The sequence below is a fragment of the Homo sapiens genome, chromosome 6 (genome assembly GCF_000001405.40).
Source record: "Homo sapiens chromosome 6, GRCh38.p14 Primary Assembly".
NCBI lineage: Eukaryota > Metazoa > Chordata > Mammalia > Primates > Hominidae > Homo > Homo sapiens.
This window is the reverse complement of record NC_000006.12, coordinates 37423772-37699430: the sequence shown is the minus strand read 5'-3', so window position 1 is coordinate 37699430 and position 275659 is coordinate 37423772. Positions and strand designations below refer to the sequence as shown.

Below are 275659 nucleotides of genomic sequence, written 5' to 3'. Positions count from 1 at the left end.
AATTTATATGCAGACTAACCTTTTTGGAGTGTGGAGATCTTTGAGTTTTGACAAATGCATAGAGCCGTGGAACCACCATCAAGATATTGAGCAGTTCCAGGGGGCGAAGGGAGGGGGGGTTCGTAGTCTCCCCGCTTGTTAGCTGCTGCGATTGTCTGCGCTCCCACGGGCCGACCTAAAACAATTCTTGCGCACACGCTGAGATAAATAACGGCGACAGGTGGAGCAGGTGAGATTAGCAGGACCCGGGTTGGGCGCGGGGCGGGATCGGAGGCGCGGGGGAGGCCACCAGCCTCGCTTGCCAGCCTACGCCCCTCCCCGCGGGCGTTTGGGAGGAGCGTTCTCCGCACTCCTGCTCCGCGAGGGCCCCTTCGAGGCGGCTGAGACCCGAGTGCCGGACTCCCGCCGCTGGAGCGGGGCTCGGGTTCGGCAGCCGGAAGGAGGTGTGCCCCCGGGGCGCTTGGGGGCGCCTGAGGTCCCGAGGGGAGGCAAGATGGGAAGAGTGGCTAGCCGAGGAAAATGTGGGGTGACTTAGGGAAGCTCTGGCGGAGGGGTCGTGCGAGCAAACCTGTTGGCAACCTGTGGGCCGCGGCAAGGGCAGGAGCTCTCAGCGCGACCTCTCCGCCAGCTGCTCCGGCCCGGCCCCAGCACCAGACGCCTGGAAAGGGGCGGGGGCCTCTCGAGCCGGGCAGACAGCCTTGCAGACCCACAGCCGCGGCCCGTCTCGCGCGGCTGCAGGACCCCAGGAACCGCAGGCGCCCGGCCTTTCCCTAGGACCCCCGCTTCAGTCCCGCCTCCCCAAAGTGCAAAACATTTACGAAGTGTGCAGTGCCCTGCGGGCATGGGTCTCCGAAGCGAGCGGCCGTGTTTGCCCCGCGGGCTGCTGGCAACGGTGCACCCGGCTCGGCCAGCTAGTCTGGGTGTGCAAGGCTGGAGAACAGCGAGTGTGCGAGCGCGCGGCTGCAGAGCCCCCGCCGAAACCCAGGTCCCTCCGCCACTGTCCTCGGGATAGATGGATCCATTTCTGCTTTCTGACATTTTCCTGCTGGGCGGGGTTGGGGGGGAATGTTAGGGGGCGGAGAGAGGAAGAGAGAGAGAGGGAGAGGAGAAAGGGAAAGAGAGGAGAGGAGAGGAAGGGAGAGAGAGCGAGAGGGAGAGAGAGAGGAGAGAGAGAAGAGAGAGAGAGGAGAGAGAGAGAAAGAGAGAGAGAGAGAGAGAGAGAGAGAGAGAGAGAGAGAGAGAGAGAGAGAAAGAGAAAGAGAAAGAGAAAGAGAAAGGCAGGCAGTCAGCTTCCCCCAGCCCTGTTTTGTTTTCTCTAATTGGTCCTGGGGGAGGCGAGGAAATTGGACAGAGGCTGGGCCAGGCGAGCTGGGCTGCCTTTAATTGGCTCCTTTTTTTAACTGGAGGGGAATCAAACAGGAGAGCGAGCGACAACGGGTGGGAGAGCGAGAGACCGAACGAGGAGACGCGAGGAGGAGGGAGGAGGAAGAGAGGGAGGGAGGCGGGAGGAGCGCGGAATGAAAAGCTCGGAGGGGCGAAAAAGCAGCACAGCAAAGCCCAAGTTGCTGAGCGAGCGGAGCGCTCCCGCGGCCCGGAGCCGAGCGGCCGCCGCGCCCCGGAGCCCGGCCCGGCCCCGCCCGCTCTGGGCCCCCGCAGGCCAAGGCCGCCGGGCGGGGGCGGGGACGACCAACTTGGGGCGCGGCGTAGCCCCGCTCTCCCGAGAGCTCGGAGCCCGGGAGGGCTACGGCCGCGGCCAGACGGCGGGAGAGGAGCGCGGCGAGCGGAGGCGGCGAGCGGCGCCCGCGCCGCAGCCCCGGCCTGGGCGAGAGCGCGAATATTTTTCAAAAGACTCAAACTTTCCTCCTTTCCCCGTTTTCTGGGGCCCTTCTTGCCTGGAATTGCTCTCCAGATTCCCGCGGGGCGCCGGGCTGCTATTCTTCCCCCGGGTTTATCGGCGGCTCGGCTAACTTCACGGACCCGGGGACCCGCGGCGCTCGTCCCTCGGCCGAACCCAGCCCGCGCTGCTCCCCGGATCAGGAGGGCCGGGCCCGGGGCTGCTTCGCCGCCGCGAGTGCTTTCAGCCCGGCCCCCTGGAGTCGGGCCGCTGAGCCCACGGCAGCGGCCGCAGGACTGGAAACAGCAGATTGATTAACTCGAGCGGAGCCCCGGCCTCCCCGACTCCGCTCCGCTGAGGGGCGGCCCCAGTGCGGGGAAACGACAAGTTTGTCAGTCGTCCGTGGCCTGTTGGATCGAAGCGCCGCCTCCGCCGCCGAGAGGTCCCCGGCGCCTAGCATCCCGCGCGGACGGCCCTGGGTACCCGGGGCGGCTCGGCGGCCGGGCTCCTCGGGTCGGGGCGCTGGCTGCTGTGCCGGGCGCGCCGAGGCACCCGGGGCTGGGCCAGCGCCCCCTGCGTCCCCACGCGGGCAGCGGCCCCGCCGGAGGAGAAACACGGGTCGCCGCCACCTCCGCCTCTTCAGTCTCCTGGTCTTCGTCGCCGCTCTCTCTCTCACCTCTCAGGGAAAGGGGGGGACATAGGGGCGTCGCGGGGCCCCGGCGAATGCGCCCCCCGCCGCCTCTCGGGCTGCGCCGCCTCGCGGGGATGAAGCACCGGCCGTGAAGATGGAGGTGACCTGCCTTCTACTTCTGGCGCTGATCCCCTTCCACTGCCGGGGACAAGGAGTCTACGGTAAGAGCCCGCGTCCCGCTCCACCTTGGCTTAACCTCGCGCGGAAACTTTGCAAGAGGCGCAAAGTGCGCGCTGCCGGGGTTTGGTGGAGACCTCGACTCGGACTCTGGAGTGGATGCCCGCGTCCCCGCCCTCTCCAGGGCGCGTGGAGACCGAGCTAGCTGCTTCGGAACACAGGGGCCGGTCGTAGGGTCTGGTGGGAAGCCGGGATGTCAGGAGGAGGCACCCACTTTCCCACACCCTGCTAGAGGTGGGAATGATTAGGAACCCTTGAGAGCACCCGGTCGGCTCGGGAGACCCGGACAGACCCAGTCTAGGACTGGTGCAGCGACTTGCACCGAAACCTCGTCCTGGCTCGGCCTCCGGAGTGGAAGCCAAGCGATGCATGAGCCGGAGTTGCCGCGCGGCTTGCGGGCGAGCCGGCTGTCAGCACCAAGGCCGGGCGGCGGGCTCGCCTTCCCCGCTGTTGCTGCGGCTTCGCTTCTTCTACTCAGGGCTTGACACCCTGATCAGGATGCCGGCATCCCCTGGCCCTGGCGCCTTCGACCCCGGCATCCCTTTTCGGACCTTCCCTGAACCAGTTCTTCCTGTCCCCGGTTCTTGGCTACAAACCCCAACCCCACCTTCCTTCCTGCGCGCACACACAGATACATTCAGCCACCATCCCCAGAAAACGCAAACACGGCACGCACCCACCGGGATACGTGTCCAAACTCTGCCTCCTGCCACGCAGCCTTGCTCCTGCGTCCGCACGCCTCGCTGTGGTTACCAAGGGAGACTCTGGTTACCCCTTCCCCCTTCCATCCTGTGGGTTTTCCCAGGGAAGGCCCGGGGCAGGCATCATCCATTCAGTCACCTGGGCTCAGCCTCCCGCAGTGCCTTAACCCCACAGCACAAAAAATCATTCTCAGGGGCCCAGTGGCCCTTACTTTGCTTTCTCTTTACTGCAGGATGGTTTGTCCAGGTCCCTTTTTAGTGATGTGTGGCTGGGGCGGGCAGGATTCTCTCTTTCCTTTTCTGTTGGGTGGAGGGACTAATGATTCCTCTTTTAGATCCAGGGGAGGTTGACCTGTTCTTTGTGGGGTAGTATAGGCACTGACTACTGGTTGCCAGCCTCAGGTGCTGAGGCTAAAGCACCCTGGAGGGTGCTGACCCATCTGCCTGTGCCTGGCAAGAAGAAGGGGTGTCCTGAAGGGTGTCTGAGAGGTGACATGCTCCTGGCCCTGCCCAGCTAGCTGGCTTGGCCTTAATTCTCTGGTAAGACTAGCCCAGGCATCTGGCCAAACTCTGCTTCTTAATTAGTTTGTGTGTCTCTTACTGCCTGGCCCCTCACAGAGGCCAGGAAAGGCAGGAAAGAATGCAGCAGGGACTGGGAGAGGCTGGGTTTGGGGCGAGGAGGCCACGGGGCAGGTACTGGAGGCCTTGGCCTCTCCAGGGCAGATGAAGATGCCAGTGGACTGGGGTTTCACTTTCTTCTTTCTCCCCAGGTCAAGGTGCCTAAGAGAGGTGCTGCTGAGGTCTTTGCCTTCTCACCACAGCCCCGGGGCTGGGGAGGGTGATGGAGAGCCCTTCCTGCATGCTGCTGTCCTCCACTCTACCCTCCTTCCCTGTGTCATTGGGTGCATTTGGCAAGACCCACTCCTGGTCATCCCTGTCCTCCATCCCCTCCAGCTTCTCCAGCCTTCTCTAGGCTGCTTGGGGCTCATCTTTGGGAGGTTCCTCTGTTCCTAGTCTAGTAAACCCAGCAATGAGAGTGGGGTTTGGAGTCAGGGGCAGTGGTCTCTGTGGACCCTCATTTCAGAGTACTCTAGGGCCAGGATTCAGCCATAGGCTTATCTATACCCTTTTCTCTCTGTGTTTTCTCCCCTCCCGCCTGTGCCTAGGTCCCATTTGCTCTCACTCAGAGCCAATCAAAGTGGGCTGGGTGTGCTGGGGCCGACCCTGGGCCCTTGGGTGACATGCCACTTTTCCTTTGAGAGCTTGGCTTCAGGCAGTGTTGGGGCTTCAGGGAAATTGCTGGGTAAAAAGTCTTTATTGAGGTGGATGAAGGCAGAAGATTTAGGAGGAGGAGGAGGAGGATGACAGGAGGTCGCTGAGTTCCTTGTGATGCTAGAATCTTTGGCCAGATACAGCAGAAGGGAGGATCTCTGTAGGACCAGGACTGGCTTAAGAAGTAGGTCGAAGATCTGGGACTAGTTCTTCTGCCCCCCTCCCCAGCAGTCTTTCTGTACCCGCGAAGCAGAAGAAACAGCATGAGAGTGAAGGCGGCACATAGGGACCAGGGATGGCCACTCCAGCCTGGCATTGCATCCAGCATCCAGCATGGTCCCCGGCACAACAGCAGGAGCTAGGCAGGTATTTGTTGAATGAAGAAAGGGCTATAGTTGGGGGCAGGTTGGAAATTCTTTCTCCATGAGAAGTCTCTCTAGGACTTGGTTTCCAGCAGGGCAGTGGGGGCATTGTTTAAGGGTCTCTGCTTAGGGCGAGTCACAGAGTCCTATCCTGCAGCCCTAGAAGAGAGAAGAGGCTGGAAGCCTAGTATTGCCCTGGCACTGGGGAGGGAGGCAGCAGGTCTAATTCAAGACATAGGAGAAAAATGTATATCCTGGGGAGGAATCCCCTGCCCCTGCCCCTCTGCCCCCAGACCTGTGTGGATAAGGGAGGGGCTGAACAGAGGGGAGGAAGACGAGCAGGCGGTGGAGAGCGAACCTGACGGCATTCGGCCTAGGCTGTGTGTCTCTGCTGAGGCTGGTAGGAGGTAGGTGCCTAGAACCCTATGTCCTGCTTCCCACTGAGGTCCACCACCTGCCCTAGGATCCATGGTCTGCAATAGGGCTGGGGAGGCAGCACTCTCAGTTTGGCCAGGTGGCTTTGTTCTTTGGGGCACAGATGCTACAACGGCCAAGTGCTGGACCAGATGGTCCATTTGGAGCCAGTTCTCCCTCCCTCCTCGCCTCCCAATCTCCTGGCCCAGTTTGTTGTCCTCTGGGGTGGATCCTGTAATCTGCTTTCTGGCAAGCCAGGGGGCTGGGCTGGCCCCAGTGGCCTAGTTCTGGGGCAAAGGCAGTAGCCAAGTGATGGAAGAGGAATATCTTGCATGCGGATAGCGTCAGGGAACACCCCGCCTTCTGTCCCGGCTTCTGCTCCTCTCATAGCAGTCGGACCGCAGGTCAGTGGGATTCCTCTCCCTTACAAAAACACAACAAACCCCTGAATTATTTAATATGCAGAAGTGGGAATTGACATTATCCTTAAGACAGGTTGTTTGCAACTTACTGGTGGAAGTCAAAATATTTCACCAAAGGTGTCATCAGAAACTACTATCCTATGTTAATTTTTGTAGGAACATGAAGACAGATGTTGAATAATTTGACAAGAGCAACACAGCTTACAGAATTATCACTAAGTCAGGTTTTTTTCCCTCCTCTGGGGAGCACGGAGAAGGAATTTCAGGAAGTGAGTGTCCCAGTGTCATCTCCCGGGTGTTGATCTGGGTGTGGGCACTTGAGGTTTTTCACTGGAGTTCCTACCCCATGCCTTGAAACTTTGGTTTCCTGGGGCTAACAGAGGCTTGGGGTTCTCTTTTGTCCTCGAGAAGCTCCGTGCTTCTGTTCCTTCTTTCTTTTCACTTACAGAAATTGCACAAGCGAGGGGGAGCACTTTGTGTCCACAAATCCAAGCTGCTTTGTTTGCTTTGCTGGTGTTACCTCCCCATCCCAAGTTGATTTTGGCCCTTTAGCCAGTGTGAGGGGTCCCCAGACCCTTGGTGTCAGGCTGGAGAGCCCCCGCCTTAGGGTCAAGATCCTCATGATGTCCCATCCGACATTACAGGATGGGAATCTGCTTCATGGGTGGGCGGGGGCTCTAGGTCAGGGGAGGAGGTCGGTTAGAGAGGATTTTGTTAGCAGGAAAGCATCCTTGAGGGGGTGGGCAGGGGAGAGCTGAGAGCTACTTGGCTAGGCCTGGCTGTGAGCTGCTGGGACCAAGGTGGCAAAGCCTCATTTAGAGCCTGGTATATTAGCTCTGCTTTGCTGGAACATGGAGGGACAGGCTGGGGGGGAAGGGGGGTGGAATCTGTAGGGAGAATGGAGGGAGCTAATCACAGCCGCCAAGGCCCGGCAAATGAATGATGCAGGAAATCAATACCTGGGGGCGGGAGTGGAAATCCGGGCAGTGGTAGCAGCCCCAGCTTCTCCCAGCTGCCCAGGAGGCATGGGGGAGGGCCTGGGAGGAGTGAGACAGAGGCAGGAATGTGGAAGACACCCCCACCCCAAACACCACTGCCCCCACGTCCCTGCCACTCCCCCCTGCCCCCCTCCCCACTTTCATCTCATGGCTGGGCTCATGAAAGGTGGGCTAGGAGATGACCCACCCGGTGAAGACAGAGGACCTAGGAGATGAAGTCTTGGGCCTCTCAGTCCTGGAAGAGCCCTGCCTCACCTCCCACCTCCGGACATCTGAGCCTGACACGGTCCCAGGTATCGGGTGTGTGTGTAACTGCCTACGGGCCCTGCCCTGTGCGGCAGCTGCTGCCGTTCCAGATGTGGCCAGCAGGGGGAGGGCTTGGCCGCCACATTGCATCTTGCCTTTCCTGGGCTCCTGTGGGCCTCACCCTATCTGAGGGATGAGTTATGCTCATTCCTCAACCTGGGGCTGAAAAGGGTTCCTTAGGGCCTTCTGGAACTCCAAGCCTCCCTCCAGCTCCCACGTACCCACCCCGGTGTCCCTAGGCACCTGCCCGTAGCCAAAGCCGCACTTGCTGTAATCTCAGATGAATCAGGTTTTCCCTAGGCGCCAGCTGGATGCTGGGGCTCAGCTTAGCCTAGTGGGCTCTTGCTCTGGTAAGGCTGTGGCAAGGGGAATGGGGGTGCTTGTGCCCTTGCAGAAACGCCTCTGTATAAACCTGGCGCATGGCCCCTCTTCTGCATCTTCTCCCTGTGGTCAGAAGACCCTGCTTTGCAAGCATACATCTGCTGCTAGAAGGTACTATGTACCAAGGGGCTTCTCTGGTATTTAAATGCTGATACAGGAGGCAAGAGCAAGGCTTAGCTCAAAGGAATGAATATTTTTGTTTTTCAACAATGAAATCTCATTTTTCCTCAAGTCTATGAATAACACTATGAGTAACTACTATGAGTAACATGTGCTCTTTGCAAAACAATCAAGGAATACATAAAAGTATAAAGAAAGAAAGTAAACCTCACTTGATAACCCACCATTCGTTTGGTCATGGTTTTTTCAGGGATCCTTTTGTGTGAGGGGGAATGAACCTTTTAGGGAGGATTGTTGGTCAGAACAACAATCCCTTATAAGTGTGTAAGTGCCACATGACTTACCAGGCATTTTCATGCCTCTGCAGCCTTTGCTTCCATGACGTTCTGAGAGGTCAGCACAAGGGGTACTATTGTCTCCATTGAACAGATGAGAAAACTGAGGTTCCAAGAGTTTTAGTGACCTGATCAACATTGCACAGCTGGTAAGAAGTAGCCCTAAGACTCAGTCCCACCGGATCTTCTGATTTGCAGGGAAGGAAAGCAGTGTGGTGTTCCTTTCACTCATCATTCATTAAATGTTCACTGAGCCTCTACCTTGAGTAAGACTCAGTTCTGGACATTGGCAGGGCTACTGAGATGAATAAGATGGAAGGAGAAGGGGAATCACATGTAAGGTAGGGGGAGATTTTGATAAATGTCATGTAGCAAGGGCGGATAAAAGGTTGTGAGAATTTGAAGGTTGAAGTAATTGCTTCCAAGGCCTTGTGGAAAAGAGAGCATTTGAACTGGCCTTGACAAATAGAAGTAAGGATTGAGAGGGGCATTCCAGGTGGAGGGCACATTGTGGCAAAGGCCTGGAAGCTAAGGAACCCGAGTGTGTGAGGAGTTCGTGAGCTGTTCAGTTGGGCTGGAGCATAAGCTGAAAGGGAACTGGGGCCGTTAGGGCTGGAACAGTAAAGGATTTTTTTTTTTTTTTTTGAGGTGGAGTCTCGGTTACCCAGGCTGGAGTGCAGTGGCACAATCTTGGCTCACCGCAACCTTTGCCTCCTAGGTTCAAGCAATTCTCCTGCCTCAGCCTCCCGAGTAACTAGGACTACAGGCACACTCCACCACACCCAGCTAATTTTTATATTTTTAGTAGAGACGGGGTTTCACCATGTTAGCCAGGATGGTCTCAATCTCCTGACCTTGTGATCTGCCTGCCTCAGCCTCCCAAAGTGCTGGGATTACAGGCGTGAGCCACTGTGCCTGGCCAGGAATAATATTAAACATTGCTAACATTGACTGTCCAGCCTGTGATCATAAGTATGCATTATCTTCAGTCTCATCACAACTCCTTGAGAAAGTCATTTATCAGTCCCTTGTCCAAGTGGCAGACCTGGACTTGAACCCAGAACTGCTCATTGCAAAGCTGTAAGGAGGATGTCAAACAGGGAGCTGGGTTGATGCAAGCCATATTATGGGCCAGGTAGCCATGCCGCTGTGTGTGGGAGGAGGCCGTGCTGGAGAGACTGTCAGGAGGCTTTGCAGTTGTCCAGGGGAGTCCTAGGGAGCTTTGTGGGCATCTGCAGGAGGTGTGTTCCAGGCAGAGGAATAGCCGCTGCAAAGGCCCTGGCCTGTTGGAGCAACAGTGAGGAGTCCAATGTGGCTGGAGCAGAATGAGCCAGGGGGAGTGCAGTAGAAGGTGGGGCCAGAGAGTTAGTAGGTCCAATCATTTGGAGCCTTGAAGGCTATGAAAGGATTCTGGATTTTGTTCTGCATGAGATAGGGGACCATGGCAGGGTTTTGAGCAGAGAAGGGACATGAACTGACACCTTTTTAATAGAACCTCTCTGGCTGTCATGTAGAGAATAGATGGTAGGGGTTTGAGGGTGGAGGAAGGAAACCAGTTAGAGGCTGTTGCAAAAGGCAAGACACAAGATTGTACCATCATTAAGCACTAAAAGTGTATCGGAAAGAGTTCAGGCAAGGAATAGGAGCTGCAAACGGCTCTGAGGTTTGGAGCTGGGAGACTTGGCACACAGTGATAACAGGTTGAACAAAAGCCACTGGAAGTCAGACAGGTTTGGGGAAGTGAAGTAGTTAAGAGCCTCGACCTCTGCATAAGAAACCTGGGTCTGAATCCCAGCTCTGCCCCACACCAGCTGTAAAAGCCCAGGAAGTTACATCTGCTTTCTAAGCCGTGGCTTCTCCGCTTGTCAGATGGAGATCATCGTACTCACTGCGTGGGCTTGTGATGAGACGGTGCTTAGGAAGCTCTGAGCACAGTGCCTGGCACGTAGCAAGGCCTCAGTAAATAGTTTTAGTGACAATGTGAGTGAAGTTTTGAACTTCATGGGATTCTGGCACTGGCATGTCTGGGGGGGATATCGACAAATCGGGTGGACAATGAGCACTGAGCTCAGGAGAGAGATCAACTCAGGAGAGGTAGATTTGCACATCTGGATTTATGTCTGCAGAAGGATGTGGGTTGAAACCATGAGGTGGAATAAAATTGCCAGGGATTAGAAAGTAGAGAGAAGGGATTGGGCTGAGGCCAGAGCCCTGGGGAGCACCAATGTTTAGGGGGCGGGAGGAGGCCTGAGAGGGGACATGACCCGAGGGTCTGTGACAGAGTCTGTGAGAGGAGGAGGAGGAATGAGAAAGGGCCACCGGGGGACTGGGGAGCTCGGGGCAGCTGCAGCACAGAGTGGGGCTCCTCAAACTTTCCCGTGCACAAGTCTCCCCTGGGATCTTGTGGAAATGCGGATTCTTGATTCAGCGGGGCTGGGGCTGGGCTGAGATTCTGCGTGAATCTGGTGGTGCCGATGCTGCTAGACCAGGGATTGCGCTGTGCAAAATGAGGGCTTCAAGTAAGAAGTCTGGACTCGGGTTGGAGGGCCAGGTGGGCAGCCTGTTGCCTCTGAGGGTCCTTGCCCAATGGCCTCGCCTCTCTGAGCCTCAGTTTCCCCATGTGAAGCCTGGTTTAGGCACGCTTACCTTTTGGGATTACAGAGAAGCCCAGGAGTGATAGCACTTTGTAAACTCGAAGGTGAACTATGGGGACTCCGTTTCACGAGAGCAGAGAGGGTGGCAGGCAGATGGCAGGGAGCTCCGGGTGTGGGTGGCATGTGGCAACAGGAGGTATAGGCTGTGCTTTTGAGAAATGTGGCAGGCCAGGGAGGCTGGAATAGCAGCTCCCCTTCCCCAAGCCCAGCCTTTTGCCTGTGAAAGGCTGGAGCTGCAGGGGTGGGTGACCTTGGTGGCTGGGTGGTGGCTTGAGCAGACTCGAGGGCACTGCTTGGCTGGCTTTGAAGATTCCACCCCAGGCTCTTCTTGGTTCCTTTCCAGGCCCAGAAACTCAGCCGAGATACATTAATTATCTGGAGGATTGGAAGCTGTGTAGAAAAGTGGTTCTCAGCCCTGGCGCATGTCAGAACCACCTGGAGAGCTTTTTCAACAACAGATGCCCAGCCCCACCCCGGGCCTCCTGAATCAGAAACCCTGCAGGTGGCATCAAGGCATCTGTGGTTGTAAGAGCTGTTTAGATGATTCTTGGGCACAGCTGGTGTAGACAGTGTGTCTGAAAAAGCCAGACCAAAACAGATGTCTTCTTCCCTTGGACTTTCTGAGGGCATTTCCTGGTTTTCCAGGTTACTGCCCAAGCTTAGTTTCAACAAAGTTCATCTGAACCCTGGAGTCTTGGGAAAAAAACAAAATCCACTGATTATTTTCTAAACTGTGAGCAAGGAGGCTTTCTACTTCAATGGTGCTAACTGGAGGGTCCAGGCCAAGAGCCCAGGAGACTGGCCCCTTTTCTGGCTTCTAACCAAGGGACCTCCCTTGGTTCTCTAGGTTTGGCTTCCCAAACCTAGAGAGATTGAAGGAGTCTCCTTCAGAAACACAGTTTTCTTTGATTTTTAATAGGTAAATTATGGTACCTTTTTGAAATGTGGCCCTTTTGTTTATTCTCTTTCCTGTTTGGTTAAGAATAAAGTGAGGCCAGGTGCTGTGGCTCACACTTGTAATCCCAGCACATTGGGAGGCTGAGATGGGAGGATCACTTGAGCCCAGGAGTTCCAGACCAGCCTGGGCAACATAGTGAGACTCTGTCTCTATTACAAAAAAACCAAAGAAAGTGAAAATTTCAGAGCTGGAGAACAAAGTAGCAATTCAATGTAAAACCAGCAAAATTGATTTCATTTGAGACAGGGTCTCACTGTCTTGCAGGCTGGAGAACAGTGGTGTGATCATAGCTCACTGCAGCCTCGATCTCCTGGGCTCAGGCAATCCTCCCACCTCAGCCTCGTGAGTAGCTGGGACTACAGGCATACACCACCATGCCCGGCTAACTTTTTTTTTTTTTTTTTTAATTTTTAGTAGAGATGGAGGTCTCACTATGTTGCCCAGGCTGGTCTCAAACTCTGGGCTCAAGTGATCCTTCCACCTTGGCCTCTCAAAGTGCTGGGATTACAGTTGTGAGCCACCATGCCTGATCAAAACCAGCAAATATTTAATGAGTACCCACTACGTGTCTGGAAGGGTGGTGGGTCTTGGCTGCAGAGGTGAAATGACATCTGTCCCCAAGGAGCTCACAGCTGAGCTGGTGAACACACAGCCTTTTCTAATGCCCTCATTTTCCAGATGGAGGAGCTGAGGTTCACATTGAGTGACTTGCCCAGGGCCCTACAGTTAGGCGGTGGTGGAGTCAGGGTTCGAACTCAAGACTGCCCAATGCAAAGTCCAGTGCCTGTCTACTTCCCCAAATGTGAGGTTTCTGAAGGCATTCCCTGGCAGATTTTTGTTCCCCAGCCTGTGCTGTGGCAGATGGGTTGGCCCAAGGGAGCAGCATAAGGACCCCCCAGGCCTGTTTGCTAGAAAGAAAGACCTGACCAGAAAGGCTTAAACAAATGATGACTTTCTCAAGTCTCAAGGTAGGTTCTCAAGGCTCCTTTCATCTTCGTGCTCTGCTCTTCTCATGGTGGTGGTTCTCAAACTTGGCTGCATGTTAGAATAACCTGGAAGGTTTAAAAAGTCCTGATGCTGGCTAGGCTCAGTGACTCACACCTGTAATCCCAACACTTTGGGAGGCCAAGGCGGGTGGATCTCCTGAGGTCAGGAGTTTGAGACCAGCCTGGGCAACATGGTGAAACCCCGTCTCTACTAAAAATAAAAAAATTAGCCAGGTGTGGTGGCGGACACCTGTAATCCCAGCTACTCGGGAGGCTGAGGCAGGAGAATCGCTTGAATCAGGGAGGCCGAGGTTGTAGTGAGCCGAGATCACGCCACTGCACTCCAGCCTGAGCAACGAGAGTGAAACTCCATCTCAAAAAAAAAAAGCCCAGGTTGCACAACATACCCATTAAATCAGAATGTCTAGGGGGTGGAAACCAGTCATCTGCATTAAAAAAAAAAGTCCCTACGTGATTCCAGTGTGCAGCAAAGGTTGGGAACCCTGCCTTTTGACATTTTGCCTCAAGGTCACCAAAAGGCTGATGGGGCTCAGCCATCATGAGACATTCCAGGAAGGAAGACAGCAGGAACCTTTAAAAGGCAGGCCTGTCGGCTGAGTCTGCTGTCTTTAAGGAGCTTTCCCAGAAACACCCTGCAGTGACTTCTGCTTACATCTTACTGGCCATTCTTAGCTTCAAGGCAGGCTGAGAAATAGGGTTTTTTAGATGGGCACATTCCCATCTGAGAAAATATCTGTATTCTGTTAGAAAGAAAGGGAGAGTGGGTATTGGGTGGGTGATGAGCAGTCTTTGCCACAAATACCCGTTTTAGGGGCAGTTGGTGTTTCTTGAATGAAAGGGGATTTAGATGAATGTGAATGACTGCTCTCCTCCTCACTCACCCCACTCTGCCAGCCTATCCTCACCTCGCCCCACTCTGCCAGCCTAGCTCAGGTGGGGTGGGGGTGGGGGTCCTGGCTGCTCTGAAGATGCCCAGAAGAGACCTGAGGAAAGACAGCGACCTAGAGGAGGGGGATGACTTGCTTGGGTCACCCAGACATTCAAGTGACAGTCCCACCAGCTTCCCGTCTGCCAGCGCCCCCCGACACTGTCGGTTCACATGTCCCTGGGATTGTTGATGTCTACCGGTTGGTACCTCTCTCTGCTAGCAGGTGTCTCCTTTCAGCCCCGAAGGCAGAAGAGCTCTGTGGTTCCAGAAAAAGCAGCCTCCTGATTTCTGGGAACAGAGACGGATGGGCTGTGTGAGAGGCTCTGGTCCGGAGGTGATCTAACTCATCTTTCTGCCTCTCAGCAGGCCCACACCCACATGAGACCAAGCAGCCCCACTGCTGTTTGCTCAGTGCCTCTGGTCCTTCATTTTGGGAAGTTCTTCCTATTGACCTTGTTTCAACTTTCTGTAACAACTTATCAGAAAGAAAGATTCAGGAACGGAGACCTCTGAGTTGAACTTGAGTAACTCCTCGGCCCTGAGACGCTCCTGAAGTGATTTTTTTTTTTTTAATTTTTTGAGACAATGTCTCACTCTTTCTCCTAGGCTGGAGTGCAGTGGCACCATCTCAGCTTACTGCATTCTCCGTCTCCTGGGTTCAAGTGCCTCAGCTTTTGAGTAGCTGGGATTACAGGCATGTGCCACCACACCCGGTTAATTTTTTGTATTTTTGTAGAGACGAGATTTTGCCATGTTGCCCAGGCTGGCCTCAAATTCCTGGGCTCAAGCAATCTGCCCGCCTCGGCCTCCCAAAGTGCTCAGATTACAAGTATGAGCCACTGTCCCCAGCTGCCAAGTGATTCTTTAGAAACTCTTGATGAAGGCATTTCCCCCATCTCTGAGAGGGATACTGGGCAGATAGAGATGGGGAAATGAATTGAATTTCAGTGGCCTCATCTACTTGGGTTTGATTCCGGTGTTCCAGTAAAATGCAGGGGACCTTGAGGAGGCCAGGTTACCTTCTGGCAAGATACATAAAGCCCATAAGGCAAGCTGAAGTTCTGTGCCACGGCAAGACCTGAATTCACTTTTCTTTCTGGAATAAGACTACAGGGTAGACACAGAGAAGGCCATGAGGAGGGGCACGAGGGTATGGCAAGGAGTGAGCTCAGCTGCCAGCCAGTGGCCTTCAATGACCCAAAAACAAATCTTCCAGATTCATTGCAGGAAGAAACTGAGACCGCAGAAGGCAAGTGGCTTATCAAGGTCACACAGCAATTAGGTGCCGAGGCTGAAGTTAAAAGCCATGTCAAAGGACTTTCTACAGCTTTCTTTCTCATTCTCCTGTGTCACCTCCCAGGCTTAGGGGAATCCAGGACATGTCTGCATGGCGTTTATAAGCTCATTGTGTGCCCACATCTCTATAATCCTTCCCCTACCCCTGTGAACCTCATTTCTTATTCTCAGACCTCATTGCATCCAGACTACAGAATCTGGGGCTCATTCTGGGTCTAGAACTCTGGTTAGATGTTAGAGGCCCTTATTGGAAATGTCAGGGCTTCCCCCGCCCTTGTGGGTAGGAAGGTGAGCCTGCTTGGTAGTGTGAACTGGAGGTTGCTGCCAGTCTCCACCGGGTCCAACATCTTGTCACACTGCCTACAAGTTCCACTTTAGAGTTATTAACAAGCTAGCTGGCAGAAGCACTGCCACTGTTTCCAGAAGGTTACTCTGGGAATACCTGGCAGCCCTAAGCCTTCTCCCGATGGCACAGGTTGGTTGATCAGATGAGCTGGATCTTGAGCCATGAGATTCAGGCAAGGAAGTTTCCAGGGGAGTGGTGGGTGGAGGAAGAGGATGATGGTGGGGTATTTGATATGTGTGTAGAGGGGTCATTAGGCAATATGTGGACTCTGTGTTGTGGCCATGTGAGAAATTTCGTAGTGGACACCATGGACAGTCAAAACACACTTGGACTCATAGTCTTAGTTTGGGTTGCCCCAGAAGTAGACTCTGAGATAAGGAGCTGAATGCTGTAATTATTTGGGAGGTAAGTCCAGGAAACTCTGGTAGAGGAATGGGGAAGCGAGACAGGGAAGCAAAGGAAGCCAGTGAAAGATGCCTTATCAAGTCAGTTACATCGGTGTCCCTTGGGGGAACTCTGGCATGCTTTGTGAAACACACTTCAGAGTTATCCCACCATGGGGTGAGGGAACTAGGGCATGTATACACCCACCCCGCCTCTGTCACTGGGTGAGGTTGCTCCTGGGGGTGTTAATTCCCGGTACTCCTAAACCACTGCACACACAGGCAGCGCAAGCTCTAGTGGCCAGAGATGGCCCTCAGGCAGAGAGGTGCCCGCAGGCATTGGCAATTGGGAGCTGGCTGGTGGTGCACTGAAGTGTTTAGGAGAGGGGGTGCAGGTGGGGCAGCAACAGTCTGTATTACATCTTGCCTAAGCCATGGTCTTGCTTTTTCAGAGCCAGCTTGCTGTGTGGAGCTCTTTGTTTTTAGATCTCATGTTCAGGGCTGCATGTACAAGCCTCCATTCCAGGCTGTAAACTCTTGCCTGCAGCCACCAGACCTGCTCACTGCTCATTTACTTCCTTGGATTTTGTGGCCAGAATCCAAGTGTGTCGATTTCTCCAAGACTCTCCTGATAGAATTCAGGCTCTCCCTGAAGGATGCCTTATACCTGCGGAGGACAGGGTTGAGCATCACTAAGGACACACCCAGAATCTACAGGGTCCTTTGGGCATTGCCAGGAGAGGCACCATGTTCTCCATCCCACTGAATTTAAAACCAACATAGAGGTGGGGACAGTCTAGACTAGAAGACTGCTCCTTCTCCCTGTAGGCAGGATTCTGGGTGAAACAATTGTTAGGGGTTAGAGGGTAATAAGGTCGACTGCATTCTGTCTACTTCCCTGCCCAGGAGCCAAGCCATGGGCTATGACCAGAGTGGCCTGCACCCCTGAATATACCTGAGCCTCATGAGTCCGGCTCAGAGCAGCACTTCTACCCTGTTGTATATTTCTCTCTCTCTCTTCACTAATAACTGGGACCTGAGATTAATTAACTAATTCAGTATTTATTGAACCCCCCGCAGTGTGCCAGACTCTGTTCTAGGTGCTGAGGATACAGCAGAGAACAAGACAGAGATGATCTAGAATCACAGACTTATAAAGTGACAGAGCCAGCGGGAATCTTAGGGCAAATCTAATCATTTGTCAGGAGAGAAATCTGTAGCCCAGAGAAAACAAGAGAAGTTCTCAGGCCACACAGCAGAGAGGGGGATCAGCCTGGAATCATGGAAGGTCAAAGGTAAAGGGCTTAGAGGTTGCCTGTTTCTACCTGTTCAGTTTTTTGTTTGTTTGTTTGCTTGTTTTTTGAGGCAGAGTCTCTCTCTGTCACCCAGGCTGGAGTGCAATGGTACAATCTTGGCTCACTGCAATCTCTACCTCTTGGGTTCAAGGGATTCTCCCTCCTCAACCTCCCGAGTAGCTGGGATTACAGGCACCCGCCACCACGCCCAGCTAATTTTGTATTTCTAGTAGAGACCGGGTTTCGCTATGTTGGCCAGGCTGGTCTTGCACTCCTGACCTCAGGTGATCTGCCCACCTCGGCCTCCCAAAGTGCTGGGATTACAGGCATAAGCCACTGCGCCCAGCCTACCTGCTCAGTTTTTAGAGGCAGAAACCAACGGCCAGAGGTGAAGGGTCTCACCAAGCTGGTGGCCCTGCTGTATCTGCCAGTGATTACTCTCTCTTCCACATCCATCTTCCAAGCCAGATCTAGATTCTCATTTGCAGAGGGGTGTGTGTGTGTGTGATGTGGGCAAGGGTAGTAAGCAGGGGACATGAGTAGCTTTCTTTTTGATCAAGCCATGCACCTCCTTTACTGTGCCTGCTGGCAAAGTGGCCTCAAGGGATACTAGGAGGAGCTTGCTACTGAGGGATGCCCCAATGTGCCCAAAGCACTGACACCCTTGTCTGGTTCACTCCCTCCTTTCTGGAGACTTGAGGGAGCAGGGGCTGCAAAGCCTGGCTGGGGTGAGGGTGGGCTTCATGCCCTCATTGTCCCCTCCTCCTCTTCTGTTGGAGATCAGTGTGTGTGTGTGTATCTGTGTATAGGGACCACTGGTATGAGATAAACTGCTCTCACTTGGTACCTCAACAGAAGCTGTAACATGTTCCTCCAGTTCTCTCTGCCTCGTGCAAGTGCACATTATTTGTATTTTTTGTGCATGTAATATACACTGGCATGTGTGTGCTGTAGGTGTGTATATGGGTGATGATGTTGCACACGATAATATGTATGTGCAGGGAACTATGTATATGTGTGGTAGGGGGTCCTACAGACCTCTTTAGGGGCTTCTCTGGGTCCACCTTTATCTCGCTGCCCCTCCAGATGGCCTCTGGTCACCTTTTTCTTGGTTCCAAGGCAGGGGGTGGGCACGGGCATCCAGCACCCTGGGTCATCAGTCAGGGACTTATGTCCAGCCTGGGTATGGCCCCCACCACCCTTCCTAGGAGACCTGAAGAGGGGGGGCAGGGGCAGGCCGAGGCTGGCCTGGAGCTCCTGGCTAATTTTCCTGGCCTCGATTGATCTAGCAGCTTCTCCTGAGTCTATTAGCAGTCCGCGAGTGAAAATATCCCCCATCGTGAGCCCTGACCTGAGACAGGGAGGAATCCGTAGCAATTTGTTCAAACAGAGGAAAGTGTTTCCCTCTGATTTGTATTCCAATTTACTCAGGCAGGAAGGGGGTCAGGGTAGGACCCAGGCACTGCCAGAGCTGGGCCCAGACCCATCCCCCTTAACCCCCCATGCCAGCCGGGTTGGCAGCTGGTCCTGCCCAGGTTTCCTGGGGGGGGGGGGCTGAGGAGGAAGGGTGGGCCCCAGTAGGGGACAGGGAGGGAGGTCTGCCAGCCTTCCCAGCAGGCCCTGCTCAGCTGGAGAGCTCAGTTGTGGATTTGGTTTTCACAAAACACAAAGCCGCCTGCTCGGAGCCTCTCTCCCAGGCACTGGGGCCTGCGCCAGGCGTGCGCTCACCCGCTGCGCCCGTGCCAGATCTGGGCTGGGCTGGGTGCATGGAGACAGTGGCCCCAGCTGGGCCAAGTGGCAGGGGGGCTGCTGAGGCCCAGAGGGGAGTTGGCACCTTTGAAAAGCGCTGGTGCAGTGTGGAGAGCCCCAGCACGGCCTTCCGATCCAGTGCTCATGCTTACTTCCCAGCCTGAGCAAACTGGGGCTCTGTGGTGTCCTAACCAGGCAATCTTTTGAGCACCTGCACTAACTACAACTCTGGTCGTATTAAGTACCTGCTGTTTGCCGGGCACTGGACTAGTGCTGCCAGGTGTCTAGTCCTTGCAGGGTCCGGTCGTCTTCATGTGCCTCAGTTTCCTCACTGGTGCTCCTCCCATCCTTTGCATACCTCTGTCACCTCCTTCATGCATCTCTGCTCAGCCCTTCTCACTTCCTCTTGGGAGGTGCTTCTCCCTTCTAAGGGTAGCCCTAGTGGCTGAGGGTCACAGGGCTGATGCCTCTGAGCAGGCTGGCTTCCTTTCTCCCCGATTGCTTCTTTTGGCCCCACCTTGCCCTCCCCATCAGGGCACAGGCCTCCACAGAGGTGGTGCCATGGCAGCTGGAGAGGAGGATTCTGGGAAGGGTCAGGCAAGTGATCCCGCACAGCTCACCTTCCATCCCCACCTTTGCCTTCCCTGGTGTGTCAGCGCCCCACCCCCGCCCCCGGGAGGGGAGTAACCAGAGAAGTTCTTCACACTGAGGTGTCAGTAACTAGCAGCTCTGAGGTCAGCTGTCACACATGACTTGCCAGGCTCCATGACACCATCGAGATCTAATTTCAGAATCAAGTAACTAAATATAATGAAGTCGATGAATAACCATCTCTCGCTCAGGTGGGAGCGTAGGGAGGCAGTGTGGCCTGAAGGATAGGAGCAGAGGCTTCTGAAACAGACCTGGGGTGGAGGTCTGCTCGGCCGCTCACTAACCATGTGATGATGGGCAGGTGTCGCACTGTGCCTCAGTTACCCCATGCACAAGACAGGGCTAATACTGGTACCTTCCTCAGAGGGCTGTGGTAAAGGGGAAATGAGGAATGTGTGGGAAGCCATGTGCCTGGCATGTGGGAGGCAATGACCACCACTGTTCGGAGGAGGGTTTGCTAAGTGAGTGATTCCATCACCGAGGCCTGGCTCAGGAAGCTGCCGCTGTCACTGGCTGAGGCACAGAGGCTGCCACCAGGGAGGCGGCATGGGAGGCTCTGTGTACAGGCACGTGTCACAATATCGGGAGAGAGAGGGAACAAGACTGAGACCCTGGCCCAGGAGGAAGGGTAGAAGAATTCCAGTCCTCCTCCCATTTTCCTTTTGGGGAAGTTTATAGCAAGAATCTTCCCTTCTAGCTACTGTACAGGGCTTGGAGACAGGTGTTTTGCACAAGCCCTTTACTGCCACCCACCCACTGTCCATTCCAGACCCCATTTTCCTCCCAAGGGGCAGCCTCCCTCCTCCCGCATCCACAGCCCCCAGCTATCTCCTGATAGGGGCTTTTCTGTCCCTGGCCGTGATTGAACTCTGGTCCAGTTGTCCTTCTCCATCCCTGAGTCCTTCTTTTTTCTCCCCCCACCTACTCGATTTCAAGTCATTTAAAAGTTGTTTCAGAGGCTCAGCATTATAATCAGATCCTATGGAGCCTGCCACTTATGTGGTTTCTAAAATTTTAGCCAAAAAAGGAGAGGAAACCCTTCAGTGATGGAGAAAAAATAAGAGACTACTTAAGCAGGAGGGCAGGTATTGCATTTCTCAATTTATAAATATACCTGATGCTAAAGAAAATATGCTCCTAAACTTTATGTTTCCTGAATTGATGCTTGAAAAAAAAGATTGTTCATCCCTTTAAGGGATTTAATGTGCTTTTGCTCCCAGGGGTGCTCGCCTTTTGAAAAGGATACAGAAAGAGAATAAACAAGTGACTATTTAATATGCAGGGTGTTGATTTGATGAGTGTTACGAACATGCATAGCAGGGAAAGGGATTGAGCGTGATGGAGGTGGGGGCGGGCGGGCTGTCTTAAACAGGGTGTTCAGGGAAGGCCTCTCAGAAGACAGCTGAAGGAAGGGATGGAGCAGGCTCTGGAGAGCTGGAGAAGAGCAATCCAAGCAGTGGGGAGGGGGTGGGGCTGTAAGTGCAAAGGCCCTGAGGTGGGAAGGGGCCAGGCCTGCTTGAAGACTGACAAAGAGGGCAATGTGGCTGGAGTGGGGAGGGCAGTAGAATGGGAAGTGGGGCTGGGAGCCGATGGCAGAGGGCATGGCAGGCTGTTGAAAACGCATTGGCTTTGACCCCAAGTAGGATGGGAGTCATGACAGGGAGAGCAGAGGAGAGATGAGATCCTCTGCCTGCTGGTGGAGAACAGACTACAGCAGGCAAGGGAGGAAGCAGGGAAGACCTATCAGGAGGCTGCTGTCACAAGCCAGGCAGGCCTCGGGAGTGGGGGCTAAGACTAGGGTGGCATCGCAGGGGGCAGATTCCTGATTGGTTCTGAAGGTCAAGCCGACAGAGCTTGCTGGTGAATTGGGTGTGGGGTGTGGGAGGAGGAGAAAAGTCATGGATGACTCCCAGATTTCTGGCTGATACTTGGTTAACGGGAGACAACGTGTTCCCACTAATACAAGTGTAGGGGGTGAGGAGTGGCTCCCAACCCTTGGGGGTACTGGGGGGCAGTGAAAGTTGGCTGCTGGAGGTCAGTGGATGGAGGGGCCATAAAGCGAATGAGGTCCTCCTTACATTTCTGCTCCCTGGTTCTTTAACCTCAGAGCTAATTTTCCTGTGGTCTCCTGGGTAGAAGCCAAGGCCTGGCCTGGAGGAACCAGGTAACTGCATATGCAGAGATGGCTTTAGGGGTTGCTAGAAGTTGGGGTGCAGCACCCCTATCTCCCCCTGCAGCTGGGTGGGGTGCTTTCCAGGAGCTGGAGCTCTACCCAGGGACCCACAGTGACCCGAGGTCGGAGGGGGTCAGAGTCTGCCAGGCTGTGGGAGACCCCCAGAAATGCTGTCCTTCCTTCCCTCCCTTTCTGTGCTGCTATGGGCCAAGGCCCCACCAGCTCTCAAGCTGCAACATTGATTTGCTTTCATTGTTGTTATTGTTATTATTATCCACTTAAACAACTTCATAGAAAAAAAAGAAGCCCAATGACCATCAAACATTAACCATTCATTCTAAACTCCCTGCCCATACCTGTCAATATATTTTTACATAGCAGTAAACAGTGGTCTGTTCTGCTTTCTCGGCTGCCTTTATCTCCTACACACGTCTCCTGCTATTGACTGAGCCCTCAGACCTGTCACTTTAATGGCCGCAGGACACCCCCTGCATCGATGTGCTGGAGTTCGGGTCACCATTTCTCTGCTGCCGAGCATTTGGGTAGGAGCCAATTTCCCTTTCTTTTAAATAGCTCTGCCATGAATATCCTTATGTGAATTACTTTTTCCTTTTAAATTATTTCCTTGGGGCCTATTCCCCAAAGTGAGACTGCCTAACAGGTCATAGGATAGGAACAGTTTTATGGTTCTCATTTCGCACTGCCGGGTTGTGTGACGGAAAGTTTGAGCTGGTGTTGTGCACAGCCCGGCCACAATGGATTTTATCATTTTAATTTATTTTCACTGGTTTAATAGGTGCATTATGGCCTGCTTTTTAACTTCCAATTTGAACCTCCTGAAGCCATACTTGGGTCGTTCGGCACCTAATAATAATAAGTCCTGCTCTATGCAGAACTTTACAGTTTACATGATACTTTCTTAAATGTCATCTCACTTAATAAGACACTGTAAGCCTAATGTTATTGGCCTCTGTTTTATATGGGGAAGTGGGGGCTTAGGCAAGTTAAGTGCTGGAGTGGAGCCTCTAACTAGTTCTTGCAGGTTTGGTTGCTTTTCCTTTTTTTTTTTTTTTTTCTGTTGAGATGGAGTTTTGCTCTTTTTGCCCAGGCTGGAGTGCAATGGCACAATCTCAGCTCACTGCAACCTCTGCCTCCCGGCTTCAAGCAATTCTCCTGCCTCAGCCTCCCGAGTAGCTGGGATTACAGGCACAAGCCACCACCCCCAGCTAATTTTGTATTTTTAGTAGAGTTGGGGTTTCACCATGTTGGCCAGGCTGGTCTTGAACTCCTGACCTCCAGTAATCTACCAGCCTTGCCTCCCAAAGTGCTGGGATTACAAGCATGAGCCATCATGCTGGGCCAGGTTTGGTTGCTTTTCTACTGCACTCTGTGGAAAGGACTCCCCTGCCACCTACCTCCATCCATGCTTATGTGAGGGCTCAGGGTCCCCAGATGCCCACTGCAGCCCAAATCCAGTGCCTTAGCCTCATTTTCTCCCTTTGGCCCCTACATTCAGGCCTGTGCCAGAACCCCAAGCTGAGCCTACTTGAGAGTTGGGGTTTAGCTCTGTGGGCCTTGGAGAGAGCCATGTTCCATCCCTTTGCCTCACTGGGCTTTTTGATCAGGTGGTGCTTTGGGGGCTCCTTGCTTTAGCAAAGCCACTGCCATCCCCACTTCCTGGCCCAGGCTCTGCCTTCTGGTTTGGAGGCCTGGATCTGGCAGTGTGTCTCCGGTCCTACCCTGGTGGTGCCCTATCCCTAGCGACTGTGCCACAGACTCCTAGAGACTGGGGCCTATCAGGATTCACCCTGGAACAGGAGGACCTTCTCAGAGCAGACACACTCATGAGTCTGGTTTTATGTCAGCCCCTTCTAACTGTACTTCTAGCGTATCTACTAGGCAGCATGCACTATGCGCAGGGCATTCCATTCTCAGTGGGTCTCACATTCACAATAGGGAGCCCTGTTATGTCCATTCTCTAGTTAGGAAGCTGAGGCTGTAGACTAGATGGGTAAATGATTTGCCTCAAGTCACCCAGAAATTACTGTTTCCGTGGGCTTGGTTCAATAGGTATGCTTTGACAGGTGCAGGCTTGTCAGATCTAGACCCTGGGCTGCTGCCAGGGACCAGTGCCAAGTGAACCACAGTGATGGGGTCTCCAAGACCAGCAGAGCTTGGTGGGGCTAGAACTTTCCTTTCTGGGATCCAGGCAAGGAAATTTTACATGAGTAACAATGAGTAACCCTGTGTCCATGGGTCCCACATCACTGGGCCAGGAAGGCTCAGACCTTGGGATCCTAGGAGTCATTCTCTGCCCTGATGGGTGGAAGCTTCTCTTTTCCATCATCTTACATATTCTCACAGGGAGAGCTTTTCCTCCCAGTGATTATTACTACTTTCAGCCCACCTTAATGTTCTGATCTCTCAGGATTACAAACTCCTGGAAATCCTTCAAAGTAGACCTCATTCGGTTTCACATTTTTTTCTTGCAAGACTTTGGAATAGGTTCCCAAAGCATCCTGGGCTATATTATTAAGTGGAAATGGAACTGAAATTTATTAAGTACCTGCTGAGTACAAGTCACTGTGTGATGTACCCGATGTGCATTGTCTCATCGAATCCTCACAACAACCCAAAAGTTATCTCCATTGAAGCCTGAGATGTAGTACTATCCCCATTTTGCAGATGAAGAAACTGAGGCTAAAGGAGGTTAAACAACTTTCCCAAGGTCACTTGGTCACTGAGTAAAAGGTAGCGCACTCCTCCCTACCCCTCACCCTATGCCGTTGAGCAGCCCTCTCAGATTTGCATTTAAAGCCTCTGATCAAGCAGTGCCCAACTTGTCCTGCCTTTACTGATTGGAGATGACCTGTGTCCCCTCATCATTAACAGTTTTTTGTTGTTGCTGTTTTTGCTTTTTTGAGATGTAGTCTCTCTCTGTCGCCCAGGCTGGAGTGCAATGGCACGATCTCGGCCCACTGCAACCTCCACCTCCCAGGTTCAAGTGATTCTCCCGCCTCAGCCTCCCAAGTAGCTGGGATTACAGGCGCCTGCCACCACACTCAGCTAATTTTTTGTATTTTTAGTAGAGACGAGGTTTCACCATGTTGGCCAGGCTGGTTTCGAACTCCTGATCTCTAATGATCCGCCTGCCTCAGCCTCCCAAAGTGCTAGGATTACAGGTGTGAGCCGCCGTGCCCAGCAATCATTAGCAGTTTTAATCCTGGCATCCTGGGACCCACCAGGAGAAAGTCCCTTTATAGTTTTCATCAGGAGACCTAAAAGTCCTCATTAAAGGGCTTTCCTGGTGGCCTGTCCAGACACCCTCTAGTTCTATAAGTGGGTGTGCAGATTAGACTTCCATTGATAGACAGTGAAGATTCTATGAGCATCACCTGCCACTTTCAATACCTGTGTGCCTTCCAATGAGACCAGGATGTGGGCGCAGTGGTGCTGAACATCCCCAGGGAATGGGACATAATGGACCAGCCGCCACTTGCAGCAGAGGAGAGTTGTAAGGGTGCCAGCCTCTCCCAGAAGCTCCAGGCGCCACAGTGGCAGGCTCTGCAAATGGAACAAGGCCCTGCAAACTGTAGCAGGCTTGCATCTGACTATGAAAGCAGACCTTGTTTTTGCATTCAATTGTGGTGGCGGGGTGGCGGCCTGCACACTGATCCTTTCAGCTGTGGCTGGTTGCTGTATTCAGTGACAGCGCCCTTGTACCCGGAGGTCAGAGACACATGCACTCTGGTTAGGGAGAGATTTTTGCAGCCAAAGGGAAGGTTGGCTGAATATGGGTTTGGTTTTGATGAGCAGAAAAGGCCCTGTGTCGGGGAACAGGCTTTAATATGGTTTGCAGCAGGGAGAGGGCAGAGGTTCTTTGCCCAGAAGGGCTATGCCTCATTTGGCTCTGTGTCCCAGCACTGAGGGCAGGAGATTTCACATAATAGGTGCTCAGAAAATGTTACAGAGCCAATTAATGAATCAATGGCAAATTAAAAGGTGATTGTGTGTGCCCTTTGAGGGACTGGGAGGACAGGGAGCGAGAGGGAGGATGGGAAGGAAATGGACTCGAACATGAGTCTAATGATCGGAGAGAGAATGACCAGAACTGGATGGGCCAAAAGTCTGTTGCTGCTTTCCCTCAAGATGCTCTGCGTTCAGGCAAGGCTGGAGGAGATGGTGTGAGTGGGTTTGGGCTGTTTCAAGTCGGCTTTCCTAGCACAGAACTGGAGCCTCCCCCAGCCTCAGAGCACCTCCGAGAAGTCACCTGGTCCACCCCCGGCTGGTGGTGAACAGAGGACAGGCTCCAGCCAGCTCTGCAGAGAGCGGGGCTGTGGTAAGGGCAGAGCAACTCCCGATGCAGTGAGCACAGAAGGGCAGGGCTAATTTTCCCAAGAGGCCCACGCTTGATGGCTCACAGTCTGTAGAGAGGCTTGGAACATCATCCCTGGCAGAAGGAGGCCCAGGCGGAGCAGGCCAGGTGCCTGCCCAGGAAAGCCTCCTCCCAGGCCCCCGACCGCCATTCTCTGAGCAGCTAATTAAAAGAGAAAAGCCTGTTAATATTTCAGCACTATTAACTCCACTAAATTATTAAGTGTTCATTTGCATTACATGCATAAAAGGATCAATAAACACTTGCATACCAGGATCTGGGAGGGCGAGAGGTGTCACGGCGAGGGAGGGACGGTTTCTGAGGATGCTGCACAGCATCGGTCCCACCAGGAATGTGGAGGCTCCGTGCTGAGCTGTGAGCCCTGCACTGGGCTAGGCACTTGCGAAGTGGAAATGCATGGCGGTTAGCATGAAAGACGGAGAGTCAGACAGACTCCAGACCAATGGGGTGTCCTTGGGTAACTTATATAACCTCGCTGAACCTCAGCTTCCTCATCTGAAAAGTCCGAACCATAGTAGGCTTGTTAGGAGCAATAAATATGATAAAAGATATAAAGCACTGAATATATTGCTGGCAGAGTAAATGTCAATAAAGGGTAGCTATTGCAGTTAATGTTATATTATGGGGATGGGGGGTGGGGGGAGACCTGAGACAGCACTAGTCTCTAGTTCACAGCAATCCCTCCCTGCTCCCTCTCTGCCTCTCAGTGGGCCTTTATAAGCATCGTTCTTATTCAGCTTTTCTAGCTACTGCTTCCCTAGTGCAGAGCCTGAGTGCCACAGCTCTCTGTTACCTCAGAACCAAGCTTAGCACCTCATACTGATAAGGGCTTGTTGAATGACTGTCTGATGGAAGCCAGGACCAGAACACAGATCCCAATTCTGTACCACTCCATCCAGAACACTCAGTGATGCTTCTGGGAGGTGGCTGGGGTGGTGGCACCTGCTCTGTCATCTGTGGGCAGATAGAACCAACTCTGGGCGGGGAATTTTGCAGCCACTCCTTCTCCTTTTGTCTCCTTGCCCCTTCCTCACCCTGTTCTTTGGTCATTTCCCAGCCTGCAGACTCTTTCCCTGAAGGAGCCAGAAGCAGGAAGAGGGCAACAGTCCTCTTCATTGATTATTGGCTGAGCTTTTGTTTTTTTGATAGGGGTCTTGCTCTGTCGCCCAGGCTGGAGTGCAGTGTGCAATCATGGCTCACTGCAGCCTCGATCTCCTGAGCTCAAGCAATCCTCCCTCTTAGCTAGGATTACAGGCATGTGGCACCATGCCCAGCTCATTAAAATTTTTTTTTTTTAGAGATGGGGTCTTGCTATGATGCCCAGGCTGGTCTTGAACCCCTAGCCTCAGGCAATTCTCCTGCCTCAGCTTCCCAAAATGTTGGGATTACAAGCATGAGGCACTGTGCCCGGCCTGAAGGAACTTTTTTTTTTTCTTTTTTTTAGATGGAGTCTCACTCTGTCACCCAGGTTGGAGTGCAGTGATATGATCTCAGCTCACTGCAGTCTCCACCTCCTGAGCTCAAGCCATTCTCCCACCTCAGCCTCCCGAGTAACTGGGAACACAGGTGTGCACCACCATGCTGGCTAAGTTTTTATATTTTTGGTAGAGATGGGGTTTCACCATGTTGCCCAGGCTGGTCTCGAACTCCTGAGCTCAAGTGATCCTCCTACGTTGGCCTCCCAAAGTGCTGGGATTATAGGCCTGAAGGTGCTTTTAATCAAGGTTTTCCATTTGTCTTGCTGTCTGTCTTGTTTGGCCCTCACCCTAGTGTTGTATCCACATGCATTTTATAGCACCCCTACCTGTGGCTATAGCAGCTGGGCATGGATTCTCTTATGGGGGATGGGGGTCTTTGATGAAATTCCCCCATTACAGTGAGAATTCTCTTTGGACCCTTAGTTGGCAGGTTGGAGTTTGTCTTAGTCTGACTCCCTGAGAGTTTGTGGCTTCCTCACTGGGCCTACTGGGTGCTGGAAGCCCCTACCCATAACTATACATTTTGGGTGTATAATTTTTGGGGAGGAAAAGAGTAAGCTGATAGGCCAGCAGCATTCTGCCTCGGCTGTGCTCATTAGGATGCTGCCCCAAGGGTGACATGTCTCAGGCCACTTGGCTGTTCTTAACTAAGGGACTGGGGAGGGGCATGTTAACCCCTCAGCTGTCAGTTTTGTATTAAGCTTTTCTCCACTAATTTTACAGAACATTGCTGTCTCTCAGGATGTTGTGCTCTGCGAAGAAGGGGGTTTATGGCCAATACGTTTAGAAAGCACTGAGTTAAACCAAGTTACACAGATGTGTTTACTGCAGGACTTTTCAGAGCCTTCAATAATATACTTTGTGTGCTAAGTCTTTCTCAGAGAGGGCGAGAGAAAGAACATGCAGCATCCTTAATTGACAGTGAAAATCGTCTGTGATGGACTATCAGTGAACACTCTGTGGCACACAGGTTGGCAGAGGCTGTTTTCCTTTTCCATGGGGTTTTGTTGATAGAAATCAGGAGAGTAAAATAGGAAAGTGTCATAGACCAGAGGCAAGGAAGCACACTTGGTTCTGAAATGCTGTTCAGTTTTCTATCCACTAATATGGTGTCAAGCAAAGATGATCAAATCCAGCCATGCCTCTGAAATTCCTGGGGACAATGAACAGAGTCCCAAGTTAGCAGGTGGAAGGCCTGGGTTTGAGTCTCGGCTGTGCTGCTGTCTCAGTGAGTGACTTGGACAAGACGGTTCCTCTTCCAGGCATTGGTCTCCTTCTCTGCCAATGGAGCTAAATATGACTTTCCCTTTCTGCTTCGCAGAACTGAGGCAAGGAGCTTGGAAATATACAGTGGACCCCAGGAAGGTACCAACCCTCATCATCTGTGACAGAGAAGGCAGGGTCCTTTCATGCAAACGGCTTGCAGGCTGCAGGGGATGTGAATTCTTGAGAGGAGTGCAGGATCATTTATAGAATAATAATGCTGGCTGACATTTTTAGATTGCATACTGCGTACCAGGCACTGTTTTAAACACTTTACATGAGTTTCTTTATTTATTCCTCACAACAACCCCATTTTGCAAATGAGAAAACTAAGGCTTAAGTAACTTGCTGAAAGCCACACAGCCAAGTGCACTAGTACCATGAGAAGGGGGATGCTCGGGGAAGGGCTCCAGCCCTTCCCACTTTCCATCCCCTCTGAAGCCCTGCACAGCCCTCAGCATGAATTTTGAACATGTTCATGAAACATCCCTACCCGTTTAATGTCTGCTTTGAGCATTTCCACCCCTGGGTTGCATGTGTACGGGTGCATAGCAGGTGGTCCCCTTTCTCTATCTCTTGCTCCTATTTCATCATCTTGGGAGCTGTCATTTATGGAGACAGCACATACTATTTGGTCAGGTGTTTTACATATATTGCATTAGCCCCTCATTAGCAGCCCTGGGAGAAGGCATCATTGTTCTTATTTTATAAATGAAGAGGCTGAGGCTCAGAGAGGTTAAGTAATTTGCTCAGCATCACACAGCATCACCCAGCTAGTGGGTAGCAGAGCCAGGAATGGGCCCCAGATTGTGTGACTCCACAGCTGTGCTGTTTCCATCTCTCTAAAGCAGACCTTTCCTCTCCCCATGGTTCCTTATCACATCTCCCTGTTTTCGAGTCATCATAGCATTTAACACTCTGAAATCACCCTGTCCATTTCTGTTTCCTTTTTTGCTATCCATCTCCCCAGCAATGCTCTTTGAGAGCCATCTCTTGTTTGCTTTTCATGACAGTATCTCCAGTGCCCAGCACAGTGCCTGGCCCAGAAGCATTTATTGTTCGACAGATTGAGTGAAAGGATCGTGTCATGGTGTATCTTGAAACAGCCCTGCCTGGGTTGCCTTCCGAATCAGGAGATGCTGCTGCAGGCAGTGCCTTCCTAGGGTATGTGGAGCTGGATGGAGGCTGAGGTTCAGTGGGGCAGGGACCCTTTGGGGTTCAGGGTCAGAAACATGGTTCTGGCCATTCCAAGGGTGACCTGAGCCAATGGGAGGCTGACTCATGTTAAAGAAACTCAGTGGGGGGTGATGAGCAAATTGAAAAGCCAAGGCCAAGGGGCACTAGGTAATGTACTACTAGTGAGGACTCATTTCAGAAGGAAAACTGTACCTGGAACCAAATCAGCAATGGGAAGTGCCTCATCAAGTAACAGTGAGAATAAAGGGAGTTGGGTAACTATAATAGTAAATGGGTTATCCTGGATAATCTCAATGGTTAATATCATCCCAGGACAGTGGATGCTGTTTTCTAAAAACTGAGGTGTAATTTAGAAGGTATAATATGGTGAAGTCCAAAGCAGATACCTTGATGTGTTTTTGTGTATCCAGACACTGTGCAAACACCACTCAGATCAAAATGTCCAACATTTCCATCTCACCAGATGGGATCTCTTCTTCTCCCCAAGAAAGTTCTCTTGGCCAGGTGTAGTGGCTCATGCCTGTAATCCCAGCACTTTGGGAGGCCGAGGAGGGTGGATCACGAGGTCAGGAGTTCGAGACCAGCCTGGCCAACACGGTGAAAACCCGTCTCTACTAAAAATACAAAAATTACCTGGGCGTGGTGGCAGACACCTGTAATCCCAGCTACTCGGGAGGCTGAGGCAGGAGAATTGCTTGAACCCAGGAGGCAGAGGTTGCAGTGAACTGAGATCGTGCCACTGTACTCCAGCCTGGGCGACAGAGCTAGACTCCGTCTCAAAAAAGAAAGAGAGAGAGAGAGAGAAAGAGAGAAAAAGTTAGTTCTCTTGTGCCCTTCCCAGCAAATAATCTCCCACCCCACCCAAGGGCAATCGGTGTTAGGCCTCTGTTACCCTAAGATTAGTTCTTCCAGTTTTAAGTTTTGAATAAATGAAATCACACACTATTCTTTTTATTTTCTGTCTTTAGCATTACAGTTCACTGTATGTTTGTGTCTGGGTTCTTTCACTCAAATTGCGCCTGTGAGATTCAACAGTGTCATGTCTATCTATAGTTCACCTTTTTCACTTAACGGGGAATATTCCTTTGTATGAAGATACCAGAACTTATTTACTCATAGAATTCTTGATGGATGACACATAGGTTGTTCTTGTTTTTAGCAATTGCAAATAAAGCCACTGTGAATATCTTTGTACTTATTGTTTGGTTGCCATAAGTACTCATTTCTACTGGGTACATACCCAGGAGTGAAATTGCTACATCATGGAGTATACACCTGTTTACCTTTAGTAGGTACTGCCTGAATTTCTTCAAAGTGATTCTAGCATTTTAGAGTTGGGTGTCTTAATACTTAAGGTCATCAAAGGGAGCTGGATCACCTTTTTTTTTTTTTTTAGACAGAATCTCACTCTGTTGCCCAGGCTGGAATGCAGTGGCATGATCATAGCTCATTGCAGCCTTGAATTCTTGGGCTCAAATGATCCTCCTGCCTCAGCCTCCTGAATAGCTGGGACTGCAGGCACACACCCCCATGCCTGGCTAATTTTTGCAGTTTTTGTAGAGACAGAGCCTCACTATGTTGCCCAGGCTGGTCTAGAAGTCCTGGGCTCAAGTGATCCTCCCGCCTCAGCCTCCCAAAGTGCTGGGATTGTAAGTGAGTCACCACACCTGGCCAGGAGCTGGATAATCTTAACAGTGTCATCTCTGATATCCACTCATGGCCCCATCTCCAGTGGGGAAATACACCTGTCAGGTGACCAGAGGCCCTGTGTCTGCTGGTCAGGCTTCATCTTCCCTGGCCTGTGCTAGCTGTGCTCTAAGAAAGTCCAGCTCTCCAGCTCTTTTTCAGTATTCCTTATCTGTCACCAAAGCTTCTGTCATTACAATACTGCCTTGCTACAGGCAAGCCACAGTGTCCAAGATTACAGCTTATCTTCCACTGGAGCCTGTTAAATCGATGTCTTCCTTGTTGAGAGGCACCCCAGGCCTCTTGGTCTTATCAGCAACCAGCATGCACATCATCTTTTGGTGGGTTGTTTCTTGATGAGATTTCCCGAGGACTTTGGCCACAGATGGCTATCTCTTTCACGTATCGTGAAAGATGTTCATGCATTTTTATTGCATGAGGTGACAGTTTTGGGCCCAGTTCCCAGATTCTAGAGTGCATCTTATATAGGGACTATGTGCTGATTACAAAATTCATAGAAAGTGTGAGTTGAAAAAGACCTCAGAAGTCATCTAATCTATCCTTCCTATGGGTAGGGAAACTGAGGCCCAAGGTGGTGAATTGGCTTGCCCAAGGCATACATTGCTTGTCTCCTGACAGCCAGCCAGGTTCATTCCTCTGTGGCAGCCAGGCAGGCAGGATGGTCACCTGGACACTCAGACTCTGGGTTGGTAGCAGCTACCACTGTCCACCGAACCCGCTGCTGTCTGCAGAGACCCTTGTGGTTAAACATAGCCTGTGTCACTCCCAGTTGCTGACCAAGTTTATCGACCTGCTGCCGGGCCACCTCTGTGGACTCTACCTCTGTGATTAGTTCATGTCTGTCCCATCAGTGTTGGGGGAAGGCCCTACTTGCAGCATCTGTAAAACACATTACGACTCTACTAAGCATTTTTCATTTATCCTGTGTTATCATCACATCTACCGTTGTGAGTTCTTAGGGTTGGTAGTGTTCTCTTCATTTTAGAGATGAGAAAACTAATGTCCAAAGATCACTAGAGGTTTACCCTGTGTAATATAATTTGGGACTCTGCCCTGTCAACTAGCATAGAGCCTCCCTGTTCCCTGAGGCCTGGTTCAAAAGCTACCTTTTCCATGGACCCCTCTGTGGTTCTTCCTCCAGAAGATGGTGATGCCTGTTTTCTGACATCCCAGGGCCTTCTATATCTCTCTTATGTCCCCCAGCAACTTCACCTTGGGACATCTTTATAAATCCATTCGTTCAACATTCACTGAGCACCTGCTATGTTCAAGGCCTTGTGCTGGGGATCCCAAGATAAAGCTCAAGGTCTGGTAGGCAGAAAGACAAGAATCCTGAATTTGACAGAAACACAGGCCTGCTGCTTTATTATTGCACTAATGGAGTGATGCATACTCTAGACACATAAAGAAGGAAGGCGCCTGTCACTGATGGGACGTTTCCTGGAGGAAGTTGTACATTCTGTACAGGCTTTATCTTATTTATCTTCTTACCTCTGTTAACTGAAGAATCATGAGAATTATAAATTCAGAGAAGACAACTTTATTTCTTTTTTTTTCTTTTCTTTTTTTTTTTTTTTGAGACGGAGTGTCCCTCTGTGGCCCAGGCTGGAGTGCAGTGGCTCGATCTCTGCTCACTGCAACTTCCACCTCCCAGGTTCAAGCAATTCTCCTGCCTCAGCTTCCTGAGTAGCTGGGATTACAGGTACGCACCACCATGCCTGGCTAAATTTTTTTTTTTTTTTTTTGTATTTTTAGTAGAGACGGGGTTTCAGCATGTTGATCAGGCTGGTCTTGAACTCCTGACCTCGTGATCCACCCGCCTCGGCCTCCCAAAGGGCTGGGATTACAGGCGTGAGCCACCATGCCCAGCCGAGAGCTTTATTTCTTATAGAGGATTGCGTTCTATGGGGTAGCCATCCTAATAGGCTGGGAAGTGTAGCCTCTGGCAGAGACTGAAAGCAGTCACTTTGAAGGAGGAAAGGTGAGACAGGAATTTCTGCTGAACAGGTGGGCCAGGTATACATTTTCAAGAGGTTATGGGAGGAGCTATGAATATTCACAAAGGGGGAATGCACACATGCATAGTAAGCAAACGTGCATGTTACATGCGTCTCATGTTCACTTTGGGGTGCAGACAACGTTTAAATGCACCACAAATCTTGCCTATGTGTCAAAAGGTGACACAGAAGACACAAAGGCACTTAGTGGGCAGCCTCTGTCAACTGGCCAGAACCAGTCCATGGTTGCTGGTCTTTTATCAAGAGAAAGCTACTGAAATCAGTCTCTTGTCTGATCAAAGGTGTAGTTATGGCTGGTGGAACAGGAGGCCAGTTAGTCGGTGTCTGGCAGTAGATGGTCGGCAATTGTTTCAGCATTGCTTATCTCCAGGCCAGGGCTTGTTTAGCTGCTAGAGAAAACAGAAAGCCTTGTGGCAGCTAGAACATAGCTTATTCTTTAAGTGCAGGGGGTGTGACTTACCCCGGGCCTCGCATGGCCTTAGGTCCTGTTTGTAATTTGATATCTCTTAGCCACAGAGTCGGTTCCATCACTCTTATGATTTCTATTTTAACACCCCTGTGCCCCTCTTTAGAGCAGGGATGTCATTTTTACCTCCTTGTGTTCCTCGTGCCCAGTATCAGGCCTTCTACCTTCACTCTCTCCCGTCTCACCTGTGAGCAGAACCTGTGAAGTTAGGGTCTTTTCCTCTTCCTAGAGTTTAAGCACTGGGGGGCTGGGACCTGGTTTGCCTTTAGGACGATGGGGCTAGACAATGAGGTAGGGGCTGTGACCTTGGCAAGTTCAGTCATTTCCCACTGGGCCCATCCAGCCAGGGCCTAGCTTTGGTCCCCTAGCCTGGGCCACAGCTCAGCCCTGGGCACTGTGAGAGAGGTCAGGGAGGAGCCGCAGCCTTTTGCCAGCTCCCAGGCCCCAACTTCTGTGAGCATTTCTGTCCTTGGAGAAGAAGCTGGACACAGGCTCAGAGAGCAATGAAAAAACAATGAAGGCCTTCAGGGAGGGCAATGTGCAGCCGTGTGTGTGTGTGTGTGTGTGTGTGTGTGTGTGTGTGTGTGTGTGTGTGTGTGTGTGTGTGTGTCTTAGGTTAGGCTCTCTAAAAGCAAAGCCTGAGATGGTTGGGGCTGGGGAGTTATGGTTTAGCCAAGTGATTTGCTGGGAAAATGCTCTCAAGAGAAACTGAGGGAATGAGTGAGGCAGCCAAGCAAAGATGTGGCTCAGGAAGCTTAGTCTCAGCCTGTTTCCAGGGGAGCTCTGGAGTATGACAGTGCCATAGTCACCCCACCTCTGTGTGTGTGTGTGTGTGTGTGTGTGTGTGTGTGTATTGTGGGGGAGAGGGGGTAATCTAGGCATTTGGCATTTCTGGCCAAGGCAGCTCTCTTGGCTAAAGGCAATTCCCTGGGGAAGGTGAGCACCCTGAGCTGTCAGCAGCTGGGGATGGATGCACCTGTCACCTTGGGGAGCCAGGAGGGGCACCGATGGCATCCACCGCCAGGACTGCTAAGATGGTGATGCTAACTGAGTGACGACCAGTCTGTACAGATGACAAAGCCCCTTCACACAATCAGCCCACTGAAAAGCACAGCTCTCTTGCAAGGGGTTGGGGAACTGTCCCTTTCCTGAGTTCCTGGCCCGCCTGGTTCTGTCCTAGAGGTCCTGGGAGGATTCTTTCCTGGGCTCAGTGGGGTCAGGCCTCTGAGGAATGGCCTGGGGAGATCTGGGCTGACCCCTCCCAGATACACTCAGGAGGGAGCCCCAGACTTCTTCTGGCCTTGGCACCTCTTCTCTAAACCTCCTCCTCCATCCTCTCCTGCCAGCTCCAGCCCAGGCGCAGATCGTGCATGCGGGCCAGGCATGTGTGGTGAAAGAGGACAATATCAGCGAGCGTGTCTACACCATCCGGGAGGGGGACACCCTCATGCTGCAGTGCCTTGTAACAGGGCACCCTCGACCCCAGGTAAGCCCCCAGCCCAGCCTTGCTCAGGCCCCTCCTACCCTCACCTTGCCTAGGCTCAGCACTTAAGAAGAGGCAGCAGGAGATGAGGACTCACGATGCACCGCAGCATGGAGGCAGAGAACAGGAGATGGGGGCTGGGGAAATAGCAGGAAAATTAACTCTGTGGGGAAGGGCTGGAGGCTATGGGCTCATTCACCTGAAAACATGGACGGCTGAGGGGAAAAATGGAATGCCGGTTGTTCAATTCCACTCCATTCCACGGATCTGTTGAGCAGACACATCCTTAGATGCACTTTCTAATGTGTCTGTGGGCAGACCATGTGCCAGGCACGGTGCCAGACACTTTCTCCAGTGTTTTCCCTGTGGAGCCTCACAGCTGTGCAGTGAGGAAGGCATTAGTGACCCCCTTTTGCAGCTGAGGAATTTGCGACTCAGTGAGGTTGGGTAAACTCCCAAGCGCACGCAGCTCTTGTGAGGATGGAAGCAGACATTGAATCCAGAACCAGTGTCCTCTTAGCTTACTCTGCTTCCTCCCAGCATGTCCATCTTTGAGTTGGGAACTTCAGGAGTGAAAATCAGCATAGAAAACGTGATCTCTATCTACTTCAGGTTTCTGGCAGGCAAGCTTCACACCCTTGAGGTTCAAAGATCCAAAGCAATTAGAAAGAAACAGAAAATAAGAATCTGGGAATGCCAGATGAATTTTGTCACCGTCGAAGTGTATGGCTCAGGCAGGAAGCACTGGCCTGTGATCACTGAGAGCTGAGGGGAGGAAGTAGGGAGGAGGTGGGCTGAAGGGATGGGAGGAATTTGCTGGTGAGCTACTGTGACCTTTAATAGCAACAGAAAGGGTGACAGTTGGATCCTAGAAAAGACAATGAAATACAAAATTCTTTTTTCTAGATCATTTTGGGAACATAGATGGCTTTAGTAGGTTCGGCCTTGAGACAGGCAGATGGACAAAAAGCTATGATCACTGCTGCTCCTTCTTAAAGGAGTGTTTTAGAAGGGAAAACAATGCTGCTGGAGTAGGTCGATGTCTGTGTCAGGTGTGATCATTAAAGGATGGAGGGTCCTCCCTAAAAGCCAGTGAGGCCTCTGGGTCATTCTCCCTAAGGCTGCACTGGCCATCTGTGTGTGTCCCCTTGGGTGTCCCTGTATGGGTCATGTGTGATTGTGGCTGTGTGTATGTGTACGTGGTTTTCTATTTCCATCAGTGGTTTCATTCGTTCTACCACCCAGGCGCAAACCCTTGGGCTCATATTTGACCTTGCATCTTCTCATTCCTCACATCTAGCCAGACTCTGAGGCCTTCCTTGTTTTTTTTTTTTTGAGATGGGGTCTCACTTTGTTGCCCAGGCTGAGTGCAGTGGTGTGATCACAGCTTACTGTAGCCTTGACCTCCTGTGCTCAAGTGATCCTCCCACCTCATCTGACCAAGTAGCTGAGACCACAGGTGTGTGTCACCATGCCTGGATCATTTTTAATTGTTTTTGTAGATACAGGGTGTCCCTATGTTACCCAGGCTGGTCTTGAACTCCTGGCTTCAAGCCTAGAACTCTTGCTTGAACTCTGGTCTTGAACTCCTGCTTCAGCCTCCCTAAGTGCTGAGATTACAGATGTGAAGCACTGTACTGGCACGCCTTTCTTTTTATGTTTCTTGCATGGGTCTTCTCTTCTCTTTTCTTCATTACCCCTCTGGGTCAGCCTATCAGTCCTGTCGCTTGGACCGTTGCAGTAGACTCTAAACTGACCTCCCAATCTCTCACCTCACCCCTCCTCCCATCTATTTTTTTTTTTTTTTCGAGACAGGGTCTTGCTGTGTCGCCCAGGCTGGAGTGTAGTTGTGCAATAAGGCTCACTGCAGCCTTGACCTTCTGGGCTCAAGCAATCCTTCCCCCTCAGCCTCCCAAGTACCTGGGACTACAGGCATGCGCCTCCATGCCCAGCTAATTTTTCTTTTCTTTTTTTTTTTTCAGAGACAGGTTTTCACCATGTTGCCTATGCTGGTCTTGACCTCCTGGGCTCAAGTGATCCTCCTGCCTCAGCCTCTCAAAGTGCGGGGATTACGGGCATGAGCCATTGCACCCAGCCCCCTTCAATCTGTTCCTGCACTTTGCTACCAGAATGATAACCCCTGTTGTGCTACATCATATCACTCCCCTGCTCAGAGATGTTCAATGGCTCCCCTTCATTTACCAGATTCATTCAAGCTCCTAGGGATGGAATCGAAGACCTTCTACAATCTGGCCTCCACCTGCCTCTCTTGTCTGATCTCCCACTGCCACCCTCCTCACACCCTGTGCTCTAGTCAGACTTGCCTCCCCATCATCCCCAAGTACATATCTGTTCGTTCCTGCTTTAGCCAAAGTTGCTTGCCTCTCCTAAAATGCCTTCTAGTTTTTTTGCTTGTTTCATTATAAGAAATATTTATTGAGCATCTGCTACATGCCAAGCAAAGTTATGGGTCCTAAAGATGCCCCTATAGTTTCTGTTCTCATGGAGCATCCAGACTACTAGAGAAACAAGGGAAATATCATCTCATGGCCCACTTAGTGGTCAAGATGGGGGACTAAGGGACTGAGGGAACATGGAGTGCCTCACTCCAAACAAGCTGTGAGAAGGAGGGATATCTGGGGGCCAGAAATGCAGACAGAATCTACAGTGATGGCAGGTAGCAGAAGTTGAGGAGCCTAGCCCATGAAGAGACTGGCACTGCATACACACTACTGATAGTTGTATTAACACACACATAAGGGGTATGCATTGAGGCTACAGGTCCATCCATGGCTGGGAGCTGGAATTGAACTCTACCTAAAGCTGGAAACTCAACAAGAGTGGCATCATCTATGAATGAGGACCAGAAGATCTCTGTCCCACAGCCCAGACTCACTGCAGGGAACAGACTGTCCTTCAGGGTGTGGATAAAAATGTAGCCACCTATGAGATAGCATAACCCTAAATCTGTCTGTATTTTGCAATATCCAAATAGTGAGGAAACCCTAACCTGAGAAACCAACATAAAAATGTTTTGGACATATGAATCCATGATCTTCGGTATAGGCAACCACCTATACCCAAGTAGTGAATGAGAAACAGGACCATAAAAGTCCAAGTAGGACTTCTATGGAAGATAATCCCACTGAGTACAAACCTGTGGAGTAAAATTTTAAAATATTAAAAAATACAGTGCCAGAAGAGTCAGTCCATAGACCCAACAAGGTGAATAATTCACAACTGAGGAACTAGAGAAAACAGAGCAATTTGAAAGGATCTTCAAAATTTAAAAAAATTAAATATTGGAAGAGATAATGGAAGGAATAGAATCCATAATACAGGAGATTATAAAACCTGATCAGTTAGGTACAGAAATTAGCAAACAGAAATCCTAGAAATAAAAATAATACAGTCTTTAAAAATGTTGGCCTCAGTACCCTAGAGATAGCTAAAGAAAAAATTAGTGAATTGGATAATAGATCTGAGGAAATCAGCCATGCATTTCCAATGGAGTCCAGGGAAGACAAAGAGACAGGAGATGTGAAAAAGAAGTTGAGAGACATGGAGGATAGAATGAGAAGCTACAACATAAATTTAGGCATTCCAGAAGGAATGAATAGAAAAAGAGAGGAGGCAATATTTAAAGAGATGAAGGACCAGGTGCAGTGGCTCACACCTGTAATCCTAGCACTTTGGGAGACCAAGGTGGGAGGACTGCTTCAGGCCAGGTGTTCAAGAACAGCCTGGGCAACATAGTGAGACCCTAGCTCTACCAAAAAAAAAAAAAAAATTAGCCAGGTGTGGTGGCACACACCTGTAGTCCTAGCTACTTGGGAGTCTGTGGCAGGAGGATCCTTGAGCCCAAGAGTACCACTGCACTCCAGCCTGGGTGACAGAGCAAGACCTCATCTCTAGTGATTAAAAAAAAAAAAAGAGAGAGATAAAGACTGAGAATTTTGTAGAATTGAAAAAAGGTAGGAACTCTCAGATGCATAAAGCATACCAAGGCTTGAGCAGTATGTAAACAAACTCCATCTAGACAAAATGTTTTATGTAAACATAAAACATCAAGTACAAAAGGATCAAATGTTTTCATGTCCCTGTTATCTCTCCAAAGAACTCTCTGATCTGGTATGTCTTGCCTGAAACTGCCTCTAACTTTTCCCAGGTTTTGTAACCTCTAGCTCCATGAGGGTAGAGTCAAATGCGGGCAGGGGATGAGAGCAGCAACACTGTGGTCCTGGGTGGTCCCTCCCTGCATGAGAAAGGTTGCCCTTTCACCCCTTCTCCCCAGCCTTGCTTTTCTGGCCTCTGGCCTGACCTGTTCATGAGGATCAGGCTGCCTGCCCTGTCTCTGTAATAAACAAGCCTCCCTACTTAAAGACTGAAGTCCCTACCCACTGCCCCTATCTCTACCCCACTCCTTAGACTTAGTTATCTAGAACTGATCTGTTTTTCTTAAAACTCTGGCACCTTGAGTAGTAGGCTTAGGTTTCTCATGCAATCCTTGATATTTTTCTATAATCTAAGACAATATTAATAATAATAGAAATTTGTTGAGTGACTAATGTATACCAGACACCGCACATAGGGGATTTATATACTTTCTTTGTAAACCTCATAATAATCTTGCAGAATGGGTATCATGGTGTATTAATCATGTATTACTGCATAACAAATACTCCAAAACTTAGGGGCTTCAAACAACATGTACTGTCTCACAGTTCCTGTGGACAGGAACCCGGGAGCAGCTTAGCTGGCTGGCTGTGGCTCAGGGTTTCTCACAAGGCTGCAATCCAGCTGTCAGGCAGGGGTGCAGTCATTGGAGGATGACTGAGACTGGAGGATCTACTTCCAAGCTAACTCACGCGGCTGTTGGCCTGAGGCTTCAATTCCTCCCCAAGTGAGCCCCTCCATTGGGCGGCTCAGGACCTGACAGCTGGCTTTCCCTGGAATGACTGACCAAGATGGAAATCAGTCTTTTTTTTTTTTTTTTTTTTTGAAACAGTCTTGCTCCGTTGCCCAGGCTGGAGTGCAGTGACCTGATCTCGGCTCACTGCAACCCCCGCCTCCCGGGTTCAAGCTATTCTCCTGTCTCAGCTTCCTGAGTAGCTGGGACCACAGGTGCGCGCCATAACGCCCGGCTAATTTTTGTATTTTTAGTAGAGCCGTGGTTTCACCATGTTGGCCAGGCTGGTCTCGAACTCATGAGCTCAGGTGATCCGCCCGCTTGGCCTCCCGAAGTGCTGGGATTAGTGGCGTGAGCCACCGTGCCCGGCCGAATCCATGCTCTTAACCACGGCACTGCGCGCCCCATTTAAAGCCTCTTCCCTCTGATCCCGGATTCCCCAGCTCTTGACTCCGTGGCATTCTACCCCGTCTGTGCATTCCCACGAGTCTGTCTGGGTTCGTTTCCTAGGCCTGCGTGTGCCCCACGTGCGCTTGTGAAAAAGTATGGGAGAAAGGGGGTGCCGTTGCAGGGCACTCAGCGCTGAGGCCCCCACCCCGTGTGAGTCTGACAGTCTGACTCTGCCCCGCCTGGCGGCCCAGGTACGGTGGACCAAGACGGCAGGTAGCGCCTCGGACAAGTTCCAGGAGACATCGGTGTTCAACGAGACGCTGCGCATCGAGCGTATTGCACGCACGCAGGGCGGCCGCTACTACTGCAAGGCTGAGAACGGCGTGGGGGTGCCGGCCATCAAGTCCATCCGCGTGGACGTGCAGTGTGAGTTGAGGCCCCCTCTCTCCCCGGGCCCTGACAGCCCAGCCCGGGCCAGAGGGCGCCCCAGGGATGAGGTGAGGTGGGGAAGTGGGCATGGGGTGGAACGGAGAAGCTGACCTTGGTGGAGGAGCCTAAGAGGTACCAGGCGGTGTGTACCACCCTCTACCATCTACACCTTCGCACCTGTAATCTCATATGAACCTTGCAACTTCCCTTGAGGTGAGCAGGGAGGGCAGGATGGGTTGATTTACACTCCTTCTGCAGATGAGAAAACTGAGGTCCCATGTGATTTGCCCACAGGCATGGAGCGGGGTAGCCTCAGAGCTGAGAGGAAGACACAGATCTCTTCCCCATTGTCCGCTGCCCTTCCCACAGTACCTCATGTCTCTGCTTTTGTCCTGCTGCAGCTCTGAGATTTCCCTCCTTACTACATTACATATAGGACCAAGCCCCACTCCCCAGGTCCTAGCTGCTAGCTGCATGAGAAGCTGCCAGTCCCTACCTGCTCTCCACGGGTAATCCTTTAGCCCGAGGAGCCTGTTTTCCTGAGTCATCCGTCAGGCTGAGTCAGGTACCCAGAAACTGTTGGCCCAGGCCCAGGAGCCTGTCTGGCACCATTTTAAGGCTTATAATGAACCTACCTATTAGCTATACATCCTCACACTCCCTAAGTGGGACTCAGTAGAGTGATGAACACTGACACCCCAGACCTCTCTTCTGTCCCTCATCAGCTAGCCAGGGTCCTGCCAAACCCTGGAGCTGAGGGCCATTTCTTAGGTTATTGGCCCTGGAAGAGGCTGGCAGGCATAGCCTGGACCCCACCAATGCCCACCTCCTCTCATGGCCATGGTGGTGACTTCTATCCCAGTAGGCTGTGGAAGGGGCAGAATGATGGGCTGCTGGAACATTCGTTGCAAGATGTTGGAATGTGTACTGTCAATGCCTGTGACTCACAGCCATACATTAAGCTCTCTAGGGGACCCTTTAAAAAAACGGATGCCTGGGGCTTCCTTCCAGAGATTCTGATGTAATTGATCAGGGGTGGGGCCAAATATCGATTCTTTCTTAAGCTTTTTAATTATTTTTTTAAAGTGAGGATTAATCAATAGAGTGTACTAATCTTAAGTGCAAAGGTTAATGATTTTTTACATATGTGTGTGTGTGTAAACAACTTCCAGTTCAAGAGATAGAACATTTCCAGGACTCTAGAAAGTTCCTTCATGCCCCCTCCCAGTCAATAATTCCCCCCTGGGAGGCAATCATTGTTCTGACTTTTGACACTATCAATGAGCTCTGCCAGGTATCAGTATTAAAAAGAAAATCTCCACGTAATGCTCTTGGGCAAACAGGGCCAAGAACTACTAAGCTACCTTAGTTTACCAATGAGGAAACAGGCCCAGAGAGAGAAGGGACTTAGGTGGGTCACACTACAAATTAACAGCTAAACTAGGATTTGAAGAAGCAGCTGCTTCCTCCATCCCATGATGGGAGATTGCAAAGCTAGACACCCTCATGCAGGTCCCTGGGAGGCACAGCTCAGAGGAAGTCTGGGAAGGCATCAAGTCCTGTTGTCTTGGCCGGATGCAGTGGTTCACACCTGTCATCCCAGCATTTCAGGAGGCTGAGGCGGGAGGATTGCTTGAGCCCAGGAGCTCAAGAACAGTCTGGGCAATATGGTGAAACCCTGTCTGTACAAAAAATACAAAAATTAGCCAGGTGTGGTGGTGCATGCCTGTAGTCCCAGTTATTCAGGAGGCTGAGGTGGGAGGATCAATTGAGCCCAGGAGGTTGAGGCTGCAGTGAGCGATGATTGCGCCATTCCCCTTCAGCCTGGGTGACAGAGTGAGACTCTGTCTCAAAAAAAAAAAAAGAGTCCGGGCGCAGTGGCTGATGCCTATAATCCCAGCACTTTGGGAGGCCGAGGTGGGCAGATCACAAGGTCAGGAGATCGAGACCATCCTGGCCAACATGGTGAAACCCCGCCTCTACTAAAAATACAAAAATTAGCTGGGCATGGTGGCATATGCCTGTAATCCCAGCTACTTGGGAGGCTGAGGCAGGAGAATTGCTTGAACCAGGGAATCAGAGGTTGCAGTGAGCCAAGATTGTGCCACTGTACTCCAGCCTGGTGACAGAGCAAGACTCTGTCTCAAAAGAAAAAAAAAAAAAAGGAAAAAGTCCTATCCCCTGCCTCTAACAGGTTAGTTAAGCTTGCAGGGCTGAGAGGGCATCTGGCAATCTGGAAATGTCTGTTGAGGGTGGCTCAGCTCTTCCTAAGGGCTGCCAGGAGCCTGAGCCCCCCAACCTTGGGGTCACCCAGTCCTGACTCCATGGGGGCTGTGCCCTTGCAGACCTGGATGAGCCAATGCTGACGGTGCACCAGACGGTGAGCGATGTGCGAGGCAACTTCTACCAGGAGAAGACGGTGTTCCTGCGCTGTACTGTCAACTCCAACCCGCCTGCCCGCTTCATCTGGAAGCGGGGTTCCGATACCCTATCCCACAGCCAGGACAATGGGGTTGACATCTATGAGCCCCTCTACACTCAGGTCAGGATGGGCAGCTGGCTCGCCCCATACCACTTCTCCTGCATCCAACAGGGGAGGGGGGCATGGGGCTGAGTTTTTGGGACTGCCTTGACTTCAACAATTCTATTCTTACTTTGGAAACACACATTCTGATTGGAGTTCAGACAGCCTGGGGCAGAAAAATCAGATGGAAAGGTCAGGGAGCAGCAATGAGGGCAGGAGTGTCCCCGAGGCAACATGTCCTCCAGGAACATTGCTAGTTAGGAAAAGGCACCCCTAGGGGCAGACAGGTCATCCCAGTCTGCTGCTGGGTGGCAGAGTATTGGGAACCTGTGGCCAGGCACAGCAGGATCTGGGGGCGAGGAGATGACTCCTCTTCCCATGGGCCCTGATAGTCCCAGGAGATGGTGGTGATGCCATTCTGCCAAGGAGGGCTTTCAGCGGTGGCTGCAGGCCAGCCCCATGTTTGTGTGGGTTGTACGAGTAAGTTCCCTTCTTACCCCTCCGTTTCCCAGACTGGAGAAACCAAGGCCTGGTACTTGCCAGTGTGCACAAGGGCAACCTCAGACCCAGAGAATCCCATGATGAGGCACTGCCAAGGCTATGGAGAGTGTAGCATCCACCCCAGGCTCAGGACCCCTGGGGCTAAATGGTGAGGGTGGGGTTGGGGATGGAAAGAGAGGAATTAGACAGGCATTTGTGGTAGGCTCTGGTGCTGGGTGAATGAGTATGCGGGATCCCTGGAGACTCAAGCAGGCACCTCACCCCAGTGGTCCACTGCTGCCCAGGGGGAGACCAAGGTCCTGAAGCTGAAGAACCTGCGGCCCCAGGACTATGCCAGCTACACCTGCCAGGTGTCTGTGCGTAACGTGTGCGGCATCCCAGACAAGGCCATCACCTTCCGGCTCACCAACACCACGGGTACAGGCATTTTCCTCCCCATACTCCTTCCCTACCTGAGCTAACTCCCAACCAGGAGATAGTGCCCCACCCCACAGGGACTCCAGGCACACTGCCACTAATGTCTGGCCCCTCCCCTCCTCTTCCTGCTCCGTCTTCTCCCCTCTCATCTCCCCTGAGGGCTTCTCCAGCCTCTATGGTTTTCCTAGCCCCTTACTCTCCCCAACATCCAGCCCTGCCTCACAGTCCCCTAAGACCCCCCTCCTTGTCCTCTTAGCACCACCAGCCCTGAAGCTGTCTGTGAACGAAACTCTGGTGGTGAACCCTGGGGAGAATGTGACGGTGCAGTGTCTGCTGACAGGCGGTGATCCCCTCCCCCAGCTGCAGTGGTCCCATGGGCCTGGCCCACTGCCCCTGGGTGCTCTGGCCCAGGGTGGCACCCTCAGCATCCCTTCAGTGCAGGCCCGGGACTCTGGCTACTACAACTGCACAGCCACCAACAATGTGGGCAACCCTGCCAAGAAGACTGTCAACCTGCTGGTGCGATGTACGTGGCCTCAGAAGGGGTGGGAGGGAAGTTGTGAGGCAGACAAGGTCCCTGGTCTTTGGGAGCTACCAATGAACTAGGAAAGGGGCCTGTCTGCTTCTCCTTGGTAGATGAGTCATGCAGAGGATGTTCCACGCCCTTCGATTTCCCTGCAATTCAGCTAACTGCCAGCAGATGGCAGAAGGAATAAAATTTGTATAAAGCTTTATTGACAGTTGACAATCTACATTTCCAAATGTAACCTCAACAATCCAAGAAGTAGGAAGGGCTAGGATTGATTACCTACATTTTTTTTTTAAGATTGGGAAACTGAGGCTGCAAAAGCTAAATGGGGACATTCTAGGCTTCAAGAGTAATTTCCTGGCTTTCTCCCTGTACAGTGGTTTCTATGTGATTAACTGAATTTAAGTGAAAATAACACACATTTCCATATGCCCTATATGGAAATATTTATTAGGGAAGTATTTAAGTGAATCTGAAGATAATTACTAAATGAAAAATGATACAAAACTTTGAGCACAGTCTAAAGAAGTATAAACATTTTTCTTATTAAACCTCAGCCTCAGTAATTAACTGCTCACTATGATCTTGATTTTGACACTCTGAATTAAGGAGAAAACTAAATTTTTCTGCTTGTGCAGCTTTAGGGATTTTGTTTGTTTTCTTTTCTTTTTTTTAAAATATATTTTGGCTACCTGAGAGCATCGATTCAAGTTGCCCTGAATATACACTCCCTGTTTGGTTTTGGTTGTTCTTTTTAAAGATCCAGGCTTGTTTCCAGCTCTTTAGCACTTGAACATAAAGTACAGCTTCTGCCGAACTCCACTGAGAGTCACTGATTACATGGACTCTCTTCATCTCTCACTGACCAGTCAGTTTCTTTCTGACTCTCCTCACAGAAAGAAACTAGCTCTCTGTGACTTTTTACTTAATCAGAGCAAGAAAGAAGGTTTAAAACTGTGACTAATGACTACTTTTTCCTTCGATGGTACTTTTCCCATCAGAAGATTATTTTTCTCCACCTGATTCCATTTGGCCTTTTAAGCCTGGGTTGGTAAGATCTCAATTTACATCAAATACTTATGGTCACCTCTTAGGGTGGCTGTAGAGCCCGCCTTTCCCAGCACAGACCTGACTTGTGCCTGTTGTGCCAGTGTCCTGTCCAGAAGGTTGGGTACCTGATTAAAAACTCGATTTAACTCTTGGCTTATTTCAAACATGATCCACATTTTTTTAAGAGGCCAGACCTTTTTCTTTCCAAATGCTGTGTTTTCATGTAATTGCATGTAAAGTGATCGTATTGGTCTCTTATTACAAAAATTACACTCACTTATTACAAAGAGTCAAACAGCACAAAAGAGTGAAATGTAAGAATTCAATTGTCAATTCTCCTCAGTTCCACTCTCTAGATAGAACCACTGTTATATTCTAGTGCATGCTTCCAAATGTGTATTTTGCATATTTAAAGTTTAAAACAATGATAAAAACAAAGCATTGTAGGGGTCAAGAGCTCAGACTCTGAGTTTGAATTCAAGATTGGCTACTTTTTTGGGCAAGTTACTTAAGCTGTCTGAGCCTCAGTTCCCTTCTTTGTAAAATGGGGGTAATAAAGCATCTCCTTCAGAGATTCTGGGATGGGTTAAACTAGTAAATCCATGTTAAGTGCTTGGAACAGTGCCTCTCACATAGTGTATATTCTGTTATTACCAAAACTGCTTTTCTGCAGTGACCTTTTTTGAACTTTTAAAGCACATCTGAACAAATGAAACAATTCCCAGGCAGAGAAAAGTGATAGTTTCACCTGGGGGAGTTGTAGCCCCCTATCCCCAGAAGGGCCAGCTAGAGGGGAGAAGCTGGGTCTGGGTTGGGGTGGGACATGGACCCCTGGAGTCAGGCCAACCCCAACTACCCTTCCCTCCCCATCCACTCACAGCCATGAAGAACGCTACATTCCAGATCACTCCTGACGTGATCAAAGAGAGTGAGAACATCCAGCTGGGCCAGGACCTGAAGCTATCGTGCCACGTGGATGCAGTGCCCCAGGAGAAGGTGACCTACCAGTGGTTCAAGAATGGCAAGCCGGCACGCATGTCCAAGCGGCTGCTGGTGACCCGCAATGATCCTGAGCTGCCCGCAGTCACCAGCAGCCTAGAGCTCATTGACCTGCACTTCAGTGACTATGGCACCTACCTGTGCATGGCTTCTTTCCCAGGGGCACCCGTGCCCGACCTCAGCGTCGAGGTCAACATCTCCTCTGAGACAGGTGGGCAGCTGGAGGGGCACTGCGGAAATGTGAGGGGGGTGGAGAGGCCCACAGACAGGAGGTAGTGGGGAGGCAACGGCTTGGGAAAGGGAAGCCAGAGTGAGGAGGCCACCACTTGTTCATGCCACGTGCTTTTATTGAGTCCCTGTTAATATGCCAGGCACTGTGCTAGGTCCTGGGGTAGAGCGGTGGGCAAAACAGGCTCTGCCCTCATAGAGCTTAGGAGGAAAGGCAAACACGTTTCAGATAGTCTCACAAATAAATATATCATTGCAAACTGTGATACATGAGAGCCTGGAAAGAGTTCCCTGAGGGCAGTGCAGCCTCAAAGGGAGAGACTACTCTTTAGCCTGTACGGTGTGTAGAGGGCTTGGGAGTTGGAATGTCTTAGTAGAACTAGAGCAGGGGCCCAGGGCTGTTTCCTCCATTTGGCTCATAGGCCTGATGTCTAGGGCATGGAAGTGTCTTAAGGGCCCGGAAAAATAAATTAATTGGTTCCAAAATACAAAGAAACAACTGCATAATTCAAGCCAATAAATGCATAAATGTTTATAGAGTATATATTATACTAACAAGATCACTGGACCTCAGCTTGCCTTGTAGAGCTATTTACAAATAAGAACTTTGTATTTAAATTATATTTAATGTGGAACATGGGTACATTTTAATTTGTTTGATGTAATGTGCAATGGGACTCATGGAAGTCTTCAAAAGACCCTCTGATTGGGCAATGTGTTGGGTTGAATTAAGTTCTGCCGTGAATAAAAGAAATTAACAGTGTTATTAACAGAAATAACCCTAATTAACAGTGGCTTAAACTAGCTAGATGTGTATTTCTTCTTCATGTAAAACTGTGCTGGTGAGCAGTCAGGGCTAGTATAGGGGCTCTGCTCCACCAAGTCCTCAGGGCCCCAGGCTCCACCTGGCTTGCTCTTCCATCATCCTTAGCATGTGCCACGTTGCCCATGATGGCAGTTCCAGCTGCAGCCATTATTCTGCATTCTTTTCTGCAGGAAGGAGAAGAGGGGTACAGCTTCTTTTAAACGCCCTCATTTTCCTTAGTATCCCATTGGCGAGAATTTAGTCACGTGGCTGTAGCTAACGATAATGCAGGCTGGGAGATGTACTCTTTTTTCTGGGTGGCTATAAGCCCTGCTGAAAACTAGGTATCCTATTACTTAGGACGAAAGGGCAAGGATGTAGGACAGACTAGCAGCCTGTGATAACACACTAGGGCAAGAGAAGATGAAGTCTTTAAATAGGCCAGGGCCCGGAGTAGGACAGAAGGACCAAGAATGGATATATTTAGAAATGTTTAAGAGGTGGAATCCCTAGTACTTACTAGTGCTGGGGAAGAAGGAATATAGGCCAGGCTGACTTCAGGTCTCTTTTTGAGTTGGGAGACACTGAGGTGGAGACCCAGGAGATGGAGAGGATTTGGAAAAGTGAGTTCTGCTTTGGAAATACTGGGGGACCAGTCGGAAGTCTGGGATGGGAGAGAGAGGCTTGCCCCTAGCGGGAGGTAAGCAGGAGCCAGAAGGCAGAGCCCAGTGGGGAGCTCTAACTCCGCTCCTACCTCTCCGCTGATCACCATCACCCCCACAGTGCCGCCCACCATCAGTGTGCCCAAGGGTAGGGCCGTGGTGACCGTGCGCGAGGGATCGCCTGCCGAGCTGCAATGCGAGGTGCGGGGCAAGCCGCGGCCGCCAGTGCTCTGGTCCCGCGTGGACAAGGAGGCTGCACTGCTGCCCTCGGGGCTGCCCCTGGAGGAGACTCCGGACGGGAAGCTGCGGCTGGAGCGAGTGAGCCGAGACATGAGCGGGACCTACCGCTGCCAGACGGCCCGCTATAATGGCTTCAACGTGCGCCCCCGTGAGGCCCAGGTGCAGCTGAACGTGCAGTGTGAGTCCACCACGCCACCCGGACTACCTTCCCAGCTTTCCTTCTGGCTCCCAGCCGGCCTGTCCCCTCTTCATCCTCTCACCCACCCCAGTCCAACCAAACCCCACCAGCTACTCCTGATACCCCTAATGCTCCTTGACAGCCCCATGCTGTAGGACACGGAGGTCTGTGTTCTTTGCTCCATTTCATCAAGTATCTCCCATCTTCATTTTCAGGGACCCGGTGAACAAAAAAAAAATTACTTGATTTTGCCAGGTGGAAATGGGATTTTGAAGGAGGAGGAAGGACACTCAAGGGAAACACTGTCTGATAACAGGATGATGAAAATTACCACCATGTGCCAAACACTGTTCTAAGAGTTTTAATGCACTAACTCATTGAACCCCCCACAGCCCTATAATAGATTCTATTATTCCCCCATTTTTACAAACAGGGAACCCGAGACACGGAGAGGTTGAGTAACTTGCCTAAAGTCTCACAGAGTCAGGGCTGGGATTTGAACCCAGCCCATCTAGCTTTAGAGATTATGCGCGAAACCCCTGCGTTATCCTGCATTTCATTGCTTGGGGTGGGCGTGGGGTGAGGGGCCCACTTAGGGCGTGACTGGAGGCCGGGTCTGGGAAGCATGGCTGGAGAGAATGGCCAGGAGGGAGTGGGTATCTGCAGGTTGGGAGGTAAGATCGTGGCCATTGGAGGGATGTGTTGCGAGTGTGCATCCGCCCTGGGATTTTTCCTGGCGGGGGCTCACGGCATTAGAGGCGAGCGCGTTGCCTCCCCACGGGCCACTCCTCAGGCCCCACTCGCTGGGGAGAGGCCCCGCTGACCGCCGCTCCCGCCCCCAGTCCCGCCGGAGGTGGAGCCCAGTTCCCAGGACGTGCGCCAGGCGCTGGGCCGGCCCGTGCTCCTGCGCTGCTCGCTGCTGCGAGGCAGCCCCCAGCGCATCGCCTCGGCTGTGTGGCGTTTCAAAGGGCAGCTGCTGCCGCCGCCGCCTGTTGTTCCCGCCGCCGCCGAGGCGCCGGATCACGCGGAGCTGCGCCTCGACGCCGTAACTCGCGACAGCAGCGGCAGCTACGAGTGCAGCGTCTCCAACGATGTGGGCTCGGCTGCCTGCCTCTTCCAGGTCTCCGGTGAGCGTCCAGTGGGTCCCGCCCCACCTACCACGCCCACCAGGGGCCAGGCTCTGCCCCAATCCCAGCCCGGGTGATTCTTTGCCTGGGTGGGCCTGCTGGCCCCCTTGAAGCCCACCTACTCCAGGCTTAGCCCCGGCCTTTCCAAGACCCGCCCACGCCAAGGCCAGGCCCCGCCCCGTGCCACTCGGATCCCAACCTGGGCCTCCCAGCCCCGCCCTCCAGGTGCGGGCCACGCCCCTCCACTCACACCTTCCCTTGAGGTTGAGGCCTTCGCCTTCCAAGGCCCGCCTATGCCTATACCAGTCCTAAGCCCCGCCCATTACAGCTCAGCCCGCTTCCTGGGCGTGTGACAACCGCGCCGCTTTCAAACATAGCCTTCCCACAGGCCTAGGCTTCGCCTCTCTACCAGCACCCAAACCAGGCCTAGACCCCTTCGAAACCCATCCAAGCCACGTCTGGGCTCCGCCTGCGTAAGGCGTAGGCTCCACCCCTTTCAGCTCGGTCCAATCCCAGCTTCCAGCCGTTCCAGCAGCAGGCAGCATCCCTTCCAGCCCCGCTTCCACCAGCGTTAGAGCCCCTCAAGCCCAGGCCACAGCCCCATCTCAGCCCCTCCCCGCTCGTCCTTGACCCCTGAGGCTACAGATGGGGAACCCTTCGGGAGCCTGAGGTGTAGTTTAGGGGAGAGAAGACGCCCCTCAGCAGCTTCTCTGGAACGTTGTTGCGGGGCACTGGGCCAGACAGCACACGTTTCGTGAGCTGGCACCCTAGAGGTGCAGGCCCTTCGGTGCCCAGAAACCCCTCTCAGCCCCAGCTCTTCGAGGCATTCTCAGGTGGGCTGTCAGGGGCTGCAGGTGGCAATGGGTGGGTCAGAAAGGGGTGGAGGTGGTGGTGAGGGAGGCCTAGGGGAACAAGAGGGGCTGCCTGGGTTGCTGATGGTCTTCCTCCATGTGAGGAGAGCCGCCTCCCTGCAAAAGCTGGTGGCAGCGCCCCTGGAGCAGAGCCTGGGGATGTCTGTCCCCCATTCAGTGGCATACACAGCTTTCCCAGCAGCACCCAACTGACTAAGTGGCCCTTCAGCTTCTGTTTGAATCCCTCACTCAACAGCAGGGGGATAGGACGGCAGGTCACTGGCCCTTTCCCCACTCCCCTCCACCCAGCCCTGCCAGCCAGAGGCCCCTGTGACATTTCCCACCTCCTTCCCTTCTCCCCTGTTCTCCCACACTTTCCCTGTCTCCCCACTCCTCTCTCTATTCCCCTCCTCTCCCTTCTCTTTCTTTCCTCCCAATATCCCTGACTCTTGTGTCTTTCCCCCAATCTCTTTCCCCATCTTCCCTCATATCCCTTTTCTGTGTCTTCCTAAATTTCTCTTTACTCTGTTTTTTTCTCGGCCTGCCTTTCTCTTCTCACCAATATCACCTCTTGGAATTTCCAATCTCCCTGTCTCCATCTCCCACTTTCCCTCCTATCCCATCCTCGTTTTCCCCAATCCCCTCTTCTCCCAACGTTCCCCACCTCACAATATTCCCTTTCTCTTTGTTTCTCCGTCCCCTCTCTGTTTTCCACCTCATCCTCTTGTTTCCCTTTCCCACACCTCCTCTCTTTGTGTCTCCCCTGCACCCTCCACGGCCCAATGCCCCCCTCCCCGCCCTCTTAGCCAAAGCCTACAGCCCGGAGTTTTACTTCGACACCCCCAACCCCACCCGCAGCCACAAGCTGTCCAAGAACTACTCCTACGTGCTGCAGTGGACTCAGAGGGAGCCCGACGCTGTCGACCCTGTGCTCAACTACAGACTCAGCATCCGCCAGGTGGGCCAAGGGGGAGCGGGGGCCTGGGGGCAGGTGGAGTGTGGTGTGGCTGACCCTGGAAATGCTCATCAAGGCCAGAGGAAGGGTCGGAGATGGGGCTTAGACACGTTGACCCTTTTAGAGGCAATTCTTCAGGGGCAGGGAGAAAAGTTTTGGACATAGCAGCAAGAGATTGGAGGTTCTAGGGATCTGTCCCTTCTGGACCCAGACTCTAGGCACAGCTCTGAGAATTGGGCAGGCAAGGGTCTGCTGGGTTCGTGGGGGAGGGAGCCAGCACTGCTCACAGAACATAGAATCAACTCTTGGGTCAAGAGCTTAAGAAGGGTATGGGAGAGGGGAGGGTAAGTCTCATCCAGGGGGTCTCCACCATGCAAAGCCAGGGTCTCTCTGTTGTTCTCGTGCCCAGTCTGATTCCATGTGCTTCTGCTCAGCCCAAGAGGTGATTGGTGGGAGGGTAAGAGTGTGGCTCAGGGGCAGACTGCCTAGACCAGAACCCAGCTTTGTGTGAGCTACAGCAAGCTACTCTCTTTGGCCTCAGTTTCCTTATCTGTAAAATGGGGGTAATTATGATTTTTGCCTCATAGGATTGTAATTTTGAGGATTAAATGACTTACTAATGGCAATATACTTAGAACAGTGCCCCACACTTATTAATGTTTCAGTGTGTTGCTGTCATCATTTTTATTATGAAGACAGCCCTGGGAGGTGGGCACGGAAGGGGTGATTGTCCTGTCTCACAGATGAGGAAACTGAGGGCCTGACTTCCTAGGCATCTGGGAACTCTCTGTACTTAACAGTTGAACCAGCACAATGCGGTGGTCAAGGCCATCCCGGTCCGGCGTGTGGAGAAGGGGCAGCTGCTGGAGTACATCCTGACCGATCTCCGTGTGCCCCACAGCTATGAGGTCCGCCTCACACCCTATACCACCTTCGGGGCTGGTGACATGGCCTCCCGCATCATCCACTACACAGAGCGTAGGTGACAGTGGTGGCGGTAGGAAGGATGGGCCCATCTCATGGCCAGGGACCCCTTTCACCATCCTCATGTGGTTCCTAAGCTTGGGGTTCCCCACCGTGTACTACCTTGTCACTGCAGGCCAGATCCGCTGGCCCCCAGTCCTGGCTCTGAGGACCCTGTCCTCTGGTCCCAAGCAGGGTATCCTCTGCAGAGCCCCACACCTCAGTTCTGACTTGGTTTCCCCGCTTGCTTTCTCAGCCATCAACTCTCCGAACCTTTCAGGTGAGACTCCCCAGTCACCCATGACTTCCCCTTCCCTTTAGGGACACAAAGGCTCTCCTGGTGAGAGAAAGGAGATAGGCTATCCTTGAGATAGTCAGAGAGAAAATGAATTCCCCCTGTGTTTCCATGGGGTAGGGCCAGAGGCTAGAAGGAGAAGCAGGGTTGGGCTGGAGATGTTTATATCTGGGATTTATTCTGGGGTTTAAAGGCCAGGTAGGTGGGGAGAGGCTTACTGTCCCAAAAGCAAAAAGGAGAGGCTGGGCTCATCTACACCCCTTGTTGCCTGAGTCAGGGGTTCTTAGTCTGTGACCCATGGACCTCCAAAGAATCTATGTATAGAATTCAGGCAGTCTATGAACATGGAAAGGCATACAATTAATTTCTTTTTTTTTCTTTTGAGATGGAGTCTCACTCTGTTGTCCAGGCTGGAGGGTAGTAGCACAGTCTCGGCTCACTGCAACCTCTGCGCCTCCCGGGTTCAAGTGATTCTCCTGCCTCAGCCTCCCAAGTAGCTGGGATTACAGGCATGTGCCACCGCACCTGGCTGATTTTTGTGTTTTTAATAGAGATGGGGTTTCACCATGTTGCCCAGGCTGGTCTTGAACTCCTGACCTCAGGTGATCCACCCGCCTCGGCCTCCCAAAGTGCTGGGATTACAGGTGTGAGCCACCATGCCGGCCTCAATTATTTCTTTATTTTCCATGTCTTCTAGCAGAAATTTAACATCCCCTTCAATGATGAATGGAGGACCCAAACCACAGTAGTAAAATCAGGACCTGTGATTTTGTCAGCAGTAGAAATCCTGTGTTCTCACCTTACCTTACAGTTGTTCCAGATATCTCTAAATATCATTTATATCCATTTGTATTTCAAAACTATAGTAGTTACTAGACCTAACACTAGATCTTGTGATTTAATTAGATAATAAAGAAGCCTACTTATGATTTTATAACAAATTGAAAAATATTTTGACAACTGTATTTCGATATAATTGATTTTCTTTATAATCCTATACATTTCATTTTATGTGTCTAAAATCATTATTCTGAGATTATCCTTAGGCTTCACTAGTTGCCAGAAGGGCCTAGGGCACAAAAAGGGTTAAGAAGTCTTGTTATGGCAAGAAATTTGTTATGGGCCCCATGCCTGGTCTTTTGAAGCCCGGAATCCTGGGTGCCTTGCTTGGATGCATGGGAGCTGCCTCTGGGGGGTGAGAGGGGCGAGGCTGGGCCTCAGGGACTGAAGAGGCTGACTCTTTGTCTCATTCGCCCCATAAAATGCAGACAACACCTGCCACTTTGAGGATGAGAAGATCTGTGGCTATACCCAGGACCTGACAGACAACTTTGACTGGACGCGGCAGAATGCCCTCACCCAGAACCCCAAACGCTCCCCCAACACTGGTCCCCCCACCGACATAAGTGGCACCCCTGAGGGTGAGGACCTGGCCTGCTGCCAGAAATGGAGGATTGCTTCAGGGGGGTGTCTAGGCCCAGGGCACCCCAGACTGGGGATGAAGGGAGACGGCTCCAGTCTGAGGGAGACGCAGCCCTGTTCTCAGGGAGCTCTGGTCTGAGGGGAGACACAGCCTCGATTTCAGGGAGCCCTAGTCTGAGGTGAGACACAGCCCCATCCTCAGGGAGCCCCAGTCTGAGGGAGATGCAGCCCTGTCCTGATAGAGGATCAAGAGGAAGAGGAATTACAGTAGAGCCAAGGACTCATGAGCACTGACCAGACTCCTGTGCTGTGAGGCAGGATGCGTGGGGTGAGGCAGGATGCGTGGGGGTGAGGCAGGATGCGTGGGGGTGAGGCAGGATGCGTGGGGTGAGGCAGGATGTGTGGGGTGAGGCAGGATGCGTGGGGTGAGGCAGGATGCGTGGGGCGAGGCACTTCAGATTCAGCCCGCAGAGGCCTAGGCAGAGAGGGAATCAGGTAGGAAGAGGCCTGGCTGTCTTGGGGGCTGTTGGCGCATCTCCCCATTCCCCGCAGGCTACTACATGTTCATCGAGACATCGAGGCCTCGGGAGCTGGGGGACCGTGCAAGGTTAGTGAGTCCCCTCTACAATGCCAGCGCCAAGTTCTACTGTGTCTCCTTCTTCTACCACATGTACGGGAAACACATCGGTGAGTTGGGGGGCCAGGTAGTCTCCACCAAGTGTGTGCTGGAGGATGGGAGGGGAGTGGGGTCCACAGGAGGCGATGGGCTGGCCCATGTGAGGCCTCAGCTTCCCCACTTGGCTAAATGAGAGGTCCTTGGACGGGTCTGCACAGAGAATTGGCAAGAGGAGTTGAAAGCCAGCTTGTCCGAGGTTTTGAGATGATCAGGGTGTCCTGAGCCTGCAGATAGAAGACCCCAGCAGGGGACGGACATGGTGGCTCACGCCTGTAATCCCAACCCTTTGGGAGGCCAAGGCAGGTGGATCACCTGAGGTCAGGAGTTCAAGACAAGCCTGGCCAACACGGTGAAACCCCGTCTCTACTAAAAATACAAAATTAGCTGGGTGTGGTCGTGGGTGCCTGTAATCCCAGCTACTTGGGAGGCTGAGGCAGGAGAATCACTTGAACCCAGGTGGTGAAGGTTGCAGTGAGCTGAGATTGTACCATTGCACTCCATCCTGGGCAGCAAGAGCAAAACTCCATTTCAAAAAAAAAAAAGGAAAAAGAAAAGACTCCAGCAGGATGAGATGGAAGTGGAGGGGATGGAGAAGACAACTAAGAGGATGCAAATATGGAGTGACTGCCAGGTGATGTCCTGGGTGCGCCGCATCCTTGATTGCATTAACCCTCACAGCCACCAGATGAGGGAAGTGTTACCATCCAACTCAGAGACGTCAAGCATTTTTCCCAGACCACACAGTAAGCTAGATCTGTGTGACTTCTCCAAGCCCTAAACATGAGATCGGAAGGGTGCTTCTTTGTGGGCAGTGAGAGGAAGTCCTGCTTCCCAAGTGAGGGAGTGAACATAAGGAGTGCCCTTTGGCAGGCAATGGTACTGGTAGGAGCGTCACATAACCAGTGTCAGCCATCACTTCCAGAGCTCCTGCTCAGTTCCAGGTATCAGGTGCTGTAGTGAACGAGGTGGACGAGTTCCCCATCCTCTTGGCATTTACAGGCAAGTGGGAGAGACAGGTATTAAACAACTCATGCTACCAGCCAGGAGTTAGTGACCCCTGTGGCAGTGGAAGGACAGGGGCTGAGACTGGTGGTAACAGGGAGACCTGCCTGACCCCGCGGCATGGTCATGGAAGACTCTGCTGAGGACATCATGATTTTTTTAAAATTGTTTTTGTTTGTTTACTTGTTTATAGGAAAGGTAATACATTTCACAAAGGCCAAAAGGTACAAAAGGGCACATAATGCAGACGCCCTCCCATCCCAGTTGATCTGCCAAAGGTGATTAATAGACTAGATTTTAGGGCAAATTTTCAGAGATACTTTATCCAATAGAAACCAGTACATATGGCCGGGTGAGGTGGCTCACACCTGTAATCCCAGCACTTTGGGAGGCCGAGGCGGGCGGGACACCTGAGATCAAGAGTTCGAGACCAGCCTGGCTAACATGGCGAAACCTCGTCTCTACTAAAAATACAAAAATTAGCCAGGCTCACGTGATGGCAGGTGCCTGTAAGGAGGCTGAGGTAGGGAGAATTGCTTGAACCCAGGAGGTGGAGGTTGCCGTGAGCCGAGATCACGCCACTGCACTCCCAGCCTGAGTGACAGAGTAAGACTCCGTCTCAAAAAAAAAAAAAAAAAGAAAGAAACCAGTACATATATATATATATATACATATATATAATCTATTTCCTCCCATTTTACACATACCATCCTATACTTGCTTTTTCCCTCTGAATTGTACATCATCTTGGTGATTATTCCTTGTCAGTCCACAGAAAGCATCTTCACTGTTTTCCTCAGCCGTAATGGTAGACGGAGTGACTTTAAGCAAATGTAGATATAAAGGCTCATCGTGGAGAAGTTTCCACAGCTAGGGTGATGGGTCAAGCTGAACTGATGAACAAGAATGGAGTGGGATAGAAGATTCTGCATCCACTGGGGCTCCCAAACCATTTGCACAGATCATTTTGCCCGTGGCTGGGTCTGGACTTCATAAGAAGCTTCTTCTGGGGTAGGTGAGAGTGGATGACCAGGACTCCACCACCCTGCCGAGTCCTCTCATTTCCATTTGGCTTCCCCAGGTAGGACAACCAGTTCATTTGGGTTTACTCCCATCTTTCCTAATTTTAGCACTGGCTATGTTTTATGTGGTGAATAAAGCTAGCCCTTAAAACTCAGTATTTCTCTAATACTGATGCTTATGACAAAGTTCAAAAAAGAAAAAAAGAGTGAGTTAGTTTAAAGAAAGATATTAGCACATGTGTTACATAACTTGGTCAAGATAGCGAAAGGGGAGATTTTGGAGGCATTAGCCTGGGGGTGCTCAGCCCATTTGCCCATAGCCATAGGGACCTGGAATTCTGGGGTAACTGAGGGGTGCTAGAGGAGAAGGAGGTGATCAGAACTTGGCTAAGAGTGCCCAGACAACACCAATGCCCCCTCCCTGTCCCTTCCAGCTCACCTCCAGCCCGCAGTGATATGAGATACCTGGCTCTGAGGGAAGGGGAATCAATCTTAGATGGTGCCCGTTGGCTGGCATTTCCATGGCACTTCCCATAGACAAAGGTGTACCATCTGTGACACCAGATAGACAGACCCCCTGGTGGGAGAGAGCCACCAAATGTTACCTGCCTGGGATGAAATGAGTTGGCTTGGACCAAGGAGAGCCAGCAAGACACAAGGTCTGGGGACAGCTGGTGCCCAGAGCTGCCAGGCAGAGTGGGAGGGGAGGAGGGAAGAGGAACTAGGATAGCAAGAAACACCCTGTCCCCCATGGCAAAGCCAGGCAGAGGAGCACATTGAAGTTTCCCGGCATGTGGAGGCACCTTCGCCAGCAGGGGGTGGGACCTTGAGAGGCTGTGCCAGCACCCAGTAGAACAGGAGGTACTCACCCTGGCTTTCACAGGGCCCAAGCCCCAGTGTCTTCCAGGATCCTCACCAGCCCCAAAGGAACGGCTCTCTCTTCTCCCTCCTGGAGATATGCCCCCTGTCCCCATTCCCCTGGGATCTAGCCTCAATTCCCATACCATTTCTTCCTCCTCCACTGCCCTGCCCCAAGGACACTGATGGGGAAGGCTGCTTTTTCACCGTCCCCTCCCCTCAGCACCCCATCAGCTCCAATGTCCCCCCTGCTCAGGGGCTTCCTGACATCCCTTTACAGAGGACATCCAGGACCCCCAACCTTCCTTTTGAAAAGGGCCTGTTCAGGCTCAGTGGCTCACGCCTGTAATCCCAGTGCTTTTGGAGGCCAGGAGTTCTAGACCAGCCTGGGCAACATAGCGAGACCCCATCTCTACTAAAAAACTTTTAAAATTAGCCAGGTGTGGTGGTGCGTGCCTACGGTCCTAGCTACTTGGGAGGCTGAGGTGGGAGGATTATTGAGCCCAGAAGTTTGAGGTTGCAGTGAGCCATGATTGTACCACCAAGACCCTGTCCCCGCACCGCCCCCTCCGAAAAAAGAATGAGCTTTGCTCACTACACTCCTCCGTATCTGTCTTGCCACATCTAAAGCCAAGCAGAACTGTATGCTAGTGCCTGGATAGACTCCAGCTTTCCAGCCTCTGGGCTTTTGCTCAGCCTATTCCCTCTGCTTAACATGCCCTCTTACCACATTCCCCTGGCCAAATCCTTCCCACTCCTCAAGGGCTGTCAAAAACACCACCTCCTCCAGAAGTCTTCCTAGGTTTGAGCTGGGAGCCCTCTATCCTTCCGGTGAACTCTGAGTCCTTAACGTACAGCTCCCCAGGCCCAGACCACTCTCTGCTCTGCGGTATGGCAGTCCCTGGGATTCACATCTTCCCTTCCCTATTTGACTCCTTGCAGGAAGGTCTGTGTCAAACTCCTATCAGTTCCAATAATTAAATTCTGAATGAAGAATTTTCCGTAACTCTTATCAAGGACTTTCATAGAATCTCAGAGTTGGAAGGACCTCAGGGTTCATGAAGACCAAATCCTATCATTCATTTATTCATCCATCTATTCATTCACTTAACTAATTGAGCACCATTATATGCCAGGCACTGTTCTAGGACACTAGAACAAGACAAAGGCCCCTGTCCTTGAAGAGCTTACAGTCTACTGGTGCCAAGCCTTATAAAGAAAATAATGCAGAAAAAAGAACAGAGAGCTATTTTACATGGGGTGGTCAGGGACTTCCTTGAGGGAGGGAAGAATGTTCCAGGCAGGGGCAACATCACAAGCAAAGGCCCTAAGGCAGGAACTGGCCCTCAAGTGTTGAAAGAAAAGCAAGGATACCAGTTTGCTAGACCCGAGTGGCAGCAAATGAGATCAGAGAAGCTGACAGCGCCCAGATCAGGTGTGGAAGGCCAGGAGAAGGACAGCGATGGGAAGCCTCAAAGGAGACTGAGCAGAGGGGGTAACATGATTGGAGACAGGGGTCCCCTCCGCAGCAGCCCTGCTGGATAGTCCTGTCCAGGGACAGGATGCTCCCCCAAGACAGCCCACTCTTTTGCTGGGCAAATCCGATACATCCAGGGTCTTCCTTAGATGCAGTTCAAATCTGCCTCCTGCAAGCTTTCACTTGCTGGTGTTTATTCCACCCCATGGGGAATGCAGAGCACGGACAGTCACACAGACTGTCCTCTCTGGCCTTCTGGACCCAACATACTCCTCTTGCCAACTGGGTATTACTGGACCTTACTGGGCCTTACTGGACCCAACATACTCCTCTTGCCAACTGGGTATTAAACATTTTAAAAGCCCTTCATCTCCCTCCACAAGTCATGTACTGCCAACAGGGACACACTGTTTTCTTTGGAAACCCTGCTGCGTGCCCAGACAGAGGTCCCACTGCCCTGGGACAGCTCCCTTGCCTAGAGGGGAAGGGTAGGGTGTGTGTGCATGTGTGTGTTTGGGGTTGGGGAGATTAGCTGATTAGCAGGGCAGGAAAGAAATGAAAGAAAATTTGCAAGTCATCCTGATGAAATGAAATCCTGCTGAAGTCTTCTCTTTCCCACACTGAGGGTGTCCCTGCAGGAATGGGACATTGCACCCAGCTGGGCATGGGGAGGAGGTCCTGTCAACAGGGACAGGGCTGCAGGCTATGGTGGGAGAAGAGGGCTTGGTAAATGTGGAAAGGTGAGGGTGCCCTGGCCAGATCTCACTGCCCACTGTCTTCACACCCACCGCAGGCTCCCTCAACCTCCTGGTGCGGTCCCGGAACAAAGGGGCTCTGGACACGCACGCCTGGTCTCTCAGTGGCAATAAGGGCAATGTGTGGCAGCAGGCCCATGTGCCCATCAGCCCCAGTGGGCCCTTCCAGGTGAGTCCGTAGGGCCCAGAGGACCCTCCCCGGCTTCGGTGGTTGCTGTGGCCAGGAAACACTTAGGAAAACCTTGTCCTTCTTCCTGGGGGCTAAGGATGGAAAGAGTCAGGTTAGGGGGAACTTCCAGGTAGATTAAGGGGAAAGGTGGGGTCGAGGGAGCACTCTGGTACCCAGCAGAACCTCCTCAACCCTTGCTCCTTGCTTTCTGACCCCACCCCAGATTATTTTTGAGGGGGTTCGAGGCCCGGGCTACCTGGGGGATATTGCCATAGATGACGTCACACTGAAGAAGGGGGAGTGTCCCCGGAAGCAGACGGATCCCAATAAAGGTGCAAGACGGGAAGGAGGTGGGGGAGCTGAATCTGGAGGGAGCTGTGCGTGGCGGGGGTTCCTGTCTGTTGAGGGAGGGTGTTTGGGTCTGAATAGGGGTTCAGAATGTCTGAGTGATGGGAATCATGTGGCTCTGACTGTGTGAAGGTGTGCCCCACACTCACTCAGGCTGTGTACTTGTGTAAACAATGAGAAGCCTGGCCCCCACCCTCGTGATGAGCATACTGACCTGTTCACGGTATCAGAGCGCCTCCTGTGCCTGTGTCTGAATACATCTGTGCGTACCTCTGGCTCCAGAGGTGAACGTGTGCCTTCCAGGGCCAGAGGTTTCCAATACTAACAGCTCCTACTTACTGAGCAATTACTCTGTACCAGGCAAGGCACACAAACTTGTATATGCATGTTTCACTTACCTCACAACAGTTAATCCTCACAACAGTCCTTTGGGGTAGTACACACCATTGGACCCATTTTACAGATGAGGAAACTGAGGCCCACTGAGGTCAAGTAAATTGTTCCAAGTCTTAGTGAATGTGAACCCTGGCAGGCTGAGCTAACCCCCACCCCACCCCACGCCACCTCATGTCTGTGCGGTGAGTTTGTCTGTGTGCACTGAGGCCAGTGCCCACCCTCAGGCCCTCCAAAGAGGTGGGCAGAGTAACAGTGCCGACCTGCCTGCCACTTCCTGCCCCTGCCAGAGCTGACCAGAGCCCTGGCCTGTCTCCTCTTTCTCCCCTGTTGCAGTGGTGGTGATGCCGGGCAGTGGAGCCCCCTGCCAGTCCAGCCCACAGCTGTGGGGGCCCATGGCCATCTTCCTCTTGGCGTTGCAGAGATGATGAGAGCTGTGTGGCCACCCCCCCAACCTTGCCCCCGGCACACCAAAGTGTCCACATTGTACCAAAGACTGACCCCCGCCAGCTGGGGTGCCCAGGGGCAGGGCCGGCCCGCCAGGGAGGGGGCCTGCATTGGCTGCAAGGATGAGCAGAGAACAAGGACAGAGGCCAGGCACTGAGGCCCTGGAGACAGCTGTTCCACTTGCACACACGCACACACTCATGCTCACACACACAGAGATATATTAAAGCACAAGTTTCTATCTGACCTGCCAGCACCTTCTTTACTGCAAAGACAGGGGACTTGCCTGAATGGCATCCGCCAACCCAGGGACCTCGGCGCAACATAGGCCTTGTCCTTGCTGCACTCGTGGTGTGCTTCTGACTTTACCCTGTCCCCTAAGTCAAGGCCGAACTCCAGCCTGGTGGCTTTGCCAGAAGGGAGCCAGAAGTGGGGCAGACATGGAGCCCCTCCCTTGGTCAGACTCTGGGACTCCTGAGATGGGAGAGGCAGGGATCAGAGGACGAACAGGTGGGACTTTGCGAGCTCTGTGACTGTCCCACGTCCAGGAGACAAGGAAGGTAGGGCACCTGCTGCACACGATTCTGTCCAGAGTGAGCACTGGATGGTGGAGACCATAGGTCACCCCAGATTCCTTGACCTATTTCTGGGACACCATATTTCCCTCCTCAGTGTGCACCCTTTGAAGGGACCCAGCACAGGGTCTTGGGCCTGGGCAGTCTGAAGACTGATAACTTCCCCACTCCACCCTACAAGCAGTGGGACTCCTGAGAACACGGTTCTCTCCTAGCCTCAGCCCCCAGCTGGGTCTCAGAGGAGCTGGGGGAGCGGTGGCCAGCCCATTTTCTGGGGTGAGGCTTGACTTGGAGAAAGGCAGAAGAGACGTCCCGCTTCTGTGATTTGGTGCCCCCATATCAGACAATGAATTTGGAAGTGGAGAGGGGCCTTCATTTCTTATCTACTTGGCATGAAAGGGTGCCCTGGATAGGAGGGTGTGTACAGGGCAAAATGCCAAAAAGCACTGTCTAGTTGAAAGTTCCCTTCTCCACCCAGGGGCAGTGAAGGAGGAGGGGCTTATAGAGCTGGGATTGGTGGAGGGAGCAGGTGCCAGTCCCCTCACTCTCTGGGAGCTGTGAAAGGGATCCCTGTCCTTGGGTCCTGGGTTAGGCACCTGAGATTGACATGATGGGATCTAGATCTTTCCTCCTTGACATCACCTGAGCCCCCACCTAGCCATCCATGGGAGAGAGAAGGCCCAGCCCCTTCTAGAATGACTCTTTAGGCATGCGTGCATATGTGTGTATGTGTTTGTGCCCGTCTGTGTCTAGGTACCACCGTGGGTACATTGTTGGGCAGGAGTGTGTGCAAACACAGGTCTGTGTGTGCAATCTCACATATCTGCCTGTGAGACTGGATTGAGACCCATTCGTTTCTATGAATGTCCGTGTACGTCAGCGTGTGTGTCCACCTTCCTGAGTGATGTGTTCGCTTGTAGGGTGCTGGCTGAATAGACTCTGTCCAGCCCTGTTCTGTAGTCTCAAGCTGCCTGCGATGGCCTGAAATTCCACCTTTCATCCCCTATGGATGACGGAGAGCTTACAGATGACCCTATTGAATGCAAGCACCTTTGGTGAGGAGCATCACAGGGCTCCTTCTGGAGCATTTGGTGGGGACAGCTGCAGAGAAGAGGCCTGGAACTCGGGCAGCACTGCAGTGCCAGGAGGCAGGCGGGGAACCGAGGCAAAGGCTGCCCATCTCCCCCTGCCAGGCCTGTGTGATCATTATCACCAACAGCTGGTGGGTGGCCGGGCCAGGATGCAGCGGGGCCTTCTGATGCCCAATCAGCACGGCTGCCTTCCTGACCCAGTCAAGGCCTCTGTCTGAAATGAGTCGCTCCAGGTTCTCAGCATACACTTCCATCGCGTCTGTCGGGTATTGTTCCTTAACTGTCCCATCTGTGCAGAGTCCATTGCCCCAACTAGACTGTGAGCTCCTCCTCTGAGCCTTCCAAGTCCCCCCTCCACCTTCGCCACCTCCCGCTCGTGCCCAGCACAAGTGAGCCTGGTGTGGAAACCACTCCATTGCCCGGTGGAATGGATTCTGTAATCAGTGGTTCCTGGCCTTGCCTGCAGAATAGAACCACCAGAGTCCTTTAAAAAGTATTGCTGCTTGGTTCCCACCTCAGAGGTTCTGAGTTAATTGGACTGGAGCGCAGTCGGACATCAAGAAATGTTGAAAAGCTCCTTGGGTTCTCCTGACAGCAGGAACCACTGGCCTGGCACCACCTGGGTGCTTCCTCTGTGCCCTCGCTGGGGTAGGCATTGGAGCACCAGAGATGAATAGCCCCAAGTGCTCCCTCTTTGGGGTTCCCAAGGCACCCTGTGCCTGCTTCCCTCAGAGGACCTTCCAATCCATTTGCCCCGCAACCCTGGCTGCTCCGACAGGGGAGACTTGTCTCCCTTGTTCCCCTCAGGATCCATAGAGTGGACAGTAAAGGTGCTCAGTACATGTTGGCTGAGCTGAACTGCATACATGTGGCCCCCAGGTTCCTGGTCTTTATGGACGAAGGGCACAAGGTGGAGGGGGGATGGGGGGATGCTGCTGGAGGTCTCAGTGGGTGCAGACAGCCCTGCCTTGAGGATGGCTTGACCTGGGATTGACAAAATGTGTCTGCTGAAATGCTGAGGTCCCCACGTGTGAATGGGTGAGGCTGATGTGGATGTCTGTGTGTGCCAGCAGGTGGGTGGGGGATGTGGGTGTCAGTGTATGCCAGTGGGCACTGTAAATGTCTAGGCATGTGCTGGTCTCTGTGTGTTTGTGTGTTCCTCAGCAGGAATGAGTGTCTTTGTGTATCACCTGGTGACTTGTCAGTGTCTGTGTCTGTGTGTGCCTGTGAGCCAGCATCTCTGTATCAGTGTTGCTCATGCTGTGTCTTTGTGCGCCATGGTGTGTCAGTGTCTGTGTGTTGATGGGTGGCCCATGAGTGACCCCCGCCAGGGGAGACCAGGCTGGCTGGATCCAGCACATCTCCCCAGTGGCAGCCTCGCCCTCTGGGTCAGGGTGACTGAGGCATTTTGTGGCCTTAAAACGGGGTGTTCAGGGTCAGCCCTCAGGGTGCTGGGGCCCTTCCATCCCTTGTCCCCTTCAGGTTGGTGAAAAGGACTCCGGGGGCCAGGTGCTGTATAGCAGCTTATGGAAGTCTCAGCTGGGCTATCCTGCCCTTGGGAGCACAGACAGGCTCCTAGGGTGCTGAGTGAAGCCTGAAGACCAAGCCCCCTCCTCCTGGAATGCTCCTTCCACCCCTACCTCTCAGAGATGGGCCTGACACCTCTTTCTCATTCATTCTCCTTTTCCCTGTGCTCTGGGAAAGCCCCTGGCTCAGGCTGTCAGAGTGAGGATGGACCTCAAAAGTTTGATCCCCTCGTGCAGATGAAGAAGCTGAAGCCCAGAGTGGGGAAGGGGAGTGGCCCAAGGTCACACAGCTAGTTTGAGTAGAGCCAGTCTTGGGAGAGCCAAGTACTACAGCCCTGGGGGTGTCACACCGCTTGTCACTGCCCCTGAGGTCTCCTGCCAAACAACTGCAGGGAGTTTGGCTAACAGTCCTGTGTCCAGGGTGCCGGTGGGGATGTTATAGATGTTGCTGGGATCCTGCCCTCGGCTCCAAATTCTGGCCTCTCATCCCAGGCTGCAGACCCTTCTGCCCCATGACAGGCCTGGGTGCCACACAGAGGTGGCCACCCTCCCACCACAGTGTCTGCAGCTGCTGCCCTTCTCCCAGGCCCCCAGACAGAAGAGACCCTGTTTCCCCTCCTCTCCCCTGTGACTTCACAAGAGCTTGGGCTAGGAGTGAAGGTCAGCATGTTCTCATGTGCTCATCCTCTTGGTTTCCCCAAAGACCGGGAGGGTCACGGATGGGGCGTGCAGAATCCTTGTGTTTTTTCTCGCTGGGCAGCTTGAGGGGCTGGGGAGTATTCCCAGGGTCTTTGCTCTGGAGAGTCCCTGCAGAGCCACTGGCTGAGGTTGGGTTCAGGGTTCAGCGGAGTCCTCCATGCTTCCAAAGGCCGGGAAGCACCCGCCTCTCTATCGAGTCAGTGCTGTGCGTGTGTGTCTGAGAATGTGTGTGATGTGTGGAGTGTGCGTGTGTTTGTGTGTGTGTGTGTGTGTGTTGGGGCAGAAGGACCACTCTTTCCTGGGGATCCCTTGACCCTTATAACTAGAAGGGACCTTAGGGAGCATCTAAGCTGGTGCCCCCATTGTACAGGCGAGGTCCAGAGGGATGGCATCTGCCCACCCCACCCCTTGCCCTCTTGTTGCCTGCACTCATTTCCCAGGGACCCTCCTAGGATAGGACTGCCCTCCTTCCTGGCCCCCTCCCGCCATCCTCCCAGCCACCCACATAATCACCATCTCAGCCCAACTCTGGTGGCCCTCTAGGTCTCCATGCATTCTTCCTGCCCTAGAGTAGCCAGCTCACCAAGGCCTTTATCCCCAGCCCAGGAGAAGGGTCAGGGAGGGAAGGGGCTGCACCAGCCCTGAGACCTCAAAGACTTGGGAGAAAAGCCAAAACTCCTCATGCCCAGGCCCACATGTCTGACCACCCCAGCCCACCCCGCCACCAAGGTAAAAGCACAACAGGAGACCCCCTTATTAATGGGTGAAATGATTGGGGTTGTTTTTTTAGTCACACAGCCCCATCCTCACCCCTTTGCCTTGCTGTCTGTCTCCACCCCAGCCTCTGTTCCCCATTTGCCTCTCTTTCACCTCCAAGCCCCCAAATGTAACCTCTAGTTGCGGACGCGGTTGTTCTATCAATAAAGCTGCAGTGTTCTAGCGCTCAGCGTCAGCCGTGTGTGTTGGCAGGGCAGAGTGGGCCAGGGTCGGGGCCGGGGCACTGGAGGGCTCCTCTCAGCTCCCTGGGGGCAGCCTTTCTTCTCTTTGGCACCTGTCGACAGGGATCCTGCTCTGTGGCCTGGACAGTGAGGACCTGCATCCTGGTCTGCTCCCAGTGAACTTGTGTGCATTTGTTCATTCAGCAAATACCAACCAAACACTGCCTTTGTGGAAGCCCCTGTTTAATGGGAGAGATGGACAGTAAGCTAATAATGACACCAAGACATATATAATGATGTGTACAGTGAGGGCTGGGAAGGGAAATTGGTGCTATGAAAGAAGGTATGAAGAGGGTTCTTATTTGGGTTGGGGCTTCGGGGAAGACTTCTCTAAGAGACATTTAGGAGAGACAGAATGATTGGAGTTAGCCTGTTGGGATTGGGAGAGGCTTCTGAGCAGAGGGAACAGAATATGCAAAGGCCAACAGGGCCCAAAAACTTAGAAGGCTCAAGGAAGGGGAGTAAGGGCAAAGGAGGAGGACTAAAGTTGGTATGGTGGTTGAAATGCCATTTTCCCTTCTCGGCACCCAACCCTACCATCCCTCCTACACGCTTGGAGTCCCTTCCCTCTTAATCTCTATTCTGGCCCTACAGACCCCACCCTGCACCCTACTTGGGGCTGCCTCCCTTATTCACCACCAGCTAGCTGCATCCTTGCCCTAAGATCAAGTTATGCCAACCTTTCCCTTTACCCCAGACCTCTCAGAATTCTAGAATTTCAGAGCTAGGAGGTCCTTAAAGGTCACTTATTTCAAACATCTACTCATATATTGTAGGTGAGATGGGCTTGCCAAGGTCATGGGGATAGGCAGTGATGAGCATTTGCAAAGTGACCCCAAATCAAGGGTGTGGATGTCATGATATGGACTACATCATATCAGGCAAATGACAGGAAGTGTCTTTCAGGTTACTTGGTTACAATGATTCAGGTAGGTCGATTGGGCAGTTTCACTTCCATGTTCCAGATGGGGAAACTGAAGCTCAGATTACAAGACCAAGGGCTCCCTCTCCCTACCACCTAAGTTTTATTGGCTCTCATGTTGGGTAACTTCTTGCTGGCACACCTGGCCTTTCTTTTCTAATGGAAGAGGAAGGGTCTAAGGGACTCACCACTGCTGTAGGTTGGCTCCCTGAGCACAGGAAGAGAAATCCGCTCAAGCTCACTCAAGTACAGGTGCATTATTGTGAGGACAAACACAGTGAGGGGGATGGGCACTCAGAAATCCAAACAGGAGTTGCAACAGGGATGGTTTTCCTGAACCAGATGGGCATTTTGGATTCAAGGTAGCTCTAGGATCATCATCTACAGAAGTTTCTGGTGCTTCTGTATTCTTCTGGTGCTTCTGTATTCTACCTGTGGTAGAATAAAGATGGCTGCAAATCCCATGTTATCCTTCCTGTAGAGAGGCAGAGTCTAATTCCCTTCCTCTTGAATCTGGGTTGCTCTTAGTGCCTTGTTTGTGCAATAGAATGTGACATGCTGAGTTGAAGATGCCTTGGAGCTTCAGCTCAGGCCTCTTGGAACGTTCTCTCTGGAAGCCCTGAACTGCCACCTAGGATGTCCTCTGAGTTGCTCTGAGACCGTCATGCTGGAGGGGCTCTGGCTGACCATCCCAGCTGAGTCCAGCCTTCCAGCCATCTCCACCAAAGCACCAGAAGATATGGGAGTGCAGCTGCCTCAGACCTTCCAGACCAGCCTAACTGCCACCTGAATTGCTCGGCCAAGCTCTGTCCAAATTCCTGACCCATCGTCATGGGATATAATAAAATAGTTGTTTTAAGCCCCTGCGGTTGGGAGTAGTTTTTGACAACAGCAATAGATGACCACCCTGGCATGACTCAGTCACTCCCCAGCATCTGCTGCTTTTTGTCCATGCAGTTCCTCTCCTGAGTCATGGTGTCTGCTTCCTCATAACTTCAGCTTTCCAGGCATCATGACCTCTCCAGCTCAACTCTCCTTCATGGCCTTCCGGTAGCAGCTGCCAGCATTCACTGACTCAGCCGCTCAGGATAATGGGCTGATTGGACAGGCCCCCATTTCAGGTCTAGCCACACATACATCATTGGGCAACCTGTGGGTTGGCTGCCCTTGAGTCAGATGCCACCCTGATCCAACCAGCTGGGCTGGAGGAAGGGGTCATGGACATGAAACAAGGCTACCTGGGGGCTGCCATTTCTAGGCAGTTTGTGGGTGGACCCACTTAGGAGGGGCAGGAGGCTGGCAGGCACCGAAAACACACCTCCTTGCATCTTCCCTCTTTCTCCCCTCCTCTAGTGACCATTCATTCCCAGGGGCACAGTAATGCAGTGTATGTACCATGAAAGTCCTCCAAGTGGCCCTGTCCAAGGGCAGGTCCCATTGCAAACTGTACAGGTAGGTCAGGTAACTTACAGCAACCGAGTCCTCTGTTATCAGGACTTTGACATATATATTGTTAAAGAACATAGCCAATTTACTTAGCTTATTTTTATTTATTTTTTAAGACAAGGTCTCACTCTGTCACCCAGGCTGGATTGCAATGACACAATCTTGGCTCACTGAAACCCCCACCTCCCAGGTTCAAGTGATTCTCATGCCTCAGCCTCCCAAGTAGCTGGGATTATAGTCATGTGCCACCATACCCAGCTAATTTCTGTATTTTTAGTAGAGGTGGGTCTTCACCATGTTGGCCAGGCTGGTCTCAAACTCCTGGCCTCAAGTGATCCACCCGCCTCAGCCTCCCAAAGTGTTGCAATTACAGGCGTGGGCCACCGCACCCAGCCAGGACTCTAATATTTTTATTTTCATATCACAGATGAGCAAAGTGAGGCTCAGAAAGGTGATGTGGTTACCCTAGCTCAGAAAATTCAGGAGAGGAAGAACCCAGAGGGAGATCTAGGTTTTTGACTTCTGGTGCGATGTGCGTTCACATCAGCCAGAGTCCCTCCTCTTCTTCCTCTCCTTGGAGATCACTCTGCTTTTCCCACCAGCTCTTCCCCAGGGGCTGGGAGAAGCAAGGCCTTTCCCTGTGAGGCTCGGGCTCCAGTCCTCTGCTTCAGATGGAGACCGTCCCTGTTCCTGCTTTTCTATTTCTAGCTTTTTGCATGTCCTTTATTGAAAGCTACTGTAACACCTTTTCAGAAAAGGGTTGGGTATAAATAAACACAAGAAAAAAGTCGAAACTCTCCTCCTTGAAGTCACCCCAAACCTGGGTGGAGGCATCCTTCCATACTGCTTCTTGAACCCCCGCTCCCAAATTCATCTTTCCTGGCCGTGCGTGCCCAGCGTGTTTCCTGTTCTGAGGTCCACTTGGCAGGGCCCCCGAATGCAAATCCCACCACCACATCCATCGCCCTGTCTTGTTAGCTGTTTGGCCTTCTCTAAAGATGTTTTGAATTGCCCATTTTTCTCAGGTCCCCTGGGGCCAGCCACAGTTCAGCAGAGTAGACTCAGCACCCTGTGAGTCCTCATTCCATCTATATACGCCACCCTCCATAAGCAGAGTCCCTCTCTGTCACCCCCCGTGCCGTTCCCCCAGAACCACCCGCCAGTTCACTCTCATCTGAGAGGCGGTGAGAAATAGAGTAAAACATGAGTCAGAGAGGCTGAGAGTGCCGAACGTCCACACAGTGGGAGTCTGTGCTGCCATTTAAAGATGTCCATAATATATTGTCGAGAGAGAATGGCAGATTAGAAAGCGCATGCCTGTTACTATCTTTTTTATGTAATAACATCTGTGTATATATGAGCATATGCATTTTTTTTTTGTCCGAAAGACTATTCACTGGAATGTGAATAGTAGTTATCTCAGCAGTGAAATTTCAGATGCTTCTGACTCACATCTTTAGGCTTTCTGTATTGTCTGAATATTTTTTCATGAACATATAATTTTTTTAATAACCAGGGGAAAAAATCTATTTTCTCGAGAAAATAAAAGCCAGAAGTCATCAAGGACTATAGATTAGAAATAAAGGTCACTTTCTGTTCTTAGCATTATTTTTATAACTGTACATCACAGAGTCTGGGAAAGGGCTTTGAACTTGAAATCTTTTCCTGCTGATTTATTCAAATAAAAATGCTCATGCAGTGGGGGAGGCGAGGGGGAAGAATTGGGTTGAGTTTACCAGGGGCAAGGCAGAGGGGATGTCGAGCCAAGCTTTCAATAACAGAAATTCCAAAGAGAAGAACACGACCTCCAGCAACAAACACTAACATTTAGTGTTATATCTGATGCCCATGCAGTGTGTGCGACTGTGTGTGCACAAGTGTGCATGTATGCTTGCACACATGTGAGTGTATGTACATGCCCACACATGTAAGCCTGCGGCAGCCTTGACCATATGATGAATTATGAAGCAAGTGGCTAATTGAGATGCCCAGGGTCAGTGGTTGCTGCAGTCAGAGTGGGAAGGGCCCAAGAAAGTATAAAAACTACAGCTCCTCTGCCTGCCCAACTCCTCACCTTCCTCCTCAGCCTCTCTTGTCCTCACCCAGACTCAGGGCCCAGGAGGGGAAACTGAGGCATAGAGCAAGGGAAGGAGTGGGAAAGAGGACCTGGAGAGCCAGAACTCCTGTGTTCTATCACTCTATCTAAGGCCTCCCTTTCACCCTCTCCTTCTTTTGACTCAAGAATCCCAGGTCCCTGGAACCCCCCCAAAAGCAGGAGAGAGAGGGAAGAATCAGTCATCTGAGGATCAATATACTGGACTACTAGTTACTAAACCCAAATATACATTTAAAAATAAAAGAATAATCCCTCCCATGTGCACAGCCCTTCCAAGTTTACACTGATTTCTCCTTTTACCCTCATGCTATCCCTGAGAAGATGTCAATAATGCCCACGTTACAGGTGGGAAAACTGAGGCTTAGAGAGGAGGAGGAATCTGCCTACGGTCACACAGCTGCAAAGGCTAGAGCTGGGACCAGGAGCTGGTCTCTTAACCGACCACCTGGTGAGCTTTCCATAGCTACCTTTATATCTTAAAAACATGTTTCGAAAGTAGTATCACCCAAGCACCATGTGTTCATTAGGGGGAAAAACCCTAAGGGAAGAAAAATGAAAATTACAAGGCTTTCAGATGAAGTTTGGGAGGTCCTGAGTGGGGGCTGGGTGATGGGGGACTGCCAGAAAGAATGGAGCTCCCCTTGGCAGCACCCAGGGCTGACTTTTTCCTGGAGCTAGTCCAGAAAGAGGTGCTGGAGGCAGCAGGTGGGTTCTGAAGAGGCCATGTAGAGATGGAGGTTGGCAAAGAGAAGCCTGCTTAACAGTACAGGCCTCAGAGCCTCACAGACCTGGATTTGAATCCAGGCTCTTTCCTCCACTTACTAGCTGTGTGACCATGGACAAGTTACTAAACCTCTCTGAGCCTGAGTGTTTTTCTCCACCTGTAATGTGAGAATAAGAGTAAGGATGAAACGAAATAACTTGTCTAAAACACTTGGCACAGTTGCTGATGCAGAATAGGTGACTAGCAAGTGTTAACTCATCATCATCATCATCATTATTTGGAAGGGCAACACTTAATGCACCTGCTGGGCATGGTGGTTCATGACTGTAATCCCAGCACTTTGGGAGGCTGAGGCAGGTGGATCACTTGAGGCCAGGAGTTCGAGACCAGCTTGACCAACATGGTGAAACCCTGTCTCTACTAAAAATATAAAATATAAAAATTAGCCGGGTGAAGTAGTGGGTGCCTGTAATCCCAGCTACTTGGGAGGCTGAGGCAAGAGAATAGCTTGATCCTGGAAGGCGGAGGTTGCAGTGAGCCGGGATTGTGCCACTGCACTCCAGCCTGGGCAACAGAGCAAGACTCCGTCTCAAAAAAAAAAAAAAAAAAAAAAAAAAAAAAAAAAAAAAAAAAAGCAAGCACCTAAGAGCCCACTGCAGCATGTTCATAGATATGAAACCTGGGTATCCATGGGCTGGGAGTGGGAGGAATCTCCCCTTTCCCCATGGCTGGGCCAGTCCCCAAAGGCTCCTTGAAGGAGGTCCTCTTCAAGGTTAGATAGACAAAGGCCAGGAACACAGATGCAGGGAGGCAGCTGCTTGGCTTTGAGGGAAACCAGGGGCGTTGGAGATGACCAAGGGTCCAGACCGGCCTCTTGCTCCCCCTTCCTCTTTAGGACACCTGGGGCATTGGCAGCCCCCGGCAGCACTGGCATCTCCCTTCCTCTCATGAATGTGAGACATCTCATGAGGCCTCGCTCCAAATAAGCTGAGTGTGTGGGCAAACTCACCCCACAATGAGGGGAGCAGGATGGGCTGGCCTGTGCAGCCTGAGGAGGGCCTGCAGGGAGGAGGGGAGGGGGCAAGAATTGGGACCACCCCTTTCCTAGACTCCTCCTCCACTCAGCAGGCAGAAAGCCCCCTTGGAAACGCTCAGTCCCTTGATTAGAAGTGTCCAGGGCTTTTCCTGATGTTAAAAGTTCTCAAGAGATGAGATTTCCAGGACTTTCCAGGGTCCAACACTCATTTGTTTTATTATCTCACTCCTCATAGGAGGTTTTTTCTTTTTAAAATCCAACTTGATCTTTCCTGCTGCAACCTGGCCAGATGCTATCACACCAAGCTCCTCTGTCCCTCCAGCATCGCCCATGGCTGACCTGCCCACGGGGAGGCGGGCTGCAGGCTTCGCTGCCCTGTGTGGGTCCCATGTCCCCTGCGGAGCCCAGCACTGGGCTCTGCGCATAGCAGGCTCAAGGGCTCTGGAGTGCGCATGCTTAGTGGCCCCTGCAAGTGCCTGCTGATCTCTACCTGAAGATGCGGGCTAGAGGGCTGGGTCCTGTTTCCGCAGAAAGAAGGGAGGGAAGAGGGAGAGAAGTTGGAGAAGAGGTGAAGAGAAACAGAGGCTGAGCCCAGAGAGTGAGAAGAACACTGTTAAGGAGGAGTGCCTGGACCCACATTCTGGCTTGCGACGTTGAATAAGCCAGCCCTCTCTCTGGACTCGAATGTCCCTGTAAATTGGGAGAAGGCTGGGGAGGCTTGAAGCTGAAGGTTCCTTCAGCTCTGGGATTCAATGAAATGAGGGAGTGGGGTGTTTCTAAGCAATGCAGAGAAAGGGGGCCCCCCACAGAAAGGTAAATGGAAAACAGGACACAGCCCTGCTTCTGTTTGTAGTCCTGAGCATCTAACTCTGTCCCCGCCCCAACACTGGGGACCCCCATTACCCAGGCCTAAGTGGGAGCTCCTTAATCTTCTTCCGCTTCCCACCCCAATCCTTGAACCGGGCCCCACCCCAGCCAAGAGGCAGGCAGGTGGCGGGAGCTGCAAGACCGAGACCGGCGTCTTGGCCGGGAGCCCGGCAGGGCGTGGGCACCGAGCGGCCCACAGCCGGCGGAGCGGGGCGGGTGGAGCAAGCGGCGGGCTCTGGGCTTCAGGCTCCGCGCCCAGGGGCGGGCAGCCTGCTCCGCACCAGCGGCGTCGGCCGGAAGATGAGCGGGATCTGGCTGCATCCTGAGGCAGGGGGTCTTAGCGAGGTGGGCTGGGTGTCAGGAGCACTGTAGAGCCCAGCCAAAGTCAGGAAGGACAGAGCTAGCCCCCAGGGAGGATGGCTGCAAGGTGCAGGAGGCTGTAGGTGGACCTGGGCTGGGGGCTGCTAGAATTGGGGCTTGGAGGGAGACTCCTGCCGTCCATGAAGCCCCAGAGGCATTAGAAAAGCCCTGTCCAGCCAGGACCCTCTACCCTGGTGGTGGGCATGGCGCAGTCCATCCAGAAGGTTCCCAGGAAGTCACTGGCCTTGCCCTGGACACCCTGTCCTGGAGGGAGGAGTGAGGGTGGAGGTTGGCAAAGGGCGGATTCTGTCCCTTCACTCCCTTCATCCTGAGTCCAGAGATAAGGACAGGATCGGGGGTGGGGGACGGAAAGTCCCACTTCCACTCTCCCTAGGGTGGGAATTTGAGGGTTTTTTGTTTGTTTGCTTTTGTCTAAAACTTGAAGAGCAGAGAAGGTTCTGGATGGGCCAATCTCTCCCTGCCGCTACCCTCCTTCAGGACAGGACTCCCCTGGGGGCTCCAGTGGAAGTGGCATTGGAGGGGTTGGGGAGTGTGCGGCATCCGGGTGACTTCTGGCCTCTGGACTGGAGGGAGGTGGGGTCCAGATCCCCATCCTTTGGTGAGCAGGCCCGACTCTGAGGAAGTTGTTACCCCTCTTCTGTCAGCCTTGGCCACACCTTGCCCCCAGGGCCTGTCTGGCACAGGGCCACAGCTTTGGAGGTTTCCACACATCTTTCTTCTTGTCTCTCTCACTCACCTGTCTCCATGGGAACAGGCTTCAGGGCTGGCAGAGATGACTGAAGTCTGTGGCCCTCAGACCTGAGCAGGGTCTGGCCTTTCCTGGCTGGTGAGAATCCAATCAGTTTCGAGATGCTGCCAAGGTAATAAGGAGTGGAGGGAAGCTGTAGTCACCCCCTCCAATGGCCGGCCGGATTCCTCCTTATAATACCCTTCCAGCCTTGCTTGAATTCTGCCAGTGACCAGGAGCTCAGCACTTTGCCAGGCTTGCTTACTCACTGTCAGCCAGTAAGCAGTGAGGACTATCCCCTCCCAGCCCTCTGTATCCTGGGCCATGTTGGGGGAAAGGCCACAGAAGAACAGAGGCAGGAGCTCTGCTCTGCACCCCTCAATGTTCCAGAATGCACTGAGAAACCCCAGGGTGTTGCCCTTGAGTCACTCAATGAAGCTATGACTCTGTCTTGAGAAATGGTGTAATGCCAGTGGGAGAGGTGAGACTGGGATCTTGGGGTCTGGGTTCTGGTCCGAGCTCTGCCGTGGATTTTCTTCTCATCTGTGGGCCTCAATCTTGCCACCTGCAAAATGGGAGGAGTTAGGATTGAATTATTTCCATAGGGCCTTCAAAGTCCTGACTTCCAGTGTTCTGTGTTTTATTTGCTATTAGGGTAAAGGATCAGATCAGGCATAAGGAACCAATAGCCCCAAACAGGTTTTCGTTTGTTTGTTTTTGTTTTTTGTTTTTGTTTTGTTTTGTTTTGTTTTGTCTGTATCTCTTGGTTAGCAAAGATGGATTTCTGCAACACACATTTAATCCCAGGGTCGCTGCCTGCATGTGGGACACAGCACCTTTGTCTGTCCCCATAGGCTTTGTCCAGGTTCTTAGGCTTGTCTGAGTCCTGTTCCTTTTTCCAGAAACTGCATCTTCCTCAAGCCGTGGTAGATTTCTGTCTCTTATTTTGTCCCATGAGTTACCCCAGCCCTTCTCCCAGGTGCCCTGTGCACCCTGGATCCGTCCCTCATCCTGACTCCAGAAGCTCTGGCCTCCTTCCTGCCTCTACACCCCAGGGGCACCACCTTTCTCTCCACTGTCTGCTTTTCCCTTCCTGGAACCTAATTCTGGGAGTTCTCCTTCCTACCGGGGCTGGGGAGAACGTAGTTGCATTTTTTCCTACATGGGGTTTGTTCATTCATTCACTCACTCAGTCACTGTGGCAGCCACTGTTGGTTGCACCAATGAGGAGACTCGGGAGGATAATCCTATCTTGTCCCTCTGGCCCTCCCCCAGCTTCCTGCCCAATGGGCATGACTGTGTGACATTGTCATGCCTGGAACAGTGCTAGCCGACCTGTGACCATGATGCATCAAGCTCCAGAATAAAAATCAACACTGTGAAGACGGTGAAGCAAAAAGGTGGAATGAGCCTGGGGTTCTTGATGAGTGATTTGCTGTCAAACCAACCCTGAAACCACCCCCCTCCACACTTCCTGTTGAGTACACAAATGTCATACAGTTAAAGCTTTATAAATGAAGTATTGTGGTCTTTTGCTATCACTATAACAGCAAAAATTTAGACATTCACTTAATTGGCCATTCACTTACTCATGAATTCACTCACACATGTATTCACCTTCTTGTTGTACTGATTAGGATAGAGGTTCAGATGCTCTAACAGAGATCTCCAAAGAGCGGTGGCTAAATTAAATATAAATGTAGTTCTCTCTTATGTAACAGTCTGGCTGTAAGTAGTCAAGGGCTGGGATGTCAGCTCCAAGATCTCAGGGACCCAGGACACTTCTAGTTAGTTGCCCCAACATCCCTGGGGTGTTCTCTTGTCCATATGGTCCAGGATGTTTTACCACCATGTCACATTTCAACTGGAGGGAAGGAGGAAAGGTAAAGGGAGGGCCTGGTTCTTTTGTAAAAATATGATGCGGAAGTTAAATATCCCACACATCGCCCACATCTCATTGACCAAAACTTAGTTATATGGCCACTCCTAGCTGCAAAGGAGGCTGGGAAATGCATATTCTATTCTAGGGTGCTGTCTGTCCAGCTATAAATTATTTTTGTTTTGCTATAAAAGAAGGTGAGAAACAGGTATTGGTTGGGGGAGGAGGGCAATTGGCAGTCTTATTAATTTTTCTCATTCACACCATTCATTCATTCATTCAATAAACATATTGAATACATACTATGTTGAAAGCACTGGGTTAGATGCCAGGATCCCAGCCTTCAGGTTCCTCATGGTCTAGGGGGAGGATAAGGAAAGTCTAGATATTCGAATCCAACAAACTTTGTGAGCACCTGCTCTGCCCAGACATACATCCAAACTGAAATGCAAAAAGCACCAGTGACATTATGTTTTTAGGTCAGTCACTGTCCACTTTGACTACCTGCCCCCTCATGTCCCCTCTCCCTGACTGAGCCCAGGAAGGGAGGACAGTGACAAGAGCAAGTGAGAGCATGCCCCTCAGAACAAATGTTTGCTTAGGAAAATCCTTCTTGGTTCCTGACTAGAATCCTGCTTGCCGAAATGTGCTCTCACTTTTTGTTCTTGGGCATGATGGTCATTCGTATTGGCCTCTGCCTTGGGGCCTCATCAGATGCTAGCAGTGTGGGGAGCAGTGGAGAAGACACGGACCTCCTAGCAGTGGTCCTGCCTGCCAAAGAAAGGCTGTCAGTTTCCCACCCTTGGGGTAGCATGGTGGCTCAGTGTCTTTGGGAAGCAGAGAGTCTGTGAGAATGGTCCCTACTGTGTGCCTGGCACACAGCGAGTGCACCATGGGAGCCTGATAAATGGATGAATGAAGAATCAATGAATGCACGGTAGGTAGATTGTACTTTTCAATATGGACCTCAGAAATATTTCTGGTCCTATGTTAGCTCTTCCATGACCTGGCAACTCCTCATCAAAAGGTACATCTGTTTTCTCTCCTCTTGAAATGGGGCTGATTTGTGACTGCCTCCATCAATAGAACGCTTTTGCAGAAGTGACACTGCACGACTTTAGAAGCTAGGCCATAAAAGGCACATAGCTCTGCCTGGGTCTGTCTGTTTGTCTGTCTGTCTTTCAGGAGAGCCCAGTCACCATGCTGGGAGAAAGCACAGGCTGTATGGAGACACCACATGTTTTAGACAAAGCCCAAAGTCTCAGCCCATAACCAGCATCAGCCTCCAGATATGTGAATAGCGAGTTTGAGATCATTTCAGCCCCCATCCTTTCAGCCAGCCCAGATGATGCTGGGCAGAGTAGAGAGATCTTTCCCCCACCAAATCCTGCCCAAATTGAAGAATCCTGAGCAAAAGAAATGTTGCCATTGTTTTAAGCCACTAAGTTTTTGTAGTGGTTTGCTCTGCAGAACAGCCTGGTAGATTTCAAATGGCCACAAATCCTTTGCAGCTTCTCCCACCAAGAGATGGCGTCTATTTCCCTACCTCTTGAATCTGCGCTGGCTTTGACCAAGAGAATACACCCGCAATGATGTTGTGCAACTTCTGTTTTCACTTTCTTGCTGCCCTGAGACTGCCATGTGAAAGGGCCAAGCTATCCTGCTGGATCAAAGTCCAGCCAACAGCCAGCACCAACCTCCAGACATGTGAGTGAGTTCACATCAACCATCCTGCCCCAGTCAAGCCACTGGCTGCAGCCACATGAATGACCCCAGGAAGAGCCCAGTCCAGATCACTGACCACAGAATTGGGAGTAAATAAAATGGTTCTTGTTTTAAGCCACTTCACTTAGTACACATCAATAGATAACTGATCATATCAACTTCCTATTTCTCAAACAGCTTTTGAACCAAGAGGTATTTTGTGTGCCCAGGGTTGTGCCAGGTGTGGGGATGGGCATAGTAGATGAGATTCTCGTCCTCCAAGAGTTGATTGCTTGGTGAATCAAGGCTCACAGTGGAGTAGATTGCTAGTTGACAACGCAGATTCATCCTCCCTTCCTCATGCTGATGGAACTGCAGGCCAGGCGCTCATGGCTGCCCAGATGCACCGTGCTTCCCAGCCTCCCTTGCCAAGCTCGCTCCAATGGCAAGTGAAAGGAAGTGATGGAGGCCACTTCAGTCCTGACCCTGTAGGAGAGTGGGGCTGTCCTTCACCCTAGGGGAATGATGGAGGAACAAGATGGAGGGAGCCAGGGTCTCCACGTCACCTTTGGAGGAGAGCTGCTCACTACCCTAGACTCAAGCTGCTATGGAGGAGGTTATAAACCTCTCATGTGTATCTGGGTTTTGGATTCTCTATTACAGGAATTCAGTTTTACCCCAGTAGTACAGCCAGTCTCTCCTGCAAGGCGGCCTTCAGTGCCCATGTCTCTTCTCCAGACTGGAAGCTTGAGTTGGGGCTGAGGGCTGGGAGGCAGTGGGTAGCGGGTGGTGCTTCCTTCCTGCTACAGCATGAGTCCAACAGAGCAGGGACTTTTGTTCTTTCTGTTCACAGCTGTATCTCCAATCCAGTGCTGGAACACAGCATGACAGATAGGAGATGATTAATAAATATTTCTTGATGGGTAAGTGAACCAGGGCAGAAATAGTGTTCCCTCATAATTCTAGGGGATTCCTAAGGACAAAGCTTATGTCTCCTACCTCAGGCTAGGAGCTTCTCTGGTACAGAGGCTGTGTCTCCCCTCAGACTGGGGCTCCCTGAGGATGGGGCTGTGTCTCCCTCAGACTGAGGCTCCTTGAGGATGGGGCTCTGTCTCCCTCAGACTGGGGCTCCCTGCATTAAGGCTTCCTCCTCCCTGACTTTGCAGGTTTGGAGCAGAGTGTTTGGGCGTCTGCGTCATGCAGGGCAAGACTCTTGGGTCTGTCCCCACTGTCTCCCCGCCAGGGCCCCTTGTGGCGTGGGCAGCGACTGTGGCGGGGGCTGCAGATGGCATTCAGTGATGCTCGAGGGTGGTTAAGCACCCTTGGAATGAAGTTTAGGCTCATTAAAGCTTGTTTGAGAGAAGAGCCAATTAGGGAGGCAATTTTCCTTGAGCAGTCTGAAGAATGGAGTAAAACAGTAGCCGATCAGACAGGAAGCCAGCATCCGCCCCCAACTCAGCTGGCCTGCTGGGGGCTCTAGTCCGCCTTCTTACCTCCTGGGAGCCCCCAGCCACCTGGATGTGAGCCAATGGGTAGACAGGGGGGCAATCGAGCCCCACAGAGACCCCAGGGCTCTGGAGGTCTCCTGGAGCAGCCCCTCTGCCCTGCAGCACTCCACCAACTTAACTCCAGCTTCTCAGCCTCACGCTCCTGGCTGTTGGAAAGTACTTCCTCATCACTAATTGCCTGCTTTGGGGTTGAAGTTTCTTTCTATTATATCTTTTGTGAGAAAGGAAAATAGGAAGCACTTTTAGGAGAGGCTCAGAGGCTCCCCTCACCTTCCCTTCTCCACCCTGGAAGTTTGTGCCTTGTCACGGGCAGATGGAGGAAAGGTGGTTTTCTGGGAGTTCTGTGTTGGCCAGGACTTGATGGGAAACAAATGAAAGAAACCCAGCTGAAATGATTGAACGAAGGCAATAAAGGGCTTGATGAGGATTCAGAAGATCTCTCATAGTCAAAGGAAGGGAGCCACCAGCAGGAAGGAGAGCCCTGGAGACATCTGGAACCCAGGACTGGGACCCTGCCACCGCTCTATTCTTGCTCTGGTACCTGCTCCTGTGCCTACTGACCTGAGTCCCTCAGACCCTCTCCCCCACGTGCTAGGTGATGTGCTGCTAGCCGCAGCCCCCTTACTTTCTCATGTCTCATGGCTTTGCCTTCAGATAAGAGCTGAACATGTCCCAGCTCCAGTTTGAGAAATCCCAGGGAAGAATTCCAGTCGGCCCAGCTTTGAGCATTGGCTCAGCTTTCAACTGCTCATCTGATGGCCAAGGGGTGGGGACCCATGATAAACACCCTCTAGTAGAACCACAGAGCTGGGGTGGTGGGGTCAGTTCCCCAAAACAAGAGGAATGCCAATCCCAGAAGCAGGGCCCTGGCTAGGAAGACTGTATCATAGTTATCAACTACAGGGGCAGAGCTGTTTCCTCCCCTCACTGTATGGCTGGCATCTTGTCAAGTAGTTTACCCCATCTCCTTTATTTCTCGAAACAAGCATGAGGGAAGTTTCCATTAGTGAAACCCCCATCGCTAAAATCTAAAAAAAAAGACTGTAATCACAATAACTTCGGAGACCGAGTCGAGCAGGTTGTTTGAGATCAGGGGTTCGAGACCAGCCTGGGCAAGATGGTGAAACCCTGTCTCTACAGAAAATATAAAAACTGGCCAGGAGTGGTGGCTCGTGCCTGTAATCCCAGTACTTTGGGAGGCTGAGGCGGGTGGATCACGAGGTCAGGAGTTCCAGACCAGCCTGGCCAAGATGGCAAAACCCCGTCTCTACTACAAAACACAAAAATTAGCCAGACGCGGTGGTAGGCGCCTGTAATCCCAGCCACTCAGGAGGCTGAGGCAGGAGAATCGCTTGAACCGGGGGTTGGGGGCAGAGATTGCAGTGAGCCGAGATCATGCCACTGAACTCTAGCCTGGGTGACAGAGTGATACTCCATCTCAAAAAAAAAAAAAAAGAAAATATAAAAATTAGCCAGGCATGGTGGTGCAGACCTGTTGTCCCAGCTACTCAGGAGGCTGAGACGGGACTATCTCTTCAGTCCAGGAATTGGAGGCTGCAGTGAGCTAGGATTGCACTACTACACTCCAGCCTGGGAAACACAGTGAGATCCCCATCTCTTAAAAAAAAAATCATGATTTACAGATGAGGAGATTGGGGCTTAGGGAAGTTAAATAACTTGTGCCAGCTCACACAACTTTTAAGTGAGAGAGTCAGGACTTGAACCCATAACATTTGGTGGCAGGATTTGGTGAGGAAGGAAGGAAGGGTCTATGTGATGAGATAAACCTTGGACATGTGAAATGGAGCTCCTAATACCAGGCGGTCTGTGCCAAGTGCCCAAAATAGAGTTCACACAGAGTTGAAGGCAGCTAGAGCCAAGAGGCAGAGTTGGGCAGGCTCCAGGAGTCAGGGTAGGCTTCCTAGAGGAGGTGGCATTTGCAAGCCTAGCAGGATGCTTTGGGCTGCTCCAGAGAGAGGTCTTGGGCAAAGGGGTGCAGGGACTAGTAGTCCGAAGTTGGGCTGGTGCATTGCAGGGAGTAAGGGTGAAGGGACCCGGGTAGGCCTGACAACAACTGCTTCAGTGGCCAAGTCAGAAGCCTGTGCCACCCAGGTCAGGGAAGTGAGCTGTGGAGACCCTGTAAGCAGGGCCAAACTTCACCCTGCTGGCACTAGAACATTGGGGATTTTTTAACTAGAGGTGTAGACAGCAGGAAACAGCATTTCTGGAGGAAGGATGGATATGGAATACTTGTTGAGCACAGCAACCCACAGCCTAAGCTAAGGGGAGGAGCAAAGCAGCCAAAGTCAGGATCTCTGTTCACCCAGTGCTCCATCCCAAGGCAGCGTGGGACTTAGACTTGGAACCGAGCCCTCCAACTAGTCTAGCCACCTTGTGGGAGCAAAGCCTATCACAGCACCAGACACACAGTAGGTGCTCAACAAAGAGGGGTAACTATTACCCAGCCCACTGGGATGACAATACTGCCAGGACTTGGTAGGCTGGGGTGGTGGATGGAGGCTGTACAACTGAGTACTACCAGGACCACCAGGAGGTAAGTCCGGAGAGTAGAGATGTCTGGTTGGGTCATTGCTCTAGCCCCACAACCCGGCACAAAGCAGGGGTTCACTACATTTTTGGTGACTCTGCAAGGTAGGCCTCACGATCCCCATTTTACAAATAAGAAAACTGAGGCTGGCAGAATTAAAGGGAGTTGTCCAAGGCCACACAGCTAGAAAGTGAGGGAATCAGGTTCTGCTGATTTTCCAAACCCAGTTTCCTTAACCAGCACCCACTGCTACCTGCCTGGAGATGGGCAGGGGCCAGAAAGATGCTCTGCCTCCCCCATCAGACTCAAAAGTGAGAGATCTGTTTCATTCTCTCTTTCCCCTTGTTGGTCCCTGCTCAGGGTTCGAACTCTTTAGACCCGGATGGAGGCTAGAGGAGATCTTCAGAGGCCACCTCGATGACCTGAGTCCACGCCAGGCCCCCGTCACTTCCTGGGGAGTCTGAGGAAGGCAGCCTCAGCAGCAGCGGGTGGCCTGCTAATTAGGACACGGTCTTTATGACTCACTATTCTGAGATGTCATTTTCTAGACTTGGGGTTGGGGGTGGGAGTGGAGAAGGCACACAGAGTTGTTTTTAATTACATTTGGTTTGCTAATTTCTGATAGAAAATAAATATTTACCGGGAGCCATATTTCTTCATTTCACGCCGGCTGACTCCTGAGTTTATCGGGAGCCCAAACAGACACCTCCTGCTCACCTCCCTGCCTTCCCAAGTTCCTACCCCCGCGTGGAGTCACACACCAGGAGCCTGGAGGAGGGGGCGGAAGGGAAGAGATGGAAGGAGTTGGACAGGCAGACAGGGGCAGGCCTGGCTTCTGTGGGCAGAAGGGCTAAGTTCCAGTATGAATAGAGGGAAGAGGATCTGAGGACCTGGAGATGCTCCTCCCTCCTCATCCTCACATGGGCAGTGGCCAGCTCATGGATGGGAGTCTGGAGGTTGGGTGGCCTCAGCTCTGTGCCAGCCAGCCCCGAGCCTGGCCTCCCTTCCTGGGCCAGCTTCCTCCTTCCTACTGGGATGATCTCCAAGGACATTTCTGCCTTGCACATCCTGGGATGTGGTGATTCTGGCCCCCAGTAGCATCCCTCCAAGGACTGACCTCTGAGGCCTTTTTGGGTAATGTGGATGGGCAGGAAGATTTAAAGGTCATCCTGTCTGCTCCTTGGCCTCCAGATGGGCCTTTGCAAGGGAGTGGGAGGAGGGAAAGGAGTAAGGAAGGAGGGAGGGAGAAAAGGGATGGGGAGGAGAGGAAGGAAGAGAGGGCTGAGTTCCCCTGGCAGAGGGTAGGGGGCTAGGATGTGGCCCTCAGGAAGTAAGGACATCTATTCTTCTCTCTTCTGAAGGTCCAGGTCTTTGGGTTTATAGGGCACATACATCAAAGGGGGTGCCTCTCTGATGCTGGAGAGGGAAAAGGATAATAGAGGCCCCTTAGTTGAGGGTTGGGGGCCTCAGCAGAGTGGAAAGATGGAGTAGAGAGGGTTTCTCGATCTCAGCACTCTTAGCAATTCTTGATTGTGGAGGTTGTCCTGGGCACTGTAGAATGCTTTGCAGCACCCCTGGCCCTACACAGTAGATGCCAGTAGTATCCACCCCCGTCCCCAAGTCATGACAACCAAAGTTGCCTCCAGACACTGTTAGATGGTGTGTGTGTGCGCACATGAGCGTGCAAAGTTACTCCTGATCAAGAAGCCCTGTTTAGGATAAGGGGAGGTGAGGCTGGGAAAGAGAAGAGAAAGGGAGGAGCCTCAGGAGGATGAGGAGGAGCTTGTGGGGACTCTGGGCTGAGTGGTGAGGGGGCCCCCTGAGAGATGGCGAAGAGATAAGGAGATTTGGAGGCTGTAGAGTGTAGAGTTCCCTGCCCCCAGCCTGGCTTTTAAATCCATGTTAAGCCACGATTGTTTTTTTTTTTTTCCAATTACATTTCAATTTAGCTCAATTACTTTTCCATTATTGTTCAAGCGACTCAGTTTTAATTGAAGCTGCTGGTTCTTATCTCTCTCATTCCCCCACATAGAAGGAGGGAGGGAGAAGGAGGGTGTGGGTTAGAGGGAGCCCAGGTTGGTGGGGTTCTAAGGGCAATGGGCATCTTCAGCAGAAAGATCAAGGCTTCCAGAGGTGGGGCAAACTAGGAGCTCTCTGGGGCATCTCTGAGTGGTCAAATAAATCTGCAGGGAGAGCAGGAGAGCTACAAAGAAGGAAGGGTGTGATCACGACATATATGAAGTACCAGGCATTGTTGTAGCCAAGGTACATTTAGTCAGCACAGTCCTGCAAGGGATGTACTATTAGCATCCCCATTTTACAGATGCAAAAACTAAGGCCCAGAGAAGTTAACGAATTCATTCTGGGTCATAATCCTGATAAATAGCAGAGTTGGGAGGCAGTTCAGTCCCCTGGCTCTTCAGTTTGCATGCTTAACCCCAGACTACACTCAAACCCTCTCGCATGGTTATGTCCACTGGCCCCTCCCAATACCTGTCCCCACTCCCAGACATCTCCTCCTTCCCTCCCTCCCAAGCTCTGAGTCTGGCTCAGTTTCTTCCAGGTCATTTGGCTTTCCATCTTTCTCTAATTTCTGTCCAGGCTTCAAGACCCAGCCCTCCCTATCTTTTCCAGGAAGTCTTCCCTGATTGCCCTTACCCTCATGTATTCCTACAGCCCTAAGCTGCCATCTACCTACCCGTGTTACTAGCTTCTGTGGGGTTGGGGGTGGCAGCTGGGAATAGGGTGGGGGATTGGGAAGGCAATGCTTTGGAGTTGGACAGATCTGAATTAAGCAACCTGCAAGCCGTGTGACTTGGGCAAGTCATTTAAGCTCAGTGAGTCTCCATTTTCTTGCCTGTAAACTAAGTGTTAATAACACCATCTCTTGGTAGCGGGTGTCCTGTGAATTAAATTAAATGAGATGAAGTCTGTAAAGCACCAGCAAGGGGTAAGAGGCCTAAACAGGGTAAAGGGGTTCCTTATGTTGACCCTGAGATGCAGGTACAGTAGGATCAGTCCCCCAACTTCACAGATCAAACAAATGAGCCCCAGAGATGTGCTCAAGTCCTGTAGGGAGGTAGAAGAGAGTCTGGGCTTGGGAACACATTTTAACCCTGAATGTCATCAATTCTGTGGCAGAGGAGACGGGGGAGGAGGGGTAAAAATAGCTGTGAACTTTCTGACCCCTGGGGGTGAGGAGCCTGGACTCTTACTCTTCCTTCACCTTCCTTGCTCTGCCTGGGGGCCCAGGGGAGTCAGAGAGGGGCCACCCTGTGACTCTCATGGTGGATGAGTGATAGTGGTAAAAGCAGGCAAGCCCCCCTGCCATGCATTTGTGGTGTGTACATGGTTTTCTCAGTTGAGAGATGCCTTCCATTGAAGTAACAGCATATTAGACCAAAAGGGGTGTCCCCTAGCAGGCTGGAGTGCAATGGCGCGATCTCGGCTCACCGCAACCTCCGCCTCCCAGGTTCAAGTGATTGTCCTTCCTCAGCCTCCCGAGTAGCTGGGATTACAGGCATGCACCACCACACCCAGCTGATTCTGTATTTTTAGTAGAGATGGGGTTTCACCGTGTTGGTCAGGCTGGTCTTGAACTCCTGACCTCAGGTGATCTGCCCGCCTCAGCCTCCCAAAGTGCTGGGATTACAGGTGTGAGCCACTGCGCCCAGCCTGGTTTTTCGTAAGTAGCGAAAAGTCTGGAGGGGTTGATTCCTGAGCTGGTCAATGACTCAGGCTCCTCACAGATCCCTCTGCTCTGCAACCTTCAGTGTGTTCATAGTGTCCATCGCCTCATGGTCACAAGATGGCGGCCAGAGCACTTCATCACAGCCTCACAGACAACATCCTGAGCTGCAAGGAAGAAGAAAGAAAAAGAGAGCTCTCCTCATGCACTCTCTCCTTTCATCAGGGAGAAAATTCCTTCCCAGAGACTGTCCAGCAGACTTTTGTGTCTCATTGGCCAGAACTGAGTCATACAGCCACCTCTGCCTGCAAAGGAGTTCAGGAAATCCAGTCTCTGGCACCATAACCTTAGGGTGCACCCTTTGGCAGCCTCAGTTTGATGTGGAGAGGGTCTCCTGGAAGATCCCCAACTTCAGGCCTTCGTGGACTTTGATTTCTGTCCCTCTCATCTCAAGCCTCCCTTGATTCGAAGCTCAGTTGAGCAGTATCTGCAAATAGCCTCAGGATAAACAGCTTTGGTGCTTACCTCTCCGGTTAGACGCTTTCATTCCCAAATTAGCTTGGTATTCCCTGTTGCTTTCTCATCTTTTTGAAGCATTTAAGTTTATTTTGTTAACATATATTTTATCCAGCACTTTTCGTGGTCTTTAGGAGGGTTGATCTGAAAAGTGCTAATGCATCGTTACCTGGGACCTAGACTCCAGTATATGGCAAAGAGGAGAGGAATGTCATATTTGGCCCAGACCAGTGACTCATCCTCCAAGGCTGGGTACACGGCTGAACCTCAACAAAACTGGGGTCCTCTGAGAGAAGGAGAAGGACAAATGGCTGCCATGTCCACGATCTACAGCCATTGTCACAGTAACAATAATGACTGCCCAAACCACGAGGGCAGGGCCACAGGAGGCAACTGAGAAATGTGCCTTTTTATCTGTACTTTGAGATTTATTGATATTTTCCTCCAACAAGCATTGTATTCATTTTTTTAATTTTGAGATGACAGACTCACAGAAGAGTTGCAAGTACGGTACAAAGAACTTTTATTTTCGGAACCATTTGAAATAAGTTGCAGACCCGATGCCCTATAACCTGCGAATACTTCACTGCATATTTCCCACACACAAGGGTATTCTGCTGCGTTACTACCATCTGATCCTCAGACCCCATTCATGTTTTGACAGTCTAATGCCTTCTGTAGCAAAAAGATTCAGTCAGGAATCACACGTTGCATTTAGCTGTCATGTTTGTAGCTTCCTTGACTCAGAAACAGTTCTTTGATCTTTTCCTTGACTTTGACAACTTTAAAGATTACAGGACAATTATTTTGTAAGTTTCTCAATTTGGATTTGTCTGTTTTCTCCGGATCAGATTCAAGTTATGCATCTTTGGCAAGAATATCACAGAATGGATACTATGCTTTTATTGTATCTTACCAGGTTTCAATTTGTCCCATTTCCGATGATGTTCATTTCCAGCCAACATGTTTTGGAACAGGTCTATAAGGCATGGCCTTTGACTTCTCAGAGTGTCTTGCAGCTGCCGTCCAGACCTGCACACATAAAACAAACAAAGGCTAGGGCAATCCTGTGCCCTGCGATAAATTGCACATTTCAGACAATTTCATGGTTTATTCATTCAGGGGAGAGAGCAATCAGAGAGGGCTTCAAAGAAAAGACTGTGATTGAGTATGGCCTTCAAGAATGGGGAGGATTTATCAGAAACTGAAGGGAAGCATTCTAAGGTGAGAGAAAGAGTATAGGAAGAGGCTCAGAGCTAAGAACAAGGCATGTGTGACAGAGACAATGTTTTGTACTCAACAAGCTGCATCCTTTCTCTTGAGCACATAGAAAGACTTCATTTCCTAGACTCCCTTGCAGTTCAGTTGGGCCACATAACTGAGCTCTGGACAATCGAATATGGAGGAAAGGAATGAACACTGCTTCTAAGCTTTCCATCCTTTCCAAATCCTTCTGCATTCTCCTCCACAGTCTCTCCTTCTCTTGCATGGTAACCTTGGAGATGGCAATTTGAAGATGATGGTATCATTATTCATCGTCTCCTTCACTAGATGGAGGCAGCCTGGGTTCCTAAATGTCTGTGTGGAGCAGAACTCTACTGCTCCCCCACTGCCAGCTACATTGGATTGTGTCATGAGTGGGCAATCAACCTTGGTTGTGATAAGCCACTGAGATCTGGGGGTTATTTGTTACAGCAGCCAGCATACCCTGATTACTCTAGTATGTGATGGAGACATCAGGGAAACCAGTCTGGAAACATGTAAGGAAAGATACATCCAGCTGATAGTGGTGCCTTGAGTGTCCGGCGAATAAATTTGGATGATTTTCAGTAGGAAATAGGGAATAACTTAAGGTTTGTGAGTTGGGAAAAAAAAAAGTGGTGTTTAAAGAGGAGGGCCAGGCTTGGGGTCTCACGCCTGTAATCCCAGCACTCTGGGAGGCTGAGGCAGGCGGATCACTCGAGGTCAGGAGTTCGACACCAACCTGGCCAACATGGTGAAACCCCATCTCTACTAAAGATACAAAAGTTAGCAGGGCATGGTGGTGCATGCCTGTTGTCCCAGCTACTCGGGAAGCTGAGGCAGGAGAATCGCTTGAACCCGGGAGGCGGAGGTTGCGGTGAGCTGAGATTGCACCTCTGCGCTCCAGCCTGGGTGACAGAGCGAGACTCCATCTCAAAGAAAAAAAAAGAGGAGGTGGTTTCTGGGATAGCTTAGGCTGCAATGAAAGAAGCAGGGAGGCCATTTGGAGGCTGTTATGGTCATCCAGGTAAGGGGTGGTATTAAACAGGGTTAAGTTCAGGCTGACTGAAAACTCCCAAATAACAATGGCTTCATCAAGATGAACACTTATTTCTCTTACATAAATGGATTCGGGGGTTATCAGTCCAGGGAGGTTACTCAGGCCCCTTCTGTCTTGCTTCTCGGCCCTCCTCTGTAGATGGCTCCTGGTTTATGACCTGAGATGGCTGCTTGAACCCCAAAGATGGGAGGTTCGCATCTACTTTCCCGCCAACAGGGAGGAGAAGGGAAAAAGGAAGGTAGCGCCCCGCCCTTTAGGGACACTCCACAGAAGTTGCATCTGCCGATTCTACTTACATCTTCATCACACAGAGTTGCAAAGGAGGCTGGAAAATGCAGTCTTTATTCTAGATGACCGCAGGTGCCCACTAAAGTTGGGAATATGAGGAGAATGGATTTTGGGAGATAATTAACAGTCTCTGCTCAGGGTGGCACTGAGATTGGAGAAATAAGGAGAGATCCAAGAATAATGGACAACTGAAAAAAATGGTCCGGAGTTCAAATCCTGATTTCCCATTTTGCTAACTATGTGATTTAGTCAAGTTCCTTAACTTTGGTTTTTTCACTAAAAAGGAATGATGCTACCTCTGCCGTTGGGAGATTAAACGAAATATTAAGTGTTAAATATTTGGTATATAGAGGATGCCCAATAAATGGTAACTTATTTAGCTTCTGAGGGACAAGAAAGGAGGAGTGGAGGAGGAGGCGCTAAGGGCAAAGAATTGAGGCTCATTCATTCATTCATTCATTCATACACTCATCATCCCTTTATTGATATCCCAGCCACAGGGCTGAGCTCTGGAGATACTCAGGAAACAAGGCTCTGGTCCCTTTGAAGAAGTTCCCCAGCCACAGAGATAGAGAAGTAAACAGGCAATTAAAACATGCCAGGGTGGTGCCAGGCACAGTGGCTCACGCCTGTAATCCCAACACTTTGGGAGGCTGAGGCAGGTGGATCACCTGAGGCCAGGAATTCGAGACCAGCCTGGCCAACATGGTGAAATCCCTTCTCAACTAAAAATACAAAAAAATTAGCAGGGCATGGTGGCATGCACCTGTAGTCTCAGCTACTCAGGAGGCTGAGGCATGAGAATCTCTTGAACCCCAGAGGCAGAGGTTGCAGTAAGCTGAGATCATACCACTTCACTCCAACCTAGACAACAGAGCAAGACTCTTTCTCAAAAAACAAACAAACAAACAACAACAAAACATGACAGGGTGGGAAGTCTTGGCCCACAGATTCAGCCAAATTTCTAGCTCTCTTGTTCTTAGTCCTCCCCAAGACAGTGGCAGGAGCTCCCCAAGGTTCTGACTCAGGCCCAACACTCCTGCTCTGCTGGCTCCACCACCCTCAACCAGGGAGATGTAAAGTCATCAGTGGGGAAGAGTTCTCCTCTTTTGTCTCAAGGCTGAAGGCAACTTTCCCTCTGAATACAAAAGAAGATGAGGGTGGGGCTGAATCGGGGAGGGGAGAGGCCTGGGTGTTTGCATCAGTGTATGTTTGTGACAGCTTGTGCCTTGGAGTGGTTGTTGGATGACTTTATAGGTGAGGTGGTCCTCGGAAGTAGACTGGCAAGATGGCTGCCATTATCATGGGGTTCCCTAGTGGTAGAATTCCAGACATTGGCTGAAGGAGTTTGATTTTTCTCCTTATAAGCATTTGGGCTCTGGTTCTGAGAAAATAGAGTAAGCATACCTCTATTCTGTCTCTCTCACTATATGAAACCATAAATCCTGAATTCATAGAGGAGATATCAGAGGATTCTGAAAAATAAATGATGGCAGGTGGATTAAGAAAGAATTAGGAGTTTCGCCCCTCTGGTATTACCAATCCTGGAGTCAAAGGCAGCCTGAAACTCAGAAGTGCACAGAAAGCTCCATGAAAAACTCTCTTTTTGGACCAAAGAGTAGAAGGAGACCCCTATGGGTCAGCAAGAGTAAGGGAAATCCTGGGGTTTTTTTCTTTTTTTCCTTTTTGCTGGCTCCAGTTTCCAAATACTGTGGTAGCAGTGGTGACGGCTGTACAGCAGTAGCAAATAGAGGCAGCTGGGCAGTCTGCCTATGAGAGAGGGAAACTCTTATCTCTGATCAGAGAAGCTGTGGCCCCCAGGAGCAAAGAGTGAATTCCCAGGGTTTTTTTTTTTTCTTCTCTTTGTCTTCAAACTGAGTGCAGTGGCACACATCTGTGGTCCTAGCTACTTGGAAGGTTGAGGTGGGAGGATTGCTTGAGCCCAGAACCAAATCCAGCCCACTGCCCTTTTTCATAAATGAAGTGTTAGTGGAAAACAGGTGTACTGGGTTGAATAAGATCCCCTGAAACTTCATGTCCACTTAAAACCTCAGAATGTGACCCTATTTGGAAATAGGGATTTTGCAAATATAATTAGTTAAAATGAGGTAATATTCTAGTAGGATGGGCCCTAAATAAAATAAGACTGGTGTGCTTCTAAGCAGAGGAGAGGGAGATTTGGACACACATACAGAGAGACACAGAGGTCAGGAGGCCACGTGAAGACTGAAGTAGACGTTATGCTACCATAGGCCAAGGAATTCCCGGGACTGGAAGAGGCAAGGAAAGATTCTTCCCTAGGGCCTTCAGAGAGAGCATGACACTGATGACACCTTGATTTCAGACTTCTAGACTCCTGAACTGTGAAGGAATATATCTCTGTTGTGTTAAGCCTCCTAGTTTGTGATAATTTTGTTATGGCAGCTCCGGGAAACAAATGCAATGGCCATGCTCATTCACTTATGTGTTGTCTATGGGGCTTTTATACTGCAATGGCAGGGCTGAATAGTTGCAACAGAACCTGAATAACCCCCCAAACCTGCACTGTTGTCTATCTGCTCCCTTACTGAAAAAGTCTGATGGCCTTTGACTTAGATGAAATTGACCAAGTCCTTAAAAAACACAGACTACCGAAGTATGCCCAGAAGAAATAAAAAGCCAGAATAATCCTGTATCTATTAAAGAAATTAAATTTATAGTTTAACACCTTCTTTAAAAAAGAAAGCTCCTGGCCTGCATGTTTTCGCTGATGAATTCTACCAAACATTTAAATAAGAAATAACACCAATTCTACATAATCTCTTGCAGAAAACAGAGGGGAACATTTTCCAATTCATTTTATGAGGTTAACATTATCCTAATACCCAAACCAGATGAAGATAGAAGAAACTGCAGACTAACATCTCTCGTGAACATGGAAACAAAAACCTTAAATAAAATACTAGAAAACTGAATACAGCAACACAGAAAAAGAATAGTATGCCATGACCAAGCGGAACATGTCCCAGGAATGTCGGACTGATTCAATATTCAAAAGTCAATCAGTGTAATCCATCATATTAACAGAGCAAAGAAGAAAAATCCACATTGTCATATCAAACTGAGATAATACCTGTCTGTGGTTTTAAGCTGCTGAGATGTGTGAGAATCTGATACTCAGCTACAGATAATTAACACAACACAACTGATGTCCCCTCTCTTCCTCACCTATTCCTGCCCCACCATCTCACTCCCCAGGGGTAACTGCTGGCCTGAATGTGCTATTTATCTTTTCCATCTGTTTCTTTATATTTTACTCCATATGCACAAATCCCTGGATGATACTTGATATATTTTACATGTTTTAAAAGTTTGTATAAATGATATTGCATTGGGCCGGGTGCAGTGGCTCACACCTGTAATCCCAGCACTTTGGGAGGCCGAGGTGGACGGATCACCTGAGGTCAGGAGTTCAAGACCAGCCTGGCCAACATAGAGAAACCTCATCTCTACTAAAAATACAAAAATTAGCCAGGTGTGGTGGTGCATGCCTGTATTCCTAGCTACTCATGAGGCTGAGGCAGGAGAATCGCTTGAACCCAGGAGGCAGAGGTTGCAGTGAGCCGAGATCACGCCATTGCACTCCAGCCTGGGCAACAAGAGCGAAACTCCGTCTCAAAAAAATAATAAATAAATAATATTGCATTGTATGTGATTCTTCTGCTCCTTGTTTTTCTCTTAATATTGTATTGTGAGGTTCATCCATGTTATGTGTGTAGATCTTGTTCATGCATCCTACTGTAGGATTGCGCTACATTTATTCATTCTTCTATTGATGGACGTTTCATTTGTTTCCAAATTTGTTGCATTTACAGTGTTGCTGGAAACCTTCTTGCACATGTCTCTGTGTGTAAATGTGTGGGAATTTCTCTAGGGAAAGGGAAAGCTCCCTCTAATCCTTTGGGTATTAAGATGTCTTTTCTCTGTATGAAGTGATCACAAGTTATGGGGTGTGCATGTGGTTTATGAAGGCTGGGAAGAAAAATTAATAACATAACAACAAATGGCAATGACCACAGGTCACTGAGCTCTGTGTCCCTGAACTAAGTACTTGAGGTACTTAGTTCATGATAGTGTCTCCACTGGAAGGGGATATCGATGCTGTTGATTTCGTGTTCCACCCCCTGGGAATCTCTGCCTCCCTCTCATCTTCTGCCTTATCTATGCAGCTTCTTTCTCACTCACGTTCCCCACCAAGCTCCCACAACTTGTGGCAAGGGCTCAAGTGAAGACATCATGGCCGGGTGCGGTGGCTCACGCCTGTAATCCCAGCACTTTGGGAGGCCGAGGTGGATGGATCACCTGAAGTCAGGAGTTCGAGACCAGCCTGGCCAACATGGTGAAACCCCGTCTCTACTAAAAATACACAAAAATTAGCCGGGCATGGTGGCTCACGCTTATAGTCCCAGCTACTCAGGAGGCTGGGGCAGGAGAATTGCTTGAACCTAGGAGGTGGAGGTTGCAGTGAGCTGAGATTGCACCACTGCACTCCAGCCTGGGTGACAGAGCAAGAGTCTGTCTCAAAAAAAGAAGAAGAAGAGAAGACACCAGGAAGCAGGAGGGAAGAGAGAACCCCCACCCCAGCCTCCACCATGATGAGGGGCTGCAGGTTGCAAATGAGCAGGGCCGAGGAAAGGGTGTGAGGCCACTAGGAGGGTAAAGAAGAGGCAGAAATCTTAATAGAAGGAAAGGGGCACACAGGTGAGGAAAAGGGCCTCTTTCTCTGCAGAGCTCAAGAGCTTTTCTCTCTGGACCAACATGACCCAAAGTGTGCGCGAGCCTATCACAGGTCCCCTGCAATGCCAAACATACACGCACAGCAATACACAACACCTGGGTAAGTGAGCACACACACCGTATGCACAAATACACATGTATCGAAAGCACACACACCTGTGCACACAGTGATACACATTCTACACATGCGCACACCTCAAATGTACATGTGCACACACACTGCTCTCACTGTTTCCTGGTCAAACAAGAGTGGAAAAAGTTTTAACCCTGAATCCTGTCTTGTAAATCCCAGTGCCCATCAGAATTTCAAAGGCTTCAAGAAGTTCAGCATTCAAGAAGCTCATCTCCTTCTGCTGAGGACCCCCTTCACCTCTTTCCTACTGTTCATTTCCTAATTGGGTCCTTAGTGTTATTTGTTTTTTAATATAGATATAGTTTGTATTGTTTCTTTAACCAATTTAGAAAAATGATCCATTACCAAAAAAAGTTTGATAATGCATAAGAGTACAAAAACAAAGTAAAAATCACAGAAAACTACTGCTAGCATTTGGGTATTATCCTTCTGGCATTTTTTCTCATAAATATGCACGTGCGCTTCTCTTTTTCATAAATGTTTCATGACTTGGTCTTTTTTTCATTTGATAAGATACATTAAAATCTCTTAATGATTGCATGGTGTTTCATATTATGAACTGTGGCAGATTGTATTTTCCAGAGATGACTGCAACAGAACCTCCCATCTCACAAGCTCCTCTAGAAACTTGCCATTCTCCATCAATAAGCAAGGTCTGTTTCCCCTCCCCTGGGCTGACCTTTGTGACTATCTTGACTACTAAACACCATGTGATCCAGAAGCTAGGTTAAAAAAAAAAATCCTGCCTTGTCCTCTTGGAATACCTGTATTTGGAACCCAACCACCATGCAGTGAGGAAGCCCACGCAGTCATGAGGAGGGTCCTGTGGAGAGGAGCAGAGACCCCTGGTCCACGGCCCCAGCTGAGCCCCCAGTCCAGCCAGTACCAACTTGCCAGCCATGTAAGAGACTTGCCCTTAAGTGACTCATCCAGCCCAAATCAAGCTGTCCCAACTGATGCCACAGAGAGCACAGGGCTGCCTTGCTGAGCCCTGCCCAAATTGCAGCTACATGGGAAAAATAAATAATTGTTGTATTAAGCCATTATGTTTTGAGGTGGTTTATTTCACGGCAATAGATAACTAGAACATGGACGTATCACACTTTATGTAAATATCACACAATTTATGTATATTTAGGTTGTTTCCAGTGCTCTTGCATCGATGTTTAGCTTTCTTCTTCAGTCATCCTGTCTCCCAGATGGCTGCAGCCCTGTCTTACATATTTGAGGTGTCCAATAGTAGGTTGGGCACACACAGTAGGAACTCAACATGTGGTTATTGCAGGAGTTAGTGAAGGGGGATGGAGGGTCTCATGGGGATCTAGGGAAGGGTCCTGCCTTCCTTCCCTTTGCTCCTGGGACATGGTCTTTGGTCTGCTCCTGCTAAGGCATCTGCCTCACTGCCTACGTCACTGGTTCCCATGGGTCCTTGGGAAGGGCAGGCAAACATAATGGGGGCAGGGGATAGAAGTGGCCTGGAGGGGTGATGGAGAGCACAAATGAAGGTGCCCTCTTCTTGTGTCCTTTCCCCAGGGGAACCTCTGAGTCCACAGACTTCTTCCAGAGCCTGGTCTCCTGGAATGAGCAGGGGACAGGGCGGTAAAGAGCTGGCTTGGTGGTTTGAGGAGAGGAGAAGCCACAGCTGCTGGTAATGATGCTGATAGGCCTGCTGGAATGGGGACTGTGGCCTCTCCCCCAGGAGGGCAATGTCCGCCTACACACACGTGACCCCCGCCCCCCCTCCACACACACACGCATGCACTCATTTCAGCCTCCTGCTGCCACAGGGAGGCCGGGTCATCCTAGGCTGGCCCAGATCATGGACAACTTCTCAGGCCACCTGGGTCTCTGGCCACCTTCTCTGCCTGTCTGCTGGTGCTAGGCTGTGAAGTGGGAGCTGAGTCAGGACTGGGTGGTGGGGGAAGCTGCCTCAGAGCCAAGCAGCCAGTGAGCATGTGGGAAGGAGGGAGCTGCAGGAGCTGGAAGACACAGCCGCTGCCTGGCAGCCCACCTATCTTGGGAACATTTTGGACTGGGGAATCTCCCCGCTATCCAGAATCAGGCCTGTCTCTGAGCTCAGACTGCTGCTGCTTCCAACTTAGGGCACTCTCCCCAGCAAAATGAGGATTGTCTGAGGCCAGATGAAGAAATATGGGGGGCTTTTTCATTATAATCCCTGAAGCCAGCTTCCGGAACCTTCTAACAGCAGAGGTGAGAGAGACCTCAGGACAGTGGAATCCAGGGCTTTGCCTACTTGAATGTGCACATGAATTTCCTGGGATTTTGTTAAAATGCAGATTCTTACCCAGTGAGTAAGACCTGAAATTCTGCATCTCTAGCCAGCCCCGGGTGATGTCGACACAGCTGGTTGGTGAGCCCCACTTTGAGGAGAAAGGCTCTTATCCATTGCTTCAAGCTCAGGGGCCAAGGGAGGCAAATGGATGGACTCCGGGATGCAGAGGATTAGAATGCAGGCCTTGCTCTGACCCACCCTGCACAGCCCTGGATGGGCACTACATTCCTCTTGGATAGCTGCCCACACCAAGGGAGACAAGCTGGGAGCCCCCGCTGGATGCTTGAGCTGAGACTGCAGACAAGCACATGCTGCTGGGGCAGGGGCAGGCCCAGTGGTGGGAGAGCCGCCTGGGCTGGGGAGCCCTTCCCTACCTCCAGAACAGGGCAGAAAGCTCTCTCTGCACCAAGACACCATGTCTAGGGCACCTGGCCAGGAAGAAGGGGAGGATGAAGTAGCCTAGAGATGGCCTCTCAGCTCCCACAGCCCCATGTCATCCCAGGCTCAGCCCACCTGCTACAGGCGAGAGGGAGGGCTCTTGTGTTCACACACACACCTCCATAGTTAAGTCACTTGGCAGCCCCCTTGTAGATGAGAAGCAATCTCCCCCTGCTCACTCTTGGCCCAGCTGCCCCCATCAGAGTCTAAAGCTTAGATAAGAAGAAAGGCCAAGGAGCCCAGGCCCCAGGAGCAAGGGACAGCGGCAGAACAGTTTTCTGCTCCAAGTGCATTCAGATCTACTAACTCCTGTGGGCTGAATGTAGGAGAGAATGGCAGGGAGCCCCAGTCTGTGGATGGAGGCACAAAGCCTGCCTTCAGGGAGCTTCTAGTCCAAGGGGAGATGAACTACCCCTGCCCTCAGGGAGTCACTGATTTAGAGAGAGAGGCAGAGCCCCTACTCTCAGGGAGTCACCTGTCTGAGGGAGGAGGCAAAGCTCCTGTTCTCAGATCACGCCTGGTCTGAGGGGAGCTCTCACTTTGGCTGGCTGGCAGTTCCGCACGAGGTAGGGGCAGAAGAGGTTAGGATATGAAAGCTCTCTGATTCCAGACTGAAAGTCTGTGGAGATTATTGTGGCATGTAAAAAACTTTGATTTTTTGCTTTTGCTGGTAATGGACTGAAATAGCAGGAGAACTGGAAGCAGATAGCAGGAAGGACCTCCTCCTACCCACGAGAAGTGAGGGCACCAGTGTAGGTGGGGTTTGGTACAGGGAAGGATCTTCCTCCCCATCCCCACATTGTTTGGACACTTACCCCTGAGGCTCAGGTGTGATGCAGCATTGGTGGGTGATATGGTTTGGCCCTGTGTCCCCATCTTAATCTCATCTCAAATTGTAATCCCCATGTGTTGAGGGAGGGACCCCGTGAGAGATGACTGGATCATGGGGGCAGTTTCCCCCACACTTTTTTCTTATGATAGTGAGTGAGTTCTCATGAGAGATGATGGTTTTATAAGGGGCTCTTCCCCTTCACTCTTTCTGTCTCTCTCCTACCGCCTTGTGAAGAAAGGTGCCTGCTTCCCCTTTGCCTTCTGCCACTGTAAGTTTCCTAAGGCCTCCCCAACCATACAGAACTGTGAGTCAATTAAATTTCTTCCTTTATAAATTACCTAGTCTCAGGAAAGTTCTTTATAGCGGTGTGAAAATGGACTTATACAATGGGGTTTGGGGGAGGGGAGATCACCTTTCAAAGCTTCTTGAGGAAGCTTTGGAAGTGCAGTTCTTGAGAACAGACAGGATCTAGCAAGAACCCCTGCCCAGGTGTTCAGGAAAACAGAACCTTCCCCACTTCCCTGAAGGCTGTAGTCCTCATCAACAGCACCCCAACTGAGAAGCCCCCTCCCCATTTCCTCCACCATCAGCAGCACAATGGCCAGACTTCTAGGCTGCCGTCAGGAGGCCTGGGTACACTTCCTAGCTCTGTTTCTGATTCACTGTGTGACCCGGACTTGCCCTGAGCCTCTCTGAGTCTCAGGCACCTCATCCATCACAGGGAGAAGAGAGGCCAGCACCTGGGACTATTGTGGGTTAAATGTGATGCTGTCAGTGAAAGCAGCTGTTAGGTTGTAAATCATCCCCTAAGCAGAATGGGCTATCACAACAGTTTAATTGTGATCATGTACCTTACTATGGTGACAGCATCCAGTATCTCCTGTCAGGGTAACGTGACACTGCCTGCCCTCTGGGATCGCACAGTCTCAGGCAGAAGCACAGGCCTTAACACACAGGCTCCTCTTAATAGCCAAGGCCCATCCTCAGGAAACCATTTAAGACCCACTGGGCCCCATACCTCCAAAATTCAAGCAGCCCCACCAGGTGGGTCCTGGGGCTTGTGGAGGGCAGTCAATTCACCTGCTCAGTCCCCTCCCCCAGGCCCCAGGAGCTGACAGTCCAGAATACTGAGCATTAGGTAGTCACTGTCCTCTTTCTGAAAAACACAACTCTATTAAAATAACAGTGTGATGTTGTTAATTATTCTCAATTGTAAGTGAGTAACTATAGGAAGACAATTCATTCAGCTCCCTGCTGCCTGGTTGAGTTTCCTAAAATCCCACTTGGCCCTTGTCACTGCGTTCCCTTCCCCAAGGGCTTTCAATGGCTCCCAAGATCACCGAGGATGAAGCCCCAAATCCTGGGTCTGAGATTTTGGAACCTCCCCAACCTGGGCCCTCCCTACTTCCCTGCACTGACAGGACTTCACATTCTGGACGAACTGGGCTGTCTATTCCATATCCTTGTCTTTGCCTTTTTCAGCTGAGCTCATTTAAGACTCAGCAAATCCAGCTTCCTCCATGAAGCCTGCTTTGATTGCCATAGTCCAGAGTTTCTCCAAGCGGACTTGCACCATTGGCATCATAATCACATAAAACGCACGGCAGGTGGTGGGGGAGGAGGGGGTGTGAGACCTATTGGCTCAGACTCCCAGGAGTGGGTCTGCGAGTTTGCTCATTTAACAACCCTGACCCCATCATGCTCCGCAGCCCAGCCCTTGGTAACTCACTGTCCTGCTCTGAACTCCTGTAGCACTCGGGCCAGGACCTCTCACCTGGATATATCACATGATGGACACGATGGGCTAGACACTCCGAAAGCCCTCTCTCTATAAAACACCAAATCCTTCATAAACCATATTGAATGACATGGGGCTTGGGAGAAGTCAGGGAAATCTTCAAGGCTGCCTTGAAGGAAAATGCTGACATGGGCTCTACGTGAGGCTAACTGTAGGGAAGGCAAGGAAACTGACCTGAGACTCCTGTTCTAAGGCAGGAACTCAAGTGGCTGGTGTACCCTGGCTTCCAGCAAAAGCTATTGCAAATCATCTCTGGAGGAAAACATTTCAATTTAGTTCCCCAAGATTCCCACAGGTGAGGATTAAGTGAAACAAATTCACTATCAAAGTTCACCAAATTCTGGAGAGGATGTGGAGAAATAGGAATGCTTTTACACTGTTGGTGGGAGTGTAAATTAGTTCAACCATTGTGGAAGACAGTGTGGTGATTCCTCAAGGATCTAGAACTAGAAATACCACTTGACCCAGCAATCCCCTTACTAGGTATATACCCAAAGGATTATAAATCATTCTACCTTAAAGACACATGCACATGTATGTTTACTGCAGCACTACTCACAATAGCAAGGACTTGTAACCAACCCAAATGCCCATCAATGATAGACTGGATTAAGAAAATGTGGCACGTACACACCACGGAATACTATGCAGACATAAAAAAGAATGAGTTCATGTCCTTTGCAGGGACATGGATGAAGCTGGAAACCATCATTCTCAGCAAACTGACACAAGAACAGAAAACCAAACACCACATGTTCTCACTCGTAAGTGGGAGTTGAACAATGAGAACACATGGACACAGGGAGGGTAACATCACACACCGGGGCCTGTCAGGGAATGGGGGTGCTAGGGGAAGGATAACATTAGGAGAAATACCTAATGTAGATGATGGGATGATGGGTGCAGCAAACCACCATGACACATGTATACCTGTTAACAAACCTGCACGTTCTGCACATGTATCTCAGAACTTGAAGTATAATTTAAAAAAAGAAAAGAAATGGAATGAGGAGATAAGACAATTAAAAGTCAATTAAACCTTAAAAAAAAAAGAAAAAAGAAAATGAGCCACCAGAAGTGAGAGCCAGCAGAAATCATAAACGCCAGATTTCAATTCCCAAGGAGTTCAGATACTAGGGTTATCAGACAGTGATTACAAAATAATCATGCATAAAACATTTAAAGAAACAAAAGATGGAATGGCAAAGATGATCATGCAACAAAAGACTCTCAAAAATAACGAGGAAGATTTTTAAAGAACTGAATATACCTGGTAATAAAAATCAAGTCAACAGATGGGTCAAACGGGGATTCAACGTACCTGAAGAATTATTGGAGACTTTGATTACAGCACAGCAAGTCAAGGAAATGCAGTATGAAAAAGGGGTTAAGAGAAATGGAAGCTAGAGTCTCGGAAGACGAGTGAGGATGGAGAAAATGAAATAATTGAAAATGGCTGGAAATTTTCCAATTTTGATGAAACATGTGGACTCATAGAGACAGGAAGCACCATGAAAAGCAGGATACGTTAACAAGGCTCATCTAGACCACCTAGTGAGGCCGCCTGAATTTCATGGGTTCAGGGCCCAGTAGGTCCTAACTTGTATCCTGAAGATAGGCCTTGGCTATTAAGAGAAATTCACTGTGCAGAACATCAACAAAAAGAGGACATCCTCAAAGGAACTGGAGAGAAAACAGATCTCATGCCATGCTTCCGTGTCAGTTCCTTGCATAGGAGCATGCCCAGTCTCTCCAGCCAGACTGAAGTCCCTTCACACCCAGGCCTCCGTCATCTGTGTGCCTTCAGGTGCATCACTCACCCTCCGAGCCTCAGGTTTCTCCCTGGTCAAAGGGTTGAGGGGCATGTTGCGATATGGTCAAAAAGAGTGTTGTTTTTGGAGTAGGGCAGACCTGGGATAAACTCTGGCTCTACTACTAACTCGCTGTGGTCATTTTTGCTTTCCTGGTGCTGATGCTAGGTCATTGGTGTGTGTTGTTTATGTCGAAGTTAAAAAGAATGAAGAGCAACATGAGAAAACACCCAGGTAAAGATTCTGGTGTTTAAACTATTCACTTAAGTTCCCACTCTGTGTTCAGACATTCCTTACACATCCTCTCGTGGAGCCCTCAAAACACCCCTGGAAAGTGGCCATCATCTGGAGAGGGGGCCTCTGGGGCCAAGGTGTGAGAACATCTTCCCCTCAGCTCACGCTGTACTTTCAAGTGCCTGTGCAAGCCTCCCTCTATCTTAATTTCTTTCCCCTTCTTCCTTGCTAGCTACCACTCTCACTCTCTCCCTGACACCAGCACACATTCCGATGTACTTGATAGGTGTCCTTGAATACGTCTGCCTATCCTTGTTAAATGTGTTGTGTTGGTTTGAGGGAAGACGTGTTTATAATTTCCATCAATGATATTGTGCTATGGACCTTCATTCTTTTTCTGTTTTTCCTCTTCAACACTCTGTTTTTAATACCTATCCCTGTATCTGTCAGTACATATAGCAGGTGGCTTTTCATTGCTGTTTGCCATTTCATAGTGTGCATAGCATCCCCGGAGCAGCAGGACAGTTTTATGCTCCCAGTGCATTTAGATCCACTCAACTCCTGCGGACTGAATGTAAGAGAGAATGGCAGGGAGCCCCCAGTGTGAGGATGGAGGCACAGAGCCTGCCTTCAGGGAGCTTCTAGTCCAAGGGGAGATGCCTCCCCATCCCCACATTTCACACTTCACAGGTGAGGTGACCAAGGCTCAGAGAGACTAGTTGACCTTGCCCAAGGTCATACAGCCAGTGAGGGGCTCGTTTTTGTCAGACTCTTCACAGCAGACATCTTTCCCTTCACAGATTCAAAGACAGCTGCTCATTGCCTCTTCTCCCTGGGCCCACGGACCTACCTACCTGTTCTGGGCAAAAAGAAGATCTACTCCTGGGCCTCCACTGGCCTCCAAAATACCCTACTCTTCCTGGTGCCTGGGTTCTTAAAGACCCCACCTTCTTCTTTTAAACCTGTTCAGTGGATTTTTGGGGGTTTTTTTGTTTTGTTTTTTGTTTCTGAGACGGAGTCTTGCTCTGTTGCCCAGGCTGGAGTGCAGTGGCACGGTCCTGGCTCACTGCAACCCCCACCACCCAGGTTCAAGTGATGCTCCTGCCTCAGCCTCCCGAATAGCTTGGATTACAAGCACCCGCCACCACGCCCAGCTAATTTTTGTATTTTAGTAGAGATGGGGGTTTCACCATTTTGGCCAGGCTGGTCTCGAACTCCTGACCTCAAGCAATCCACCTGCCTCAGCCTCCCAAAGTGCTGGGATTATAGGTGTGAGCCACTGCACCCGGCCATCAGTGGATTTCTTTTACAATATTTAGCTTAATGTATTTAATTAGGTAACATACTTTATTTGAATAGGTAATACCATTGTATGTTTCAATATTAGAAGATATGAAAGAGTATATAGAAGTGAAATCTCCCTCTCTGCTGACCCCTAACCACATAGTTCCCCAACCTGAAAACAACCACTGTTACCAGTGTTTTATGAATCCTACCAGAGATATTTTATCCACACGCAAAAATGTTTACATGATGTTCTCAGCCCCACTTTATGCAAATGCTAGCATTCTCTTTATACTTTCTACATTCTACTTTTATCACATCAGACTGTGTCTGTAGGATTTTTCCCCATCAGCACCCTCTAACAGCTTCTGCTTTCTTTCTTTTTTTTTTGAGATGGAGTTTTGCTCTTGTTGCCCAGGCTGGAGTGCAATGGCACAATCTTGGCTCACCACAACCTCCGCCTCCTGGGTTCAAGCGATTCTCCTGCCTCAGCCTCCCGAGTAACTGGGACTACAGGTGGCCACCACGCCCGGCTAATTTTGTGTTTTTAGTAGAGACGGGATTTCTCCATGTTGGTCAGGCTGGTCTCGAACTCCCGACCTCAGATAATCCGCCCACCTCGGCCTCCCAAAGTGCTGGGATTACAGGCGTGAGCCACCGCGCCCAGCCTCTGCTTTCTTTATGACTGCGTAGACTCCATTGTATGAATGTACCATCATTTTTTCAACTAGATCCCTACTGATGGACATTAGATTGCCCAACGTTTTCATTTTAAAAACGCTACAGCAAACACCCTTACACCTATGTCCTTTCTCCTGGAGGCGAGTGGAGTGAATGTTACGATGCCCTGCTCAGACTCCCTTAAGAACCAGAACTCTCATTCCCCCAACTCCTAGGAGCAGGGCGTTAGCTGCTGAAAGCTCACAGCTGCAAACCTCTTCAGGAACTGCCCTTCACTGACTCTTAATCAGGGCCATGTCCCTCCCTGGGGCATAGACATCCACTGAGGGGTCTAGAAGGGGCCCTTGCCTGAGTTTGGGATGTCCCTGCAGGGCTGTCCCCACCTGGAGCTCCTGTGGGATCTGCATTGCAGAAACCTCTCCCTCTGCTCATCCTGCCTCCCTCACTCCCCTGCAGGTGTTGTTCCCAAGAACATTCCCCAGTAAACCTCCTGTATGCAAATCTCTGCCTCAGAGATTGTTTCCAGGGAATCCAATCAAAGACAGAAAGTCAGCTTGTAGGGTAAATTCCTAGTTAGGAAATCAAAGAACCAATGTATATATGCTTATAAATTGGGTAGATTTCAACATATTTTCAAGGGACTGCACAAAACGCTATGTATGCAGCAGGCATGCAATAACTGTGCTGAATGGATCCCTTCCACCTGACCAAGGCTAGAGTGCTTTTGTACAGATGGTCACAGGATTTTTCGGTACCCCTGTGTGACAGGCAGCTGGGGAGCTGGGCTGGGAGGGGGCTGTTTGCCCAGGATGGCACAGCTGGTGTGGCTGAGGCAGGGTCAGCCTGGTTCACAGCACATGTGAAGACTGGGGCCAGTGGATGCCCACAGTGGGACCGGGGGAAGGAGGTGGGGGGGGCTGTAGGAAAGCACACACGATGGAGTTTGCAGCCAGAGGTTCCAGGCCTTGTGAACCCGCACCATGTGGGGAGGGTCCTAAAAGTGGTCCCAAGATCCTCTCCTTTTGGTGTGTTTGGATCCTTGGAGCTTTCCATTGGAGCTGGAAGGGTGGTTCCTCATGAGGTGAAGCTGGCAGTTGCTAAAGGAAATGGACCCCAAGTCAGGTAGGAGTGGGGATGGGAAACTTTCTTTCCTTCCTTCCTCTCTAGAGGATTCTTTCTCCGTCCCACCCAGGTTACCTCCTCAAAGGCAAATCTAAGCCCAGACATAGAAAAGGAGGGGGAAAGGGATAGAGAGCCCTTCCTCATGTTCATGCCTGTGCGTGGCCCAGCCTTCCCCCTCTGCAGCTCCTCCTGCGAAGGGCTGCCCCGTTGCACAGCTGTGCAAATGGGCCATCTGAGGCATTCAGTGACCTGTTCAACATCACCAACACATTAGGCTCAGAGACTTGGCTCCACCCAGGTCTCCTGACCTCTACCTTGAACCCAAGTTTCACACCCTGGTATGGGATGGAAGCAGGGCATAGCAGGGAGGGGGCAGGCTGGGAGCCTTTCCCCCAGGGCTGCCCCATCCCACCCCCAGAAGGTCAAGCTCTAGGGTCCCAGCTCAATGCTACTCAGGAAGGAGGGCAAGCAGACTCCACACCCTCTTTCATCTCAATACTGCCTCTTGCCCCAAGCCTGGACTGACAGAGTCACAGCCAATCACAGTATCATCACCAGGCCACTGCCCAAGGAGTTTCCAACTTTAGGGACTGCAGCAGGGGGCGAGGGGAGGGCAGAGTTCACAGAACCTCTTAGGCAGGGTCCTGCCTATCTCCCATCTCTGATGTCCCCCAGACCACCCAGTCTGCCCCGCCCTCTCTCTTCTCACCTGAACTTCCCCTCTCCTCAAACTCTCGAGGCCACGGTAAGCTGTTAGATGCCAAGAAAGACGAATTCAGACTCACATGACAGCCGTGTACAAGCTCTCCACAAGCTACTCAAATGTCTGTCTGACTTTTAGACTGCACAAAAATAATTTTTATGCACTAAAATAACCTTTGTAAGCATTTATAACAGTCCTGACGTATGTCCAGCCCTGACAGCTAGCTTTCAACAGGGCTCTCTCTACTCCACACACCCTCAGCCTGCACGGCCTCCACTTCCCCTGCTCCTCTGCCTTGCAGGTCATCCTCTGCATGCTCCAACCCTCCCCCAGGAACCACCCCCTTTAGGGTGCCTCCACCATCCTCCCAAGGGAGAGGTGCCACCTCTCCCACCCAGGAACGCCTGCTGACGCTCAGTGCCATGGGTTCATTACTGTGCCCTACCCGCCCCCAGCAAATTTCTTTTCTTTTTTCTTTTTTTTTTTTTTTTTGAGATGGAGTCTCATTCTGTTGCCTAGGCTGGAGTGCAGTGGCGCGATCTCAGCTTACTACAACCTCCGCCTCCCGGGTTCAAGCGATTCTCCTTCCTCAGTCTCCCGAGTAGCTGGGACTACAGGCGTGCGCCGCCATGCCCAGCTTACCCAGCTAATTTTCTGTATTTTTAGTAGAGACAGGGTTTCACCGTGTTGGCCAGGACGGTCTCGATCTCTTGACCTCGTGATCCGCCCGCCTCGGCCTCCCAAAGTGCTGGGATTATAGGCGTGAACCACTGTACCCAGCCCCAAATTTCTATATTGACATCTCAACTCTCAGTATCTCAGAATGTGATCTTATTTGGAAATAGGGTCATTGCAGATGTGATGAGTTAAGATGAAGTCATACTGGACTAGGGTGGGCCCCAAATCCAATAAGACTGACTCCTTATTTTTAAAATAGCCATGTGAAGAGGGAATAATGCAAAACCCCCAAATACAAGGAAAACCACAGTTTGCCAGCAAACCACCAGAAGCGAGGAAAGAGGCCTGGAAAAATTCTCCCTCACAGTCCTCAGAGGGAGCCAGCCCTGCCCACACGTTGGTGTTTAACTTCAAGCCTCCAGAACTATGAGAAAATAAACTTCTGCTGTTTAGGTCACCTGGTCCGTGGTACTTTGTTAGGCCAGCCCTAGCAAACTAGTGCTCTCAGTGAGCACTTAGTCTGCACAGGCTAATACTCAGCTCCTCACCAGGGTGAGCTAATGCATTCCTGGGTGCTGTGAGCTAGGTGCCTGTTACCCTCATGTACACTTTGGGAAACTGAAACCTAGCGCTGTTAAATGGTAGAACCAAGACGAGGACGCAGGCAGTCTGACTCCAGAGCTCGTGTTCTTAACCACTAGCCTCTATGTCCTTGGATGATGATGATGACGACGACGACGATGATGATGATGATGATGACGACGATGACAATGATGATGATGATGGAAGGAAGACCTACAGAATCCCTCCAGGCTCTGACCTCAGTGCTTGGTGATTCCCACAGCAACCGAGGGAGAAAGAAATCCTCCCTCCCATGGCCTCAGGGGCTTGCCCAGGCTCCTAGCCATAAAGAGGCAGGGCCAGGATCTGACATAGGACCTCCTGTCTCCTATAGATAGACACCCTATTGCAGTTTGGTGCAGGTGTGCACATCTATCCCCGGCCCAGCTGTGTGTGCCCCACCAGGCAGGAGGAGCTGGGCAGCCAGGTCTCAGTGCCCTGGGGCCCAGAAGGATGTTGAACACGCAGCAGGGGCTCCATAGATGCAGGTGGGAAGAGAGAACCCACTTGTGCTTCTGATGAGGCCTCCTTGGCTCTCATAACAACATTTCACACACAGCTCCAAGTATCGACAGAATTCTCATCTCAGCCTGCTAAATGCCTGCCTAATTTTCCACTCTATTGACAGACTCCATTTTACTTAACTGGCCCCTATTGTGTAGCAATTGGAAGGTTTCTCATCCTCTCCTAAACTAAGGGGAGGTGCCAAGGACGCCCGCGCTGTGGTGTCTCTGCATTCCGAAGGAGCCTTGAAAGAACGTTTGTGTGCCACTAGCAGCAGCAGGACAGCTGTAGGGAGGCTTGGGGACAGGCCTGGGTCTCTCCCCGGGACTCAGTAGGTATCACCCTGTCCCCAGTCACCCTCTAGTCCTGTCCTCAGCCCTGGCCCACCTTTGCGGACCCCTTTGAAGGAGGAAAGACCTTGCTTCCACATGGCCTGCCCCCACCCTGGCCTGCCCTGCTCTGATTCCCCACTTTCTTGTCTGCCCCGCTTCTTACTTCTTTTAATCTTTCCTGGAAGCAGAATCCCAGAACCCTCTGGGTAATATTCACCAAGCCAGCACCGAACCAGGCGCTGGGGATTCAGCCATGCCCCAAAGAGACAACCTTCCTGCTCATGGAGCTGACTTTCCAGGGTGGCAAGATGGGAAAGAATGATATGGCAGGTGGCCACCAGTGCTGTGGTGACCAGAGGAGAAGCTGGTGATCTAAATGGGGTGGTACTGGGAGGCCTCTCTGGGGAGAGGAGCAGAGAGCTGAACAAAGAGAAGGAGTGAACCATGTAGACATGTCAGGAAGAGCTTTCCAGGCCAAGAGAACAGCAAGTGCAAAGGCCCTGACTCCGGAAAGGCTGGCATTGGGAAATAGCACAGAGGCTGGTGTGGCCAGTATTGGGGAGGGACCAGGGACCACATGGTGCAGGGCTTCTGGACCTGCCTAGTAGCCTTGGCTTTTATGCTGGGTGAGATGCAAAGGTTTGCACCAGTGTGGGGCCTCAGTTGCCTTGTTTTAAAAGATCCCTCTGGCTGTGATGAGAATAGACTATAGGGGTACAAGGGTAGAAGCAGGTGCAATTGCCCAGGCCAGCGGTGGCCCAGGCCAGGTGGTGGCAACAGGCGTATATGTGAGTGCCCACACAGACACACACTCACTCACACGATACACAAACACGACACACAAACACACACACAGACACACAAACACACACAGACACACACATAGACACACAGATACACATGCACAGACACTCTTAATCATTCCAAACCTATGTTGAAGTCAGGACTGATATCATTATCACCTCTAGAAAGAATACACACAGACACACACACACACTCTCTTAATCATTCCAGATCTACGTTGGAGTCAGGACTGATATCATTATCACCTCTAGAAAGAACCCTAGAAATCCTTTCCCATCCCCATTTTCTAGATGACAAAACTGAAGCCCAGTGAGGGGAAGAGACCCATCGGCCACACACTCGGTTGGGATCATAGACCTGGGGTGTCTGTTCAGACCCTGCTCCTGTGCTCTTGCCCCAGCATCTCTCTCTGCCTCTTAAGGTTTGCACTATGTGTCCTTTCCCCTGTTTGTCCTTCTCCGTTCCCAGTCTTTGTCTCTCTACCTCTGCAGATGCCTCCACGTTGATTTCTCCTCCTGTCAGGCCCAATTTGGAACATTAATTAGTGATGAATTAGCAATGCAAATCCCAGCAGTTGCCGTCGCCTGGTACCCACGGGCTCTTGGAAGGGACCTTGCAAATCTGATCTTAATACCTCTCGCCTCCTCTCCTAGGGCAATTACTTCTCACATCATTTGTCTGCGGAGGCGGTGTCCAACCCCCACCCTCCCAGCCTGGCTGAGGACAACAAGTTCATCTTTGTCAATTAATTATTGAACGGTTTATTTCGCACTGGGAGGCGATAAGAGAAGGGAAAACCGCATGTTGTGAAATCATCACCGTAATTATACAGACGCTGCTGCATCGCCCAGCATCACAACGCCGCAGGTGCCTGTGGGGGGTGGGAAGAGAAGGAAAGGGCAGAAGTCCCAGGAGGGAGACCTGACTGTGTGGTCTTAGGATACCCTTTGGGCCTCTCTGAATTGTGTTGGACAGACACACCCACATGGAGCTTGCGGAGCCCACCTCCACGTGAGGAGGGGATCTGCAGAATTAAGGTCATAGGTACACAGGTGCAGGCCCCTGCTTCCTTAGCTGGGGTGATCAGACTGTAGGAGGGCTGAAGATGTCCTTATGGTCCTTCCCACCTGAGCTTCAGAGGCCCACAGCAGGCCAAAAATACGGTGGCATGGTAGAGGGTCTTTGATACTCTAGCAGAAAGCCCTTACGAAGACCTGCAAGGCCCAGAGCATCTGTCCCAGCCCCAGCCCTCACCCCTGGCCTTTTACCTCTCACGTCATCTCTGATGGGTCCCAATATTGCTTATTCCACTCCAATCACACAGATCTCTTTGCTACTCGCTGTACCTGCTGGATACACACCTGCCCCAGGGCCTTTGAATGTGCTGTTCCTTCTGCTTGAAGTGCTCTTTCCTGGGAGAGCTGAGTGGCTCTATCACTTCCTGCAGGTCATTCTCAAGCACCAGGTTTCAGGGAGACCCACGCTGAGCATTTCTTTCAAAATTCTGGTGGGGACCCCAAAACAAACCATCTCTCTCTCTTCCTGTTTTATTTTTCTCCAGAACACTTCATCACATTTCATATATGATGTATTTTACATATTTGTTTATTCTCTGTCTCTTTTTCTCTTACAGAGCATAAGCTCCACAAGGGGCTGGGATTTTCGTCCGTCTCACCCTCCAGCACCCAGCCCCTGCATTCCACCTGTGTCTGCAGTGCTTAGAACTGTGCCTGGCACAAAATAAGTGCAGAGGTCATTGTTATTGAATGAGTGAATGAATGAATGAATGAATGAATGACTATTTGTGTGGGACAAAGCCTGGATGTGGAAAGGACAGAGGTGAGTTCTTTTTCCTGGAACAGGCCAGCAAGGGCCACTGCAGGACCAGGAATTTAGGAAGACTCTTGGCACAGATGGGAGGCCCTGGCCAGGAAGGAAAACTGCTGGAAAAATCATTTTAAAAGCAAGTGTTCCAGTTGATTTCGTGTCTGTGCACGCCTTGAGGCTGGCATGTTTGATGCTGCCCCTCCATCGGTCACATGCAGAACAGCCCCCACCCCTTCTCAACTCCCCAGGGAGGGCACAGGAACATGAGTAGTTGCAGACACTTTGATTAACTCCCCAGCAAGAGTCCCCACGCCTGTGTCTCCTTCTCTCCCAAAGCTGTAATGGGGGGCAGTGAGCTGAGGGCTGGGGGATGGGTGGAGTGAAGCTGGGGCCTGCAGGGGTGGAGGCGACTGAGAAGAGGAGTGGGAGGAGGGAAAGGGCTTCTGCCCCTACCATGGGGAGATAGGGAAGATGAGTAGGTAGATAATGTGGGGCGGGGAGGGGGTTACTTGGTGATACATGTGGGGAGGTATTGTAGTCAAGAAGGCACCTCTCTCTCTAGGACAGAAGGAGATGCAGAAAGAGAGACCTCCAGGGGGCTTAGGGAGGGATGGGGTCCCTGGTGGCCCAGCATTTCTGAACAGGACCCTCTCTCCCTGATGCTATTCTCTGCCCTCTTCGCAGAGCTATGCTGTCGCTCCCCCAAGAAACGAAGATGGTGATTTTTTAAAGCCAGTTTTCCCCCAAATCTCTGGAGATGCTGGAGCTGCTGTTTCCATGGAAACCTTCCCACCAACCTCAGGGAAGGAGGAGCTGGGCAGCCGCCCCTGCCCCCACCACCCCGATACCTCCCTGGCTCCAGCCTGCAGGGGGCCCCAAGTTGAAAATAATCCCCCTCCCCCAGATTTTCCCAGCAGGGGCTCCGCTTCGCAGAGGGGAAGGCAGCTGGTTTTGTCTCTGCTGCTCAGGCCTATAAGTGAGATCACTAAGACCCAGGCAAGAGGGAAGCGGGGCTGCGGCTGGGGCAAGCTCTGTCTTCGGTCAGCACCATCCCGGGAGTGACTGGCCAGGGAAGGGCCCAGGGGCAGGATCTCTCCTTCCCAGGAAATCCCCAAGGATGCCTGTTTATCTCTGGCCCTGTCCATCTCTGGGGAAGTCCCATTCCTAGCCCCCAGTCCCACCTGATTTCATGAGGGACTGTGGCTTCGACTATAAAAACAACAAAACAAAACAAAAAAGCACCTCTGGCCCACTCAAGTCAGAAAGGAATTTACCGGGAGGACACATCAAGTAGCTCCTTGCGACCGGGCAAGGTGGCCCACGCCTGTAATCCTAGCACTTTGGGAGGCCAAGGCAGGCAGATCACTTGAGGTCAGGAGTTTGAGACCAGCCTGGCCAACATGGTGAAACCCCACCTCTACCAAAAATACAAAAATTGACTGGGCGTGGTGGCGTGTGCCTGTAATCCCAGCTACTTGGGAGGCTGAGATAGGCGAACTGCTTGAACCAGGGAGGTGGAGGTTGCAGTGAGCCAAGATTGCGCCACTACACTCCAGCCTGGGCAACAGACGCAGACTCCGACTTGGAAAAAAAAAAAGAAAAGAAAAAAAAGCAGCTCCTTGAATTGATGGGAAGTTGAGAAGCAGGCTTGGAAAACTGGCCAGAAGCAAAATAGGCTGGTTGAAGGGGAGGCAGGCAGTCATGGCCAGAGACAGCCCAGCTAGGGCAGGGGACATTGCCGCCTCTGGACACCGGCCACCTGAGGACACCCAGCTCATCTGGACACTGGTACATCATGAGCAATTTGTGACGGTCCCACTTTTGCATCCCACTCTCTCCAGGTCAAGATCCCAGACAAAGGGATAGTAGGAAGGAGTTTTTTGGGAACTGTTCTGTGTCCTGATTGTGGTGGTGGTGACATGAATCTATGCTTGTGCTAGAAATTCATAAAACAGCCATGCCCAGTGGCTCACACCAGTAATCTCAGCCCTTCGGGAGGTTGAGGCAAGAGGATTGCTTGAGCCCAGGAGTTTGAAACCAGCCTGAGCAACATAGTGAGACTCTGTCTCTATTATGTAAACAATTTTTAAATATAAAAATAGAAAACCACAAAACTATACACCAAAATAATTACATCAATTTTGCTCTATGTTAATTTAAAAAATAAAATCCTGGACAAAAACGCCCTACTGGCCACAGTAGTTTGTGTGCCCACAGACGAGTTGCCAGGTCAGGGAAGGGAGACGCTGCCACAGTCTCGGCTCACTGTAACCTCTGCCTCTGCACCCCTTTGGCTTTCAGAATGAGTTGGGTCTCTGCCATCCAGATTCACACTGTGGGAAATTCTGCTAAGAGGGAGGGAGCTTGGATACAGGGCAGCCAGCAGATGGGCAGATACCCACTTCCCCCAAGGCGCCTTTGGGTCCTTGGGAGCTTCTGAGGAAATGGCCCCCGACCCCACTGCGATGGCCACCCCTTCAGTCCGACCAGCAGCTCCTGAAGGGGAGGAGCAAGAGCAAGTTTCCTACCCAGTGGACAGAGGGGAACGTGATCACCATGCCAGAGCAGGTGCACATGCTCAGGCTCTGATGCATGTTCACGCAGCCCCCCAGCATCAGTCTGGTCATCAGGGGACCTGAGGTTGCATCTGGACTTTGGCCCTAACTTACTGCATGATCTTGGATAAATCCCTCTCCCCTCTGGGCCAAGTTGTCTCCTCTGTGGAATGCGGGGCTTCTCGACGGTGCTGTCCAGCTCTGGCATAGTGAGCACTGAGGCACCACAACGAATTGAACTGGCTCTTAGGAAGCCTGGGTAAGTCCATACCACTGTCCTGGACTGCAGTGGGTGGGTGAATGACCACATGTCGCAGGGAGACTCCACAGGTCCTCCCGATGAGAAGCACTCTTATGCCAAAGAGGAGACTCAGGCCAAAGTAAGGACACTCCCCCTCCAGAGAGTAGGAGTGCAGCGTGGGTGATTCCCCTCCTGTTTGCCAGTGCGAGGATGGGACTCTGGGAGCCTGGGGATGGGAGGTACAGTGGGTTTCCCAGGCCTGGACCCAAAGGGGATTGTATCCTCTGAGACCCCAGGCTCCAGGGCAGTGGGGATCTTGAATCAGGAGTATTTAACAAGCTCAGCGCTGGGCTTCACATACCCCAACTCTCAGTGTCCAGGCTTGTGGATGACATCCTCCCTGGAAAAATGCAATTCCTGATTCCTACAGCTTGTGTGCAGAGCAGCAGGGAGGGATAGCTTCTAGGTCCTGGATGTACATGAGTGTGCATCCGAGCTTCTCTCCCTTCCTCTGAGCCACTATGACACCTTGATCCCCTCACCACTTTAAGCACCTCTTCCAGCCCTTTCCTTGTCTGAAGAGCTTGCTCTCCCCCTGGCATCATGTGGGTGAATGGGGGTCTTGAGAGGCGGTGGGAGGAGCCCACATCCCAGGGGGTCTGGGGAGGCTGAAGGCAAGGGGAACAGTGACAGTGTGGCTTTCTGCACGGTCTGAGAGATCAGACAAGATGACAACAGCGAGACGGCTCAGAATCCTGGCAGAGGAGGCAGGGCTGGGGGCAGGGCTGGGGACACACACACACACCTGGGGCCTCCTCTCCTACATTCACATGGCCCTGGGCCCTGCTCTCTCCCTGCCCCCCTGCCCACCTGGAGCCCTGCTGCCTGGCCTGGGCCAGGATCCCAGAGAGGAAGGTGGGGAGGGAAGGTGGCAGGGGGTCTCCAAGGGGCCTGCCCTACATGGCAGGAGGCGGGCAGGGGAGGCAGGGGAATGTGCCACGGGACAGCATAGGCTTCCCTGAACTCATTCACCAAAAAAGCATGAGCCTTTCCCATAATTTTAAAGGTACCCTGTTGACCTGCCATGTTGCTATGGCTGTATGAGAAGATGAAACCAAGAGAGGCAACGCCGAGTGTCAGAAAGGGCGCCTTTCTCTGGCCTGCTCCCTCAGCAACCACAGGGCCCATCCTGTCCCATCCCCACCCCGGCTGCTGGGTACGTGGCTCCAGCAGCTCGGGGAGGCTGGGGCCCTCTGCCCTGGGTGTGGCGATGGAGAGTGTGAAACTGGACACCAGGAGCACAGAGAAGGGAGAAGGGGGAAAGCCCACTGGGAGCCAGCATTTTCCAAGGCTCTTTGTGCTGTCATGGTGGCAGAGGTGAAAGGTCCATCCAAGCTCCCTGGCCGCCCCCAGCTCGTGGGGAGGCACACAGATTAGCAACGACAACCCAGCTAATGCAGTTGGAGAGGGTGAGCACAGGGTCGGCAGGAGGAGGCGCCGACCCCACCAAGGGAGGAAGACGCAGCAGTGAGCCCCAGGGGAGAGGCCAGGGAGAGAGGCAGGAGGGGAGTTCAAGGGGCACCTGGAGGCCAGGAGGGGTGCTGGGGCAGCATAATTACACCTGTTCAGTGTGGAGCTGCTGGGATTCCTTCTGCTGTGTGTCCACCTGCTTTATATGAGTTGATTATGAGTTTGATTCTTGGCACAAAGTTAGGATGATGGAAATGCATTCTGGGCTCTTCAGTCGGGTACTGTTAACCCGCATGTGGGTTCTGAGCACCAGAAATATGGTGAGGATGCTGAGGAGCTGAGCTTCCAGCTGTATTACTTTTTTTTTTTTTTTTTGGGACGGAGTTTCACTCTTGTCACCCAGGCTAGAGTGCAATGGCATAATCTCAGCTCACTGCAACCTCCACTTCCAGGTTTCAAGTGATTCTCCTGCCTCAGCCTCCCCAGTAGCTGGAATTACAGGCGTGCACCACCATGTTAGCTAATTTTTCTATTTTTAGTAGAGACAGGGTTTTACCACGTTGGCCAGTCTGGTCTCAAACTCCTGACCTCAGGTGATCCAATGGCCTCGGCCCCCCAAAGTGCTGGGATTACAGGCGTGAGCCACCGTGCCCGGCCCACCTGTATTACATTTTAATTAATACAAATGCAAATGTTAAGTAGCCACCAGGGCCTCATAGCTACTGTGTGGGCAGCAGAGTATGGACACACTGGGGTACAGTGTTGATGTTGGAGAGACAGACATTCAACCAATACCCATTGGTCTAGTGTCAGGTTGTGATAAATGCTATGGAGAAAAACTGAGTTAGAGGGATGTAGCCGGCTGCTGTTCTAGAAAGGGTGGTCAAGGAAGGGTCTTGTAAAAAGGTGACCTGTGCAGAGACTTGTGTGCAAGGAGAGGATGTCCCTGGGGTATTCGGGGAGGCCACAGTGCCTGAAGCATCGTGGGAAACAAAGTCCAAGTGGATCCAGGGGCCAAAGTCAGTCGGGCCTTGCAGTCATGGAAAGGAGTGTGGGTTTTGTGTTATGAAGTGAAGCCCTTGGTCATTGCCACAGCTGACAGGACCAGGAATTAGCTACCCTGGTAAACCCAGCTATCGACTGCACCCGAGCGGCTACACACCACTGGAGCAGTTCAGGGAGAAAGCCACCGGCATGCTCACCGTATGTCTCTGGCTCTGTTTCCTCTTTCTGCTTCCCCTTCCCCACCTCTGAGTCTCTGTGTTCTGCTCATGCCAATTCCCCTTCTGCCTGTCTCTGCCCGCTTCTCTCTGGGCTGGTCTCTCCGAGACTCTGTTCCCTTGGCTGGCATGCCCTCCACCTCCCCTGATGGTTCAGCAGAGATGAAGCCGGCCTGGCTCATGGGTGTGGGTAATGTACTAGTGCAGGAGAGTGGTGGGGCCCAGTCTGGGTGCAGGAGTGAGAGGCATTAAGGCCTTAAAGACCCCTCATTCATGCCCAGGAGAAAGGCTATCCCAGCTCTGGGAAAGGGTGGTGGAGAAGGCTGTGGGAGGGGAGTCCTGTTCTACAGGCAGAGCCAGGATTTGCCCGGGACCCCAGGAACAGGGTAAGCAATGCTCACCATTTCCCAAGGTAACCAGGATAGAACGACCCTTCCCAGCTCCTTCCCAGCTCTTTCTCAGCCTCCATCTCAAGGAGACGCAAGGGGCTGGGGCGAAGGGTGTACAAGAGTTTCTGTCTACCCAGTGGGTCTCTGAAGAGCAAAATGGAGGGGTGGCGTGTATTAGTTTCCTTGTTGCAGCTTTCACAAATTACTACAACCCTTGTGGCTTAAAGCAACACACATTTATTTTCTTATAGTTCTAGGAGTCAAGAGTCCAAAATGAATCTTATAAGGGCTGAGAGGAGTGGCTCACCCCTGTAATTCCAGCACTTTGGGAAGCTGAGGTGGATGGATTGCTTGAACCCAGGAGTTTGAGACCAGCCTGGGCAACATGGTGAAAACCCATCTCTACATAAAATACAAAAAATTAGCCGGGTGTGGTAGTGCATGCCTGTGGTCCCAGCTACTTAGGAGGCAGAGGTTGCTGTAAGCTGAGATCATGCCACAGCACTCTGGCCTGGGAAACAGAGTGATATCCTAGCTCATAAATAAATAAATAAATAAATCTTCTGGGGCTAAAATCAAGGTGTTGGCAGGACTGCATTCCTTTCAGAGGCTCCGGCCCAGGGCGGGGGAGGGGCTTCATTGTTGGCCTCTTCCAGTTTCTAGACGCTGCCAGCATTTTTTGATTTGGCGGCGACATCACTCCAGTCTCTGTGTCTACCACCATATCTCTGACTCTCCTGCCTCTTCCATTTATGGGGACCCTTGTGATGACACTGGGCCCACCCCAGTAACCCAGGATAATCTCTCCTTCTCAAGATCCTTAATTTAATCATACCTACAAAGTTCCTTTTCTATAAGGAATAAGGAATAAGATAGCATACACAGGCTGCAGGGATTAGGACGTGGACTTCTTGATGGTGGCCGTATTCCACCTATCACAGGGGCTCCACACAGGGTAGACTGCTGCAGCCCCGTGAGGACAGAACTCTGTCTTTTCTCACTGCTGTTCCTGCCTTCTAGAGCTTGGGCAAAGTCACAGGATTGCACGGGCTCTGGAGCCACCTGCATTCATTCCTGGCTCTGCCTCTTCCTAGTGGTGATCCTTGGCAAGTCACTTAACCCATCTGTGCCTCAGTTTCTTTCTGTGTAAAATGGGGATAATAACAGTACTACCCTCAAAGGTTTTTTGTAAGGATTCGATGAGTTAATCCATCTAAGGTGCAGAGAAGCATGTCTGGCACGTCCATAAGGGCTCCGGATGGAATGTGCAGTGCCCAGCACATGGCGAGCATGTCACCTACCATCATTCTGATTGCAGTTCCTTCTCTAACGCTTCCCATGGGCCCAGCCCTGGGATAGGCCTGTGGCAACTACCGAAGAAGGCAGGGCATTTCTTGTGCTCAAGGAATTCAGACTTGCATCAGGAATACAAAGGCTCAGCCGGGCATGGTGGCTCATGCCTATAATCACAGCACTTTGGGAGGCCGAGATGGTTCTATCAATGGAGGCCAGGAGTTTGAGACTAGCCTGGCCAATATGGTGAAACCCCCATGTTTACTAAAAATACAAAAATTAGCCGGGCATGGTGGGACACGCCTGTAATCCCAGCTACTCTAGAGGCTGAGGTGAGAGAATCACTTAAACCTGGGAGGCAGAGGTTGCAGTGAGCTGAGATCACGCCACTGCACTCCAGCCTGGGCGACAGATGGAGAAACTCCATCAATAAAATAAAATAAAATAAAATAAAATAAAATAAAATAAAATAAAATAAAATAAAATAAAATAAAATAAAGGCTTATAGAAACATAAAACTTTACTTTTTCTGGAAGGACTTCTAAAAATTATTTCACAAATGTTTGTGCTCTTACGTTTTCTTCATGATGTATCTGTGATCATCACTGGTGCAATCTGCCAAGTCTCTCCAGCTCGCCGCCTTCTGGGCAGGTGGCAGAGTTGCACTCGTTGCCTCCATGTGGGTGGGCCAGGTTCTAGGACTGGTCCTGGCCAATGAGTTGTGAGCACCATGAAAGTGTCACTTTCAGGCCGTGGCATTTAATTCCTGGTGAGAGCGAGACCTTCCAGCGTTCTCTCTTGCCCTCTGTCACAGCGTCTCTGTCAGCCAGTGCTCTGAGTGACTGCCATGAGCACAGCCTCCTGCTGACCCACGACGAACATGGAGAGTAAGAATTAAATTGAGTTGTCTTACGGCCCTGAAATTTAGGAGTTGCTTGTCACCTCAGCATAACCTAGCCTCTCCTGACCGATTCAGCAACTAAACTTGTTTACAGAGGGAAAAATCCAATCAACACCATCACACTATTATTGATGACTCACCATTCAATCACCATCTCTGTACCAATCTATAACTTAAATAGCTGGGATCCATGAAGAACATCCACTTTTGTGCCTACTTTTCCATTCAACGTTTTTTCCCTGCGTGTTTCTATCAGTTAGAACTTGATTTGGTTATTAATGGCAGAAAATCCAAATTAACAATGATTAAACACCCAGGGTTACTTTAATCCCTCAAGTAAAAAGTTCAGAAGTAGGCAGTCCAGGGCTGACACGGTGACCTGGTGATAATGAATCAGCTTCCTTCTTTCACGTGACTCTGCCATGCACAGCAGATGCCTTCCTCCAAATGGCCCAAGGTGGCTGCTGAAACTCAAATGATCACAACTGCATTCCGGCCAGCGGGAAGGAAGAAAGCTCCAGGAGGGGCATGCTCCTCTCTGTAATGACATGTGTCACAGATGACTGTTCTGTTTATATCCCTTTGGCCAGAACTTGGTCACAAGGCCACACCTAGTTGCAAGGGATATTGGGAAATGGAATATCTCTTCTGGGCAGCCATGTACCCTGCTAAAGTTTTTTCTAAGGGTGGAAGAGAGATGGATCCAGGGAGGCAACCGGCAGCTGCTGCCACAGTGTGAGCTGTTATTCCTTCACGTATAAATTCCATGGCTTAATGACCAGTTTGGACCTTTCTAGTTTTTTTCACATTCCAGATAATCATATTAGTGCAAATTGCTTTTCTCCATTTGTGTTATTTCTTTGAGATTTATTTCCAAATGTGTGATAACCTGCCAAGCCGAAGGGCATGAGTTGTTCTCTCCGGCAGTAGCTGCTGCTGTTACATTTTGCTATAGCCCAAACAATAGAGCTGTGGAGAATTTAGGAGCCAATGTTCCCGTTTCCTCCCAGCTGGGCCAACATTGCCTCGTACTATTTTCATCTCTTTTAATTAATTTAACATGTGTGTTGTTTAAGGATGTTTTCGTTTTCATGTTATTCACTGGCAGTCAGCTGAGATTTGGGCCCAGGACTGGTTTCCCAACTACATTTTCTCACATATTAACTTTTTTTTTTTTCCAACTGGAAGGAAATCTTTAATGCCCATTTTAGAGCTGAGAAAACTGAGGCCCTAAGGATGACGTCACATGCAGTTATGACAGAGGCAGTACTGCACCCTAGCTTGGACTCCTAGCCCAGTGCTCCTACAAACAGCGTGTTTAAAGGATAAAGGAGGTATATGATGGAGGCTGAAATGCAGTAAGAAAGCACTGGATGGGAAATTGTGGGCCTCCCTAGGTGAGGTTTGTTTTGACTAATTAACCCCCATGGCTTTGTGCAAGCTGCTTCCTTTCCCTGGGCCTCACTTTCCCCAGATGCAGAGTAGGAAGGGTGGAGCAGACCCTCTCCAAGACCCTTCCAGCTCTTGATGGAAAGTACAATAATCAGTGCTAGGACAACTGAGGAGGATGGGGTAGGAAGGTGGGGAAGACAGGGGAGATCCACGGGGCCTAGGGAAGGTGGCAGAGGTCAGGGATGGGGGGTCTGGAGAGGGGCAGGCTGGAGCCAGGGTCTTGTCTTCCTGCCTGTGTTTGCACTGTGCTACCACTGTGTCTGTCTTGAGTTCGGGCTGAGGGTAAACATGCACAGTCTATTTTGGGTGTGCTGGTGAGGACTGAGTATTAGGATGAGGCAGGGTCACTCTTACCTCACCCCAGGGAGGTAGGATGCGGCCGGAGGTGCTTCTCCTGTGGTGACAGGGACAGTGGAGTAATCTGGAGCCCAGGAGGGGAGGCCTCCTCAGGCCTGCTACTAGAAGGCCTGGCCCCCGCCCATTCTCAATTCTCGCAGGAGAGAGTGTTCCCCTGACGCTCCTATGGTCTCTTCTCAACACAGCAGCTACAGAGATTTTTTTTTTTTTTTTTTTTGAGACGGTGTCTCGCTCTGTTGCCTAGGCTGGAGTGCAGTGGTGAGATCTCAGCTCACTGCAAGCTCCACCTCCCGGGTTCATGCCATTCTCCTGCCTCAGCCTCCCGAGTAGCTGGGACTACAGGTGCCCGCGACCATGCCCGGCTAACTTTTTGTATTTTTTTTAGTAGAGACGGGGTTTCACTGTGTTAGCCAGGATGGTCTCTATCTCCTGATCTCATGATCTGCCCGCCTCGGCCTCCCAAAGTGCTGGGATTCCAGGCATGAAGCACCACGCCCGGCCAGAGATTTTTTAAAAACATAAGCGAGGTCATGTCATGTCCCTCCTCTGCTCGGCAGGGCTGCTCATTTCACTCGGAGTAAAGGTGCAAGCCCTCACCATGGACTACCAGCTGCCTACAATCTGGCCCCTCGTGATCTCCCTGACTTTCCGTCCTGCCACTCTCCCCCGGTTCACTCCACTCCCGCTGCCCCTGCCTCCCTGATGGCTCCTCGAATCCCGGGCACTCTCCTACCCCAGGGCCTTTGCTCCGGCTGCTGCCTCTGCCTGGAGCGCTCTTCCCCCAGGCGTCTGCAGAGCTGACTCCCTCACCTCCTTCAGGTCTGTGCTCCACTGTCACCCCTATGGCACTATTTAAAGCTGTCACGCTCCCCCCACCAGCACTTCCCACCCTCCATCCCTGCTGTATTGTCAATAGCACGCATGCCCTTTAATATACTATAGAATTTGATTATTTCCTTTGTCCTATCAGCTTTTCTCTGCTAAAATGTGAGCTCCATGAGGCAGAGATATTTGTCTCTTGTTTCCTGATGCACAGTAAGTGCGCAGGGCATATTCATGGAATGAATGAATGAATGTAGTCCAGCCCCTCGTTTCACACAGTGGAGGCAGTGTCCTTGAGCTAACAGAAAAAGTTAGCAGCAGGATCCAGGAGCAGACCAAACACCTCCAGACACGCAGTCCAGTGCTCCTTAAGCCCCTCCAGGTTTGATAAAGCTGAGTGCGGCAGATGGCGTTCGGGCCCCACTGAGATCTCCTCCAATCACTTTTTTTTTTTTTAGACGGAGTCTCACTCTTGTTGCCCAGGCTGGAGTGCAATGGCGCAATCTTGGCTCACTGCAACCTCCGCCTCCCGGGTTCAAGCAATTCTCCTGTCTCAGCCTTCCGAGTAGCTGGGATTACAAGCACAAGCAGTCACGCCCAGCTAATTTTTTGTATTTTAGTAGAAACGGGGTTTCACCGTGTTGCCCAGGCTGGTCTCGAATGCCTGAGCTCAGACAATCCACCTGCCTTGGCCTCCCAAAGTGCTGGGATTACAGGCGTGAGCCACTGTGCCCGGCCTCCAATCCCTTTAAGTGGTTTGTGTGCTCACCCCCAGCTTCAGGGGGCTTTGTAGCTGACATGTGGCATTGTTACCTTTTCCAGCAGTTTCCCTTGGGCTATTGGAGCCAGCTGCCTCGCCTGTAAGGAGAGCTGGAAATGTCTGAGAATTGGCATTCCTTCCCCTCCAATCACTTCCAGGCAACCTGTAGGCAGGAACCAGTAGGAGAGTAAAAAGATCAGCAACGGTAGCTTGAAGCAGGACCAATCCCGAGGTGTGATTTACCTTCCAGCCATCCCTGTGGAGTCAGGCTGAGGTTGGGACCTCACCTGCAATCTCCCCTTGCTTGGCTTCTTCCTCTTTCTTATCCTGCTTTACCCGCTGTCTTGCCAGATTCTCAAGGGGGCATTCCAGTAATATATCATATGTGAATATAAATGATATATATGGCAGGGTCAGCTTCTGGAAGAACCCAACTGGAGATATGGGCTTCTGTGCTCATCTGGGATAGACTTTTGGACCAGTGAGGCATAGGAGAAACACCCAAGCTTTAGAGACACATCTGAGCTCAGCCCCTGCCCTGCTGCAAGACCTCGGGAAAAATCCTCAGCTCTCTCTGAGCCCAATTTCTCCTCCTGGAGAAATGGTATGAATTATATCTTTCTATGAAATTGCCGCAGGGATTAAATGAGACGAAAGATGAGAAGCAACCTGCGCAACAGCCAGCACACAGCAGTGATACGAGAAACGTTAGTTTCATCTCAGTCTCCAGCCTGCGGGCCGTTTGTGACCCCTCTCACCTATCTGGATACAGTTTGGGCCTCAAGATCCCTCCTGAGCAGCTGAGCAGACACCGCATAGCTTTGAGTGTGATGAGTCAGAAATGTGTCATTTAAGCTTCAGGGAGTGCTGAGGACATAAAGGAGGGGCATTCTGAGGCCATCAGGACATCTCCCAGAGGGCAATAGGATGAGGCTTAGGATGAATAAGACTGGGAGGAAGGGTGGAAGCAAAACACACACACACACACACACACACACACACTTGAACATGCACACACATGCACACACACATACATGTCCATAAATGTGCACACACACGAACACACATGCGCACATGTACACACACGCACAGGCACACACATGAATGTACACACACGCACACACACGAATACACATGCACACACATACAGGCACCCACACACGAACGCCCCATGGTTCCTGCACCTTACCTACCAGTAGCTGAATGGCACTGCCCAGTGAGGAAACATTGAAAATCACTTCCAGGTTGGGAAAGCGGCTCCTCAGTGGGGCGGGCAGCCTTCATGTGCCTGGTGGAGCCCAGGTGGGGCTGGAAGTTGTCAGGGAAGGAACACAGCCCTTGTTCAGCCCCTTCTCCAGCCTCAGCCTGGCCCAGCCCCAGCCTGGCCCAGCCCTGCTCCCCGCTTTTCTGATCCCCACACATGCTCCTCCTTTGCAGAGCTGAGACCCAGAAAACAGACAAAGAAGAAGGAGTGTGGTCACTATCCCCAACAGGCCCAAGTCTAGGCCACCTTCCTTCTCCTACATCCCACCCATGTGTGGAATATTCCTTCCCATTCTCACCCTCTGAGGCCCTGAGTGACACAATGGCCCCCACAGGGACAGGGCTAAGCCCCAGGAGCCCTGGAAGCTGTGCTCTGGTCATTCCATCCCTACCCCTTCTCTGTCCTTGTATCTGCAGCCCTGTCCCCAAAACCTCACTCCTGCACCAAATTTGTGTCCAGCCTTTCTTATAAGCCCAGCCACTCCCCAGAAGCAAGGGGCAAGTTTATCTTCATTTCTTTTGAACTCTAAGTACAATAGATCCTATTCTAGAGCTAAAATTGTATTACTCATCAGATCCAACCCTCCCAGAATGTTTTGTAAATATGACAACAGAAGCACAGAGGGGGAAAGTCGCTTTTTCAGGTCCCATGGTGAGTTAGTGGCAGAGCCTGAACAAAGTCCTGACTGCTATTCTATTTTATTCTGTCACCACAAGCACATCTGTTATTAGATAGGCCAGAGACACCCATCCTGCCTGTGGCAAGGCCTTGACACAGCCTTTCCAGATGTCCCTTCTCCTGAACGGAAGCAAGGCAGGTGAGAGTGTGGGCCCTGGGGAGCTGTCCTCTGTCTGGCTAACGGTGCTTTTCAGTGGCTGGTGGAAAACTGAGGGAAGAAAAGAGATTATTATAAAGTGCCTGTCATATGTTGGCACTGTGCACCTACCAAGATATTAAAATGGAGGTTTCAAAGTCATCGACATACAATAGAGGTGAAATTTCAAAGTCAGATCTTATACACAGAATTTACCAGGGAAATGTTCAAGAACGAGGTGCATAACTCAGAGCACCCTCAGCCAAGCCAAAGAAATATAAAGAGGGTGGATAGTGGAAAAGAGGACTGGTGAAAAGATTACTCTAGAGAGAGCCCTTGCTATGCCGTGGATCCCATCTCACACCCACCAACATGCCTGTAATAAAAAAGACACATCGTAACAAGCGTTGATGAGGAAGCGGAAGAATTGGAACCCTCATATGCGGCAGAAGAAAACTATCTGGCAGTTCCTCAGAAAGTTAGTTACCCAGGAACTCTACTTCTGGGTAAATACCCAAGAGAAATGAAAACATGTGTCCACACAAAAACTTGTACATGAGTGTTCACAGCAGCATGAAGTCACAGTATTCTAAAAGTGGAAACAACCCAAAAGTCCATCACTATAACAAAATACGATCTATTCGTACGATGGATCATTCAGCCACAAAAAGGAATGATTACTGATACATGCTACAACATGGATGAACCTTGAAAACACCATGCATCGAGAATTAAACATTAAGTGAAAGAAGCCAGTAACAGGCCAGGCACCGTGGCTCAGGCCTATAATCCCAGCACTTTGGGGGGCCAAGGTGGGCGGATCACCTAAGGTCAGGAGTCAAGACCAGCCTGGCCAATATGGTGAAGCCCCATCTCTACAAAATAAATTTTTTTTTTAATTAGCTGAGCGTGGTGGTGCACACCTGTAATCCCAGCTACTGGGGAGGCTGAGGCAGGAGAATCGCTTGAACCCAGGAGGCAGAGGTTGCAGTGAGCCGAGATTGAGGCATTGCACTCCAGCCTGGGTGACAGAGTGAGACTCCCTCTCAAAAAAAAAAAGAAGCCAGTCACAAACGTCAACACATTGTTTGATTCTGTTTCTTTTTTCTCTTTCCTTTTTTTTTTTTTTTTTTTTTTTTGAGACAAAGTTTCGCTCTTGTTGTCCAGGCTGGAATGCAATGGCGTGATCTCGGCTCACCGCAACCTCCGCCTCCTGGGTTCAAGCGATTCTCCTGCCTCAGCCTCCTGAGTAGCTGGGATTACAGGCAGGCGCCACCATACCTAGCAAATTTTGTATTTTTAGTAGAGACGGAGTTTCTCCATGTTGGTCATGCTGGTCTCGAACTCCTGAACTCAGGTGATCTGCCCGCCCGCCTCGGCCTCCCAAAGTGCTGGGATTACAGGCGTGAGCCACCAATTCTGTTTTTATGAAAAGTCCAGAGAAGGCAAATCTCTAAAGACAGAAAGTAGCTGAATGAATTGCCTAGGGCCAGGGAGTGGTGGGGGATGGGGGGATGGGGAGGGACTGCTAATGTGTATAGAGTTTCTTTTTGGGGTGATGAAAATGTTCTAAAACTGATTGTAGTAATGGTCGCATGACTCTTCGAATACACTAAAACAACACTGAATTGCGCATTTTAAAATGGCAGATTTTATGGTGTGTGAATTATATCTCAATAAAGCTGGGGTTTTTTTTGTTTTTTGTTTGTTTGTTTGTTTTTTTAAGTGACTGCAGAATCATCACTTATGCGGGAGAGAGTAGAAAAGTCTTCGGCCTGCTGATGTTTTCAGTTAGGTCAAGGAAAGATAATCCCCACTGAATAAATTTAAAAGAGACTGTGGGACACATTTTTTTTTCAAAATTGCACCGTGGTTCATCACATCCCTTAGATACACAATGTCTTATTTAAGGGTGGTTGTCCAACTAGTGACTGAGAGCTGGCAGGTTCTGGTTTTGAAAAGACTTGACAGGCTGTAGCATAAAAAGATGAAAAAGATTGGGAAAAAAATAATCTTGTGTTCAATATCTGCATACATTCGGAAACAGAGCCAGGCATGGTGGCAGGCACCTGCACACCCAGCTACTTGGGGGCTGAGGCGGGTAGATCGCTGGAGCCCAGGGGTTTGAGGATGCAGTAAGCTATGATTATGCTGCTGCACCCCAGCCTGGGTGACAGAGCAAGACCCTGACACAAAAACAAACAAAAAATGGAAAAACAGAAACAGAAAGGGGTGAGGATATAAGGTGCAACACAATTTTGTGTGAAAAAGACCTGATTTGAACTGATCATAAATTCGATGTTGCTAACCATTTGATATGATAGGCATAAAAGCTTGCTCAATGTTAGATTATATTAAAAGAAATAAAACTGCTGGACCAAAGTAGGTGATAGTCCCTATGTGGTAAGAACCCAGCTCACACGTTGTGTTTTGTTCTGGGCATCATATAAGAAGTACCTGGCAGGCCGGGCGTGGTGGCTCATGCCTGTAATCCTAGCACTTTCGGAGGCCGAGGCAGGCAGATTGCTTTAGCCCAGGAGTTCAAGACCAGCCTGGGCAACATGGGGAAACCCTGTCTCTACAAAAAATACAAAAATTAGCTGGGTGTGGTGGCCCAGGCCTGTAGTCCCAGCTACTTGGGAGGCTGAGGTGGGAGGATCACCTGAACCCAGGAGGTCGAGGCTGCAGTAAGTTGAGATCATGCCACTGCACTCCTGCCTAGGCCACAGAGTGAGACCCTGTCTCAAAATAAAGAAAGAAAGAAAAGAAAAGAAACAGAAGAGAATCATTCCCAGAAGGCTCCCTGTCTCCAGCAGTGTTCCCCCCTGCATCTCATTGGCTGGAACTGGGTCACATGCCCACCCTTGAACCAATCACTAGTAAAGGTAGACGGGAGTACCTTGGTTGATTTAAGCCAATAGTTTCATCTCCTGAGGCCAGAGTATTGGTCCTCTTCATAGAGCATGCTAAGGCAGAAGGAGGGATGGCGCTAGATTGGTAACTAGGTAGGTAATCAGCTATATCAGCCAAAAGTTTTGTTCCTTTCTTCCAGGAAGTTCCGGGCATCTCACAGGGACCGAGGGATGTCCTGCAGCTGTGCTCAGGGCACTAGAACCAGCGGAGACCCTGGGTGGGCAACAGCTCCCCTGGCCCACCAGCCTCTCTGCACCCCATGATCTCCTCTCTCAGGCCAAGCATTGCTTCTCTCCACTCTGCCTACTCATGGCCTCTCCTCCCCAAAGCTTCAGCGTCTCCAGCCCTTCTCAGCCTGTGTCAGGGCAAAGCCTGCCACCATCAGCAACTTTCCTCTGGAATCCTTCATTCAAACTCTCAAAAGAGGAAACCCAATTGCCTAGTCTATGTGCTCAGGTCACAGGTCTGAACTGGCTGTCTTGGGGTCAGGGGCCACCCTTCCTCTGGCAGCTGAGGCTGGGAGGTGCGACGGTGAGCACAGATGGTGCAAGGGCAGCAGGGGCTGGATGGAGGTGGGAGGACGTTTTTATGAGGGCCAATGCAAGGTCAGAGGAGGGCAAATGAAGCCAGGCAATGTGATGGGACAGAATTGACCCAGATGTGAATATCAACATGATGAAAGCAGGGTGCTATGGTCTGAATGTCTGTATGCCCCCCTAAATTCATACGTCGAGAGCTAATCGCCAGTGTGATAGTATTAGAAGGGGGGGGGTCTTTGGGAGATGATTAGCTCATGAGGGCAGAGCGCTTATAAATGGGATTAGTACCCTTATAAAAGAGACCCCAGAGAGCTAGCTAGCCCCTTCTTCCAGTTGGGGACATAGCTAGAAGGTGCCATCTATGAGGAAGAGGGCCCTCACCAGACATCAAATTTGCTGGCGCCTTAATCTTGAACTTCCCAGCATCCAAGACTGTGAGAAATAAATTTCTGTTGCTTATTGAGCTACCCAGTTTATGGGATTTTTATTATAGCAGCCTTACAGACTAAGCCACAGGATGTGTTCACGCATTTGACAGATGATAATTCAGTGCAAGATTGAGGCGAAACCTCTCCTGAGTGGCATCTTGTGGTGCCCCATGGGCTGGCACTGAAGACAAGAGACCCTTCTATCCTTCTTCCCCGCTCTTCTCGGACAGGCTCAGGAACCACGACTAGTACAAAGTACATTCTGGGTGGGGATGTGGTGGATGCTCTTGGGGCTCGCCCACACCCCCTTACCAGGCCCCAAAATCGGCATCTGCTGCTAACAGCTCACAGCAGCCCCCTTTTCTAGAGAACTGCTCTCAGCCACCTTGCCCTGATTCTGGAGAGGCTCCGCTCCTCCCCGACCCCGGCTCCTGGCAGCCGGTGACTGCCTGATGCGGGGAATAAGAAGCCGCCCTCTTGCCTCCAGGGGCCGACTCTGTGATGCTGTCCATGGTCCAGAGCCTCCCGCCGGCTCAGGCCTCGTCCTCGCTCAGCTTGCCCCCGGCCTATCCTGACCCCTTCACTCTTACACAATAAGAGGCACACTGAGAGACAATAAGTCACTTGCAAAGAATTCCCGTGGCAGGCTCTGCTCGAAGGGAGAAGTTAGACAAGGTGACAGCTAAGTCTTGTCCACGCTGAGATCCAGGAGCCTGGGATTCTCTTCCATATCACAGGAGCTCTCCAGGGGCGAGCACAGGGAGTGCAGGAACCCATCTCCTCCATCTTCCTGGTTCGTCAGTCACTCCGTAGACATTCTTAGAGTACTCACAATGTGCTGGGCTCAGTAAAGGGTTAAGAGGCACAAGACACGGCCTCTGATTTCAGAGGCTTAAAGATGTTTAGTGAGGCAGGTGGAGCCTATAAAAAGGGAAGCAGGCGGCATACGCCAAGGCCCGGAGCTGGCCCCAGCAGACGGGAGGAAACGCAGCAGTCAGGAAGGGCTCCCAAGAGAGCTGCGAGGTGAGTGCACGGGACCTCAGAGAGGATTAAAACTTTGATAAAGGAGGAATGATCTAGGGCTCAGCTGGCCCAATGCATAGGCCGTCTGGTCAAAGAGGAACTCTCTGTAGAGAAGCGAGGAGATAAGGTGGAGGCGGCAGGTTGCTGCCTGGGGGTACCAGAAGGGACAAGAGTGGAGGATGAGATCAAGGTTCGGAGCCAGAGTGATTGGGAGAAGGAAGCTCAGAATGGGGAGCCCCTGGGTCTTGCCCATTTGTCATCTCCACCTCCTTCCCCAGAAAGCTTTGCACAGTACTGGGCACATAGTAGGTGTTTTGTGTTTGCTGAACAGGACTCCTACCCATAGGGGTCCCCTCCTCCTCTGTCTCTTCCCTGGATCCAGGCTCCTCTGAGCAGGAGCAGGGGCTGTGGAATGGGAATGGGGATAGTGGGTGGAGCCTTCTAGGTCAGCATGACCTGGTCCTCAGAGGATCCGGAAAAGAGAAGGCCCTCCCTGTCCAACCCAGCAGGGATTTAATTAGAAGAGCTAATTAGTGGACCGGGAGTGGGAGATGGAGGCACTGGCGCCTGTGTGCGTGCAGGAGCGTGCGAGCTGAGGATAATTTCAGGCTCACTTTCCGCAGGGAATGAAGCTGTGGGGAGGGGGCTGCTGTGAGTAGGAAAACAGCCAGGGCCCGCATGCTGGCCTGGCTCTGCCCCTCCATCAGCGCCAGCAGACTGGGGCTCCAGGGGCACACCCATGCTAACATCCATGCTCACATGCTCACCCTTATAGTCACACACTCATGCACATGCACACATTGACATGTACCCAATTCATACACTTCCACTCTCACACCTTTACACATAGTCACACACTCACACAGACATCCGCATACAACCACATCACCCAGTTATGTGCTCACATACACACTCAGTCACAGACACATTCACACACTCCTATGCCTGCATTCACACACATGCTCACAATGACTCACACACATTCATGCACTTACACACTCATACACAGGGTCAGTGGTGAACTCACACACTTGCCTACATGCTCACACATATACTCATGCACTCACATACATTCACACACACACTGACATACACACGCATGTGTGGGGGCAGCAGTTTTGAACTCCAGGGCTCCACACCCACGCCGATCCCTCTTAACTGTGCTAGAATGCTCATCTCAGGTCTACCCCAGGGCCATGAACAGAACCCTGCACCATACAAACCCCAGCCCTCTGCTCTCACCCTCAGCCCCTCCACAATGTCCTCTCCCACCCTGTGGCTTTTTTCAAAGGAAAAGAAACTTCTCAAAGTGGATGCCACAGTCTCCCTTGCTTCTGTGGCCAGCACATCCTGGCAGAGGGAAGTTCTTCCTGCCAGCTACCGTCAGGCCAGTCCAGTTCTCCAGGACAGAGAATGTTCTCACCTGACAGCCCGTGCCCTAGAATAGCCCCATAGCCACACTCTGGGGCCTTAGATCTAGATGACTCTGAGTGACCTTGGGCAAGTTACCAAACCTCTCTGAGCCTCAGTCTTCTCGTCTGTAAAATGAGCATAACAACATTATGTGAGGTTGTGTAAGGAATATGTGAAGTTATATGTGTAACCTGTTTAGCACAGAGCCCAGTGTGCATATGTGCTCAGTAAGTTCAACACTTATCATCCTGGGGGCCAAACCCAACACTCGCAGCTCCCACTCCCCAGCCAGGGCTCAGTTTTGCCCTCTGGGCCTGGCTCCCTCTTCCCTGCCTTCCTCATCTCAGAATAAGAAGACAGGTTATTAGTACAAATTTGATCAAAATGACACATGGATTAGCATGTACGCTGCAAAGTCTAATTCTGTTTACTGTTCTAGGGGAGCATGCAATTATGACAGGAGCTGGGACAGAGTGTTTTTAATAACATTTCTTGTTAAGATTTAATTACAGGAAATTGTATTTTCTTAATCACTGAAAACTCAACTGGCTAGGAAAAGAATCGTGATAATTTTGTTTGCAGTTTATTAAATCCTTAGGATATTCTTTCTCTTACATTTGCTTTTATTATATGCTGCTGCTAAGTGCTTTTTAACCCTTGGAGCTGTGAAGAGGGAGGCCTGCCAGCCCCTGCCTCTCCTGTCCCAGGCCTTCCACTCCTGGCAAACTCGGATGCCAATAACCCCAGAAACCAAGGCAACTTAGGAAGCAGAGTTGTTTGGTTTCCTGTCCAGTAGGAAGAACAGGTGTGTTCTCCTCCTTGTCTGAAGTTAGTGGGCTGAGAAACCATCCCCAGAATACCTGGCCCTCACATCAGCCTCCCCTGGAAACACAGCCCTGAGGTGTCCCCTTGCCCAGAACCTTTGAGGAAAGTTGCAAAAGTGACAGCATCTTTCATAGGCCCATTCAGGAGTCTGGAGCTAAGGGCAGTGCCCTGAGGATAAGGTGGCACTGCTGGAGCTATCTGACCCCTGCCGGGTCTCTTTTGGACAGGGCAGAACTGTGAGTGAAGTTTCCGCCCTGTATCTGGCCTCATACAAGGCCTCCTTCCTGCTGGCTGTTGTGCTAATAATTGGGATACAGAAATGGACACGACAGAGCCATGCCCAGTGTGTCCCCAGGCCCTTCTGCTTTTGTGCGAGCATGAGCAGGGCATGGGGAGAGAAGGGGGCCGTGGAGAGAGGTTTCCACTCAGGAAACGGGATGTGGGGAAACCAGAGGCACAAAGGAGCCACGGTCTACCAGTTCCTCCAGGAAACCGTGCTCAGGGGAAACTATACAATATCAGCAACAACATGAGGAGTGATGCTTAGAAAAGCAACACGAGACACCAACCCCACAAGGGATTTGTGCTGCCGTGGCTAAGTAAGAATTCCTCAGTCAAAGGAAAGCGTTTCTGACTGCAAATTTCTGTGATCCCAGAAATGCATGCGTGCATGAGCGCGCACGGAAGTGTATGTGTGTGTGTGTGTGTGTGTGTGCGCGTGTGCACATGGTGGTGGGGGCCTTCTTGGCCTCAGTCTACAGCTCCATCTCCATCTTTACCTGGCCCCATGACTCGCTAAGCCTGGACCATCTCCATACAGACACTGCAGCCACAAGCAGCCTTTCCTCCAAAGAGCACCACCTTTTCGGCCAACAAGTACCACTTGTGTCTCTCCTGCTGCAAATCAAACTCAGGTCCTCTTGATCTTTTGGGAGGTGGGGGAAGAGGGACAATGAGATAATGAATGGAATTCTCAGCAAAACAGCTTCATCTGACACATCTCTGGGTCTTTCCACTCTCTTTTCAACTCTGAGCCCCTAGCTCTCTTAACCATCCCCCAGTGGCCTCTCTGTTCCTTCCACGTCCCTTTGATCTCTTTGTTCTCTGGGGCTGGGGAAAGCAGGCCTGACAGCGTTAACCCTGATGGCAGAGTGCAGGACATCAAAGAGGCTGCAAGAGAGGTTATGGATAATAGATAGGTGGAAGCATGAATGATACATATGCAGATAAATGATGGATAATGGGGCCCGCATGATGTATAGGTGGCTGCCAGAGTAATAGATGGGTAGGTACATATAGATTGATGGAGGGAGAGAGTTTCAGAGACAACAGACACAGGGGCAGCTGGAAGGACTGATTCCGGAGTTCTGATAGATGCATCGCTACTAAATAGGCAAGGAGAGGAGAGGCAGGACAGGCACCTAATGAGATAAGACAGAGGGATGTACGCCAAGAGGGGTTCCTGGGCACAAGGGGCTAGAGGAAAAGTAACCGTCAATGGATGGACACCCAGAGGCTTCCACTGACCACTGACAGTGTCCCTGGTAGGTGGCAGGATGGAGGGGGTAAGCTGAAGGAGCCCCGGTGCGTGGATGGGTGATGGATGTGTGGAGAGATGAGGAATGGCTGGGCCCATTGATCAGGGTCCTCACTTCCCTGACCTCCCTCTGCCCAGGGCTGGGCTTCCAGGCCCCTGGGTGCAGCCGGGGCGGTGGCGTGCTGCTCTGATGGTGGCCGCGCGGGGGCGCCCACAGCCGGGGCATGGCGCAGAGGGGCGAGGAGGGGGTGCAGGCTGCAGCCTGTCCGGCACCCTCCTAGAGTTTGTTTCCATGACAGCGGAGCCCACGTGACCCCTCCCCACTCCCCTTCTCTCTTTCCCTTCCTAAATAAAGTCCCTGGTTGAAAACTGCTCCCCAAGGAAGGGCAGAAAAAAGGCTTCTTGCTGGGCTGCTTTGCCTAGCATCGGAGCAAGTCTTTGAAGCCCGGCCGCCTCCCAGAGCTGCAGGAGCCAGTGTGCGCCTTCTCCGTCACTCCCTCTGCTTGTCCCTCTTGCCCTGTTTTAAATCGTTTCCCTGTCACCACCCACCGCCCCCAATCCTCAGGGTCTTCCCGACGCCAGCTTCTTTCCAGAGCCAGCTGGTATGGAGCGGAGAGACGGGGAGGGAAGCTATTATTCTGGAAAGGGCAAGGCTAACTCCTGGAAGCATGGGGGCTGGGCGGGGTGGCGGGTGCTGGAGCAGATAAGACCCTCTCTCAGAGGAAGCTGCTGCTGCTCCCAGCAGCCCTCCAAGGGACCTGCCCAGCCCAGCTGGGGTGAGGGGCCTGTCGCAGCCTGACACAGCTCGGCAGCCCCTCCCCAGCCCCCGCCATAGGCAGATGCACCCCTCCCTCAGCTCCAGCTCAGCTCCATCTCCCAGGCAGGTGGCGCACAGCTGCGGAGGAGACAGCAGGAGCACAAGCCCCGGCAGCAGCAGCCTCAGGGAGGGCTGGGGTCTGGAGGTGGAGCTGTCACGACAGGAACAAAAGATCTCTTGCTTAAGCCCAAGGTTTCATTGTGTCCACTGGAAGCCAGACACACAGACTCAAGCCCTCCAACGGAGACAGGCGCTGCTGCCTCAGAGATTTGCCTTCACAGTTCTTTTTAGTAACCACTTATTACCCTACCCCAGGGCCTCTGGAAACAGAAAATCAGATAGCCCAGCCAGAGAGGCACAGAGAGGTGAAGTGACTAGCTCAGCACACCAGTCTGGCAGCTGCAAGGCTGTAGCCACCATCAGACCCAGGGGATTCTCAGTCCTGAAGAGTTAGGGAAAACAGCAAGGAAGGAGGAACGCAAGGCATGCAGAGAAGGTAGTGTAAGTGTTGTGGGGAGGGGGTGTTTTTTAGGTACCGGATTCCCCTCCAAACAATGGCCAAGTCCCGTCCTCTGCTTCACATACCGGATTCCCCTTGAGATTAAAAACAAACAAACCAAAAATAAAACCTGGCTACTGTGCCTCTGTCTGGAAGAAGTGACACCACTTTAAGAAGCAGTGAAAGTTGTCCAGGATTGGCCAGTGGTTGGAGGGGGCAGAGAGAGAATTCCAAGCAGAAGGGACAGTGTAGCAAAGGCAGAGAGGCACGGAGTGTGAGGGGAGTGGAGACAGCTCTATAGTCCCAGGGCGAAGGTGCAAGAGAAAGAGGCAGGGCTCAGATCATAGCGTCTTGTTCACCATCCAACAAGCTTGCAACAGGGAGCCACTGAAGAGTTTTGAGCAGGGGAGTCACCAGTTCAGATTTGTAATGTGGAGATGTATTGGAGTGGGTGTCAGAGACTGGGATGTCAGTTAGGAAGCTTCTGCCACAGTCCAGGGAGGGGAACACGGGGTGGGATGATGGGGAACCAACCATGTCAGAGTAGTAAGGATTGGGTTGGGGGAAAGGGAGAGTCAATAAATATTCTGGACATCCAAGCATCAGCACCCAAAAGGATGAAGACAGAGTGAGCAAAATCACAGTCAAGGCCGACTTCTGGGTACCTGGCCTGGGTGTGGGTGAACTGCAGTGCCACCCTCTGAAAGGTTACATGGGAGGAGGAGCAGGCTTAGGGGAAGAAGCCCAGTTTGGAACACGCTGCGTTTGAGGTACCTGAGGGTGTCCATATCGACTTCCAGGAGGTAATTGAATATTCTGTCCTGAGCTCCACAGGTGAAGGCTGGACTAGCAATGTACACAGTGGCGGAAATCCCAAGGGCTATAGAGGCGACTGCCCAGGAGAGAGAATAGAGCAAGGGCCTAGGTCAGAGAAAGACGAAGAAGGAACTGTCAGAGAGAGAAGGAAGCTGGTGGAGCACTGTGTCGCGGTGGGGTCAGGATAGAGGGGCTCTTGAAGGAGGGAGGCCGATCAGATACAGCAGAAAGCACCAATGAGAAAAACACAGGTGTTTCCCACGGATTTGGTGCTGGACCCTCTATTAACAATTCCAGTCTGGCAGTAAACTCAAGGTATATTTAAACTGAGTGATTCAAAGAGAGTTTAATGAAGGTTTAGGCCAGGTGCAAAGGTGTGGGCAGGGTGCAGGGACATCAGCAGGAGATGCTGAAGCCCCAGGGCTTGGAACAGGGGAGCTGGGCCCAAAGGGACATGGACAGAGCCATGGGGAGGGCCTGCTGGACGGGAGCTGTAACCTTGTGTGGAGAGACACAGCAAAGAGCCAGCCCCCTGAAGTCCCGCAGGGAGCACATCAGGAAAATAAAGATCTTGGCTTCACTCTCCTCTCTCTGATCTTCTGTGAGGCTCTCCCTTTGTTGGCCCTCCCTGGCACAGGGAGCCTGGGCCATGCTGGTCACAGAGGTCGGCCTGGGAGCACAGTGCTGGTGGAGGAGGATTCCAAGACAGAGAAGCCTGCCTAGTCATTGGCAGCTTATCAAGAGCATATTCAGGGCTTGGAGGTCACAGAAGCTTTGCTGTTGAGAACTCAGAATAGGACAGACAGGAGAGGATATGAAGACTTGGATGCCTGGGACCCAGGGAGAGTGTTTTTTGTTTTGTTTGTTTTGTTAGAGACAGGATCTCACTATGTTGCCCAGGCTGGAGTGCAGTGGCACAATCATAATCATAGCTCACTGTAGCCTCAAACGCCTGGGCCCAAGCGAGCCTCCTGCCTCAGCCTCCCAAGTAGCTGAGATTATAGGTGCAAGCCACTGTGCCTGGCGAGGGAGAACTTTTTTAGGATAGGAAGTATTTGAGTAGATTTTGACACAGGAAAAGGAATGCAGACACACTGGAGGAAAGGGAGGTGAGAGTTGGAGGCCGGCTGAGGAGGAGGCGGGTGGGGGTGTGGGGGCAGTGGAGGGCTCTCTGGGAGGAGGGACAGAAGGGACTTGATTGGGAGGACAGAGGCCCATCCTCTGCTTCCTCCCGAAAAGGCTGCAGAACAGCCTAAAGCCAGGGGGTGGGTCTTTCAGGCCCAGAAAGGGGAGTGTCTCTCTGCCAAGGACCAGGGCAACGGTCCAAAACAGAGACACACAGCCCAGCCCAGGCCTGAGTGGTGGCTGGAGGGTATGGAGGTGTGAGAAAAGACCCCCATAGTCAGAGAGAAGATTCAGAAGCAGTTTCTGGAATGGACTGGGATCCCACCACTGGGGCCGTCCCAAATCTCCCTTAGCCAGTTTGAGGAACTGAAGCTCACATTCAGCCCAGGTAGCAATTAGAAAAGCTGCTCTTCTCCCTTTTTTTTTTTTTGAGAAGGAGTCTCGCTCTATCGCCCAGGCTGGAGTGCAGTGGCAGGATCTCAGCTCACTGCAACCTCCACCTCCTGGGTTCAAGTGATTCTCCTGCCTCAGCCTCTAGAGTAGCTGGGACTACAGGCACACGCCACCACACCTGGCTAAACTTTTTGTATTTTTAGTAGAGACAGGGTTTCACCATGTTGGCCAGGCTAGTCTCGAACTCCTGAGCTCAAGTGATCTGCCTACTTCGGACTCCCAAAGTGCTGGGATTACAGGCGTGAGCCACCACGCCTATCCAGAAGAGCTGCTTTCTAAAGCACGTACTAGAGGAGTCTCTTACCAGGATGATTTAGCAACCACAGCATCTATGGAGAACTTCAGTATGTGCCAGTGACGAAAGCTTTATACAGATTAACTTCAATGTCATGAAAAATCTCATGGAGCAGCTATTATTATTATTAGTCCCATTTTATAGATTAGAAAACTGAGGCTCTATAAGATTGTATGTTTACATGGGGTCCCACAGCCAGTCAGAAGTGCCAGGATTCCCACCCAGGCCTGCCTGACCCCCAGCACCCTCCTAGAACCACCCCAGGTTGGGAGGGGTAGGGGAGAGCTGGCCTGGGACATTCTCACCTAATAGAAGTCCCAGAAAGCCCCAACCCAGGCTTTCTGCAGTTGTTTCTGCTTGAGTGGAATTCCCATTGCGTTGTTTTACCGCCCTCTGTAAAAGTTACCATTGAAGGACAAAAGACTCGGTGAAAATCTAAAGGGGATTTCTGCTTCTGTTTCTGAACCAGAAGAAAAAGAAGTAGTGAAACCAGGTGCTTCTTGGCTGATCAGCCTGGGAAGAGAGAATTATTAATAACCAGGACCATTTCAGTTGCCAGTAACAAAAACCCAATTCACATTGGTTTAGGAAATCATAATAGCCGATGTCAGCTGCTCACTATATACTAGGCACTGTTCTGAGCACTAATGTGAATCCGTTCATTTAATTCTCAGAAGTATGCTGTGAAATTTACACTAGTATCATCACAGAGGAGACAGAGGCACAGGGATTAAATAAGGTGCTCACATCACTTAGCAAGATTGCAGCCCAGGCTGCTGGGCTCCAAACTTTGGCTAAGGGAGATTTGGGACGGCCCCAGTGGTGGGATCCCAGTCCATTCCAGAAACTGCTTCTGAATCTTCTCTCTGACTATGGGGGTCTCTTCTCACACCTCCATACCCTCCAGCCACCACTCAGGCCTGGGCTGGGCTGTGTGTCTCTGTTTTGGACTGTTGCCCTGGTCCTTGGCAGAGAGACACTCCCCTTTCTGGGCCTGAAAGACCCACCCCCTGGCTTTAGGCTGTTCTGCAGCCTTTTCGGGAGGAAGCAGAGGATGGGCCTCTGTCCTCCCGATCAAGTCCCTTCTGTCCCTCCTCCCAGAGACAAGTCCACCACAGCCTTGGAGAGCAAGCAAACACACTGGCCCATGTCATTATTGAGACCAGGTGGCACTGGATCTAAAACATCTTGTTCCTTTCTCTCAGCTCTGCTTCTTTCGGCCTGGCCACTCATCCCTCCATGGCAAGGACAGCTGCACATCTCACCCCTTCCTGTGTCTATCACCCCAAAGGGAAGGTGCGCTCCACTTCCCTGCTTGCTCCAGCAGCAAAATCCTGGGGAAGGTGTCTGAGTGGTCTGGCCCTGGCCACACACCTAACCCAGAACCAGTCACTCTGCCTGGGGCTAGGAGAGAGGGAAATTGTGCCAGGCAGCCAAAAGCAGTAGCCACCCCAGGAACACTCAGGGAAGAGGGTAGCAGCTGCCAGGAAGAAGAGAAGACGTGGAGATTAAAGCTGGGCGGGTGGTTAGGAGGCAAGCGGGACCCAAGATCTGGCCCTTTGTGTGTCTACCTCAAACAGGAGGTAAGACAGCAGCAGAGGGAAACTTTCCTTCTTCACCATTTGCTGGGTGTGGACCAAAAATACCAAGACTTGTATTCACACACACAACCTCTAAACACACGTGCTTCTATATGTATTAAATAAATATTGGCACATACACATGCTTAAACACACATCCCTGGACACTTTACACTCCATACAGACACCTACACAATCACAGGCATGTATACTGCATCAGTCAGGATAGGCAAGGCTATGCTTCATTAACAAATAACTCCAAAACCTCTACTGCTTAAAACCAAAGGGCTTGCTTCTTGCTCACGCGACATGCCAGTCACAGCTTCTGCACATCATATCACCCCAAGGCCCAGACTGATGGAGAAGCCACTAGCTCAAAGCTTGCTGGTCATAGTGCCAGAGGGAAAGAAAGACCTCTGGAAGATGTTGCATTGGCAATTACATTCTTCTGCCGGGAAGTGACACTTTCTCTTCTGCCCATTGGCCAGAACTGGTCATATGGCCCCATCCAACCACAAGGGGGCCAGGGAGTGCAATTCGGAAGAGGAGACCCAGAAATATTTAGCAAATAGCACTAGCGACTAGTGAGTAGGGCGCGCGCGTGCGCACGCACACACACACACACACACACACACACACACACACACACTTACTGCTCTTCCCACGGTCTCCTTATTTTATCCTTTTGTGTCCTGGACTCCTAAACAATTCCCTGTCCCTAGTAATCAGGGTGGAAAGTCTCCTGCCAGGAGCCAGAGGTTGTGGAAACTTACATCCCCCTTCATTTCAGTCCTGTCGGCTGCCCTGAGTCTCCCCGTCTCACTCTGGGCCCCATCATCCATCTCCCTCCCTGCCCATTCGTCTGAGCCTCCCCTGCCCCAGCTTCTGCCTCCTGCCAAGAAGAGATAAAAGAGACAGCTGCGTATTTATTCAGTGCTACTTCTACTTCTCACTGCTGCCCCACCACTTGCTTCAAGCTCCCCGCTAGCATCCTCCTCCCTTTCTTCTTTCTACGATTGCCTGAAGAGCTAAGCGTGAGCTAGTGGCACCCAGAGAGGTGGCTGCTACGGGGGAAGGGAGGAATGAGGGGAGGGGGGACCTCAGGGCCCTTGGGGGTGACAGGAGAAGGCAGACATGAACAAAAACTCAGAGAGGGCATGAGATGTAGAATAACACTCACAAGCGGACAGAGACAGAAAAGAAACACAAAATGTGGCAGAGAGAAGCAGAGACGCAGCGAGGGACAGAGGCAGATGGAAAGAGACACAGATTGACAGAGACAGAAATAAGTGGAACAGAGACACAGAGACTGGGCCAGAGGAATGAATGCAGAAAGAGAAAAGATGGAAGGTAGAAGTGGGGATGTGTTTAGGGTGTGTGTGTATGTTGCTGTACAGCTCTGGTTTTTAAGCCCCGCTTTCACTGAAATGGATTCATGAAGGCAGGTGCTGTGCTATCTTTAAAGATAGGGAGAGGATGTGGCACTTTTGAAGCCAGTGGTGCAGGTTTAAGGCCAGGCCATAAGCTCAGGGCGCTGGCAGGGTTTCCCTGGAGATCTCTGGTGCCAAGTGGTCAGCTCCACAGCATTAGCTCTGTGGTCGGAGGAGGCTGCAGGTCTGAGCTGTGAATGCTTCCTCAGTGGCCTCAGCCACACTTCTGCTCCAGCTCCAGCTCTGCCTGCAGCAAAGGGACCCTAGGAGAAAGGGGAGAGGGGCGGAAGCAGTCCCTGCCCTGTGCAGGGGATGAAGGGGGCCCAGGCTGAAAACGGAGGTAGATTCCTATCTTTAAGGAGCCCTGAGTCTGAGCAGAGGTTTGAGCCTCATTCATTCCTTCAACACATGGTCCTGGTACCCTACCCTGTGCCAGGCCCCAAGACACAGTGGAAGACAAAAGCCATGTGCCCTGTAGGTTTTAGCCTAATGGAGGAGACAGACCACAAACAAACCACAATTATATAACAACAAACCAGGTTCGGTGCTACAAAGTAAAAGGGCGTCATCGTGGGAGAATCTTGGCGGTGGGGGCTTCTTTACACTCAGGAAAGTCTCTCCAAGTAGGTGATACTGTGGCCAAGACCTTCCAGATGAGAAAGAGCCAGGTAAGAGGAAAAGTGGGGGTGGCATGGGGTGGGGAGTGGGGACACCAGCCCAGGTGGCAAAAACAGCCCAATTCATAAAGCGACACCCAGCTTGGGCACTACTCCAAGGTGAGCCCGCGGCGTCGGAGTGGGTCAGCCGGCTGTTCAGGAGCTGGCAGGGCAAGCCTCCATGGACTGTGGGCTTGATTTTAGGGACAATGGTGAGAGACACGAGTGGTGTCCACGCACTCATGCTGGGCACCTACGGTGTGCCGGCCCGAGCTGGGGGCGGGAGGCTAGCTCAGTTGTTGGGATAGAAGTAAGAAGACCTCGGGGCAGAGGAAACCAACGAATCTGATCAGGTCACTCCTTGGGTTAACTCCCTCAGCAGCTCCCACCACCCTCAGGATAAAGGCCAGACCCCTCAGCAGGGAGGCAAGGCCCTCTCACCCTGTCTGTTCCCCATCTCCTCCCTCTGGCCCTTCCATGTGTGGGACTCAATGCTCCCTCCAGGGCCTTGCAGTGGCTGTGCCGTCTGTCTGAAACACCCTCCCCACCGCTGTCTCCTCCATTTACTGAACACCTAGCCATCCTTCAAGACTTAGCTCCATGCTCCCTCTTCTTAGTGAGGTTTTTGCTGAGCCCGGCCCCTCCCCAGTGAAACTGGCCATTCTCCTTTGGGCCTCACAGTACCACATGTACCAGAATACTTCACGGCCCTTGTCTGTCTGTTTCCTGCATGAGGTCCCTTAGAGCAGAGGCTATGCTGCTGGCTTAGAATCTTCAGGTGAATCACTCACCTGTGCTGCTCAGGTAGCTGATTAGAGGCAGAAGAGTTGTTCCAATGTCCACCCCCTCAACACCGCCTCAGGATAATTGGAGCTGAGCCCTCGCCTTGTCAAAAGAAGAGTACAGGGACCAGAGTCTGGGAGATTAGCCTAAGAAATGTTTTGAGGCAATTAATGCCACTCAGAGTTCAGAAGGAAGGGCAGGGTCATGGTTTGGTGGCAGAGGATCGGGAGCTTCAAGTTGGGAGAGGGTGGGCTCAGGGGTAGAGAGTGTGCTGAGGACTCAGGGTGATGAGGCAGGGACTGGGAGAGAAGATCAGGGGAGGAAAGCTGCCGCCCACTCTGCCATCAGGTACCAATGACTCAGGGCAGAGTCCATCTGGGGAGGGCCAGCGTGAGAGTCGGGCTAATCCCAGGAAAGTGAATCTGCCACAGAGAGATTTTTATCCGATTTGCCATGGTCTCCCTCCAGGGACTTCATGTTCTGCTAAGACAGAGGCAAAGAGAAAGCTCACCCCTGGAGATGACCTCTTTGAGTCTCTGGCTGTGCTTCTATTCGGAGGAAGACATAGGCGTCTGTGCCACAGCATCCCCTAGGGAGGACCTGGAGCGGGCTGCAGGGAACAGAGCTGAGAAGTCAGGGAGAGGTAGGGAAAGGTCAGGGGAAGCAAGGCAGAGGTTAAGGGAGGCCTTGGGAGAAGGCAGGGTCACAGAAACCATGAAAATGCAGGAGGCCCCAGCCCAGCACCATGGGGAGGCTGCACAAGGAGGCCCACAGAGCCCCCGGAAGACAAAAGCCAGGGTCAGAGAGGATGTGGGGCCGAGGCTAACTGCACTGACGGATGGTAGCTTCTCTTTCCCCGGGTGCTCCTGAGGGAAAGGGGGATTTCTAAAGTCCCATGTGGCTTGGGTCCCCATACACTAATCCACAGAGGATCGTATGACTAAGCAAGACCTCCTGGGCCACCAGAGCGTCCTGTCAGCATCCACTGAGGTGGGGACTGCGCTTGGCACCTGGAAAGAAGGCCCCAGTCTGCCCTGAGCCTGATGGCCAAGATGGTCGCATCTGGCCCACCGTGGAGTCAGGGCAAGGGCCTAGGTCAGAGGGAACGGGACGCCCTCCCTCCAGATCATGAGGCCTGGACAGCCGGACGGGGATCAAGACAGTTGCCAGGGAGGGATGGAAAAAAGAAGAGGTAAAGCCACTGCTGTAAGAGGCTAGCCCCATCTCAGTGGCTCAGCCTGTGAAAGTTCATTTCCTGCTCAGTCACAGTCCAGCGCCAGCACTGCTGTCAGGGTGGCCTCCCCTGGCTCCCTCCCTCCTCTGGCTCTGCCCCCTTGAAGACCTCTGACTTCTCCTTGTGCAGCCGCCAGACAGGGAAAGACCAATTCTTCATCCTTCCATCTGAAAGCAGCACACCACGCCTTGCACAGAGTCCATAGGGGAGAACTAGAAATTCGGCCCCACATATACACAAAGGGTTCTGAAAAATGGGGTTCCTGGCTGGGCAGCTACTTCTCAGCCAGACACTCCACACCGAGGAAAGAGGAGCCTGGATTTGTAACGGACTGTGGGCCAGGTCTGCCTCCGGTACCAGCATCCACTGTATACCTCTTCTGGGCTGGGCTTCTCATCTTTGCAGCCACTGTTGAAAATGAAAGACAGCTATTTTTTATGTTTTATGTTTTTGGGGATAGAGTTTCGCTCTTGTCACCGAGGCTGGAGTGCAGTGGCACAGTCTCAGTTTACTGCAACCTCCGCCTCCCGGGTTCAAGCGATTCTCCTGCGTCAGCCTCCCGAGTAGCTGGGATTACAGGCACTCGCCACCACACCCAGCTAATTTTTGTATTGTTAGTAGAGACGGGGTTTCACCATGTTAGCCAGGATGGTCTCGATCTCTTGACCACGTGATCCACCCGCCTCGGCCTCCCTAAGTGCTGGGATTACAGGTGTGAGCCACCGCGCCCAGCCAGGGCTTTTCTTGATGTTAAAAGTTCTCGAGAAGAAGGAGACTTCCAGGACTTTCCAGGGTCCCATACTCATTTGAGAGTGCTGAGATTACAGGCGTGAGCCACCACGCCAGGCCTAGACCCATTTTACACGTGAGAAACGGAAGAAGCTCAGAGATGTCCAGACTCAGCCGGCGGTGGCACAGCTGGCTGTGAAGCTGGGTGCTCGCAGGCCAAGGCCACGTCACTTTCTCTTCCCAGCTCACCGGGTTGTTTCTCTAGAAAATGCCCGAGAGATGGAGACAGACAAAAAGGAGGAAGTAGGGGCGTGGTGAGGGAGAGAAAGAAAAGACAGGGGAGAGAGGACAAGCCAGAGAGAGGCACAAATGGAAAGAGAAAATCTCAGAGCCTCACAGTAGTGAAGCTTGAGATGAGAAAGAACGGTGACTCCGTCTCCCCACCCACCCCACCTTCTCCTGCAAAAATGACTTGTCTCCCAGGGAGGGCCACTGGGCATCCCCGTTCCACACCCCTGCTGGCTTCAGGGCCAACCCTAGGTCACCTCCCCTGAGCTCCCCCTGCTTGGTCTCACCTCTTTGTGGGAAGGTCTGGCTTTAAATGTGCCCCAGATACCCAAGTTCAAATCCAGCCTCTGCACTTACTACTGACAGACCTTGAGCGATTGAGGAGCTCAGTGAAGATGCGGTGGGTGAATGAAAGCACTTTGTAAACCCCAGCAAGAGATGGTTCTGGGTTGCCTGTTCTCAGGGGCGAGATGGGGAGCAGCTCAGGGAGCATGAAGGGGATGGCGGCGTGAAGCCCTGCTGGCTTCCTGCCCTAGACAGTGCCCCGAGGGAGGGACGGGAAGATATAAATAAGACACGTAAAGGCCTCTGTGCTTCCCAGCTGCCCTAAGTCAGGAGTGGCTTTCCTGACACGGAGGGTGGCTTGGGAAATGAAAAGTGAATGGGTTGCTAAAATGTTTTACTTCCCCGGTGTTGTTGGTGGGGCTTTAATGAGGAGCCATGCATCACTTGGCCCCCTCGCCCCGGCAGATGATAAAGGGCCACCGCTCCCCGCGGGCCTCAGAACAACCCACCACTGCCTGGCTTGTAAATTGTTATGGCCCAATGAAGAGCTTGCCCTTAAATGTCACTCACCCAGGAATTAAGGTGAAGACAGGCACAGGGACTTGCCAGTGGCACGGCCCAAGGTGGGGGCTAGCAGGAGTGGGCCCTGCAGGATGGGGTGAGGGGCAGACTCCTCGGGAAGGGCAGTTGGATACCAGGTCTGGGGTTAATGAAAAGTGCCCCCTGCCCCCTAAGTGATCATTATCTCCAGTAATTATCCTTGCTCCTGGGGGGAAGCAGGGAGGGGCGCACTGAAGAGCTGTCATTAGAATGGACTGGCTAAAGAATCCAGACCTGGCGCACTGGCCTGGGGTCCTCAGCCTCTCTCCCCCTCTCTCTTCCCCATTCCATCTCCCCGCCACCCCACCTGTCTTCCTCCCCACCTCCACCTCTCTCCCCCCTCCCTGCCAATCTTTCTCTCTCAACCCAGTTGCCTGCATGGTTCACAGGTTTCTCTTTGCCCTGTGGACCCCAGGGTAGATTGAGAAGGAATCTTAATGAGTCTGACTCAGGCCGGCATCACGCAGGCTGCCCCGCTGTCTAGCTTCATTTTCTAACTTTGGGGGCACGGAAAGGTCGGCTTCCACCTCTTCCCTGGAGGCCCTTCTCTAGAAGAAGGTAGAACTTCAGGTGCCTTCCAGGAAGAAAGTGAGCTTTAGGTGCTTCCCAAGCGTGACCCTCTTCCCTCTCCTGTAACCTTTTAGCATTGTGGAATAAATCTCACGTCCAGAAAAGGGCATGAAACAAATGTTTCATTAACACATTATTTCAAAGCAGAGTAGCCACCACCTCAGTCACAGACCAGAACCTCACCAGCACCCAGCAGCTTGCGGATCCCTTCCCGTTGACCTTCTCTTCCCCAGAGGTCCCAGGCAGTCGCTTCCTACCTTTCTCTGTGTGTTCCCTCAACAACGTGCTTCAGTTTTCCCTGTTTCTGAACTTTATATAAATAGAGTCCTGCAGGATGCGGTGGCTCATGCCTGTAATCCCAACACTTTAGGGGGCCAAGGTGGGTGGATCACGAGGTCAGGAGTTTGAGACCAGCCTCACCAACACAGTGAAACCCCGTCTCTACTAAAAATACAAAAATTAGCCAGGTGTGGTGGCACGCACCTGTAGTCCCAGCTACTCGTGAGGCTGAGGCAGGAGAATCGCTTGAACCCAGGAGGCGGAGGTTGCAGTGAGCCGAGATTGCACCATTGAACTCCAGCCTGGGAGACAGAGCGAAAAAAAAAAAAAAAAATAGAGTCCCATGTACGCATTCTTTCGTATCTGGCTTCTTTCAGCCAGCCTGGAGGTGTTTGTGTGACTCATCTCTGTGGCTCGGGTAGTCACAGTTCATTCATTCTCATTGTCCTAGAGAGCTTGTCACTGTCTGCATGCTACAGCCCTGCCACCCATCTCCCCAGCCCACATGTCACCAGCTGCAGCATCTTCAAGTTTTGGGGCTCCTGTGCAGGAGGGATGTGACTGATCCTTCCTGCCAGGAAATTCCCCTTAGGTCTAACCTCTTTCTCCCTCACCCACACTTTGCTGGTTTGCTGCCTCTGATGAAGTCAGGGGAGAGGAAAGATACAGCAAAAATAACACATCAATAGCATTTGCAAGGCATTTTTCAAGTATGAAGCACTTCTTAATACACTAATTAAGTGAGATGGTCATTATCATCCTGTTCTAAGCATTTTATATTTTTAACTCATTTAACCCTCAGAACCACCTTTGAAGTAGGTGCTATTATTATCCCTATTTTATAGACATGGGAACTGAGAAGTTAAAGAATTTGTCCAAGGTAGGGTTGCCAGATAAAATACAGAATGAGCAGTTACATTTGAATTTCAGATAAGCAAGGAATTTTTTAAAGCATAAATATATCCCAAACACTGCATATTAAATTCAAATGGGCATCTTATATTTTTGACTTCCTGAATCTAGCAACCCTAGTCCAAGGTCACAGTGCAAGTAACAGTAAAGCCAAGATTCAGACCCCAGCTCCTACCCCACAGCCTTGTGCCCTTAGCCACTGCTCTCCTGTTACAGTGGGACCACACTAAGGCCCTGGCGTCCAGGGAGAAAAGCAGATGCATTTGAAACTGTTGAGTAAATCAAACAAGCAAGGCTAGGAAACAGATTTGCTATGGAGGCTAAAGGAGAGGGAGGAATTAAGAAAGGAGTTCAGGCCGGGCACAGTGGCTCACGCCTGTAATCCCAGCACTTTGGGAGGCCGAGGCAGGTGGATCACCCGAAGTTGGGAGTTTGAGACCACCCTGACCAACATGGAGAAACCCCATCTCTACTAAAAATACAAAAATTAGCCGGGCATAGTGGCGCATGCCTGTAATCCCAGCTACTCGGGAGGCTGAGGCAGGAGAATCACTTGAACCTTGGAGGTGGAAGTTGCCGTGAGCCGAGATCGTGCCATTGCACTCCAGCCTGGGCAACAAGAGTGAAACTCTGTCAGAAAGGAAGGAAGGAAGGAAGGGAGGGAGGGAGGGAGGGAGGGATGGAGGGAGGGAGGGAAGAGAGGTCAGTTTCTGGCTCCAGTAGGCAAGATTCAGACAGGAGGCTTCTTGCTAGGAATCGCCCAGCTCAGAGGAGACAGGGCATCTCCCAAGGCTGGGTCACCTGGGGGCTGGTGGCCAACCCCTCCAATCCTCATTCTCCATCTGGTCTGAAGGGATTTGGCTCAGCCCTGCCTGGCTCAGATACTTCAATCCTTCCATTTCTCACATGGCCCCAATCTCCAGCCTCAAAATTCATAAACAAACCACCTCATCCAACTGCTAGGCTCTCACCAGGGCCTGCCCTCTACCCTCCGTGGGCCCTGTGCCAGGGCGAATTGCCCTCTTTGGATGGGATGCAACCGAAAAGCCTCCCAACTGTAAAAATCACAAAATGTTTGGGATGGTGTCAGAGGCTGCAAATGTGGATACGTGCTTTTATTTTGCATAGAATAATGCATTTAATTACTTCTTCCAGGGGAAGCCTGTTTGGAAGATAGTTGAAGGCAATGCTAATAATAGCACTTTGCACCGAGGGCCTCAAACGTAGAGGAAGAGCCATGAGAGCATTTCATTTCTGTTCCTGAGAACTTGAAAGCTCCTGCAAACACTTGCGCCTTCTTCCTCAAGAGGCAGAGGGAAATGTGAAGAAAATGCTGCGGGTTTTCGCTTTTAACTCGCTGTTTTGATCCTCTGCAGCCGCTAGGATATCGGACTCCCAGAGAGACTGGGCGGGGTAGAGGGTGGTTATTGTCTGGTGGAAAGAGTGTGGAACTGGGGGACACAACTTTTCTTCTCCTTCCTTCTACCATACCCCAAAGGGCAGGGCCAGAGGGAGCCCCCCAAAAATGCCTGCCCTGGCTGAGGCTGTTTTATGCACAGAGCACTGCACAGTGAATCAGGATAATCTATTTTGCCAATTTGGTAAATTATGCTCCTTCTCTGGCCTTGGTCCTGCCCTAGGGTGTTAGGCAAATTGCTTAACTGCCCCGAGCCTTGTGTTCCTCATCTGTAAAATGGGCTCATAATGATACCTGCATAGAGGCATGCTATGAGGGTTAGATGAGTCAGATCATATGAATGGGCTTAGAACAGCGTCTGACCCACAGGAAGAGCTCCATAACAATAACAATTATTAGTTTCTGAGCAATGAGGAGTTTTGAACCAGATCAGGGACCAAGGAGATAAGGGTGCGAAGGGTGTAAGGAGACCTGGTGTGAGGCTTTAGGGAGCAGAGCCAGCTGTGGAACCCGGAGACAGCAGCCTGTGTAAACAAATTCAAATGTAAATTCTAAAAATGCTCTGCAAGCCAAACACAGTGGGTCTGTGGAGTGTGCAGAGCTCTGGGACCAGCAGTTTCAATGGGCTGAGCTTTATGGCTCCTTCTACCATGACAAATCTCTGTTATTTAAGTTCAGGCTCTACCACTCAAATATGGAACCAGCAGTGCCTTAGAGCCCTTCAAGTCCAACCAACCCCTTCACCCATTCTACAGGTGAGGAAACTGAGACCCATAGAGGGGAAGTGGCTGTTCCCCATGCAGGGCACTGTCCCACACGGCCTCCTAGCTTGCTGCTGTGTGCTCTTGGGGAAGTGGCTCCGGGCTGAGTTTTGCCTTTGCTTTGCACCCCTCCGGGCTGGGTTTTGCCTTTCCCAGAGAAGGAAGACCTTGGATTGGATGCCAACAAAATGTGGTGAAATAAGGATGAGTTTAGGAGCCAGAGAGGCCTGGATTTAAATCGTGGCTAAAACCTGGGCAGGATCTCTAGCCCCCAAGCCTTATCCCCATCGCCTCTATAGGGCTTGGTCTGTGGAGATATCAATACTTTAAGTTGCTTTACTTGGAGAAAGTCATTTATTCCTGGGAAGTGAGTCCTATTATTATCCCCAATTTACTGACAAGGCAACTGAGGCCCACAAAGGTCAAGTAACTTGCCCAAGGTCATGCATCGTGCAGGGTTGTCTATGGAAAGTATTCAGTGTCCGTTGTGTAGCCCAGTGCCCAGCACATAGCGTGCCAGGCACTCAGCATCAGCCCCATTGCCAATCCAGTCAGTGACTTCTAGGATGATGTCATCACAGCCAACACTCCCAGGAACCAGGAGACCTTTCACACACTGCATGGCTGTAGAATTAATAAAGTGTTGTAACCAAAGATTGGAAAAGAGACTAGGGGACTCGGCTCCTGGAGTGGAACTATTAAAAAAGAAAGAAGGCGCTCAGCTCCGCTACAGAGGAGTAAGAATAGGGCCCAGGCCTCCTCTTAGATGCTGGGCAAACACCAGGCGAGGGAGCATCCCTAACCAGCTCAATGTGTCTGCTGTTGGCCATAAAGATGGGGCTTATTAGCGCTATGGTGCTGGGAGAACCGAGGAGTAACAAAACAGCCTCTTTGGAGGGGGTAAAGAGGCAGGTTTATTACCCTCAGCAACGAGGGATGCTCAGGACCACAACCAGTCTCTCCTGATGAGGAGCCACAGCCCACCCCACTGGGACGCGGGGCCACCCCTACCCCACAGTCTCTGGACCTTTGCTCTCACCCGACTCCCCTGGCAGGAGCCAGAACGAGCTCCCTGACCTGTGCAGTCCTCCACCCTCGCCCATCCAGGCACAGCTGCTCCCTGCTTCCTCCTTGGTTTGACTGCCTGCATTCAAATTACTGGCTGTGGGACCTTGGGCAAGTCATCTCACATATCAGGGTCTTGGTGGCATCATCTGTAAAACAGAGAAATAATAGAGGCCAACTCATGGGGTCGATGCGGGGATCAAGTGAGGGCTTGTAATGTGCTTAGCCCAGTGTGTGACGCTGAGGAAACCCTCAGTAAAAGTCGCTTATGATTATTATTAACAGTTTGGCCCTCACTGCACGTTGTGTTATAATTTGATGATTTGATCTCCCCGATGAGACCATGGGCTCTGAACTCTCATTTCCTCATAACAACCCATGACATAGTTATTAATGTCCCCATTTTAAAGACGATGATACTGAAGCTCAAGGAGGGCCCCAAAGTCACACAGCTCATACCAGACAGGAGGCAGGTCCCAAATGTGGACTCTGTGGTCCTTCCACTCTGCTCCAGGACCTCAGCCCGCTCGAGTGGCCTCTGCGGCTCCCAGCTCTGCCGCCTCAGCCTGCACTCTGTGCAGTAAATAGTTAAAGATGCTGCTCCAGGACTCAGGCAGGAAATAATTAAGGGAAAGCAGCCTCAGCTTAGGAGGGCTCAGAAGCCAGAAACCAGGTGTGCAGGCCCCTGGGATGTGGGGAGCCAGGGGGCCAAGAGGGCTCTGAGCTGTGGAAGGGAGCTGCCGCCACTCCCAGCAGAAGCACCAGCCCCAACTGCTTCATCACCAGACGCTGCTGCTGAGAGGGCGTGTGCACAGATACAGGGACACACACAGGTGCAGAGACACAGAGATACACACGCAGAAACAGACCCCCACATACAGAGATGCACACGCACACCCACGCCCACTCACCCTCCTGCAAGGCTGTGTTAGACGGATTGTACCTGCTTCCTAAGGAGAGGGACTGGGTGCTGTGGCCAGAATGGCTGAGGGCTCCTTGTCATATAGGAGAGGTTTGGGCAATTGTGGAAAGTTCAACTCACAGGCCAGCACTGCAGTGGGGAGAGGGGGATCCTAGTGCCCTGTTGAGGATAGAGGGTGAGAGGTCAGAGAATCTTAGGGTTAGTAGATCTGCTCCCCCCTGACCAGCATCCAGAAAATTCTATGACCCTCCCCTCCGTAGAGGTTTCAGACTTTCATGGATATCAGATCCACCTAGGGTGCTGATTAAAAAATTCAGACACCTGGGCCGCCCCATCAGAGATTATTATCCCCACCTGGCAGGAATGGAAACTGAAGCCCAGAGAGGCTAGGTAACTTGCCCAGGACCACATAGCAGGGCTGGTATATGGGCAGTCCAGTGCCCAAGCTCTGAACCACCATGCCAGGCTGTTTCAGGCACCTGCAGACCCAGATGCAGACATCTGAGGACACACCACAACCAGTCCCTGAGGGGAGCAAGATGGGGAGCAGGGTGCAGAGCTGGACACAAAGCCAGGACCCCAAACTCAGCGCTCTGTTCCCACGTGGGCCAGGAGACTCAAGAGAAAAACCTGAGGCCCAATCCCAGCTGCGTGAACTGGCTCGACAAGGCTGCGGGATGCAGAGGTAAGTGCCTAGTGGTCAGGAACACTGGTTCCAGAGTTAGCTGGAGCTGTGTGACCTTGGACAAGTGACTCAACCTCTCTGAACCTATAGTAGAACAAGGATAAAAACAGTCCCCACCACAGAGGGCTGTTGTGAGGATTAAATAAACTAGTACATGAAAATTAGCTAGATGCTAATGGTGGCATCTGGGTGGGTGGCGGTTTAGTCTCCTACAGACTCAGCTGTGGGGTAGGGGCTAGGTGAATGGCCAGAGAGCTGTCTGAGGAGGATTAGTCCACTCCTCTTGGCCCATCCCAGGGCAACTTGAAGCCAGTATGACTCGTCTTCCCCTCCAGGAGAGGGGCAGAAGGGAGGCTAACCCTGGCTCCAGATGCAGCTGAGCTAGATTTTTCTGCCCTGATCGTGGGCTGCCATCTGTGCAAGGCTGGTTGGACCCACCAGCCTCAGAGGGTGGTTAATTTACAACCTGTGCTGCTGCTTGTCCACACCAGGCCAGAGCAGCCTCAACCCCCAACCCCTCAGTCTCCAGCAGAAGAATATGCGAACACTCCTCAGAACAAGTTCCAGCTCGAGTTCCTTCCTTCCTGCTTCCGTCAACTCCATCCCTCCAAGCCTTGGCCTCCCCTCAGCACCTCATCCAACTGGCAAACTTCCAAGGAGAGGCAGGACAGTGAGCAGGCACTCTGCCCAGACTGCCTGTGTTCAACCTCCAGAGCTTACCAGCTCTGCAACCTTGGGTAAGTCGCTTAGCCTCTCTGTGCCTCTGTTTCCTCATCTATACGATGAAGATAATAATAGAAGCCTCTTTTTCAGGAAGATGAGGTTATGGGTGCTACGGAGCTCTGGTCCGCCAGTTCCTGCTGCAAGTCACCGCTGTTCACTCACCAAGAAACAAGTTGGTCAGGAAGCTGCACTGCAGCTGTGGTGTTTTTTTGTTTTGTTTTGTTTTTTTGAGACGCAGCCTTGCTCTGTTGCCCAGGCCAGAGTGCAGTGGCACAATCTCAGCCCACTGCAACCTCCACCTCCCAGTTTCAAGCCATTCACCTGCCTCAGCCTCCTGAGTAGCTGGAATTACAGGCACCTGCCAACATGCCCAGCTAATTTTTGTATTTTTAGTAGAGATAGGGTTTCACCATGTTGGCCAGGCTGGTCCTGAATCCCTGACCTCAAGTGATCCACCCACCTTGGCCTCCCAAAGTGCTGGGATTACAGCCACGAGCCCCCGCGCCCGGCCCAGCTGTGGCTTTTAAGGACACCAGAGAAACACTCATGGAGCCAGAGGTGGCAAATCACCGAATTAGAATTACCCTAACCAGCTGCAAAGAAAAATCCCTGGAGGTGTGTGCTGACTTGATCAGAGGCCCCAAGGAAAGAACTCTCAAAAGTGACAGGACCAATTCTGATGCCTCCCAGGACTTTGAGAATCACCCTGAGAAAAACTTGTGGTGGGCTGGGCGCTGTGACTCACGCCTGTAATCCTAGCACTTTGGAGGCCGAGGCGGGTGGACCACTTGAGCCCAGGAGCTCAAGACCAGCCTGGCCAACATGGTGAAACCCCGTCTCTACAAAAAAAATACAAAAATTAACCAGGCGTGGTGGCGCGCACCTGTAGTCCCAGCTACTCAGGAGGCTGAGGTGGGAGAATCGCTTGAACCCAGGAGGTGGAGGTTGCAGTGAGCCGAGATTGTGCCACTGCACTCCGGCCTGGGCAACAGAGCAAGACCTTGTCTCAAAACAAAAAGACAAAACAAAAACAACAACAACAACAACAAAAACTTGTGGTGCAGGTTCTAAGACGCAGGGTGTCTTCCAGATAAGAATCCACAAGTGACTCATTGACTTGCACCGTCCTCTGAGGTTATCAGCTCATTACTTCCATTAGTAATGTGCCCAGGAGTGAAGGCTGAAGTCACCATTGCAGATGCTTAGGTCAACTATTTTAATTCATTGATTACTAGTTGTTAAAAAAATCATAGCAGCCACCTCCTAGTGCTGTTGTTAGGATTAAACAATCCCATGGACAAGGTTTCAAACAGCCCCAGGCACAGGCTATGGGCTCAATGATCATCAGCTGCTGGAGTCCCTGCAACACGGTGGGTGCGGGGGAGGGGTCAGGGTGTCAGGGAAAGGGATTGACTCAAGGCCTCCAGGCCTCACCCCGGGGAGGAGGAGGGACCTGGTGTGTAACTAACCTGTCATGAGGGGAGAAGGGCCATGGGTGGTGAGGGGGAAGGGAAGAGGGTACCCAGAAGAACAGCCAAAGTCAGGACTGACCTCTGGTGGGAAGGAAATGAAAGTTTGCGCTGAGGCTGTCCTGTCTCCCGCTATTCCTCCTTCCATTCTTCCTTCCTTTTCTACCCCAGTCCTGAGGGAGAGACAGACATGGAGAGATCCGTTGTCAGGCTTCACCCTGCTCCCTGGGCAGGCCTCAGGCCACCAACCATTCTTTTAGGGCCTCCAGCCCTCTAGATAGGCTGGCGTAGGACTCCACTGGGACAGGGTGGTCACTGCTGTAGAAGGCAGGGCTGTGTCCCCCTCAGACTGGGGCTCCCTGAGTCAGGGCTGTGGCTCCCCTCAGACTGCGGCTCCCTGAGGACGGGGCTGAGTCTCCTCCCTGGGAGTCACCTCATTTATCTCCTGGAACAAGACTGACCTCATGGGTGTTCTAGGGAGGGAAAGGATGTTCCATTTACTCAAAAATTCCTTTCTTCTTGCCAATAGGTGGGCCACAGGATAGAGCATTAAAGGGCCTGGTAGAAACTGGAAAGACCTGGTAAGGGCCATGGAGTCCATGCTTGGTGGTGGGGGCTGATGGAGGTTATGTTGCGGACATACTCTCTTCCCTGGTCCTGCCCCTGGCCCCAGCCAGAAGCTTTCTTAAGCTTGCGCCAGTTTCAGGGGGCAGGAAGGAGTGTGGATGGCTCCCCAATGCCCAGCCTTCTTAGGAGCCCCAGAGGGAAGCCCCCGTGGTGTAGGGGTCTGAAAGACCATCTCCACGCAGAAAACACAGGGGTTTATTGAGCTTCAGGGGCTGCCCACTTCGTGTCTGTTGCATAAATAATTGCAAACTCGCAGGCCAGTTCCTCCCCTAGCCTAGACCACTCACCTCTGCCAGCCTCTATCTTCCCAAACCCCGCAGGGCCAGCCCGTGTTCCCCAGTCAGCCCAGCCGCACATTGTGTCAACCTCTCTGTCCCCTCATTGCATTCAAGCCCGGCCTCCACTCAAGCCCTCAACCTTGTCACTCATTCAGGAATGCCCAGGCTCCACCACCAGAGACCCTGGTTCAATTGGCTGGTGGTGGGGCAGCAGGGCATTGATTCCTTTTCATTCCCCAGGTCATGCTAACATGCATGCTAGCAAAGCTGGGAGTCTAAGCTGTAGGCTCCTCCAGAGGAAGGGGAGCTACCTTTTATCTCTAAATCCTAGCATCTAGCACGTGCCTGGCTCATAATAGGTGCTCAATAAATGTTTGTTAATCAATGACTGCCAAACAGATGGGCCATCCCCTTCCTGGAGGTGCCTGAAGGTACCCAGGACTGGAGTCACTCTTCCTCTCCAGCAGGCAAGGCAGTGATTAAGAGCTTCTCTCTGTTGCCAGACAGAACTGGGTTCAAATTCTGCCACTTCCTCGACCTTGGGCAAGTTAAACCTCAGTTTCCTCATCCACCAATGGGGCTGATAATATCCCCTCCCTCAGAGAGTTGTTTTGAGGATGGAGAACACTTCTGTGAAGGCTTGGCTCAGGCAGTCTGTGTTAACCTGGGTCCTGGCAGGAAACAGATGGGTCATTCGAACTGTTCAGGCATTTACCAAAGGGGTCGTTTGCATAGGTGTGGGCTGGGTTGAGGAAAGCAACAAGGAACAGTGCAGAACACCTGGGCCAACCAGGATGGGGAGCTAGCCATCCATAGGAAGGATAGAGAGGAAAGGGGAGGGAGTGGTCAAAGGAACCCAGAGACAAAATTATGCTGTAGACCAGGCGCGGTGGCTCACGCCTGTAATCCCAGCACTTTGGGAGGCTGAGGTGGGTGGATCACTTGAGTTCAGGAGTTCAAGACCAGCCTGGCCAAGCTGGTGAAGCCCTGTCGATACTGAAAATACAAAAATCAGCTGAGCATGGTGGCAGGCACCTGTAACTCGGGAGGCTGAGGTGGGAGAATCACTTGAACCTGGGAGCTGGAGGTTGCAGTGAGTCGAGATTGTGCCACTGCACTTTAGCCTGGGCGACACAGTGAGACTCTGTCTCAAAAAAAAAACAAAACTATGCTATAGGCAAGGGGCCATGACAGGTACCATGGACATTGAGGAGGCAGCCAGTGCCATCCCAAAATATCTACCCCAACCTCACTCACCTTCCTCCCTCCAGTCTCCCATCATTGGGTAACACCACCCAGAGAAGGTCCCAGGATGCAATCCTGAGTCAGCCTCCCGGGGCACAGTGCAGGGCAGAAGAGGGGGGAGAGTGGATTTCGAGGAGCAAACAGAAGATCTCCAGCACTGATATCAGCCAGCGCTGATTAAATAGTATTGCTATTATTACTGTTCATTTGGCCCGTGAACCCTCTTGTGATGACTGACCTTGATATTTAACTGTATTGTATGCACACACAGGGTCTCCTTGGCGTAGCAGATGGCCTAGGGGCAGGACCAGGTCCTTGCAGCAGGTGTGGCAGGTGCCCCGTGCATACTGGAGGAAGAAAGGACTACGTCTTTGCACCACAGCATACTTCCACGTTCAGCCACAGGCATTCACGCTTTTGACAAGCCATCAAATGGCTTTTCTATAGCAAGCTTCATTAAAATGGAAGCACATTGCTCTAGTATGCAGATGGGGCCACTTTATTACTTTTTAATTTGTTTACGGAAAGCCCATGTTTGGTGTACACCATCTTTGCAAATAGTAACAAATGGGCATGTTTGCTGCCTCCAAAGCTGTGGTGTCCCTGGATAAATAGACCGAAACCATGTTGGAGCACTGCGCTTGGTTACTCTTAATAGAATCTGACATGCTCTTCAAAATGTGCAGAAGGCTGGAGGGAAGGGGGCCACAGTGCGTGTGGCATGTGGCTTTGGGTGACTCTAGTCCCTCTCTGGGCCCTCTGTTTCAATCTACACAGTAAGTGACCAGGCCCAAATGGAGCCTTTGCAGCTCTCCTATTCCACAACTTCAAGATTTCTCTACCTTTACCATCCTGGAAGCTACAAACCTTCCTGAACCACCCGCCTCCCAACTCCCAAAGGAAGCCCTCTTCACTCAAATGAGATAAAACTTACAAATTACCAAATTCATTTAAAAAATGGGTCAAATTGAATGAAGAATACTTAATGGAGCACAACTATTCAAATGGCAGTTAAACACTCCTACAATAGACCCCCAAAGCACCAATATTCTCAAACTGATCAGGACACTCCAATTCCAGTTTCATTCATTGTTAGCTGTGCATTGTTGCTTAACCTCTCTGTGCCTCAGTTTCCTCACTGGTACAGTGGGGATAATAATGATACCCTCCACCTGGGTTGTTGGGGGGATTTGATTCCTTTTTGTGGTTTATTTTGAGGCAGAGTCTTTCCCCATCACCCAGGCTGGAGTGCAGTGGTGCGTTCACGGCTCACGGCAGCCTCGAACTCTTGGGCTCAAGGGATCCTCCCACCTCAGCTTCCCAAGTAGCTGGGACTACAGGTGTGCACCACCACTTCTGACTAAATTTTTTAAAGTTTTTTTTTAGAGATTGGGTCTCACTAAGTTGCCCAAGCTGGTCTCAAATTCCTGGCCTCAGGAGATCTTCCTGCCTCCATCTCCCAAAGTGCTGGGATTACAGGCATGAGGCACTGCACCTGGCCAGGATTCGATTCTTCTAACCATTCAGAACAGGGTGTGGCATCAGCAAGTAGTAACTGTTAATTACTGTCATTGTCCTTATGCATGGTAGCAGTAGTACTTCTATTAAAGAGAAAGGACTTGGGACTATCTCTGTTACATAAAGTGGCCCATTCAGCAGAATCTGTCCTGTCCCGACCACACCTAAGGAAGGACACTTGCCCTTCAAGTCACTTTCTATCACACTCCCCCGGTTTCTTTTTTTCAAGGCACTCATCATCATGAAAAAAAAAATCCTTTTTATGTATCTTCCTATTTGTTGTCAGTCTCTCTCCCTCTCGGCATGGGCTCCACGAGGGCAGGGACCTTGTGTCACTCATGGCTATCTCCCCAGTGCCTAGAACAGCATTTGGCAGTTTCTCCATAAATATTTGTCAAACGAATGAATGTCTACATCCACAAAGTGTGCAGTGTTGTGCAGACATGAGCTCTGGGAACTAAGATGCTTGTTACAAAGGCATTGGTCAAAGCCGGGCCCATGGGGAAGCCACAATACACACAGGCACACCCGACCTCTGAAGTCTGAATTCATGGGACTATCCATTAACTGGATCTTTGTTTTAACTTTTAAGATAAAACAAGATCAGAAAAGAATGCAAGGAACAAAACAATATCCTAATCCTTTACCTCCTGGGCCTCCCCCCCAGGGACCTGGGATAAGGTGACACCTTGTCCTGAAAAAGGGTTCCCAGGGTGCAGAGGCTCTGTGGTAAGGAGGATATGCCATTTTGGGTGACCGGCATGTTACAGTTTAAAAAGTTATCTTGGAGCCATCATCTCACCTGAGATCTCCTTGTGAGGATGGAAAGCCCCCACGCCCTCTAAGTGTTATTGCCCCCATTTTACAGATGTGGAAGCCAGGGGAAGAGGCAGAACTGACTCGCCCTTCTCACAGCCTACCTATGGTGCCTGCCGATAATACCTTATGGCCTCCTCAGAAAGGAATACTAATAACTCCGCTAAGGCAAGGGACAGGATTTGTGCATTTCTAATCAATGTTCAACTGTAGGAGAACGAAACTAAAAGGAATGGGCTATTCTCAGTTAACCAGTGTATACTATTAGCCAGAAACACACACACACACACACACACACACACACACCGCCCCCAACATTCTGGCTGGAAGTATACCTTAAAGATCATCCCACTGGGTGCCCTCAGAATTTCAGAAAGTATATGTGTCTAATTGATCACTCTAGCAAAGATGCAGGGGCCAACATGAGGAAATAAAAAGGCTGCTTCTCCTGAGAAGGGTTCAAAGGCATTCTATTATTATCATTGACAGTAATAACACTCAACACTCAGTAAGCTTGCACTAACTATGCACCAGGTACTGTTTTAAGCCCTTCAGACCACAGCAGCTTTGTGTTGTATTATTTTCCCCGCTGCTTTTTGTTGTCGTTGTTGTTGTTGAGATGGAATCTCTGTCAGCCAGGCTGGTGTGCAGTGGCGCAATCTCGGCTCCTTGCAACCTCCACCTCCTGGGCTTAAGCAATTCTCCTGCCTCAGCTTCCCGTAGCTGGGACTACAGTATTTTTAGGAGAGACGGGGTTTCACTATGTTGGCCAAGCTGGTCTCGAACTGACTTCAGGTGATCCACCCGTCTCAGCCTCTCAAAGCGCTGGGATTACAGGCCTGAACCGCCACGCCCAGCCATTTTTCTCACTTTATAGATGAGGACACGGAGGCACAGAGAAGTGAAGGGACACCCTCAAGATAACAAAGCTGGTAGGTGGCAGAGCCAGGATTCAAATCCAGGCAGACAGACTCCTGGGCTCACACTCTTCACTCTTACAGCCTGTTGTCTCTCCAAGGGAAAAATCTTAGGAAGTTTTTTAAAAAGTAAAAATATACGGTATGGTATGGTTTGGCTCTGTGTCCCCACCCAAATCTCATGTTGAAACGTGATCCCGAGTGTTGGAGGTGGGGCCTGGTGGGAGGTGATTGGATCATGAGGGTGGTTTCTAGTGGTTTAGTACCATCCCCCTAGTGCTGGCTCATGAGATCTGGTTGGTTAAAAGTGTGTGGCACTTCCCCTTTGCCCTTTCTCTCCTGCCACCATGTAAAGAGGTGCTTGCTTCCCATGCACCTTCCTGAGGCCTCCCAGCCATGTTTCCTATACAGCCCGCTGAACTGTGAGTCAATGAAACCTCTTCTCTTTATTAACTGCCTAGTGTCAGGTAGTTCTTTACAGCAATGTGAAAACAGACTAATACATAGTAATATTGGTAAGAATCCATCTTATTGCTAAAATTTTAAATCACAAAGATAATTATTAGTAGTGAAAGCTCATGACTGTCCTGTTGGCCGTAAAACCTTCCATGTAATAGCATTACCGGCAAGTGAGGCCCAACATTTTGGCTGGTGGACATGAAGGAAAGAGCGTTTGGGCCACGGTTATAAAACATGTGTCCCAGCATGATTACTCCTGGGTCTTAGAAATGGTGCACTCATCTCACTCCTGCTCTCCTTTTACATATAAAGTATGTGAAGCCCAGAGAGGTTAGGTGACTCACCAGAGGTCACACAGCAAGTTATGGGGGAACTTAACCACTCAATTCAATGAATGCTTAACATCATATCTGCCATTTGATTGAGTTATGTTCTTTGCATTAGAAGCCAGAGAGAAGCCCAATGCCAGATCAGGATGGGCCAAGTTAGCCAGCAAAGGGCTAGAACTAGTTCCTTCCAGGGCTCCAGTCACAGCCCAGGCTATTTTCTGCCTAAGTGCAGCTGTTGCTGTGGGGTAGTCACTTAAGGGTTTTAGCCCTTGGCTCTCCTCAGGAGAGGAAAAAGGAAAGACCAGAGCCTACTGATCCTTTTGTGTGAGGGCCAATGAATACCTCACACCTTTCAGAAACTTCCAAATAACCCTCTGCCTTCCAGTAATTCTAGGAGAATGGAAATTGACTCCCACCTGCCTCTCCTACCACCATTCAAGCTAATGGCTTGGGAAGAGGCCAGAGACCACTTCTCTGTGTGCCTGCAGTCTCCTCCTCCTCCTCCTCCTCACAGGCCCGGGATATTGATCATCTCCATCAGTGATGTCACAGGACTGGGTGGGGAGGAGGCCACTCCCCTGCAGGGGAAGCTGAAGACAGAGATCTTCAGCCATGCAGCCGGGAAGTGGGGAGAGCAGAGGAAGGGGGCCCAGGAGCCCCTCCGAGGGTCTGTGCTGGAGGCTTTCCAGTGAGGCGACAGCAGCTTATTACAGCTAATTTCCTTCCCCTTGCTAGAACCAAAAATCCACAGGGTTTTCGCTGCATATTTGTGTATCTGGCACTCTCAGCTCGCCTCCCCTTGGGGACCATAAGAGATGCAGAGGAAAGAAACAACATGGCCTTCCATAATTTCAAAGTCAGTTCCAGAGTTAATAATAAATTAAGAGCTGGGGGCGGGGTGGAGGCCTAGATGTGGCGGGCCCACTCTTGCAGCGTAGACCAGCCCCTCTGGGAACATCTTCTGGAAGTCAGGAGAAAAAGTAGGTGCCCTGGGGACCGAAGACACTGAGGTGGTCCCACTGTGGAAAGCTTCCCCCTGGACCTCAGGTTTCTGTGGTACCCACACCAGGATGGATGGGGATGGAGGTGGGAAGAACTGGAAAGTATTCTCTCCCACTTCTCTCCGGAGCAGGCACCAGCGCCATCGGAGCACCCAGTAGTCCCACAGTCTCTGAGGAGGGGGAGCATAGCTGTTTCAGAGAGAACAGGAAGACTTCTCTACATGGAAGACGACTAAACCCACTCACCTCTGAGGAGGTTTCCAGACCAGCAGCCATACCAGTTGGAAATCCAACAGTCCCAAATGCCTGTGTGATTTTGTTATTCATTCTTTAGGTCCTAGGAAGACTATCTCCCAGACTAGAAGCTCCCTGGAGACCAGGGCCTCTGACATCTGACTGGAAGCTCAATCACTTCTTGTCAGAGCTAGAGTGTGAGGGGACTGGGAAGCAGCAGGGAGGATACTAGGCAGGTTTTGCCCCAAGAAGGTGGAGTAGGGGATGAACAAGATCGCTGCCCTGAAATATCTGAAGGGTGGTCCTGTAGGCATGGAGTTCACACCTAGGCCAACAAGAAGAGCTAGGATGAATGAGAGATGACACAAGGGACTCGACTTGGGATCCAGAAAAGGGTGAACTTTCTGGGAGTGGCTCAGCGAGAGGCAGTGAGCCTCCCACTGCAGGGGGAGCTTCTGGGGAGGGGCCCGGAGCACAAGGTGGCAGGTGGACCCGGTGGTTGTTAGGATCCTTACCAAGCCCAAGAGTCAGTCCGTGATGGATAGATGTTCCAGTCTCTTCCGCCCCTACACCTAGAGCTCCCCCTCCTGACCACACAGAGAGGGACCAGAGGCAAATGTGCAGGAGGACACAGGGACCCAATCCCAGCCAGGGAGGCCACCAAACAAATCAATCAGGCAAACAGCCACAGGCAGAGGATGGACACAGCGGGGGCTGGTGTGGGGCTCTGTCCCCCTCTTCCCCACCCCATGGCCTAGAGGACAGTCCCTGTGTCTGCCAGCTGAACAGGCTAATAAATAGGAAAATCTGTCTTCCCTGCTGATGGAGAGAGTGTTCTGTCCTCTCCACCGCAGGGGAGTGAGGCCTCAGCTCATCCTGCATGCTACAGGGGACCCACTCATTCTTCACAAGGAAAATGGGGCAGCACAGAGCCGGGGAGTGACTTGCCCGCAGCCACACAGCTCACACGGCTGGTAAGAGGAAGGGGCGAGGCAGAGCCCAGGACTCCTACCCTACTGCCAGCCAGTATCCTTTCTCCTGCCCTTGCCTGCCCCTGTAGCACCATCTGCTCCTGCAGCAATTGGGATTCCTTTTAAAACATATGTTCATCTCAGGCAGGTCCCAAAGTGGATGGAGAAATGATATGTATGTTCTTTGCTGGCCCCGGAAGAGCTGGCAGAATGAGCTCTTGACATTTCTGGGATACTTCCAGAAGCATTCCCGGGAATGCTTCTGGTCTCCATGCTTCCTCCCCACCACCATATTCTCTCCCCAGCATTGGGGAAGCATGGATTTGTCATTCTTCTCCTCCGTGTGCCCATCTGCTTCCTTCCAGGAACCCCTCCACACCTTGAAGGCCAGGCCAGCTCCTCCAGCTCCTGATGGGCTGTTAACAAGAAATTTGGAGGCCAGACCCCTGTGCACACTGCTGAGGAGCCCAGGGCAGTTCAGGACTGAACACAGCCAGATGTGTTCAGCAGGGACCATGACCTCTCCCCGCCTACGAGTAACAGGAACTAGTCCTGGAACTAATCCACATCTCAACCCAGACCCCAGAAGTCCACCCTCCTTCACCCACCAAAGCAGACAGCTCGGTCCCACAGACTCGGCCCCTCCTCCACTACCCAGACACTGTCTGAGGCTGGAGACTGGACGCAGTGACCTCTGGGGATCCCTTGCTTGAGGTTTCTGGTTCCATCAATCCCAGGGAGCTGGAGAAGGAGAGCGGATTTCCCTCCAGGACTCCCGCGGATACCGACCTGAGCGCATCCGCTAAAGTCCTCGCAGCAGCGCGTTCACAGGCTCCAGAGCAGGCCTGCGGGTCCTGTTCCCTCCCCCACCCCTGCCCCTCCTCTCAGACCCAGGGCAATTTCCCTACAAGTGTGCTCACGCTGGGCCCTCTGAGCCACGGCGCCAATTGACTGGATTTCAATCAGAACTCCATCTCCCTTAAGGACCGCTTTGGATAAAAGCAGAAGTAACCTGCAATCTAGATGCTGATGCCAAACCGTAATGGGGGAGCCGGAGAGAAGCCGGGCCCAACTCCGGCCCCAGCCCCCAGCCACGGCGAAATCAGGCCTCAGCTGAGGCGCACGCAGCTTCCAGGGCCCGAGGAAGAGGGTAGCCTGAGTTCCCTCCATCTCCGCCACCAGCCGCCACAGGCTAAATCCTGGAGCCTGCCGGTGGGGTTAGCCGGCTGCTAGCCGTTTTAACAGTTGGCCAGGGGCCAGGGACCAGCCTTGCACCCCTGGGCAGGCCCTGTGTGGGTCCCTGCGCGCGCGCAACAAGGGCCCTTATAGGCCGGCTAAGGAGGGTCTGGGTGTCCTTAAGAGCCAGGAGGAGCTGCGGGCTCAGCACTTGTTCCCACCTACTAACCCCCAACCTCATCGCCAGCTGCCGCTTCCGCCACTGGGTCCTCTCCGGGCTATATTGCGTTCAGGAAACGGTCACTCCGAGAGAGCGGGGCTGCTCCAGTGACCCCCTGCCCCCGCCCCACTGCCTCCAGACCCCGCACCGCGGGCGAAGGCGGGGCTGTAGGGACAGGAGGGACCCCGCGGAGCGCTGTCAGCTCTGGTGCGCAGTACGGACAGCCTCCCTGGTAAATAATGCACGCCTCCCGGGCCAAGCTGCAGCAGGTAGTGTATCAAAGTAATATCGCGCTGCGAATTGCAGTGTAATCGCCGTAATTTAGGGCCCCGTGGGTGAGCCCGTTTCGGAATGGCTGCGCGCCCGGACGGGCAAGGTGACTGGAGCGTCTGCGCCGGCTTTGACCTCTGGATTTCCTCCAAGCTAAGTGAGCCCATAAAAAATGGAGAAGCCCAGGCTGTCTCCCAGCAAATGGGGTGTGGGCAGAGAGATTGTGTTATCTATCCAGACCCAGCGAGATGGATGCACTTGCCGGGAGAAAAGCGATGTCACTGCGAGCACAACCCGGCAGGTTGGGTATCCGCGTGCGGCGCCCATCCTCTCCCAGGTGGCCGAGAAGGCAGGGCGATGTGTCGGCTGCGCCCTGCCAGGAGCTAGGTGTTTTCATTAGGACTTGGGCGGCCCCTGCCGCCGTGAGCTGGCGGATCCGTGCCTCCCACGGGCTGCTCAGCAACCACCTTCCAGGGCCCCCAGGACCGGACTGCGCCGTGGCCGCTCCTCCTCCCTCCTCTTGTGCTGGGAAGTTGGAGTATTAATATTCCTGCCCAGGGCCTCCTGGGGGGCCTGCTGCCCGCCTCCCCTCCCCCAGCTCTACCAGGGAAAGTCATTCTGGGGTGGAGAGATGATAGCAGGAAATGTGTTTGCAGGCTCCCTTCTAACTTCTTGATGGGAGCCAGCTGGAAGCGCAAAAGCTGTGTTGTCCCTCTGTGCTCTGCTCCTGGTGACCTAGAAGGCGATAATCATGAGCCTCTCTCAGGAAAGACAAAGAAATGGAAAAACTTACTAGGGGCTGCAGGCCCGTCACATTGCATTAGCAGAGAGCCTTGCGTCTGCGGCCCTACCTCGGTGCCAGGCAGGGTGTTCCGTGTATCTTTAGAAGCCCCTGCCCCCACCCCATGCCTAATTTCCCGGACCCAGGAGTTACTGGTTCCTCCTCACCCATCTCTAAATCATTTTACGTCTCTCATTGAAGAGCTGGGGCAGACACCCAGCCTTCCTAGTCTGAGAATCTGCTGATATTCCCCAGCCCTGTTCCACAGCCCCCTCCAGCTTTTCTTTTTGCCTGGGTGGTGGGCTCTGAGCTAGTAGGGACCTTGGAAACCAGCAGTTCTAGTTAAACAAACCAGAGTGCATCCTTCCCGCAGAACATTCTGCAGCAAGAACGAGGGAGATTTATGTGTATGGGGACATGGAAAGATGTCCAGGATATATTGTTAAACAGAAAAGGCAAGTTGCAGAATAGCATGTAAAGTATAGTCTCATTTGTGTTACATTTTAAATAAAGGCTATATATACTCACATGCTTGCATATGCATAGAAAATGTCTGGAAAGATAAAAAGAGACTGTTAGCAATGGTTGTCCCACAGGATAAGGAGAAGCAGAAAGGGACTTTAACCTCTCATCTTACATTATGTACTGTTAAATTTTTTTAACAATTGTATTACTTGCATAATTTAAACATAAATCTTCCCCCTCCCAAAAAAAAAAAAAAAAACAGCAATTTCTCAGCGCAACCGCTTATGAAACTGAGGCCCAGAGAAGGAAAAGGACTTTCCCAAGTTGCACAGCACTTATAGCTTGGCCTCAGCACTGGTCCTGCCCTCTCCTCACCCCAGGCACACAGCTCTGCCAGCCAGACCAACCAGACCCATGAGGGAATAATGGACCACCCCCTTCCCAGAGCAGGAACGGCCCCTGACTGGGGTGTGACCCTACTTGAGGGAGCAGTCAGATAAAGGCAGGGGATCCCAAGATGAGAATTAGAGATGGATTTGGAACCTGGCTGGATGGCCTGCACTTGCCTGTGACCTTATCCAGCCACTGCCAGCCCAGTCTTCTGACACAGCTGGCTTCTCTTGGTCCAGGCTTGGCCAGGGTAGGGTCTGAAGGGTCATACCTAGGGTGACTTACCATCTTGATTTGTCCAGGACTCAGAGGTTTCCCGTGACGTGGGACTTTCATTGCTAAAACTGGGCAGTACCTAGAAAACGGGAACAAGTCGGTCACCTTTGTCTCGCCAGACATGTCCGCAGCAACATGCCAAGAGTCTGGCAAGGACACCTCTTGGTAACTCAAGGGCAAAGATTCTAGAAGTTTATCTCTGGGTGAAGACAGCCAGCCCCTGCTCTGATTTTTCTGAAAAATATGAAGCTGCAAGAGTTAATTTACATTTTGTCAGTTGTGCTTTCTCCTTGCATTCGTCCACACACATGCGCGCGCGCACACACACACACACACACACACACACACACACACACCGCTCCTAGTCTCCCTTAGTTTACTGAGAGGCATGTCCACCGGGGCCCAGCAATACCACACAGAGCCCACTGAGTCTCTTTGAGCAACATAATCCTCAAGAAATTCTAGAGCCTATAATTACACATGAGATGCAGCGCAATTTCTCATCTCTCCCTCCCCACCCCAGGAGACAAAAAGGAAATTTCACACCCTAGTGAGCCCAGCTCATCTTTTCCTCTTTGATGCCAGCCTGGGGTTAAAAAGCAGGGACAGACGACACACGCCTCCTCTGGGGCCTGATTCTTTTGCTGATTTTGAGATTCAAAGCATGCATCTTAAAGATCATAATCTGATTGTGCTATGCCCGCCTTCCCGGCCGATTAATGGCCTCCTGGCTTCCGCACTGCAGCACCCAGTGCTCTGCAGAAAGCCACCTCCCACACCCCAGCCCCACCTGAGTCTGGCAACCCAGAGGAGAAAAGGCTAAGGCTAAGCAGGGGGCGTGTCAAGGAAGGAACAGAGATCTAAGTTCAAGTCCTAGTCCTGTCGCTAGCTAGCTGTGTGACTTTAGATAAATTGCTTGCCCTCTCTGGTCTTTGATTTCCTCACCATGAAATGAAGGTATTGACCTACATGGTCTCTAAGTCCCGTTAGACCCAATAAACCAGACTTCCTTGGTTAAAATCTCGACTCCTTCTTCTAGGTGGGTAAACTTGGGCAAGTTTCTCCACTTTTCTATGTCTCTGTCTTCATTCACCTCATTGTGTTGTAGTAAGAATTAAGTGAGTTAACATTTTTAAAGGGCTTAAAACAGTGCCTGGCACATGTCAAAGAACTTGTGGCAGGGATATCAGTGCTCCGTCTTTACACCCCTGGCACTCACTAGTCCCATGCCTGGCTCTTGGACTCCAAGCACCTGTGGTTCTGTGCCCTGCCTGATAGGTTTCTTTGATTCCACACCCCTACCCCATCACTCCAGTGTCCTTGCCCTGAGCTCCACGCAGGCTGAAAGTGCAAGGAGTGTAAATGGCTCAGAGCAGCCCTCAACCTGATGACTGTAGGGAGTTGGCATATAAATACCCCAGTGGTCCCTCTGAGATAGCTCTGAGGCTTGTTCTGCACAGCCTCGCAGAGGTTCAGCAGGATTGAGCCCTGTACCCAGGAGGCTAACTGCTCATTCACACACCTTTCATTGTCTTCCCTCCTGCCCCTGCCTTCCCCACCCAGTGCTCCTCAGGATCACTCTCCAATAAACTGCTTGCACCCAAATCCTTCCCTCGGTTATTACTCTGTGCTAATGCACTTCACAAATGTACCTTTGTTCTTCTTTTTCTTTTTCTTTTTTTTCCGAGACAGCATCTCACTTTGTCACCCAGGCTGGAGTGCAGTGATGCAGTCACAGCTCACTACAGCCTTCAATTCCTGGACTCAAGAGATCCTTCCACCTCAGCCCCTCAAGTAGCTAGAACTAGACATGAGCCACCACGTTTGGCTACAATTTTTTGTAGAGGTGGGGTGTTACTATGTTGCTCAGGTTGTTCTCGAACTCCTGGCCTCAAGTAATCCTCCTGCCTCGGCCTCCAAAGTGCTGGGATTACAGGGATGAACCACTGTGTCTAGCCTACCTTCGCTCTTCACAACCACCTGAGAAGTGAGTGTGATTGTGCCCATGTTACAGATGTGGAAACTGAGGCCAATGGAGGGTAAATGCCTTGCCCAAGACCACATGGCAGGTGAGTGGCCCAGCTGGGATTTGAAGCCATGTCTGTCTGATGCCACAGACTCTACATCTCCATCTGTCTCCCTCTTTTCCCTCTGAGGGGCTGGATCCTGCTTCAGAAATGGAAACCTCATTCCTTCAGAGGTACAGCAGCAGCTCCTTTGCTCCAGGCAGAGAGCAGAGGCACAGGGCTAGGGCCATCTGTGATATTTTCTCCTTTTCCAGTCACACTCATAGAACCCTTGGGTGGCATGGTCCCAGGCAGAGCAGTCAGGCACTTGGTACCACAGCCGCAGTTTACGTGCAAACATGTGGAAACCCTTGAGGGAAAGTGGCCTCCCAACGTGCCAGGGTTGGACCGAGCTGCTGCCTGCCCCAAAGGGGTACAGCACTTCCTGGTCCCCAGCTGAGCCCCACTCTCAGCCCCTGCAAGTGTGTGCTGATGGCAAGAGCAACAGGCCATATGCCTGAGACTTGGGGAGCCAAGCCTCACATCATCCCCTCAGCGCAGAGAGCTCACTTCAGACCTGGCCTTATTACAGTTCCTGGCTTTATACATATCAGTAGCTTTTATATGCACATGGTTCCAAATCCACAAAAGCCTTCCTCTTTTCCTGTGCCCCAGCTTCCCTCTCTGAAGACAACAGCTGCTGTCACTGATCTGCTATGAGTCCTTCCAGAGATACTCTATGCACAGACAGGCACATAAATGCAGTCATTCCAAACACATTCTTCTTTTTCTCTAGAACAAAGTGTCTTGGAGATCTTTCTGTGTGGGTACAGAAAGAACTTCCTAATTCCTTTTTAAAGCTATATAGTATTCCAGTGTATTTATGTCCCATAATTGGTTTAACTAGTTCTCAGTGAATGGAAATTTGAGTTATTTCCAATCATGTACTAATATAAATCTTGTACATAAGTTATTTTACACACTTGGAAATAAAACTATAGGAAAAATAGCTAGAGATAGAATTATTGGGACAAGAGGAATGCACATTTGTAATTTTAAAAGATATGACAAACGGACCTCCCAAGGTGCTGAATCATTTACACTCCCCCCGGTTATGTGCTGCGCTGAGACCCAACTGCATGCCAGGCATGGGTGTGCATCATCGACTTTGGTCTCACTACATTCCTGGGGGGGTAGCACTATTATCCTTATTTGATGAGAAAATTGAGAGAGTTCAATTTTGCCCAGGAAGAACCAACAAACCTTTTATTATTTCATGACATACTAGGGTCTGTGCTTTACATTTATTATCTTATTTAACCTTCACCATAGCACTATGAGGTGGGTACTTTTACCATCACCACTCATTTTACAGGTGAGCCTAGTGTTGGAGCTCGGAGAGGTTAAGTAGCTTTCCTAGAGTCACACAGCCAGTGGTAAGTGGCAGAGCCAAATGTGAACCTGGGCTCTCCCTGCTCCCACCAGGAGTCTATCCACTGGCTTCCTGCTTCCTGCCTTATGTATGCCCCAAACTCCTCTAGTTTAGGGGTTAGGGGTTGCACAAAGCAGAGTCCCCTGGAGGCATTAGACCGAGAATCAAGGAGTCGGCGATTGCTAGAAGGTAAGAGCTGGAAAGGATCATGAAAGGGGCAGGGAGGGTGGGGCTGGAAATACGAGGGGTGGTTGCCTCGATGTTTGGGAGAGGTGGGGCTGCTGGGATGTTTGGGAGAGGTGGGGCTGCTGGGATGCTAAATTGTTGTACCCTGCATGGGATATTCCTTCCCCCAACTTGTCCACAGTACCCTATTGAGAAATTCCACATTTCGTTTTGCAGATGCAGAAATAAAGGGAGGATCCCTTGGAAAAGGCACAGGAGTCCTGCATTGGAGGAAAAGCCAGGATGAGAAATCACTCTGTCCACTCCAGGACCAGCGCTCTAAACTCTGCGTGGGGCTGCCTCCTGCACAACTTGAAACAAAGAGAACCAGACCAAGCAGCCTTAGTGAGTGTTGGCAGGGGAGGAGGGGCTCACTTACCAAGCACCTGCTGTATACACATAACCATTTAAGTTCCATGATAACTCTATCATTTTACAGGAGAGGAGATTGGCACTAAGCCCCCCAGTTGAAGGAGGGTGTTGGAAGGCAGATTTTGGGAGGCCTGAAACCCAAGCAAAGGGCTTTATATTGACTACAATATTGACTACAGTGAGCTAACAGGGCTGATTCCAGGTTCTTGAACCAGGACATAACTTACGTGACTTGATCAAATTCAGGTTTTAGGATACTCACTCTGGTGGCAATGCTTTGTACATGCCGTTCCCCCTGCTTGGAATGCCTTTCCCAGACTTGCATGCCCCAAGAACTGCGACTCAAAGCTCTCTGTGAAGCATCCCCTGAACTCTGATCCCCGCAAAGGCAGGGGCTGGGTTTTAGCTTTTCATCCCCAAGCTCTGGTCTAGTGTCAGGCACATCGTGGGAGCTTAATAAATGTTTATGGGGCTGGGCGCGGTGGCTCATGCCTGTAATCCCAGCACTTTGGGAGGCCAAGGTGGGCGGATCACGAGGTCAAGAGATCAAGACCATCCTGGCTAACATGGTGAAACCCCGTCTCTACTAAAAATACAAAAAATTAGCCGGGCTTGGTGGCGGGCACCTGTAGTCCCAGCTACTCGGGAGGCTGAGGCAGGAGAATGGTGTGAACCCCGGAGGCGGAGTTTGCAGTGAGCCGAGATCGCGCCACTGCACTCCAGCCTGGGTGACAGAGCGAGACTGCGTCTCAGTAAATAAATAAATAAATAAATAAATAAATAAATAAATAAATAAATGTTTATGGGATGAAGGAATGGAGTGATGAAGGCCTGACTGAGACAGCGGCAGCAGGAAGGAAAAGGAAATGTGAAGACAAGTTGAAGGAAGACGGACAAGGCCCCTTGACTGGTTAGATGTGATGATAACAGCTTGTACCTTTATAGCAACTGCTGTATACCAGTTTTCATAAGGGAAGTGCTATTAGCACCTGCATTTGACAAATGAGGAAACCAGGACTCGGAGAGAGTACACAGCTAGTCAGTGCTTGAGGTCACATAGCTCGCAGGCAGTAGAGCCAAGCTTTGAACCCAGGCAGTCTAGCCCGGGATTCATGCTCTTTATGTCTGGTCTGTTTTGTACAACTTACAAGGACAAGCAGGTGAGTAAAGTCAAAACTATCCATCCTGGAAAACTGGATAATGATGCTCAGAGTTCTGGGTCTTCTGATCTCTAATCTGTTGCACTGTCTGCCAGGTGACCCCCCTCCCATTCATCACCTCCTTAAAGGCTCAGCCCAACACCCACCAGGATCCAAGCTCAGTCTCCACAGAATGTACTGCCTGGACAGAGACCCAGTGTGCAGACTCGGGGGCTGGGGAACATGTGGGAGTGCGGGCAGGAATCTGGGTCCCACCCCTCAGGCTTTTGGCCTGCCCCAGCAGGCTCCAGGCAGGAAGCCAGTCCAGCCTGCCATGCCCTCTCTCTGCTGTGCCTCCTCCCTCACCCAAGTCACACTCCACACGCTCAGGTTCCTTTGTGGTGGGTGTTTTGATTAATTTTATTCTAATTAATTCAGTAATCTCAAGCTGTTTGCAAAATCTTGCACCAAGCACTGCTCTGTGATGGATCTGCAGAAGGGGCTACAGACAAACACCCGAATCGTGTTGTTTCTCCATTGGCACTATATATATCTTACGGCTGGGAGAGAGTGGGCTGGGGGAGAGCAGCAGGACGCCGCCTGCCTGCCGGCTTTTCACTGTCATTCCCCAAATGTCCTCTATTTTCCTGCGGCCAGGGCACGGGTTCTATGGTTGGGGCACAGGGACCCCGAAGGCTTTCCTACAGGCAGGCAGGCTTGGTGGCAGGGCTTTGTGCCCTACTCTGCCTCTTCCTCTTTGTGGAGCCTCGGGTGGTTTGCTTAACCAGCTTTGGCACCCTCACCTAGAAAACGGAGATGAGCTGGGCGCGGTGGCTCATGCCTGTAATCCCAGCACTTTGGGAGGCCGAGGTGGGTGAATCACAAGGTCAGGAGTTCAAGACCAGCCTGGCCAAGATGATGAAACCCTGTCTCTACTAAAAATACAAAAATTAGCCGGACGTGGTGGCAGGTGCCTGTAATCCCAGCTACTTGGGAGGCTGAGGCAGGAGAATCACTCGAACCCAGGAGGCGGAGGTTGCGGTGAGCTGATATTATGCCACTGCACTCCAGCCTGGGCAACAGAGCAAGACTCCATCTCAAAACAAAACAAAAAAAAGGAAACGGAGATGAAACGCCTACCCTGGCCACCTCAGAGGCACTGAGAGCCAGCTGGAGTATGGGGACAGGCTTGGGAAACTGAAAAGACCTTAGGGTACTGCTGATGTCTTTATCCGAGAAGCCGTAGAGGGTGATGGGGAAGAGTCAAACCAGATTTCCTGGGTTGGAATCCTGCCTCAACCTCTTACTAGTGGGGAGCTTTGCAGAGGCTACTTCACCTCTCTGTGCCTCAGTTTCCATGCCTGTAAAATGAGGGTGAAAACAGAACCCATCTCAGAGGGTTCTTATGATTAAATGAATATGAGCAAAGCTTTTAGAACAGTGCTTGGCATGGAGTCAAGCACTATACAGGATAACTATTATTATGGTTATCTTAGTTGTCTTCATCCCTTCAAAATCTTCCTAGTGCATTGTAAATGCCTTCTCTGATTAACCAGAATGCAACTTGCACTCCAGTCTCAAAGCACTCATCCTTCCCTCATTTCTCTGAACATGTTAGTCTTGGCCCATAACTGGTTTCCTCTCCAAGTGGCCAATATCTCTCACCCCAGGTCCATAACTCCCACCATGGTAGGATTAAGGGGGCTTGGTCCATGACGGTTCCAGTAGTCCTATCCAAAGGGGACTCGGAGGCAACGAGATGATTAGAAGGGAGTTCATCTTAAAGCTGAGTCTGCTAAGTACACACAATGATTCTACTTAAAATCCAAATACAGGAAGGTTTTCAAAAATTGAGGCAATGTCAGTTGTGTATATGAAGGGTTATTTTTCTTTTCTGTGGAAGGACATTGGGAGGGACATATGGAAATGGGGGACATCCCTCCCAGTACACTTTTGGCACCTGTACTCATGCCATGAAGAGGAAAACAACTGACCCAACCAACAGGGCAATAGAACAGGGTGGGAGGTGATGCTTTAGGTGGGTAGTCAGGGAAGGCCTCTATGAAGAGGTGTCAAGCCCTGAGAAAAGGGAGAAAAGCCCATTGTGTGGCAATATGAGTAAAGAGCACTCCAGGAAGAGGGTACAGTGTGCAAAGGCTTGAGGCGGGAATGAACTTGGGGGTATTTGGGAGACAAAGAACAGCAGCTGAGGGGGACAGCAGGATAAATTAGAGTGACGAGGCCACAAGGTCCAGGCCAAGGGCCATCAGCCATAATAAGGAGTTGGATTTCATTCTAAAGATGCTGGGAGACTTTGGAGAGTTTTAAGCCAGAAAGTGACCTGATTTCATTTATGTTTTTAAAAGACCACATTGGCTGCCGCTCTAGCATTCATCCATCCATCCTTCCATCTGCTTATTAACAAGATTTCCTGCATACCTACTGTGTGCCAGGGTCTGTGCTGGGCACTTGCAGTTTAGAGTTGAGTAAGATATTGCCCTCCCTCGTGGAGCTCAGCATGGATGAGAAAACGAACTTCTGGTGCTTTCAGAAGCAGGGGTTGAGTGCCTGGCAGAGCAGGGTGTGCACTGCAGAGGAAGGACTGGGGCCCTGGGATTGGGGACAGGAAGAGCTATTGAGAACAGTGGCTCTCCAAAGTGAGTGGCATCAGAATCTCCTGAAGGGCTTGTTAAAAACAGATTGCTGGCCGGGCACGGTGGCTCACACCTGTAATCCCAGCACTTTGGGAGGCCAAGGCGGGCAGATCACCTGAGGTCAGGAGTTCAAGACCAGCCTGACCAATATGGTGAAACCCCGTCTCTACTAAAAATACAAAAATTAGACGGGCGTGGTGGTGCGCACCTGTAGTCCCAGCTACTCGGGAGGCTGAGACAGGAGAATTGCTTGAACCCCGGAGGCGGAGGTTGCAGTGAGCAGAGATCATGTCACTGTACTCCAGCCTGTGACAGAGCAAGACTCTGTCTCAAAAAAAAACCCAAAAAACAAAAAAAGATTGCTGTGCACCACCTCCCCCCACCTGCCACACAGATTCTGATTCAGTAAACCTGGGGTGGGCCTGAGAATTTGCATTTTTAGCAGGTTTCTAGCTGGTTCTGATGCTGCTGGCCCAGGGACTGCGCTTTGAGAACCACTGTGTAGGAGGATCTCAACTTCTATGGACCAGAAAGGGCTATTTCTAGGAATTCATCTCAGCACCCGAGGTGTGGACAGCTCCCCAACTGGCTCTTCATTGTCATCCACCACTCAGGCCTGAGACAGGGAGCCCCCTGAGGACAGCATTTCCCCGCCATCTCCCTCCACCCACCACCCACCGCTTGGTTTCCACTCAGACCCCTGCCTCTCCCTGCTCCCTCCTTGGGAAGCACATCCTCAAACTCTGTCCTGCAACTGAAGGAGCAATTTCACTCTCAGTCACCTTCACTGATTCCTTTCAGGATGCAGAAGACCTCAGTTAACACTGCACCCGCCTCCTGGCCAGCCAACTGCCCCCATCTGTTCCTTTCCCAAAACTGCACCCTGGGCTGGGGGACTTGGGATCCCCCAGCTCTGTTATCTGCATGCCACAGGCCTGATTCATTTCACAGCCACATGGTCAGATGTCTCCTCACCCCCTTCTCTTCCTGCCCCCGCCTTTCTCTGAGCTCTGAATGTCCCCTTTTCACCCAGTCATATTTCCCCAGCCCCCTCCTCTCCTCACTCCTTTGCCCATCCCATCTGTGATAAATTTGGCAGATTACCCCATGAAAGCCTAAATTATCAGTGTTCCTGGTCACTTTGGCCCTTAGTCCCTTAGAAAGACAGTGTTGAAATTGCAAGCATTCATCAGAATCTGAATTTCAAAATTTCTAAAAATTCCCTAATTGAGGTTGTCTAAACTATCCTTCAAGACCAGAACTCTCCTTGGATTTTTCAGCAGGCGCTTGAGCCCAATCCCTCCTCCTCCACCAGATTGCAAACTCCCTGAGAACAAGAAGCTCAGCCGCTCAACTCTGAGCCACTCAGTCTAGCACCGCGACCAGCTCCTAGTAAGTACCTAGGAGGTAGCCACTTTATTATGACTATTACCATGATGGCATTGTTGCTGCTGTTATTGCTATCTGCTCTGCTCTCCTCATGCCTTGCTCAATGCCTTGCACACAGTAGGGTCTCAGCAAAGTCTTACAGGTACACAGATGACAAATGTATAGTTGTCATCCTCACCTCACTGCTCTTGCCTCCGACTACCTCATTCGCCTGTAACAGCTTCTCCCTCATTTGCCTTTTTTTTTCTTTTCTTAACTGCTGCGATGTTCTGAGCCAGAGCATTTGAAAGATTTTTGTGCAATAACTCCCCACCCCCACGCCTAGATCTTCGAGGCCTAGGAGATTAGTGTCAGGAGATTTGGTGGGTAATGGGTTCTGGGCAGTAGAAAACAGTCCCCTTTACAGAGATACAATTATACAGGTTATACTTCCCTGAGTTCAGACACAGCCACAGACCTCGGGGAACCTGGTGTCGGCACAGATGGTACATGGGGCCACATTATATGGAATATTCTCCACTTGCTATAAAACTGTTGACAAATATAGGAAACGAGATGTTTTTCTTTTCCATGTTTTCTTTTCTTTTCCTTAGCCAAACACTGCGGGCCCTCATGAGTCACAAAAGTTTTGAGATATTACTCAGAAATATAGGAGGAAAGCTCCATATTTCCCCCGTCAAAGGTCTGGTTTTCTTATTTATTTATTCACATGCCACTGGGTAAATTGAACCCTGAACAATATTAAAAGGAAATAAACATATCTCTCAGCCGCTCACGGACCTAGCACTCACCAGGCAGCGGGATTAGCAACAAGCCTCCCCAGGTGGGACAAAGCTGCAGTATGGAGGGGGGGTGCGGGTCCAGGGGCCTGCAAAGCGGGGTCCCTGCAGCTCCCTACTCCAGGCAAGTCGAAGCTCCCTCTCCCCTGGCCAGCCTCCAAGACCCACAACTGACGCACACATTCACTCTGTGGCCATGGCAGCTCCCAGAAGGTGGAAAGACTCCATTTTTATTTCCACCTTTCCGGTACCTGTGCCTCTCACTGACCCATTCCAACACGCACACAAGAACACACACACACACACACACATACATACACACATACACACACACATCAGCAATGACGAACCAGCCCCAAACCATAGCGGAATGTCATTTCAGAGTCCTATCTGCATGGTTGAAATCAGAAGTTGGGATGCCTGAGACCATTCATATGGCCTGTTTACAGTCACTGAGAATTGATACTTACTTTGGGGGAAGAAAAAAATATACGTTTAAAATATATATATATACACACACACACACACACACACACACACACACACATCCCCACACACACACTCAGATACATATCGGTGGTGGATAGATGGATCTTTCTCACCCTGAAAACCATGACAGATGAGTTTTGTTTGGGCCTGTATGCATTTTAAAGGTGCATTTAAACTCACTAAATTAGAATCTGGATTGGTGGCGGTGCCCACCCAACCCTGGCCTCCTCTTCCCCTCAACAGGAAGGCAGCCAACCAGGTTCTCATTCAGAATTTAATCTTGCCTGAGTGGCGTGACCACTTCTGTCTCTGCTCAGTTTCTTTTTTTTTTTTTTTTTTTTGAGACGGACTCTCACTGTGTTGCCCAGGCTAGGGGGCAGTGGCGTGATCTCGGCTCACTGCAACCTCTACCTCCCGGGTTCAGATGATTCTCCTGCCTCAGCCTCCTGAGTAGCTTGGATTACAGACACGCACAATCACTCCCAGCCAATTTTTGTATTTTTAGTAGAGACAGGGTTTTGCCATGTTGGCCAGGCTGGTCTCAAACTCCTGACCTTGGCCTCCCAAAGTGCTGGAAGTACAGGCTTGAGCCACCACCCCCGGCCTCTGCCCGGTTTCTGCGATGAGAAAGCTGGGCCCTCTCCCTAGGGGGACAGGTCTGGACTAGGTGAGTTTACAGGGTGAAGTCAGAGACCCCACTGCCCTGGGGTCTTCAGAGGGCCCATCCCCCAATGCAACTGAGTCAAGGTTGGTGGGATCAAGACAAGCAGTTCACCCAGGATCCAGGAACACAAAACCTGTTCTGACACCCATTCTCCTGCTCAAGAACATGCAGTGGCTCCCAATTACCCACAACAATGATGTTTCCTCTCAACGGCAGACCATAGGTGGGGACTGCCTGGAGCTCTGGGTGGAACAGATCTCTGAGGCCTTGTGTGGGTTCAGCAGGGAGCGTGCAGTGATCAATGATCCATGTCTGCCATGAATGAAGGAGCAGAGATTGCAGCCGCCCACACTGAATGTCAGTCTTCCCTGGACTACAGAACTAAGTCTAAATGCCTCTACTGCTCTACCAAACTCCTCCACCATCTGACCCCTCATTTCCTCTCCAGAGTCATTACCCACTCCTCTCCAGCAAGGCCACCCCAATCACGCCAAGCTCTGCATCGTACTTGGCACACACCACCTCAGACCTACCTCTGTGCCTTGACTCAAGCTGCCATTCCCACGCTCCCCCCAATCTTCATCCTCCAGATATGAGTTTAGTTCCTAGCACTTCTTAAGGTCCAGCTCAAATCCTCCTCCTCCAGGAAGCTTTCTTAACTGCTCTGATCCATCCCAGCTCTCAAGGCACTCAGGGGCATTACCACATATTGAAATAGTCAGTGTTCGAAGAGTTTCCTATTTCCAAGTACTCATCTCACCAACCTGATTGGAAACACACCATCACCACCATCAATGAGAATCACATCTGACTTTCTTTTTTCTTTTTTCTTTTTCCAAGACAGAGTCTTGCTCTGTCACCCAAGCTGGAGTGCAGTGGCGCAATCTCGGCTCACTGCAACCTCTTCCTCCCAGGTTCAAGAAATTCTCCTGCCTCGGCCTCCCGACTAGCTGGGATTACAGGTGCCCGCCACCATGCCCGGCTAATTTTTGTATTTTTAGTAGAGACAAGATTTCTCCATGTTGGCCAGGCTAGTCTCGAACTCCTGACCTTGTGATCCACCTGCCTCAGCCTCCCAAAGTGCTGAGATTACAGGCATGAGCCACCGCACCCAGCCCTTTCTTTTTTTGTCCTCCACAGCATTTCACACGATGCTTGCCAGGAACCATCCTGGCCACAAGCACTTACTGAAGTCCACAGGTTTACCTTAGGTGCTTTAAGATCCTTGGGGTCTCAGAAACCAAACTTGTGGGGCCAGAGGTGAAATCAGAAAGGCCCACTGTGGACTGAGAGTCCCCCACACACAAGTTCCATTCCTGACTCATTGTGCAACCTGTGGTTTATGGGCAGGGTCACTTAACTAAATGTCTAGCCCTCAATGTGCCCATCTGCAAAATAGGCAGCCGTGTTCTGCTCCTTCCCCACCCACCACACCAGGGGCAGAATTTTAATCTCTACCCTTCCACTGACTAGCCAGTGGAGCCAGGGACCCGCCCTCCTCAAGCCCCAGCGTCCTCCCCTGTGCAATGTAACGTTCCCAGTAATGGAGCAGGTGTGCGGGGCAGCCCCACTCCCCTGAAGGACAACAGCAGGCCACTGGGGAAAGGTGAGGTGTCAGGAAGTAGCAGAGACGTGAGCCCCAGCATCTCATTTTTGGTGAGCTTTCCTTCCCCCAGAGCTCTCTTCTTCCCCCTTCTCTTTTTTTTCCCTTTCCCTGGGGCTGGGAAAAGATTTGGGAAGACAAATGTGTTCCACGGGGTGTGGGTGGGGGACCCTCACGCCTCCCCTGGCTGAGGTGGAAAGACATCTCTGAGGTCTGGAAGTCAGTCACAGGACAAGACAAGGGAGGTGGGGAGGGCTCGAGGCCCTGCAGCCTCCCTTTGGACTTCGGAGAGGGCCTGAGGAGGCAGGCAGGCCCCAGGGGGAGAATCAAAGAGGGGCAGTGAGAACATAGCCAGGCCAGGAGGGCCCCGGCTCCATTCACCAAAGGCCCCACCCAGGCAAGTGCCCACAAATCCTTATTGACCCCACAAGGAAACCACAAGCCCCTCCTTTCCCCCCATTTACTGCAGACTGCAGCTGCTCTGCTTCGCCCTTCCCTGTGGAGCCACCACAGATGGTGATGACAGAAACTACGGGAAATATCTGTGGTTCTGTTAACTGAGGAAAGCAGGGCACAGGGCAAGGTGTGCAGCGAGGGCACTGGAGCGCAAGGGTGCTAGAGGCAGTGGTGGGCTCTCCAGCAGACCACCCAGGTCAAACCCAGCTCTGCCTCACATAAGCCGTGCGACCATAGTGAGTCATTTGACCTTTCTGTACCTCAGTTTCCTCGCCTGTAAGACAGAGGTGACTAATGTGGGGACCCAGCTTGCACGAGTTAGTCCTCAGAAGCAATTTGGATCAGGCGCGGTGGCTCACACCTGTAAGGTTCACACCAGCACTTTGGGATGCCGAGGCGGTAGCATCACTTGAGCCCAGGAGTTCGAGACCAGCCTGGGCAACCTGTGGAGATGAGGGCGAGACCTTCATGTCTACAAAAAATAAAAAAATTGGCTGGGCACAGTGGCTCACGCCTGTAATCCCAGCACTTTGGGAGGCCGAGGCGGGCAGATCACGAGATCGGAAGATCGAGACCATCTTGGCTAACACGGTGAAACCCCATCTCTACTAAAAATACAAAAAATTAGCCGGGTGTGGTGGCACATGCCTGTAGTACCAGATACTTGGGAGGCTGAGGCAGAAGAATTGCTTGAACCCGGGAGGTAGAGGTTGCAGTGAGCTGAGATCACGCCATTGCACTCCAGCCTGGGCGACAGAGCAAGACTCCGTCTCAAAAAAAAAAAAAAAATCAAAAAATTAGCCGGGTGTGGTGGTGCACACCTGTGGTCCCAGCTACTCGAGAGGCTGAGGCAGGAGGATCGCTTGAGCCTTGAGGGTTAAGGTTGCAGTGAGTTGGGATTGCACCACTGCACTCCAGCCTGGGGAACAGAGAAAGATCCTGTTTCAATTTGTTTTTTTTAATGAAGAAAGAAAGTACTGCGAAGAGTGCTTGCTTTTTTTTTTTTTTTTTTTTGAGACCGAGTCTCACTCTGTTGCCTAGGCTGGAGTGCAATGGCACGATCTCAACTCACTGCAACCTCCACCTCCCGGGATCAAGCAATTCTCCTGCCTCAGCCTCCCAAGTAGCTGGGATTACAGGTGCCCACCACCACGCCCAGCTAATTTTTGTATTTTTAGTAGAGACAGGGTTTCGTCATGTCGGCCAGCCTGGTCTCGAACTCCTGACCTCCGGTGATCTGCCTGCCTCAGCCTCCCAAAGTGCTGGGATTACAGGCGTGAGCCACCTCACCTGGCCGAGCAGTGCTTGCTATCACTATAGAAGCCACTGGAATGTGAGCCCCAGGGTACAGACTTCTACCTCTTTTATTCATGGCTTCATCCCTGTATCTAGAACAACATCCAGTGCATAGGAAGCACAAATATTTGTTGAATGAGTGAACTGGGGAGGCGAACACATGGATCAATCAGCAGCCGCCACACACCTACTCCAGTCAAGGAGGCAAACGCATGTGCTATAACTGTCAATACAGGCCTTTCTTTCTGCAAACATGGAGTGTTTACTATGTGCCAGGTAATGTGCTATGGGGTGGCTTGGGCACAACATAGGGATGAATGCGGCAAGGGCCCTATGGCAGAGACTACTGGTTGCCCCCATTCCACTCTCCCCTTCTTCCCTATTCCTGGAATTCTTGGCCAGGCACATAGCCATACAGAATAAAGACTAGATTTCTCAGCCTCTCTTGCAGCTAGACATAGCCCTTTCACTAAATTCAGACCAATACAGTGCGAAGTGTCAAGTGCTAGCTTCTGAAACTCCTTAAGGGATGGCTGGCACTCACTCTTCCCCCAGGTGACTGAAAAGTAGATGAAATGGCTGAAATTAAAGCAGCCACATTGGACTGTGAGGAGACGGAAGTCACCCCTCACAGAACAACAAGACAATAGGAGTCTGGGCCTCAGAGGACCATATCAAACCAAGCCACCAACCAGCCCCAGACTGCAGACTTTCGAAAGAAGAATAAAACTGCTAAATTGCATGAGCCAATATTTGGAGTTGTACTACTCATGACCTACAGCTCATGCTAAAGCTAACTGATACAGACGCATCACTAGAAGCTCACAATCCGCTGGGGGAGGCACACAAAGAAAGAGACCAACCCATCCATCAGAGTGTGGTGAGGATGTGTAGACACAGAGTATTGTGGGAGGAAACGCAGGGGAGGGAACAGTGGGAGGGGATCTAGGAAGACTTCCTGGAGGGAGTGATATCTACATCAAGTCCCGAAGAATGGGGAGGCCTTTGGTGGGAGGTGGAGGGAAAGGGAAGACAGTGCTATAACTGAGATAGATACATGCAGAGAGTTGGGGAGTTCGGCGGGGGGGGGGGGGGTAAATTTTATCCCAAGGGACTGAGAAAGATTTTTCCAAAGTGAGTGGAACAAAGCTCTGAATGATGAGAAAGACTTAGACAGGTTGGGAGGAAGAACGTTCCTGGGTAAGGAACAGCAAGTGCAAAGGCAAAGAGGCCACGACTGGACATGGCTAGAGTGTGGTGTGCTCAGGGAGGGGGTAGGAATGATGGCAGATGTTGGGGAGGACTTGGAACTATACTGGGTGCTTCATATTTTAAGTGTGTAACACGCATTAGCTGGCTTACCCTCACGACCCTCCGAGCTAAGTGCAGTACTATCATAGCCTCCTTACACAGATACAGAAACCAGGCACAGGGAGATTAGGCTGCTTGCTCAAGGATGCACGGCAGTGCCCAGCAGGGCTAGGAGTGGAGCCTGGGCAGTGGGACTCCTCAGCCTGCATGCTCCACTCTCACAAGGCAGCGGGGTTTGAGGGCACCCACCGCCCCTTCCCTCTCCTGACCTGAGCACCCATGTCCACACCCAGCATCCTCCAAGGCCTCCTGTTCATCCATGCTGGCTTGTAGACCTATCAGGAGGTTTTAATATTGGACATGGAGGGAAAGGGAAACATAACAGCACCAGGGAGGCCCAGGGAAGTCCAGAGCAGCCAAAGAGAAAGGCGGATCTGAAAAGGGAAGCCTTGGGTTTACTCAGACATGGCCCTCTTTTCATTTCAGGGATGAGAGTTCCGTCAGGAAGCATCACATCACCCATCTTACATGTGTGATAAGGAGGTAGCAACTAATTATATACTAATGTGTTTCTTACATTGTCTCGTCTATAACCCTCACATCAGTCCTATGAGGCTGACAAGCTGACTCTCACTTTATGGATGAGATGAAGCACAGAAAGGGTAAGTAACTTGCCTGAGATTGCCCAGCTCATAAATGAGGGAGCCAGGATTCACGCCAGGTCTGCCTCATGCCAAGTCCACATTCATAGCCACCTCGCTCTTACAAGTCCTCAGGCAAGGCTCTTTCTACATCCGTGACAGAATTCTGTTCTGACACTGCGGCCTCCTCTCGCTTCTCCTCCCCTCCCCTCCATCCTGCTGCCACAATCTGTAGTCAGCATATGCCTCAGAAAGGCGACAAAGCCACAGACGTGTCCTCAGAGGTTTTTAAAAAAAATGTAGCATTATTATGCAAGAGCTGAGAGAATTGTTGCTAGAAACACCCCTCGCCTTACTTAATCCTGGCACGTTGGAAAACCCATCCGAAGACATGAATCTGAGCCTCTGGGGCACCGAAGACCTTGGACTGGTTTTCTCCTCCATCCCCTGCCTCTGGAAGGAGGCCTCTTAAATACGATCTGAGACAGAGAAGGGCCTCTCCTGAGAAGACATCTGTTACCCTTGCTCTATAGGGAGAGGCCCAAACCAGGAGTGCCCAGTTGCACAACTCCAGGGGCGCCATTCCCACACGGTACCGCGTGCCTGTGTCCTGCAGCTGCTGCAGGCAGCCTCCCTCCTCCCCGACTGCCCTCAGTCTCTCCAGTGCCCCATGGCCCAGTCCATCCTCCGGGAGTTTTGCACTGTCTCTAGGTCTGCCCGCTGCAGGCCTTGTGGCATCTTAAGCTCAAACCTGAGTCTGACGGATGGCTGGATGCTGGGCGGCACAGCGCGTCTGGAGTCCTTCCCGGGAGAAGCCCCAAGTACAGCCCAGTAAATCAATAAACAAATTAATAAGCAAATACTGCTGTCTGCTGAGCTGAACTAGGACTCCCGGGTGAACAGATTTAAAAATCAACAACAGACGGCCACAGGGCATGCCTGGACCGGGCACCATACCTTCGTGGAATTTTCAGAGGCTCCATCCCCCAGCCCATCACTCTCAGGACTAGAAACACGGTGGTGCGGGGGTGGGGGGACTCCTGATTTGGGGCTGGCAGGGAGCAGCACGGGACAGGCTGTTGTCTGGGAAAACCCCCCCGCCAGCTTCGACTCTCCCTCACTTGCTCTAGTCTGCTGCTTCCTGCCAAGAGGAGGGCTTGGTGCACTGCTGGCAGGACCTTTGATCTGGGTACCACAGATCATGATGTGACCAAGGAGCCTCAGTCACGTGGGGCACCAGTTAAGGGGGTTGGCCCTTCCTAGCTGACTCCCAGCCACACTGCAGCAGCTTCTGTTCACTTCTCAGCGGGCTGCAGAGGCAGGGAGGGGGAGGCCAGGTGGCACAGGACTGACCCCAGTGGATGCCACCTCATCACCCTGTTGGTGAGAGAGCAGGCAAGCAGGGCACATGGGCCTGGGGAAGACCACAAGGCCAGGTCCTCCAGGCAGGGAGGCTCTGGCAGAAACCTCTGTGCCAACCCCCTCCTTCCTGTCCCCGAATGCAGAGGCCTGCCCCTCCCCGCCCCAGTGCCCAGGAGGCCAGGGTCAGGAAGCAAACAGAAATGCCTGCATGCCTGCAAATAGACTCCAACCGATCTCAGGAGAATTTCCAGCCAGCAGGCCTGTGGCGCCCTTTGCTGAAAGGGCCTTCTGAATGCCCGAGTCTTCTCTTTTGTGCTCACAAATGCCACCCAATCGCAGCGGCCGCGAAGCTGCATAAATAAGGCAGAGAGAGTGTCTGCCTGGGGCGCTGGCCTCTGGGCTGCCTGCCAGGGCTGTCAGGCCGCCCAGACTTCAATACCAACAGACTTAAGGGACAAGAAAACAGCTCAGGTAAAGGCTTGGAAGCTCAGGAGGGAAGTGACCTGTCTTGTGAGGCGACGGAGATCAGTCTGCTCAGGGCCTTCTGATGCTAGGCTGTCGCTAGGCCCATGACCCGCAGGCTCTCCCCCACCGGGTGGGCACGAATGGTGCCCAGCAGCTGGGGAAGCAGGCCTCTCAAGCGTCACCCTGCTGCATCCCATATCTCATGCTGCTGATGAGCCAGGGTCCACACTTTCTTTTCCAGCCCACAGGGAGGGGGCTCATCAGGCTGCTAGAGCTCTCAGCAAACACTGCAGAAAGAAGGGAGGATGCTGCCGGGCATGGTGGCTCACGCCTGTAATCCCAGCACTGTGAGAGGCCAAGGCAGGCAGAACACTTGAGCCCAGGAGTTCGAGACCAGTCTGGTCAACAAGGCAAAACCCCGTCTCTACTAAAAATACAAAAATTAGCCGGGCTTGGTGGTGTGCACTATAGTCCCAGCTACCCGGGAGGCTGAGGCAGGAGAATTGCTTGAACCTGGGAGGCAGAGGTTGCAGTGAGCTGAGATCGTGCCATGGCACTCTAGCCTGGGCAACAGAGTGAGACTCTATCTCAAAAAAAAAAAAAAAAAAAAAAGCAAGGGAAGATGCCAGCCAGCCCCAAACACCCCAGGACGCTTGGAGAATTCTGGCCATGAAACTCACCTGCTGGGAAACTCTGGTGACCCACTAGGCCCACAGAACATTGTCAAGACCTTTGAGAACATTCTAACGTTCCTCCACAGAGTCTAGCAGTCATTGGTATATGCTGTGTCCCAAAGCACCTTTGAGGAAGGTGTCAGGTGGTGACACTGAGGAAGACAGATATGGTTCCTGCCTTCCCGGAGTTGCAGTGAGGGAATCCGGGCTCTCAGATTCACAAGGCGGAGTGTGGTTTTGCTGGGCCTGGAAGGCTATGGTGCATCTCATGGGCTGGGGCAGCAACTCATTGCAGGTGGTGGGGAGGGAGAGAGAGAAGGAAGCCAGCCTGCTGGGGGTTGTCTGGGCAAACAGAAACCTCTCCCTCTCCCGCCTCCAGGCTGGCCGGGAGAAAGGCGCAGCCCCAGGCCCTGAGTCTGCCTCCCAGGCTGCCTGCCCTAGGGCACTGCTCATTAATTACCACAGTGCCGCCAAGATAGCCCTGGCCTGGACTCAGTCCCACACCAATTGCCATGTGAGAGGAAAAGAACTGGAATTTGGGGAAAATGACAGAGAAAAAAGAGATCGGCTTCAAGGGAACAGGCCCTGAGTGTAACTTTCTTTCTGGCCCTGGGGAAGACAAGAAGCTGCACAATGTGGATTGGAGCACAGGTCCTGGGGCAAGTCCTGGCTCTCCTCTACATGCTGTGTGGCTTTGGGTGAGTCACTTGACCTCTCTGTGCTTCAGTGTCCTTGTTTGTAAAATGAAAGTAAAGACAATACCAGTGTTCACAAGGCTGTTGTGAGGATTAAATGAGTGAATGCATATTCAGTGCTTAGAGCTGCTCCCAGCACATACGAAGAGCTATATACGTGTGACTCATGATTACTCTCAGCGAACAAGGTGGCTGGGCCTCCCCAGGGAGGCAGGCACTCTGGGCTGGACCACTTCAGCCTTGTAGGGATGGGCTAAGAGGAGTGAGAAGAAAAGACAGTGAGGGAGGTAGCCCTGGAGCTACAGGCAGCCCCACCTCCTGGATGAACAATGGAAGAAAAGGGAACCCACTGGTCCCAGATCGGTGTGCAGTGTGACACGGCCACATGCACCTTTTACATGTGTATACACTCATATAATCACCATGCAGATCAAGATAATGTTCCCATCACCCCAGAGTGCTCCTTCAGGGCACTGGCCTTTGAACATGGTGTTCCTCAAAGCAGGAAAAATACACCCCCACGGGGCATGAAAGAATCTATTGGGGGCAGAAGAAATGGAATAGAACTTCCACTTCTATCTATTTTACCACATGCTTTTCAACGCCCCTTTTTCTGTATACTTTATAATGCACATATTAGCACAATTGCACATTTAGAATTTACTAATAAATAAGTGTACATTTGCTAGGGATACACGCTGAGTATCTCCTGCTTACCCTTGGTTCTTCACCTCCTCCACCCTGCTCTGAGGCTGCCCTGCGTGGTCCCCATCACTCGGGCTCCCTGCCCGCAGGTGTCAGGTAGGATTTGGCTAAGGGGAGGCTCGGGAGATCAGAGGACACTGGCAAAGTGCAGTTGGGGAATTGATTCCACCGCTCCATCCCTGCAGGGCACTGCAGGCAACTCTTTCCTGGAAGCTGCTTACAAGTTGACTCTCTCCTTCCAAATTTGGCTCAGCACCCCCTCCCCTCGTGGTGGTCACAGCCCTGCGGCAGCCAGCCCCTGCTTACTGCACTGTCCCTCCCGGCTCCCCTGCACTCGCACCTTTATAAAGAGTCCTTTGTGAAGAAATCTGCTCGTATTACCCTAATTTAAAAGTGGCATCTGTCTCCTGCTGAGACCCTGACCTGATACGCAGCACATCCTCAAAAATATTCTACCCACTGGGGTGTGTGATCCAAGTATTTGGAGATGACTGTTAGTGCACTGGATGGTCCCCATTGGTGGTTCAGGGGGCTTCCCCTTCCCAAGGGAGAAGTGGAAGGAGCCGCCTTCAGCGTTTGCGCTCAGTTCCATGCTGGGAAGCAGCAAGCACCAAGATGGTTAGCGGAGTTTACTGAGCTCCTGCCTGTACCTCGCCAAGGGGTGCCTCCATTCCAGGAGAAGGATGCCCAGGAAGTGGCGGCAGTGCCCTCCTACCCACAGAGCCTGCTGTCTCAGTCCCTGTTTCCTGTCTGGGGATTCGGCTCTTCCTCAAGGGGCCAGCACTGGATTCATGCAGGGTGCTGGTAGCACCGTGATGGCAGCCTCACCCTGAGTAACGTGAGGAGACTTGAATAAAGGGTCTCTACAAAGATGGAGGCAGGGTTTAAGGAAACCAACATGGGGAGCCTCAGAACCTTAGGGCTAGCAAGAGTGGGGAGCCCCCTCTGAGAGTAGCTGCATGAGAGCAGCTGCAAGCAGGGTCAGAGGGACACAGCCACCCTGTGGTGACCTTGCGGGGAGGGAGCTGGGGTAATAAATTCCCTGTCCTCAGTCTCCTCCCTTCCTCCAAACCCAGCTGCAAGCCAGAGGACAAGGGAGCCCTTGGATGCAGAGAAGTCAGCATTCCAGGCCAAGAAGGAGGGGGAGCCAGGTGTGGAAAGGGGAGTACACGTCGGACGGGACAAAGGGAAGTTTTCCTGGATGCACTGCAAATGACCTCTGTGCCACAAAGGCCTGGCCCCTACCCACAGGGCTGCTCAGGTGCTCACGGATAACCACATCCCACCTCCACACAACTTCCCTACAGGAATGAGAGCAGAGGGACTGAGCAGTGAGGAAAGGCGGGAGGAGGCTGGAGGAGTGAGCTTCGGAGGATCAAGGTGTGCTTGGAATGTCAGATGAAGAAGTCTGAACTTTCCCCGCAGGCAGAGCCGTGTAAAGCAGACGAGCAGTGTTCTGGCTAAAGCCAGGCCTGAGCAGGTGACCTCGTGGAGGGGATGCAGGCAGGAGGTGGAAGGAGAGCTCTCTGATTCCTTACTCAGCTCAAAGAGAGGAGGCAGGGAGACAGGAGGCCACTGATAACAAACACCGATGCCTCCAGCGAGACATTTAGGAAGAGCCCCCTGAGCCTTTGTTCACTGCCATACACACAGCTCAGCTCAGGCTCTGACTTCCCCTCCGGAGCAGAGGCTTCTGCTGTTGAAGGCTCTGAACTAGCTGGGAAGACGCAGCTAGCAGAGAAGGGTACGAGGGAGGTCTCTCTCCCTCAGCCCCGAGGAACTCAGCGCCGGCTCTGACCCGCTGTGCCTCCGACTGACTGTGCAGCTCTAGGCAGGCTCCTGCCTTTCTCGGGGAGGCAGTGTGCTCATCTGGAAAGCGGCAATAAAGCACCCACTTGCCAGGGTTCTTGGAGGGTGGAATGTGACAGCACAGGTGAAAGCGTGTGTTTCCCATCAGAAGAAACGCGGGGATTGGGGGGGTAGGCAAGTGCCACTTGGTGGGAAGCCCAAAAGAAACGCTAGTCGCTGCACATGTCTCATGGAAATGACAGCACATTTCCCTCTCCCCATGAGGGTTTACTGAGCATCAGTGGGGGCCCTCGCCCTGTGGGCTTCTTGGCACACAGGAGGAGATGGGGGTCTGCTCTTGTAGGCCGGAAGTGGGGCTGCAGACAAAACACACACACAAAACAATGTGAGAACTCTATGAGGCTGCATTCATCGTTGGGCTGAGTGGAACAGTACAGGTTTCAGTGTATAGGAATCCCAAAAAGGGGGAAATTGGTCGGACGAGGGAGGGAGTTTAGCTAAGCAGGACTGGAGAGGTCAGAATTCCATGACAGGAGTCGCCCAGGTAAAGGCAGGTGCTGGGAGCAGGAACATGGCAGAGGAGGGAGGTGGGCAGGAGGCAGCCCTCTCTCCACCAGCGAGAGCTGGCCGGGAAGGGCTGGATATAAGTCCTGGGGTCCATGCTCTTCCACACCACACCATGTGTGTTGATAACCAAAGACATGGAGACCTCACCCCAGAGGAGCCTCTCAAAGCCCTCGCCCATCTTGTGACTTTCTTTTGCCTCCTCTGAGCCAAGCCCCATCCCTGAATCAGGCCAGACAGCTGCTTTCATCCTCCAGGCGGCTGAGATCAGCAACAGAAAGTGACACCTTCCTGTCAGTTCTGGAGTTCCTATAAATTCATTCATTCAGCAAATATTTAGTGAACATTTCCTATTATCCTTCACTACGCTAGGCCCTGGGGATCCATCAGTGAGGAGAAGGAGCTACATTCTAGTAGAGGAAGACAATAAGCAAAACAAATAAGCAAAATATACAGGAAATGCTATCGAGAAAAAGCAAGGGGAATAAGGGAAATTCAGAGGGGATTCAATTTAAAGACAGTAGCCAGGGAGGGCCTCGTGGAGAAGGCAACTTTTGAGTGAAGACTGGAAGGAGGGGATGGAGGGAGCCATGTAGGCTTCAGGAGGGAGGGCATGCCAGGGCCAGGAGTAGGGTGAGAGAGTGAGGCACCTCAGGGACAAATGTTAAGGAGGTGTTCCCTCTAGGGTCGTGTTGCAGCCCTGCTCCCCACCACCCTCCCTATTGCAACAAGGCTGACTGTTCTCAAACGCAAATCTGATCACGATGGTGCAAAAGCGCAGAGCTGCCCAAGGGGTTCCCTTGGCCAAGGTATGAAATCAGACTCCTTAGAATGGCCCAAAGACCCAGCTGTCCTCCCAGTCTCCTCTCTCCATTCCCTCCTCCCTGTGCACACCATGCCTCGTCTTTCTCATGCCTCCACCCTTGCAACCTGGAGCCTGGGCCTGGAACACCCTTCCCCTACCTCTGTGTTCTCCTACCTCTTCTAACTTTTTTTTCTATTAATATTATAAATATTTAGGACCGACATAAAAGGTATAAATAACAATAAAATTAATTTCCATGCACTACCATCTCCACCCAGCTTAAGAAAGAAAACATTACCCATGCAACAGAGCCCCCCTGGGCACCTCCCCCAGGCACATCTGTCTCTCCAGTAACTGGGGCCGTCACTACCTTGCTTTTTATATTTACCATTAGTACAGCACAGGTTTGAAAGTTAGCCGTGCTGTGGTTTGAATATTTGTCTCCTCCAAAACTCATGTTGAAAAATTAATTAACATTGTAACAATATTAAGAGGTGGGGTCTTTAAGGGGTGATTGGGCCATGAGGGCTCCACCCTCATGTGTGGGTTCATGCCATTATAAAAGGGCAGATTCAACCCCCTCTGGCTCTCTTTTGCCATTCCGCTTTTCACCATGCAAAGACTAAGCCTTCCTCGCCTCTGGAGGTCACAGCATTCAAGGCGCCATCTTGAAATCAGAACTACCAAATCTGCTGGCATCTTCATATTGGATTTCCCAGCCTCCAGAACTGCAAGCCAATACATTTCTTTTCTTAAATTCCCCAGTCTGTGGTATTCTGTTATCGCAGCACAAAGGGACTAAGACAAGCAGTATGTAGCACCGTTTTGAATATTTTGAATGTTTTTGAACTTTAAGTGAATGGGATCCTCTGGTTTACATTCCTCTGCAACTTGTCTTTTCGTGTAACATTATGTTTGTGAGATTTATCCATGTTGATATGCGTAGATCTAGATCAGAGCTCGGTAAAGTTTTCTGGAAAGGGACAGATTTTTCATATTTTAAGCTTTGTGGGCCCAACAGTCTGTTGCAGCTGCTCAACTCTGCCATTACAGTGCGAAAGCAGATACAGACAATATGTAAATGAATGAATGTGGCCACATTCCAAAACAACCTCGTTTACAAAAACAGGCAGCAAGCTGGATTTGGTCCATGGGCCATAGTTTGCCGATCTAGGCCATTTGTTTTCATTGCTGTGTAATATTTCATTGTATGACTACACCACAGTTTATTGATCCATTCTTCTATTCATGGTTTGGTTGAATTATCACTCCCAATTCTTTACTCCAGGACTATATAGGACTATACACTCAAACCCTTTGATGTACAGAGTAGATGGAGAATATATCCCCATCCCATTGACTTGGGGTTTGGCCTAATGGAATTTAACCGGGCAAATGCTAAAGAATGTGATGCAAAAGGAGAGTTTTTTTGTTGTTCTTGTTGTTTTGAGACGGAGTCTCACTCGGCTCACTGCAACCTCCGCCTCCCGGGTTTAAGCAATTCTCCTGCCTCAGACTCCTGGGTAGCTGGGACTACAGAGGTGTGCCACCACACCTGGCTAATTTTTGTATTTTTAGTAGAGAAGGGGTTTCACGGTGTTGTCCAGGCTGGTCTTGAACTCCTGACCTCGTAATCTGCCTGCTTCAGCCTCCCAAAGTGCTGGGATTACAGGCGTGAGCCACTGCGCCTGGCCACAAATGGAGGTTTTTAATGTGCTTTTATGGTTTAGTTTGGCATCTTGCGGTCCTGCCATTTGCCATAGAAGAGCATGTTCCCAGTAAGCTGTTGTCTCTTCAGCCTGAGTCCCCAAATGAGAGCTACTTGTAGCCAATGTGAACGTGAGTTCACCCCAGCTCACCTGCACTCCTGTGTGCAAGAAATAAATGTTTGTCATTATAAGCCAATGATATTCTTAGGATTGTTTGTTACACAGCTTTATTGCAGCAGCAGCTAATGAATACAATGGACATTTACGTTTTTGATTCTTCGCTGTTGCAACAAAGTTCACGCTCATATACCTCAACTGGTGCACAAATGCATCTTCAACTTTGCTAGTTAATGCTGATTTGCTTTCCAGACTTTTGTACCCACTTGGTTTTGTCAGGTGTCTGCTGATCTGTGGGTGTAAAATTCCATTGCCCATCTAACTCTTACTCATCTTTCTCTTCCTCTGGGCCTCCTTCCCTAATGCCCCCATCTGAACTGGGTCCATATACTCATTGCATCCATAGCTCCTTACACTTGCCTCTCTCACAGTCCTGGTATTGTATTTATCTGTTAATCTGTCACCATACAGACAGCCCCTGTCCCCCAGCCCAGGCACTTAGCAAATAATTGTTGAATGAAAGTTTCATGAGAAACTTCAATCAAGCTGGTCAGCTCCTGTCCTAGGGAATGTATACGCTGAGACAACTACCTTATCACAGGTACAGCCTTCATATCAAGGTGTGTCAAAGGACAGAGACTGATTGCTTTTCATGTGGTTATCACACTTGGGCTTTGAATGTGACTTGTTTTTTGCTGAAAATGTAATCATTCCAGGCTGCAATTACAGTAGCTAGAGAGATGTGAGTGAAAGCTAAACACTAAGGGTCTAAGAAGGTTTTGTGGGCAAATGCCATCTTTAAAAAGCAGGTTACTCACATAATAAATAGCTTGCATTGCTGCACACTGCTCTAAGCACTTTACACATACAAGATAAATATCAGAGGAGGAAACTGAGAAAAGCAACCTGCCCTGGGTGCGCAGCTGGTGAAGGCCTCACTGTAGCCACCATCCCCCACCCCAAGGTAATTGCGTTAGAGAACAAAGAACTTGACACCTGCCAGAACTACCCCCACCCCCACCACCACCTACCCCCAGCCCCAGCACCACCTACCCCGACCCCCACCCACCACCACCACCTACCCCCACCACCACCACCTACCCTCACCCACCACCACCTACCCCCACCACCACCACCTACCCCCAACCCCCAACACCACCTACCCACACCCCTACCCCCACCCCCCACCACCTACCCCTACCCCCACCCCCACCACCACCTACCCCCACCCCACCACCACCTACCCCCATCCCCATCACCATCTACCCCCACCCCCCACCACCACCTACCTCCAACCTTTGGATGGCATGAGTCTGGTGCATCTAAGGTCACATTTAAAGAACAGAGTTCTGAAAAATCCATGGGAAGACGTCTTTGCTGCCAGTCAGCATGATAGAAAAACATGGGTCTTGGAGCCGGGAGGCAGGTTTTAATCCAAACTTGGCCACAATCTTAATTTAGATTATTTTGGTTGTAAGGAAAAGAAATCAATAACTTTAATAACTTCAAAACTCCCAAAATGAAGCGGAGAGATGTGTTGTAAGGAATGGGTGGTGCTCTCGAAGGACAATCAAGGGTTGGAACCAAGAATTGGACCATTGATATAACCATGCTGTCATTCTGTCCCCTTCCTCCCTGGGCTAACTATGATCAGCATCTCATCCTAGGGTCAGATTCCTGGGAGTTAAAATCTGATTGGCCCAGCTTTGGTCAGGTGTGTTCCTCTGATCGAATCAGCTGTGACTGGGTAGGTGGGATCACACAAACCTCAGGAAAGGGGGCCTATTGTGAGCTAGGCAGATATTCTCTAGAAGGTGCCTAACGCAGTTACTAATTCACAGTAGACCTTAGGGAAGATACCTTCCTTCCCAGACTCGCAGTTCTCATCTGTAAATGAGAGATTTGATCTGTGTCTGGCTCATCATTACATCTACTATGCCTGTTTAATAAAGGCTGAGTGGACTACAGTGATCCCTATATTAGCTTCTGGTTCTGACCGTCTGTCTTTTAGAATTCTCATATGTAAAGTGTGCGGGTACAAGGAGCTGGCAGCGAGGGAGAAGACGGGGAGAAGGAGGGTGTGCTGACACTGGCCAGGGGTGCCTGGGGACTTCAGCTTAAGCAGTCTTTTCTCTGGACATCTTTCCAGAGCCAATCTTCTGTCCCCACCAAGCAGCATTCTGGCCAGAATCTGACTTCTCTAATAAACACTGTCCCTGGAGGGACAGTGCCCTTTATAAGCTATTAAATTGGCCTTCTGACAGTTGCCAACACAATGCCATTTGAGAAGCAAAGTCCAAAGTGGGGGGACTCCGGATTTGATTCTGGTGTCCAGAATCCAGACTCTTCCACTTATTACGTGACCTAGTGGGTCACGGCCCTCTAAGCATCACAGTCTTCGCTGCCCAGACAGATATGAGAATCTGTGTTCTGCCTTATTCATAGAACTGTTTGAGGGATATTGTGTATAAAATTATCCATAATAATTGAACTATATTTGTGGTGTGCTAACTAGATGCCAGGCATAGCGTCATATGCTGAAAAGGGTTATTATGTATAATCCTCACAAGAGCCTTATGAAGTAGCTGCTACTATGATCTCTGTTTCACAGATGAAGAAACTGAGGCTCAGAGGTTAAATAACTTGCCCAAGGTCACACAGTTGATGAAGAGCAGAGTCAGATCCACGCTCTGAACTAGGTTCTAGTACTTTTGTTTGTGGTCCAGTTGTAGATAGACACATTATTATTATTACTTCCCAGGGCCTAAGACCTCTCGGATAAGCTGAACATTGAGACCCACAGAGGTGGGAAACCAAAACTTGGACACCAGAGAAGCAAACTTCTGGGTTTATTCCTTCAGTCTAAAAACTACATGAATCAAAAAATCTGTGGGCTGTAAATGAAGTAACTCAGATCAAATTAGCTCACTCAAAAGAGGGAATTTGTTGGCCTCCACTCTCCGAGGGGCAAAAGTGAGGCTAGGGCACCTGGAATTCAAGTTTCAAACAAGCACCCCCAGGGCAGTCTTCCTCATTGTCTCTCATTGCTGCTGCCCTGTGCTGGCTGCCTGCCCTCTTTCATACTCCATGAGCTTCTTCTCAGGAAGAGAACACTGTTGCCAGCAGTTCCAGGATCACACGTCAGCTGCTCTGCAACCAAAGCTAAGGTGGGATTTCCTTTCCCAGCTACAGGTGAAACAAATCTCAGGAAAGGATTCTTATTGGCCTAGCTCAGATCATGAGTCCTCCCTTCTGAACTAATCACTATGGCTAGGGACATGTGGTTCTATGACTGGCTGCCCCGCTTAGATCATATGCCACCCATGTGAACAGTGGGAGTGGATCTGTTATAAGAAGGTGGGGTGGTTGGGGGAGATGGCAACACCGACGTGAACTCTGGGGGACTCTCTGAAGCCTGGGTCACCTCAATTTGTATCCTTTCCAACTGGCAAGAGCAACCTTGGTTTTCTCCTTCCTCAATCTATATCTACTAAGAAGTCACCTAATAGGCTGTTAGTTTCTTACTCTCGTTTTCTTCAGAAAGGCTCATATGGTCTTTTATACAGAGGGAGGGGGTGAGTATCCTCTTCTGCAAACTTTTCCATGTCTGGAAAATTGGGGCAATGGAGCCTGCCTTACTTTCCTCACAGAGGTATGTGAGGACCCACAGAGTTAATGGATACAAACACTGCTGTAGAAAGAACAAAGTGCCATATTTACAAACACAGGATCTATTTATTGATTTATTTATGCTCCTTTGTGTTTCAAAAAAGGATTTGAGGTAGCTTAGCAAAATGCACACAATATAGTGGGATAAAAATAGTAAGGGGATAGAGCGGAGGGAAAACACGGGTAGAAAAATCAAATAAAGCCAGGGAAAATTCTTGTACCTGGAAACTTATGCTCAAAGTCCCTGAACAAGTTTGGTTCTGAGCTTTCTCATGAACAAAGTGGGAAACATGATCAGTTACAAAAGATACAGTAGTCATAGGATAAGAGAATATCAGCATGCCAGGAAAGGCCACAGAGCTTAGCTCAGCACCAATGTCTGGTAGAAATTTCTTCTCATCAAGAGGATACCGCAGGGTGGGCCAGACTCGATGGTTCATGCCTGTAATCCCAGTACTTTGGGAGACCGAGGCAGGCAGATCATCTGAGGTCTGGAGTTCGAGACCGGCCTGGCCAACATGGTGAAACCCCGTCTCTACTAAAAATACAAAAATTAGCCAGGCGTGGTGGTGGGTGCCTGTAATCCCAGCTACTCGAGAGGCTGAAGCAGGAGAATCACTGGAACCCAGGAGGCGGAGGTTGCAGTAAGCTGAGATTGCACCAATGCACTCCAGCCTGGGTGACAGAGTGAGACAGAAAAAAAAAAAAAAAAAAAAAAGATGCTGCAGGGTGGAGTGGTCTGCATATTCAACAATATATAGAGATCCTTTGGTTTTCATGTCACTGGCTGTCTAATTCAGTTTCATGTGGATTCACTGTCTACAATTTGATTTACGTTAACTAAAAACTGGATACCAACTAAATAGCAAGCACATTCTTTTCCCCTTCCTTCCTTCCTTTTCTTTCTTTTTGCATGGTAACATGAGGTTGGGTGCAAGGAGTGGTATGTGAGTTTTCCCCAGTGAAATATATGGACAAAAAAGTTCTAGCATCTTGGCTTAGCTGAAATGTATAAAACTCACTAAGACATAAAACTGTTCCAAGCAGGCCATAAAGGCGCTGCTGCCTTTGCCTCAGAACTTGGGCTATAATCTGCTGTCCTGGAACAAAATGCAAACATAAATCAGCTTTCACAGTATTTTTAGCCACCTAAAAAATTCTTCATTTCCTGCCTGAAATGCTTCTGACAGTGAGCAATGCCACTCTCCCTCATTCTTGCTCTGAAAAGCTTCCCTTTGGGCAGCGATGGGGACCCAACACTGGGCCCCACAGCTGAGGCAAACCCAGAAGGAGGCATGGGATAGAGGAAATGGTCTCCCAGGGTCTCTAGGACAAATAAGTCAGGGATGTGGCTAGCGTATAAATTGCTTTCATGCAAAGTTGGAAAGGGCGCCCCTCCTTGGCACAGGAAGCCCTGTGGGTTCCCACTTGGGATGCCCTCTCCTGCATCTTTGCCTGACGCAATCTCATCTGTCCTCCTGGACCCAGAGCCTCCACAAAGCCATCCCCAAATACCCACCCCATTCTCTTGTTTCTGCACTCCTAATGCATCAACAGTGAGTACCAGACAGCTGGCATTTAATTATATGATGTCTGGCATGCACTATTTCATGTTGTCAGTCTGTCTCTCTAACTAGATTAAAGAGATCTTGAGGTAATCGTTAGTTCTTACTTTATATGTCTCCCTTACAGCTAACAAGGAAGCTTTATGTCTTCCTCGTTATGTCTTACAAATAACAAGGTCATGAAAAACAGGAACCTAGGGTGACTGTCTCGTTCTCCCCACTGTACCCATTGAGCAGACAAAATTAAGAGCCAAAGAGGAGGCTTGACCTGCCCAAGGTCATGCAGTGAGAACTTGGGCTAGCCAGGAACGACTCCAGTTCTCCTGTCTGTCAATGCAGCATTCGACTTTCCTGAAACACTTAGTTCTAAAACCCCCAATAGGAGGTTCAGAACCACAGCTCCCTGGGGTAATAAAGACAGACAGACAGACAGCTGGCCCACAGTAATCCATCTGCTCATGGGCAGAATTTCCAACATGGAGGCAAGTCAAGCTGCTCTAAGGCTCAGCAAACAGCCTCCATGGGAATCCAGGCTGGGTCTCTGTATGTGCCAGGGGGATGAAAGGACCTCAGTGGGGTACCTGGGGTGCTTGCATCCTCCCTGACACCACGCAGGTCACTATTGTCTGCGATGTCTGGGGCAAAGGAAACCCGTAATTGATGGTCTCAGCAGGAAGGACACATAGACAGGTGGAGAGGGCATCTCCTGTTTACAGAGAAACGCTTGTGTTTGCAAGGGGCTGCCTTTTTGCAGTGAACTATGCACCCATGATAGCAGGAAACCACCCAAGTATTTGCCCCAAATTTATAACAACAGATACAATAGTGTCAAAGCTGATAGAAACTGAAAACAAAATAATAACAAAAAATACCCATGGCAACAATTGCTAAACAAAACCCTATAACGACAAGCTGGCAGCAGCCTCATCAGTCCTGCTGAGCCTCTCCTAGGCACTCACAAGCCACAGCACCCGCCACTTAGTACTTCTCACAAATGCCCTATGAGTTTGGTATGATGTGCTTGTTTTATAGATGTGGAAGCTGAAGCTTACGGGGCTGAAGTATCTTGCCTCACATCACAGGCTGCTAAGAAGCAGAGCTGGGATTGGCATCCAGGTTGATCTCCCTCTAAAAGCCTCCCCTTTCACTACAACCCACATAGACTCTCATTCCAACCCCACTTCAAGCATTTCTTCCCATTATCAGACCTGTGGGACAAGGTTTGGTTGGGAAAACACGAGGCTCTTCAGGAAGACAGACAACAGATTGCCCATCATTTCATGGACAAGGGACCGACATGAGGCGCACCCAGATCTCTGTGGCTTTTTCTTGGTGCCAAACAAATGCAGAAGGAGTCACTTCTCAAAGAACACAGTGTTTTTCTTCCTCTTCTCACCTCTCCTGGGCCGGTGCCTGTGATAATTGGGAAGCACAGAGTCTGGTTTTTCCGGGATTGGAACCAATGCTGTGAAGAGTGTTCTGACAATAAATGTTGATTGACAGTTGATGGACAATGTTCTTGAATCAGTTTTTCCTGTGCTGGGTGTTAAGCTGAGAACTGCACTAAACAACTGCTCAACAACCTGCTTCCTGTTCAGATAGAATTTACTACACTCTCTCTCTGTGGGCCTCAGTCAGGCAGCCAGGCGAGATGGTATCTCAGACGCCTTCCAGCTCCATCACTCAATGTCTCTATCAAGAAGAGAACACAGATCTGAAAACATTTTTCCCCCTAACACTGAGTTGGGGTTATTATTCACATACAAAAACACAGGCACCAACAGAGATAACTGGTCAGGAAATAAGGAGCTTTGATTCTGGTCTCATACTCTTTGACCTAGTAATTCTACTTCTGTGAATTTATCTTAAAGAAAGAATCCAGAGGACAGAGCTGTGTGCACGAAAAGGTTTGCTTTCGCAATATTTGGAGTTACTGTCAATAAAATGATGTCCAATGCAAGAATGCGAGAGACTCCCTTGGTGGCACATGAGGCCACCGCAAGTGATAATTTCAAAGACACAGAAAAACATACTTGGCAGTGTTTTTCAAATTGCAGTTCAACCTCCATTAAGGGGTCATGAAATAAACCTAAGAGGTGTCCTGCCACCAACTTGTTTTTGTTTATTTTTTTGAGATGGAGTTTCGCTCTTTCACCCATGCTGGAGTGCAGTGGCACGATCTCGGCTCACTGCAACCTCCGCCTTCCAGTTTCAAGTGTTTCTCCTGCTTCAGCCTCCCGAGTAGTTGGGTTTACAGGCGCCCACCACCACGCCCAGCTAATTTTTGTATTTTTAGTAGAGACGGGCTTTCACCACGTTGGCCAGGCTGGTCTCAAATTACTGACCTCGTGATCTGCCCAGCCTCCCAAAGTGCTGGGATTGAGAGGTAAAGCCAGCTGGACTTCCTGGGTTGAGTGGGGACTTGGAGAACTTTTCTGTCTAGCTAGACAATTGTAAACGCACCAATCAGCGTTCTGTGTCTAGCTAAAGGATTGTAAATGCGCCAATCAGCACTCTGTAAAAACCCACCAATCAGCGCTCTGTGTCTAGCTAAAGGATTATAATGCACCAATAAGCACTCTGTGTCTACCTAGGGATTGTAAATGCACCAGTCAGTGCTCTGTAAAAACGCACCAATCAGCGCTCTGTGTCTAGCTAAAGGATTGTAAATGCACCAATCTGCACTCTGTAAAAATGCACCAATCAGCACTCTGTGTCTAGCTAAAGGACTGTAAATGCACCAATCAGCACTCTGTAAAATGGACCAGTCAGTGCTCTGTAACAGGGGACAAATAAGGGAATAAAAGCTGGCCATCCCCCAGTCAACAGTGGCAACCCACTCAGGTCCCCTTCCATGATGTGGGAGCTTTGTTCTTTTGCTCTTCACAATAAATCCTGCTGCTGCTCACTCTCTGGGTCCGTGCTACCTTTAAGAGCTGTAACACTCACCGTGAAGTCAGTGAGACCAAGAACCCACCTGAAGGAACCAACTCCAGACACAGGATTACAGGCCTGAGCCACCGTGCCCGACTTTGTTTTTTTTTAATTAAATAGGCAAGAATACAAAATAACAGAGTGCATTACAGGAGGTAAAGGTACTTACTGTGAAACTTTGGTTTTGGTTTCATGGGTAACTGGGCCATGGTATAAAATACATTTTTTTATCGTAGGGTCACAGTCAAAACATTTCAAAGGCCGTGGGTCTATGGTGTACAGTATAGTACGATTACAACAATGTAAAATACTGTGTGTGAGGCCAAGCCTGGGAGGAATAAACAGAAGCAAAGAGGAACTGATAAAGTTGGTAGAATAAAGGATGCTGCTTCTCAGTTATATGTTTTCTGTGATGTTTGTAGGTTGTTCTTACAATAAAACAAACCAAAAAAAAAAAAAAAAAGAAGTCAAGACACAAAGGAGAAATAACAATAGAGGGCCATTATCAGATTCCATTGGCCGAGAAGCTCAAGGCTCCAGCACCGGCCTTGAAGGATGGACAGACTTTGAATGGGGGGCGTGGCCTAAACAGGGACGGGGTTGTTGCTGAAACACAAAACACACTGAAAGAGAACATGGGGTTAAAAAAGGCTCTCAGTGATGCAAAGCGGCTTAAAACTGGGGAAGAAAGGGGCAGGTCTACTCCCGGGCTGTACATTCTGCCTCCCTGTACCGACTTTTCCACCCTCCACCCATCTAGGCTGAGGTCTCAAGCTAGAGGTTGCCCCTCATAAACATGTCCGCACCAAGCCGGCCGCGCCCCTCAACAAGATGGCGACGGCAGCAGCCCCACCTCCCGCTGACTCGGTGGCCAATGAGGGAGAAGCACGAAGACTTGAGCATGCGCACATAGCGACTTGGTGGGCGCGTCCAGTGATGACTGGGGGATCCCGGCAAGTAACATGACTAAAAAGAAGCGGGAGAATCTGGGCGTCGCTCTAGAGGTGAGGGGAAAAGTGGGGGTTGGGCCACCTCGTTAGTTGCCTTCTCCTGGCCGCGGGATAAGGGATAGGCTGGGCTATAGATAGGAGGAGGAGCCAAGCGTAGGATGAGAGGGCGACGCGGTTTGGGGAGAGGGACGGGAGGGGTGAGAAGGCCCACGGGGTTCCCGGAGGACAGGGAGCCCGAGGAGGTGCCGGATGGGCGAACCAGACTCTCTGGAGAGGGCATCTCCAGAGAGGAAGAGACATGGAAGTGAAGGGGAGCCCCAAAGACGGCCTGGCATAGAAGTGAGGGAACTCAAAGCGGGGGACACAGAACAAAAGGGATGGGTACAGAGGTGAGGGAGACCCCAGAGAAATAGGGACCTGTAGAATCTAAGGAGAACTCCCAAAGGGCTAGGACTCAAAGATGAGGGAGCCCATTCTGGTGTATATTATTAATGGTTTAAATATCCTCTAAAAGGGGAAATTTTTCCTCCGGAGTATGGAAGCTTGTACCTTCAAAATTACTTTGGGAATATGTAAAGAGAATTCTGGAATTGGTGATGTCACTGAATGGCTTAAAAATAATTTGCTGCATATAGAAGGGAAAGAAAACATACATACTGAGCAACCGCTATGTGCTACTTTCATTGCATTGTTAATCCTCACTGCAAGCCTGTGAGGTTTGTACAGATGAGGAAATTGAGGTTCCAGGTGGAACCCAGGCTGAGATGGTGGAAGTGGTGGAGCCTGGGAATCAAGCACAGGTGGTCTTCCTGGAAATTCATCTTGCTTCCCCTGTTTTCCTTCCCTTAGGGCATCCTCCCGGAGGTTGCAGGAGAGGTACAGGGTCATAGTCTTCTTCAGGCTTACTAGTGAGTTCAGTGATTCTCAAACTTTAGCATGCATAGAGTCACAGGGCTTGTTAAAAATGGAGAGTTGAACTCTTCCCACACCCCGAGTAATTCAGTAGGACTTTGATGTGCATTCTTAACAAGGAATCTGCTTTTTTTTTTTTAAGACAGAGTCTCGCTCTGTTGTCCAGGCTGAAGTGCAGTGGCGTGATCTCGGCTCACTGTAAACTCTGCCTTCTGGGTTCAAGCGATTCTCGTGCCTCAGCCTCCCGAGTAGCTGGGATTACAGGCACGTGCCACCATGCCTGGCTAATTTTTGTATTTTTGTAGAGACGGGGTTTCACCGTGTTGGCCAGGCTGGTCTTGAACTCTTGACCTCAAGTGATCTGCCCGCCCGCCTTAGCCTCCCAAAGTGCTGGGATTACAGGCATGAGCCACCACAGCCGGCCAGAATCTGCATTTTTTTTTTTTTTACAAGCCACACACACCCCATGGTGATGTGGGTAGTTTTAGTGGCATCCCTTGAGAAATATTGGCCCACTTGGTAGGAAAAAGGTTGATGGAAATGTGAAGAGGATGGTTTATGAGTGGTGACTGAGATGGTACTTTGTGGCGGGAAGAACATAGACTTTGTAACCTGCATTAGGGTACAATAAGCTGCAGTAACAGAGAAACTCCAAAACTCAGTGGCTTCAAGAACAAGAAAGTGAGTTTTTTTCTAACAGGCTAGAGCAAGGGGCAGGAGATGTCTGCAAATGGTCAGATAGTAACTATTTTAGAAGAGACATGGTCTCTTCTAGAGAGCCAAATGGTCTGGGTTGCAACTACAGTTGATCCTCATTATTCACAGATTCCACATTTGCGAATTTCCCTAATGGCTAAAATGTATTTGTAACCCCAAAATCAGTACTCACAGTGCTTTTGTGGCAAATGCAAAGCAGTGGGAAAAAAATTGAGTCGCTCGCAGTCCATGTTCTCAGCTAAAGTTGAACAGGTGATGATGCCCTGCCTTGTTTCAGCTGTCCTACTGTAAACAAGGGTCCTTATTGTGTTCTATTTAGTGCCCTGTTTTTGTTTTGTTTTGTTTTTTTCATTCTCATGTTTTTTATTGGTATTTCGCTGTGTTTTGCTTTTGAGACAGAATCTCACTCTCGCCCAGGCTGGAGTGTAGTGGTGCACTCTTGGCTCTGCAACCTCCACCTCCCATTCAAGTGTTCACCCCCACCTTCCCCCGACACAGCCTCTCTAGTAGCCAGGATTAGACCACCACCACATCCGGCTAATTTTTGTATTTTTGGTAAAGACGGGGGTCTTGCCATGTCGGCCAGGCTGGTCTCGAACTCCTGACCTTAGGTGATCTGCCCACCTCGGCCTCCCAAAGTGCTGGGATTAGAGGTGTGAGCCACTGCCTGATTTTGCTGTTTAAAGTGCCCCCGATCCCCGACCCCCGACCCCAAGCATAGGGCTGAAGTGCTGTCTGGCATTCCTAAATCCAAGAAGGCTGTGATGTGTTGTAGAAGAAAACAGGTTTTTTAGATAAACTGTTCAGGCATGATATAACTCATGATGTAACAGCACGTATAGTGCTGTTGGTTGTGAGTCCAGTGTTAATGAATCAACAATATATATTGAATAAGGTCACTTTAAACAGAATCACACATGAAACAAGGTTGCAAAAATGTTGTGTCCATAGGCTTGCAGGAACCTCACCTGGTTTGGTATTTGCTAATTCAATATTAGAGGCAACTTTATAGGACATAGCTACCAGGAACAACAAGAACCAACTGTATTCAGGCTAAGGTAGGAGTATGTAAATGAAGGAATATGTAAATAAGTGGGTGTGTCAGTGTTCCACTAAAGCTTTATCTGCAAGAACAGTCCTTAGACCATTTGGCCACAGGGCTTAGTTGCCAACTCCTGGTCTAGAGTACCAGGTCTATGGTGGTTCTGCCAGATTCCCTTCCTCTGTGGCTTCACCATCTCTTGAGATCTTGTCACCTTATCAGTGGAACCGGGGCATACCCCACTGATGTGTCCACCGGCAGAGAAAGAGGAGAATGGAGGAAGCACACCCACTGTCCTGGGCCCAAACTGTCCACTTTCCATTGGCAAGAACTAAAACCCCACCTGACTGCAAGGGATCAGGGAAATGCGTTCACCAGTCAGGAGGCCACATAGCCAGCTACTGTTTGCTTACTATGGAGGAAGAGACCAGTGTGTTTTCACAGACAGCCTGTAGTCTCACTACAGATGGCACCTCACCTCACAGTGTGGTTGTGAGGATTAAATGAGACATTGCGTTAAGTGCCCAGCACGTGCCTGGCACCGGATTGGTAATCAATACATGGTAGCTCCAGCCTTTGTATTTCTTTTGCATCCTTCCACCATGGCTAAGTCAAACTCGTTCTTGGGCATTCGTTCACTCATCTATAACATGAAGGACTTGAATTTCACCAGGGGTTACAAACTCCTTGACTATGGCCCAAATACAGATCACAGATGTCTTCTGTTTGGCTGACAGACTTTTAAGTTTTTATTTTATTTTATTTTATTTTTAGACAGGGTCTTGCTCTGTTGCCCAGGCTGTAGTGCAGCGGCATGATCTCAGCTCACTGCAGCCTCCAGCCTCCCGGGTTCAAGCAATTCTCGTGCCTTAGCCTCCCGAGAAGCTGAGACTACAGGCGTGCACCACCATGCCCAGCTAAGTTTTGTATTTTTAGTAGAGACGGGGTTTCACCATGTTGGCCAGCTGGTCTTGAACTCCTGACCTCAAGTGATCCGCCCGCCTCGGCCTCCCAAAGTGCTGGGATTACAGGCGTGAGCCACCACACTCGGCCGGATTTTTACGTTTTTAAACTTGGTGGGGCATGTATTCTCCAAGTGCCTTATACTGGGGCAGATTCCATTGTTTTACCCTCTCCATACCACGGTAGATGTTTATATTTGCTATCTTGGTCCCTAAGTTTACTTTTTGCTTGGATATTCGAAGATTTGACATCTGTAACCGTGTGCCTTGGAAAAAGCCTGACATCTGGCTGGCTGTCTCCCCACCTTGCTTCTCAGTTGCCCCCAGCGGGTCTGAGTATTGAATGTGCACTGATGCTCAGTAGCAGTAGATATTGTCCTCTTATTAAAAGTTGTGTGCTCAGAGCCAATGAAGTGGTGATTTAATCAAAAATGTTTGTTAATCTGACGAGTGCAATAAAACCCCCACAAGTGAGTGATCTCAGCACCTGCAAACAGTCTCCACTTGTAATGAAGCAATTACCAAGCAGGCAGCACTCACCCTTAGGGCTGGCTTGGGCCAGCTGTATAAGCAGCCACCTCTTAGGACAACCAGGGCACCCTCTAGCCTCCCCCTCAAAGTGGTTCCTTTTGAGGTCTTTTTATCCAATTCATTTGCCACCATATGAGATCTCAGAGTTGGAAAAAACTGTGAGTTTTAGCTTCTGAGATTTCATTCTTAATAAGAAAAGAAAATTATAGTTCAAATGAGAAATCACCCACCCAGTACTGATTTTAATGTTGTGTGGGAGGAAGGAAAGGTTGAATTTCAGTCTAAACTGATAGGAGAATTTTGACTGATGTAAAACCTGTTTGTGTTTTCGGATCTCTGATGGTAATGAGCTGTTCCTTTGTCATTGCACTTTTCTTTTGTAGCTGGACTGTTCAAACTGGTGTCTTTAGATGTTTCAGTGACCAGTTGGTCTTGAGTTAACAGATGTGTGGTGTCTTAGCCGGTATCCTAAAGTGGATAACTTGGTTGGATCTGACCCCTAGTACAGAAAGTTTATCAGTTTGGAAAGCTTTTGGCTACAAGTTATAGAAAACTGACCTCAATGATTTAAGCAAATGGGAGTAGACTTTTCCCCTTATAGAAATTTGTAGGGGCCAGGTGCAGTGGCTCACGCCTGTAATCCCAGTATTTTGGGAGGCTGAGGCAGGTGCATCATTTGAGGTCAGGAGTTCGAGACCAGCCTGACCAACATGGTGAAACACCATCTCTACTAAAAATACAAAAATTAGCCAGGAGTGGTGGTACACGCCTGTAATCCCAGCTACTCGGGAGGCTGAGGCAGGAGAATTGCTTGAACCCAGGAGGTGGAGGTTGCAGTGAGCCAAGATCGTGCCACTGCACTCCAGTCTGGGCAACAGAGACCCCGTCTCAAAAAAAAAAAAAAAATTTGTAGGTAGGTGGCTACTGGCATTGGTTCAAAAGCTTAGCTATGTCAGAGTTGGTATTTCTGCATTCTCTTCACTGTTTCCTCATGGTCACAATATAGCTGCCACAGCTCCAGTCTAATATTCAACTTTAACTCAGGAAGGAGGAGGAAGGAACAACACTGTCCCTTTTATCAACAAAGCATAAGCTTCCCCAGGAGTCTCCTAGCTGACTTCTGGAACGTCTCATTGGCCAGAACTGGGTCATGAGCAAGCCTAGCTGCAGTGAGGTTGGGAGAGCATCTGCTGAGCTTTTCCACCTTCTGGAGTAGAGGTGGGCAAAGGAGCAGGGGTGGGGAGTCGGTGTTGTGTTGGCCAGTTGACAGTATCTGCTGTAAGGAATAAATGCTAATGGGAGTCATTGAAAATTCACTGGAATCCTTACCAGAAAAAGAGGGCAGGATCGGCTGGGTGCGGTGGCTCACGCCTGTAATCCCAACACTTTGGGAGGCCCAGGCGGGCGGATCACCTGAGGTCACGAGTTCGAGACCAGCCTGACCAACGTGGAGAAACCCCATCTACTAAAAATACAAAATTAGCCAGGCATGGGGGTACATGCCTGTAATCCCAGCTACTCGGGAGGCTGAGGCAGGAGAATCGCTTGAACCTGGGAGGTGGAGGTTGCGGTGAGCCGAGATGGTGCCATCGCACTCTAGCCTGGGCAACAAGAGGGAAACTTCGTCTCAAAAAAAAAAAAAAAAAAAAAAAAAAGGCAGGATCACTGACCATGAGAAGTGGTAGGCTGAGGGGAGAGAATGGCCTAGGCCAGGAAGAGCACCGGAAGGCTTGACGCTTGTGGTTATTTGTATGGTGCCAGCCACTGCAGTAGCCTCCGTGGGGCAGGGCAGGCAGAAGCACCAAGTGTGGCTGAAGACGGTCTCCGCTCTGGAGCAGGCTGTGCACAGGGCTCAGGGGAACCTCCCACTTTCCTGAGACAAGGGCTAGGAGCAGGTGAGTGGACTGTCAATAAATATTTGCTGAACTGGCTCGATTGGCAGGAGGAGGCATTGAACCTTCCACCCTGACGTCTGGGCCCAGTTGAGTGGAGGTCACAGTAGAGCAGGCGGTTAGACGCCACCTTGCTGGGACCCTGAACCCCAAGCCAGGGGCTGGGAGAAAGGCTCGCAGCACGCAGAGGACTGTTCAGGGGCCGCTGACCATTAAATGAGCCTCACCTGCTGCCAGGCGAGAGCGACAGGTCGCCATTGGGCAGGTGATTTCTCGCGGCAGCCTACATCTGGCTCTGCGCCACTTGACGGGGGTCAGGAGACTAAAACCTCATTACCTAGCGCGGCTGGATGGCGGCGTGTGTGGAGTGGCTGTCTGCCAGCATCTTAATTAATGAATTCATAAGGCTCGGGGTGGATGCCAGTTCTTGAAAAGTGCTTTGAGCCTTTCAGCGATGAACAAGCTTTTGCTAGTTTATCAAAAAATAGATATCGGGGGGAAAGAAGACAAAACAAACCCCACACCACCTTCCGGCCCAGGGACAGCTGGCATCTTCGGGCGCGGACTGGCTCGGGCGCTAACTTGCAAGGCTGGCTCGGCCTCCGTCTCCTCGCGGGAAGGCGTCGGGACTCGCGTGGGCTGCAGCGGTTCCCTCGCCTTTCTGACCTGGCATGGGGGTGTGTCCAGGCGAGCGACAAGCCCCTAGGCTCTCCCTGCTCTTCCTGAAAATTGTTCATTGATTAAAAACTGGGAAGGTCTGCCGTCTTCAGCTGCACAACCTGCGAGAGAAATCCTTACAGGGCCTGTTGATGTGGGGAGCCATGGGCGGAGGTTTTTCTGCCCCCACAGAGCTCTGTGAGCCGCCTCCACAGAAAAACATCCCTTAAACGATGTGGGGATAATGGGCCCCTTGGGGTTTGAGGCTTGTCACCTGGAAAATTGAGGCCTAAGAACCCCGTGTGACTTGCTGTGGAGCCTGAAGGCTCCAAATGGAAAGCCCCTGCACTCTTGCCAGAGACCATCTGGGCAGGCACTTGGCTGCTTTACCCATTATAATAAATGTCCTGGGGTCTCCTGACGTGTGAAAATGAGTGAATTTTCAAAAATCCAGTTCCCAGGCTGCTGGGGCTGGAGATGAAACAGCTGACACCACTCTCCAGGCTGTGAATTAGCAAGTGAAAGGGAAGGCTTCGGTACTGCTGGGGAAAGAAGGGTTTATCAGGCCCAAGTAGCCCACCTTTTTCCGTCTCCAAACTGGATCTGTTTTGTGTGAATTTTGGAGGATGCTTTGACAGTCGAGGTGATCTGGGGCAAAATGCCTGGGATGTTTGTGAAGCTCATTGAGTTGGCCCAGTGTAAGGGCAGACGCTGGGCTCCTGTCTCCTCTGTCTCAACAAACAAATTTCAATGAGGGCTTTCCCTCACAGAGAGTATCTGTTATGTAGACAGAAACTGAGCAGAGCCTTGTACAAGATTATTCCGAGTAGAGAATCTGTTGAAGCCAGATCAGCAAGCTTAGATGGGCTTCAGCTGGGATGTGGAATGACTGTTCTGCAGAACTCTTGTCATGAATGTTTTCATGAGGGATTTTGGAGAAAGAGCTTGAAGTGGTGGAAAGAGCATAAGCCCTGAAGCAGAAAAACCCAGATTCAGGCTTCAATTCTGCCCCTTCCCAGTTACACGACCTTGGGCAAGGTGCTGAAAACCTCTGCAAGGGAGCTTGCACCTCTGTAAGATGGAGATGGGCCCTTCCTTGCAGGGCGGTTGCAGACACAGGAAGCTGCCCACAACCTGCCCAGCTCCAGGGGTAAGGTGTGGAGGTTGTGCCCAGGAGCTAGGAGTCCCTCAGAGCTGATGAGCGCTGCCTTCTCCATGTGGCATGGTGGTTAAGGGCACAGACGTGGCTGCCCAGCTCCCGGACTTAATGCCTGTGTGACCCTGGACAGTTACCTATGTCTGAGTCCCCTCATCTGTCAAATGTGGATGCTGATAATACTGCCCACCTCACAGGGTTCTTGCGAGCATTATGTGAGTTAATCGGTGTAAAGCATGTAGGTCAGTGCCTGGCACACAGCACAGACTACAGAAGTGTTGCTGCTGCTGTCACTGTTGTGGTTCCATTTTGCTGGGACTTTTGGTTTCCAGAGGCTGCTTACACTCATGCTGTCATGCAGACACTGGAGACTCTGTGACTTGGCTCGGCTCAGCTACCCTGGCACCACGCTCTTTATTGGAAGGTCTGAGTGCCCAGTAAGGACCTGTCCAGCCAGGTGCAGTGTATGCCCCATTACCACTGCCTGACCCTGTAGCAAACCTGTCACTCGCTGGCCAGAAGCTCCCAAGAGTAAAGCCGGAGAGACAGCAAACAGCTTCCTAAATCAGAAAGCAGAGTGGCCTGTGTAGCCCAGCACCAGGCCCCGGGGGTGCCTTCTGCCCTTTCCCAGAAACAGGTCTGGCCCTAGACAGTGGTTCATTAGGGAGTGGGCAGAGAGCCACCTCCCCGGCTGTCTAGATGCTCTGTGGGAACACCATTCAGTAGGAGAATAGAGTGAACGGTAGCCTGTGGCTCGAACTGTCTCGTGCTTGTTGGCAGAAAAGCTGCATATGAGGCCCCCAACAGCAGCTAGCCGTGGAGCTGGCACCCCATCAGCTGACCTGGCCAGGATGCTGGGGCAGTTATCTGTGCATGAGCTGGCACGAAATTCCCTGCCCCCAGTGAGGCCTCCGTGGGGCTCTGATTCTGAGAGGGCCTACACTCCTGAAAAGATGCCTCGCGGGGATTTCACACGAATTTTACAGTTTCTCTTAACACAGTGGTTTTATGGCATATAGGACCCCAGGGAGACTTCCTTAAAGCTCCCAGAATAAGGTGATATTCCCCAAGTCAGGCTGCAGAGGGGAGTTTGCTTATCTGCCTGGGGGCTGCTGAACTCCAGGCCCGGGTGCTTGGAGCTGCATCTGTCTGATGGGCTCTCAGGGAGGCTGCAGGAAGAGTCCCTGCCCCTGCCGCTGGGCATGAAGAAGCCCTTTCTGCTCTTGGCACCTGCCAGCAGGATTGACGGCCCTACTTGGCTAGGGCCTTGTCCCCAGCACCCCTCAGGCCTACAACACAGCCTCTGCAGCCTTGACTGCTGGGCTGACTTTAGATCTTCTCATTCTTCTGCACAGAACACCCCCTCTGTGGAGGGCCTTTGGTCTCATGGGTCTCCTCGCTGAGCTCACTCCTTCACCCAGCAGGCCTCAATTCCCTGCCCCAGGCTCTGATACTGAGAAGCAGCAGTTCTCAGTAATTTAGGCAGCATCACTACGGGGCTTTTCTGTTAAAAGAACGGACTTGTTGGGTCCCACTCCCTAAGGCCTCCCCTGGGGCCTTTCCCACCTGTCTACCTGAGGGATGCTCCTTCTCCATTCCCTGCCTCATATGCCTCTTTTTCCTTCCTCCTCCCCTCTTCCTTTGTGCTCTGTGTCTCCCCTGCCTAGGCAGACTCCCCAGCCATCCCCCCAGGCAGTTTTTAGCCACTGCTGGTCTCTGGGTAAAGAACAGACTTTCCCCAGGACACCCTTCACACTCTCCAACCTGTTCCTTGGGCCCCTGGACCGCTCACACAGGGCTTCACACAGCGCCTCCCCAGGGCTCAGGCTGGGCCAGATGCCAGGAAGCAGTGTGCTGGCTGACAGTGGGTTCATACCATCGCCTCTCTTACTTCCTGGGGTCCCCAAAGCCCCTGCAGATCGCAGCCCTGTGCCCCCTGCTGACTCATCTCAGTGACTGGGACACAGTGCTTTTTCCCCATGTAAAAATTGACCTTGGTTTTCTGAGTGTAAATATAATGCACGGGTGGTTCTTAATGTTATTGTACAGCAGGGGGCACCTGCTCTCTGCCCCCACACTGTGCCGTCTAGGTCTCTGCCTTGGCTGTCTCTACTTTGCCGGTCACAGTCACAGCCGTAAGTGCTGCCCCCTGATAGCTCCAGGCAAGTCCTGGCCCCTGAGCCAGGCATGCCTCTTCCTGCCAGCTGGCCCTACTATGCAGCCTGTCGGGCAGGAGTCCTGGGAGCCCCTGTGGCCTTCAGAGTATAACTTTCCCTTCCTACTGGGCTTGGTGGGATCCCTTCCACGGGGCCTCTTCAGGCTGCCTAGAACCATGGTGTGAGTGAGCCCTGGCTCTGGCTGCTGGGCCTCACCTGCTGTTCCACATTTCCTCAGATGCCCACTGATGCCCAGACCGCCCCCAGGCTGTTCCACCTTGGACATGGCTCCAGGCCTCTCACGCTAGGATTCTACCAGGTGCCATGTCTGCAACCTGGCCCTGGCTCCAGAGGCCCACCCCAGCTTTGTCCCAGGGAAGGATCGCAAGGTTCCCACCATGCCATGTCTGGAGTAAGCGGAGCGAGCTGGCCTGTGGCCTGTTGTTGTTCTGACATCTACCCTGGGGGCCCTCCCTGCTGAACCTCTTCATGGACTGGGAATGGCCACATCCAAGGTAGAGGGGCCCTCCTCCCTGCACTGCCAGTCAGCAACTCATGGAGATTCCTCTCCACCTCACACCCCTGCTGTTTTTTTTTGTTTGTTTGTTTGTTTTTGAGATAGAGTCTCGCTCTGTCACCCAGGCTGGAGTGCAGTGGTGCCATCTCGGCTCACTGCAGCCTCCACCCCCTGGGTTCAAGCAATTCTTCTGCCTCAGCCTCCTGAGTAGCTGGGACTACAGGCGTGCGCCACCACGCCTGGCTAATTTTTGTATTTTTAGTAGAGACAGAGTTTCACCATGTTGGCCAGGATGGTCTGGATCTCCTGACCTCGTGATCCGCCCACCTTGGTCTCCCAAGGTGCTGGAATTACAGGCGTGAGCCACCATGCCCAGCCACACCCCTGCTTCTATCACCTTCTCTTACTCTTGCCATGGACTAACCAGGTTTTCTTTTATTCTCCAAAGATCTAGTGCAAACCACTCTCTGATAATAAAGATAGCAAACACTTACTGAACTCTGACCATGTAAAGCATGTTCTGGGCATCTTACCTGTTGGCTCCATGTCATCCTCACAAAACTCTTTGAAATATGAAATGTGGTTATCTTTGTTTTACACGTGAGTCAACTGAGCACAGAACTAAGGGAGTTGCCCAGTCATACCACAAGTGAGTGACAGAGCCAGGGGCACTGATTATAGCCCATGCTCCTTACCACTCACTTACCTGGAACCACCATTCCAGGCTTCTGGGCACTTGAGCTCCCAACTGCTTGCCCAGTTCTGGCCCTTACACTTCTAGAATCTTCTTGACATTTGTCTCCTTATCTGGTCCTAATCCCCACATCTTCTCTCCTGGTCCTGGCTGTCTTGTCTTCCGTTGCCTTTAGCCTGGTGGTGGCAAGGAGAGAGCTAACCAACGACTGCACATTTGCCTCGGGTCGTCTGCAAAGTGCATAATCCGTGTGCATGTAGTTGAGAGCTGGCTGAAAATCCAAGTCGGGACTTCCTTTAAGACCCACTTTCTGGGTCCTCTCCCACCTTTCAGGCCCATCCTGCTGTGTCAGCTCTGCTCTGTAGCCACCACTCCTGACCCCAGCCACAACTAAAAGAGGCATCTGGACCTACCTTCCCTCCCTGCCTCTGCAGCCAGGTCCCCTGGAGTCTCTCCACTCATGTTGACAGCTGGCTCCTGCTTCAGCAAATGCTGCAGGGTGTTTGATTGTCAGCTTCCCGAACCAGGCCCAGTGCTGGGGACCCCGCAGGGTCACCTTCTGAGGATGGGTTTGTGGCCTCTGAAGAGCCTCTTGACAGTCTTAGCCTCCCCTCACTCAGCCCACATCAAGCAGCTGGGTTATAAAGAAGGGGAACTTGCTATTTAGAAGGGAATCAGCGAGAGCTGTCAGCAGGACATAAATATTCATAGAGGGAGGTTAGAACTTGAGTCCCTAAAACCTTGATTTGTGTTCGACCGTTTAAGCCTCATTAAAAAGTGGCAAATGAAAGTGGGAATATTCAGTGGAACTGCAGATAAATTGGGCTTGTTCAGATAAAGGCCCCCGACTGCCAGCTCCGCAGGCTCTGCCCAGAGCATGATAGCAGATTGGCTTGGCCACTTGTGGTTTGCCAACCTCAAAATTTTAAGATTTTGCTTAGCATGAGTTCCTGGCCTTGCTCTGGGGGCAATTACCACTTGTTTGGGCACTTGGTAGCCTTCCAGAGGTGTTCAGGGATGGAATTCCGCAATCTGCTCCCTCCCCAGAATGACACGCAAACCAAGGCCTGGCTCAAGGACTGTTAAGGAGAAATCTCACCTAGGACTAAGACTTGCACTGGGCAATCTGCAAAGCGTACAATTTATGTGCATGTCTAGTTGCTTCTCCTCCTCCTAGCTTTTTCTAGCTTCTATGGACAAGAAGAACGGAGGTTTCAGGCTCCAGTTGCTACGTGAGACCTAAACCGTCTGTCCTTGCCCCTCAGTCCCACCCAAGCTCAACTCCACTCATTGTGGCTAAAAATACAAAGACTGCAGCAGGCTAGGCCTTGGTGGGCACAAAGAGGAGACAGATGGTCACTGTTCCTTCTAGGACAGGAGCTTTAGACTCGGGCCTCTGCCGGGACCAGGCAGTTCACATATATAAGTGGAATGGGCCAATCTGTGGGCTAGACCTGACCTACGGGCTGCCAGTTGGCACCATTTAGAGACCCCTAGAGTTTGGGAAGATAAAGTTTGGACACAAACAGAAGGGCAACAAAGAATATACTCAGCCTCATGAAGGAAGGACTGGTTAATTTCCCAGGAGAAGGAGGGTGGAATGCACCCCGTCCCCTGCCCCCCAACCCCCACCCCCCTGCCACAGCCAAGGGCAGCAGGGAAGCCTGGTGGAGGAGGTAGGGCATCAAGAATTAAGCTTTATTTGTGCTCTTGAGTGGAATCTGAGTCTCAGGGTACTGAGGGGCTGGGCTGTGTGCTGGGGGTGCTGCTGTAAAGGGGAGGCCACATGGTGGCCTGAGGCACTGGGCATGGGGCTGCCGCTCTTCCCTGAATCTGGCTTCCCAGTGTTCATTTCCATGCTGCACAGGTTCTAGGTAGGCCTTTGGCCTCCCCAGGGACAGCCCCATCTCCTGGCTGGGTCTGTTTCCCAGGACAGCCCTCCTTTTGGGTGCCCAGTAGCAGAGAAACGACACAATTAACCAGGCAATTAACTCAAGGCTCTGTGGTCGCTCTCTCCCACAGGGCCCTGCTTATGGGGCTGGAGGTGGCCATGGTGGGGCTGCAGGGCAGGGGGTGGATGGTGTGTCATTGCCAGGCCTCCCTCGGGAAGAAGGAAAAGTGGCTGACATGGAAGTGGCTGAGATGGGTGTTGGCCGTGGAGAGAGACAGAAGGCCCAGAGACTTGGAATGCAACTCTCCTGACACTCAGCCCCAGAATGCCTGCTACCCTCTAACCAGCCATTGTGGGAGGCAGGGATCTTACCTGCAGTCATTGATTACTAACCCTGCAGGGGCTAACTCCAGAAGCGAATGGGGCAGAGAACTGGCTGAGACTGATAAGGAGAGGGGTGCCCCACCCTGACTTCTCAGAAAGTCATTCCATTTGGGGGACCCCCATTCTTCCATTCGTGAAATGGAGGTCTTATTTGCCATGTCTCCTAGGGAAGTGGTGAGAATGAGTGAAGTCAGAGATGGGAAATGGAGCATTATGGGGCTCCGAGGTACTATTCAGTCAGCTGCTGGGAGGGTCACAGAGCCCCCTGAACCCTTCCACCCACTGACACCCAGGCTCGCCCCAGCCAGAGAGGTGGCCAGCTAAACACCTGGAGACTGAGTCAGACACAGGGAGATGGACTTTCAATGCCAAAACCCAGGTTTGGACAACCCAGTCCAGTATGTTATTAAACATTTCTCCACAACTCAAGTATTTCCCCAAGAACACTTCTCTGAAACTCTAATCAAACAAATGGAAAAAACAGATACCTTAACTATTTTGCTACCTTGATGGTAGGTAAAGTTTTTGCTTAAGAACCAAGTCAGAGAGGAAGAAAGGTGTTTTTGAGCATTTTTCTCAGTAATTTTTGATTCTCACAGAAAAATGTATATTTTTACAACTTGGACTACTAAGTTATTAAGATGAAGTATGTCAATGAGAAAAACACCTCTGTGTTGCCCCTAGATGTCTAATCACCCGGCCCCACACGTGTGGAGTGTTTGGAAGCCAGTTTCTTCACAGCATCTCCGCCACTCTAGGATACGCCCGTGGGGCAGGTGCATGCCGTGTTCAGGGTTCTGGTTGCTCCTGTTGTGCGCCCAACTGGGGCATCGTGCTGGGGAGACAACAGACCAAGGGGCTGCTCCTCTCCACCCCCAACCTGTGCTTGGCCCAGAGGGCTGGGACAGCTGTGAGACCCTGGGCAACACCCACTACTGTTTACAGTGTGGCTCAGGCCACTGTCCTGTGCAGTTCAGAGCTGAACCACGTGGAGGCAGAGGACAGCAAAACAAAGACACTCCAGGGAAGACAGGCCTGGGTGCCCTGCCCTGCCAAAACGAATGGGGGGAACACCTGTCCAAGAAGACTCCCGGAGGCCCTGCTTCCCAGTCCCAGTGTTTTGAGAGCTAGAAGCCTCGGCAGCCCACCTCTCTGTGGCCTTTGTTTCAGATCGATGGGCTAGAGGAGAAGCTGTCCCAGTGTCGGAGAGACCTGGAGGCCGTGAACTCCAGACTCCACAGCCGGGAGCTGAGCCCAGAGGCCAGGTAATGCTCCTGCCCAGCCACCCCACCCTTCCCCATCAGGCCCCCACCCCCTGTATCTATCCTGGGTCCCCCAAAGTAGGCCTGAGGCAGAGGGTTTGGGTCCCTGACATCTTAGCTTCAGTGCACACCCCCCCTGCCGCCGAACAAGACCCAAGCCCTGCCAACTGGCATGCCAGCTGCCCCTCGGGTGGGGAAAAGGAAAAGGGTTTGGTCCATGAAGCTCCTTTCCCCTCACAGGAGGTCCCTGGAGAAGGAGAAAAACAGCCTAATGAACAAAGCCTCCAACTACGGTAAGAAAGTTCCTTTCAGTTACCAGCCCCAGCCTCCAGTCCCCAGAACCAGGAAGGGTCAGAAGCCCAAGGGGCCTGACAAGGCAGCAGGGAGCAAGGGGGTTCTTTGGGAGGGAACCAGCCCCCAGAGGCTGCAGACACCCCTGCTAGGTCCAGCAGCCTGCGGGAGAGCAGGTTTGTTGCTTTGTTCTAAGGGAGGATGAGACCGCCTGTGGGTCTGTCTGCTCTTTGGGATGAAGGGATGTGGCCGTGGCCAGGTCTAGGAGACAATCATTCACCTAGACATCGGAAGTCTGCTCTCCCCACGCCCCAGCCCACCCCACCCCAACCCACCACACCCTCCCAGGAAAACCATGCAGTGGGAAGTGAGGGGTGAAGGAAGCCGAACCTCCCACTTGGGTACGGCAAGGGCTCCTGTGGGTGGAGCGATGCCGCCACCTTCTGGGCGCTGGGGGCAGAGGCAGGTAGAGGCCAGGCCCGGCGGGGCGCCAGAGGGCGGCTGGCAGGCTGGTGGGCTCCCTGCTAAAGGCTGGGGAGGACCACGGTCTATAGGTGCTCCTCAGACTTGTCGGTTCTGTTCTCCCCTGGGGGACCAGGCCTGGCCATGAATCAGCCCCAGGAAGGTTCTAATGGCAAGGAGTCCCCCAGAAGCGCTGGTCTGATGAATGCCGTAGGCACAGTGCACACCTACCAGCCCTGCCTGGAGTTCAGCATGTCTGGGCCGGTGCACCCTGGGCCCTGGACTCAGTCTGGCCTGCCCAGAGCAGCTCTGCAGGTGTCTCTTCCCACTGCCCAGCACAGACAGGGATGGGACATTAGTTTCCCTTCAAGTTTAGCGGTTTTCACACAAAACCACACCACCACTCAATTTAGCCCTCACAGAGTACCCCCTACCTGCGTGTCACCTGGAGGGGATACTTTGATACAAGTGTGGCCATAGAGCAGCAGGACTGATTTCCTCTAGAGTCAAGACCAGCTGCCTCATGGACACAAACTGCATCTTAGCGTCCCTAGATTCTGCTCAACCAGGCACCCGGCAGAGGGCAGGGACTCAGGAAACACGTGGCCCCACCTAGCACCTCCTCCACTGTCAGGCCCAAGGAGGCCCCAGGTGCCCTCAGTTTCTGGTTGGCGGATGAGATGCCTTGAAGGATGAGCACCACAGCCAACCCCATGACAGGCAAGCAGACTCACCTGGCGGTCACACCACCTCCTAGCTTGGCTTTCAGGTGTGGCATTTTTGGTGACTCCTCACCCACCTCACCCTCAACCTCAACCACATTTAAAGAGCCATAGTTGAGCAGCACTGGGCGTTGGGACTTTATCAGGCTGGCTCTATAGCCAAAAGGGTGTCAGGATTTGGGCAGATTAAGAAGGGCAGAGTCATTTTTATGGGTAAGGAGGTGGCTGGAAGGGTGCGTCTTTGCCCTCAGCAGTGTGTACCCACTCGTTGGAGAGGCAGAGCAGAACAGACGGGCCTAAACTGCCTGTCCTATCCCTATCACCCTCTTTCCTCCCAGAGAAGGAACTGAAGTTTCTTCGGCAAGAGAACCGGAAGAACATGCTGCTCTCTGTGGCCATCTTTATCCTCCTGACGCTCGTCTATGCCTACTGGACCATGTGAGCCTGGCACTTCCCCACAACCAGCACAGGCTTCCACTTGGCCCCTTGATCAGGATCAAGCAGGCACTTCAAGCCTCAATAGGACCAAGGTGCTGGGGTGTTCCCCTCCCAACCTAGTGTTCAAGCATGGCTTCCTGGCGGCCCAGGCCTTGCCTCCCTGGCCTGCTGGGGGGTTCCGGGTCTCCAGAAGGACATGGTGCTGGTCCCTCCCTTAGCCCAAGGGAGAGGCAATAAAGAACACAAAGCTGTTCCCGTCTGCTGAGTAAATGTCATGGTCTGACTAGCGGAGGGTGGACGGTGGGGGCAGGAAGAGGCAGCAGCAGCAGAGGCGGCACTCAGGAATCAAGGAAGAAGAGATGTTCAAGGGAAAGCTCTGGATTACAATTCAGAATAGAGGAGAAGGCCCCCAGCTCGAGTGGGAAGGAGACAGTGGGAAGCACTTTCCAAGCCAAATAGTGGGAGTTACTTCCAGGGCTCGGGCACTGCTGGGGTTGAGCAGCAGACATTGTGCCACCTGTCCATCCCCCCACCACACACTGTCATGCCCTCCAGTCAGTGCCATTGCTTGTAATTATGGCAGAAAAAAATGCAGTCTGTGCAGCGAAGGGCGGCTTGGGGACTTGAAGTGGTCATGTGGCGATCCCAGGGGAGTGCGGAGTTAATCCATCTTCGACAGGCAGGCAAGGCTGGGGAGGCTGTGAGTGGGCAGGAAGAGTCATGGTAATGACCAGACAGACTTACGGTGACAGTGGCCAGTAAATCAGGTAGGGTTTGTAGTGAGAAGTAGGGGTGGGGCTGATCAGAGGGGGAGTTGTGGCAGGAGCAGCAAACTCAGACATCTCCCTTACCCTTCCACCCCCCAACTCTAAAACTCCTAGCTTTGGAATAAGGAGGGGAGCAGGTGGGAGGCTACAGCAAGGCAGAACAGAGGAAGGGCGTGGATGGCCGAGATGAAACCAGTTAAGTAGGAAAAACAAGGGATGGGGTTGCCCAGGGAACTAAGGCCATACACAAAGGACTCTTGGGGCCAAAGTGAGGAAGTCCAGCAAAGTGAAGGCGGACTTTGGGGGGCAACCAGCACCAGGGCGATGACTAACTGGTGGAGAAACCAGCCGGGAACAGAGAGGGAGGTGCCTGCAGCATCTGCATCCCCCACCCCCAAGCACAGTCCCGTGCAGGCAGAACCAGCCCTCCTTGGAGGGGAGGCAGGCTAGGGTCAGTGAAACCATCTATCTCTCCCTCCCTCTTTCGCCCAAGTCTAGTGACACTAATTGGTCTGACGCCTCTGTTATTTTAGTCACACAGACTGATCCTGGATTGTCACAGTGCCACCATGGAGTGAGCTGTGTGATTTATGTAAGGGGGGAAGGTGCCTCTCTGCCCTTCCGGGGCTGTGGGTTCATTCATTCTGCAGTCCCTGCTTGTAACAGGAGCTGCACAATTTCCCCCAACTCTTCTTTGAGCCCCCTCTTGAGCAGCAAGCAGCAGCCCTGGGAGCCCTGCAGGTGCCCAAGAGCTTGAACAGGCTCCGATTAAACAAACCCTCTTTTCTCTCCTCTGCTTTGAGTAGAGCTGCTTCCCCTTCACCTCTGGCTCAAGCTGTTTCATCCAAGCCAGTCTCAGATCACAAAGCACTGAGGACAAACAGCAGCAGCCCCAACACAGAGCCACACAGGCATTAAAAATATGTTTATCTTTAATGATCCAAGATTCTGCAAGACACACTGATATACCCAGAATTGGGTGGAAATACAGCATCTCAGCAGTGCTACTGCCAGCCTGGGGGTGGGGAGCTGGATGCTGGCTGAAGGACCCCCATGGTGAAGTCGATTCCAACCTCACGGGAGCCTCAGTGCCCTATCTCCATGGAAACCAGCCTGGCACTGGGATGGGGCCCTAGGGAGCCTGCATGAACATCTCTGAGAGGTATTTCCCATTAAAAACAACCACAGGTGCCCACCCCCACCCCAAGCTACTGCCCAGCTCCCCCTCCTCTCTGTGTTGTCGGCCAAGATAAAGGAAATGGGAGTGACCACTTAACGACAAACAAAAGCAGATTGTACCTCCTATTAGGGAAGAAAAAGGAAGGGAAAGGGTAGTAAGGGAGCTGCACTTCAAGCTCAGAATTCTGCCAAGACCCTAGAGCGGCTATGGCAGACAGCGGTGCATGACTGCCAGAGGGCAGCGCTACCCAAACCCCTGGAGGTACCCTTTGTTACTGCTGGGGCCCCTGCTGCTGTGGGGGAAAGACGGGTCTTCAAGGCTGCTTCCTGCCATCTAGCGCTGCCCAATGTTTGGACCAAAAGGGGATGGCACCTAGGATGGCTCTACAACTCCATACTCAGTACGAAAAGAGGGCTCCCAGGATCTCAATGTGGTATCAGGGATGAGAGTTTGCCCAAACTCCCTCCTTCCCACCCTGCTGGACTGTCAGAGCTCTGGGCTAGGAAGAACTCCAGGGAAGGCCAGGATGAGTGGGGGAAGGAGACAAGAAAATGGTCTCCAATTTGGCATCAAAACAGAGTAAGTTCAAAGAAACAAAACCTTGATTTTTTTATAGCAGGTTCTCCTGGCCAGCTCATGACAGCAGGTCTCCACCCACTCAGGGATGGCCCAATAAAAAGTTGGGCAAAGCAAGGGCATGGCTACCCTCAGGGCAGTGCATGGAACTCAGAAAAGTGAGTCTACAGGATGCAGGAGAGAACAGCAGAGCCCACAGCTCTGCCACTCTGATATGTCCTCCATCAGTCCCACGTGCCCTAGGCACTGACCTCATACCTGCCTCAGGAGCAGCTTCCTTCAGGCTGAGTCCTGGCAGGGGAAAGTTCCCAGGCAGGTGTCCCAGAAGGAACATGAGTGTTCTCTGCAGGGCCCTGCCTGAGCTCTTCAGGGGATGGAGAGGAGGCCACCCACTCCTCATGCCAGGTGCAATGCTCCCCAGTCCCTTTTCAAGAGGGGGAAGAAGCCAGCACTGTGGGCCCCAGGTGGCCCCATCTCAGGAATGACAGGGCATTCTGCAGGGGTGGCACATTCTGAGGCTCTTAGGCCCTGTGCATCTGGATGAAGGAGAGGACGTCCTCCTTGGACAGCTTGTCCTGGTCCTGGGGCTTCTGGGAGTCATGCACACGAATGCCATCCCCCCACTCCCAGAAGAGCCGGCCATAGTAGCAAATGCTGGGGAGGAGAGGGATGGGAAAGAGGTCAGGACTGCACCCAGATGGCACAGGGTCATGTGTTCTTAAGGGTGTGGGGCGGAGGGGTCTGTCAATGACTTTAGTTGAGGTTCTTCCCCCGGCAGGCAAAAGGTACCCGGTAGGCCCTAACTCCCCTGCCTCCCAGAACCAACTTTTCCCAACAAACAGCTGTTGCTGCTAATTGCATCCAACTGGATTCCTACAGTGACTGATATTCCTGACTTATCTGTCTGTGCTTCTCTAATATACAGTATTAGTAGTGTGGTGACAGAAAATGTCAGTGGCTAATTACAGGCACATTAGGGCTGCTGGGGAAGCCTATGACCAACAGTCTGACTAATGGACACCGGGTCCTAATGAGGGACAGCTGGGACCTTGAGTGCCAAGGGGCAGGGCTGTGGGCCCTCAGCAGGTTCCCACCATCAGGCCAGTGTTGGAATGTCACCGAAACGTGGCTGCTCCATGGGGTGGATACGCTGCCCAGATGGGCCTTCACAGCCAGGCCCGTAACCATTAGCAGGTCCAGGCATCGTGCTTCCCTCACCAGCTCTACCCAGGTCCAGCCACACCTGCAGGGGGCTGCCATCCCCACAAGTATTCTCAGGCCTGTGCTCAGGGGAACCCCTGCATGGGCAACAGTCTCAGGACCCAGGGTGTGCCCCCAAGACAGCTGGCTGGCATCCTGCAGGAGTACTTGAGGCTGCTAAGGAGGGCAGGCTTGGAGGAGAGCTACTTACTGAAATGGGGCAATGGAGTCTGCAGGGAGGTCAAAAGTAGAGTCCTTGGTTTTCTTGTTGTAGAAGAACTTCTTCTTGAAGCTTTTGCTGAATCCCATAGTCCAGGGCTCTGATGGGAGGAAGAGGGGATGAAGCCCAGAAGGGACACAAAGCACTTGTGGAGGACAGGCGTGTACCTTCCTCCACTCCCGGTGGTCCTATTCCTGCCTCCCACCAAAAGCAAGCAGGGAATAGCCCGTGAGGCAGCAGCCTTCATCACCAGCCCAAAGGGGCTGCAGGAGAATGACTACGCGATGACTTCTTCTCAACGACCCCACCCCAGTCCTGCCAACCCTCCATCAGGGTAACATCTCTAGGACTCTGACAGATGTAGGACTCTGTTAGCCAGAGCGCTCTGAAGAAAGGGGGATGCAAATGGACAGAAACCAAGCTTGACTTTCTGGATTTGCTGCTGTCTACTGAGAAGGCCCTTTTCCTGCCATGAGAACAACACGTGCGTGTGTACAAGTTGAGCTCCTCTCCCTATTGCCTAACCAACTCCCAGGGCCCACGGAAGAACAGAAGAGGCTCAGGGAACACTGTCCCCTAACATATGCCTCAGAGAAATGCCAGCCTGGCTGCTACCCACCTTAGCTGGGAGCCCTTCGCTCTGGCTCAGGTAGGGTCTGGACCCATCACCTGGCGAGGAGAGGGGAGAGGGGAGGGGATGGCGGGAACAGTCCCTCCTCACCCACCATTCACTGTCCTGACGATGTAGAGGCCCATGGGTACAAAGTGCCGGTCATCACGCCCTGTGTAGCTGAGCTTTGGGGTGCCACTGGAGCCCTTGATGATCTTCATCTCCAACCTGATTTCCCCGAGAAGGTACGTGCATGAGAGAGAAAAGGCCCTGGCTGATAAAATTAGTCTCTGACTAATAAAATCACCCCAACTGCAGTATCTGATCCTGGTTTGACTTAAGATGAAACTGAGGCACACAGCCGAGTGGGTGGCCATGCTGAGTTTAGAATTCAGGCCCTGAATTCCCACTCAGGCAGTGGAGGCAGGGGAGTAACAAATGACCCTGCTGTGTCACTGCTGCTTGAGGGATTTCAGGGTGACACCAGTAAGGGTGAGATCTGACACCACGGGTGCCCATGGCAACACTGCAGCCACTGAAGAGTTAATGTAACCTCTACATAAGCACACCCAGAAGGAGACTGAGTTCTGTGAGCACCCGCACACCACTAAGAATATAAGGACGCATTTATGCCCCTTCTACCCCTCCAGGCTCAATTTCTCTCTCAGCAGCGGGAGCTGGGATTTATGGTATTTCAAGCAGCTTGCTGCTCTGCCCCTCGCAGGGCCCATCGTAACTATGACAGCATCAATGAGCCCGTATTTCTGCCTGACACAGCCCGCCTGGCTCCCTCCTGATAGGATGCTGAAGCAGCTGTCAGCTGGGGGACTCTTGACTGCAAGCAGTGCTGCAGCGAGGCAGATGAGGTGAGGGGACCGCTGGAGGCAGCTCACCACCCCCCGCCCCCGACCCATCTTATGAAACGGAGGATGACTACAGGACACGGCCGCACCCCCACCTCCTCTTGAATCTGAGCTTCACCGGTCAAGTCACTCACCTGACAAAAATCTTCTCCATCTCTTCCAGTCTGTACACCTCCTTCACCCTGCAGGTAGAGGGACAGAGACAAGACAAAGGCTTCCTGGGGGACATTCTCATCCAGGAGGCAGCTGGGAGGCAGGAGACTGCACTTGACCTTGGCTTCTGCCCCAGGCCCTCCCTGAAACCACCCAGCCCACCGGCAGCGAGGACACCAAGCCTGCCAACATGGCTGTTCTACACAGACAAGCCCTGGGTTTCAGAGCTGCCAAGCACCTCCTCAGGCCTGCGTCAGGGCAACTGGGGAGTGAAACTGGATACTGAAGACAGGAGGGAGAAAGAGGAAGAAAAGTCTGGCAGACAAAGATGTCTCTGTCAGCATTCCCACCCCCAAGTCATCTTCACCATCACCAGAGGGCAGAAAACAAAGGAGTAGGCTCTTGCCCAGGTCTGTCCACATGGATTTTAGGCCTTCCATAACAAGTTACTGCTAAACAGTCCTAATAGTCCTATTACCCACAGCGGGTGGGGAAACCCTAACAAGAATGCAGGGCTCTTGTTTGATGCCCATGCTCAGCTCTTGGGGGCCCTGAACATGTCTTTGGAACTGCTAGTGGGGAACGTTCCCAGAAATCGAGCAACCAAACCACAAGCAATGAAGGCAGGGTTCCCCCTGGGAGCTGTCTTTCAGGACCTAGCAGACAGGACATTTTAAAGTGCAGAAAGAAATTCCTTTGAAACTTTCACATGCCATCTATAAAGTGCATTCTCAATACTGGATTTAATTTTAACTAAGTAAATTTATGTTAAAAAGAACAAAAACAATGTGGATAAAGTGTAAATAGATACCTCAGTCTCCAGCCGCATGAAGCTCCCGAGAGCAGGGCTAAGCAGTGCCCTTTGGCAATAACCTCAGACCTCAGCCTACCCTGGAAAAGTGTGTCCTCCATCTGTCTCCTCCTGACTCTGTTCTCTTCCTCCTTTCTCTCTCAGGGTCCTGGAACTTTCCCACTATCTAACATTACAACCCTGGCCTCCTTCTCCCTCAGCACTGGGGGTCCCATTCCCTCAAACAATCCTTCTCTTTTTCATGTTCAAAATTCCTATTCCCTCAGCACCCATTTCTTACCTGAAAAAAAATTAAAAGGCCAGGTAATGTGCTAACAATGCTCAAGTGGGAACGGGTATTCATGAGGTGGGCTGGCACTCTCAGAAGCACGTGCATCCTAAACAAGGATGCCTTAACCCCTCAGAATGAAGTTCACCCACTGCCAGGCAGGATGGGGAGATGCTCTGGGGCAAGTCACCTACCTAGCACCCCCAAACAAACTTCATGGCAAGAATGGTCTTGTCTCTAACACCCACTTGCCTAGTGCCCTCCACTGAGCCCTCCTGTCCCTCACTGGACGGGAGCAGCAGGTACTGGCCAGAAAGAAGCATGGAGGGTAGGGACCACATGCTCACCTGATGGGATTCATGTCGGGCCGACTAGGCTTGGAAACGGCTTTCACAAATTTCTCGGCAAGCTGAATTCTACAATCCAAACAGTCTCTCTGAGAGGCAAGCCAAGGATGCCTCCACCAGCACCCCTACCCCCAGGGCATTTTCACAGCTCCAGTAGGAGAACCTTCTGAATCTGCGGCAAGACTGCTCTAAGAGGCAGCACCCATGTCCCCCAGGAAGCCCGCCCTGCCCTTCTCCACCGACGTCTTTATTCATGCCCCGCCCCTGTGGATTCTGACCTCTAATTTCACTATGTCGGTTGGTTTTCCTGAAGTGTGCCTTCAGCTGTGCTCAGTCACCTCCACTAGAACTTCAAGTATCATCTTTATTGTATGTGTCTGCCCTGTCACCCCAAAGCATGGAAACTACAGTGCACCCACTCAGATGAGCAACTTAAATGGGACCACTCAAGCACAGGATATTTCTTCCAAGGAGTACCCCCTCTACCCGCAAGGTCACCCTCTTGCTCAACCTTAACATAAATACCTCAACCTGAGCAGCTGTGGCAAAATGGAGTGTGCTGGTATCTCTGATAACCAGGGCCCAAGCCCTAGCAAACTCTGAAGTGGCAACTCCAATTCTCACCCTGACTTTGGGACCAGTCAGTGGGTGGGAGGGGGAAACTCTCAGGATGTCAACAAGCAGAGAAGGCCTAGATAAGGGGCCACACCTCGGGAGGCCGCTGTCCTCCCAAGCTGCCCTGGCCTACCCCCACCCTCCCTACCCTGGGGCCCAGGTCAGACCGCTGGTTAAAGTGCTGCTCCCGAACGTCGGTGCCATTCAGCACAAGGACATCGAGGATGTGGATGGCACTGATCTTCCTCTGGGCCTTCCCCTAGAAGGATAAGTAGGTACACTGCCCACTCTGCCAGGTGTCAGCCTTCAGCCCCCACTACCCACCATGGCATGCTGGCTCCATTCTGCCTACAGCTGGGGGAAGGGTAGGGCTCTAAATGCAGGATATTTTTCTTGTCTCCCTCCCAGCTGCTCCTCAGCATCAGACTGGCCTCGGCTTCTGAGCAGGGTAAGATCCAAGGCATTGGGTGATAAGGCCCCTTGAACCTCAAACCCAGTGAGGCTGCTGCCATGGCACTCCAGCCAGGATCTGGCTTACCCCCCTTGCCAGTTGCTCCTACTGACTGTTCTGAATGTCACCATATAGATTTCATACTCATGGCTCCTGAGAAACAAGTCTCTTGTTTCCCAAGGGATCTCTGGTCAAAAACTAAATCAGCTGCTAAAAAATACCCAGTAGACTCACCAGGGCCCTCAATGCACAGAGACAATCGAGGTCTCCTCTGACGCACGGAGACTGCGCTCCTCCTTACCTGAACCACTGTGGCTTAGAGCAACTGCTCGGGGAGGAGTCATTATAAACCCTTACCCCAGCCCTGGGCCCTGTCAGCCACCACACAATGTAACCAAGTTAACTCAGGGCAAAAGGCCAGGTTCAGCAGCCCCCTAGTCCCCTAGCTGCAGGGCCAACACCTGAGCAGAACCATCTCTGACCTCCCCTTTCAGCTCATGCACAATTTCCACAGATAGCAGAGTGTCCCGGGGCAGCTCTGTCTTCAGGTCTAGCTTGATCCAGCGGTCTGACTGGCGGCCATCCCATGTGTAGATCTGGGATTTCTACAGGCAGAGAGAAACAGCCAGGTAAGGAAGGCATGGAGATCGAGGGATAAGAGGCTTACTTCTCAAAAGAGCTTTTAGTTGGCAGCTACAAACTGATGGGACTGGGAAATGTCAGAAGAAAATGTCTATGAGAGATTAAATCCATTATACTTTAGTGATAATGATAGTAGTGTTCTCCAGTGCCTCAGCAGAAGAGAAGCAGAGATCTGGCTCAGCCTTGGAACGGGTGCAGGGCACCACTCAAAAGACCTAAGTCCATAATTAGTGGCCCTCAAAAAAGATCCAGTTTCGTATATGTCTAAGGTGGGTTTAGTGAAGAGTCCAGAGAGCAGAGAAGGAGAGAGTAAGTAAAATGAGAAAAAGACAAAGTGTGAGAGGGTACAAAAGAAGTAACTGAGGAAGACAGGATCAAATTATATAGAAACACAAGTCAAGAGTTGAAAGAAAAAGCAATGACTTTACCCAGTTAAGTAAGATAAAGAGCTTGCCAAGGCTTTCCCTCACCTCACTTTAGACTCCAGGGGGCCCAGGGTAGGGACAGGGAGTATCTTTGCAAGACAGGGGATGGGATGGCATGGGGTGGTGGTGGTGTTGCAAAGGAATGGCTGCCTGGGCTCAAGCCAGATAAGCCTGCTGACCACTCTGCTAGCCTGGGAAGCTCTGTATCACAAGAAAAGTAGCAGTGTTCCCTTTAGCAATGCACAGAATTGAAGAAACAAATGAAAGAATGAATGAATGACACTTGGCAAACTCAGAGGAAGAAAGGAAACGAAGTTTCAAGAAATACCTTCACTAGGGTCAAAGCAACAGCTACTTAATGCCAAGAGAACATGTACCAAGTGTGGCAGGCAGCTGTCCAGATTCCGCAAAGGGCAAATCCACCATTCCAAGCTGGGCAGGAAGCCAGCTGCAGACTTACCCCCAGGCCGATGAGGAACTTCTGCTCACTGCCAGATACCATGCAGCGGTAGTCAAACACAGGGCGGATCTTCTCCAGGGTTTTAGAGGTGAGCAGTGTGGGCTTGTAGCTGAAGATGTCAATCTCAGTGCCCTGCAGCCACGAGTCAGAGAAAACACTGCCGGGTTGGGGGAAGGGACAGTATGGGTGCCTATCTGGGCTGGGGGCAGGCTCGACAAGGCAAGGGACAGGAAGCATTGGCTCTCTGAAATATGCTCCCCTGCACCCCCTTCTCTACCTAACTGTGCACTAAATGGGATCTATTTCCATCTGCTTGGAATGTTCCTGTAGGACCTATTAGGAGAGGCTGGAAAAGGAAAGAACACTGAGTCCCCAAGTACAGATCAATTTACCAGACCTATAAGAAAATGTCACCAGAATATAAAAGCTGCCCCTTCAATAAAACTCAAAGCAAGGATTCTCCAGCAGTTGGTTTGAGAACAGTTTAGTGATCTCTTTACCCCATTTAGAAAAATGTACACATACTATTCTTTTGAGGGCATCTTGAACCTCAGTCTCTACTCCCTGACCCCCACAAAACCAGCACAATTGCCCATGATCTGGGACAGATTTAAATGAGGCCCAAGTAAAAGCTGGAGGTTGAGTGGTAGAAGAAACAGGGCAAAAGAACTCTGAGGACCAGCTCACCAGAAATAAGACAAAGAACCTGGGGTTAGGCCAACCCTGCTGCGGGCTTCCCTGGCAGCTCCCTTCACCCTGTGCCCAGCTCCCTTGCCTAAGATCATCCCACACTCTATGTCTCCTTTGTAGGCAAATCCCACAGGACCCTGAACTTGCCAGGGTGACACAGCCAGAACCACCCTTTGGGTGGCAGGAATGCTGAGCCCAAGCACTGAACATGAGAATCTTCCGTTGGCCTGACTGTGCTCTTGGGGAATTCAACACCCTATACCAAAGGTTCCCACCTGTGGCAGCCTTAGCTCCGCCCCTTAGAGCCCATGGTGGGCATCTGCACAAGCCCTCTGGAGACCATGCATCTGGGGCCTCAGTGATACCATCCACATCTAGAGACAGATCTCTAACTTTTTATGTCCACCACAGATACCAGTCTTACCTGGATTAGCTCAAAGAACTTCGATTTAGGGTCGGAGGAAGAAGGAGCCACACGAGCCTGGTCTGGGATCTGAAATAAGACAGCAAAGAGCTTTGACTTTCAAATGCCCTTTTGACCAAGACCGTGTATGAGTATATGCAGGTGGAGGAGATAGGGTCAGACTGGGGAGGAGGAATGGCACACAACAAAGGAGGCTAGGCTGACAGGGATGGAGGTGGATAATTCACTCACTGCTCCCTTTCAGATCCTGTGGCAATGGACCCCAAAGGCTACTTCCTTTTCTCTGGGGCTCTCTGTTGTCAGTGCTGCTACAAGGGGCCACCAGTTGCAAAACTGACACCGGCCCACCTCCCCACACCCCACCCCTTAGTCCTTTCTGACCCAGCTGCAGGGCCAAACCAGCAGTGAAAGGGCCAAGGACGTAACTACCAACAATGCCGAGATGTCAACCTCTGGGATGCTGTGAGGGTAGCAGATATTTTTGGATGCAGAGACACCCTAAGGTGACAGGATTGGGAGTCAACCCCATTCTTCTCTATGGCTTCCCTGCCCTGAAGCAGCAATGGGCGGGGGAGATACTCACCCCCCAGAGTCGGAGGCACTCCTTCCGTATCTCTGCCTGTCGAGGCTCACTCAGTGTCCTGGGAATATGAAGCCAGTTAGTGATTAAAATCTCTAAGAGGCACAGGAGTGCCCCCTGTGCACCCCTCATATCCCATAGAGAGGAGGCCTGAATGAATGAACATGTGAGTGTACACACAGACACTATGCTGCCACTGGCCCAGCGTGATTACAACACATGCAAGGCTCTCCTTTTGAAGACAGGAGCTCAAACATACACGAAATGGGATTACCTGCCCTTCTCACCACAATGGGAAAGGAGAAAGTGCCCTCCAGACGACCTGGATGCCAGGGTCCTCCCCGACACCCTTTTCAATCACCCATCAGCATGTTCTAGCTCCTCTTCTGCTGACACAGGCCACACTAAACCCATCCCACTGGATGTCACCATGCCCCACAAAGCTGAATTAGCTTATGTTCACCCCCTACCCGAGGTTTCTCTGATCAGTCCTACCTCTCCTCTCTTGATCACTCTTTACTCTGTGTCCCCTGAACATTATGTATTCTACTTGTGCCATGCCACTCTACACCCTCTGATGCACTGTTAATAACCTTTCCTGTATCCTTTTCCTGGGTTACTCTTATCTGCCCAAAGACAATGTAAAGTATTTGGGGACAAAGCTCATGTCATATGCTTCTCTGGCATCCTTCAGAGACCATAGCAGAGTATGAGAAAAAAGCAGGTGTTTTAAAATGTTTGTTGAAATGAAAAAAACAAACAGCTTGTGGGGAGGAAAAGCAAGATCTTCCCTTGAAATAGGTGGTTTCTGAAAAGTGGGCAACACTCACGTGTCTTGAACAAAGGCATGGATTTTCGCCAGAGCTTTGATCTGCAGACTACAGTGGCTAGAAGAAAAAAAAATTATTTGATCTCAGGATTACCAAAAAAGACAGGTAACTGACATCAGGACAGAGAGGTTAAACGGGAGCAGTGGCCATCTATATTTGGTGAAGGAGCTGGAGAGTTGAGAAAGAAACCCACACCCCTACCCCACAGTGCAGTTATGTGGGGCTTACTGAAGGATGAGGGTAGAACAGGAAAACTGGGTCACTCAGTTCTTAGATCCCAAGTCCTACTAAAAGGAAGCTTCTAATCCCACCCTTAAATAATCTGAAAGTAGTGGTGAGCTCATTCAAAGCCCAGATTCAGTTCAACTATAGACTAAGCTTACTCGACCTATGTATACTAACAGCCACCCTTTCTACTTTAGTCTTCACTGTTCTTTACACACAATGTCTGGCATTTAATAAAAAAATTATGAGGCATACGATGAAGCAAGAAAATGCTACCCATTGACAAGAGGGAAAACAGGCCAACAGAACAAGACCCGGAGATGGCCCAAATGTTGGAATTCTCAGATGGGGCCTTTAAGATAACTGTGATAAACATGTTAAAAGATCTACTGGAAAGGGTGAATGACGGCCAGGCGCGGTGGCTCACACCTGTAATCCCAGCACTTTGGGAGGCTGAGGCGGGCGGATCACGAGGTCAGGAGATCAAGACCATCCTGGCTAACACGGTGAAACCCCGTCTCTACTAAAAATACAAAAAATCAGCCGGGCGTGGTGGCGGGCGCCTGTAGTCCCAGCTACTCAGGAGGCTGAGGCAGGAGAATGGCGTGAACCCAGGAGGTGGAGCTTGCAGTGAGCCGAGATCGCGCCACTGCACTCCAGCCTGGGCAACAGTGCAAGACTCCATCTCAAAAAAAAAAAAGGGTGAATGACATATATAAAAAGGTGAAGATTTTCAGCAAAGATATAGAAACTATATTTTTAAAAGGCAAATAGAAATTCTAGAAATGAAAATATGTTAGAGATGAATAATTATTTTGCTGGGATTGGCAGACTGAACATAGTAGAGGAAAGAATCAGTGAACCTGAGGACAGACATGTCAACAGAAACCCAAACTGAAACATAAAAGAGGAAAAAAAGTGAAAAAAAAAAACAGATCATCTAGGTATTGGGGACAATAGCAAACTGCTTAACATAAACATAATTGGAGTTCCAGAAGCAGAGGAAAGAATAAAACAATATATTAGGCCAGGTGCGGTGGCTCACACCTGTAATCCCAGCACTTTGGAAAGTTAAGGTTGGCGGATCACCTGAGGTCAGGAGTTCGAGACCAGACTGACCAACATAGCAAAACTCTGTCTCTACTAAAAATACAAAAACTAGCCAGGCATGGTGGTGGGCACCTGTAATCCCAACTACTCAGGAGGCTGAGGCAGGTGAATCACTTGAACCCCAGAGGCGGAGGTGGCAGCGAGCCGAGATCACACCATTGCACTCCAGCCTGGGCAACAGAGCGAGACTCCATCTCAAAAAAAAAAAAAAAAAAAAAAAAGGATAAAACAACATATTGACAAACTAATGGCCAAGAAATTTCCTGAAGAGTTGAATGAAATCAATCCACAGATCCAAGGTCAATGAACCCCAAGCAGAATAAATACAAAGAAAACCACATATAAATATATCAAGATTGAGATATTAAAAATAACAGATAAAATATTAAAAGCAGCCAGAGGGGAAAAAGACACATGACATACAGAAAAACAACAGGTATAATGGCTGACTTTTCATCAGAAACAAGGGAAGCAGAGAACCATGGAATCATATCTTTAAAGTGCTAAGAGAAAAAACATCAACCTCAAATTCCATACCCAGTGAAAATATCCTTCAAAAATGAAAGGGAAATAGTTTTTTGTTTTGTTTTTTGTTTTTGTTTTTTTTTTAAACAGAGTCTGACTCTATCACCCAGGCTGGAGTGCAGTGGCACGATCTCGGCTCACTGCAGCCTCCATCTCCTGGGTTCAAGCAATTCTTTGGCCAGAAGGGAGTTTTGCCATGTTGGCCAGGCCAGTCTCAAGCTCCTGGCCTGAGGTGATCCACCTGCCTTGGCCTCCCAAAGTGCTGGGATTACAGGCGTGAGCCACCATGCCCAGTCTAAATACATTATTTTTATTTATTTATTTATTTATTTTTTGAGACGGAGTCTTACTCTCTCACCTAGGCTAGAGTGCAATGGCACAATCCCGGCTAACTGCAACCTCTGCCTCCCAGGTTCAAGTGATTCTTCTGCCTCAGCCTCCCGAGTAGCTGGGATTACAGGTACCCGCCATCATGCCGGGCTAATTTTTGTACTTTTGTAGAGACGGGGTTTCACCATGTTGGTCAGGCTGGTCTCGAACTCCTGACCTCAGGTGATCCACCTGCCTCAGCCTCCCAAAGTCCTGGGATTACAGGCGTGAGCCACCATGCCTGGCCTAAATACATTTTTAAATAGACAAAAGCAGGGAATTAGTCTCCAGCAGACTTGTACTACAAAGACAGGCTAGAAGAAATTCTTTAGGGTGAAGCAAAATGATTCCAAATAGAAATCTGGTTCTACAGGAAGGAATGAAGAACACCAGAAAGGTAAGTATGTCAGTAAATACCAAGGACCTTTTTAAAAAAATTAGATATATATGTGCATGCATGTGCATCTTTAAAAGACTATAAACGGTTTAAAGTAAAAATAGTAACAATATAAAGTAGAGTTTATATAAAAACAAAAACACAAAGACAAAAGAACAATAGCATGTATCGTGTTGTAAGGTTCTTACACTGTTCATAAAACAATGAAATAGTTTTGGAAGGCAGACTGATTACTTAAAGGTGCATATAGTAATCTCTACAGCAACAATTGAAACATAGCAAAAAAAAAAAGGCATCTAAAAAACCTCAAAGAGATAAAAGGAATACTAAAAAATACTGAATTATTTTAAAAATACTGAATTAGTTATTAAAAAATACTGAATTAGTCCCCCCCCCCACAAAACAGAGGGAAGAAAGGAAGAGAGGAACAAAGAGCAGACAGGATAAATAGAAATCAAACAACCAAGATAGGGGATTTAAAGCTAAACATTAATAATTACACTCAATGTAAATGCACCAATCACCCCAATTAAAATGCAGAGACTTTTATCCAGATCAGACTGGACAAAAAGGTAAGACTCAACCACATGTTGTCTATAAGAAACATATTTAATCATAAAGACAAAGGTAGAAGGACAAAAAAAGACCATATAAACACTAAGCTAAAGAAAGCTTATGTGGCTATACTAATGTCAGATAAAGCAGACTTTCAGACAAGGAGTATTACTGGAAATAAATAGGGTATTTCATAACAATAAAAGGTCAATTCATCAAGAAAACAAAACTATCTTAAATGTACATGTGCCTAATAACAAAGATCCCAAATAGCTGAAGAATTGACAAAACTAACAGAAGACACAGACAGCTCAATAATCATAGTTAAAGACTTTAACAACCCTCTTAGCAGTTAACAGAATAAGTACTCAAAATATCAGTTAAGATTTAGAAAATTTGAAAAACACTATGAACCAACTTGACCAAATTAACATTTATAGAACATTATGCCAAGCAACACCAAGATAGAGCATATGATGGGTCATAAAATAAGCTTCATTAAGTTTCAAAGGATCAAAATCATACAGAATACATTCTCTGAGAATGGTGTGACTAAATCTAATAGATATCTTGAAAATCCTAAATTATCTGAATATTAAATACAACACATATACATAATCTATGAATCAAAGAACAAATCATAAGGAAAAATTTAAAATATATGAGCCATAGGTTAATTAAAAGACACATATCAAAATGTAGGAGATTCAGCTAAAGCATCCTTTTTTTTGAGACACGGTCTCGTTCTGTCACCCAGGCTGGAGGGCAGTGGTGCGATCTTGGCTCACTGCAACCTCTACCTTCTGAGTTCAAGCAATCCTCCTGCCTCAGCCTCCTGAGTAGCTACCACAGGTGTAAGCCACCATGCCCAGCTAATTTTTGTACGTTTTGTAGAGACAGGGCTTCACCATGTTGCCCAGGCTAGTCTCAAACTCCTGAGCACAAGTAATCAACTGCCTCAGCCTCCCAAAGGGCTGGGATTACAGGTGTGAGCCACCGTGCCTGGCCCTAAAGGATCCTTAAAGGAAAATTTATAACATTAAAAATTATATATATATACACGTATGTGCAGAAATAGAAAAACCCATCCTAAAATTTATATGGAATCTCAAGGGACACCAAATAGCCAAAATAATCTTGAAAATGATGAGCAAAGTTGGAGAACTCACACTTTCTAATTTTAAAACTTCCTACAAAGCTACAGTACTAAAAACTGTCTACTACTGGCATAAAGACAGACACATATACCAATGGAAGAGATAGCCCAGAAATAAACTCTTACATATATATGGTTAAATGACAGATGCCAAGACCAATCAACGGGGAAAGGGCAGTGTTTTCAACTAATGGTGCTGGGAAAACTGGATATTCACATGCAGAAGGACCCTTACCTAATACTCTATACAAAAATTAACTTAAAATGAATCAAAGATCTAAATGTAACAGATAAAACTGTAAAATTCGGCCGGGTGCAGTGGTTCACACCCGTAATTCCAGCACTTTGGGAGGCCGAGGCAGGAGGATCACGAAGTCAAGAGATTGAGACCATCCTGGCCAAGAGATCGAGACCATCCTGGCCAACATGGTGAAACTCCATCTCTACCAAAAATACAAAAATTAGCTGGGCGTGGTGGCACGCACCTGTAATCCCAGCTACTCGGGAGGCTGAGATGGGAGAATTGCTTGAACCCGGGAGGCAGAGGTTGCAGTGAGCCGAGATTGTGCCACTGTACTCCAGCCTGGTAACAGAGCAAGACTCCGTTTCAAAAAAAAAAAAAAAAACAAAAACTGTAAAACTCTTTAAAAACATAGAGGAAAGATTAATGACATTGAATTTAACAATGATTTCCTGCATATAACACCAAAAGCACAAGGAATAAAAGAAAAAAATTGGTAAATTGGATTACATCAAAATTTTAAACTTCAGTGCATCAAAGGACACAATCAATGCAGTGGGGAAAAAAAAAACCTACAGAATCACAGATATTTTCAAATCACATATCTGACAAGTGATTAATATCCAGAAATATATAAAGAACTCCTACAGTTCAACAACAACAACAACAAACAAACAAAAAAACAATTAAAAACAGCCAAAGGTCAGCCAGACATGGTGGCTCATGCCTGAAATCCCAGTACTTTGGGAGGCCTAGGTGGGCAGATCACCTGAGGTCATGAGTTCAAGACCAGCCTGGCCAACATGCTGTAACCTGTCTCTACTAAAAATACAAAAATTAGCTGGGGGTGGTGGTGGGTGCCTGTAATCCTAGCTACTCCAGCTACTCACAGGACTTGTATCCAGAATGTAAAATAATTCCTGCAACTTAATAAAGAGGCAAATCAATTTTTTTAAATGTTCAAAAGACTTGAAGAAGCACTTCATAAAATAAGATATACAAATAGCCAATAAGCACATAAAAAGGGGTTCAATATAATTAGTTGTCACAGAAATACATATTGAAACCACAATGATGTAACACTACATTGCACCAAATGGTTAAAATAAAAGACTGATAATACCAAATGCTGACAAAGACGTAATCAGAACTTCACACTTTGCTGAAAGGAGAATAAAACAATATATATAAATTGTTCTATTGTTTTTATATATAATATACTTTTTTTTTTTTTGAGACAGAGTCTCACTCATTGCCCAGGCTGGAGTACGATGGCGCGATCTCGGCTCACCGCAACCTCGCCTCCCGGGTTCAAGCGATTCTCCTGCCTCAGCCTCCCCAGTAGCTGGGATTACAGACATGCGCCACCATGCCCAGCTAATTTTGTATTTTCAGTAGAGATGGGGTTTCACCATGTTGGCCAGGCTGGTCTCAAACTCCCGACCTCAGGTGATCCACCCGCCTTGGCCTCCCAAAGTGCTGGATTACAGGCGTGAGCCACCGCGCCCGGCCATAATATACATATTATATGTATACTATATACATATACATTGTTTTATTGTTTGTCTGTACACACACACACACACACACACACACACACACACACAGCGTTTTAGAAAACTATGTGGTATTTTAAAATAAACATACATCTCCTCTATGATCCAGAATTTCCCACTCAGGTATTTACCCAAGGGAAATTACAACATTTGTCCACCAAAAACTTTGTACAAGAATGTCTGTATCAGCTTTATTCGTAACAGCCCCAAACTGGAAATATCTCAAGTGGCCATTGACAAAAGAATCCTCATACAATGGAATGGAATACTAGTCAGCAAGAAAAAGAAACCAACTAACATAATATGAATGAATCTCAAAAACATGAGGAGGAAAAAATCCCAGACACAAAATACAAAAGTAAAACTAACTTGTGGTGATAAAACTCAGAAGAGGGGTTACTTTGGGGCTGCCTGAGTAGGGGCATAAGAAAATTTCCTTAGGTGATGGAAACGTTTTTTATCTTTTTTTTTTTTTTTGAGATGGAGTCTTCCTCTGTCGCCCAGGATGGAGTGCAGTGGCGCGATCTCGGCTCACTGCAAGCTCTGCCTCCTGGGTTCACGCCATTCTCCTGCCTCAGCCTCCCAAGTGGCTGGGACTACAGGCGCCCGCCACCACGCCTGGCTAATTTTTTTTGAATTTTTAGTAGAGATGGGGTTTCACCGTGTTAGCCAGGATGGTCTCGATCTCCGGATCTCGTGATCCATCTGCCTCAGCCTCCCAAAGTGCTGGGATTACAGGTGTGAGCCACTACGCCCGGCCACATTTTTTATCTTAATAGGGATGTAGGCTACAAGGATATATGCATTTGTAAACTGATTATACACTTAAGATTTGCATTTCACTTACAGAATTATACCTCAACTTTTTTAGAAAAAGAAAAGTGGCTGGTTATAGAGTTGCTTAAACACTCTGTGTTATTGGAACCCCTGAAAAGAATTCCAGTTCTGCCATGCATCTATGCACACTTGTTCAGCCAAAAGACATGTTCCATAACCCAGAAGTGTTACAAAGCCCTAGCCAGGCGGGTCGCTGGGCCTGTTTGCTTCCTCATCTATAACATGCTGAAGTTTACTGTCTGCTCCACCTTGGTGCCTACCATTGCTATCAAAATGAGGGCGCTTATATGGCAGTACTGTGGAAAGTTAAAACACCAGGCAATACTGGAAAAATAGGAGAGAATAGGATAAAGACTTCCTCCCCTTCTATGATTCTCCAGGGCCACCTCTATCTTCAAACTTCTCTGGGGGACTTAAGGTTGGACCCTTAACTAAGGCCTTTCCAACACCTGTTTAGCCCCCTAAGAGAGCATTTTCTATTGAATCACTACTACTATACAACCCTCCAGCCTATCTCCAAACACTTTTTTCAAAGGCCTGCCCACTGAGAAAACTAAGCCAAATGTCACAACTTTAAATTATTACCACTAACAGGGAGTGGGGAAAACAAAGAAGATACAGAAAACAGCATTTGGATCACCAGCTGGGGAACTCATGAAGAAATGGCAAAAGTTTGGGCACTTCCAAAGCATGTTGTACACATGCTTTCCATCCATCTCCTGCCTCCAAACAGGGACTTCACCAGGCAACAAGCATGATGGCCTTTTACAAACAGCAGCAATTAAAGGGAAATTACTCCTGCCTCCAGGGACACAGGCTGCTCTGTCAGCTTTCACTGTTATACACAGGCTCCTGCAGGCAGGCCTATACTAGCCAGGCACCTACCTGCCACCCTTGGGATAGGGCATGGCAGCAGGATGGGGGTCCCTGAGGGTAACTAACCAAAGTCCCAGGGAGCCCTGAAACCAGCAGACCAAACCCAGTTGCCAATTTGTCAGGGTTGACAAAGTGATACCAAGAGCCAACCATTCAGTCTTTCACTCTCTGGTCTTCCTTAGGACCTCAGTGTTACCAGCAAAAACCAGCCCGTTGGCTTACCTCTCATTGGACCGTATCATGTAGTCAGTAAATTCATGGTCTCCCTTGATCACCTCCAGGGGGACCACCAAGTTGACGTCGGAATCCGTGTTCCGCAGCTGATTGAGTTTAATATTCACTGCGAAGAGGTAATCCCGAACATCATCTATGCCCACCTTCAGGCCCTTGCACACCACATACCTGGCAGAAGATACTCTGTCACTCCACCGAGCAAGGGCTTCCTCCCCATACATTCCTTTTCCCCCAACCCCTTGTGGAATCACAAAGCTTAATGGCTTCCCTGTTCAACCTTAGGCCTACGCACAAAGAACAACACAGACCCTTTGTGGTGCTAAAGTTCCCCTCAAATCCTTCTCTGTTGAGCTCTATTTCTACTCTCTATCGCAGTAGTTCCTAACTTCCCTGTGACAGACGGGCTGTGTCACAATCACCTGGGGAGTCTGTTAAATTATAGACCTAATGAATCAAACTCTCCCAGGAGAAGGCCCAGAAATATGTGTTTGTAACAAAGCCACCGGGCAATTCTGATTGGTTGCATTTTCTCTCACCTTGTGTGTGGGCAGTGTCACACTGGGACCCCAGTAGTGCCTCTGGATAGCGGCTCCTTGCCCCTTCCCAGCCCAAGACCCCTGAAGTGTCCCTACTATTGGTCACTTTCTCCTTGGCCAAGCTGAGAATCCCTCACATAAGCATGGAGCATAAGGCTTGGAAGAAGGAGGCAGAGGCTGAACTGGCATATCACAAGACCAAAAGATCCAGGAATCCTGAATCCTGTTGGCTCTCATCACTTCTTTAAAGTCAAGGTTTTAAACGTAGCTTAAGAGGTCATGCCAGAGAGATGCACCATGATTTGCTGTTCTGACATTTAGCCAATTAATCTGGCTAATATAGAGAGAAAGGCTTCACCTCTCTGAGTTGGCAGGACGGCTGGTAATAGGCTTGAAGAGACAAACTCGTTCAAAGCAGCAGTACAGCAGGTAGACAAGCCCCACACTAAACGGTGTGAACAGGTCAAAGGTTTTACAGATGAAGTGGCCTCCTAGATTAGAGAGAAAACACCAAAAGCAGCCAATGGGTCTATTCCAAGAGATGGGTGAAGTAGTCTTGGGAGTAAATATGACAAAGTCAAGGAAACCAGCACCTGGGTCTGTTAAAACTCAGAGACAATTTAAGGGGGAGAACCATCTTTGGAGGGGACTTTGAGGATTCCACAGCCCTTTCTTCCCTAAATTACTCATTTAGCTACCTGTCCTCTAATATAAGCAGATTTTTTTAACTTCCCCACCAACCCCTTGTACATGTTCTTGTCCAATAGGGCCTCTAAGTGGGTCCTGGGGTGAGGAGACAGCTGAGGAAGTGTCACCTGTCCGGACAATGGACAGCGCCATGAGGAACTGACACAGAAGCAGCTGCTTGCTGAGGATCTCCTGCAGGTTCTCCTGCCCCTCCACCGAGAAACCCTGAAATGAGAGCACAAGGAATGGGGTGGGAAAGAGAAAAGAGAAGGACTAAGAATAACATCACTACCTCATCTTCATCGAGAGTTCTTGAAGTGTTTTCACTGATCACCATCTGATTGATGAAGAAGCAGCTCAGTGTTGAGTTATTTTAGAAGGTCACTGGGCTTGTTAGATGGAGTAAGCACAGGACCCAGGCCTACTACTGGACCAGCTCCACTTTCCTGCTCTGTCATTCTCAGGGGATGGAACCAAGCCTGCTTTTCCAAGGAGATGGTTTAGAATGTGTTTTAACTCATGGGAATCCAGAGAAGAGTAAGGCAGAACAGAGGCAAAATATTGGCTAGTCAGAGGTCAACCACAACATAGGAAACAGAATGCTCTGGTGAGTCCTAACAAGACCAGGGAGTGAGTACAGTGAGAACACTCTGCTTCGGCTTCCCACTCTGGTGAAGGAGAAAAGTTAACTTTCCTAGTCACAGTAATCTCTCTCTGTTGACTCAGGTTTTACTTACAATACCCCCTTTCCTGTCCTAAGACCACGGTGCCTCTTGTATCCAGCTGGCAGACTCTCTGGCCAGGGTATTTACTGAAAGAATGTGTGATGCTATTTCTAGAGTGGTCTCCCTCCTTGTGAGATCCCAGCAGGAGACAGAGTCAGGCTTACATAAAAGTAAAGGAGGCCAGGGGACATCAGGTGGCACAGTGTTGTTAAATGGGTACAGTTTCTGTTTTGCAAAATGAAAACTTCTGAAAATCTGTTGCACAACAGTGTGAATAGACTTAACACTACTGTTAACACTTAAAAATGATTAAGATGATCAAATTTGTGTTTTTTACAATAAAATAAAGAAAAAAGGACGCTGCCCTCTATTAAACACGCCCCAGGTGTCCCTGACTCAGTTCTACAGAAGTGATAGCTAAAGGACTCAGGATAAGAAATGTTTAGGAGTGTCTTCCAGACTTAAAGATGCTTCTCAAAATGCATGCCTGATTATGGGGTCAATTAAAAAAAAAAAAAGCCCAGGTCACCCCTTTACACTGCTGAAGTGCTGAAGCAGAAAGCCCTTGAGCTTCCAACTCTATAGCTGCCGCACAGCAACAGCTGCCTCATTAGCGCTATCAGACTCCCACATCTGCTCAGCCAGAGCAGCCCCTCCCTCACAGCCAGCCCCAAGCCTGTCATCTGTTGTTCCCTGCTGTGCACAGTGCTTTGGTGAGCCTAGGCATCTTTGGATATCATGCTGACATCCTGCCCACCTTCCTTCACTAGCCACACAGCTACTGCTTAAGAGGCCACCCAAAGAGTCCCAGAGGCTTTTCTCAACTCTAGCTATATGATCCTGGAGCAGCTGCCAAATTGTCTGTCCTTCCTCTAGAGTAAGTGGTGGCTCACTCCAGAAAGGAATGCCTGCATTGTCAGATTACTGGGTGAGAGCTTCTGCTGAACAAAGCTGCAATGGGCTTCCCTCTGTGCCTCAAGCAGCTGCCCATAGACAAGGCCTCTTGAACATTCACTTTAACCCAGCCCTGACAAGAGCCTCCTGTGGATTCCTCTGTGCTGCCGTCTTTGGTTAGGTGGCCATCTGTCAGCCTATGAGAGGCTTACAGGTGACCATGTATAGACAGCCTCCACCAGGAGCAACACCAAGATCACCCTGCTCCAGGCAAAGGTATCCACAACATCAGTCTCTACACAATTATCATTTAAAAAATGTATAAAAAGAATAAAAATGCATTCTCTACAATCTGAACTGTGAAATACCATCTTTGGGAGCAGCTAAAGAACCAGATAAAACAAACAATTCTCAAACCTCTAAAATAACAAATCCTTAATGCATCAGTCTATGGAAAAAAGGTAACCTACCCCATCAGCCATCAGAAAATGGACACCCTTGCGATCTGTGTTATCCAGGACAAAATTCCGAAAAGCAGAGATGTTCTCTGGGCGGGTGATATCTCCATCTCCATCAATCCCACCCTCACCTGTCAGAATACAAGAGTCATAGTGAGTTCATCTGCCCTATACATGTCAGGAGCTGGGACACGAGTGCTCTGGGTCAGTGAAGACGGGCATCAGGTGTCTCAAGAACTAGGGCCCATCCTGCAAGGCTCCCTTACAGTGATGGACCAGGAGGAACAACAGTACTCTGCTATAATGAAACACAGTCCCAAAGGAGTTGACCAGTCAAAAGTCATCAACTCGTGGAACTTTCTCTTTAAGACCCAAGTTGTGTTTAAGGCACCTACATTTAGGCATCAATTTTGTAATAAGGACTGTTCAGAAAGGACTTAGGATTTGCTGTCAAATTACAATCAACATAGAACAGAGGGACTGCTGTGGGTTGCTGAGCTGTCTGCAACCCAGTGCATTCTGCACCTGGCACAGAGGGCGAGAGATGGGCATTGGGTTTATATTTGTTAAAAACCCTGCCAGTTCTCAGCCAGAGATCAGGCAGTTTCATTATCTCCTGCCACCACAAAAGCAGAGTGTTCCTGAAAGGAGGAATTAATAGGGCCTTGATGAGAATCTGCTGAGGGAGTGTTTGACCTGTATTCTGCAGGCCCAGGGTAAAAAGGGATAGTCCAGAGGGAACCAAGATTCTGACATGAACTGTGAAGCCCAGGGTAAGAGACCTAGGAAAGAAAATATGGCATGTGGATAACAACTGCTTCTGACCTGAAGTCCCCATAGAGGGGCTGTCCCTCATACCTCCTAGTACCCTCCTCAATGTCCCTACCATAGTAGGGTTCGAAGAGTTCACTGGAAGCAGAGTAGAAGTCCTCCAGCTTGAAGTCATTAGGGCCCTTCAAAGTCATTCCAAAGCCCTTTGCATGCCACTTCTTCCTCCACAGCACATACTCTGAGAAGCCACCTGGGCCTGCGCAGACATCAGCAAAGTACAGAAGCTCAGCTTCCCGGTCCTTCACCAGTGGCTTCTGCAAAGGCAAGTGGAGGACAGGAGAGGAAGGAAAACAAGACAGCTCAATGGGCAACAGGAAGGAGAATGCAGGGAGAGTAAAATAAGCCTTTCGGCAAGTACAATCCAGAGCTCCCACCAGAGCTACAGCACCCAGGAAATGTATCTTCTGGTGATTAACACCCTTTAGTGTTGCCTCACCCACCCTCAAAATACCCACAATGCCTATCACATCACCAGGCCTAGCTCAGACTCCTCATAAAAACATCTTCATGGAGCCAGGCGCGGTGGCTCAAGCCTGTAATCCCAGCACTTTGGGAGGCCAGAGAGGCAGATAGCCTGAGGTCAGGGGTTTGAGACCAGCCTGGCCAACGTGGTAAAACCCTGTCTCTACTAAAAATACAAAAAATTAGCCAGGTGTGGTGGCGCACACCTGTAAACCCAGCTACTCGGGAGGCTGAGGCATGAGAATTGCTTGAACCCGGGAGGCAGAGGTTGCAGTGAGCTGAGATCGCGCCACTGCACTTGAGCCTGGGCGACAGACCGAGACCCTGTCTCAACAAAAACAACAAAAAACATTTATGGGTATCTGACTACATTTTTTATCTCTCAGAGTGTTTTCCTCACCATATCCTGCCTTTCAAGAGTCCTACTGAACAGAATATGCCCCACATATACAGATAGGGAAAAAGAGGCACCAAGATACAAAGTCACAAAGTAATCTGTTCACAGCCAGTCTGCAACAAAGCTAAATCAGGGTCCAGTTGGCCTAGCCACTAGACTCAGGTCTTCCTGTCCAACCAAAGGCTGGGGGGCTCTAACACCCTCTCCCAGCCACAGGAACCTTCCTTTTCCCATCATAGCCTCTGTCTTCCTTTCTCCCCTTCCTCCTTGGCTCTCCCAACCACCTTTTAAAAAATCCCAAATAACTTTTTATTTTGGAATAATTTTTGATTTACAGAAAAGTTGCCAAGATAGTACCCCTCACCCAGTTTCCAATTTTGTTAACACCTTACACCATGGTATGTTTGGCAAAACTAAGAAACCAACATTTGTACCTTACTATTAACTAAACTCTAGACTTCATTTAGATTTTCACTAATGTTCTTTTTCTGTTTGGGATCCAATCCAAGACACCACACTGCATTTGGTCTCTCTCCTTTTTGCACTCCCTTTTTTCTTCTCCTGCCCAGCGCTGGGTGTGGGGTTGGGGCAGGGCACAGTCAGAAGCTGACAAGACAGAGAGGGAAGGAAATACTGTTGTGCAGCAACAGCAGCTTCCAGGCAACGCTCGGAGCACCCAGCCAACTCAGGACTGACTAATCATCATTTGAATTTTGGCATAATTACATTTGTGGCCCCTTGAGTAGCTTTCGCTCTCTCTCCCCAGGTTTTTTTGTTTTTTTTTTTTTTGGCAACGAGGTCTCACTCAGCCCATGCTGGAGTACAGTGGTACAATAATAGCTTACTGAAACCTTGAACTCCTGAGCTCAGGCAATCCTCTTTCTTCAACCTCCTGAGTAGCTGGGACCCCTGACACACACCACCACGCTCAACAAATTTTTTTTTTTTTTTAGAGACAGGATCTTGGTGTATTGCCCAGGCTGGCCTCAAACTCCTGGACTGAAGCAATCCTCCCACTTCAGCCTCCCACAGTGTTGGAATTACAAGTGTAAGTCACCATGCCCAGCCTAGCTTTATCTCTTAACCTCACATTTATGCTGAACCCAGTACTGGACCATATTGTATGTTTATACTTCTCTTACACAAATGCTAGGTATGCTCTTACCCACACCTGAGCCCTAGACAGTGAAATTCTACCCACCCTCCACAGCAGACAGGATGAACCATTTGCACTGGTGACAACAACAAAAGGTTGAGTTCTACAAGTGAGTAACTGCAAAAGACTATAGTTGGCCTCAGACCATGATGAACACTCAAGCCAGAAGGGGCTTAGGGACCTCAGTCTTCCCTCTCTACAGGTTCGGCATGGCTGAGTGCTGGTCTAGAGTTCTGCAGCTGCTAGATAACGATCAGAAAGCTTTAGGGGAAACAGTCCCAAGAAAGAAATAGACATACTAATGTTTACAACCCAATCACTTCTAGGTGAGGTGGGCCTTTCTTCTGATGATAGCTATCTGGCTTTATCAAAATAGTGAAAAAGTCTCTGGAGAAAGTGACTTTAGCTAAAAATAAATGTCATCATCCCGTGACAAGCCCACTCCAGGCATGCTGGGTCTTAATCGTTCTTTCCCCACTTCCTTACTAAGCCGCCCCAGCATTCTTTGTTCCTGAGCCATCGATTATTCATCTTTTTGGATTATATTCATTTGCACACAAAAAAGACCTAATGGTATTTGCCAAGAACATTATGTAGCATCTTCGAGTCAGCATGGTGGTAATGTGGCAGGGGTCACAAGTTTTAGCCCTACACATACTGCAAAGAGGGAAAAGCAAGGTTCCTTGCCACTGGCCGTGCCCTCTAAGTGAACCACTGGTCCAAAGGAAGACTGGGAGAAGGATGCGGAATGATCGATGCGAACACCTCACCCCTGCAAAGGGGGCATGAATATGACCTCGTTCTGTGATTTCAAGATGTATGGCCCTTATAGGTCATGGCCAGGAAGTCTTTTCACAGGAAGGACAGCTGGCGTTCTTAGCTCTGCTACTTACTGACTGTGCAGTTAAGGACAAGCACACAATTTAAGTCATTAAGCTTGAGCTTGCTCAGTTATAAATTGGGACTGATACAGGTATTTCTCCAGGCCGTTGTAGGACTAAATAAAGTATCCTATATTGAAGAGCTTTACAAACTGTAAAGTATTAAACAATTAATGCAAGATGATATTGTACTCAATCAGATCAACTTCCTCAGAGTCAAAACTCTTATCCTTTTCCATGTTTTTCTCTTTCCAGTGGCGAGTACAGCAGCACTGCACACTCAATGGAAATTAGACAAATGATGTCTAATTTCCTCAGCTAGGACTGAAACTTAGAGATCTACCTTCAGTTGTCTTCTGCAATGCTTCACAGACAATGTATTCTTGTCTCAACAACATTCCCAGGCACTCGAACCCCTGACATAATGTAACAGTTTATAATATGCTTCCATATACTCCAAGGATCTAAATTTCCCTCCGTCCTTTGTCTCTTCCAGTTCTTGCTTATAGCTTCTTTATTTTCCTCCCCTTGCCCCCTTTCTCCTTTACCATAACCTGCAGCACCACAGACCTACTTAAAAACTTCAGAGTTGGCTGGGCGCGGTAGCTCACGCGTGCAATCCCAACACTTTGGGAGGCCAAGGCAGGCGGATCACCTTAGGTCGGGAGTTTAATACCAGCCTGACGTGGAGAAACCCCGTCTCCACTAAAAATACAAAATTAGCCAGACATGGTGGCACATGCCTGTAATCCCAGTACTTGGGAGGCTGAGGCAGGAGAATCACGTGAACCCGAGAGGCGGAGGTTGAGGTGAGCTGAGATCGCGCCATCGCACTCCAGCCTGGGCAACAACAGCGAAACTCCGTCTCGAAAAAAAAAAAAAACTTCAGTCTGCTCTCTCCATCACTTGTCATCACCTCTTAACATCTTCACATTCCAAGCTTCAAATTCTCCTGCTCTTAGTCTATAATTTGCCTGATCCAAGAGCCATTATGACCCTAGCAAACATGGGTGTGTGCCTGGGCCTTCAGCCACTCCCTCTTCTGCTGGGGACTGCTCTAGTGTCTCTGCTGGCCTGAAAACCACACCAAGCCTGTGGGGCTTGGCTGTAACTCTGGTCCTCAGGGGAAAACGGAAATGAAAAGAGAAAATAAAACACCAGGGGCTCGAGAGAAATCACTTTTTTTATAGTGAAGCATAGAGAAACATCTCTGAAAGGGCAATTCTCCGTGGCCACTAACAATCAATTCAGGTCAAGAAGCTGCCTGAAGCATTACAAACACGGCTGCCTTTTCCTATGTAACTAACACCTCTACCCTCAACCTGAATGGTACAACCCTGGTGCCTACTTCATTTTCATGACAGCAAAAGGCAATAACCAGATACCAGCTGCTGGAGGCATTTGTATACAAAAGCCAAAAAAGACACTGTGACTTCCCATCAGCTTGACAGAGCTCCTCTGCCAGGCAGGGGTTTAAAGGAAATCATTTGGAGCTCAGAAAATTAAATCAACATTATATCAACCTAATTTTCTCAAGATGCTAATTCCAAGAGCCCTTTTGTGCTGCCTGCTGGTACTGGAGAATGGGAAGGGAGACCTGGGAGTGAAAAATGAGTAATGGCTGGAGGGGCTACATGCCAGTTTTGCCAGCAAGGAGGAAGCAGTTAGGTAGGTGGAGCTGAAACATTAAAGAACTTGGAAAACAAGTTTCTTTAGCCAGTGGATAATCAGGGGGTCTAGTGGAATGAGGGTGAGTGAAGCAGAAACAGGTTTGGGGATAGCTGGCTCCTGGCCCTATCACTGTCAAAGAAAAGTAACTTTCTAGGACCGGGTAAAAATGCTTTGAAACCCTGAAGGGAATTCTAGAATGAAATTTCCTTTTTTTCTTTCTCTATCACTATGGCGAGTCTATGTTCAGAGAAATGAGATGCAGCAGAGTAGAAACTCACTTTGCTTTACCACTTCTTGAAAAGGGCCAAAGCCTTATAATTATGATCCCACGCAAAGCTTGTTCAGAGAGGCAGAGAAGGAAAGTGGCCCAGTCTAAAATTACAGTCTTAGTGCTGGGACAAATCTTAAGAGCCTTTTGGTTCTACCCTAGCCCTCTGGCAGGTTAGTACGGCTCATTTCAGAATGAGGGAGCTGAGGCCCAAAGAAGGTATAAACTTAAGTAATCCATCCTGCTTCATAAATGCTATGTCATGTCCCTCCTCACCACATTCCAACAACACAGGCTAGATTTTCAGATACAACACTGATTTTAAATAGATCAATGAAAATGCCCACTGAAATGCCCACATTTCATCCAACACTCAAACCATATTCCCCTCTCATTACCAGAAACAGCACCCAAATCAGGTGATGTCACCAAGTTTCAATTTGGAAAATAAGCTTGCTATATAAAAACAGTATTCACCCTTCCACTCTACCTTCTGTAGGGTTAGTGGCTCGGATTCCAGGACTGAAGCCCTGAAGACAACTGCTTCACTCCTGGGACCACAGAAGCACTGTGGGACCCTATCTGAGGAGCTCAAAGCAAAGTATCTCCATCACACAGTCAGAATACTCTCCTAGCATTGAACAAATGGCAATGGCTGAGCCACTGAAACTTAAGCCCTCTTAGCACCATGAATTCAGAAGCAGAATCTTGTTCTCACCCCATAAGAGTCCCGCGGATTTGTGAACATGCGATCAAATACAAAATCCATGTTAGCCATCTTCATTGCTGCCCTGCAATAAAGCAAGACAGAAAAGTACTAGATGTACTAGGCTCAATTGAAAAGGTAGAGCAGGGAGCATCAGGGGAGGGGAGGGAAATGTCAGCAAACCTGTTTAGAAAGAAGACTCCTCGGATCATCTCATAGGGATTGGCCCGAGTCCGAGCTCGCCGCATCTCTTCCCCATCCAAGACATCAAACACGCTCTGCCCAGAGAATCAGAACCTCAAGGTGAATTCCAGGATAGGAAAGGGACCTTAAGACCCTGCAGTGCCCAACTCACAGCCCTCCAAGGAACAAGATTCCTGTGGCATCTCAGCTCTGAAATGTCTCACTGTGTGACCCTACACAGGCTGCTCAATAACTCTCTCAACTACCTTGCCGGTAAATTGGTTAAAAAAAAAAAATGTAAACAGGTGCCTGGCACATGGCAAGTGTTTAAAAAACGGCACCCGCTGCTACACACAGAGCCACCTCTGGGCATTGCTAATCCTCATAGTAAATCTGTTTCTCCATCCCATACCAGCAGCTACTCTCCAAGGGATCAAAGTTCTGGTATGAAGGCTTACCTGACTAGACCTCACTTAGAGAGAGGAGAAACAAATAAACAAGACTAGGGTTTTCTGATGGCACCTACCACACAGTAGCAATCCCTTCTCTCAAACTCCCCTGACCAATTTCCTCTCTAGATAAAGAAATCCTCACATTACCTGAGCTCCAGTCACCTTATGGATATTCCCAACCCTATGCCTGCCAAAAAATAAAATCTGTGAGGCTACTCTGAGGCCTGCCTTTTTCACCAACCCATTTCCTCCTCAGAGTTTCCCTGGCTCATTCTGCCCACACACAATGTGATTCTCAATTAAGACAAAAAGTGTCAAGGGGAGGCTAACATTTACCCAGGTACTTCACACCCACTATTTCATTTAGCTCTCACAACAACCCTGAGAAAAGAGTATTTTCTCCTCATTTTATAGATGAGGAAACTCAAACTCAGAGAGAGTAAAACCACCGGGCCAAGGTCACACAGCAAAGAGTTGCAGATCTTGGATTTGAATCCTGGTCTATCTGATGCTAAGGAATGACTCCAAACCTTTTACTACACCAGGCCCTCTCAGGATTACAATGAACAGACCCACTGAGATTAGGCAGATCCTTTCTTGGCTGCTGACCACAGGGACAGCACAACACCCACAGGGCAGAACAGTCACCCAGGAAAAAGACAATTTGCAGATATGAACCAAGCTATGCATCTGATCTCCAGCAAAAATCTTAACTTTAGCTTCCCACAACCCACTCAAAGGAGAAATGGAAAAGTCCAGCAAATCACCTCCCACAAGGTTTTCATTATCTGGTTCTAGCCACAAGACCTTACCTTACACTGCAACACACTGTGAAGCAGCTCTTCCCCACAAAACTCTGTTTCATCTTCAATAATCATCTTTCTCTACAGGGAGAAAAAAGCAGTAAGTAATGACCACGTGTGACTGCAATTGTCGGGGATGAATGAAGAAATTAGGGTTCCAAGTAAGTAGAGCAAGAAGGGACTTGGTTCTCTGCCAAGAAACATCAATCCCTGAAGGGTGGGAAAGAGAAAATCCTAAATCCCTCTGGCTATTCTCCAGATGGCTGTGAGATGAAGCACCCCCTCACCCCCACCCCAGGAGCTCTGAGTAGAGCACCATATGGACACAAGACTCATGAATGCTGAGGCTGGGAACACCAAACAGGAAGGAGACATTCAAGCTGTCTAACCCTGGAGCATGGAGGCAGAAGGATGGGGAATGCCTCAAATGACAAAAGCTTGTCCTTCCACCAGGAAGCCTCTCTGTGATGAGTAGAAATACATGATACCAGGCACTGACCTGGTAGCATTTCAGAAAACAGGGACGCTAAGGGGTCTCACAGGGATATCAAGTGCAACCCCAAAATGAGTGAAGCCACCTCTAAACCAGTAAAACTCAATCTCTTTGGTCTCAGGTTTTACACTCATAAAAATTATTGAGGATCCTGAAGAATTTTTGTTTATGCGGGATAGATAATAGACAGGTAATCTATTATCTAGAATTCAAATAATTATATTATTAAAAATCAAAACAGATTTTAAAAATATTTTTAAATTCAGTTTAAAAGGCTAATGTTAACATAAATATTTTTCAGAAATATATTTTCAGAAAAATAACATTTCCAAAAAAAAAATGAGTGAGGAGAGTGGTACTGTTTTCCATTTTTGCAAATTTCTTCAGCATCTGTCTTAACAGAAGGCCAGATTTTCCTCTTTGCTTTTTCATTCAATCTGTTGTAATATCACATCATAGCCTCTGGAAAACTCCACTGAACACTTGTGAGAGAATGAGGGTGAAAAGTGCAAATAACTTTTCAATATCATTATGAAAATAGCTTTGCCCTTGTGGACCCCCTGAAGGGGTCTTAGAGATCCCCGGGAGCACATACACTTTGAGAACTGCCCTCTAGACCATATTGATTTGGTAGCCATCTACTTTATTCTCACAATTTTCCAGAAGAAGATTAAACAAATTCCCTCTGTAACAATTCCCTCATTACTTTCTGAGGGCAGGGACAATGTCTTTTCATCTAGCAGTGATCAGAATACACAGATATGTATGATAAGCCACTTCAAAAGGCATCCATGAAGAAGACAGAGGTTATACATTTTATCTGCCTTACAATTTAAATAACTTAGAGAAAAGAAAAAACCCTGTCATATCTCCAAGGGGCATACTTGTAAAGCTCATGACACTCCCTCTTGACACAGTTTTATTCCTACCAACATGAATGGTCAGATTCACATTTTTCTTAAACTGCAAGTGTATGTAAATACCAGACTCGAGCAAGTGAAAAGTCAAGAGAATGCCAAGAAGTCAGGGTACGTTTTCCTGAAAGCCTACCTTTCCCACCACCATCCAATCGCTCATTTCCTGAGTGTCAGGAATTTCAGTGGTACATTCTGGAAACCATGACACCTGCTCACAAGCACTGGGCTGCAAACAAAAGAGAGGCTAGTAAGACAGATATGACACACCCTCAAAGCTAAACCCCAACTCATCAGGACTTCCCCAAAACAATCAAAAGGGACTGAGACAGACCGAGAAGGGTGCAGGTTGCTGAAGCCAAATGCAGTGGTCAGACATGAGACGTGAGAGCCAGAATTCTAAAGTTTAACTTCTAAAGCCAGCTCCAATTCTGGTTAGAATCCTTAGAAACTTCTCAAACCTAAGGTTTCTTTCATTTGTTCCATTATTATTTAATGAATACCTACTATGTGTTAAGCACTCAGAATGCAGAGTTAAATAAGACATGGCCCTTGGCAAAAGGGGTTTGCAATCAGAGCAGTGGAGACACAGAAGTAAACAGGCAGTTATCGCATACAATGTAGGTCTATGACAAGATAAGTATATCAGAAAGACTTAATGGCAATGAGTCTCATCTCCTGATTCCTTTCAAAGTGTTACTCAAAAAACAATCCAGAAACTGGTAAACAGGATTCCTAGCCCATTCATTCTAAGGGAGAACAAAAACTGACATCTCTAATGGGTGCTTCCTCTTAATTTTTCAATTACTTTCCTATCAGGCCAAAACGGTGCATTAGGATCATCTGCAGTGCTTCTAAAGAGTACTGATGCAGCTGGGTGTGGTGGCTCACGCCTGTAATCCCAGCACTTTGGGAGGCTGAGGTGGGCAGATCACTTGAGGTCAGGCGTTCAAGACCAGCCTGGCCAACATGGTGAAACCCCGTCTCTACTAAAAATACAAAAATTAGCTGGGCATGGCAGTGCACATCTGTAAACCCAGCTACTTGGGAGGCTGAGGCGGGAGAATCCCTTGAATCCGGAAGGTAGAGGTTGCAGTGAGCCGAGATTGCGCCACTGCACTCCAGCCTGGGTGACAGAACAAAACTCCGTCTTGAAAACAAAATAACATAACATAACATAACATAACATAACATAACATAACATAACAAAACATAAAATAGTACTGATGCCTGGAGCTGGGCCCAGTAGCTCACACCTGTAATTCCAATGCTTTGGGAGGCCAAGGTAGAAGGACTGCTTGAGGCCAGGAGTTTAAGACCAGTCTGGGCAACACAGCAAGACTCTGTCTCTACTAAAAAAAAGTCTAAAAAATTAGCCAGGCATGGTGGCACAGGCCTGTAGTTGTAGATACTCAGAAGGCTGAGGTGAGAGGATATCTTGCGCCCAGGATTTCAAAGTTGCAGTTAACTGTGTTTGTGCCACTGCATTCCAGCCTGGGCAACAGCGCAAGACCTTGTCTCAAATAAAATAAAAAATAAAAAATAGTACTGATGCCTGAGACCCATCTCCAGAATATAAGATTCTGCTGGTCTGAAGTGAGGCCTGGGGATAAGTTTTCAGAAGTCCCCAGATGATTCTACTGTGCAGGCAGCGCTAAGTGCCACCAGGATAGAGAAACATGGATTATAAAACCTAAACAGGTGGCTAACCTGCATGGCAGCTTCACATATTGGCTCCCAAGCAAGTGTGGAGAAGAGATTCACCATTGCAAATTGAAGCAATGTGATTAAAAGTAATATTACATGCTCTGAAAGGCATAAAATGGTATCACAATGCAAGGTCTTGAGGGCAAGCCAACCAGCATCAACAGAGACAAAGTTGAAAAGAAAAATTACTGAAGCCTTTTGTCCATGAATCTGGCAGTGAATCATGGCTTCTTCTCCTGGTCAAATCTATCATGTTTAAGCATAAAGGTGATAGAGTTGGTTATAAATTATAAACTCTAGAGAACAAGAAGCTCATATAAACTTGGAAAGAAAAAGCAGACTCAATGTCCCTATGGAAGTCTGATTATTATAACTACCTACAGAGTGGACTTTATCCAGAGGGTCATACTCTGTCCTCCACATTCCTAGGCTGCAGTAGCCACTGAGCATTTATCCGTGGTAACCCCATGATTGGATATCCACCCCTGGACACCCAGACTCACCTACTGTAAAGAAGTGGCTGCCAACTGACACTTGACCTCTTTTTTTTTTTTTTTTTTTTGAGACGGAATCTCTCACTGTTGCCCAGGCTGGAGTGCAGGGGCGCAATCTCAGCTCACTGCAAGCTCCGCCTCCCAGGTTCATGCCATTCTCCTGCCTCAGCCTCCCGAGTAGCTGGGACTACAGGTGCCCGCCACCATGCCCGGCTAATTTTTTGTATTTTTTAGTAGAGACGGGATTTCACCGTGTTAGCCAAGATGGTCTTGATCTCCTGACCTTGAGATCCACCTGCCTTGGCCTCCCAAAGTGCTGGGGTTACAGGCGTGAGCCACCATGCCTGGCCCCACTTGACCTAACTTTTACTTACAAACGTTTACTTACTTATAGGGCTTTTTTTTTTTTTTGAGACAAAGTCTCAGTCTGTTGCCCAGGCTGGAAGGCTAGAGTGCAGTGGCACGATCTCTGCTCACTGCAACCTCTGCTTCCCAGGTTCAAGTGATTCTCCTGCCTTAGCCTCTCTAGCAGCTGGAATTACAGGTGTGAGTCCCACACCTGGCTAGTTTTTGTATTTTTAGCAGAGATGGGGTTTCGTCATGTTGGTCAGGCTGGTCTTGAACTCCTGACCTCAGGTGATCCACCCGCCTCGGCCTCCCAAAGTGCTGGGATTATAGGCGTAAGCCACCATGCCCGGCCTATAGGGTGATTTCAGATTTTGAGTTTAGTGAAGTTAGTTCAACTTCTGCCCCACTGAAAGGATGTGGACTCTTGTTTTAACACGAATGAAGACATAGAAACCATCAGGTACTTCTGAGATGAAAGCCCACAACCAGCAACCAGCAGCAGGTATCTACCCTGTTCCGCATTGCCAGTCTGCTGGTCTCAACGCCCACAACTACAAGGCAACAGCGAGACCGGCCCCAGAACCCATGAGCCCCTCACTCGTCAGAATCTTACTCAGAAGACTTATTAGGCTTTTATCACATGCAGATTCACGGGACTTCTTTCCTGAACTGGAACATTAGGGAGACAAATAAAATATCAATTTTCCAGAGTTCAGAGCCACATCTGAAGCTGAACTACAGCAACTATGCAGAAAGCTAGATGTTTGAGTTCCATTTTCTCTAGTTTCAACTCTGTAATGGTAATATCTCAATGTTATTTTTAGGTGTTTTTATTGTACCCACTACAGATCCTTTACGGAATAAGATAGGACATAAATAAATGAATAAAATAAAATCTCACATTGTCTGTGCCATGAAAAGGGATAATGAGAGTTTCCTTTGGTCTTCAGGGTGAAAACAAACTGGTACCCTAGTAAGCAGACTAAACCCACAGTAGAAAAGCAATGTGGCATAAAAAAGCACCTATTTAGAACCTGGATGGCACAAACCTGGGGAAGTACAAGGATCTTCTTAGAAGGCACCTACTCCAGTTACTCACACAGTGAGAGAGTGGGTGCTCCCTTGGCCTGCCTGAACACTTTCAGCAGAGAGCACACTGCCTCACAAGGTATCCTAGTCCACTAGTGGAGAGCTGTAACTATTTATTAAAGTTTTTATGGAGCCAAACTCTGCCTTTCAAGCATCTTCTACCCGTTGGTCTTAGACAGTCCTATAATGCAACAGGAAATCCACATCCCACCATATCTCCCCCAGCCTTCTGTTTTCCATTCTGGATATCCCCAGTACTTTCCACGTAAAAAACTAATTCCACTTTGCTCATACTGCCTCTGGAGATTTCTAGTTTGTTGATATGGCTTCTTAAAGCCATGCATCCAAAAACACAAGTGGCTTTTCCATCTCCTCCTCACTTTAACACTTACCTCTGGCTCATCTCGCCAGTCCACGTTCAGCTCCTGGTCAAAGCCCCGGAGTGTCAGACCCAAGCCTCTTCGACCTTTCTGACTGGAAGCCTCAACGATGTCCTTCCGACCCTGGCTGTATTTACCCAATCCTTCACCTTCCCTGAAGCCCATCTTGGCCTGAAAAAGAGAAGTAGTGGAGCACAATTAATTAGGTTCAACAGACATTTATTTAGCCCCATCACATGCCAAACAGTGTGCTAAATCCTAAGAAAAATAGATGATTAAAGTCTAAAGTTTGTCTTAGCCTAATGAAGAAAAGAAGCATAAATAAATAACTGCAGTATAACTGTGGGCCCAGTGGCTGGCTGTTCTGGAGGTTAAAGTCTAGGGCAACCAGAAATTGGATAAATGAGAAGGGACCTCATAGCCTAATTAAAAGCACCCAGAGTACTTCATGAATCTCTCATTGGACATTTGCTAATTTGTCTGATTAAGTGAGAAGCAGACCTAGAGTAGACTTGATAAAGAGAACATAATTTAAAATGGAACCGCTTCAAGCTGTAACTTCTACCTTACCCTTATCCAGTCAAACAGCCTTACTAGGCAAGGATAAGTGGCTTGGCAGGAGCCCACTTAAGAGATTAAAAACTTGCCTCATGTAAAAGTGAGGTATGGGACCGGGCGCGGTGGCTCAAGTCTGTAATCCCAGCACTTTGGGAGGCCGAGAAGGGCGGATCACGAGGTCAGGAGATAGAGACCATCCTGGCTAACACGGTGAAACAAACCCTGTCTCTACCAAAAATACAAAAAAATTAGCCAGGCATGGTGGCAGGCACCTGTAGTCCCAGCTACTCAGGAGGCTGAGGCAGGACAATGGCATGAACCCAGGAGGTGAAGCTTGCAGTGAGCCGAGATCACACCACTGCACTCCAGCCTGGGCGACAGAGCAAGACTCCATCTCAAAAAAAAAAAAAAAAAAAAAAGGTGAGGTATGGGAGGACTATAATACTCTGGGACAGAAACAGTTTTTTAAATGCCACAACTATCTGTAAGTTCTCACTAAACTTTAGAGTTACTGGGCCCAGGTATATACCCAAAGATTAGAGACTTGAATCCCAAACCCCACAGACTCCTGCCTAATACAAAAAAAACTGCAATCCTAAGAAGATCTAAATTTCCCTGGAGGGTCTATATTCCCTCTGAAAGGGGTATTACCAGCTAAAGAGCTGGATGGAATTCCTATGGTAGCCACAAATACTTCTCCCAGGTCAAACAGGCTGACTGAGTCACAAGCCTTCCCATCTTTAACTTCCCCAAATCTTATAGCCTGCAAACTAGAATCCTGACCTATGGCTTTAGCAGTGACAATTCTCATTCTTAAATGAATCTAAGAGAAAATGGAGGGGTCAACTATAATATTTCTTTCTTTTTTTTTATTTTTTGAGACAGAGTCTCACTTTGTTAATTAGGCTGGAGTGCAGTGGCGTGATCTCAGCTCACTGCAAGCTCCACCTCTCAGGTTCAAGCGATTCTCCTGACTCAGCCTCCTGAGGAGCTGGGATTACAGGCACCTGCCACCATGCCTGGATAATTTTTTGTATTTTTAGTAGAGACGGGGTTTCACCATGTTGGCCAGGCTGGTCTTGAACTCCTGACCTCAAGTGAGCCACCTGCCTCAGCCTCCCAAAGTGCTGGGATTACAGACGTGAGCCACTGCGCCTGGCCCAACTATAATATTTCTAAAGCAAGACAGAAGGTAAACTTGGATCTCTCTAATGTTTGCACATACACTAAGGAATATGAGCAGGTCTTCCTAGTCACCATTCTTCTTGTGATACATCAATTAGGTATAAAAGTTAGGAAAGATAATTGGGCCTTCTTTCAGAAAAAGAATAAATGGAATACTTCCATTTATTTTAGGCATCTGGGAGTGAACAGGATTTTAGTCGTTTCTTTTGACACCACTCACTAGAGCAAAAATTCACAGCATGAAGCTTCTTTACCCACTGACAGACATCCATGTTTAGGGAAGTATAGTCACACATGTTAGTAATAAGAATTCATTACTATGGATATGAAAAGGTGATCCAGTCCAGATAGAACAGCAGAAACAGGCCTAAGCAGTTGCTGCCTATAGATGATACAAATGTGATAGATACTTCTATCAAGAAGTGGGTCACACTCTGCTAAATTTCAGTAGCTGAAAAGCAAAGGAAAAACCTATGGCCAAACTTTTCTTCTTTTCATACAAATACAAATTGCCCTTCTTTCACTCTGCTGGTGGGGCTTGAGAAACCCAACCCAAGCGCTGACATACCATAAGCTTCTGGGAGACGCTATTATACATGGAATAGCGAGAAGAAGTTCCTTCCACAAGAGAGTCTGCTTTGAATGCATCGTCAAAAGAGTCAGAGCTGTGTTGTTTCCCCTCGGTCTCACTATCAGACCCACTAAGGCTTGTAGTAGATGCTGAAAAAGAAAAAGGAAAATGTTTAGGTAGGTTTATGGCACAAAATAGCCTCCAGACATCCAAGTTTCATTTATTCAACTACTGTTCAGTATACACAATGCACATATAAAGTTCATTAAATGACCCAAGGTCAAATCTATTTTCTACCTCTTACTAGCTAGGTAATCTTGGGCAAGTCACTACTGAAAGTTCCTAATGGACTTGACACAATGGGAGCTCAAAAATAACAGTTTTCCTTCCCCACCCTTTCAATTTCCTCCACTATAAAACTGAGATAGTAATACCTGCCTCACAGGATTGTTTAAAGATTAAATGAAATAACGTATTTGAAAATGCATTGTTGGCTGGGCATGGTGGCTCACGCGTAATCCCAGTACTCCAGGAGGACGCTGAGGTGGGCGGATCACTTGAGGTCAGGAGTTCAAGATCAGCCTGGCCAACATGGTGAAACCCTATCTCTAATAAAAATACAAAAATTAGCTGGGTGTGGTAGTGCGTGCCTGTAATCCAAGCTACTTGGGAGGCTGAGGCAGGAGAATTGCTTGAACCCGGGAGGCAGAAGTTGCAGTGAGCCGAAATTGCGCCACTGCATGCCAGTCTGGGCAAAAAGAGTGAGACTCCATCTCAAAAAAAAAAAAAGAAAGTACATTGTCAAATATAAAGTGTATTTACTGAAGATATGATTGTTATTTCTGCTGCTGGTGGTTATTATTAGAACATCAATATCCAAACACTGATGCCTGATTCCATTTTCAACGATTCCATTATAAGGCTAACATTTTTATTTCTTATAATTGCAAAAAGAGCTTTTGGAAGGAACGATATACAAGAAGACCAATAAAAGTGATTATTCACACATTCAGGGGTTAGCATTTGGAGACAGAATACCAAAACAATTACTTGGAACTAGTGAAAGCAAAAGTGAAACTTGATTTACATTTTTATACCACGAAAGTTTACACTGGCTATCTTTTTATATTTTTTGACTTATGAACCATGTGAATATATTATCTATTAAAATTTAAAATAAATATGAAAATATTGACTTAGCAATGTGGCATAATTCCTTTGAAGAAGAAGGGACACCACTCAGAAAGGGTGTTGATTCAAAACTTGGCTGCTTGTGAGAAGTACTGAAGGAAAGTCACAGACGGCAGTGTGTAAAACATTTTTTAATAGACCCGAGGTGGTCACTATTCAGGTATTTCTAACTTGAAGAATACATTATAATTCTGAAGCCAATCTTAAGTGATCCATCCATTTCCCTACCAGAACCAAAACCTGCTAAGGGTTGACATTCAAGAAGAACAAAGCTTTCCCCAGCACTCCAGGCCTAACTGATTATCCCTTCCACTGTGCTCCAGTAACACCAGTGTCATTGGCACAGCACTCATCACATTGCCTTAGAGCCAGTTATTGTTTGCCACTTGCTGTCCCCATTGGACAGGGTCACTCCTGGAGAGCAGGAACTATGTCACAGTCTGTACCCAACACCTGGACTGAGGCTTTCCATTTAATAGAAATTAATTAAATGATTACTGTAGTAAATGTAAAGATGTGTCAGCCAAGTATCACTTTCCTAAGGACCTACAGAGTATATGACTCCTTGAGACATTTCCTCTTACAAATAGTGCAAGCTGTTCAGGCCTCAGAAGTTTAAGGATGAGAATGGGATCTCTATATCTTAACAGAGAACGGAGCCCTCCTGGGCTATGATTTAGCTTCCCCACCAGTAGGTTGAATTAGGACATCTGTCATAGTTCAGAACACTGATACCGTTTAAAAGATCAGACTACTATACTGGTTCAGCACCTATTCTATAAAAGATCATGCTACATATAATGGGGTACTGTGCAAAAGTAACAACCCTTAGAGAGCTTAAAAATCTAATAGATAAGGTTAATATGCATTTTCAAGGATACAACATTTTACAAAAGAAAGAAAAGACAGGTGAACATGTGTGAAAGAATAAACTTAAAACCAAAATTCTGGCTTCTAATAAGTTAGCAAGGATAAATTTTGGTTGAGAATGTCCCTGTATGAGAGGCACAAAATCTGCCCTTCCCTTTATGGTGGCTGTCCAATTCTCTTAATCGAGTTGACTTGCTTACATGAACCAATCTGGCAAACGTCACAGAGTGCCAGAGAGTGCCACTCAGAAAACCCAGACCACTAAGAATGAGTAACCATGGAAACTGAGAGGTGAACTGATATTTCTTTTGTTTTGCATTTTCCTGCATTTTCTGCATTTGTGAGACACAAGAATGTATTAGTTTGAAAATCAAGGTCCAGGCACGGTAGCTCACACCTGTAATCCCAACATTTGGGAGGCGAGGCGGGCGGATCACCTGAGGTCAGGAGTTCAAGACCAGCCTGACCCAAATGGAGAAACCCTGTCTCTACTAAAAATACAAAATTAGCCAGGCGTGGTGGCACATGCCTATAATCTCAGCTACTCGGGAGGCTGAGGTAGGAGATTCACTTGAACCCAGGAGGTGGAGATTGCGGTGAGCCGAGATCGAGCCATTGCACTCCAGCCTGGGCAACAAGAGCTAAACTCTGTCTCAAAAAAAAAAAGAAAAAGAAAATTAGGGTAAAAAAAGCTATAAATAAATAGATTAACACTCCAAGCCTTGGGAAGAGGTTGGTTCCTTTCCAGAGAAATCTTCCAAGAGCAGCAAATCTGAGGGGAAAGGCCTTCTAAATGGCTCAAGACCGTTCTAGGGCCTCTCATCTATTCTCCCATGCAGAGGAGAGAGATGCACTCTGCAACAGAGTGCCCACATGCTAAAGAACTGCACTTCCAAAGGTATGGATTCTCTTCACTCAGTTGCTTTCATGCCTTCAACCTGTACTACTTAATACAGAAACAGGTGGTACCAGGAATGTGGGCAGCTCCCTAAGCAGAGCCCTAAAGTTCCTCTTGGGCAGCCCAGGGATCCAGGGCCCTGACTAATCACAAGCTACAATGCTAAATCAGTTGCTACTCCTTTCACCAGCAATCTGGACATTCATAGGTCTACCTATGAAAAAGTCTGAAAACCCGGTATCCTTCTCAAAGGAGGGTATGCCCTTGCTCCAGCTCTAAAGAGTTGCCAGGCTGTTAGATTTGCCTGAGGGCCCAACAATGAGCACGGAGATAGTACAAATAACATTCCTGGGCACACAGGGTTCCTGCCACCCTAAGATCTCAAAGAGAGATCTTTTGTTTCCTTCTGTCTTCAGAATATCTCTGGGCAAAAATGACAGGGAGAACCAAATTTGAGTGGAAGGCTCACTAAGCAAATCAGTGGTGACTCTGGTGTAAAATTCCAGTACCAGACTTTGGCACAAAGATTTTTCCCTCCTACTCTTCCTCCCAAGGTGTTACCTAATGTACATTATCCTTTCCAGGTTCTAAGAGTGAGGTTAATGGGAGTAAAATATCACCCTACTAGGCAATTCCTTGTAAGATCAAGAAGTGTGCTAGATAAGCAAATAAGTCTTATTTTTTTCTTTTATTCACGTGGTATAGGAGACCACTTCTTAGCTTGACATGCTTTAAGCCAAAGTTCCCTAGATTATTCCTGATGTCCACAGACTGCCACAGCCACTACTTATTCTTACTCAGGGGCCTTTGAGGCTACTCTTTTCATATGAAAGGGAGACAATTGTCACGGCTGCAGCAGGAACTAAACAGGAGGCTTAGCTTCTCAAGACCGATAAAGAATTTAGCAAACATTGAGCAGATAATTTTGTAATGAGGTTGTAAATAGGAGTAATAAGGTCAGTCTATTAAACTCATTAGTTTCAATAAGAATTTGCCAAAGCTGGATGGCATTCCCATTTACCTCCTGGGGAGCTCCCCTCCTAAAACCTACCAGAGAGCCCAAAACAGTATGTACGGTTTTAAGATTTCTTCTCCACTTGATAGAAATCACTATTAAGTCATTACAAGGAAGAAAGATTCAACTTTACAGAGGAAACAGAGGTCTCCTGGCTGTTGGCAAAATTTTTCACATGGCAATACAGCAATGGGACAAACATGCCAAGATTAAAATTGGCAGTGACAAGCTGGGCACAGTGGCATGTGCCTGTAGTCCCAGCTACTTGGGAGGCTGAGGTAGGAAGATCACCTGAGCTCAAGAGTTCATGGCCAGTGTGGGCAACATAGTGAAACCCTGTCACTAAAAAAAGAAAAAGAATACATATACTATGTTTAAAAAATGACAGTGACAACAAAGAGGGGCAGCTCCAACCGCTAATGGCCAAGGTGGGCAGCACACAGATACAGAAAAATAAATTATGAATTTTAATAAACATCACATCCTGCTTAACGACTGTGGTGAAATAAACTCATTCCTACTTAAAGACTCAATTTCTCCTTCATGCCAGACAAATGGTAACTTGTTAGAGCAATTTAAACAGATACCGATAAAGGAAGCTTTTGATTAAGGTCATGAATCTGGGCTGACAGGAAAGCGATGGTGTTTCAGGGCAAATAGCCTATTTAGGAAAGAATTAAACCTGGTGGAGAGGAAGGCGCCTTTAATGTGATACTGGTGAAGGAGCCTGGCAACTTCCAAAGCAACTGGCTGCAGCAGGGCTAGGAGCCTACACCAGATGCACAGCTAAGGAGAGAAGGAATTTTCTTAGGGTCTAGACCATAGTTTTCCCGTGAAAAACAACCAAAGAGAACAAAATGACCTCATCTGCCTCTCCTTACTTCAAAAAGTTATTTGACAGCAAATTTGTAAGAATGTATTTACACTTGAAAATACCTTCAAACTCCTTTGAAAATACTCAAAAGATCACGATGCAACAGTGGCCATGACAACAACATCCCTTTTCTTCTTTACTCTGGCCAGATGTCAGTCTTTGACCTGGCAATGCAGCTACCATGTGAATAATGTAAAATAAACACACTGATTAAACTAAATAGATCTAATAATGAGTCATTACATTGATTTAGCAGAGGAGGAAAAAATAAGGTCCACACAGACAGAAATAGTAACTACTGTTTTGTTTTTCTAATTGTCCTCCCTAAAGAGCATTTTTCAATCATCTACCTGAACATTATGTTCAGGTAGAAGTGGCTGCAGTAAATGGAAACACCTCTGCTTTAATAGAATGATTTGAATAGGAAAGCTGCATATACATTTCAGGGGATATGTAGACAGCAAACCACCAGGGTATACTGTCCGGGGGACACCTAAGAGAATTAGATACAGAACATAGGTGATATAAATGCTAAGTACTTAATGAAATGATCTTCTGCAGACTGGAGGAGACAGGCAAAATGAAAACTGTGACGCATTTTAAGCTTCTTGGAAAAGATACTATTGTTGCCTTTTATCAGTTCTATTCAGTAACTATTTACTGAGCTTTTGCTCCAGGCTAGGCATGGTGGGAAAGAAGGCACAGGGAGCAGTCTTGCTGATAAAGATACTGCCCTCAGTTTCTGTGTCAATGCAGAGCTGCCCCTTCCTAAAATAAATTAACCTAGGGAAATCTAGAAATGTTGGTTTGCCTCTGCCTCCCATCTCATTTTCTGCAAATGAAAGGACGAAGTGGCCTCTTGCCAGACACATACAAGGAACTGGACACCTCTGGATTTCCATTCTTTTTTTTTTCTTTTTGAGATAGGGTCTTGTTCTGATGCCCAGGCTGGAGTGCAGTGGCATAATCTTGGCTCAGTGCAACCTCTACCTCCTAGGCTCAAGTGATCCTCCCACCTCAGTCTCCCGAGTAGCTGGGTCTACAGGTGCATGCCACCATGCCCAGCTAATATCTGTATTTTTTGCAGAGGTGGGTTTTCACCATGTTCCCCAGGCTGGTCTCAAACTCCTGGGCTCAAGCAATCCGCCCACCTTGACCTCCGAAAGTATTAGAATTACAGGCATAAGCCGCCATGCCCAGCCTGGATTTCCATTCTACACACACAACAGCAATAGTCAATCCTGACTGAGTCATATAGTACCACTTCCAGAGAAGGGGGAAGAGTAATCTCAATTCAGTCACAAAAGCTTGAAATTTAAATCAGAACGGTTTCCTTGAAGGATCCTTACCCTTATACACTTACCTTCTTTTACCTGGGACTTGTCCTTTCCTTACTTCAAAGAGATGTTACTTGAGAGCAAATGTCCCCCAAGATCCACTTAGAACCAGATATCACTTGTTCCCCAGACATACTCTCTCTTTTTCCCTTACAAGCCATCTCTCCCAATACCCCTACCCAAGGAGATTCTATCTTCACCAAGCTGCTCAAATTCCAGGTGAGAGGTAAAATTCCCTTTCCTCAAGAATCTCCAGAACCATCGCGTGCAGTAAGTTTTTGCCTTCTTACTCAGGAACTTCAATTCCTACCTACCCTGGAATCTACTGTGACTTTGAAGCAGAGGTGTCCAATCTTTTGGCGTCCTTGGGCCACACTGGAAGAATTGTCTTGGGCCACACATAAAATACACTAACAACAGCTGATGAGCTTTTTTTTTTTTTTTTTGAGACGGACTCTTGCTCCGTGTAGTGCAGTGGCACAATCTCGGCTCACTGCAAGCTCTGCCTCCCGGGTTCACGCCATTCTCCTGCCTCAGCCTCCCGAGTAGCTGGGAGTACAGGCGCCTGCCACCACGCCCGGCTACTTTTTTCTGTTTTTTAGTAGAGATGGGGTTTCACTGTGTTAGCCAGGATGGTCTCGATCTCCTGACCTCGTGATCCGCCCACCTTAGCCTCCCAAAGTGCCGGGATTACAACTGTGAGCCACCGCGCCTGGCCAGCTGATGAGCTTTAAAAAAAAAAAAAAAATCCCCCAAAAATCTCATAATGTTTTAAGAAAGTTTACAAATTTATGTTGGGTCCCATTCAAAGCAATCCTGGGCCACAGGTTGGACAAGCTTGCTTTAAAGGCGTGAACACCTCCACATACAAAGCTGCAACTGACTCTCTTATCTAGCCTGGACTACAGCGACACCGATGCTCCATTCGCTGTACCACCTGTCAAGCTTCTCTCTGGACCAGCTTCTCAGTAGCAGCTGATGAGTAACTGCCCTTCAATAAGCTTATCACTTGTGAATAAACTGTATTTCCTACTACCTTCAAAGGGTGCTTCACACCCTTTCAGTCACCAATCTGTTATGAAATTTCATTCCAGTTTCCCAGTGATCCAACAGAGGATCCAATATGCAAGCCTGCTGGTGTGCTGGGTTGAATATGGTATCCTCCCCAAAGCCTGTAAATGTGACCTAATTTGGAAATAGGGTCTTTCCAGATTACATCAAATGTAATACTAGATTACAGTGGGCCCTATCCAATGACCGATGTCCTTATAAGAAGAGGGAAATTTGGATACAGACACACACAGAGGAAAGGTAGAGGCAGAGATTGGAGTTATGCTACCACAAGCCAAGGAACACCAAGGAATGCTAGCAGCCAGCAGAAGCTAGAAGTGGTAAGGAAGGTCTTCCCAAGAGCCTTTGAGGGAACATGGCCCCACCAACACTTTGATTTTGGACTACTAGCCTCCAGAGCTGTGAGAGAATAAATGTCTGTTGTTTTGGGTCACCCAGTTTGTAGTAATTTGTTACAGTAGCCCTAAGAAACTAATACAGCTGGCAAGTCAAGGTAAATGCAAATTTACCTTGAGGTATTTGAGGCAAGCTCCCAGACATTTTACCATTCCTCAGAAAGCATCTATGGAAACTGTGAATAACCCTAAAAGACAGGCAAAGCAAAATGCTAGTTTCAACCAGATTAGTGAAATCTTCGACGCTTAATGCAAACAGTGAACGCAGCAATGCTCCAGTAGTTGGATACTTCTGACCACAACCGCTGAAGGAATTGAGAAAACGGTATGCATGCAAAAAAAGTGAAAATTAGGCTCGACGGCCGCAGCAAAGAGGCCCTCCCTTACAAAAGAGCCCCAGGATAATTAACAGCTATTAAGGGCACACAGCACTCAATGCTCACCACTACTTCTAACTGGTTTAAGGCAGCAAGAGTGCCACCTACTGAAGGACAACCAACAGAAAGCAACTTCTGGAAAAATTACCATTTTTTATTTAAAACAAGTTTCCCCACTCTTAGTAGGAGAATGGCAGAAGGGAAAAGAGTCTATAGCCAACATCTCTCTGTAGAGTATTCCTAATTTTCCTCAAGGGACCAAGGGGCAGTGGACTATAGTCTGCTCCACCTAGATTAGACACTGTGTGTTCAAATAACCAGATGGCCAGTGGCCTCAGACCACACAAGCACACGTACCTTTTGCTCCATGACTGACAGAGGAGGGAGGTTCATCATCGGACGTGGAGCTGAGGCTCAGGGCAAGCTCTGCAACTCTTTTTTTCTGTTTCTTGATGGGGGCAGTGCATTCTGGGTCAGTTCTCCTCTTCATCGTTAACTGTAACCATAAATCCAGTCAGTCAGCTGCCCTTGGGTCACAGCCACTGGGATCACAGCAGGGATTCCAAAGTGTAAATCATCAATGGGATGAGATTTGGCAATTCTACACATCTTCCAGTGCCAGCACTTGAATAGCCTCTTCCTCAGAATGAGGTCTAGGAAGGATGCTAGACAAGTGTTGGTTTTCAATAATAGCTGTTTTACTGGAAAATGTGGTGCTCACAGACTGAGAGAGCCCTGGGCCACTGGTGTCAGATAACAGAAAGTCATGGATCAACTCCACAAGCCACTGGGGGATAAAGCCTTGGTACCTGTAGTTATTCTACACTTTTGATGCAATATTGGCCATGCATGACAATGTACACTGAAAATGAACTATAAAACCGAATAAATATTAACCAATATTCCCAAGGTGAAGGGACCATCCCAGAATGACTGTTTCATCAGCATTATTTTACCAAAACAATTAAGAAATTACATAATATCATAAAAATACTGGTTTTGGTTTACTTCATAATGTTTGAAAACATGAAAGAATTGGGAAAGTTTTTAAGCAGAGTAGGGAATGGAAGCAGTGAAATGACTTAAGACCGAGGAAACACAAGAGCGGGAAAGTTATTGGGACTGGAGGTAGCTATACCACAGAACTCAGTTACGAAAACAACAATTTTAAGGACAGAAATCCACCTCCACAAAAAAGAGTGGAAACCAGCTGGGCGCGGTGGCTCACGCCTGTAATCCCAGCACTTTGGGAGAAAGAGGTGGGCGGATCACCTGAGGTCAGGAGTTCAAGACCAGCCTGGCCAACATGGTGAAACCCCATCTCTAGTAAAAAAAACACAAAAATTAGCCGGGTGGTGGCACATGCCTGTAGTCCCAGCTACTCAGGAGAACCGCTTGAATTGCTGAGGCGGAGGTTGCAGTGAGCCGAGATCACACCACTGCACTCCACCCTGGGCGACAGAGCAAGACTCCGTCTCAAAAAAACAAAAAAGAAAGAAACAGGCACCATGCCACCATCAATCATCCATCCCCATGGTTAGGTACATGAGAGATAAGCACGAGAAAAAAATAAGATGGAATGAAGTGATTATGAAACCCTGAAATCTTAACGAATTATCAAGTTAAAGAGCAAGCAAGAGAAGTAGTGAATACAGTGTGGCTTACACACAACTGATTGGCTGTAGAGAACTCAGAAAAGAGGACTCAATACAGGGTGGGCGACAAGCTGGGAAACAATCCTTAGGGAAGGCGAGGTACAGCAAGAAAGTATTGAAACCCAAAAGTGTCACTGATGCTCCCAACCTCGTAAAACCCTGGATCACATGTTTCAGTTCTCTCCAACTCAAGGAAGAGCCAATCAACCCAATGCACAACCGCCACCTTCCTGAGAAAGCAGCCTCTTACTAGATACAGGCAGGGGCTGTCCCAGGGAAGAACCGGAGACACTGAGCAAACAGAAAGCAAGACCAAGCTAAGCCACATTTCACTTTAAGCCGTAGTCTTAAATACCCCCAAAAGGCCCCCAGGGTGAGATAAAGGAAGGCTCATCACAGAGCTTGCTTCTAGCCATTGCAAGCGCTAAAAGCTTTTAATTCTTAAGTGACTCGGGGGGAGACTGGAAGTACAGCAAACTCAAAGCGGACTGTTGAACAGCTGTGTGAAAGGCAGGAGAGGCGGATGCTCCTCCCCAAACCACATCACCTTAGATTTGGGCCTTCCAAATCATCTCATCCAACCCTATCATCTTCCACGGGAAAAGACTGCGGCCACAGAGGTGAAGGCCACACAGCTAACCAGTGCCCTGCTCAAGTGACCCACACATGCCAGCAGAATGCTCTGGCAGGGAACTTCTAAGCGGAAGGCAAGCGGCCTGGTTCTACCTGCTGCTTCCGCACAGAAGGGGTTCAAATCCCCTCTGCAGTCTTCTCTCCCTGGGCCTCGGTTTGGCACTGCCACCCCTAATCACAGAGAGAAGAGATAAGCTCCCATGTCTCCCGGCCAGTCCCTTCATTTGAAGATAACATGAGCGTGTGAATGTGTGCGCAGAGACGTGTGTCAGCGGCAGCTCGGGCTCCAGGGAGCCGGCGTTGGGGGTGGGAGGAGGAGGGAAGACATAAGGGGCCAGAAGGCGAGGAGACCCATAACCGCGGGCGGGGGGCCCAGGCGGCGGTGGAGGGGAGAAGGATGCTGAGCCCGCGCGCCCGCCCGCTTGCTCCCCCCGGGCCGCGCGTCGGCACTCACGCTGAGGGGAGAGAGCGAGCTGCCGGGGAGCGGAGGGGGGGTCAGGCCGACACTGTCGCCGCCGCTGCCAGAGCCGCCGCCTCCTCCCTCAGTTTCGTTTCCCCACAAGCCAGCCCGGGTCCGCCAGCCGCACCGTCGCGCTCGGGTCCAGTACTGCGGGCAGCGCAGCCTGATGACGTCACGGACAGCGCCGCGCCTCGGTCCTCCCCCGGCCGGGTCCCGGCCCCGGGAAAGGCAGCTGAGGTTTGGCCCGCTCCACCTCTCAACCTGGGAGGTCCAGGGGCGCCTGCGCGGAAAAGCCGCCCGGAAAAGGCTGCAAAAGCAAAAGTAACTATCTCCTCCTTTGGCTCTGAGGAAGAGAAACCAATACAAAAATTGTAAGTGCTAGGTGCCCTCACACGACCTCATCTTACTTAATCTTATCATTATCTTCATTTTACAGACTAAGAACAAGTTCAGAGAGGTAGATGGTAAACTGGTTGAGCGAACGCAGTGTTCTTGTTCCCTGCTGTATCCCCAACATCCAGCCTATGGGACATCTCAACAGATTTTGAACGAAGGACGGGAGGACAGAAGGAATGCCGCCTGTAGCATCTTACCATATGGGCACAGTTGGCTCTCCATCTCAAACCTCTCTTCTGATTTTCAGGCCAATATGGCCAAACGTCTGTTGGACATCCTCACTCAGTCACCTCAAACCCCATGAATTCAAATTTCACCTTATGTTCTTCCATCAGCTCACTTTTTTCCTGGTGAAGGGCGCTGCCATCCATCCTGTTGGTCCAGCTAGAAATCTGAGGAATCTCCCTCTTCTTCATACCCCAAAGTTTCTCATACACTTAATTGCGCTTACCTCCTAATTGTCTTTCAAATCCATCCATTCACCCCCATCCCCATTGCCACAATTCATGCACTTACCCCCTCTCGGCAGAATTTCTCCAGTAACTCCAAACTCCCGTGACTGTCTCCAGTTGTGATCCCTCTAATGCGTTCTTCACAAAACCAAAGTGATTTTTATAATTTTCAACACCTGTGAAAAGAAGGGAATTTAAAATTGATTAATTAAACCTGATCCTGTCACAACCCAACAATGATTAAAATCCATCAATGATGTCCCATTGCTCTTAGAATAAAGCTAATGTCCTTAAAATGGCCTCTGAGACCCTCCAGCATGACCCCTTCTTCAGGTATGCCTTGTACTGCTATCCCTTAGTTCTCCCCATGCTGACTCTTCTCAGTTTATCAAATATGCCGTGTCTCCGCCGGGCGCGGTGGCTCACACCTGTAATCCCAGCACGTGGGGAGGCTGAGGCGGATGGATCACCTGAGGTCAGGAGTTCGAGACCAGCCTGGCCAACATGGTGAAATCCCGTCTCTACTGAAGATACAAAAAAAGTAGCTGGGTGTGGTGGTGCGCACCTATAGTCCCAGCTACTCAGTAGGGTAAGTCAGGAAAATCGCTTGAACCTGGGAAGCAGAGGTTGCAGTGAGCAGAGATTGCACCACTGCACTCCAGCCTGGGCGACAGAGCCAGACTCCATCTCAAAAACAGAACACAACAAAACAAAACATGCCATGTCTCTTAAGAGTTCAGCCCCCTGCCTGGATCATGCTTCTCCTCTTTGCTGGGCTAATGTCCATTTATCCCTCAGGAGTCACTTTAGTGTCCCTATCTCGAAATATTTCCTGATGTCACAAATCTAGGTTGGGAGACCCACCTCTGAGCTCCTAAAGCACTCTGTCCTTCCACTATCAAAGCACTTACCACGGTGTTGTATAATGGCCTGTGGACTCATCTGCCTCCCCGACTCAGCTGTAAACTCTGTACAGGAAAGATTGTCTGTCTGTATTAAATTCACAAGATTTAACAGAGGCTGGTGGTCAGTGCTCAATAGATATTTACTGAATCTGTGGAAGTGTGGAATATGAATGAAGGTTGAGTGATATGTTCAAGATTACAGAGCTAGGAAGCAGCAAACAGGTATTTACCTAGTTCTCTATGTTCTAAAGTTTAGTGTCCTTCTTTCCACCTCACTGAGGCTTCTTAGCATGCATTATGACATGAACACTTTTGGTAATCTTGTAGAGCTTATGGACCCATTCTCAAAATAATAATTTGAAGGGTATAAAATAAGGTATAGGAAATGAGTTATATTGAAAAAGTTAACATATTTAGCAAATTTAATGATTTAATTTTTATGTAAAGCATTAAATAATGAGAGAATGCATTCAAAATATAGTCAAGTTAAAGTTAAATTTTATTTTTTAATGTATATGAGTATACCCAATGAATAGTGCTGGAAAAAACAGATAAATATATAGGGAAACACGAACTTTGAATCTTTTTTTTTTTTTTTTTTTTTTTGAGACGGAGTCTTGCTCTGTCACCCAGGCTGGAGTGCAGTGGCACAATCTCCGCTCACTGCAAGCACCACCTCCAGGTTCACGCCATTCTCCTGCCTCAGCCTGCCGAGTAGCTGGGACTACAGGCGCCCGCCACCACGCCCGGCTAATTTTTTGTATTTTTAATAGAGATGGGGTTTCACCGTGTTAGCCAGGATGGTCTTGATCTCCTGACCTCGTGATCCGCCCACCTCAGCCTCCCAAAGGACTGGGATTACAGGCGTGAGCCAACGTGCTCGGCCCACTTTGATTCTTACTTTATGCCAAATGCAAATTAAGATACATCATAGACCTAAGCATAAAATCTAAAATGATAAAGCTTTTAACAGAAAACACAGGAAAATATTTTTGCAGACTTAGGGTAGACAAAGATTTTTTTTTACATGGGACCCAGGGAGCATTAATCGAAAGAAAAATAATGATAAAATGGAGTTCATCAAAATAAAAGGCTTCTACTCAACAAAAGACACCATTAAGACATTGAATAATCAAACCACAGAATGAGAGGAAAAGATTCACAATACATATATCTGACAAATGACTTATCTCTTATATATATATATACACACACACACATATATATATAAAATACCCAAGAATAAAAAGAAAAACAGAAATTTCCAATTCCTGTCAAAATGGAAACAGCACATTTCATTCTGTTTCTCCCACTGAATGTAATTTAAAACCTTAGACAGAATGCATGGAACAACTATCTGAGGATTCTGAAAAGTAAATGGTAAAGTATAAAGTAAATGGCAGGAATATGGAGAAAGGAAACCAGAAGTCAAAGAACTGTCAAATCAAGAGTGAGTTTCCCAATTTTTTTCCCCTTCGTTTTCTCCCAACTTGTACTAAAAGGCAACCGAAAATGCACATATTTTGCACAACAATGCGAATATAGTTAACACTGCTGAACTGTACACTGTTAAATTACATTTGGCTTAAATCTGCCTCCATACATAACATAATCTAATAATATGTAAACAAACTGTAACCTAACTTGAGAGTATATTCTTTTTTTTTTTTTATTATTTTTTGAGACAGAGTCTTGATCTGTCATCCAGGCTGGAGTGCAGTGGCACAATCTCAGCTCACTGCAACCTCCACCTCCCGGGTTCAAGCAATTCTCCTGCCTCAGCCTCCCAAGTAGCTGGGACTATAGGCACATGCCACCACGCCTGGCTAATTTATGTATTTTTAGTAGAGACTGGGTTTTACCATATTGGCCAGGCTGGTCTTGAACTCCTGACTTCGTGATCCACCTGCCTTGGCCTCCCGAGAGTATATTCTTGTAACAAGTATCTGAGTCTGGGCTAATCATAGCAGGTAAACTTTCAGTCAGTCATGGGGATGCAAACTGCCAAAACATGTCCAAATAAGGCAAATGCCAAACTGTAACCAATCAGATTATTTTTGTATGTCACTTCCTTTTTCTATCTATAAATACTGCATGCCTCCATTGGTAGGTAAAGCTCTCTGAAACTTTACTGGTTTGGGAGGCTTCCCAATTCATGAATTGATTCTTTTCTCAAATAATCTCTGCTAAACTTTATTTATGTAAAGTTTTTCTTTCAACAACACTTAAAAATGGTTAAGATGGTAAATTTTATGTTGTGTTTTTTACCATAATTTAAAGAATAGCCATTATAACCATAACCTAAAACACAGGAGTAAGACTCTTAAAAAATGAATAGAAAGATAGTGAGTCTCTGCAGAAAGAACCGAATGGAAATTTTAGAATTAAAAAGTACAGTAACAAAAACAAAAATTTCACTAGATAGGTTCAATAGCAGAATGATGATGATGGGGGTGGAGGAAGCCACTAAACTTGAAGATAGATCAATGAAAAGTATCAAACGTGAAAAACAAATGGGAAAAAAAAGTGAATACAGCCTCAGGGACCCAGGGAACAATACCAGACGATCCAATACTTATGTCATCAGAGTCCCTACAAAGAAAAGGAGGTAGAAAAAAATATTTGGCGCTAAAAAATATTTGAAGAAATAATGGTTAAACACTTCCAAACAATGGCAAAAGGCATGAATTTACAGACTCAAAAAGCTCAGAATTTCCCAAACAGTAAATGCCCAAAGAAATCCACTTCCAAATGCATCATAACCAAACTGCTGGAAACTAAAGCCAAATAAACTATGTTAAAAACAGCCAGAGAAAGTTGTCAAAATCAAAATGGAGTCACTCATGTTTAAAACTCTGACAGGCCAGGCACAGTGGCTCATGCCTGTAATCCCAGCACTTTGGGAGGCCAAGGCAGGTGGATTACCTGAGGTTGGGAGCTCAAGACATGCCTGGCCAACATGGTGAAACGCCGTCTCTACTAAAAATACAAAAATTAGCCAGGCGCAGTGGCACACATCTGTAATCCCAGCTACTCAGGAGGCTGAGGCAGGAGAATCGCTTGAATCCGGGAGGTGGAGGTTGGAGTAAGCAGAGATCACACCACTGCACTCCAGTCTGGGTGACAGAGTGAGACTCCATCTCAAAAAAACAAAACAAAACAAAAAAACAAAACTCTGACAAACAGAGCCAGGGAACCCACGAAGGGAGGGTTCTCATGCATAAATGCCTGATAACAACAACTATCACAAAAGGCTCTGCAAAAATCACAATCTTCCACAAAAGTCGTCACAACCTAACAACAACAACACAACATACTTCTGCAAGGACCATCTGCCTAACTGCCTGTCCAAACTTGCAATGACACCACCCTTGTTATTAAGGATCCTTGTAGTGAAGGATAATTGTCTCAAAACATTTATGTAATCCTCCTCATTTTTCCTAAAAAATTTTTGGTCTTCCTTTACCTGTCTGAATACACACATTATTTACTGTGGCAGCTGTACTCCCATTGCAATGCTTATTCCTGAATAAACACAGCGTCTTTTTTAGAGAGTTTCTCTCTCTCTCTCTCTCTCTCTCTCTCTCTCTCTCTCTCTCTCTCTCTCTCTGTCTCTGTTGCTTAGGTTGACAAAACTATGTATCACATTTAGGGGAAAAACAATTAGAATGACTATGGATCTTACATCAGAAACCATGGAGGCCAAAAAAGTAGTGACACGAAACATTTCAAGTCCAGAAAGAAAAGAACAGTCAACGTGGAATTCTATATCCAGTAGAAATATCCTTCAAGAATGAAAGCAAACTAAAGAGATTCTCAGATGAAGAAAAACTAAGAGAATTCATCACCAGCCACACTTTGTAAAATAAAGCCTAAAGGAAGTTATTCAGCCTGAAAAGAAATGATAGCAGAGTAAAACTGGAAATGTCAGGAATGAAGGAAAAGCAATAAAAGTGGTAAATAGCTAGGTAGATATATAATAGGCTATTTTTCTCCTTTTAAGCTCTTACAAATATACCTGATGATTAAAAGCAAAACATATAACATTGTCTGATAAAGTTGCCAGTGTGTGTAAATGTAACACATATGATAACTACTACATAAATGGGGAAGGGTGAAGGGATCTATAAGGCAGGAAGCTTTCTACAGTCCACTGAAAGTGGTAAAATATTAATTCTAAATACACTGTGAAAGTTATGCTGGAATTGTCCTTTTTGGAAAGGTGAAGTAAGGACCTCTGAAATATAATCTTCCATAAAAATAATGAGAATACTAGCAAAATTGTCAAAATTGGGTGGAGAGGATTCTGGGAAGATGGCAGAGTAGGAAGCACCGGGAATATGGCTTCTCACCTAGACAAAAATTGTGCTGGCGGAATCCGTCTGATGTAACTATTATGGGACTCCGGAGTCTAATAAGGGCTGCAACATCCAGAAGAAGGCAAGGATGGTAAATTGTGGTTAATTTTAGTTCATTTCAGCTCTTAGCACAGCAGCAGTTACTCATCCACCACCACTCAGCCATATGGCAGACAGCGGTGCACATGTTCCTGCAGCAGCTTACAAACAGCTTGTGGGAGCCAGGGTAGGCAAAGAGGACTTTGTCCTCTGATTATGGGGGATCCATGCCCTGATCTCTCATTCCCGCTTCTTATCACAGAGGTATAAACAAAGCAGGGAAAGCCATTTTTGTTGCAACTTTCCCCATTTGTTTCAAGCCTCTTGCCCTCTGGTTGAAGTGACTCCTGGAGATTTAAAGGGCTGGTGACCTTTTTATTCCCTCCTTTCATTTTTGCTTTTTCTCCTTTTGGGAGCCAGACATTAAAGACTAGGACATTAAAAAATGACTACGTATATGGAGCAAATTAGAAAGTGACTGAGCCTGCCCAGGGAAAGTTTTAAAAAAGATCTGAGGAAAATTGGCCACGTGTGGTGGTGCATGCTTGTAATCCCAGCTACTTGGGAAGCTGAGGTGGGAGGATAGCTTGAACCTGGGAGACAGAGGTTGCAGTGAGCCAAGATTGCGTTACTGCACTCCAGCCTGGGTGACAGAGTGAGACTGCATCTCAGAAAAAAAAAAAGACCTGAGGAGACCTTAACTCTATACCTCAGGCTCATCCTTGGCACAGAGACAACCTGCACTACTCAAAAAATAAAAATTGAAAAATAAAAACAAATACAAAAAACAGCAAGTCCTGGGGAAGGTGAAGAATTGGCTTTCTGGAGTTACCATCTTAGATGCATATGTCCAATTTCCAACAAAAATTCATAAGGCATACAAAGAAACAGAAAAGTGTGTCACATTCAAAAGAAAAAATAAATCAACAGAAAATGTCCCTGAAAAAGACGTGATGGCAGATCTACTAGACAAAGACTTAAAAAAAAGTCTTAAGATGCTCAAAGAACTAAAGGAAGATGTGGAGAAAGTGAAGAAAACAATGTATAAACAAATTGGAAATATCAACAAAGAGATGAAAACCCTAAAAAGAAACAAGAAAAAATTCTGGAGCTGAAAAGTACAATAATCAAAATAAAATATACTCACTAGAAGTATTCAAAGTTGGATTTGAGCAGCTAGAAGAAAAAAGTAGTGAACCTGAAGATAGGACAATGTTAATTATTGAGTCTAAGGAACAAAAATAAAAAAGACAACAAAACAAACAGAGTCTAAGGGGCCTCTGGGACACCACGGAGCAGACCAACATATGCATTGTGGGAGTGTCAGAGGGGCAGAGAGAATATTTGAAGAAATAATGACTGAAAGCTTCCCAAAATTGATGAATATAAAGATTCAAATTTGATGAATATAAAGATTCAAGAAGCTTAACAAACTCCAAATAAAATGAACTCAAAGATATGCATATCAAGACACATTACAATCAACTTTAGAAAGACAAAGAGAGAATCTTGAAAGCAGCAAGAAAGAAGCAATCTTCACATACAAATGACCACCAATAAATTAACAGCAGAGTTTTCATCAAAAACTCTGGAGGCCAGAAAGCAGTGGGCCAATATATTCAAGAATATATTGCTAAAACGTGGTGGCTCATGCCTGTAATCCCAGCACTTTGGGAGCCCAAGGTGGATCACAAAGTCAGGAGTTCAAGACCAGCCTGGCCAACATGGTACAACCCCGTCTCTACTAAAAATACAAAAAAATTAGCCAGGCGTGGCACGTGCCTGTAATCCCAGCTACTCAGGAGGCTGAGGCACGAGAATTGTTTGAACTCGGGAGGTGGAGGTTACAGTGGACTGAGATCGCACCACTGCACTCCAGCCTGGGTGACAGAGCAAGACTTTGTCTCGGGGAAAAAAAAAAAGAAAGAATTTATTGCTAAAAGAAAAAAAAAATCAATCAAGAATTCTATATCCAGAAAAACTGTCCCTCAAAAGTGAGGGAAAAATTTCCCAGCACTTTGGGAGGCCAAGGCGGGCGGATCATGAAGTCAGGAGTTCGAGACCAGCCTGGCCAACATGGTGAAATCCCATCTCTACTAAAAATACAAAAATTAGCTGGGTGGTGGGTGCCTGTAATCCCAGCTACTCTGGAGGCTGAGGCAGGAGAATTGCTTGAACCTGGGAGGCAGAGGTTGCAGTGAGCTGAGATTGCGCCACTGCACTCCAGCCTGGGCGACAAGAGCAAAACTCCATCTCAAAAAAAAAAAAAAAAAAAAAGTGAGGGAAAAATTAAGACATTCCCAGATAAACAAAAGCTGAGAGAGTTTGTTACCACTGAATCTGCCCTTCAAGAAATGCTCAAGGAAGTCCCACAGGGTGAAATAAAAGGACACCAGAAAATAACTTGATGCCATATGAAAAAAATAAAGATAACAGTAAAGGTAAATACATGGACAATTATAAAAGCTAGCATTATTGCAACTAAGGTTTGTAATGCCACTTTTTATTTTTTATATGATGTGAGAGATGGCTACATTAAAAAAAACAATTATTAGCGTAAAACCCAGTATTATTTTAACTTTGGTTTGCAACTCTGTATTTTGTTTTCTGTATAATTTAGGAGACTAATGTATTTTTAAAATATTAGTGATACAGGAATTAAGACAAAGGTACTAGGCCGGGCGCGGTGGCTCACACCTGTAATCCCAGCACTTTGGGAGGCCGAGGTGGGCGGATCACGAGGTCAGGAGATCCAGACCATCCTGGCTAACACGGCGAAACCCGTCTCTACTAAAAATACAAAAAAAAAAAATTAACCAGGCGAGGTGGCGGGCGCCTGTAGTCCCACCTACTCGGGAGGCTGAGGCAGGAGAATGTCATGAACCCAGGAGGCGCAGCTTGCAGTGAGCTGAGATCCCACCACTGCACTCCAGCCTGGGCGACAAAGGGAGACTCCATCTCAAAAAAAAAAAAAGAAAGAAAAAGGTACTTAGGCAGATAGTGAGGGTACGGGAGTCCTCAGTAAGGTTTTCCTTTTAATGAAAAGCAGCCCCCAAATCATTTTCTTTTCTAACAAAGAGCAGCCTGTAAAATCGAGCTGCAGACATAGAAAACCAAGCTAGAAGCTTGCACGGGTGAATGCCGGCAGTTGTGCCAATAAAAAAAAGGCTACCTGTGACTAGGCATGATCAAAATGGTGGGTCGTCTTCTCTTCTCTTTGCCAGCAACGTGTACAGTAAGGAGCAGACAAGATGGCACTGTCCAAGTGGAAAGTCCATTTACATAATAAGATTAGGGTGGGGCAACCAGCCTTCCCCACATGCTATGTAAATGTCACACCTGGTTGAACCAATCTGTGAGCCCTATGTAAATCAGACACTGCCTCCTCAAGCCTGCCTATAAAAATCTGCTGCATTCTGCCGCAGGCCACCTTTTCCCTTTTGGACACCT

General features: G+C 49.9%; 3 protein-coding genes, 4 long non-coding RNA genes and 1 other non-coding gene across 15 annotated transcripts, besides 53 other annotated features; 5 read left to right on the top strand and 3 right to left on the bottom strand.

Annotated features, from left to right (window-relative positions):
• Positions 437 to 506: a silencer, noted in NCBI's record as "silent region_17152". NCBI's record gives its function as "represses an Ori minimal core promoter by ATAC-STARR-seq in GM12878 lymphoblastoid cells {active_cell/tissue: GM12878}" and the evidence as "EXISTENCE:reporter gene assay evidence [ECO:0000049][PMID:35858748]".
• Positions 527 to 596: a silencer, noted in NCBI's record as "silent region_17151". NCBI's record gives its function as "represses an Ori minimal core promoter by ATAC-STARR-seq in GM12878 lymphoblastoid cells {active_cell/tissue: GM12878}" and the evidence as "EXISTENCE:reporter gene assay evidence [ECO:0000049][PMID:35858748]".
• Positions 1463 to 1592: a silencer, noted in NCBI's record as "silent region_17150". NCBI's record gives its function as "represses an Ori minimal core promoter by ATAC-STARR-seq in GM12878 lymphoblastoid cells {active_cell/tissue: GM12878}" and the evidence as "EXISTENCE:reporter gene assay evidence [ECO:0000049][PMID:35858748]".
• On the top strand, positions 1548 to 68752 carry MDGA1 (MAM domain containing glycosylphosphatidylinositol anchor 1). 6 transcript variants are annotated; one of them, NM_153487.4, is made up of 17 exons: positions 1548 to 2686; positions 35325 to 35464; positions 41012 to 41186; positions 43535 to 43731; positions 44499 to 44631; positions 44888 to 45157; positions 47091 to 47420; positions 49026 to 49322; positions 50165 to 50449; positions 52107 to 52258; positions 53056 to 53233; positions 53475 to 53498; positions 54782 to 54934; positions 55488 to 55622; positions 60764 to 60894; positions 61118 to 61226; positions 61972 to 68752. In NM_153487.4, exons 1-17 carry the CDS (start codon positions 2620 to 2622, stop codon positions 62061 to 62063), a joined length of 2868 nt encoding a protein of 955 aa, NP_705691.1. In that variant the 5' UTR covers positions 1548 to 2619; the 3' UTR covers positions 62064 to 68752. The 6 variants fall into 6 exon arrangements, 5 of the variants coding, with proteins under 5 accessions (NP_705691.1, XP_016866223.1, XP_006715119.1 ...); XM_017010734.2 differs by having other exon boundaries at positions 61118 to 61244; XR_926141.3 differs by lacking the exons at positions 61118 to 61226; positions 61972 to 68752 and adding an exon at positions 57382 to 57624 and having other exon boundaries at positions 60764 to 60851.
• Positions 1613 to 1682: a silencer, noted in NCBI's record as "silent region_17149". NCBI's record gives its function as "represses an Ori minimal core promoter by ATAC-STARR-seq in GM12878 lymphoblastoid cells {active_cell/tissue: GM12878}" and the evidence as "EXISTENCE:reporter gene assay evidence [ECO:0000049][PMID:35858748]".
• Positions 1743 to 1872: a silencer, noted in NCBI's record as "silent region_17148". NCBI's record gives its function as "represses an Ori minimal core promoter by ATAC-STARR-seq in GM12878 lymphoblastoid cells {active_cell/tissue: GM12878}" and the evidence as "EXISTENCE:reporter gene assay evidence [ECO:0000049][PMID:35858748]".
• Positions 1933 to 1992: a silencer, noted in NCBI's record as "silent region_17147". NCBI's record gives its function as "represses an Ori minimal core promoter by ATAC-STARR-seq in GM12878 lymphoblastoid cells {active_cell/tissue: GM12878}" and the evidence as "EXISTENCE:reporter gene assay evidence [ECO:0000049][PMID:35858748]".
• Positions 2173 to 2462: a silencer, noted in NCBI's record as "silent region_17146". NCBI's record gives its function as "represses an Ori minimal core promoter by ATAC-STARR-seq in GM12878 lymphoblastoid cells {active_cell/tissue: GM12878}" and the evidence as "EXISTENCE:reporter gene assay evidence [ECO:0000049][PMID:35858748]".
• Positions 2173 to 2924: a biological region, named in NCBI's record as "H3K27ac-H3K4me1 hESC enhancer GRCh37_chr6:37664283-37665012".
• Positions 2195 to 2924: an enhancer, noted in NCBI's record as "H3K27ac-H3K4me1 hESC enhancer chr6:37664283-37665012 (GRCh37/hg19 assembly coordinates)". NCBI's record gives its function as "activates a minimal SCP1, AML or CMV promoter by ChIP-STARR-seq in primed H9 embryonic stem cells {active_cell/tissue: H9 hESC(primed)}" and the evidence as "EXISTENCE:reporter gene assay evidence [ECO:0000049][PMID:30033119]".
• Positions 2493 to 2652: a silencer, noted in NCBI's record as "silent region_17145". NCBI's record gives its function as "represses an Ori minimal core promoter by ATAC-STARR-seq in GM12878 lymphoblastoid cells {active_cell/tissue: GM12878}" and the evidence as "EXISTENCE:reporter gene assay evidence [ECO:0000049][PMID:35858748]".
• Positions 2925 to 3654: an enhancer, noted in NCBI's record as "H3K27ac-H3K4me1 hESC enhancer chr6:37663553-37664282 (GRCh37/hg19 assembly coordinates)". NCBI's record gives its function as "activates a minimal SCP1, AML or CMV promoter by ChIP-STARR-seq in naive H9 embryonic stem cells {active_cell/tissue: H9 hESC(naive)}" and the evidence as "EXISTENCE:reporter gene assay evidence [ECO:0000049][PMID:30033119]".
• Positions 50626 to 50725: a silencer, noted in NCBI's record as "silent region_17144". NCBI's record gives its function as "represses an Ori minimal core promoter by ATAC-STARR-seq in GM12878 lymphoblastoid cells {active_cell/tissue: GM12878}" and the evidence as "EXISTENCE:reporter gene assay evidence [ECO:0000049][PMID:35858748]".
• Positions 67778 to 67827: an enhancer, noted in NCBI's record as "active region_24477". NCBI's record gives its function as "activates an Ori minimal core promoter by ATAC-STARR-seq in GM12878 lymphoblastoid cells {active_cell/tissue: GM12878}" and the evidence as "EXISTENCE:reporter gene assay evidence [ECO:0000049][PMID:35858748]".
• Positions 74164 to 74393: a silencer, noted in NCBI's record as "silent region_17143". NCBI's record gives its function as "represses an Ori minimal core promoter by ATAC-STARR-seq in GM12878 lymphoblastoid cells {active_cell/tissue: GM12878}" and the evidence as "EXISTENCE:reporter gene assay evidence [ECO:0000049][PMID:35858748]".
• Positions 113872 to 114544: an enhancer, noted in NCBI's record as "H3K4me1 hESC enhancer chr6:37552663-37553335 (GRCh37/hg19 assembly coordinates)". NCBI's record gives its function as "activates a minimal SCP1, AML or CMV promoter by ChIP-STARR-seq in naive H9 embryonic stem cells {active_cell/tissue: H9 hESC(naive)}" and the evidence as "EXISTENCE:reporter gene assay evidence [ECO:0000049][PMID:30033119]".
• Positions 114545 to 115218: an enhancer, noted in NCBI's record as "H3K4me1 hESC enhancer chr6:37551989-37552662 (GRCh37/hg19 assembly coordinates)". NCBI's record gives its function as "activates a minimal SCP1, AML or CMV promoter by ChIP-STARR-seq in naive H9 embryonic stem cells {active_cell/tissue: H9 hESC(naive)}" and the evidence as "EXISTENCE:reporter gene assay evidence [ECO:0000049][PMID:30033119]".
• On the bottom strand, positions 118869 to 124726 carry LOC124901313 (uncharacterized). The gene is made up of 2 exons (XR_007059568.1): positions 122008 to 124726; positions 118869 to 119101 (listed from the first exon to the last, which is right to left on the bottom strand). It is a non-coding gene; the product is annotated as an uncharacterized LOC124901313 (long non-coding RNA).
• Positions 132790 to 132949: a silencer, noted in NCBI's record as "silent region_17142". NCBI's record gives its function as "represses an Ori minimal core promoter by ATAC-STARR-seq in GM12878 lymphoblastoid cells {active_cell/tissue: GM12878}" and the evidence as "EXISTENCE:reporter gene assay evidence [ECO:0000049][PMID:35858748]".
• Positions 133080 to 133229: an enhancer, noted in NCBI's record as "active region_24476". NCBI's record gives its function as "activates an Ori minimal core promoter by ATAC-STARR-seq in GM12878 lymphoblastoid cells {active_cell/tissue: GM12878}" and the evidence as "EXISTENCE:reporter gene assay evidence [ECO:0000049][PMID:35858748]".
• Positions 136738 to 136917: an enhancer, noted in NCBI's record as "active region_24475". NCBI's record gives its function as "activates an Ori minimal core promoter by ATAC-STARR-seq in GM12878 lymphoblastoid cells {active_cell/tissue: GM12878}" and the evidence as "EXISTENCE:reporter gene assay evidence [ECO:0000049][PMID:35858748]".
• Positions 137058 to 137267: an enhancer, noted in NCBI's record as "active region_24474". NCBI's record gives its function as "activates an Ori minimal core promoter by ATAC-STARR-seq in GM12878 lymphoblastoid cells {active_cell/tissue: GM12878}" and the evidence as "EXISTENCE:reporter gene assay evidence [ECO:0000049][PMID:35858748]".
• Positions 137588 to 137757: an enhancer, noted in NCBI's record as "active region_24473". NCBI's record gives its function as "activates an Ori minimal core promoter by ATAC-STARR-seq in GM12878 lymphoblastoid cells {active_cell/tissue: GM12878}" and the evidence as "EXISTENCE:reporter gene assay evidence [ECO:0000049][PMID:35858748]".
• Positions 142103 to 142312: an enhancer, noted in NCBI's record as "active region_24472". NCBI's record gives its function as "activates an Ori minimal core promoter by ATAC-STARR-seq in GM12878 lymphoblastoid cells {active_cell/tissue: GM12878}" and the evidence as "EXISTENCE:reporter gene assay evidence [ECO:0000049][PMID:35858748]".
• Positions 142523 to 142622: an enhancer, noted in NCBI's record as "active region_24471". NCBI's record gives its function as "activates an Ori minimal core promoter by ATAC-STARR-seq in GM12878 lymphoblastoid cells {active_cell/tissue: GM12878}" and the evidence as "EXISTENCE:reporter gene assay evidence [ECO:0000049][PMID:35858748]".
• Positions 142733 to 142782: an enhancer, noted in NCBI's record as "active region_24470". NCBI's record gives its function as "activates an Ori minimal core promoter by ATAC-STARR-seq in GM12878 lymphoblastoid cells {active_cell/tissue: GM12878}" and the evidence as "EXISTENCE:reporter gene assay evidence [ECO:0000049][PMID:35858748]".
• Positions 143333 to 143422: an enhancer, noted in NCBI's record as "active region_24469". NCBI's record gives its function as "activates an Ori minimal core promoter by ATAC-STARR-seq in GM12878 lymphoblastoid cells {active_cell/tissue: GM12878}" and the evidence as "EXISTENCE:reporter gene assay evidence [ECO:0000049][PMID:35858748]".
• Positions 144009 to 144066, top strand: MIR4462 (microRNA 4462). Its single transcript, NR_039669.1, has one exon. It is a non-coding gene; the product is annotated as a microRNA 4462 (primary transcript).
• Positions 145049 to 145549: an enhancer, noted in NCBI's record as "H3K27ac hESC enhancer chr6:37521658-37522158 (GRCh37/hg19 assembly coordinates)". NCBI's record gives its function as "activates a minimal SCP1, AML or CMV promoter by ChIP-STARR-seq in primed H9 embryonic stem cells {active_cell/tissue: H9 hESC(primed)}" and the evidence as "EXISTENCE:reporter gene assay evidence [ECO:0000049][PMID:30033119]".
• Positions 145049 to 145698: a biological region, named in NCBI's record as "Sharpr-MPRA regulatory region 3834".
• Positions 145404 to 145698: a silencer, noted in NCBI's record as "tiled region #3834; HepG2 Repressive DNase matched - State 20:ReprD, and K562 Repressive DNase unmatched - State 20:ReprD". NCBI's record gives its function as "represses a minimal TATA promoter and a strong SV40 promoter by Sharpr-MPRA in HepG2 and K562 cells {active_cell/tissue: HepG2 | K562}" and the evidence as "EXISTENCE:reporter gene assay evidence [ECO:0000049][PMID:27701403]".
• Positions 148122 to 148301: an enhancer, noted in NCBI's record as "active region_24468". NCBI's record gives its function as "activates an Ori minimal core promoter by ATAC-STARR-seq in GM12878 lymphoblastoid cells {active_cell/tissue: GM12878}" and the evidence as "EXISTENCE:reporter gene assay evidence [ECO:0000049][PMID:35858748]".
• Positions 149287 to 149396: an enhancer, noted in NCBI's record as "active region_24467". NCBI's record gives its function as "activates an Ori minimal core promoter by ATAC-STARR-seq in GM12878 lymphoblastoid cells {active_cell/tissue: GM12878}" and the evidence as "EXISTENCE:reporter gene assay evidence [ECO:0000049][PMID:35858748]".
• Positions 149517 to 149576: an enhancer, noted in NCBI's record as "active region_24466". NCBI's record gives its function as "activates an Ori minimal core promoter by ATAC-STARR-seq in GM12878 lymphoblastoid cells {active_cell/tissue: GM12878}" and the evidence as "EXISTENCE:reporter gene assay evidence [ECO:0000049][PMID:35858748]".
• Positions 149587 to 149656: an enhancer, noted in NCBI's record as "active region_24465". NCBI's record gives its function as "activates an Ori minimal core promoter by ATAC-STARR-seq in GM12878 lymphoblastoid cells {active_cell/tissue: GM12878}" and the evidence as "EXISTENCE:reporter gene assay evidence [ECO:0000049][PMID:35858748]".
• LOC124901312 (uncharacterized) lies at positions 150183 to 152493 on the top strand. Its single transcript, XR_007059567.1, has 3 exons — positions 150183 to 150911; positions 151403 to 151648; positions 151725 to 152493. It is a non-coding gene; the product is annotated as an uncharacterized LOC124901312 (long non-coding RNA).
• Positions 153203 to 153812: an enhancer, noted in NCBI's record as "H3K4me1 hESC enhancer chr6:37513395-37514004 (GRCh37/hg19 assembly coordinates)". NCBI's record gives its function as "activates a minimal SCP1, AML or CMV promoter by ChIP-STARR-seq in naive and primed H9 embryonic stem cells {active_cell/tissue: H9 hESC(naive and primed)}" and the evidence as "EXISTENCE:reporter gene assay evidence [ECO:0000049][PMID:30033119]".
• Positions 161194 to 161423: an enhancer, noted in NCBI's record as "active region_24464". NCBI's record gives its function as "activates an Ori minimal core promoter by ATAC-STARR-seq in GM12878 lymphoblastoid cells {active_cell/tissue: GM12878}" and the evidence as "EXISTENCE:reporter gene assay evidence [ECO:0000049][PMID:35858748]".
• Positions 162469 to 163016: an enhancer, noted in NCBI's record as "H3K4me1 hESC enhancer chr6:37504191-37504738 (GRCh37/hg19 assembly coordinates)". NCBI's record gives its function as "activates a minimal SCP1, AML or CMV promoter by ChIP-STARR-seq in primed H9 embryonic stem cells {active_cell/tissue: H9 hESC(primed)}" and the evidence as "EXISTENCE:reporter gene assay evidence [ECO:0000049][PMID:30033119]".
• Positions 163151 to 192083, bottom strand: LINC02520 (long intergenic non-protein coding RNA 2520). Its single transcript, NR_126057.1, has 4 exons — positions 191727 to 192083; positions 165086 to 165155; positions 164474 to 164498; positions 163151 to 163899 (listed from the first exon to the last, which is right to left on the bottom strand). It is a non-coding gene; the product is annotated as a long intergenic non-protein coding RNA 2520 (long non-coding RNA).
• Positions 163182 to 163461: an enhancer, noted in NCBI's record as "active region_24463". NCBI's record gives its function as "activates an Ori minimal core promoter by ATAC-STARR-seq in GM12878 lymphoblastoid cells {active_cell/tissue: GM12878}" and the evidence as "EXISTENCE:reporter gene assay evidence [ECO:0000049][PMID:35858748]".
• Positions 170021 to 170090: a silencer, noted in NCBI's record as "silent region_17141". NCBI's record gives its function as "represses an Ori minimal core promoter by ATAC-STARR-seq in GM12878 lymphoblastoid cells {active_cell/tissue: GM12878}" and the evidence as "EXISTENCE:reporter gene assay evidence [ECO:0000049][PMID:35858748]".
• Positions 179701 to 179872: a silencer, noted in NCBI's record as "fragment chr6:37487335-37487506 (GRCh37/hg19 assembly coordinates)". NCBI's record gives its function as "represses an EF-1alpha promoter that drives an FKBP-Casp9 reporter gene in an ReSE screen in HepG2 liver carcinoma cells {active_cell/tissue: HepG2}" and the evidence as "EXISTENCE:reporter gene assay evidence [ECO:0000049][PMID:32094911]".
• Positions 182147 to 182526: an enhancer, noted in NCBI's record as "active region_24462". NCBI's record gives its function as "activates an Ori minimal core promoter by ATAC-STARR-seq in GM12878 lymphoblastoid cells {active_cell/tissue: GM12878}" and the evidence as "EXISTENCE:reporter gene assay evidence [ECO:0000049][PMID:35858748]".
• Positions 182539 to 183323: an enhancer, noted in NCBI's record as "H3K4me1 hESC enhancer chr6:37483884-37484668 (GRCh37/hg19 assembly coordinates)". NCBI's record gives its function as "activates a minimal SCP1, AML or CMV promoter by ChIP-STARR-seq in primed H9 embryonic stem cells {active_cell/tissue: H9 hESC(primed)}" and the evidence as "EXISTENCE:reporter gene assay evidence [ECO:0000049][PMID:30033119]".
• Positions 182617 to 182666: an enhancer, noted in NCBI's record as "active region_24461". NCBI's record gives its function as "activates an Ori minimal core promoter by ATAC-STARR-seq in GM12878 lymphoblastoid cells {active_cell/tissue: GM12878}" and the evidence as "EXISTENCE:reporter gene assay evidence [ECO:0000049][PMID:35858748]".
• Positions 183324 to 184108: an enhancer, noted in NCBI's record as "H3K4me1 hESC enhancer chr6:37483099-37483883 (GRCh37/hg19 assembly coordinates)". NCBI's record gives its function as "activates a minimal SCP1, AML or CMV promoter by ChIP-STARR-seq in primed H9 embryonic stem cells {active_cell/tissue: H9 hESC(primed)}" and the evidence as "EXISTENCE:reporter gene assay evidence [ECO:0000049][PMID:30033119]".
• Positions 185379 to 185980: an enhancer, noted in NCBI's record as "H3K4me1 hESC enhancer chr6:37481227-37481828 (GRCh37/hg19 assembly coordinates)". NCBI's record gives its function as "activates a minimal SCP1, AML or CMV promoter by ChIP-STARR-seq in naive H9 embryonic stem cells {active_cell/tissue: H9 hESC(naive)}" and the evidence as "EXISTENCE:reporter gene assay evidence [ECO:0000049][PMID:30033119]".
• Positions 185981 to 186582: an enhancer, noted in NCBI's record as "H3K4me1 hESC enhancer chr6:37480625-37481226 (GRCh37/hg19 assembly coordinates)". NCBI's record gives its function as "activates a minimal SCP1, AML or CMV promoter by ChIP-STARR-seq in naive H9 embryonic stem cells {active_cell/tissue: H9 hESC(naive)}" and the evidence as "EXISTENCE:reporter gene assay evidence [ECO:0000049][PMID:30033119]".
• Positions 199346 to 199545: an enhancer, noted in NCBI's record as "active region_24460". NCBI's record gives its function as "activates an Ori minimal core promoter by ATAC-STARR-seq in GM12878 lymphoblastoid cells {active_cell/tissue: GM12878}" and the evidence as "EXISTENCE:reporter gene assay evidence [ECO:0000049][PMID:35858748]".
• On the top strand, positions 199538 to 216493 carry CCDC167 (coiled-coil domain containing 167). The gene is made up of 4 exons (NM_138493.3): positions 199538 to 199609; positions 214237 to 214331; positions 214569 to 214621; positions 216142 to 216493. The coding sequence occupies exons 1-4, from the start codon at positions 199568 to 199570 to the stop codon at positions 216243 to 216245; spliced, it is 294 nt and encodes a 97-aa protein (NP_612502.1). The 5' UTR covers positions 199538 to 199567; the 3' UTR covers positions 216246 to 216493.
• Positions 209397 to 209456: an enhancer, noted in NCBI's record as "active region_24459". NCBI's record gives its function as "activates an Ori minimal core promoter by ATAC-STARR-seq in GM12878 lymphoblastoid cells {active_cell/tissue: GM12878}" and the evidence as "EXISTENCE:reporter gene assay evidence [ECO:0000049][PMID:35858748]".
• Positions 209463 to 210308: an enhancer, noted in NCBI's record as "H3K27ac-H3K4me1 hESC enhancer chr6:37456899-37457744 (GRCh37/hg19 assembly coordinates)". NCBI's record gives its function as "activates a minimal SCP1, AML or CMV promoter by ChIP-STARR-seq in naive H9 embryonic stem cells {active_cell/tissue: H9 hESC(naive)}" and the evidence as "EXISTENCE:reporter gene assay evidence [ECO:0000049][PMID:30033119]".
• Positions 216494 to 217922: 1429 nt separating the features above from the next.
• CMTR1 (cap methyltransferase 1) lies at positions 217923 to 275446 on the bottom strand. Of its 3 annotated transcripts, XM_047418463.1 has the most exons (26): positions 275382 to 275446; positions 267819 to 267875; positions 266972 to 267083; positions 263669 to 263807; positions 255281 to 255432; positions 252982 to 253140; positions 249088 to 249180; positions 247554 to 247625; positions 246290 to 246384; positions 246119 to 246191; positions 240621 to 240819; positions 239747 to 239865; positions 237786 to 237882; positions 237329 to 237461; positions 236423 to 236602; positions 228354 to 228410; positions 227527 to 227584; positions 226944 to 227012; positions 225830 to 225961; positions 224785 to 224907; positions 224019 to 224110; positions 223237 to 223305; positions 221792 to 221839; positions 220910 to 221022; positions 220176 to 220284; positions 217923 to 219418 (listed from the first exon to the last, which is right to left on the bottom strand). In XM_047418463.1, exons 4-26 carry the CDS (start codon positions 263799 to 263801, stop codon positions 219286 to 219288), a joined length of 2508 nt encoding a protein of 835 aa, XP_047274419.1. In that variant the 5' UTR covers positions 263802 to 263807; positions 266972 to 267083; positions 267819 to 267875; positions 275382 to 275446; the 3' UTR covers positions 217923 to 219285. The 3 variants fall into 3 exon arrangements, with proteins under 3 accessions (XP_047274419.1, XP_047274418.1, NP_055865.1); XM_047418462.1 differs by lacking the exon at positions 267819 to 267875; NM_015050.3 differs by lacking the exons at positions 266972 to 267083; positions 267819 to 267875; positions 275382 to 275446 and adding an exon at positions 266054 to 266210.
• Positions 218248 to 218948: an enhancer, noted in NCBI's record as "NANOG-H3K4me1 hESC enhancer chr6:37448259-37448959 (GRCh37/hg19 assembly coordinates)". NCBI's record gives its function as "activates a minimal SCP1, AML or CMV promoter by ChIP-STARR-seq in naive H9 embryonic stem cells {active_cell/tissue: H9 hESC(naive)}" and the evidence as "EXISTENCE:reporter gene assay evidence [ECO:0000049][PMID:30033119]".
• Positions 238948 to 239602: an enhancer, noted in NCBI's record as "OCT4-NANOG hESC enhancer chr6:37427605-37428259 (GRCh37/hg19 assembly coordinates)". NCBI's record gives its function as "activates a minimal SCP1, AML or CMV promoter by ChIP-STARR-seq in primed H9 embryonic stem cells {active_cell/tissue: H9 hESC(primed)}" and the evidence as "EXISTENCE:reporter gene assay evidence [ECO:0000049][PMID:30033119]".
• Positions 247372 to 247572: a silencer, noted in NCBI's record as "peak5792 fragment used in MPRA reporter construct". NCBI's record gives its function as "represses an SCP1 promoter by STARR-seq MPRAs in K562 erythroleukemia cells {active_cell/tissue: K562}" and the evidence as "EXISTENCE:reporter gene assay evidence [ECO:0000049][PMID:32103011]".
• Positions 265865 to 266054: a silencer, noted in NCBI's record as "silent region_17140". NCBI's record gives its function as "represses an Ori minimal core promoter by ATAC-STARR-seq in GM12878 lymphoblastoid cells {active_cell/tissue: GM12878}" and the evidence as "EXISTENCE:reporter gene assay evidence [ECO:0000049][PMID:35858748]".
• Positions 266027 to 266528: an enhancer, noted in NCBI's record as "H3K27ac hESC enhancer chr6:37400679-37401180 (GRCh37/hg19 assembly coordinates)". NCBI's record gives its function as "activates a minimal SCP1, AML or CMV promoter by ChIP-STARR-seq in naive H9 embryonic stem cells {active_cell/tissue: H9 hESC(naive)}" and the evidence as "EXISTENCE:reporter gene assay evidence [ECO:0000049][PMID:30033119]".
• Positions 266055 to 266334: an enhancer, noted in NCBI's record as "active region_24458". NCBI's record gives its function as "activates an Ori minimal core promoter by ATAC-STARR-seq in GM12878 lymphoblastoid cells {active_cell/tissue: GM12878}" and the evidence as "EXISTENCE:reporter gene assay evidence [ECO:0000049][PMID:35858748]".
• LOC107986531 (uncharacterized) lies at positions 266208 to 267203 on the top strand. The gene is made up of 2 exons (NR_171666.1): positions 266208 to 266380; positions 266496 to 267203. It is a non-coding gene; the product is annotated as an uncharacterized LOC107986531 (long non-coding RNA).
• Positions 275447 to 275659: the final 213 nt, after the last annotated feature.

Bases quoted from the DNA above. Each gene is read 5' to 3' on its own strand.
- MDGA1 (XM_006715056.4), top strand. From the start codon at position 2,620: ATGGAGGTGACCTGCCTTCTACTTCTGGCGCTGATCCCCTTCCACTGC. The intron at 50,450-52,106 runs GTGAGCGTCCAG...CCGCCCTCTTAG, and splicing joins CTGCCTCTTCCAGGTCTCCG to CCAAAGCCTACAGCCCGGAG. The intron at 54,935-55,487 runs GTGAGGACCTGG...CATTCCCCGCAG, and splicing joins CATAAGTGGCACCCCTGAGG to GCTACTACATGTTCATCGAG.
- CCDC167 (NM_138493.3), top strand. From the start codon at position 199,568: ATGACTAAAAAGAAGCGGGAGAATCTGGGCGTCGCTCTAGAG. The intron at 199,610-214,236 runs GTGAGGGGAAAA...CCTTTGTTTCAG, and splicing joins ATCTGGGCGTCGCTCTAGAG to ATCGATGGGCTAGAGGAGAA. The intron at 214,332-214,568 runs GTAATGCTCCTG...TTCCCCTCACAG, and splicing joins GAGCTGAGCCCAGAGGCCAG to GAGGTCCCTGGAGAAGGAGA.
- CMTR1 (XM_047418463.1), bottom strand. From the start codon at position 263,801: ATGAAGAGGAGAACTGACCCAGAATGCACTGCCCCCATCAAGAAACAG. The intron at 237,883-239,746 runs GTAGGTTACCTT...CTCTCATTTCAG, and splicing joins ATTTTCTGATGGCTGATGGG to GGTTTCTCGGTGGAGGGGCA. The intron at 224,111-224,784 runs GTCAGAGATGGT...TTATCCTTCTAG, and splicing joins TGCATGAGCTGAAAGGGGAG to GGGAAGGCCCAGAGGAAGAT.